This window comes from Manacus candei, unplaced genomic scaffold, assembly GCF_025592945.1.
Source record: "Manacus candei isolate 608988 ecotype Guabito, Panama unplaced genomic scaffold, ASM2559294v1 h1tg000017l, whole genome shotgun sequence".
In the NCBI taxonomy this organism is placed as follows: domain Eukaryota; kingdom Metazoa; phylum Chordata; class Aves; order Passeriformes; family Pipridae; genus Manacus; species Manacus candei.
Window position 1 is genome coordinate 9,050,245 of NW_026138065.1, and position 243,793 is coordinate 9,294,037.

General features: G+C 37.0%; 2 protein-coding genes across 4 annotated transcripts; both read left to right on the forward strand.

Annotated features, from left to right (window-relative positions):
- The first annotated feature begins 45,832 nt into the window (after positions 1-45,832).
- CRIM1 (cysteine rich transmembrane BMP regulator 1) lies at positions 45,833-214,337 on the forward strand. Of its 2 annotated transcripts, XM_051783312.1 has the most exons (17): positions 45,833-46,540; positions 59,637-59,810; positions 128,082-128,324; positions 134,844-134,964; positions 150,608-150,729; positions 162,534-162,716; positions 165,310-165,507; positions 177,702-177,830; positions 188,341-188,497; positions 193,419-193,540; positions 197,549-197,758; positions 201,794-202,009; positions 203,735-203,956; positions 208,193-208,387; positions 209,388-209,510; positions 210,820-211,007; positions 211,421-214,337. In XM_051783312.1, the coding sequence occupies exons 1-17, from the start codon at positions 46,180-46,182 to the stop codon at positions 211,595-211,597; spliced, it is 3,141 nt and encodes a 1,046-aa protein (XP_051639272.1). In that variant the 5' UTR covers positions 45,833-46,179; the 3' UTR covers positions 211,598-214,337. The 2 variants fall into 2 exon arrangements, with proteins under 2 accessions (XP_051639272.1, XP_051639273.1); XM_051783313.1 differs by lacking the exon at positions 165,310-165,507 and having other exon boundaries at positions 45,924-46,540.
- A 2,025-nt stretch (positions 214,338-216,362) lies between these two features.
- FEZ2 (fasciculation and elongation protein zeta 2) lies at positions 216,363-243,577 on the forward strand. 2 transcript variants are annotated; one of them, XM_051782847.1, is made up of 9 exons: positions 216,363-216,663; positions 218,156-218,264; positions 221,350-221,466; positions 222,932-223,076; positions 226,111-226,379; positions 229,111-229,191; positions 233,827-233,902; positions 236,157-236,222; positions 241,364-243,577. In XM_051782847.1, exons 1-9 carry the CDS (start codon positions 216,416-216,418, stop codon positions 241,378-241,380), a joined length of 1,128 nt encoding a protein of 375 aa, XP_051638807.1. In that variant the 5' UTR covers positions 216,363-216,415; the 3' UTR covers positions 241,381-243,577. The 2 variants fall into 2 exon arrangements, with proteins under 2 accessions (XP_051638807.1, XP_051638808.1); XM_051782848.1 differs by lacking the exon at positions 229,111-229,191 and having other exon boundaries at positions 216,365-216,663.
- Positions 243,578-243,793: the final 216 nt, after the last annotated feature.

Here is a 243,793-nt window from a genome sequence, read left to right on the forward strand (position 1 = left end):
AGTCCTCTCTAATTTCAAACACATTTTTTGAATTCTGCAGAGAAGTCAGTTCTAAAAATGTATCATCCAAAATAAATGTTTTTCTTGGCTCATACATCAGCTATCCTGTCTTTTCTAGTATAGATATAAGTGGGAGAAGGCATATGTGTGTGTATATTCTGTATATATGCAAATATCAGTGTAGCCTCTATTTAGCATTCTGTACTCACACACTACTTATGCAAAGGTATTGACTGGAGAGCTTTGTTACTAAGACTTTTTTTAGTCTCTATTTAATTGAAAAATAATTATTTAATAGATTGATTAGATTAGCATTTATCTGTTTTATCTGACTAGTAGGCTAATGCCAGAAGAAAGTTCCAGGTGCTCAGCTCCTTTACAAAACAGATCTTTATTTTGCATATCCAAACATGGGGCAACTCTCCAGCATCCCACACACACACACTGAATTCTCCTCTTTTAAGCAGCTCTAAAGTGTGTGTTAGGTCATCTCCAAATTCACACAGACTGCATTTACTTTTCATTTATTTTTAAAGATTGTCTTTAGATCAGAAATTGGTAAGCGGCTCTCTGGAAGGGTGACCCCTCCACTGCCACTCTCTGCCTTGTCACCATACAGCAATAACCAGTGGCTTCCAAAATAAAACTAAATGCAGTGTTTCCTAAAGATTGTAATATAGAGTGCTCATTTCAATTTTTCTTCCCACTTGTGTTTTGGCAAGCAGTTTTCCAGGTTTCAGATTAAATTCCTCAGTAAATAGTTTTCTCTCTCTCTAAATGTGTGGCCAAAAAGCTTAAAGAACCCAATTCTTAATAGCTTTTCAGTTCAGGTCCTCACCTACCATTTTTCAAAATGAAGCCAGACAAGGAAAACAGAACCAGTGATGTGACAGCAACTCACAGGCATCTCATACAGGCATAATTTATTCCCATCGAAGCTGCTGCTACCAGTGGCATTCAGACCCTTCTCTGTCTGGCTTCATGCATGTTGGCACAGTTGATTACAGACACTGTGTAAGAGACTGCAGAAATCAGGGATGCTGAAGGAGAGAAGGCTCCAGAAGCACCATCCCTAGCCTAGCACTGGCCATCAGCACCCTTGGGGCAGCAATAATCCATCCACATCACTGGCAAACCTAATGGTGGGATTGCTCCCCAAACTCATCACTGACAGCACCTGTGCCTCTCCTTGCCCCAGGAGGCTACGCCCCGCACACCCATATTACAAAGGGCTTCTGGGGAATATTTCCTCCAGGCCTCCCCGTTTTCAGCCCTGTGCTATATTCAACAACTGATCAGCCCTGTGACCAAGGAGAGCTCAAAACATGACAGTGGAGGCACAGCCCAAGAGTGCAAGAAGAATTTTCTCCACACCTTGGACTGCATATGTGACAAGGAGTGTCATCATCATCATGGCCAGGCTTCACGAACGAAGATTTGGGAAGGGCACTACCCACGTTTGTTACAAGCACATTGGTGGCTAAAAAGGCCAATACGAGATAGACAGGAGTGTAAATGTGCCCAAACTACACCTAGACTAGAGAAAAAAAGAACAGACTATATCAGCTTAAAATTAAGATATGCAGAGTAACTTGGGAATTTGCTCCTGATTTCAGGTAAAAAAAGTAAGAATTTGAGACTTTCACTATATAGCAAATACATACAAGAGTTTTTGGAGAGGACTAGGAGGGTAACTATAAAGAGGTAGAAGTCAGTTCTGGAAATGAGTTTCTATGTTGTTTGGCTGACTTTCAAAGGATCTGATCATTTTAATACTGTAAGTATTAAACTGTTCTGTTAATGATGTGTTAAGGCAGTCATGGATTTACTAGAGGTTCTATGCAGATTAAGGCTACATCTTCCCCACTGGGCACACAAAGTCTTGGACAGATATCATTTAGCTATCATTTAAATCAAGGAAAACGTAGTAATTACTTTCTAGAGTTGGATGAATTATTAACATCAACTGCCCCTTTCTTGCACATAATTTCTGCCAGAAGGATGATTGCAGGAATGTTTCATTGCAAATTTTACATAGCTCTTTTATTTTTGGTTGCCTTGGTGCATGGCTCCATAGTAATTCAGGTTATACTACTCTCTATGGCCGGAGATATAGCCAGAGGTATTTTGAATCACTTCTTCAGAAGGAATGGCCTTTGTGGATGTGGTTTTAGTCAGTTGGAAAAATAAAGGCTGAAACCTACTTGTTAGTCACAAACATTGCTGTTCAACTGAAAGAGAATGGGTTTAGGTTTTTGAGCCTGCAACACCACCAGTAATAATTTACTGAAGGCAACAACCCTGTATCATCACTAAAACAATTCAGGAAAAAAAAAACAGAACAGTAAATCATCTGCAAAGGTGAGATGACAGATCACAGGCTATCACTGAACTTCTACAGATGTTGTTAGAGGGTCATGTGGATACACAGAATGAAAAGGCAATATTTCTCTTTTGTTGTCAAGTTCTTAAAAACTGTGAAGATGGTTAGTTTAATTGTATGCTCAGGCATGAAATCTGCCTATCCTAGCTCTTAGGTTAGCAGGAATTTTTATTATTTATCTTGAAATATTAAGAGACAGATTCTTAGTACCAGGAAATCGGCACTCCTTTTCAAAGAACAGGCACATATAGAAAGGCAGGGTTTCTCATGTGCAAAGTTGCAGACTGGCATTTGGGAAAACTGTGTTCTTGTCCCAGGCATTAAAAAAAAAATTAAAACAAAAAAAATAAAATAGCATAGCATCAATGTATTGTCTTGTCTGGAAGCACAGCATCTGATAAGGATGTGTATGACTACAAGCCACTGACAGCAAACTGGATGAACGCTGGTTTCCACAGATGCCCAAGCAGTCACTGTATCAGACTTGGTTCCCCACCCCATGAGTAAAGATTTTCAAAAGAAGGAACACTCTGCAGTAAAGTTCACAAGCATCACTGAATTAAAGGGAATGACAGGATGGTTTGTATATCTGACCATTGTTATGTAAGTTTGACTGGGGAAGGAGGGACCAGCCATCCCAAAGATGACTGCTTCATTAACTATGTGAAAAAACCTGCAATTTTAGGATGAAGTCAATCTGTTTTACTTGAAAATCAAATTTAAATAATACACAGGATAAGTGCCACGGCCCGAGGGCAAAGGGAATAGGGACGCGACACTGCACAAAAGGGGTTCTGACACAGTAGAAGGTCAGGGTGCAATGGCCAGTTTATTAGGGAAAACGAGGACTTATATAAGGTTTGGGTAAGGGGAGGTTCAATAACTGGGGTGGAGCACGGGATTGACAATTTAGGATGAAACAGGATTGGGGAACAAGGAAAAGTTGGGTGGAATTTAGGAGTATCCAGGGGAAAGGACCAATGGGAGTTCACTCTGCACTGCGGTATCCACCAGCCAATCACTGAGAGATGAGCGGGAAAACCAGGGGAGAACAAGGGAGTAAACAACTTTTGGTGGGAAAACATGAGGGCAAGTCCAGACAAGTCCTGAACCATATAATGAACATGGGGGTACATTGAACATAGTATAAACCAGTAATAAACTGGGGAATAACATGAAAGTCCATGGATTAATAGTCTTTTCAGGTCCCATACAAGTCCCTCCAGGCCTTAAATCTTTCCCAATCGCTTGGGTGATTCTCCTCAGATAAGGCCTTGAAACTCCCATAGAAAATACTTTGTGGGCTCAAAACCTATGTAATAATCAGTCATTAGATTTTTTCTCAGTTTGGTCTCCCTTTTAAACTACTACCATTCATACAATACAGCTTACTCTCTATCAATGGAAGATTAATTAAAGTTCTGATCTAAAAATCATCAATCACATTTTTAATTCCCAAGCCAATTCCTTTCACTTCTTTCTACCTTAATCTTTTTCACCTGTACATCATCTCTGCCTTCAGAACTGCCAGTTTACTAACACATTATTTATGTTATTTTGATTCATAATATATCACCACAACAGAGTCATTCTTGGTGGTAGGTCTGTGCTGCCTTCCTCCCTATTTTTTTTAAATCAAAACAATTCTTTACCATAGCAACTTTTCTTGGCTACCTCCTCATTCCAATAACTTGCGAGCAGCAAACATTCGACAACACTGATCAGACCACATTGTCCTTGTGCCAAATTGAAAGGCAACTCCTCCCTGGAACAGTAAATGCAATCCCAAAGTTACAGGATGAAGCTGTTGCACGTCTCTCAGAAAGCTCGTATTCTTTAGAAAGTTATTGAGCATTAAGAAGTTCGCTGTGCCAAAACCTTCGGAACTTTAGAAGTAACTCAAGGGAGCAACTCCTCCCTAAGCCCTCTAATTTATGGTAGGAAGTGAAGAGCTATAAAAGCTAACAAACTACTCATAAAACTGGTAAAGGAAAAAAGTGTTCAACTCAAAAAAATATCAGACAAGGAACAAAAGGTACCAAAGTCATGCTGAACCAACTTCTAACAATACTATATGTCAGTTTGACATTAGATTTTTAAGAATATGTGAAGGCAAGAGCCCACTTACTTAATAAGGGTTGTTATTTTACCTATCAAATCATAACTTTCCAAATTACACTTTATGTAAAAATATCACAATATTATATTTTTCTTCAAAAGTTCTCTACATAAATTTCCCCATGACTTAAAACTATATATCCTCCAACATTCTGGTGAAGGAAATAATTTCAATATTCAAGCTTATGTTTTCGTACTCCAAAACTTTATCAGTTAAACTACAAGAAATGGGGCTTTGCCTTTTATTGAATGACTTGAAAATGATTAAGAATTATTAATTATATTTATCCTATCATACTAAGAAATAGCACTGAGAGTCTCAGTAAGTCATTTCATACTTCCAAATCAGCATGTATAAAATAATTTTCAATTACTTTTATACTGAAAAACTAAATATTCTTCAAATTATTTTTGGTCAGAAATATCGTCTCGGATTGCAAATCATCAACTTAAAGAAAAAGACTACCTGTCACTGGAAGAATGGATAAATCTAAAAAATATTCAAGAATGTAACATTTCAGTGTAGCCAAGAATCTGTGTAGTTATTAAAAATGAGAGATTTTGAAGACGAAGTAGCTACAGTGTAAGCATAATAATAAATATTATAGAATTCCATATATTATATGGCTGTAAAAATTGGCAGGATTTCTTTTGTTGGTATAATCCTAGTGATACCACTCATTCAATAATTTTCCCCAAAATTACCGTGCTGTTGAAATTCTTTCAAGGTTCAGTTTCTAGTCTTGTTGGCAGAGATGCAACAAGTTGCCTGGAATAAGTTGCTGTCTGCATGCAAAGACAAAGGCTGCAGCAGTGATACAGATACAGCGATCCATGTCAAAGGACACGGAGCAGTCATGCTCCTTCTTTTCGGAGACACCTACCTTAGGTCTTTTTACTGCTTAGTCTACACTTGGGGTATTTGTTCTCTCCAAATCCATGTGAAACAAGAGTAGATTCACCTCTACTCCTGAGATGAGCCTTTCCATCTCTGCCCTTCCTATCATTTATCAGGGCATCTTTCCTTAGTCCCTTCCTTACTGAACAGGACTTGGTTCTTTTTATCTATTCATCACCTCAGCAGGCAACTTTAGTCGTTCCACAAAACTTGTCAGGATCTTCAAGATACCTTCCCAATGCCTTCAAATGCAACTAATACTGACTGTCTCCCTGGTCCAGGAAAGTGACTGTTTTCTTCTTTACTTCTGTTACTCAGACCTCCACTCAATACATGTGAGAAAGCACTTCTGCAGGGCTTGTCCTAAAATTCTCCAGGCCTTGCTCTTCAACTTCATTTTCCTACCATAAACATGATCTATATTGGTTAAATTTTTTTCTTCTGTGTAGCCCATGAATCCACCTCTGCCTCTCTGTTTGCATTGTTAACATAGGGCTGCCTATCTGGTCCTCTTCAGTAACCTGCATCCTTTCCAATTCCTGAAAGAGAAAAGATTTTTCCTCTCTCATCCTGTCACAGGGAAAATCTGCTCATTGAATATAGCCTAACCAAACTGCAATCAAAATGTTGTAGCGATCTTTTAATGACGTAATTAACTGGTAGTGAGTGAATCCATACATTCATGACCAATGTCAATAGTAAAACAGATAAACCATAATATTATATACCTATGAAATGCTCATACATACCCAAAAGTTTCTAAACTCCCTTATATTAGAAATCCCAGGAAGGACTATTGCCCCATAGATACAGCTAGGTACATATTCATGCACACACACATGAAGTGGGGGTTACAAGCTCTCTTCTCCTGGGAGCCCAGATACTTGCAGATGCCTCCAGAGGGAGATGTGGATGCTGTCATATCATGAGGACCCCTGCAATCCACCCTACAATCCACTAATGCCCCGCCTGCACATGGTGAAGAAGCATCCCAGAAGGGTGCAAACGCACACTCTGAGTACGAGTCTCCGGTTGCTACACCCCATGCCATCCAGCTCCTACCTGGGGGCAGGCTACAAAGTAAGTTATTAAAAGCTCTATTGACATTTCACAACAGCATGCATCTTATTTTAACTATTCTTCTACGCAGTATTGATAACGCCTGAATTATTACAATAGACTCACACAGGCTATCAGGCTATGGATGCCTCCTCTGCAGCCTATAGAAGTTACCTAGTCTGAATTTTCCTCAATTCTCCGTCTTTTATTTTGTACCCTTCTCCCTGTAAATGTGAGAGCTTCAGGGACAATTGCAACAGCCAATTTGGATTGCTGCAAAAAGAGAAACAGGCTTCAATCTACGTCAAATCAGAAACTTGCTAGAAGAATTCAGTGCTTGTCAACATTTCTGTGAACTGTTCAAAAATGTGAATGCTAGCTGAATAATTTCAAACTGTTTTAGACATTCCAAGGTTGTTTGGAGTTGTTTTTCTCAGAATGACAATAGAGTATTTTGGAAAGAGTATTACCAGAAGCCTGATATATTTTTCATAGGCTGAGAAATTAACAGAATAATTCAGTGAGACCTTGCTTTGGTTTTGGCAAGCCTTATTGTGTTTGCATTCTCTATCACCTTCTTAGTTTGTCTATATTTCCTGTTTCAAACAATCAGTAATATAAAGTCATTTGAAACCCATGTCATGGCATTTGGTTACATTTTATCAATGCCCTCCAATCAATCCCCAATTTCATCGTTGTTCCAGCCTCTTCTCTGACCTGAGATATTCTGCATCCTCACAGACCTGTACCTCTCATAAATATCAAAGGCTTTTGCTTCAGAAAAAAAAAAATCTGTATTTTACCTTTCCTTGTCTGACATTTTTGTCTGAGAAAAAAATACCACATCAAATCCTAATTAAGACAGAATTTTATAAATAAATAAGGTATGCCTTTCAGAAATCAAAACTTGCTGGATAAGCAGCAATTGATTCCTAATTTTAATAATGGAAGATGTTTTAAACCACTAATACTGCCACCAGAAGATTATTTGTGATTCTATTAAAAAAGACCTAAACTTAGGTTCATCCAGAAAACATAAAAGTAATTAGCTATATAATAGTCATAGGGACTTAGTTGCAGCATCTCCTATCTGAAATATCTGCACTGTATTTTTCTGTACCTTGCTGATTCACAATTTCATTTCAAGCTCCAGAAGAAAGATTTTCTGTCCTGTATCTTCTTTCCTCTATGTGATGTCCTAAATTGCACTTGAAGCCTTGCTTCAGAATTCCTCTAAAGAAAGTCACTTTATTTGTTTTGGCACTTTCTCTTTGCAATTTTTCCAGTTGTCTTCATGCTTTCACTAATATTTTTTAAAACATTACTCAAAAGATTCCATCATGCACTGTAGATGACAGAGATCATATCCTATCAGATGAACATTTCTGTTGATAGAGAGAAAGTATGAATGATCTCGATTTCTTTCACAATTTGGCTGCACCAGACCTAAAAAAATCAAAATTCATTAGCTGTCCCCATGAAAAATGCATGTGTAAGATGGTGCTATTGAATTAACTATGTTTCTTTCTCTGGACTATTGTGTGCTATCTTTTCCTGCACATCTACTGAGAGCTCAGTAGTTCAGATTTAACTCAGTACCAATGTTCCTTCATTGTAGTGCATAGCATCGCTATATGGAAAGGACAAGATTTTTTCCCCCCTATTATTCTCATGTTCACAATTATAACTTCTTTTATATTGAAATTACCATTTTTCCAGATGTTTTTGTGCTGTTCTACAGTCAGGGTACCACACTGCAGTGGGGCAGACAGGCAATTCACTGCCCCAGTACGAGTTCATAGACCTGCAGTTTTCGTGCACACACCGAAAGGCCCTGCTTCTTGCTGCTGAAAAGGGATATCCTGGGAACTCTCAACTTTCTGAGAAGCAGCATTGTTTACCTGAACATGATCACTAGGAGTCAAAGAAAGGGTGAAAAACAACAAGCTGCAAAGCTGATCAGAATGTGTGAACCTAAGATTCAAGAGAAGTCCTTGCTCAGAATTTTGATCTTTCTTTTCTCACAGTACAGCTCCTAGGACACTTCTCCCTCCCTAGTTTCAGCCTATACAAGAGACATGCAAACATTACATTTCTCAGCAGCAGACCCTTACACTTAGACCGAGAAAGGCCTCTAAGATAATCTCCCAGCCATGATGTCTGATCTAATATCTGATCTCCTAGTCTCATTGAATGGGAAGATTTTACTCACCATCTATTCAGCAACATGTTCTCTGTTCCAACTGGTACAAACATCTGAATGGCAGAAAAATCTCGCAGAGATCTTTCACAAAATTCTACTTATAAAACAATCTCCACTCACGATAGGTTGAAATGAGATGCTTTACACAGTATGTTTGTGGGCTCTGTTTATGGTCTTATTTCAGTGCAAAAAAAACCAGCTGAGAATACTATTGAATAGAGAGTTGAAAAGCACCACAGATTAATATAAAATGATAAGAACAAAACAATTCTGCTTCTGTAATAGTAAACATGTCTCTATATCCTATTAAAATTCTTAGAAAGAATTCATACAATGATAGATAAAAACAAACTGATGAATACAATAATTTGTTATTTGCAAAGACTTTTAAAAACCAAATCTCCTAGAAGTGGCTCTTAGGAATATTTGGAAATCATTTGAGAGTGCATCCACATCAGTGTTTTAATTTCACCCCCACTGTATGTGGTTTGGGTTGCATTGTGGAGCTGCCTCAGAATACACAAAAAGGTTTCCTTTTAGACAGAGCTAAATCAGAAGATGCAGGTCTAAAGCAGACCTGTGACACTTCAAATGCTACTGTTTATTTAAACTCCAGACTGTATCAGAAGAAATCCAGTACAAACTCCCAAAATGCATGAAGCACGTACAGGAGGGACTTCCAACTGCTTTGGCCTCCAGACTTGCTCACCCTGAGCTATTCTGCTGGTTGATGCAGACCTAGTCTGGGGCTCACAATCAACACATGAAAGTTACTATATCAACTCATCTATCCTAAATTAGGATGTCCCTTCGGGGGAAGTAAAAATTAACCTCATGTGAGTAAACATCTCTCTCTTGGGTGGTAAAACTAAATCTCTCAAAGCAACTTAACTATACAGGGAGAACCAATACATGTTTGGGAATGCGCTGAAAGGAAGTTGTTGGTGGGAAAAGACTAAGATGGTTCAGCACACCAGTGGGTGAAAGGACTTAAAGACAGCTAGCAGACACTGGGGCAGATGGTGGGGTCGGGAGAATTTGGAGAGACCCTCAGGGATGAGGGTCAAACTGAGATGGAGCAGTGAACCTTTCTTCAGGTGTCTGTGAAACAGGGATTAGCGCTGCTTGTCTTCTGGCAAACTCTCACCCCTTTCTCAGCCACAGAGCGGAGGAGGACGAGGAGAAGGAGGCAGGAATTTGTTGTTTATGCAGCGTGTTCTCCTCTTACAAACAGCCCTCATGCCCTTTGGCATAGGCAAAGCTGTTGGCTCTGCTACTGCTGGCTACTGCCTACTCTGCCTGAGCAGCAATTTGGCCCTGTCTGTCTTGAATGATACACCCAAAGAACAAGGGTCTTCACTGGTGTGCCAGCTCACAAGCTGCCTTGCCAGCTTCCCTGGCTGAGACAGACTCCAATGGCGCCTGCTATAACTCCCCTCTGCCTGCAGGCATATCCTCTACAGGCTATGGTTCTAATATTTTGAGGGGGCTAATTGCAAGTATCACAAATGACAAGTGTCCTGAGATAGTTCACTGCAGTCCTATCCTATCTAGCAGCTAGTCTAAATGATAGAGGCAGAGAAAAATGTATGTATGATCAACAAAGTCAGTGAGTGCCCCTGACACCAGGCTCTTATTCTCATACTAAGAAGCTCCACATGTTCTTTAATTGTTATCCTTGCATTTCTTTGGTATTCAAAACATGTTTCTCTTCAGCCATCCTCAGCAAAACAATGCGTTCTCAAGACTGTAGTTTTATCTTCAACATTTCCCTGCTATTTTGCTGCTCTTTGGGTGCCACCTATCCGGCAGTGCATCCTGGCCAGCAATCTAAAAAGGGAATTCCAGGTACTGTTTACACTGGCACCTTACTGCAGCTCTCTCCTTCCTCTCTGATACTGCTTCTCTGTGTGCAGCATCAAATTACACTGTCCTTTTTTTACTGCCATATTGTATTGCAGTCATATGAATTTGCTACCTACATTTAGGCCTGTTTCAATATTCCCTCAGAAGTCAGTATTAATAATAATCGTTATCCTTTTCGATATTAATTCTCCATAACAGACTTCATCAACTGCCTACATGTTCTTTAGATCCCAGCCTCATGACTCTGTGCTTATTCATAGAAAACATTTTACATAAACTCCATATACTCTCTCACTGCATAGAAAGAGAAACAGCAGTTGAAACAGATCTGTGAAAAACAAGAGAATTAACTTGTTTTGATGAGAACAACTAAAAAGCTTGGCTGAATGTCCAACATCAGCATCTCTGGTGCATCCCCTCCACTTTGAGGTACTGTGACATCAGTTATTTTTTGTTTACTGAATATCTTTATAAACCAAGGTTTATTTCCAGCAGTGGTTATTTCAGTAGGGTTGCTTCAGCGGAAAAAAGGCAGAACTTGGACCTAGTATGCTGTGTTAGGTTCCCACAAACTCTTTCTCTCTCCTGCTTCCTCTCTTTTTAATGTCTCCTCTTGACACCTTTTTACTAAAGAAGCATAGCCAATTGCAAGATACCTTGCTTTCATGTGAAAAAGCAAACCTGGCCACTCTCCAAGATTTCTCATTTTAAGTTACCTGGAACATCGTTTTAAACAGGAACCACATGTATTTACTGGTAGGCAACCCAATAATTTCACTCTCCACAGGAATTTTGGGATGCATACATCAATGGTATAAGCATGGGGGACAAAAAAAGTTACTCTGAATGAGAAACCTAGTGTTTACAAAAGCAGTGCTTGATACTTCAGGGTGGAATTTGGTTTCATTCCCCAGCATGTTAAATTGTAACTAGGTATGTGTGATTTAATATAGCAGAGTGATTTCCTGATTTGTTTTTAATTGCCAGTATACACAGACTGCATTTTCAGCATGAGTTATTTTTATTTTAGATGAAAGAAAATGGGAACGATAACAAAGTCTTCATAAGAAAATACTGTTCTGTAACATTTCTTGCAAAATGTGAGTTTCAAGAAATGTTAAGATGCCCAGAAAAGGAAAGTAACTGCCTAAGTCCCACATCAAGCAAGGAGTCAAGCATAGCTTACTTCAGTGGGAATTAAATACATGCTTTGATTAAGCACAACTAAAAGTCTTCTTAAATCAGGAGTTTGTTTTATATATTCATACATAATATATATGTATTAATCATTGTTCATTGTAACGGATTCACAAATAAGAGAGCCACATGTAACACACCCAACATGGTTCCCACGACATGTTTATACATAACTTTGATTCTGTATTTGCCCTATGGCTGAAGGTAGCTTGTTAGGAGGGGAATTGGCATTTGTTCTTTCTCAGCCCTTCATCTGTATTAAAACATTCACATTCTACTGTAACATTTTCATTTACAACCCCTTCAGGCCAATAAAAAGCATAATCATTTTCCTCCCTAGTAACTGCATGGACATCAGCTTTAATTTCAGCACACTTTGCTCTTCCTAAACCTTTTTGTCTGGTAACAGCTGGTCAGTATATTTCTTCATTATGTCCCTTTTCCCAAAAACGGTTGTGCCATGCTTCCAGTAATATACCTTCTTGACAATACCTTTGTCCTAATTGTTTCATTCTTTGTAATTTTAGGCACATGCTACTGACAGATACAGAATGCCTGGGAGGCATATATTACAGATTCTATTTCCTCTACCATATTTACCTAGTTCCTGTGCAAAATAAATCATATCTGTAATAAATCATAAAGTCTAAAAAGACTTCATATAAAGTTACCAGTATGGTGGACTTTGATACAGAGTTTGTATTTGCAAATAAAATTCTGCTTCATTTTCTCCAGTATTTTTCAAATGTACGCACAAAAGCCTTGTTTATCTATTTGATACTAGGAGATAAGCAGTAGTTCTAACATGCTTTAGTGAATGTGTCTGAAATTGTTTCAAAACAATTGCGGACTGTTATCAAACAGTTTCTTCAGATAATCCACAAACAACCAATAAATTCCATGAGTTTTTGATATTCTGGCCAGTCAACAAAGCTATGTGCTGGCACAAGTACCAGCTATAGATAAGTATATGACTGAATGTTAATCTCTGCAAAATCCAGACATAGTCTCTGTCTCATTTATGTGTCCTGTGACAATGTGAAGAATTTCAATCCTATTCATTTTCCGTCACTTTTCCATCCAGAGCAATTATTAAAGCTTCAAACTGCATTCTCAGGAAGCAGCATATTTTCTGAGACTGCTCTTTCAAAAGCCTACTTATTCAAAGTAATTCTGCGCATTAACCTGTGACACTCTTTCATTGCCCTCTCATCCATTCTTTAGGAGTACTTGAAGTCTTCCAGTTCTGGATGTAAGACCTCTGGTATATTTGTTTAAAGAAATATTAGGTTGCTGGCAAGTTGGACATCTTAACATTAGGTAGAACCTACTAACTATTGTCATCTTTGTCAGTGACCTTTTTTCTTGCTCATGAAAAATCAGTGATGATGTTTAAATTAAGGCAAACAGGAAAAATAAAATTTCCATGAAAGTGCAAAAAGACTGTCTCATAGCTTAGCCTGATGGGTCATATACTGTCATTGCTCAAATCCCTGGCAGAGAAAGAAATAATCTTTTGCAATTAAGAAAAAAGTAACAAAATCATACAGGCAAAAATTATACTACAAGTAGCACTAGTAATTTTGGTTCCAGTTCAACAAAGATTTTTAAGACATATTTGTCTATTTTTCTGAATCAGGGGCATCAGTAAGATGTTCTTAATCAGCTCTTTTATTTAGTGAAGGAAAATTATTATAAGACCAAATTAAATGGAGATTGCACATAAAGAACTAATACAAATTATGAAATGGAGTGATTGGTGAAAAAAACAGAATCTAAAGTTTAAACCATTTTAGAAACACATAATTATCATTTAAATATTACAATACCTAAAAAAGCCCCACCTTCTTCCTACCTTCCCCTCAGGTTAGCCATCATTAGAGTAATTGGACGATTTTCGAAATGCATCCTCCTTAGGAGGAATCTTAAGGCAGAAGATCTGAAGGAGAAGAGCATGAGTGGCTCTCCAAATAATTTCAAGAGAGGGTTCCCATAAATACAGAGCAGCACAAGACGAAGCTGAGTGACATCTGTACCAGAGACTAACAAATGAAACCTTTTGGTGGAAAGAAGGTGGCTGCCACAAGGACTGACAGAAGAACCAGGAACTCTCAAGGACTCATGAAAGTAAGGACAAAAAGCATGGGGATGCAGACAAAGTGTTTAGTTCAAGCAGGAAGCTGAGACGGTCCTTGCAATCTGATTGTCAATGAACCATCAGATTTCAGGCTTAAAGCCATGTGAGGCATTTGTGGTCTACATGAGAGTGTCATGCTTTATTCCTCTTCTGTGCCAGGGACAAGTTACATCTCATTCTCGTAGCTGTGTATAAAGAGAACATCAAGGAACAGTGTAAAAATCTCAGGGCAGTTATTTTGATTCTTGTGTTCAGTAAAGACATGATGGCTGAAGTCGATCGGGGCCTGAATGCATTTAGGGGTTCTACAACTTCCTTCCTATTCCATTCTTGGAAGCTTGGCTGCCTGTACCCAAGGACAGCTACAGTATGGTGAAGTGGTGTCACTTCAGGCCAGAGTTGGGAAAGAGCTGTGAGAGGCCTCCATGGGGGCCTCCATCCCTCACCTCGCAAGATGCATTCAGGTTTAGGCACTTGCTTCTGGCTGTTGCTTGAGAGGTGTCTCTGTTTTATGAATGTTTGTGGTTAGATCCCAAAATCAGCTAAAACACCCAACAGACCCTTCTATCTGCTTTTCAGACAAATCTCTGAGTGCAACTGAGGGCTCATCTCCACATGAATAGAGAATTTCTCAACCTCTACCTAGTGGTTAACCAGAATCCCTCCAAATGAAGTTCAAAGCATTTCTGTCAGTGGATAAGAGCGTGCCAAGGCATCAGGCTAGACACCATACCTCTTGAAGTCATGACGGAGAAAGGAGACCATGAAAACAAAAACTTCTAAGGTTTGCTTTCTGGATATGTTTCATTCACGTCATCCAAAGCGTAAGTTCATATATATTTTCATTCATTGGTAGGGTATTAGCTGTGTGGTAGACACAAACATAGACACAATACCTGTTTAGATAACAGCCCACTCAGAGCTGAGTAGAGCTGAGCTCTTAACATACACACCCCCTTGCCCCCATTTTCCACCTCTTTGATCCCTGAAAATATTTACCTTACACTGAAAGCCAAAACCTCCTTTTATCCAACTAAACTAACAGCTGCACAAACTTCTGAAAAACAGCTCCAAAGTTTTTTCTATTAAAAAAAACCCCAACCTGATCTGTTTGGTAAGGACTATTCTCTATAAACTTGCTTTCTCTGTTTATGGATCTGTTCCCTTCTGGAATACATCTGCTCGCTTGGTTGTAAAGGGCTTCTGTGTGATAATTCATTCACATATATGCCTGTCCCACATGCGAACTGCATGCAGAGCTGTATCAAAAATTGGCTTCACACTTTCTATCAGCAGCTGCAAGTTTGGGTCTGACTGGAAGCTCCTCAACACTTAATATTTTGGCCTGTGTAATATTTGTTGTTTGAAGTAAATTTTTGAACTACTGCATAGAAAAGGAATAGAAAAAGGGGGGAAAAAATCACTAAAGTATGTAAAATGGCACATTTAAGTTAGCAAACTGGTTCCAAATAACTAAGAGTAAAATGAGGCTTGTCACTGCATTCTGAGCATAAATGGCCACGTCCATTGAACTGTCTTAGACCCAGGTGCCTGGAAACAAGACTGGGTCAGCTCGATTAGCAAAAAAAAAAAAAAAAAAATCCCTGAAGCAGCTGAGAGACTGACTAAAAGCTTCCATGTTTTGCAGCAGACATAAAGGGAAAGAAAACGAAGATGTATCAGGAAACATGGAAGAGAACTGGCACAAGGGGTGGTTATTTTTGGTGGTTACAACAGAATTCCTGCTACCGATTTACACTTCGAATTTACTCATATAAATCTAAAGCATTCATGCAGCTCATCTGCCGTGCACGCCATGTGGCTGCGCTGTCAATTCCGTCTACGGCAGGGATTAGACGGGGACGCCTCCACAAGCAGCACTGATCTCTCACTCACACAAAGCAGTATGCAGCTTACTATCAATAGTCAAGCCAACCATGTTTTACCTCTATTTATCACAGCACGGTTCAGCCAAGAATTGCAGGTTTCAACAAAAATGAATAATTTTACCAGTAAGCAACACAAACTTTAGATGCCCTCCACCGGTCTCAAAATATCTCGTTTTTCTGGATCGCGTCCATAGCCTGTATGTCAACAGTAGCTGTAGTCTAGCTGAGGAGACTTTTAGTCAGATTCAGAGCATAAAGCTGCGGTTTTAATATAGATGTTTATGCTGAACCTGCGATTACCTCATTTTCCTATAAACTTGCGGCATTCTGGGTGTAGTTCGGAGCCAGCTCCGATCGCGTTCGTGGCACTGCGCTCCCTAACGGAGCCCCGGGGATATAAATTCTAAAACCAGGGCATACCCCGCGCGTCAAGAGACTTTGCTACGAAGCGCCTAGAAAAATCCAGCGGGGCTGATGGAAAAATCCCGGCCCTGGCAGGCGGGGCTCGGCTTCCCACCCAGCTAAACAAACGGCTGATAACGCCGCGGCGGGCCGGGAGCGCTGCCGCTCGGAGCGGGGCCGCGTCTGTCCCAAGGTCAGCTATTTGAAGCACAATAAACAGGAAGACACGGCGGCTCTGGCCCTGGCTCTGGCCCTGGCTCTGGCTCTGGCTCTGCCCCCGCCCCGGCGCTGCCCGGCGCCCCCCGCCTGCTGTGCCCCGCCCGCCCGAGCGGGCGACACCTGGCGGCACCTCGGGGCACTGCCGCCGCACCTGCCTGACCCGCGCCCACCGAGCCCCGGGTCCGGCTAAATGCCTGGGGGCTGTGCCCTCGGTATTGCAAAAGATCTGTCTTGAGCTCCGGAGTTCTTGCTAGTCCGGAGCGTCCCATGAGTTACGCTGGCTTCCCCCTGGCCTGCAACCTCAAACCGCGGGGGCTTTCTAAATTACGCCGGTTGTTTGTCTTTGTGACGGGGGAAGCCCCTCCGTGATACTCTGTGAACATACGGTCCAACCCAAATGTAATTCTTTATAGCAAGAAAATTGCCTTTCTGGGTGATCAGGATAAGCAGAGTGTTTAAATATACTTCTTTCAAAGAACTCTGGTTAATCTTCTGAATAAATCATTTCAGAGAATAACAGCAGTAACAATCCATTTTAGTATCAAAATAGCAAGAATGTATTTTAAACCAACTGTTTTTTCTGTCCCAGGAAATGGCCAGCCTACCTCCTTTTTTAAATACTATTTTTATAACACCCGGTGGCCTGGATTCGAGATGGAGTTAATATTTTTCTCCATGACGCAGTAGGCAGAACATGCTGAAACTTTATGAACCCAGAAGTGTATTCTCTATGATAAACAAAAACAAACTAAAAAAAAATCTCTTAAGAGCTCTGCAACTCATATGGCTTTTACCATCTGGCACACAGTCCTGGCACACTGTAAATCTTTGCAAGTGGTATCTCCTTTACAGACTGTAATGCATAAAACCCATATGCCAGGGGCTCGTAGAGGCCAGCCCCTCAAGTTGCAGGCATCACATAGTGGTGTGAGATGAAGACAAAACATTTGTGATATTTCAAATAAAAAAAAAAATAAATCACCTCCATACCATAACAGTATGGACACCGACAGTGAGGCAACTTTCAGTCATGATTCCTTTCTTTAGAAATGTCACCAATCACACTCAACGCAGCTGGGAGTTGAGTAAAGGCAAAACAGGAGAGGGGGATTGAATGCTGAGTGCTTTAAAGATAATTCCAGAGTTATCTCTGGAAAAAATTAAAACAACTCGCATTGAGACATTTAGTAATACAAGATACCAAGGTTACATTTGATGAATACCAACCCTAATGACAAATATACTCCGTGTAAATCTGAGCTCCATGACTTTTGGCAAGGATATAAGCCAGCAGCTCAAAAGTCCTGGCACAGAATATCAACATGCCCATAAATTTCTGCAGGCACAAATACATCTGTTAAATTATTCCTTCATGCTTCCCTTCAATATATAAAGTCATAAGTGTTGACCACTTCATCCCCTAGCTCTGCCATAGGCCATACCTGACCTGAGCAGCATGAAGGGACTGGAGCCCTGAGGAAGCTCTGAACAGGTTCCCTAAAGCGGTGTGTCTCTTCTCCAGCATCTAAAATGACACTGAAAAGCCCAAGGACCTTAAAAACTTAGATTACTCTGAATAAGGACTGTCCTCATGGATTACTACTAGATCTAGCTCATCTGCTCTCTAGGCTCAGAATCTTTTTGATCTGCTAAAATGAGGCTAATGAAGATACGGGATGTCTGCATCTTCCCCAGACCTTGTTTGCTTTCTCTGAGGAGTCATCACCATTTCTGACCTGAACTGGAGAAGCATTAGAACTGTAGTAAATTAATCACAAATTATTTTATTGTTTACTCCATTTATGGGGGCATTTTGCCCAAATGTTGAGGTCACACAGCGGCTCTTTCTGACAGCACCGCTGATGAAGGAACATCCTGTTAGACTGCTGCTGCTGTGTCTAGATTATCCTGGAAGGTGGAGGTTGAGCAAGGGGGCTTCTACACAAAGCATCAGCCTAATATCTATGTGGACCCAGAGGGCTGCACAACTTAAAGAGCATGTTCAGGGTGAGGTATAGGAAGAAAAAAAATAGTCTAATCTGGAAAAACAGTGTTTCTTCTCTATTCATACATCCACTTAAAATTTACAGTTAGTTATATCTTTATTCTTAGATAATTAGATAACTTGATCTCTCCTTTGCATAAATGTAAAATGCTTTTAGAATGCCTACCATAATAACACCAGCAGCAACTTCCATAGCCATTCATGGCCTTTTTCTCTGACTAAGGCCTGTACCAAAGGAAGTGGAAGGAAGCATGTCTTCTTCATGTCCCATCCAGTGACATTTATACCAATGTGTATTCTCCACTGTTTGCAATATTCAAGTACAGAAACTCTGCCGAGATTTTAGTACTGTTGTAATATTTTTATTGAAAGAATAAAAAGCTTTTTATATAGATAAAGAGATTTTTAATTTGATAAAACACTAAAAGTTGTCTGGTTGTAAATGTAATGATTTGATAATAATAAAAGAATTTGAGTTTGGTTATGGTATATTATTTTTTATGCTCTTAAATTAATAATTACTATTCTATTATAGTGATTGATTCTTCTTACCATAGCAGTTGCAAACTCTGACATAGGTTAAGATTTCGCTGTACTAAGAACTGTGCCATGGAAAAAAAGGAAGAAAAAAAAAACCATTCCCCAAATCCTTTAAATTTAAGGGTACATACAGCAAGTCCCTTGTAGTAGAGGGGTTACAAACTGAGAAGTTCAAGAAACAGTAAAGCTAGTTTGATCAACATGATGGATTGACAGACACTGAGAGAATCTAGCTGCTCTCAAGAGATTTGCAGAAAATTTTGCACAGGAGAATTTTAAGGAAGGGTTTACAGGCAGATGGTATGGTAACTTTGCATAAGTTCACAGGTAGAACCTAGGGCCTTCTCACTATGTGAAAAGCAGACGTGGAAAGCCATATTCCAAAATGCTAACAGGTGGATGATAGATGCTAGAATCTCAATGCTACAGGAAGCGGAGGCAAGATCTTAAACCTGATCCACAGAGATGAGGGGGAGAAACAATGTGGAAGGAAGCCTGAGTGGGAAGAGCAGGAGACTGCCCTGTAGGGGTTGAAGAACAGGGAGGCCATGTGTTGATGCACAGAAAGGGATGAGTCTGTCAAAGACAAGAATGAGAAAATCAGTCTTTCCAGCAGAATTTTCAATGAATCTCCTTCCTTTTGTCAAGTTTAGAGAGGAAAAAAGACATAGTTTTGAGATATAGCAGGCATTTCACAAGGTAGAAAGAAACTGTATATTGCAGACTCTATAATGGAAAAAATTGTGGGATTTAAGCACAGCACTACAGCACAGCTCCAGAGAAGCCTGAGTAATATCAGAGGAACGTGTGATGTTGAAGAAAATGGTGTTACTTCTTGTAAAGGAAAAACATTCTGGATAAGGATGGAGGATTACATCTGAGACCTAATATGAGAAGGTTTTAAGAGTTTTTTGGGGAGTATGATAAGTGGAATCTCTTTTTCTGTTAAGCTTTGAACTACTATTTCTGTTATAAATAGGAAAATACATGTATCAACATAAGTCTTGACAGTAATATCTACCAATGATAGACAGCACCATGGTAAAGTGAGTGATTGAAAACAGGGACAATAGCTGAAGAAGTAAGAGGAGGTAAATATGATTCTGGAACTTATGTTCAACAGATGTAGCAGAAACTACAGCGGAAAAATATTCTATATATCCCTTGTCATTAAAAATTATTAAGCAAGAAAAGTGAATAAAAACCCCAGTCAGAGTTGGCTAAGAAATTTCACATTATCAGCATTTTCTATTGAAGTGAGGAAACCAAAGGCTGTCTATTCAACGTTTTTAGGCATCTTGGTTAAGTTCAGCTTCATGATGAATTTAAGCTGATCTAAAAGCAATCTGATGCTGAGATGCGTGGTCCAGCTTTCAACACATTTCAGCTGCTTCTTTTCTATTACTAAAGTAAACAAATTTAAAGTTAACCCTGGAAGAACATCACAAGTTTTAAGCAACATCAGTGGATTGACCTGATCTTCCCATGCCTGAAAAGGTCACTATAGCTGATGTCATAGAGAGGGCAGAAATGATCCATTCTGGGTGGGATGGAGAGGGGAAAGACAGTATTAGATCAGGGCAACAGTATTAGATCAACTTTAAAACAGTGATACCAGAGAGTGAAAGCTGGTGTCAAAGGTAGGTGCTCTGAATGATGATTAGGAGTCTCTAGGTTTTCCAGGCTTTGTGCATTTCTCTCTGTTCTTCAATAGTTTTACAGTAAAGGAAATGTCTATATAAAAAGATAAGAAAAATGTCATATTCTATGAATTACCATTTTTCATAGGAAAAAAAATTACCACATATTTTCTTACACATTTTTCATTCATTTCAGCCCTTGCATTCCACAGAAATGCAGATTTATTTTATATTAATTACATATTTCAGATTGCTGGGAATTCAAAGCTGTAGAAAATTTTCACTTTTGAGGACTTTCTCTATCCTTGTTTTACTTGCAGATTTAGAAAAATACAGTCTTTTAGTCTGAACAATTCGATTTGTTTTGTTTTTCCAAAGTATCATGAAAAATTCAAGTTGTTTGTGTCATCTGTGTTCTAGCTTTTGTTTCATCATCAGTGTTTTTCCCCATAAATAACTTGGAGCTTGTGCCTAATAGAGTGATCAGGCAAAAGAAACAAAAAACAAAAACAAGACAACAAAAAAAAAATCCCTATTATATAGCAAATAAAGGCTTGGCAGGATATTGTTGCAAAAACTCTGCAATTATTCTATCACACATGTTAAATAAATAAATAAATAAATACAGCTCCAGCACATATTCTATGGGAATATTTAGCAATTGAAATTTACTGAGATTCAAGTTTGCTGAACTTAAAATGTGCAAGCTTGAACTCGCAGAAGTAGACTTTAGACCATTCATTATTTTATTAATACCTGCTTGCATGCTTATCCAATATGTAACATGAATAATGCGTTATTTATCATGTTTACTCAATTAAGCAAACCAGGTCATAGTTTAGCTATCTAATACTGATACCTGAGCAAATTAAAAGAGCATTTAAAAATGCATTGCATGCATCCCATTGTGGATAATTTGGGGAGGGCACTGTTATCTATTATGGATAAATCTCAAGAAAAAAAAATCTGTCATTTGAATTAAATGTTTATCTCCAGCAAAATGACACTGAGCTTATTTTAGTTACATTCATAAATGCCAGTGAGGAAAAGCATTGTCCTTTTAAACATATTTTATCAGCCTTGATTTGCTCTCTAATCTTAATTCCTTTTCCTCCACCTTTTCCCCACATTTACTGCTACATTTCTATTTTTAACTATTGGGATCTAAAGTATGTTACCCATAGTTTTCATTTTGATTTTATATCACATGGTATCTTTCATATCAACATATCTTAACCCTGTGAAAGTTTCAGGAGAACCATGACATCATAAAATAAGCTATCTAAATTTAGAAATAGGAAATCAAGTGACAAAAAAAACTTGAGAAAAGTAAACAAAGGTTTCCATCGCAGTAATTGTCCCAAAAATTGTGCAACATATCCATTCTTAATAAAAAAATATGCTGAACAGGTCTGTTCTAATGATACAAGTGTACATAATATCTTCCCTATTTTAGGAATCCATGCAATATCTAAAAAAAGGTGTTCAGAAATCAAACAAATAGAGTATGTACCTCTAAACTATGCAATTATAAAGACAAATTAAAATAGAAGTGCCGAAACAATTCAAACTTACAACAAAATTTATTACAACAATTAATATATTCAGACACTACAAGAAACATTGTTTCGAATTCTGTGCAGAATAAGAACTATTAAAGAGCGAAACCAAAAAGGCAAGATCATACTTGTCATGAGTTGAAACGAGGCATTGATGCAGCTCTGGCTTTGCCTTTGCTGTTGTGATTCTTTTAGTGGTTCTGGCGGTACAAAAGAGACTGTTAGACATCAGCTCATAATTTCTGCCCCATTTTATCTGGGAGCTTAGCTCCCATTTCCAGAGGCCCATATTAATCCTTAAAGGCCTCCTGTTCAGGAGAGTTAACTTTAAGCATGTGCTTGATCACTTTCTTGAATTAAAACCTAGAAAATCGACTTTGTGCAATTTATAATAGATTCTGTTGGCAGAGTAGTTTTAATCATATTAGTAGAAACAATCCACCTTGATGCTTTTATTCTTTTTAATAATTGATATTTTCATCTAGCAGTTTCACATTCCTACATTAAATGTGAAGATTTTCTACTGAGAGTGTATAAAATAGCCCTTCTGAAAGATACGGGAAAGGAAACGCCCCAACAATATGTTTACTGAAACTATGCTGATTCTGCTCTGACATTCATCAAAGAAAATGAGATATAGATACCTTCTTATTTCTTACAACTTTAGTTATTACTGAGGTTGAAGTAGTTCTTCCTCCTATAAACCTTCAGAAGACTTTTATTTTCAGAGGACATAAAAAGAAGAATTTTTATTTTCAGAGGACATTCATTTTCATGTAATGCCTATGATATGATTCTTGGGGCTGTCCTGTGCAGGCCCAGGAGCTGGACTTTGACAATCCAAGTGGATCTCTTCCAACTCAGAATATTCTGTGATTCTGTAATAATTGACCCACTCTATTAGAGTAAAATGATCTATCTATCAATAGAATTAGCTCTATTACCTAGAACTTATGATATATGGTAGGATATAGAATAGCTATCCTATGATACAGGATGTTGTTTAAGCAGTGCCTGTATTACTTGAAAAGACTAAGGGTTCATCTAAATATAAAGTAATCTGATAAAATTATCTCTTTGGTCTCCAAGATTCTGGTCACCTCGTTATGCTCAATCCTTTAAAACTTAAGAAAAATTACATCCTTTCAACAATATATAAAAAATACACTTCTCTTTTTAAAGAAATTCTTGTCTGTCAAACTTTGTAAAAAACAGCAAATCATCATACTCCATCCACAGTATCTGTTGCTAAATTTGGCTCTTTTCTACTTACTCAAATGTGAGGAATATTTCTAGGGGCCTACATTTTATAGAGTTGACATGCCAAAAGTTCACTGACCACACTGTCATTTTCATAATAGCTTTGTTTGCTAGTTAGTTGTTTCTGAGTGCACTTATTCAAAAGGATTTTGAAGCTGCTGATGTGTTGTATTTGGTTCTTTTGAAATGCTGAAAACGGTGTCTTATTATGTTTAGCTTTTAGCTTACCTTTGTAACCAGTTCTAATTGTTTAATTTACTCATGCTCTTTTAAGGTGGACAGCAGAAAAATCCTCTCTTTTCAAATTACCTGAAGATTATCCTTCAGTCAACTGTCATTACATCAAATTAGTAAATAAACAGCTTTTTCATTGCAACTAAAATTACAGCTGTGAGGTTAATGTACTCAGGTGGAACTTTAGAGTTCAGGGCTTGGCCAAGGGTTCCCTGCCCAGCATTGGGCAGGACTCTCCATCTTCTTGCACCTAAGTTTATCCTTTATAAAACAGGAAAAAAATAACTCATCTCTTCTTTCCCACCTTTGCTCATTACTGGGATTTTCTGCAATGAGGATCAAGAGATTTCACTAATTACACAATTAGAAGCAAAATTTGTTAACAAATTTAACAGAATCATAATTTTAAGAATAACAGTAGTCCCACTGAGATGGTCCCTATGTGGCCTATCTTTTCAGGGTCATTAGGACTAGTCACAAAGTGTAAAGACTACTGTAGTATTTTTGCAATCAGATTTCCTTTTTGCTATTAAATTGCATTTTTGCTCCCATTTTTAAGAAAGACTTAGAGACAGCTCCCGACTTAGTCAGCATGATAATGATCAAGATAGAACAAAAAGAAACTTTATTTCCCTTTGTATCATGACATTCTGAATCCAGGCTGAAGGTTAGACCTAGGCTACCTTTTTATGACACTGAAAATGATGCATGTTTATCTCTAAATATCAGGTGCACTTTTCTTCATATGTCAGTTAGACTTAATTCTGTTGTTAAAAGATTTGGCAGTTTGTGACTATTAAAAACAGTTTGCAAGGGATATTGTTGGCCTTGGCTGAGTTTTGCATTTTAGCTGTATCCCTTTTTAAACCTCTGTATTTTCCATGTCACATGAATTGTCAAGGGTCATCTTTCAGAATCATGAACAACAGCCTTCACTACAAGCATACAGAGTATACCTATCTTCCCAATATGCTGTTTATGTTTTATATATTTGCTTAATATTTACTTAATTGCACATAAAAGAAAATAATATCTGCATGTTGCAACAATGAAAATAGACTATAAAAAATCATCACAGAAACAGAAGTAGAATGATAGAATTTTCTTTATATGTTCACACCAGCAGCAAAATGTAGCAATAACCTAAATTAAATATTCCCAGATCTAAAATTTCCAAATAAAGGACAACTCAGGCTGTTCAACATTTCTCATTTTAAAGTAACATGCCTTGTAGGAGAACAATTAATTTAACCTATTTTAGTTTGGACAGAAAATGAATTCTGATTTGCAGACACCTTCTCAGTAATTTCTATTCTTAGCAACAGACGAAATTCTGAGTACCTCTGTGCCTTACGTTATCTGATACCTAATGTTTCTCAGCAGTTTTTGGGGGGATGGGGTGAATTCTCACAGGAAGAGACTATGGGTATGCAAATATTTGCTCCACCTATAATACAGTAAGTTTCTTTTAGAAGAGGTGTCTAAAATTAAAAGAGTGTCTTTCTCTTTAATTGAGATAAACTAGCCCTACTGCTTGATTTGAATTCATGAATTTCTACTTTGAAAATATGCACTGTCTGTATTTGTATTTTGTTTAAATAAGATTTAAACTGATTCTTCTGATTCTTCTCCTACTCACATTGGTTGTAAAACCCTTAAAATGAAAAATAATCACGTATTATTCTGATAAAATACCTATGTGTCTCTGTGTTTACATGAGTATATTTTACATGTATATACACATATTTCCAAGAAAGAAGTAATTACAAAATAAGCTCAAAAGATTTCTCCAAGTCTTTTACTTTCTACTGTGTTATACCCTTGGTAGAGAGAGACTTCTCAGTCTTTGAATATCTAAACCAATATCTGTCAGCATTGAGTATGAAGTTAACACCAGTTATGAATACAACCTTCCCACTGGGTAGTCATTAGAAAGCTGTTCTTTCTGATTCCTGTGTAAATATCTAGGTTAGATTCCTAATAAAAATTCTGTGAACTTTAGCTGAAACAAAAATAACAGAACTATTTGAGGTTTGTTACAGTCACTTCTATATCCAGTTGACCTTGTCCCAATTTAGCTTTGTTTCCTTTTTCTGAATGGCTTCTGGGAAATTGCTTTGAAAACAAAATCTACTCAGAGGGTCAAATCCCGAACATCTTACTCTGATAAAACTTCTATCTAGTTCTGCCTTGCAAACAATTGTCTTTGCTCTCCTCATTTTTTTCAGAATCAGAGCCGAAGTACAACTGCTAAGGCAATGAGAATCTAGAAAAAATTAGGATATAGTGAAAACAGTTAATTTGTGCAAAATAAAGATTCATAAAAGTGTTAAAAAATTACTACCATTTCAAGCATACAGGAATCTTAAAGTAAATAATGGCTGTATATTTAACGTTAAGAATTTGGGGGGGGGGGTGTTAAGATGTGGAAAAAGTAGTAAACTAACTTTAACTGAGAAGCTAATATTAGCTTCAGCAAGGTATTTTCATTTCAGACCATACACTAAGAACTAGACCATGCCTTTAAAAAACACATACAGAGCACTTTTTCCAGGTTTTCATCCTGAGATGAGAGGGGAAGAAAGGGGTAGTGCACATGTTGCTTCACTCCTCCACGGGAGAAGGTTACATTGTCCAGTTTTTAGCACTGCACTGGGCTGCAAGACAAGACCAACACAGCTATCTGTCTCTGACCCTTTGTGCCCCATATTGGGAGCATGTACTGCTTGTGTTACCTACCTAGTAACACTGTGAAAGTCATTGTTTTCTTAGTTTCTTGATCTTCCTCAATATCTATTATTATTATCTTAGCCTCTTTGTAAAGAACTTTAAAATGTTTAACAAAAATGCTACATTGTTTATATTCACTTTTAATTGAAACAATATGAAACGGAGGATCACTGGTAATTTTTACAGCAGTTTTGCTTTTAAATAATATAGACTGACAGTCTGCTCAATGATGATCAAGTACGTATCAGCAAAGTTTAAATTTCTGTCCCTGTTTCTCGAATATGCTAAAAATTTATATTCTGCTCTGGTAAGCTAAAAGAATCTCAAAATTTAAATCTCTAAGATCTCATAAATCAGAATTTGCCCCAGGACATAATATACATTTGTTGTGAAATACCGTAATAAAAAATCAGAAGACTTAATTTGTAGCCACCATTGCATTGTGAGCATTTTGCAAGCAGAAGATAGACTTCCAACTGATAATTTCCACATAAACTCTTCTGATCACATAAGTGGTCACAATAGTTGAGCACAAATGCTCATGTGCGCAGTCCTGGCCCCTGTAAGTGTTGCAATACTCCATTAATACTGTCGATTGCTAAGCCTCAAATGCTGCTACTCAATATTCTGTCAGTGGCTAAGGATAGACCTTTCACAGCCTCATGAAGCCACAGCAAATGAAGTACTCCCCAATGCAGACCTGAGCTGCACTGACCTCCACAGTTGCAAAGGTAGACTGTACAAACTCGCTGGCTGTCCCCTGGCCTTTTCTCAAATCATCTGGATGGTATGGTACAAAAAAAATTTCCAAGGATCGCATAATGCTCTGTGAAAGCCATACTTCGCAAACCTTTTTTCTGTCTCCTGGTTTTTTTTACCAGAAACACAGAGGGAAATATAGCTTTTGCATCCTTCTCACTTTACCTAGAGTAGTAAATTCCTAAGTCTAATAGAAATGGTCACAGGATTAAGACAAGAAGGATCTGTTCTATTCCGATGTTTGTTTCTTCTAGTAGTACAGCTGTTGATGTTGTGTGGGACTACCAACAAATACTGGACTGGATGTTATCCCTACTGAAGTAAATGTAATACTCCCATAATGAGAGCAGGTGCCAAGAACTTGTGAAACAGGTGCTACAAAACATATTGCTAAATTTGGAAGAGATTTTTGGATACCACCTACATGGCAGACCATACAGTATTGATTTCAAACTCTTCAAACATTCATCTTGTTGAAACCCCACACAAAAAAATATTTTGAAAGGAAGTCTGCAGCAGGATGGATACACAGTTAGAAAAATATGGCAACAATTTCATAAGATTATACACTACTAGATGAACAATAAACCACCTATTCAGGATATAGACTTCTATATTTTTCATTTTATGACTAGAAAAAGATATGCAAGAAAAACATTGACATACTTAGAATTTTGAAAAATTACCATTTTGAGCAGCCAGTAGTATACAGATCATTCCCAAGGGCATCGTGAGTTCTAACATCTTTTAGAGAACAACAATGGATTAACCTTAGAATGTATGTCATAGGTAAATGATGGTCTGTTAACTGAAGTAGTAGTCTGTAAAGCAATCAGATACACTTGATTTCAAATAAAAATGGTCTTAAAAGAATGCTAAAGCAGCAAAATGATAACATGTCATGATTAAAATTACTTTGATTTGACCTACTTGAACATATGCACTCTAACAGTCCTGTTCTACGGTGCACAAAAGTTCCTGGCAAAGTAAAGCTTTTCCAGGTCTCACTTTGGTAAAGCTAAGTAAAAGAGAACATTTCTTTCTTTTTGTCTCTCTTTTGCTTCATCCACTATCTATCTGAAACTCTAAATGGTAGAGAGGAATATGGCATAAATTAGGCCTATAAATTAGCCAAACAAAGGTTAGACAATATCTTATGTGCACAAAATTAATGACACCCACTTAAAGAGTTTAGTCAGAAAGTGAAAACAAGAAGTTTTGAGACTTTTATCAGTAAGTCTTCAGTGAACTCTACTGACGATATAGAAATTAGGTTCTCAAAGGTTTACAGTTTGGACAATTCTGCCTGGATGTTGGTATATTCCTGTCTTATTTCAGGACTGTTGCTTCTGTCTTTCAAAATAATCTTGATGGCAATGGTAGAGTTTTACAGAACATTGATTTTTGAGAAGAGAAGATGACTGAACCTGAACATTTGCACAGATACTTGTTTTCCTTTCATTCTTTGTTTTTCTTTTGAATTTAAGTTAAAATATAAAATCTGCTTGGAAGAGAGGATAAATGTAGAAAATTTGTTGACATTGGCAAAGCTATAAGCAATTGTAATGAAAAGAACTATGCAATGTTAACTTTGAATACTAGTACTAATTCCATCTAAAGTACATCAATTTCAATATTATTTACTCCATAATGGAAACATATGTTGGAATTAAGGCTTTTACATTTATGGAATGTTATAAGATATTCTCAATTTTTAATTATTTGTGCAATTAATTTTAAAAACTGTAAGGATAAAATTCTTCCCTGAATAAGTAAAGGAAGGTCAATTCCAATGGTAAGTTCAACCCAGTATGCTTACTACTACTTCTGCAACAGTCTTTTTGAAAATGCAGTCTTGAAGGGTGGAAAGAAAGAAGAAGAACGAAAAAAGACCACAAGGTCTGACACTATGAATTCTTGGTTTCTCTCCTCTGGCTTGTTTAAGGACTCTTTCCTCATTCTTAGGAGTGCATTCCCCAGAAATTAAGTAAAATCATTCCCTATTTTGATTACCAGAGCGCAGAGGGAACCAAGCCAAGGTATGTTCCCGTTCTGCTCTGACTTACAAAGCAAGTCTTAATTCTTGATGGAGTCAACTGCTCCCAGAGGCATGTAGCAGTACCATAAATATTTCAAATACCAACTGTATGCTGGGAAGCTCCAGGAGGCATTGGGGTCTCAGTGGAACAAGATGCCTCCCGTGGGAAGCCATGAGGTTGTGTAATGCTTAGCTGTGCTTATGAGGATAACCAAGCTTCCTGTGTTGCTTATTAAAACTTAGATTACTTTTTCCTTTTAAATCTACATTTGTGGTTTCTTATTAACTGTTCCTTTAGCATATTATCAAAGTCTGATGATACAAAGTCCAGTGTGTGCACTCCTTTTCTTTTAGTCTAGTTTCCCCAGGAACGTGGCTTGCAACTATAGCATTTGTAAGACTTTGTGTCATTTATCTACTCGCCCCAAGTAAATTTGTTAGCTGCTTTTGCCCAAATTCAACAGGGAGCTAGAAGACTCATCTGTATAGATCTCCTGCAAGTCCCATGAAAATAACTGGATTCAGAGGTTGGGGTGATACAGACATTGTTGTCCTGGTAGCAAAGGCTGCAGTGTGAGTGAAATCATGGTTAGGCATAAGGGAATCCACACAGAAATTCACCCTCAGATACAAACAACACAAAATTGCGCTTCATTAATTCCACTGCTTATGGAACTACTTGATTTAGGTAATATATCTACACTGGAAAATCAGATGGAAGTAGTATCTTTGTTAATTTATGGATCATTAACAATTTTGTATACTAATATATATAAGTATAGCAAGTCATCACCCGATCCAGCTCCCATCAACATCAAAGGAATCTTCCCACTGAGTTAAGTGGGATTTGGACCAGGCCCATGCATAGTATTATCCATCATAAACATTTATAAAAGAAACATTAAAACATAATTATTTTATAAAATACAAGCAGAAACAAAAGAAATATTTTAATTCAGTTTTGAATGCCATGGTAAACTTCATTTATACAAACAGTAGCATAAAAGGAATATACAAATTCATATTCATAAAGGCATAAATGAGTGTACCATAAGTGCAAGTAATGTTCACTTCCTTCCCTATTCCTGCAACTTTATTATATTTTGGAAATAAAAGTTTCCATTATGCTAGTTCTTGTTCAGTTACACTCTCTTACAGAGGTGGTTTTCATTGATGTACAAGATGGTCAAAGTTATTCTGCTGGATGGAAAATTAATGTATATGAGGTATGGGATTCCCTGACTCCTTTTTTTAAAACATCTATATAAATTAACATGAAAATTTTCAGAAGATTTGGCTTTTGTGGATTCATGGAAGTCCTACAGAGGCTTTGGTAAATGCCTCCACTGAGGAAATATTTCATATCCTCCAGTAGACTGCTATTCCACCCAAGAGAGCATTCACATTTGGAACTTAAGTTAAAGCTCAGCTAAGAAGCCATTAGCTGTCCAGATTAATCCTGTATAGGAAAATCCTACATGGGGAAATGGAAATTCCATGGCAAACTCTTAGCAGAGTTTCCACTGTATTGTTCTTGAAGGGAGAAAGAAGGGTTGTGTTCCCACAGAATGATCAGTGGGTTCAGTCCAAGGGGGTCTCACAGGATTCATTAGGATCTAGGAGCAGCAATAAAACTTCTGTGTCTTCTGATTGCATTTTGGATCTCCATCTCCCAAAAATTGTACTATCAAGTTCTCCCTCTCTTGTTGCAACTGTCACAGAAACAAAATTCGGAAGGTAATTGAGATTTATATAGTTTAAATGTGTTCAGGGTAAAGCTAATGTTAGTTAGGAACTTCTGCTGGTAGGTCTAAGTCTCTGGTTTTGCTTCTCCTCAAAGGAAATCCTCAGGCCTATGAAAGAGCATCCAAAATAGGAGGAAAGTTTCTGAAAATGAAACACTGTTCCCATCTATAGAATTCATCTTGGACTTATGTTTTTTTGCTACTGGATAGTGTTCTGACTTCTCAAGTCTATATTAAGCTGCTGATCACTGTACCAGCACATACGTGTGCTCACCAAATACTTTTTAAAAGGAAAAAAGAAAAAGATTTAAATACAAGTTATAGGATAGTTTTCAGTCCTGGAATGTGCCCTGACTGGATCCTGAATGAATAGCAGGATAACTGTGTTAGTCCTTCTCTCCCATATTCCTCTCTTCTTGCCTCCACGAGAAGAAAGCACATACATAGGCCAGACCATAGCACAGTCCTTTCAAGTGCCCTGAATTGTGTAATTGTGGGTACCTGGTAGCACTCAAACAAACCTTGATAGAGCCTGACTGTCTTAGGAGACTAGATCCTGATTTCAAATCAATACAAGCCTATAGGGTTTTACACTAAGTACAGCATCACCTATCCACATTTCAAAATCTAAACTGTGCCTTGTTTAAGTCAGATGGGATGTAGGTTCTTCAATAGGGTTTCTGAACTTAAGAGCCTTAATTAGCCAGGGCACTTTGGAAAATTTTAGATACCAGTTCTCTGCTAGTGTACTTTTTTCAATCTCATAATGATTGAATTGGCCTGTGATACAACTACAGTCTGTGAATTCTCAGAAGAAAGAAATCTTAAAATTCAATATCCATTAATGACTATATTAATTTTGGTGTTAATTAAATAGGACAAAGAACAGGCTATATCGCCAATGAAACTGTGACTCCACAGCAAAAAAGCAGACCAAAACACCCACCTGCAATTCCATTTCTTCTGCAAAGATGCATTATTGATAAGAGATCTTTTCTTTCTAAAATCTAGATATATTATGGCTGATTAAAAGAACACTTAGTATGTTCTAGTTCAGCGGATTTTGAATTACTATGTATCCACCCTAACAGATCTTTTCCTTAAGAAACTCAACTTATAAACTAAAGGTTTGTAAACTGTCAGGCACTGACTGACATTGCTTCCAGCTTGGATATTTTCTTTTTGACACTCGTACTAAAACTGGTAGTTTGACTCCTTGTTTCTTACCTGTTTTTCTCCTACATAGGGCAATTGGTTGAACAAAATATTTTTGGATGGTGACTTCTTCAGCAAAATGTCTTTGAAATCTTTTTGTGTTCACAACATAAATTATTTAACTTAATTATCCTTAAAATTAAGCATTAATATATTTTCTATACACTGTTTTAGATTACTGTAGTAACCATGCTAACTATGAAAAAAGGAATAAAAACTTACTGCTACTTCTGTTTATTTCTTGAAATAAAAATAAAGCTCTTTTATTTATTTTTTAAAATTTTCCAGACAAGCTCAGCTTGCTAAATGGCATGTATAAAAAAAAGACAATTAGGTATTTTGCCTACAGTGCAAGTATTTGAGATATCTAGTCTGTGAGAAACTCATCAACTGATTGCTGATTTTACTTGAGGCTCAATTAGTTGTGAGAAAAGGCTTCAGGTCACAGAATCACAGACTCACAGAATATGCCAAGTTGGACGGGACTTAACAAGGATCATTGAGTCCAACTCCTGGTCCTGCACAAGACTATCCCAAAGAGTCACACCATGTGCCTGAGAGTATCATCCAAATGCTTCTTGAACTCTGTCAGGCTTGGTGCTGTGACCACTTCCCTGGGGAGCCTGTTCCAGTGACCAACCATCCTCTGGGTGAAGAACCTTTTTCTAATATCCAACCTAAACCTCCCCTGACACAACTTCAGGCCATTCCCTCAGGTCCTGTCACTAGTAACCACAGAGAAGAGATCAGTGGCTGCCCCTCCTCTTCCCCTCACGAGGAAGTTGTAGACTGCAATGAGGTGTCACCTCAGTCTCCCCTTCTCCAGGCTGAACAGACCAAGCGACCTCAGCCGCTCCTCATACGGCTTCCCCTCAGGGCCCTTCACCATCTTTGTTGCCCTCCTTTGGACATTCTTTAACAACTTAACATATTTCTTATATTGCAGTGCCCAAAACTGCACACAATATTCAAGGTGAGGTTGCCCCAAGGCAGAGAAGAGCAGGACAATCCCCTCCCTCAACCAGCTGGCGATGCTTTGCCTGATGCCCCCCAGGACATGGCTGGCCCTCCTGGCTGCCAGGGCACTGCTGATTCATACTCAACTTGCCGTCGACCAGGATCCCCAGGTCCCTTTCCATGGCACTGTTTTTCGGCATCTCATTCCCCAGTCTGTACGTACATTCAGGATTGCCCCATCCCAAGTGCAGATGGCACTTCCCCCTGTTGAACTTCATATGGTTCATGACTGCCCAGTCCTCTAGTCCTTCCTGGCCTGTCTGATATGAGGAAAAGCCTTGTCAGTAATACCACTAGGAATCTAATTTTTCATCACCCTCACTTGAATCAGTGTGTACCTAAAAATCGAAATATTCTAGAAATGGCAAAGTAATGACTAAATGCTACCAAGATATTTCAGCTTTAGAGAATCAAAAACATTTCCCCAGTCTGGAGGAACTGGGTTCAATTCAATTTTCTGGGTTTTAATCTTGGTGACAAGAAATAAAAATATTCAAATGGCTTTATTGTCTGTGTAATTGGTTTGACAGCTAAACAGAAAACCACCACAAACTGAAAACCAAAAATAAACAGAAAAAAAAACCACCACAAACTCCCCTCAGAGTCTTTGCCCCCCAAGCAAGGTTTTTTTGTGTAATGAAGTAGAAACGAGTGTCACCCTTCAGAGACAAACTCCTTCAGATTGTGTTGAATAATTCATTTTCTGTTTTCTGACTGAATTTCGTAACAGTTGGTTGGCTTGTCAAGAATCCATGTGATCATGTAGAGCACATTTGGGTACATGTAAAGATGTTCAGCTTTCTCATCTGTGTTGCTGGGGTATGAAAATTGTCTCATTATCCATTAGATTTCCAGCTGACATTTGCTGATGGAGGTGAATGGTCACTGAGGCACAGTATTATCATTGCTGCCATATCTCCTGTACCTTAAAAGAATTTTCTTACTACAAAAGCAGTTTGCTTTTGTATAAGATGAAGAGACTTGAACTAAAAACGTCACCTGTTGAGCACATATGCTTCTATTTCCATGAATTTGGATAATTTAATTATATTATCTGTTACAAAATGTGCTTCATATAAAAACTGATATTTGAAAAAATTATTTTAATTAATACTGAGTTTTAATGCATGTCATAAAATGTCAAATTTTCCCAGACAGAATATCCTGATTTTGACTGATGTGATATGGGTAAATTAATGCAAAATTATAATTTAGTCTATTAACTACACTTTTGTCAACTGGCAACATTCACTCTCTACCTTTTTCTGTGTTATGTATTTGGTGCCAGTGGATGCTGTATACCAGAACTTAGCTTCGGTCTGTCTTCTGAGTTAGTGTTCTTCATTTACCACTACATCCTTTGCCTATTGCCTCAATTTCTTTACTAAGGTTACACTGTTAGACTGTGCTTCAAATAATTCCAAAAATCTTTGAGTGAACTTACATATACCATAACAGAGTTAATTCTAACAAGAAACAAGCTCTGTTAAATATCAAAAATACAGAAATATTTTTCAGAGGTTTTTCCCCCGAGGTCCAATATAAATTCAGTTTCAATTTCATAGGACTGTGTGGTAGAGATAGCTACAATACTATAAAATCTGTAGAAAATCTGTTCTTCTAAATCTGCCTATCAGAAACCTCTTCGCACCTCTTCACACTTCCCTATCAGAAGCCTTCTTCCACATTTATGAAAAAAATAAAAAGAAGAGAGAAAAAGAAGAAAGAGGTGGGGCCAGACCAGGCAAGGCAAGGCAAAGCAATTAAAGCTAAGGTGCTAAAGACCAAGGGTGACTATTCACAGAAGTGAGAAGTGTCTTACAGCTACAAAGGCAGCTTACAGATAGCTCCCCTAAATGTCCAAGTTCCCTTGCTTTACACAGCATACTTCCCTGCATCTTAGAGAGATTTTGTCTGTATTTATTAATGCTTCCCTAAGGCCAAACTGGAGTTCCAGCTGATTACAGTAGGATTTGCAGATGTTGTCTCCCAAAGGTCCCAGTACCCGACAGAAGAAACTAGGCACCAGTGGTACCCTGAAATGTGAAGGTAGCTGTACTACCCAAACAGAACAAAATTTCCAAGTACCAACTTCCCTGTCACATCTTGCCCATATGATGCAACAATGTCCAGTCCTCCTCTTCCACCACCACCACTCCCTTCCTTCACCAGCACTGCCTGTAATTGTATTTAAACCAATACAGAGTTTAAATGAACATGGTGTTGTGACAGAAAGCAGCCTTTCTTGAAGTTCAGCATTTGCTAGTGGCCCATAGAAATCACTTCCTTTTCTTGTATTAGATTGAGGTTATTTTTATTTGTATTTGATGATTTTTCAGTCTTTGTATTTGGTATATTTTAACAATAGAATTTTAACCCTGATATATCCTGAGGGAAAACCTACAAATATATGTAGATTTAGAAACAGCATTTTGAGTAACGTTAACACTGGCCACTTCAATGTGATTTTTAAAGATATTGGAGACTTTGTTGTTGTTCTAGCTAATAAAAGAAAACGAAGTGTTCTGCACACTGTAGCTGTGAAAGAAGCAGAAAAATACATCTAAATGGAGTCCTAATAGTACCAAAGAACCCTTTATCTGACTCCCTTCACCAAACATATTGACAATTTCTGATTTCCTTTAGGAAAGTCATCAATAACCTGTCATACCTGACAGAAACTGCCAGCACACGTTAGCACTTGAGCTTTCATCTGCCTCATCTGAAAAACATGCCACAACAAGTGACAGCAGTCACTTACACTGTCCCAAATTTTTGAAAAAGCTCATTTTATAGCTCTGGTGCACCTTTGTATTGACTGAAATTAATGAAAGCTTTGAACTATAGAACACAGGAAAGTGACTGAGAAAATAGAGAGAAATAAAATAGCATTTTGGAATGAATAGGAAGTTTTGAAAAAGACAGGATATGTGATTGCTCTGATTTAAATTCCAAACAGTAATTTCAGATGGTTGCAATTTAATCAAACATTTCCATATTAGATATGAAGTGCTTTGTAGTGAGCTCCCAGAAAGTGAAAAAACAGTCCTGTCTGCTTCTGAATGCTCTTAAATACAATGCCTAAGAAGAATCTGAGATCAAGTAAGCACTATTCCCCAATGAATATTTTCCCCAGCAGGTTTAAATAGAGAGACACACTTTGGCATTTAAAGGAGTATAATTTAAAGGACAACTGTCTAGTTTAACCTTTTACATGTCACGACCGTTAAATGGATGAGACTATTGATAGACAAATGTACAACAGGAAAAGAACAACTGAAAAAACTAACCTTTAATAGCTTATAATATAAGAAACAATATTAATAACAATATTAATATTAATAATCTCTAGTTCACATTTGAGAACTGCAAATATCCTGATAATATTCTAAATGTTGACTCTTCCCGGGTAAGCAGTCTATTCTACAGTCTATTCTACCCAGTCTATTCCTGGGTAAGCAGTTTATTCTACATATGCTATCAATATTGTCATGGTTACAGTCCACCTAAATTATTAATACATATATACAAAAATTCTAAGACCAGTTAGATTTAGAATGAAAGTAAGCATCACAGCCTTGTACATTGCTTCTGTGTCTATAAAAACAAAAAAGCAAAGGTCAGATAAAAGGAGAAATCATAATCATAGTTTAATAAAGATACATGCATTTTATGTAAATAATTATTAGCCAGAACTTTATAGAGTTAATTAGGGCATTTTTACCAGATTCATTAGATGTTCTGTCCTTTAGTTATGTGTGCAAAGTTCTTATAACGGAAAGTTAGCTTCAGTGGGTTTTAGGAGCAAGCCAAATGAAGATTTTGCTATTAAAATATGTTCATCAGACAGTTATAGTTAAACCAAACTCTTTTTGTCACTCATAAGCTTTAAATCTCACTTACTAAAAATTTAATTTAAATAGCAAAAAGACAAAGCATGGAATATAAACTGTCTATTTGAATTATTTATGGTGATCTCAAAAAATCAGTTGATACAAAGAGAACAAAAAATGTCCGAGGAGCATTCCTTTTGATAATTTTCACTTTTTTTTTTGCCTATTTTATAGAAAAAAAAAATCCTTTTCTTACAAGAAATATAAAATACCAAAGATATTAACATAAGATATTAATATAAATATCCATGTGGACTTGAAATACTGCATAATTACAAATTTTTTAGCTTCAGCTTAAATTAAAATTACTTTAAATTATTTATTGAATTAAATTAGTTATTAATAAATTAAATTATTCCTTAAAAATACCTTATCTTTTTATATTTTTAAAGTTTAATTATGTCTCACGATTGTTATATTGAGAATGAATACCCACAGAATTTTAAAAAATAAAAAAAGAGTTCACTTGTATATTTTGTTTGTATTCATTCCAAAAGGCTCTCTAGAAAACATATGATATGATTCCAATTGCATCACTTAAGCTGAATCAAGGACCTCGGTTTCTTTTTAAAAGGATAAAAAACAAACCAAAAACAAAACAAAGAAACATAAAAAAAAACAACACCAAAGTTGTAAGTTGAGAGATAAGAAAATGCTATTAAAAAGTAACGTATTGGCACCTTGATCTGCTGAAGTTTATATTGGATGACCAAAGAAAGGAAGGTGATTCGAGATGCTTTTACCCTTGCTTGATTCTGGATATAAAAAATGAATCAGAAGGGGTAGGGAGCATTTGGGCTTTTCTTACATCACACTGCTTGCTGTTCTCAATCTCTTTCATGTAAGTCAGGAGAACTGTGAATTGTTGTCCCCTTCCTGATCACCTGCTCATGTTCCTGAGACAGTATCAGTGGTTTTATCCTCATAAAATCTACTACATGACAACAGGACTGGAACAGCACTCTAATCTCAATGTGACCACAAGATCAAGCTGAAGGCTGAGAAAACCATTTCCAAAATGCAAGTCAAGATGATGACAGTTCTGCACTTTCTCAAGATGGACAGTAGCTGAGACAGTGTGAAAAAGCTGTATACGACCTGTACCATAGTCACAAGTGTGATGTGGTGCTGCTTGTAAATCTAGTAATGAAAAATCATCTGTAGAACCAAATTAACTGGCCAGTAAAAAATACCTCTTTACTCTTACTCTGCATTGCTGTGACGAGTTAAGCAGACAATACATAACAGCAAACCTTTCTCCTTAATACTAAGTAAGAAAACTCTAACAGCTTCACTGCCATAAGGTAATAGGAGCCCCATAGCAGTGTTTCTGGTACAATTCAAAGATTAGCTTGTGGGAGTTGATTAACTTATTTTTTCAAATTTGTAACCCAAACTCTCTGTATCTTCTTTTCTGAAGATTTTTTTAATAATAAAAAAGTAAAAAAAAGAAAAAAATCAGTCAAGCACTCAAGAGAATACATTAATAATATTAGACCTTATAAAGTCTTTCATAACTATCATAAGTTAAAGTATGCGAAAATCTACCTACTCAATCTACCTACTCACTTTAGAGCCTAGCTAACCAGGGAGCAGGTTATAAAAGGCTGTAATCAGCTGTGGGGGCTAGACCAACTAACTAGGAATGGATGTGGGAATTGTTGCCTTAACACAGTCCCATAAATAAGGCATTTCCCAGAATGGGGGACCTGCTTCAGTTCAAAAGCAATGATAACCTGAAGGTTTCATGAGAGAAGAACCCTTTTGCTTTAAGGGGGATGGCATAATAGGCTATTGACATTAATCCCCTATATATTAAGAGGGAAGGACTGGGAGAATAATACCAATGATGTCTTGTGGGTTTGTCCTTTTTTCGTTAGGAAGTGATAGAATTTGAAATGTCTAGGAAACTGCTAATATATTGCAAGTTCCTACTAATGGTAGGATGCTATTCCCCATAACTGCATCCAACCCATGTTTTCTCTGTTTGAGAAAATTTTTCTTGTCTGCCTATTCTCTACTAGTCTGTACTAATCAAACCATACTCCATCCCCTCTTTCTTATTGCTGAAAACTTCTCTGCTCCTCAGGGCTTGTTTCCTCTCACCATCATTTTTCATGTGAAACAATAATTTGTGAGGCAGAAATGTTTCAAGAAGCAGGAGATGCTGTGTTCTCTTTCTAACTGCACCACTGGCCCTGTTACAAGCAAGTCACCTTACCTTCCTGCTTCTTTTTTTAACCCCCATCCAAGTCCCTAAACTTAAGATTCCACACTTGAAAAGCTAAACACTGTTCAAAACGCTGGGTATACAGCTACATTAATTTGCTTCTTTCAGCCATGCTGGACCAGGAAATCTACTTAACATTTCTTCCTGCAGACTGAAAGAAAAGGTACATGAACTTGTGTGATGTTGAGTATCTTCTGATGTAGGATGAGTGCATTAACATTTGTTGAAACCTACAACAAAATCCAGACTTGCAACATCTCTCAGTCTACTTAGCAATTTACAGTACAAGTCACCATATTTCTCATTATGTACAGAAAAAAAACCACCAGAAGTTAGCAAATAGTTATTGTTAATATACAGAAATAAACCATGGGAGGCCAATTAATATAATGAAATGAATAAGAAAACATTAACAGGAAAAAAACAGTAATGAATAAGTAAGGCCTAAATATCCTTGAAAAAATACAGTAATCTGTGGGGGTTTGCCCTAAGATGTTATAAAAGCTAACACAGACCAAACAGTTGTTCTGAATGCTAATCTACACTACCTTGTTCTCTCACTGCAACCATAACCCAATAACTGTAGACATATGGACTTAGCAAATGGTATCTAAGCTGTGCATGGTACTAAACAAGCTGTTAAAAAGCTGAGCAAGTTAGACTGTCCACTAACTATCCATCAAGAGGCATAAAGAAGCTCAATCAATTTATAGAAATACTGGTTTAGTCTGGGAAAATGTCTGCTTTTCTCTCACAGGCAACATCATCTTCCTAGGACTGCTGGATGAACTAGCAAAATCTGATTTCCTCAACATACTTAGTAGATACCAAAAGGCAAATTTATTAATTTGGCATATGTGAAGTTGTTGTAACCAGAATGGCCTTTCATATTGTCCTAAACGTTTTTGATAACCCACACCATCATCTGCAGAAATTGAGAAGGTGATTATAGACATGAATTGGAAGTAAGTCAGTAGGAATAGGTGGCTTTTATTACCAGTGACATCTTTCAGCATTAACATCTAGAAAGAGCTAGGAAAAACATGGGGAATTTGCTGTGATTTCTTGAAATGAAAGCTTCTATTCAGCTTTAATAAAGACATCAAAAATAGTTTTCATTTGCTAAATAAGTAAAGGGCCAGGTTGAGATTTTCCTAATAACCCCTGGCATCTGTGAGTTCCAGCAGGCAGAATACAGCCAGAATATGCAACAGTGCTTGAAAATGTTATAGAAACATTGTCAGAAAACTCACAGGGGTTTATATAGCCCTCTTGTCATAAAGCAGGATCAGCTAGAGCTGCCTCTCAATCAACCGCTGATGGTTTGTCTGGGTTATGGATTAACTGTACTGCAAGACCAGAGACTCCTGAAAGGCTCAGCACGAGCCAGCTCACATCCGTGAGCAGAAGAGCTGTGTTGTGTTGGCAGGACTGACATGCTGGCTGGCTCCACACCTGCTGGGTCCCCACCCTCCACTGTCACCAGTGTCACCAAACCACTCCCAATATGCTCCTGGTAGATAGCCTCAAATACATATTGACTCCCTAGTTCCTCAGCCTTGCAATTTTGAAGTTATATATTTTAACATGTTAAGATCTGAAAAAATCCTTAGGTTGAATGCACAATTTCAGTGATTTATGTGCAATGTGAAGTACTACACCTGTAAATGGCCATTCCTATTCATTTACAATTTTGTTAATGTATAGCTTATAAATTTGAGAAAAAACATTCACAAGTAAATTAGTCATGTAATTGTATTTTAAAATTGCCTATGCAGTTGATCTGAGGCCATTAAAAACACAGATCCTTTTACTTCTATGTTCCATATGAGCAATCAGAGGAAAAAGCTACAAACAATTCTGCCTGTTAGTTATTCCAGACTTAAGATTTGAACTACAGAGCTAGGGATTCAACCTAAGAGGAAAAGCTTACAGGACTGAAAAAAACCTCTGAGACTTCCTGATGGGATATTTATTTCTTACGAAATGGTTCAAAACAACTCATACAAATATTGTTTCTATTAAAATGAATTCTTATATTCACTTCCCAATTTAATACTATTTTCCATTTAAGGGTTTTGAAACATCTTGCAGCTACTAATGTAATAAGCCCATGATTTCTCTCTGAAGATAAGAGAAACTATTCTCATGTGATTTAGACTGATTCAGCACTGCTTGTATTAGTGGCAGGTTTCATCTTGATCCTTTTTTTTCTGGTAGTAAGATTGCTCATGTGTATAACCTGTTTACGAAAGAGTTTGTGTCAAGAGACTGCTATAAAGGAGACATAAATGATCTTAACAGACCAAAGAATAAAAAAGAAATATAATGGGCAACAAAGACACAGTGATGCACAAAATAGAAACAAAACATTTCTGTAGAAAAAAAGTACAACTTCGGTATTAAAAACACCAACGTTCCCAAAATTCAGAGATATATAGGGAGTTACCACTGTATATCAGCACAGTGGAAAGAGTCTTTTGAACTAAAAGGGGACATTTTGATGTTTTATTTAGTGTTAGGAGAGAGGGGGAGATGTTTTTATTTTTGGTAATATAAATGTTATCTTCACCTATGTAATAAATTGTCATTATTGTGAATATCAAACTTACAGGTGATTTATGCTGAACACCTATTTCTCACATGGGGAGATTTACCAGTAGGAAGGGGAGTGAGTATGGGAGTGAAGAATTAGTGAAAGGGGTAGCAGTTTTCTCGTAGCACTGTGGTTTTGCAAAAGCTCCACGTTCCATGTTGACCAAGAAAGCTTCACTCAATTACTGCTGGAACTTCATCCAGCCTAGATGTGGCTTTGATACAACACTAACATCACAGGAAAACAAGCCCAGGAAATTTCAGCTGTTACAGCCTGTTTATCAGAATGCTTTTCTTCCTCCCACAGTTGTATTCAGCATTATTTACTGGGGAAATAAGGAGCTGAATTGCACTCCGGTAACTGAATCCACTTACTCCTAAGCCATTTGGATCAGTAGAACCCTTAATAAATCAAGAAGAAGGTAGGAGCAGGGGTAAGTTTATTTCCCAGGAAGGATCCTTCACTCCTTGCTGGTGAAAGCAGGGATATTCACTTTCCCTGTAGAGTCACCAGATATCAGATTTGCTGATTTCCAAGGAGTATCTCATCATCCCCATGGACTCTTCTCAGGTTTGGGGCAGGAGAATTCTTTACCTTTCCTGTTAAATCTATGACACTGTGCAATGAAGTATTTAGATTCCTGGGGCCAGAAAAGGGAAACACAAGCACAAGCATAAACAGTTTATTACTTGTACCTAAAGGGCAAGGCATAAGGAGTCAAGAACCCTAATTTTTGGTCCTTGTTCCATAATTATTTCTGTATTTTGCTCCCTTACATACAGCTATCATTGGGTAAACAGTGTATGAAGAAGAGTACTAATCCTGTTCATAGCTGAAGCCTCTCTGCCTTGGCAGTGAACTCAAAAGTTTGCTCTCTTTTTCTCAGGGCCCTACAACATTCTTATCTAAGCTGTCCGCAGCTTTCCTCTTCATCTGTTTTTGTACTGCTTCTAGCACTTCTTTGTTCGTTCCCACACAAGCAAACAGGCACAGTAGGTCCAGTGAATTCTTTGTGCATTGAATATACTGCACATCAGTACAGTACATGACTGGTAGGTCTGGCATGTCTGGGAAATATTGAACTGCCTGAGCATGCAATCCAACATGTCTGGGATTTCCATGCTGGCTATGTTCACAAGTCCTGGAAAAATACCTACATATTTTTCATAGACCAATTCATTTTTCCACATGAGGGGATTAGTACATTGTAATCAGTTCACTTTTCATCTTTTGATAAACTAAGCTTATTAAATTCAAGCCTCTGATCACATATTGTATCATACAGCATCCTCTCTAGCACTAAAATCACTATTGCAATTCCCTTCTGCTCCATCTCGGGTTTGTGAACAGTGTTTTAAAAATACAGTCGCAGGAACTGTATGCCTCATTCAAAAAGCAATCTCAGCGATGCTATACATAGAAGGCAAACCCCCTTCATGTGCCTCGTCAGTAAAAGACATGACCAAAAGGCAGTGTTTCTCATTCATAGGAAACAGTATGTTTTTACAAACTGCTCTCATCCAAATCACGGTGGGTTTTTTGGTGGAAACTTCTGGTGAATTAAAAGTACTCTGACCCCTGCAGGTGCTTCGGCAAACTGACACGAGAGGGCTGACAAGAGGGAAGGAAAACCTGCATTTTTGAAGAAACAACACAAAACTTCTTGCTTGGTGCATTGCTTGACCTGGAAGTATTGTCCATTTGCTATAACATTCAGAGTTTGAACGCTTGTCTAATATGACTTTAGGGGTTCTTTGCTGACCTACTGCTTTCCAGAATTCAGCAACACACAACGTTTTTAGTTGTTTTCAAATTATACATTGGGTTTGTTTATACCAAAACGCAGAACCTTTAGAGGTCAGCTTGTCATTTGCTTTCCAAACCTGTTAAAAATATATCAGAGTATTAGTTCAAATACCATTGCCCAGTAGATCGCTGTTTGTCCATTCATTGCTGAGGTATGTCAGCCATATGGCCCTAATCCATGTAATGTATGCTGTATCGATGGTGTTTTATCACAATAATGGAGTTTCACTAAAAAACAGACCAATGTCTTGCAAACTATTGGGACAAATTAAAACATTGTAGCTCTTGAAAAGTAATCTACAAGCTAGTTTAAGTTCTAAACAGTTCTATACAGCCTGATATTCCACTACGATAAAAACATTATTTTTGAAAATAGACTAATATGGCAAATGCTTTCTTTTAGACAAATACGGAAGTGCTTTATTTTTCAAAATCGTGTTACATGGCTGCATTATTTCCATTAGCAATGAGCCTGTGCTAGTAATAGGGAACCTTTGTTACCAGTAGGTATTTGGGCTGGAGTGAATGACAGTGACTTACAGTGCTTTTAAAATACATCGAAAAGGTATGCTAGTCCTGACAAAGCTTTACACTACAGTTTCTTCTCTTCCTGGTGGCACCTTGTCCTTTGCCTTGTCAATGGGGAGCTTTGCCCTTCAATAGCAGCTCCTTGGTTGACATGAGAACTGGTTCTTTCTGCCAAAGTGGGACGAGCGCGTGGGTCTGGAGAAACTGCAGAAGCCATACTTTTGGCCCCCTCCACAATAACCTGTATTAAGTTGCCAGAACCTCTTTCCCAAATCGTCGGCTCAGGTACGTGCAACCCAAGCCTTTCCATGCTCAGCACCCTGCAGCAGACAAAACCCACCTGCGAAGCGAATGGCTTCACCCTCTGAACGGCCACAGCTCCGCGCATTCCTGACCGCGGGATGCGCTGTTCCCAGGGCTGCCTACGCACCTTGGGCAGGGCAGGACACGGAGGCGGCAGGTCCTGCTCTGAGATTATACCCAGGGGCTGCCCTGTGCAGCCAACTACCTTCCGTTTCCCTCCGCCCGGTCGCTGCCGCCCGCGGTTACCGAGGGCAGACACGGCAGCGGCTCGTCCTTCGGTAACACCGTTCCTGCTGGTTTCCCTCCGGCCGCCCCTTCGCCCCGGCTCGGGGCAGGCACCTCCTGCCCGCCGCGCTCCTCCGGACCGCCGAGCGCTGCCGCCTGCCGGTCCTCCGGGGCCGCCGCCGCCGGGCCCACCGCGGCAGCGCCCCGCCACCGCACCGCCCCGCCACCGCACCGCCCGCCGCGGCCCCGGGCCGCCCTCGGCCCGCGCAGCCCCAGCGCTCCGGGCGGCGCAGGGGCAGCGACAGGAGCCTGTCGGCAGGGGACCGGCCGGCAGCCGCGGGTGCCTCTCGCCCGTGTGCCGGCGAAGAGCGCCTGGCGGACTGGGGGCAGCTTTCGGGGCTGCGGTCGGCGGGCTAGCCACGGCACCGCCGCTTGTTTACGAGCGGGCGGAGGGGCGGCCCGGGACAGCGTTCGGGATGGCAGAGCAGCCCCTCCCAGCCCCGCGGACCGGGTCCGCCCCGGCTCCTCCGCACCCGCGGGGCACCTGGGCGCGCCCGCAGCCCGGCTGCGGGGACGGGACGGGGCGGGGCGGGGAGCGCGCGGCTCTGCCCTCCCGAGGCGCCAGGGCTGAGCGGGCACGGAGCCGCTCCCCGTCCCGGATCCCCGCGCCCCTCGAGAAGGCAGGCGGAGGAAGAGGAGGAGGCTCCCGCCGCCGGGCACGGCGGGGCCCCTTTCGCGATTTCCCCCGGTGTTGCCCTGCTATGGCTGCACCCTTCGCGGGGCCCTCTCCCACCACGCCCCCGGTGTTCCCCGGGCCGCCGCCAGCCCGTCCCCGCGGTCTGGCGCCGTCGCCTCGCTCCGCTCCGCTCCGCGCCTAGAGCCCCGGGAGGGGGAGGGGAGGGACAGGGGGAGGCGGTGGCGGCGACCGCTGTGGGGCCCAAGCTGCTCCTCGCCTCCGCTGCGCCTCTTCCAGCCCCGGGATCTGGTGCTGCGGGGGGGCGGGAAAGGGAGGGGGCGGGGCCGGCATGGGCAGCAGCCAATGAGAAGGCGCAACCCGGCAGCTGGGGCGGTGCGAAGGCGGTCACCGCCCAATGGGGGAAGGGCAGAGGGCGCACTCGGAGCGGGGCGAGAGTCAGGCAGGAGGCGAGTCGGGACTCGGGCAGTGAGCGGGACACAGCAGCCGCCGCCGCCTTAGCCGGTGTTCGCTCGCAGCCGCTCGATCGGACGGCGCCGCGGGACCGGGAGCCGGTGGGTGAAGGACGAACGGACTGAGGGACGCCGCTTCCCGGAGGGGGCAGCGGGCGGAGCCGCCGTCCGGAGGAGAAGTTTGGCCGAAGCGGCCGCCTTCGCCGAGAGAGGAAACTTTCCTCGGGGGGCCGGAGGCGGGGGCGGCGGGAAGGAGCCGCGGCGCGCTCGGGTCCGCCGCCCGGTGAGGGGGCTTCCGAGAGGGTCCCCCCCGGCCCAGGCCGGGCTGCGGCGGCTGGGATGTACCTGGCAGCGGTCTCGGCGGGGAGGAGACGCACGGGCGGAGACGTCGGCTGGCACCTGGCGGCGGCGGGGTGGCTGTTCCTGCTGGCTCTGCTGGCCCTGCTGCTGGGCGACTCAGGGACGCGGGCGCTCGTCTGCTTACCCTGCGACGAATCCAAATGCGAAGAACCGAAGAGCTGCCCCGGTAGCATCGTGCTGGGGATCTGCGGCTGTTGTTTCATGTGCGCTCGGCAACGGAACGAGAGCTGCGGTGGAGTCTATGGGCTGCACGGGGCTTGCGACCGGGGCTTGCGCTGTGTCATCCGGCCGCCGCTCAACGGAGACTCCATCACCGAGTACGAAGTGGGCGTCTGCGAAGGTGAGAGACGGCGGGACATCATCCATCCATCTCTCCATCCCCTGGGGTGGGGGTACCCGCTAGGCGGCGGGAAGGGAAGGAGGGCGCACCGGCGCCTAAGAGATCTTAGACGCCGGTGCGCCTTCCTTTCCTTCCCGCCGCCCGCCTGTCCCATCTGCGAGCGTGTCTTTTTAACCCTCCCTGTCTGAAAACAGACCCAAAAAACCCTACTTACAAGTTTTACACTCAATTTTCGTAAAGACTGTATCATTTCTCTATTTCCATAGCGCTTTACTGGTTTGCTTAATAGCTTATACCAGCTACTGATGCCCAACTAAAATTCCTTGATAAAGGACTCGGGAAGGGTTTGGCAGATGGAGATCGGCGGAGGTCAGTCGTGCACACATGATGCCTGTTCCGGATTCCCTCCTCTGTAAGGAAACAACAAAGGCTGATCATCTGTTATAAAGTTTTCCTTCCTGTTCCTGTCATTTAATATCTCCCCGTCCGTCCTGCTCGATATTTGATAAGGGGTGTCTTTTTCCCTGCTGGACCGTCAAGGGGGTGGGAGAAATACCCACGGCAAAACTCCTCTCAGAGTCACTTCATCTTCCTGCCGGCTACTTGGTGAGGTGATGAATTGGTATGAAATGCAAAAGGAGTTCACCCCCACTTCAAATTTTGTATCTATCAGAGTCCCTAAGACTTATTTTTAATGTTATAATTTAACAAAGGCTAGAGGCAAATTTTTAGTCTCTTTCTCTTGTACCTCTAGTTCCCTTTTCCCCCCAGGTTGAGGGAAAACATGGCGCTCTAAAGAGATTACAAATAACCAGTAGTTTGGGACATGTATAAATGTATATGTGACTCGGAGCGGGAGCTTCGACAGTTCTGGAAAAGGAGAGGGAGGCAGTCTCCTCTCGGCGGGTAGAGGGCAGTAGAAAGTCCAGAGAGCTGGTGAGGCAGCATCTGTCCAAAAAAACTTGCGTTTAAAATGATGCACTATTTTGAGAAAGCTAAACTCGGTCATTTTTAGTGGACAGCTGACCTTCGTCCTGGCTCTCATTATTAGTTTAAAATTCCGTTTGCCTGCATAACCAATGAATTGCAAGCCACAGCAGAGCAGGGCAATGTGTCTCGCCTGTGCTACAACCAGTGCCATCAGCCTCATCAGCTGATGCTTTGGTAGGACAAGTTCCAGGATTAAAAGCTGTGTTGTTAAACAATTAAAAATGGCCCTAAAGTCTTTTGAAGACCTTGATGGAGACCATGTTGGTAAATATGTACATTGTTGTGGTCTCTCTTATTTTTAACATGTATTGGAAAAGTTTTCATAAACAGAAAAGTACAACCAAAGGTACTTTAAAACCTACCTGGTTTTGGAGGAGTTTCTTTTGTCGTGTGTTTTCAAGTAAAAGCTTGGCTAAAACAGCTTCCCCCATTCCCCATGGTTAAAGGAACTAAAAGTCTGCAGTCATTAAATGCCTTAATGTTCCAACTCCCTTACTGTATCACAGTACGGACAACTCTGGCAGTTTAAGAGTATTTCATTCCTTTGAAGTGATGCAATCTGTACGTTGCTGTAGTTCAACTCATAACACGTCCCATTTACTGTAGAAAATAGTATGAAGCATTTGTTGGCAAGATTGCATTTCAATTAGTGTTGTGGTTAGGAACTAGATCCAGCTGTCCCTATAGGAACAGTCGAGGAGATAACTTATCTATTTAATTTTCATTCTCATAAATGAAAAGCAACTGAGCTGAACTGTCAGCCTAATAAATAGTCCTGGAATACCTATTACTGGTATGAAACTGCTTCATTCTAAGGAACAGAAGCAATGTGCTGTTCTTTGTGGTGCTTGTTGTGCACGCGGTGGCAGCAAGGATAAAAGGGGACTTACTGTACTGCCTCTGATCGCAAAAATGGGGTTGAATAGCTCTGGTTTTTTGATTGTGATGACCTAAACAGTTGTGCAGTTTACAGGCACATGTGCAACAGGCTAGGGTGGTGATGCCTGATCTGTGAGCCGTGCCGTTATCTGTTAACGGAGTAAAGGCTGCTGTTTTTAATTGTCTTGTCCACTGGGAATGCAAACCCTTTCCTACCCCAGTTCAGGGAGGAGGAAATGGAAGTGTCTTGCAAAACTGCGTGAATAGAAATCAGTGGTTTTGCTCTCCTTCCTGTCTTTAGCCTTTTCTTTCATTGCAGTTTTTTTACACTGAAATGACCCCTACTGGCTACAGTTATAAGCATGTTTGTTGTATCAGTTTTGAGGCTTCATTGGTGTCTTATTTCAGAGTATCAACACATACTAGGCTACAGAAAACTCTAAGAGCTGAAATAGCAACAGGTAGAAATACTTGTTTGATAACTTAGTTATAGTATTTAATGCAATTGACATGAGTTAGTTTATAAAACCTGAAGGAAATTCTCATTCATGTCACCACCTTAACTATTCACATCTCTATGCAGTTCTAAGGCTCAGTTTGTGTCATCCCAAAGTAGGTAAATACCCTTCCTGAATGCACTTATACCCTTAGTAAACAATTCTGAGGTCAGCTTCCCCTGGTGGCTACTTCTGAAGGGCATTCTTGAGAGAGTTTGCACAGCTCCGGCATGTGTTGGCTTTATGGGGATGCTGCTGGATTGGTTCGATGAGGTGTGTTGAGAGCCTACAACCCCTTCCAAAGAGTCTGAGCATTGAGAAATTTTGAATGCAAAGCAGGAACTGCCCCTTGCTCTGCCTTTGAAGGTAGTCCTAGAGCCACTACTGAATTAGACTGAAGTTCTCCAGAAACACCTTAGTCTTGGCTTCTGCTGCAGTGCAGCTGGGCAGGACTCTGGCTTCCTGGGGGATCAGAGAGCCTTGGAAAAGTTCTGCTAAAGAAGTTTGGTTACTCTGTGAAGGCATTTCTTGTGATAACACTCTTCTTGTTTCATTTACCGTGCTTCTCTGGTGCTATTAGATGAAGGGGCCTAGATTGCTATGCTAAACTCTTCAAAGATATGACAATAGCATATAATATAACACTGAAAATGAGCTGAAATTATTTTTAACTGAGTAATAGAAACATGTTTTTGCAATATATTTGAAATGCTTAGTTAACAAAACTCCTAGTCTTACTGTGTTTTTAAGTTTCTTTTAAGATATACTTGCATATAAATTAGCCTCTAGATACATATTAAAAGAAGGTATTTCTGTGCCAGTAACTTACCAATAATATCTAGTACTTTGTTTGGTTTTGGTTTATTGTTTTGTTTTTAGTGGGGTTTGGGTGTGTTTGTTTATTTGGGGGAATGGGGGATACAGCTATTGCTGTATTCTTTTTGCTTACTGTAGGTAGTTTAAGGCTTGCCTTGAATACTTGAGGCTTCTCTGCCTAGTGCATAGCTTCTGTGCTGGGGCTCCCTTGGGACCAGGAGAAAGCTGCTGTAGCAGATTTTAGGCAAGTATTGGGAAAGTATGTGAGTTAATCTCCTAGTACAATGGCAGAAGCTTGCCTTCCTGTGGCTAATCCTAGTCTCATTTACTGAACTGCATCTTTTTGGGAGTTTGAAGCATTACAGTCTGTCTGTCACTCCTTGTTGCGGCAAGACGGGAGAGCACGGATGTGTCCATTGTCCCTTTCCCCACCTTTAAGCCTGCTGTGGACTAGTTTTCCTCTCTTAGAAATACGTAAGGGCACAATATATTGTATGTAACCAAAGCACAGTGAAACTGGAGCTTGTGAGAAGAAAGGAAATTTTGAAAACCCAGCTTTTTTCAAAATTTGGAAGAGGAAACCTAAGCTTGTTTTTGTTTTGCTTTGTTCAGGCATTGGTTTACATGTATGCTAATGGAGTTCTTTCCTGCTTTTCTGAAGTAGGAATAACTTGGTTACAGACTCGATAGTATTTTTATCGCAAGTAGTGCTGGTACTTGTAACTTCTGTAACTAGTACCTTGGGAGGATTTTGTTTTCAGTTGTTTTCAGTACTGTGCTCACTATCTAATGGATCAATGGACCCAAAGCCCTCAGCTTGATGCTTTATCTCCAGACAGTCTTCTATACAACATGATTGACTTCTTGCCTTTGATGCAGTCCACACCTTTAAACATTAGTATTTTGCTTTCAGTACAAGTTACTGAAATTCAAGTAATTGAGAAGTCACGTGTCGGTAACCCAGTTGTTTATATCTGTTTGGACTGGAATAGCATTGCCCAGGTTTCTTATCTTTTTGTTAGGTTGGGGTTTTTTTCTCACTTTGTTATGTAGTGAGTGGCTGGGGAAATATCCAAGTGGTTCTGATGTCCATGTGTGCACAGAGAACTTTCTCCAGTAAATCAAGTGTTAGAACTGATGATGTAGTTGGGAACTTCATCAGTATTAAGTGGTGCACCAAATGGTTGTTGGCATGAAGGAAGGCAGTCAAAATACTTTGTTCAAAGGCTGTCAGCAATCCAGACTTTCAGGGAAACAAATGGAAAAAATATTCATGTTTTCAAAAAAGAAAATAATCAGAAAAATTATTTAACTTGCGAAACTGGAATGAGAAGTAGTTCTCTGGTGAATGTTCAGCTTCTGATATGATAGTCTTGATCAAATTTCATAGTCCCCTTCCCTTACTCCCCCCCACCGGAAAACACTTACTAGGAGCATGCTGTCTTCTCTACACACAGACTGGATAGTTTATAAGCTATTTCTACTCTGTATTCTGTCAATGTGGAAATCTCAACATCAGTAAGAACACGTAACTTTGAGTGTGGCATGGAATTTGAATTGAATCAGGTGCTTATTTGACTTGGAAATGGCTTCCTCTCTGTTTGTGGGTATCATATTTTGATTTTAGAAATCACTTTGTTCTAGTATTTCAACAAAAATTAAATGGAAGAGTCTAACAGATATGAGGAGGGATGTTGATGCAATAATTGTTAGGCTTTGGCTATTGTGGATCAGCACAGTTAGTTCAAAGCTAGAAATCTCACCATGGATAGGTTGGATTACTAAATGTTTTAACTTCTGTAAGAGGAATATTCTCTTTAATTTTTTTATTTTTTTAAATCTTTCATAAGCATCCTCCACTTATGTGAGTTTTTCCACGTAGAAAGTGATTATTTCATCAAGTTCCCCAAAATCATGTTGCTTATAAAGATTTTTTTTTTTAAACTACCTTTAAATTCCCCCTAGGCATGTTTGCTAGCTTAAGTACTCTCTAGCTGATTCAAGGATTCTTGCATAATTTAACTTCTTGCCTAGTACTTAGTCAAGCAAAATGTCATTTTACTGACAGGCATATTATGCAATAATTAATCCATTAATATGGTTCAAAAATGCTTTCCTCTTCCCTTCCTTCCTTTGTGCCCCTCTCAAGCATTCTTCATCTCAATAAGCAAAGTTTATAGTATCTTGCAGATAGAACCGAATGTTTCTCTGTTTTAATGGATTAAATACTTTGTAGAGGTGACCTATTAAATGTCTCTTGTGACTTATAAACTGCTTTCATTTGAGAATGCATTTAATCCACAGGGAATGTAAACTTGGAAATGGTGAACTCAGGGTTTTGCCTGAGACTTTGAGTGACACCAGTTGTGTAGCCTTACAATACTGGAATTTGGAAAATGACTGACTGACACTGACATAGAAAGCTTATGTATGTGGACAAACTTACCAACATAAACTAAGATTGGAAGATAACTTTGGATAAAAGATATCTAGATTAAATTCCGCATAAGCATAGGGATTAAAAGATGGTCCCTGAGGGAGCTCTTGTCTGAACAGACTAGTTTGGCCTTGTCAGGGGAAAGTAAATCCTCAGTAATGTTTTGAGATGAATGGAAGCAGTTCACACCTTTACCAGGGGCGATATTCAGTCCCTAGCAGCTTTCACTGGATGTGTTGGACACTTCAGAATCTGCAAATCACTAACAGGTTGTGGGTGAGCATACAAGTCTTTAATAGGAAAAGAAACGGGAGCACAGGGTTGTGAACAGAAGGAAAAGCACTGGCTCACAGGCATGCAGCAATTCCCGTGTTCTTACTCATTTCCTAAGCTTTAAGCCTTATACAGCCAGCTACTGTGATACTGTTAGGCTTCAATTGGTGGTTGGGGTTTTTTTGTTGTTGTTGTTGTTTTGTTTGTTTGTTTGAAGGGGTTTTTTTGGTATTAGTGAAAAAAAACCTGTCAAGTGTGATGTTTCTAAATCCAAGAGAGCCCATTCTGTTGAGTCACTTATCCTTGAAATGAATTAAACTTCAGTGTTTTGCTGCAGGCTGTGTGATACTCTCTTCAGGATTTTTTTCAGAAAGGATGGATGTGAGCATGTTGGAGGTATTTTTTTCCCCTCACTGATGGGCTGTTGATAAAAGTCTGGGGTCATACTGATAATGGTGTTACACGTGGTAATGTAAAATGTACTGCTTTCATAATAGAAGCACCAAACTTTATGTCTATCTCTAACTTAGGTTTTGGAAAAAGAAAAAAGCCTTGAGGCTAGTCCTAAATCCAGGGTAGAGTTTCTCCTGTAGTCTCCTGTAGCTAAGAAGTTGGGTGCAATTCCTCTGAAGCATCTTGCAATTATGGTGTTCAGTGATGCTGCATTAATGACTGGGGGTAAAAGTGGCAAAATATTTAAGATATTGTGTTTCTTCTAATAGTGTGGACTGTTCTTGATATAGTTTGCTCAATTCATAGCCTTGTTCCAGAATTTGTCTTTGGAAAAACTTTTCCTACTCCTGTCAGCTTTGCTTCTGCCTAGCAGCTGCAGCAAGCAGCCAGCCTTGTTTGCAGTGAAGCTGATGCATGTTGCTGTACATGCAGGCTTCTGAAGTGTGTGGGTGCAGAGTGCAACTTAAAAAATTGGAATTTTAGCCTCCTTTGGAAAATGGTTATGAAGGTTTGGCCCTCTTCTGAGGCCTTAGCAATTATTTTTATAAAGAGTTTTCTAGAGCTAGAGGAAAAATCTGCTACAACAGCTGAAATGTTGCTGTCTGTGCTCATTCTAATCAGGGCAGTACTGGCAGAGGCTCTCTCTGATCAATTAAACCCTGAGACATGGTGTAGTGTTTTCAGTCAGCTATTTGCAAAGAAAATATGGTTCTAGTCATAGGTTTAAAATAATTTATTTGTCTTTTTTCAGGTGTGTAAATGCATAGGGGTCAGACTTCCAAACCAATGGTTTATCATTTCAGACCATCTTTGGAGAAGGAAGGCTATTGGAAGTGCCATTCAGTTTTATTGTAAGAAACCCTAATAGTGAGAGTCCTAAAAAAACAAAAGCCAAATTAAACACACCTTTCCTCCCCCAGCCATCCTCTCCCCACCACCACTCTCCTCACCAAAAATAAAAAAAGAGAGGCAGGTCATGGTACTTGGAGAACTAAAATATTCCAGATAGTGTGGGGAAGGGAAAACTTTAAAACCTGAAATAGTTGTCCACATCACATGCTTCACTTAACATTTCCATTTATCTCCTTGCCTCCCTCAAGGCTTCTGTGGAGTTTCTGATAATTGAGTGGAAAGCTGGTCTGTTTAAATACTTTCTGCATTCCTTAATATGAAATAACTGTCTTGAGACACATGCAGAGCTGCTGCAGTGAAAATCTTCTCACTACATTGCGGATTCGATCACCTGAGATACATGCTCTATTTTGGATAAGCTAAAGCAGGCAGTCAGATTTTAGACAAGCCTTACATATATGTGTGTTCCTGAGGTATCTAAATGTTATGGTACAGTTTTACTTTCTAGCTTCGACTAGAAATTTTCTCAGGTAGCTGCAAAACCCTTTTGTACTGCTGTACATTCCACATAAAGACTGGGTCTTGGAAAGTAGACCCTTCCAAAAGGTGGAAAAAATGCTTTCTCACAAAATTCTGAGCTGTGTGTCTTGCCATAAAAGTTTCTGCCGGCTGTAGTCCTTGGTTCCTGACTTCATAGAAGGAATAAGTTGTGAGAGGGGAAAGGCTTGAAGCCAGTATATGAGCTCAAACTCACTTCAAGGCTAGTCTTCCCTTCTGCTGCTTTTCAAGGTCTGGGGCTGGGTTTCAAGCATTCTTTAGTGGTGATTAGTCATTTCTATTGTTCAGCTCCTCCAAAACATGCATTTCCTTTCCATCATTCTTTTTTCCTGTTCAAAGAGAAGCCAAAGCCTACTGGCAAGAAGTATTTCCTTTTTTTATTTTAGCAAGTCTCTAGGATCTTTTCAGAGTCTCATACCATCTTAATGAATACCACTGATTTGAAAATGCTGTTGTGTAGACCAGTGTGCTGGAGTGCTGGGGCTCAGACCTTGGGTCTGGTTTGATGGAGGAGCTTCTGAAAGGTTCTTCCTCCACCAGTTTCCAGAGGGCAGTACCAGTCTCAGTAAGGATTGCTTCTCTGTCACTGTGAAACCCTTCTTTCTCCTCCTTCAAATGCAGGATCTAAAAGGATGCAAGAGTCTGTAAGATGTGACTTGGACTATTTCACTTTCAGACCAGCAATGTCTCTTTGCTCTTTCAGCATCCTGAGACCTACCTGTCATGCTAGGAAATAGCTGAGTAACATGCTGCAGTTAAATGTAAATTATGGGAGTTCACTCAATTCACTCCAGTACTTTTCAGCAGTGATATTTTAGTGACCGCTTCAGTGTGTTGTTTGCTGGTTTGAGGTGATGCATTATCTTTTATAAACAATGAAGGAGAACAGTATAGCATTTTCCAAACAATAGTTGATATTCCTTAAATACCCCGAAAGAAAGAGAAAGGTTGGGACAGGATACAAAGGAGAAGTTTCTTTGCTGGGCAGAAGGAATTGAGAACTTGAAAGAAGGGAAAGCAAAAGTTTAAGCAATGGAGAAGGAGTCTCTGAAAAGATCTCTTCTTGTGCTTTTAGCTTGCACCTGTTTTGAGATGATCCTTTGCATATGGAGACAGTAAATGTAACTATAGTGAGGTACGGTGTGCCTTAAAAATAAGGCTTAAAATTAGTTTCTCAGATGCACACTCTTTTGAAAGCACAAGCTGCTCTTCGGGTGAAGAAGATAAATGCTTCAATCTTGAGCATCATGCCTTGCATAGTGCTGTGTTGTGAGTGCTGGTATGTAAGATTTAGTATGAAAGAAGTGATGGAATGCTGCTTGCCAGGAGATATATTTCTCTGACTGTTTCCTAGACTGGACTTGTTTAAGGACCTCTTGTTCAACTTGTTAATGCCTTAATCCTCTTCCCTACTTTTAGATGCGTGCTATGACAGGACTTGGGAGTTCAGCAACCCAGAGCAGTATGTGAATTTTTAGCAAGCTAAAATGTTTGCTTTGCAGAAAGCAAGTGATTATATGAATGATAGAAGAAAATGACAAAAGTTTGGAATCAATGAGAAATCTCTCCTCCCATGGCTTCCTTATGGTATGAAAGCACACTTAGAAGTTAAAAAGGTATTATGTCCAGAACTTAACTTTGATCTGAGTAAATGCAGAACTGTGTTATTATCTGAAAAGGCAACATGCCTGATTAAGTTGGAAAGAGTGGGGATCTGCATGTAGATAGAAATTATTTGAAAGAGAAATTACTTTGAAACTGTAGTTACCAGCCTGCTAGGAGCATCTGAACTGCTTTAAGGCGTGTGTGCAAAAGGTGACTGACTGTATAACAAGAGTCCACTGACAACTCAGGGCTGCTAAAAATATGGCCCTTCCCTTTTTTGTCCCTACCTGATCATGCTGGCACAGTGAAGTGGTGAAAATCACAGCTAAACAAAGATCAGTTTGGATGAAAACTAGCAGTATACTTGGGCTTCTTTTCAGCTGGATTGCTTCTAAACACTCAAGAATGTTAAACACCTACTTGATTTTTGTATTTTTGGGTGTACTAGAAGTCAGCTAGGAGATAAGATGTGCATACCAAGGCTTAACAGACTCAGATTCTTACATTTGGGTTTTGTCAGCCCTGCCTGCAGAGAAGTAAAGCTTTGACAATTTATCATATCTCAGTTTATTCCTTCATATAATTCAGATTTCTGAGATGTAGGCACGAAAGACCAGTATCCTGAAAAGGAAGCTGTAGAGAAGGTGAAACAGAGCATGCAGGAAAATGTTTGTGCTATAGCTTGGAATAGTTCATGAACTGTCCCAGGTCCCAAATTACTGGTGTGTAAAAGTTTGTTTTCTGGAATAGTCCACAGGACGTGGTGACTTTGGGGAATGATAGAGGCTAGGTTATATATTTTGTTCAAAACATGATTCCATTGTCAGTTCAAGTATTGCTGACCTCTAAAGGAGCAAGCTTGCTCTACTGGACTACCATTTATCTGCATCAAGGACAGCACTAGATGCCTTTGCATCAAGTAACCAAAGCTTTGAATTGAAGTGAGACAATTGAGGTACATCCCTCATGTGAATGCTTTTATCTGGTTGTACTTCCCATTCCAAGGAATTTTGTTCTGCCTATATTGATGTGATGTCTGAAGATTTCTCTAAGTGGTAAACAATTATTCATTTAATAGGACCTTGAAATTCTGTTCATAGAAGGAGAAAATCAACTAGGAAAAAAAGTCTTAAGTCTGCATCAAAAATCATTCTAGACTTTGCATTGATTTACTAAACTAAAATAAGCTCCTGTTATGTGTTTGTTCCTTCCTTGATGGAAATCTTGTTTCTAAATGAACTTGTGTGAAAAGCAGGCTGGTAGAAGATGTGCAGGCTAAAACTGGATTTGCATTCTTCTTGTCTGAATGTAACTTTTGTATTCACACCAAGTAATGAAAAATACCTTGTTTCAAGATTCAGAAGATGTTAGAAGTATAGTCTGTTTCAGAAACAGGGAGCAACCCAAAGCATTTTGTTAGACTGATCTGGATGAAGCTGTGATGCCTGAGGTTACAGACTTTGAAACAGTGAGTCTTGGACTGTAGGTGTAGCTTTTGTTCTTGTTGTTACATGGATTACTGCTGTGATTTCTAAAATACAAGTTGTCCAGGCTGTATTCCGGCTTCTCAAAAACAGGATGTATTATTGTTCTCCAAATTCTCAGGACTTTTTTTTTTTTTTTCCTCTGTATTCATGGCCTCCTCATGATGAAAGTGTCCTAAGCATTACTAAAGGGGCATCTTCTTTTGAAAGAATTTTAATAGTTTCTCTTCAGGAACTTCTGCACTTCCTTTGACTTTCATTGATACAGTTGCTGTATGGGATGATAGGTTAACATTAGCTAAAAAAAAGAAATTACTTCCTGGGATTAATGACTACTCTTCCTTTGCTATTTTTATGGAGTAGAAGAGCCATGAAGTTCCCATGAAGATTCCCATCTTCATGTCTATAATTGACTTTGTTGTTTGTCAGTTCTTTATTTGAGCAGGATACTTTACCAGCTCATGATAGAAAGCACGCAGTTGGTTGTACAGGGAGAAATATACCTGTGAGAATCTTCTTTGATGCTTCCTACAGATCATGTACAGTACTGAACTGGTAAACAGCTCTTTCCAGGTGGTGTTTTTTTATTTTCCCCAAAACAGGAAAAACTGCAAGTTAGCAGATATTCTTCATGTTTCTGAGTGAACTGTACTTACATGCCAACCTCAGCATATGTGTGTGTATATACTGTTATTTCCTATAGATTTTCAGACTATGTTTGAGCATGAGACTACTGAATGATAAACAGTTTGTATTCTGCTGTGGCCTCTCATACCAGAGGACAGCTTTTGATAACCCCAACAACAACAAAAAAAATCTACCCTTTATAACTGGAAGATGGTTTAACTTTTTCGAAATGTATCTTGGCAGGATCTGTATTGGAATCTTGCTTGTTGCTAGTATATAAAATTGGGGTAAACTATTTAGAACACACAATGCGAGTGCTGCTGTTGAATATAAGGATGTAAAGATTGAAAATATGTATTTGTTCTTTTTACCATTACTAGAAGTCAGTGGATTTTGTGTGACTGTTTTGTAGTACTTGTTTTATAGACAGACAAGCTTGGAAAATTATCTGGTGCTTTGTAGCAAAGAATACCTAATGCCTAGTTTAGTTTTTTCAATCTTGCATTAAAAGCATCTGATAGGACAAGAGGGAATGGCTTTAAAATGAGAGTAGGCTTAGATTAGATATTAAGAAGAAATTATTTATTGTGAGGGAGGCAAGGCACTAGAACAGATGGTCCAGAAAAGTTGTGGATGCCCCGTCCCTGGAAGTGTTCAAGGTCTGTTGGAAGGGACTTTGAGCCTAGGTATAGTGGAAGGTGTCCCTGCCCATGGCAGGGGCAGTGGAGCTAGGTGATCTTTAAGGTCACTTACAATCCAGGCTGTTTTATGATTCTGTCTTGCTTGAACTTCTGTGTTGGTGGGATGTTGCTGTTATGTGAACTGGACCGAAGAAAACTGAGATTTTGTAGAACTGGTAATCTTACTGAAAATCTGGATTGATTGGATTTATGTCTCTTTCTGGAGCCTCCTAAAAGGAAAATGGGCATTTTTGTAGTGGGAAAACCAGTTACACATATTTGATGGGACTGATTCAAAAGGCACAGTTGTTTGAGCAGAGGGACTCATTCTGGCCCAACTATCCCCAGCCCCTTGATAGCAAGGAATGCAGTGTGCTTGATCAGTTCTCCTAGAATATGTATGATAATCCAGGACTGCTGGAAAACTCAATTTTGGTCATATAATGGAATCAGAGGTCTGGCATCTTGCAGCATTTTTGTAATAAAAAGTTATCTCCGTGGAGTGGATTCTATGTGATGCATTTTTTAATCCTCTTTTAAAATACTCTCTTTCTGACTCAATTTTGACTTCTATAACAGCTGCATATTCTGTCCAATGTTCTCACTTCCATTATAAATATAACTTCAACTGCCTGCAAAAGTTATTTCTGTTAGAATAGCACTCATTTGTACTACAGCTATGCATTTCTCTGAGATGACATAGTTTTTCGTACAGATGGAAGGTAAACAATGCCAGTTCCTGTAGCAAAATGGGCAATAGAATAGCTGTGAAACATGGTATTTGGCAAATCCCACTGCTCATATTAATCCATGATTTTTTTAATCTGTTATCTTCTGTCTAATGTTATGTTGAACTTGATGTGAATCACATCCAACTCCAAAGCAGCTGAATTTATGTACTACAGCTGAAATCTAATAGTGAGCAAGTTTGTTTGTTTATTTTAGATGAAAACTGGGATGACGATCAGCTTCTTGGATTTGAACCATGCAATGAAAACCTTATAACAGGTTGTAACATAATCAATGGGAAATGTGAATGTGACACCATTCGGACCTGCAATAATCCATTTGAATTTCCAAGCCGGGATACTTGTCTGTCGGCCTTAAAAAGGATTGAAGGTAAGCACTCGTCTTCAGTAATTCAGAATTAGTAATTTTTTCTGTGCAGTTGATGAAAAACTAGAATGTAGTTTAGTATGTTTTAGGATGACTTGTTTAGTTTCAGATACACATGGTCTTGTACTTTTCAGAAAAGGGGTGTATGTTGTAGAGGAAGATAGTACTTCGGTAAGCTTGGCATTCCAAATGCTTAAGTTTAAGAATGGAAGAAACTAATACTTGGTGATTTGTGTGCTATGATGTTTGCAGATTTTAAGACTATGGTTCTTAAATGGTTCTGTTTGTAGTTCGTGGTAGCTGCCTTTGCATATTGTTAACTGTAAAACAGTGTGAAATACTCCCTTTAGATGTATTGATATGACTGAACCATGAATAAATGCAGTGAATTTTAGTAGTAAAGGCCTAGAAAAAGTAGTAGTTATTGATTATACTTGTATCTTTTATTATATGAATGCATAAATTGCTGTTTTCTTTAAGTTTACATAAAATAACATTACCTTAATGCTCATATTTTACAGTTTATATGTTCCTTTGATTAGATTTGCATTAGGCCTGATATGTTTTATGTTTATGCTTCCGCATACATCCATGTTTGTTTTGTTTTTTCTTTTTGTTGCTTATGGCTGAATTGGAAATGAGTTGGCTCAAATATATCTGGCTGGAATTAAATTTTTGTGGTGTATTTCTAGGATTGTTTTGAGCAGTTATCAAAAGTGATCTTGGACCCTTTCTGTGATGCTGTAATGGACATGCGTTATTAGTCTACTTTAAACTTTAATGCTTAAAGTCATATTGCAGAAGTGAATGTATTTATACGGTTACTGGCTATATTTAAGGTTACTATCTTTGAGTTAAGGAAGTGTAATATGATGTCATCTGTTGTATTTCTTTTGTGATAAGAAAATTGGTTTTGAGCTACAGACTTTAAACAAGGAGATATTGTGAGAAACTGCTGAAACATGATCATTGGTCAAGATGTTGCTCACTAAAGGCATACAAGTGCTTTGTCTGGGCTTTTTGTGGTTTCTTTTTTAGCTTTAGGAAGAGCAGAGGCCGAACTTTTCGTCTTTTGTTGCTGTAGTCGTGGGCAGTAGCATGGGTTCCTAAGTAATCTTACTCACCAGTTCTTTTTTAACTTGTGAATGTGTGACTAAGTCTGTAGTAGTTCAGCAGGACTCCATTGGAATGACAATTCATCATGTGTTTAACTCGCTATGAAAATCTGCTGTGGGTTGCCTTTCTGTACTTTGCAGCCTCGGAAGAAATGGACGTAATTTGTGGAATGGCATAGCTAAAGCAGGTTGATTCTTTGTGCCACTTGCAATCTCTTGTTTCAGCTAAATTTCCATTCTAAAAAGAACAGCATTTCATACTTAGCCATGAGGTAACAATATTCTACCTGTGAACTGTTTGGTATAAGAGCAGTGGTTCAGTTATTTTTTCAGAGGTGTAATTTTTTAACTTTTTTAAAATTTGTTTTCTTGGTTTTATTTCCCTGGGGAGTGGGAAGGGTGTTCTTCCAAAGCCTCAGACTATAGGGCACCAGTAGGAGTATTGACCTGTTGACTTTTTAATCTTTCACAATTTGGAAGGATGCAAGTGTTGAAACAACAATGGTATCCTTAAATACCAGAAATCTGGCAGTTACAACTTCAGTGTTATAACAGTCCAGCTTTTACTCATAAGAGTGTGGATTTGCATTTTCATCTTTAGATTACCAAACAGTGCCACTGAGGGATGTTGTTGTTGTATTTCTTCTGTTGTATTTCCTATAGATGGGCAGAAGTCATAATGTAACTTTGATTTCTGCATTTGACAGATGTAGTCTGTCAAATCTGCCTACTGAGTCTTACACTGTAAGTGCTTACTCCCTCTTTCTCCAACTAGGATTGGTAATTGAATGCTGACTGCTAATAGACGTTGTTTCTTTAAATGCATTAGTTCTTGTTTTGATAATTAAAACCAAAGTAATGCTTCATCCTGTACCTAAGCTAATGGAAAAGAAGAATAACTTTTTTCCACTAGTGCTTGCCACGTCCCTGTTTGCTAAGCAAGCCAAGTCTCTTAGGTAAAATGGAATAGACACTTTTGTGTGTCTGAGCCAGTATTTGCTGTTTGAATATTTCAGGCTTTCAAAGTTTAATAGTCTGAAAGTGGAATTCATCCATTTGGAAACTCCACCTGAAACATGGCTTAGGTAGTATGCAAACCAGAGGACTCTCTGAGCATGTTAAAATAAAGAAATCTTTCAGTTTCTTAAAAGGCAAGCTAAATCTTAAACTGTAGTGTCATGTAAAAAGGGATGATTCATAAGATCTGTTAAATATGTCAAATTAAGATTTTCCTGAAATTCAAAGTACTGATGTATACTTCACTCTTTTGGCTTGTCTGTTAAAGATAATAGCAGGAAGATTTGAAACTAATAATTTAAATCTTCAAATACTCTAATAGAATCTGTTGCCATGGAAAGTGGGACCAAGGGAGGATAATCTAACTTCCCTCTCCTCACCACACTTTGCATGGATAATTAAATACAGAGTGTGATTAAAAAGACATAAGTTGAGCACCTGAATGATGGATACAACATAATCAGTTTTTGAATAAAACTGTAAGAGGAAAAGTGCCATCTAAGCAGCTAGTTCCATGAGTTTTCTACTTTGAGGATATAACACAATCGAAAATATTTTGTTATTTAGTTACATATCTCTCTGCAAGATTTTTGATATTCATTATATGTTTATATATCTTTCACGTGTTGATGAACTTCCATAACACAACTGAGGGAAGGGGAAGTACTTAACGCCATCCTGCTGAGGGGAAAAGTGGGTAAAGTAGCTAGGTAGCTTTCCTTCTACTTATGAAGATAATCATGAAGGAGGAAGGTCCTACCTATGAAGGGAATTTATTTTTTTTTATGGCAATATTGTTGTTAAAAGCAAAGCTGAAATAGATTTGTAATGTTACAGAATATGTGATAAACTGGAACCTAGAATATTACTACAGCACCCTTTCTTTTGTTGGAATTTTTTGTCATTTCCTTGAAAGAAGGAAGGGTGCAGTTAGTCTGTCTAACCATACTAAATATACATATGTCCAGTCACAAGAGATGCTGGACCTAATGCAAAGCATTACCTCTGTCAACCTGCACTGCTCACTGAAAGCCTGCAGATAAGGAATCTGTTCTGTAAGTACAATCTGACAAATAACAAACAGTAAGCTGAAATCTGGAGTCCCATTTCCGGATGAGAACACACTGAGGGGTTGGAGTTTGGCATGTATTTCATTTCGTTGTGTCTTTTTGTGCTCACACCTTCCTTTTCAAAGAGCAATTGCAGTCATCTTCCTTCTTTATCTGGTTTGTCTTAAGCTTTTCAGGCTGTATGTGGTCTTCCCTCCTGGGCTTGGTGTCAGTTCTATCTTGCTTACTCTGCTAACCCAAAGTTTTCTCGTTAGCTTCATGTAGGATCTTTCTTGCCCTGTTAGCTTGTGTCTGCCTGCCTTCCTGGGTTTCTCATATTTCGTTCTACCTGTACCTTTCTCTGTCTCCTTTTCTTGCTTTCTTTGCCTACCTATTGCATTCTGTTTGCACCCCAGTTCACTTAAACAACTTTTTCTGTCCTCCCTTCCTGAAATCAGGCTGCATAGGCTCTAATGTCACATTGTTTAGATGTTACTGACAGGGCCTAAAGCCATGTTCTTTATTTTGTCTCCTTGAGTCTTGCTCTACCCTATTCTGAGGAAGGCTGTAATGAGGTTTTTTTAACCTCTGCTCAAATGTATGTAACCTCTGTAGGGGTGCTGATGTTTATTTGCAAGAAAGTATGGCGAGGCTCAAGTGCAGTCTCAGTAAGACAGGTACTGAAAGGCAGTTGTCACCCCCGTTCCTTGGTTTCCTGCAAAACAGTAGGAGTAGATAAATTTGAAAGGATTGGTTTTGTCATAGAATTTGGTAGCTAACTTCTGTCTAATTTTCGTGTAGATATGCTGCAAATGTTCAAAGAGTTGTTACTTCAGTAGAGTATCATAAAGCATATTTATACCTTAGAGGTCTCCCCAACTCAATTACCAGGCTTGAAGTGCCTGTTTCTCTACATGGACCATCAGTGACTTTTCGTAGAGAAGATTTGTATAGAGAACATGAACTGTCCTACTGTGAGGGAATGCACATATTTGGGGCTAGAAAGAAACTGTCTGGAAAAGCTATTGCATACCTAAGTAGTAATAATAATAATAATAATAATAATAGATTCCTGTGTTGGGGTGGGTTTTTTTGTTATTGTTGTTTAAAATGCTTTTGGTTATTGTCTTGATGAGTGCCTGCTCTGATATGGTTCAGGAAATCCTGTGTTCTTGAGCTTGGAAAGCTTGTTTCTATTTAGGAGGTTGCTAATGATGACAGCTTGGACTGCTGGAGTAGACTGTGAAAAATATGGCCACAGGGTAGAAAATGAGGAGATGCTGCTGTCTGCTGAGCACGGTAACAACCAGGAGTCTAATAAGCTGCATCTATGCTTTCTTGCAGTCATAATCTGCGAAGAATTAGCTGCAGATGGCACAGAAGAGTCAGTTCTTCAGACATTATGTGAGATACTGAGGATTGAGGGTGGGGGAAGTAAAAGAGGAAGTAATTTTTTTTTCAAGATAAATTTGTAGGGCATTGATAGGTAGTAACATTGAAAACTTGTAATGTAGTGTCAGTCCAAGTAGCTCAGAATCTAGTTTGACAGACTGCATTCCAGTTTTGGAATCTTCTACTGTCTCTCCCTCTATACCTGACTCTGGCACCAGTTCAGATGGCCCAGCAGAGCTTCAGAGAACAGGAGCTTCTTCAGTCCGCTCCTCCTCTTCTGTGCTCTCATGGGCTGATTCTTCAAAGGCATCATCAGGTCTTTGCAATGATAACTCACTTCTTAGAAAAGTTTTCTGCTAGAACAGCTATCTCCTCTTCCCTCTGGGAAGTGAGGGGAAAGTTGTGGGTCAGAGGCATCCTGTCTTTCACTAGGGGGGTTTTCCTTAAGGTTGGGTTCTCGTCAACTGAGTTTACTAAAAACTTCAGTCTGCAGATTCTTTCAAAGATAAGTGCTTGCTTTGATACTACCAGGTACTGATGTGACACAGACAAACATGATTTCCAGAGAGAGCGTAAGTGCTTCCAGTTATAGCGATAATGGTGGTTTTGTCTTACAGGTTCTCTTGAGCTCTAAGAGAAACAAATTGGCTTTATCAGTTGTGCTCTACCAAAACCATAAGCATTTTCCATGTCAAAATTAAACCCAGTCTTTATTCAAAGTAAATGTGAAGGATGAAATTTGTACCTTTTTCGATGAAAGATGCGATTAATGTACTAGGTAAACCAACACCCTCCACTTGCATCTCTGTCCACATGTAAAACCTGCTGCTGATGCAGAGTTATTCAAACTGTTATTTTAAGGGTTGCTTCTTGTTTAACTAGCTTGCACCTTTCTGAGCTATTCACTACTGTCCTTCGTATATGAAAGGAAAAAGACTTTTAAGTTGCTGGTGTCTATTAAGCTGGTTTATTGCAACACACTCCTTGCATTCCATTATTTTTACATGTAACTGAATAACTTTATGCTGACAAATGTTGCAATACCTGTTAGACCAGTCCTGGAATAACAAATATGAGAAGGTAATTTTATTCCGAATGCTTGTTTGGTTGTTGTTAAGTCTGATTTTGTGTTAAACTTCACTTGTGTGGTCTTAATGACTGTATCGAATGAACTAGAACAAAGTAGATCCTGCTCTGTGCTGATTTATCAAGCAAGGAGACGAGTGAAATACCTTCAAATGTGCTTAATCTGATATGCTTTCTATTCTCCTTGCACAACAATTAACGTATGTTTTTGCTAAAATAACTGAACTTTGAAGGTTGGTATGTGTTTGCAATAAAGAATGCAGTTGTGGCAAAGATCTAGATTTTACCCTTGAACATGCTTCTGAGAGCCAATCAGTGCATTTGAAGGCAAAATTTCACATGAAACACAGAGGAATACAGCAGTACAAAAAAACTTTTGGGCTTTTTTTCTGACTGCATAGAGACAGAAGGAAAAAATATTTGATATGGAAGTAATATGGATTAGGAATGCTAATAAGAACTTAAATATACAAAGAAATTTTCCAAAATAAAAAAAAAGGAAGATAACTTGATCATTAATTGTTGAGAGAGTTTTGTGACAGTGGCACAACTGGCAGTGCAGTTGCTCTCACAGCATGACAGCACAGTGTTAAATTTGCAGGACTTGTCGCTTTTCTGATGTTGGTTCCTCTGAGAACTGTTCCCTGATCAAGGAAGTATGATCTTTTTCTAATGTATTGGCTCTTTTACCATGTCCTGTTTTTTAAGATGAGTTGTCATACAGACAACCTCTGTGGCATCAAATTTCAAGCTAACCAGAGGAAAATCTTGTAGAAGTTCCAGAAAGATATCAAAAGGGAAAACTGACTTTCATATTTCTATATTGATGTGACTGGATACCTAATTTTAGGTTTAATTAGATTATAAATAATGCAGTTTGTATTAATGGGGGAAAAGCTGCATTGCAGGAGGGAAGGTTGAATAAAGAACACAAAACTGAGCAACTGGTTAAAAAAACCCTAAGTGTTAGGATTACAAAAATTACTTACAATTGTAACTAATGCTGTATCTTCTATATTTTCCCTTGCCATTTTATGTAAATGTGTGGTGTTTTTACTATATAGTAACTGAGCTTGTTGCCTTGCTGTGCTGCACTTGCTCATGTGAGCTGCTGTACAGATACCACACCTGCTTTTTCTTCTTCTGCATCAATATCCTTGTGTATGTAATGCTTATGGAGAGGGTACTGGATCTTCAAGTTGTGACACTTCAGTTTCCTTCAAACTTGCAGTTTTTGGAGATTGCTGTGGACAGAAGTGTAACCTTAACTGTAGGGATAGGACTGTGTGACAAATGCCTCCTACAAAGCCAGCAGTCAGATGTGGACAGTCAAAGCAGGGTTGTTCCTAGAGACAAAGGGACATTCTTCATACCTTTTTCTGTTTCAAATGCTTATCTGCATTCATCTGAAACTGAATACAAGATAACTGATTGTACCTGGAGCCTCTATGAGAGCAGGAAAAGAACAGGGCAGGTATCTTACAGCTAGTAAGAGCTTGCTCTTGATAAATTCAGTGCTTCCCAAATGCTTTTTTTCCATGTTGGCAAGTAGGCTGTGCTGAAGTATGTCCGCTTCAACTGTAGTGGCAAGTTAAAGGTTTTAATGAATGCTTGACCTTCTGTTCAAGTTGAGAAAGAGAGTGAAAATGGAGCAGGTGACTTTCAGCAGAACGCTTCCAGATGCAGTGTTGATTTTAAGGATCAAAAGTTATCTCCACGTGACAGAAGAGACCCGAGCAAAGATCTCGAATTGAATGGTGTGTAAACATTAGGTTAATGTTGCATAGTTGCAGGAAGCTATATTCCTGTGGTTGGGTCACAGGTCTTGTTTAAACAGGGCAAGTCTTGTTTGGATATATGCGGCATTGATGCTGACAGAAATAACTGAGTGTTGAATGAATGTATCCAGTGATAGTGGTATCAATGACATACTTGTCAATATGACAATTTTAGTATGATGGTTATGTCTCTATAAATATTGAGAAGCAGTTTATTGTAAAATAAAGTAAATTTTTTTTGTTTGTTTGATCACCTTCATAACTTCACAGTTGTCTCTTTAAATTAATGATATACCATTATATTGTGATTCTGAATGGCTGTATAGCATGGTGACAAGCTATTTTAGCTCTGTCTCCAAATTTAGGCCTTGAAGTTGTTGTGATGGTGCTGTTTACTAAATAGAACAAACACTATGCAGCTTCCACATCATCAGACTAATTTTTCTTTGCAATAGAATGAAGCATTACCAGCAATGGTTGTCTCCAAGATGGATAGATGGAGACTAGAATGGAAGCAAGATCCTGTGAACCAGTTGGGTTTTAGAGAAACTTTGAAGTTGAATAATCCCTTTCAGAGGATGGAAGGTGGGAGAGGAAAGGAGCAAAAGAGCAGTGTTTCTGGAAAACTTCCATTACCTGTACTTCAGAATACACTGCAGATAGGATGCTTAATAAGCTTGGTTTGCCCTGGCAACTAGTGCAGGGATACTCATACAGGTGTTCCAACAGTAGCCTTTTCAAGATGCATGAAAATTTAACTCAGTCCTACTTAAACATTACAAAAATGTGTATGAGCCCATTTATCTGTGTTCACTACTAGAAGATCAAACACTTCTTCCTCCCCATATACAAAAGCACTTTCTAATTAATACAGTAATAGACATGTCCCTATAAAATAATTTGCAAATGTAAAGCTTTTGCTTTGTTAGAAAGCAAAATTATTTATATCTGCAATGGAGTTTGTGATATTAATGTGATAAGAAAACAATTATTCCCTAAGCAAATGCGTATTTGTTTAGTTGTTTTGTTGTTTGTTTGGTTTTTTTCAATAATTATAATAATACTTAGTGTTCTGCACATTAGCTTACATAATATGGGACTCGACATGCTCTTCGCTGTTGGCTTTTCTGTGCTAGTAAATGCAGGGGAGTTTTAATTGCTGGTCAAACTTTTGGGGTCAGGCTGAGCTCCTGCCCCCATTGCCTTCAACCCAAGGTTCCACTCAGGACTTCTGCAAGCAGTGGTGCTGATGTGCATGGAAGGAGTTTCTAGTTTGCTTCCACGGTCATCAGAAGTGTATCAAAGACTTCAATGTAATAACCTCTGGGAAATGATGTTGTAAGTAGGATACTATCCTAGATCTATCATGGGATTGTACGTTGATCACTCACACCCCTTGCTTTGTTGGTTGGGGTTTGGTTGCTTGGTCTGGTTTAGTGTGTGAATCATTTCAAGCAGAAGACTTTGCCTGCTTCTGTTCCTCTTCCTTTATCCCATTTTTGTCATCTACTTCCAGCAACCAGTAGTATTTTGTCTGGGTCCACTTTTCTTTCTTAGAACTGACGAAGTTTCCTTCTATGTCAAGTGAGTACCTCATCAAGTCTTGCTGGGAGGTACCTCTCTAGAAAACTGTCCTTTTATTACTAATGAGTGTAAATGTTTATCTAATAGAGGTACACCTTTGGAGAAGAGGATTTCTACTATAGCAATTAAAAAAACACATCTGAATCCCTTTTAGATGTGTGGCTAACTACTTCTCATTATTAAACTTTCTTTTCCAAATTACAGACCTTGCTAATTTGGTAGCATTAAATCTGGCTGGATGCTATGTGACAAATGCACAGTCTACCCTTCCCCTTTAAAAAAGCAGCAGTGGGGAGGGGGGAAGGTGTGCAAAAACCATTTCAGGTTTTCCTGTAGTTGTGACTTGCTTCTGTTCTAATTAGCTGTAATCTGTCACTGACAGCCTGATCTAATGATCTAGGAAGTTTTATTCTGAGCTTATTCCTTCTGTTTGCCCTTTACTCTGCCCTTTTACATTCAATATGAGCAGGTGTTGCTTGATTGCACCCTCTTGATCCCCAGAAGAAAACCCTGCATAAAACTTATATAAAAAAAAAAATAATCCCTCTTACAAAGACTTCCAAGATGATTTTCCTCGCCCCACCCCAGGCTGTTATCAGGGGTACAACTGACAGTAGAAGCAAACATCCAAATGTCTACTTAAGGGTATGGAAACTACCTGGTTGTAAGTGGGCTCTTCAGCACTAAGTTCCACCTTTCCTGATGACACTGCGCTGAGATGGTGCTCTGTCTACTATCCTTAGGTGCTGGTCTTGAGCATAGGTGGTATGTGTGCATCTTTTTTCGATGCTTAAAAACAAAATACCTACTCTCCAAATACTGGGACAACTGTCCATCACTGTCATTATGTACTTTCTGGGCATGTGTTTGCATTTTTAGTTACTGATAAAGGATTAATCTGTACAGACACTTGCGGAGAGGGTGGGTGTTCTATATGTGAAGCCTGACCTTGAAGCTGAATGGCTTTCTCAAAAGAAAACCCAACCAAAGGCTTTCTTAGCCTTAGTGCTGATGAAAAATAGCTCTACCCCTTCTTGAATTCCTGCGTATGTTCTCTTCCCTGTTGTTCTGGATTCCCTCAAGTGTTCTGTGTTCAAAGTATTTTTTAAGTCCTTGCTGTTCAAATCCAAGAAAGCTTCCTTCCCATTCATCAAGTAACTAATATGATGTATGTTAAATAGCTTTTCTAAAATCAGATGTGTTTTCTATCCAGAAGAGGTAAAGCTTTCAATAACTCTTACCTTCAGTTAGGAAGAGAAAAATGGTGCTTTTGTACGTTTTAGAGACATGTAAAAATTGTTGTTATAGTGACAAACTGATCTACATAATTTAAGGTGTTAGAATTGAAATGACCTGTCAGACACATGTGCCAAAATCGCAACTTCTATAAATGACTGCACTGATAATGTTTGACACTAGCACATAACTTTAGAAGGACAAAGAAAACACTCTCTTGATTTAAAACAAACAAGCATAAAAAAACCCTAAAACCCCAAACTGGAAACTCAAATCTACTTTTGACCTCTGGTTAGGAGGTGCAGTCATATACAGCAGCAGAGGAAATTCCTGACATTCTAGCTATGTGAGCTGGGGCTTCCAGCCCTTTTGCCAGACTTACACATGTGGGTCTGATGTCTTTTCTTCTCAGTTGTCATTTCAGGCTTCTTACAGAAGTGGATGGGGAACAAAATAATGCCAAAAGCAACATGTTTCATCCTTCTGCTTTGGGTCTTTATGTAGTATGTATTAATTGCTTTGGGAGAGTTTTGAACACAAGTTCCTAAACTCTTGTTCGTTTTTAGAAGCCAGGATAGAACACTAGTATTAAGATTTTACAACTTGAGTACAAATAATATATTTTTAAAAAGCTAATCTGGATGCTCCTGAAGAAAACCACTTCAAATATCAAAAATTGTTCAATAAACTTGTGACTGATATAACATGCTAGAATGACGGATAGAAAACAAGATTGTAAAATTTTGTTTAAATGGGCTTATTTTATATTATTGACCTGTTATAGTTTGTGGACAGTGTGGGTATTCCTTACCTGGGTAGATCACATGTGACAGAAAACTAAAATAGGAATCTTCATGCTCTTGCTTTTCAGAAGTCTTGCACATTGTACTGCCATATCAGCCATAGAGTTAGAGTCTATACTTTAGTCTGTGACATTGCTCTGGGCATCCAGTCCTTATCATGGTACAAACCTCTGCTTTCAGCTTCCAGCTTGCAATAACTGGATACCTTCTGCTGGGGCTTTGATGTCCTCCAATGTAGGCATACTAGGTAGAGGACAAATGGCTTGAGCCTGGAACTCACCTGTTAGAGCTGGAGAGTTAAATGCTGTGTGTCCTTGAACTGGATCTGTCCCTGAACAAGACGCTGGCAGCTACCAAGTCATGAATAAGAAGAGCCAAGTGTTTGAGGAAAGTGGATTTTGGGGAGAGCATACAAGTAACTGAAGGTGGATGGAACTTGGATCCTGACTCAAGGGCTTACCTGGGTAGCAGGGCCCTGTTCATTATAAAGAAATGAGTGATCTGACTGGTTTGCTGCTATGTCTGAAGCTTTTACAGAACACGATATATCACCTAATGAAAGAGTCTGAGGTGCAGGAGAAAATTGTTGCCTTTATCAACACCTAAATTGTGTGAATTTAGAACTCTCTATTACTGCATAAAGTTATTCTAACTTTAAGATTTTGGGGGTTTTTTTAAAGTGTGTTTGCTTAGTCTTTTTCAAAACTCTATAGCATGTTACTGAGATTCCCAAACCAGGTCTACAGGAGCTAGCATTATATAAAGGGATGGTACACATCAGTACTGCTTGAAAACAGCTTACTGTCTCCTTTGCCATTCTGTTTGAGCAAGCTGTCTATTGAAATGAGGGGTAAATAAGGACTCTAGTTAACTGATAATTAACAATCCCTTATGAGGATTGTCCTTTATAAGTGGCTGTGGTTTACTGCTGTATTCTGCAGGTTGCTTAGGTTGCAGATGAGTTTCAACAGAGCTTTTCAGTACTAATGTGAAGTGAGACTAAGTGAAACTTGAAAACTGAGATAAAGCTGTGTCTTCACAATAACACATCCCTAACTACTTTAGAATGACACCGTAATGTTCCAGTAATGTGAGTAGCTCTCTTACACATAGAGCAGAGTGTGAGTGCTCACTGTAAGAAAACCTTACACTTTCTGTAAGCCAACATTGGTTTGGTTCAGGAGGCTGCAGACAGAAGCTGTCTGTGTCTGACTTCTACTCAAGAGTCCTGCATTTGTGAAACATGGCTTTGCTAATGCAAACCTCTGTTTTCCTTCTTAATCCTAGGGACTATTGCTATGAAAGCTACTAGCTCGTTGACAAGGGAAAGAGAGCTTTGCTTTCTAGCAGATATCTAGTTTGTCTTTACAGCTGCAGTCCACAAAACCTATCACTGTATGGTCAAACATGGTTTCACATCTGCACCTCTTTTCATCACTGTGGTAGTTCTCACTTGCCTGATACTGTACACAATTGAAATTCATTTCTGTGGAATATGGAGCAAGAAATGAAACTTGCTGAAATCTTTCTCTTACTTTCTCATAAAACTCCAGCAGAAATCTGTGAATCATTGCTAGGTCTGCAGATTGGCTCACCTGTGAACCTCCTGTGGCAAAACTTCCTTTTTTTTTTTTTTCTTCTTATTCTTCCTTCCCTCCTAGGGGGAAAATTGTCGTAGACTACAGCTAAGAAACTTTCTGGGGAGTGTAGAGATTGCTATGGTGTTGGAGGAAAAAAATTGAGAAGGCAAAGGAAAAATATCAAAAGGATAAGACTCACAACTGTATCATGCTTGTGATCTTGCTTATGTGTTGGGGATTTTGTCCTTATTGTTTTGTAGTTTGGTGGGCTTTTTTGTTTATTTTTGTTGGTGGGTTTGTTGTTTCTTTGGTGGGGTTTTCTTCGTTTTTCTCGACTGAAACTAAAATATCTGAACCTATCCGTTATTTACTGAGGTATCTGTAGTAGATACAGACCAGAAGTCCTGATGGCTTACCAGGATTACTAAAGTTGACAAATGGGAACTGTAACCTAAAGCATTTGTGAAGGTATAGCCTAGTAAGAATATGAGATCACTTTAAATTTCTTTGTCAATACTACCACAGAGGAATTATATCTATCTTATATGAAAAACAGTTTTTGTTACCTGGCTATGTCTGTGTGAGGTGTGTTCTCTAAATGTGCCTGTGATAAGGTTTCTTTTCTTAAAAATAAATAAAAGAGCAGTGAGCTACTCTGTGCTTTGTAGTACAGTGGTTTTGACCCATCCTGACTAAGTTGAATGAATTGATACTTCCTTTCTCATCTGTGTTTTGTGTAAACAAAGACTGACCTAGTTTAGGCATTAAAGTGCTTCTGGCTTTGAATCCCAAGTGGAAAAGAGGGCTTTTGAGTTTATGGCCTGGCAAAAAGAGGGGTTTCTGCTAGCTGCTTGCCTTAAGCAGTTCATGCCTTTATGTTCCTGTGTCCCCTCTCCCTGTTGCCATGACATGACATGCTGTGTGTCCATGCTGTGAACTGGGCAGGGGAATCCCTTAAGCTGTTGGGGCCAGCAAAGATTCTTCATTGACAAACTGCAGTGCAGACAATGTTGTGAAGAAATGAGGCTTTTATCATTCTGCTGCTTTTGTCTCTCAGTCTCTGCCTTTCCTCTTTCCTGCTCACGATTACTTCTGAGATTTATCAGATTTGAGCAGTTTTGACAATTGGATAAGAACTTCAAAGATATAAGTCTGCAACTACTGAAAATGGGCAGGTGACTATGAGAGAGACTATACAACATGAAATCAACATCAGTATTAGGCAGCAGAGAATCTGTGAGAGCTGGAGGACTGATGAAGAGAAGTATACTATGACAACTTGAACAGCTAGAAAAGCTTCAGTTGAAACTCTCATCATCTTGAGTGCTACAGAATACAATTCTGAAATGAAGACACAAGGAACCAGGCTTAGTAATTTCAGTGGTAGTGAAACTATGTGTTCTCTAATCTGTTCTGTGCTGTCAAATGCTTCCAGTTAAAAAACCCCCAGTAATAATAATATGGTAGATACAGTAATTTGAGGCTCTGGATGCCACTAGGTGGCAGAACTCCTGCATCTATTCTGTAGATTTCTTTCTGTGTCTTGATTTTTCATCTGAGTATATTGAAAATACTTTTCAGCTATAGTGGAATGAGAATAGGCATCAATAGGGATGCTTACATGCTTTTGTAATTGGGCTCGTATTGGCTGATGTGGGAAACATCGAGGGTCTGCAATACACTTCTTTCTTGTTCAGACTACTACTCTTTCTGAAAAGCCTGTTACTCAAAGTAGTTGCTTATGCTTAGCTTTGTTTAGGTGTCAACATATAACTCTTCTTTCCCTGTTTCTTGGTTTTGTTGTTAATACATGAGAAATCAGGAGACAGCAAAGTGATTTTTAAGAGTGATGCATTGTAAGGAATAAATTGGTAGGAGCATGGAGATAGTGAATGGTTTAACCTATGGTAGAAGGTATGATTTTTAAGTGTTGGAAGCTTAGTGTTTTGAAATGACTTGTTTCTGTTGGTGAGATGCTTGCAGTTGAATAGCTACCAGTTAGAAACAAATTCATCTGAAGAATACCAGTTAATGATTATCTTTAATAAAGTTCCTCTTCTCAGAACTAGTCTTTGATTGCAATGTGCTTGTCATCCACTCAGTGTGGGAGATTATTTTAGCTTCATCTTATTGCTGTTTTGATTTACAGAGCAGCTGGGGTGTGGTGGCTGGGAATAGTCCAAGAATAGGGTCATTGCCTGTCTTTATTTACTAGTAGTGGGCTATGTAGGTTGTGGGTGTGGGGACATGACAAATTCTGCAATTATTATGTATGTTTGCATGTTGTATTAGCTGGGGTTCAGCCCTCATCTTGCATTAGGGCATACAGTGTGACCAAGGCAGGAGGCATCGACATCCTTGTGATCTACTTCATAAGTATGCCATCTCTTTTAGTGAAGACCTCCAAGTGGATGCTTAGTAATGACTGATAAATACTGAATGATGAATCTAAGAGCAGTATGGGTTTGTTTCTTTAGGTGCTGGATTGTAGAAACATCTAGATATTTCCATTTGGAGTATTAAAACTCAGATTTCAAAGCAGCTTGATTAGGGTTTTCAAAGGGTGTTAGAATCACTTAACAGAATGTGATACCTACTCTGAATTTTGTATACAGTTGATGCTATGCTGCATGAGGGCAGTTGAATACAGCTATTTCTGATCACCTATAAAGAAATACGAAGGGATACCAGCTTATTCCATTTCTTGTGTAAATATCGATTAGTTTATAACTTTATTTTACTCTTCTGAAATAATCACATGAATGAGAATGACCTTTTGAATGTACTGTCTTGGGTGAATTGTACAAGTCTCTTATTTCCCAGCAAGTCCAAATAGAAGTTCACATGCAATTTTCTTTTACTGCTGCAGTCAGCACAGCCTTCTTATTCCTTTACCTTTCTAGTACATGTACTATACCTACTGCTAACTATCTCTTCCCCATCAAATCAGTCCTTTCCTCTGATGATCTTCCTGGGCATACCCACAACTCATGAATAGCTCAGCTCATTCCTTCCTTCATCCTCTGTGGATCTGCTCTGAACAGCTGATCAGGAAATGCAAGTGCTGTTGCAGCCACTGTCAAGCTCTGCAGTACCACTTTAGGGATACGATAGGGATGTTTGAAAACTTGTGCTCTTGATGGTGGTAGATGTAACTCTCATTCTAACCTGGACAGGGTTGTTTTGGTTTTGATTTTATGTTTGGTGGGTTTGTGTGTTTTGTTCCTTTTTTTTTTTTTTAAGAGATTTTAGGCTGTCAGATGCAGGAAGCATGGCCTTGCTTGAAAAGCTCTGTATTGATACATGTGTCTAAAGCTAGTTTGTCTTTACTGTTCCTTTAAAATCACTAGTGATTGACTGAAGAGTCTTTATGAAATGTGTATGGGAACATTGAAGAAAATACTGAGAAGGAAAGAAGTTCAACCAAAAAATAGAGTAGTTTTCAGGAAGGTGCTACTTTGGCTCTAGGTTTGTTTATCATAGAAAGGTAAGTTGAAATAACAACCCCAAATAGCAAAAAAAATCATCTGTTTTTAATTGAAATGTATTTTTAAAAACACACTATGCTGACAGAAGTGCCTGAAGCATCTTGGTGTTCAGAATTATGTGTAAGGTTTCTCTTTTGTATCCTGTTCATGTCATTAGCTCAGTTCAATTGCTACCTACAAACCAATACCACAGAGATCATTCAATGGGCTTTATTTGTAGTGTAAAAGCTGTGGGTATTTATTCATAATATGCTTTCAGTTCCTCACCTCAGGTTATTCTTTTCTAACGTCATACAGTATTTTGAAGATGATATTTTTCAAAAGTTTGAGGTTGGTTTTTTTTAAGTTTATTTTTTTATAATTTTAACTAGAACTTGACAATTTATTTAAAAATTGTGCATGGAAAGCAATCTTCCTTTCAGAAAGAAATTTGTTGACTCTGTGCTTTCCTGTACTGTATTGAAAATAGCGGATAGTTGGACTGTGGCAACTTGAGAGCTCCAACACATGAGGTTTGTGTGATGCCTGGTGATCTTACTACTGTCATTTCAGACAGTGTACGCCTAGCATACTAAACTGGTAATGGAAGCAAGTTTGTACTGAGTAGATGAACAGTGATGCCTGGATGTAACATCCCAATTTTGTTGACAGTTTAGAAGTGATAGTGATTTCTGGCGAAGCTGTTGCAGTGAGATAGAAGATAAACTTTTTAAGCAAGCTTTGGCAGACTTAAGATGCTGAAGAGTTCAGTGTTGGTGAAGGGGGTTACTTAAAAAAAAATAAAATGTAGTGGGCACGTAGTCTTTCTGAAACAAGATACAGAGAAGACTGACAGTAGTGGTTTGTATGTACTGATTGTGGCTGGGGTTCAAATGAGTTTTCTGCCAACTTCTGTGTGAAGAAATTTATTTTCATCCCTGCAGTTCTTTTCTGTTTCACAGTAGGCATAAGTGCTGAGTGGGGTGCAAGAGTTTTAATTCTACAATATAGCTTGATGTGAGATATTCTTTTTCTGCTTATTTATGAGAGTGTGTCTGGGGAGAGATACATTGGTCTGCTGTGTCTTGGGCCTCTTAGGACCTCAGTGACCCTGGGCTGTTGGTTTCAGAGTAGTGCTGTAACTCTGCCTGGCCAAGAAGTTAGGCAGTAAAGTTCTCTAGGGACATCACGCTGGATTAAGTGAATTAGATTTGGACTGTGCAGCCAGTGGTTCTTACCAGCTCCAGCATGATCCTTTTTAGCAGGTGGATTAAGTCTATCAGCTCTGCAGCCCCTGGCTTCCATCAGTCTTGAGCCTGCGGATTCGTTGACACTGGAGAAGGTAAGTCCCTTAAAAGGGAATTTTCTTTGGAATAAAACCCCCTCATCAAACCCAGCATCACTTTCAGTTAGTTTTTGAGGAAGTAACTGTAAGAGTTAGTACTGTGTGTTTAGAGCTTTATCACTAACACTGTACGTGCCAGTTTGTCATAACTTGAATCGTACCTCTTGCAGAGAAGTGTTTTCTCAGCTTGACTTTTTGAAGCTCTCAAAGTTCTGATGGATCCTAGGGGTCACAGTGTCCTCAAGAGCTGTACTGTGGCTCTTCCTCCTGTGGCCCTGCCATGCTCTGTTTGGCCAGGGAGGGAGACAAAGAACAGGCTGCAGTTACTGGATGTAAGCATCTGCAGAAACTACTGACAGACATTTCTTGCTCATCTCACTCTGCAGTAGTGGGGCTGCAGCTGATACAAAGAACTGTGCAAGAACAAGTGAGCCAAACAAAAACCATACCTTCCAAATGTTTTGAGACACTCTTCATGTGCATATGAAGGTGGTGACCTCCTTTCCAGAAAGTGATGATAGAATTTCTTTCACATGTAATAAGTGGTTGTTGCCCTCACTGCCCTGCCCTGTTAAGACTTGGAAAAAGGAATGTTAAATGTACAGATGTCTTCTCTGTGAAAAAAAAATGAAGTATCTCTTTTTTAGTCAGGTCATACAGATTTCTCTCTATTGTTCAAAAGTTCATAAAGGGACTGTGGTTCTTAATGTCCAAAAATTATGACATTGAGATTTCCACTGTCTGTGACTTTAGAAGATCTCTAGATATTTACAATTCTTACTGTTCTGCAGTGAATGTTGTATAGCAGTTGGAAGGAAAGATGACCATTGTCTGAGTCAACTTACCTACTCTCACTACAGGTCTTGAACACATAGGAATTCAAATGCATTTCAGTTTTTGATTCTTAATCTATAGAACTTGAAATAACAGTTAAAAAGATGGAAGAGTATTAAGAAAATAATGATGGATCAAGAATTTAAAAATTGGGAAGAGGGATAAGTATAAAAAACCCCTGTTCCTGACCTGCTTTCTAGACATTCATAATGACGGATTTTGGGTTTCTGATGCACAGAGGTTTGAAGCTTCTCTGCAGAGGATACTGAGTTTTTGTCTTGCAGTATTTCCAGCCTTTTTGCCTGGAAAACAGGTTCTGAATCATGAGTGAGTGTTCACTGGAAGTTATTATGTTGGTGCATTGTAGTCTTCACTACGGATGCTTCTGTTGAAGCAAATATGAGTTGTTGTAATCCATGTTACATTGTAAGTAGTTGATTCGTAAACTTCTTTAGTCAAACATGATGGTAACTCAATCTCCCCTAGTGTTCATGTTCATTTTATCTATTACGGTTTTCTACCTGTAGTCACTTTCTTTTACATACTTACATTTGTTTTGACTTTTTCTCAGGTAGTTGAGGCAGCTTTATATTCTTACATTTCCTGTAATTCACCTCTAAGGTTGACATTTTAGGGAGTTCATTGTTATCAATGATAAAATCCTTTCTCTTCTAGTCAAGACATCTGCTTTGTTCTGTGCTGTATTCTTCCAGAAACTGAAATATTCCCACTGTGATATTATACTGAAATTCTTCCTTGCTAATTGCATATGGAAGTACAGGATAAGGTTTTATCACTGCTTATAATACTTTCATTTCTACACTTTCGTGATCAAGGGAAAAAAAATCTTAAATGTGATTTTAGGTGTTAGTAGTAAAAATTTGAGAATTATATTTAACTACAAAAAAAAAAAGAAAAAATCCCCAAATATCCCAAAACAAAAAAAAACCCTCTAACATTTGAAGAAAGTAGGAGAAGCCGCAACCACTACCTTCTTTCAATCTCTTCCTTATAAAAAAGAGATGAAGTCTAAACTGTGTTAATACCCGGATTTTAACTGTGTTAACTCACAATGTTTTGCTCTTGCATAGTCATGTTTAGATTCTCTAGTACTATTCAGCCTGCCTGTCTACCGCTTAGATTTAATTTTAAAAAGAAAAAGTCAATTTCTTTAATTTTCTTTAAGTTCCAGATTATATAAGAAACAGATTACTTTTCCTAGGTCAACAGACCTATAACAAATACCATGAAACCAAGTGCTTGGAGAGCTTCCTAACCTTTAAATATGGTGGAAATTTCCTTAGTTGCAGTCTTCAGCTCAGAAACATCTGTGTTCTCATGTTTTTGCAGCATGCTTGTCCTTTTAACATGAAGATGAGTAATAAAAACCATACACATTCAAAATTGACTCCTTGCTAATTTTTTTTAAATCATATGTCAAATATTTAATCCTAAAGATTTAATTTTTAGATTTGGGAAATAACTTTATTAATAACTGTGAAGACTGCAGAGTACATTAGCTTTTCTCATCACTTTTGGAATATAAAATATTTGATGTAAATGTTGAATAAATCTCAATATTTGTCCATTAAATAGTTCCCCTCCTTCCTTCCCTCACACATGTAGACAAATCTTTGCCAGTCTTAGTACTCATCTGTAGTATTTCCACCACTGTTAAAAATCTTTTTACTCTGTGTTTGTACAGACATAATTACTTTTTGTAATTCCACATTCATCAACATTCCTATTACAGTGTGCTCCCATTAGTTCTTAGTACCCAAAATTGATTCTGTTTCATTTAATATTGGGAGTTTTCAAATTGTTTTTTGTTATAGCACACCAATGATTTTATTTACTGAGAATCCTGTTTGGTTATGTACTTGTGTATATAATGTATATGATTTCATATTATCTGTTCTTTTAATCTTGTCAACTGATATATTACTGACTGAATTCTAAAATGTCAATTTTAAATAGTATCTTTTAAATAGTATCTAAAGTCTCAGTTAAAAACAAAAAAGACTGTTTGTCCCTGAAAGGGTTGAAAAGCAACACTAAAATATTTTTGGAGTAATATACTATTGTACTCAGCCTCATTCCTGTCTCTGCATTGCCTGCCTGTTGCCTTTTACTTTCAAAGCTGGTGGTACAGGTAAACACTTCAAAGATTGAGGAAGAGGATGCACTTGAGCTCCCCTCAAAGCACTTTAGAGAGGAAGTACAGCTGACTCATCAGTGAAATTGTCTATACAGCAAATGCTGGTAAGTGTACTAAATGAACTGGGGAAAAAAATTGTCTATGATCTTTTAATTTTAGCAGCCCTGTAATAGGACTACATTGTTTAGATGAAAATGTGTGTTTTCTTTTCAAGCTGAATGATGCTAAGGTAATCATCCTGTCTTTGATACATCTCTTGTCTTGGATCTACAATTGTCCATTTCTTTCAGATAATACAAGAAATTACTTTCCCTAGGCTGCTGCCTTTCTTGACTGGCTTTCTTCTTTACAGTATATTTTCCTATTCCTTTCACAGTAAGAATATTTCTCAGCAGCAGTTCTGCTTATTTACATATGATCTTAAAGCATTAATTTTTTGGTGGAGGAGGGAATTGTTTCCTGAAGTATCCCTGGAAGCATGTATGAAAGTGTCTTAGATCTGCACTTAAAGCTTGCTGATTATTTGCTAACAATGTTGAGTGTTTGTTACAAACCATTTTGAATCCTTTTGTAATCAGATTTACTTTGTCTCTCTAAGATGTGGGGATACGTGATCTGATAAGAGCTAGGTCAGTGTTCAGCGAATTAAATTGTAACTGCTCTTGTCCACATGCTTAGCTTAGTGCAAGGGCAAATTAAAATTCATAAATTTAACTGGAATTTGCATTTGGGACAGAGTGAGCACCCTGTCATTTCTTGTTACAGATTAGCTCATAAATGCTAACTTGTTAAGACAAGGTAATGTTAACATGGTTTAGATAACGTGTTTGTGTCCTTGGTATCACTGGGAGTGGAAATTTAAAATATGACTATTATTATCCATCCTTGATTTCTACTCTCATTATGTTTGCTTTATACAGCACTGCTGCTCTAAATTGAAAATATATTTTTTTTTTTTTTTTTTTTTTTGGTAAGCCCAAGAGAACCCTTCAGTAGTAAAATAGATTTTTGTAACTTCTTATAGAGAAAATTTCCATGGGGTTTTTTCCTAGAAACATTTGCACAGGCATTTTCCAATGCTTTGGGTTTTGTTTGCTCTGACTTAATGCTTCCTGCCCTCCCCCTACCTCCTGCCTGCAAAGTTCCTAATACACTTTTTCATTCTGTTGACTCCAGAGGTCTTCAGATCTATTCTTCTAAATAGCTTCTGGTTTTAGATATTAATTTCGTTGACTGAAAAGTTTTGTGCAAGTTATGCTTAGACCTCTAGTGATCGGATCCCAGTGAGACGTAGAATTTTTGTGCACTTTAAATTTTTTCTTTCCATTTTTTGGGGAAGCTGCATGTAGTAGGCTTTCCATCAATGGAGGCTGGAATAATTATTTTCCCTTCAGTGTTTTCAAACATGGTTCTTCATGGCTCGAGTCGCTGTATTTTAAGCAAATCACTGCTTACTTATCAACTTTGCTTGCATTAACAAAAGCAATAATACTTTCTGAAATACTAGTTGTCCCCTCTTCTGCACAGCTATTGAATATCCTCAGTAGCATTTTACTCAGTTCAGTCTTTTCTGTTGCTGTCATCCCTGGTAAAGCTTTTCCATGTTATAATTACTGATATAGTTAATAGTTATATAACTATAGTTATAGTTACAAAGTGAATCTCAAGAAGCAAACAGACTTTCTCAGACAATTGATGGAAACATCTGTTAACTCCAGTAAGGACTGAAGTAAATGCCATACTATCTCATGGTAGTATTTTGGAGTTTAAGGCTCTAAAGGGCTTCCATCACTCTAGTTAGATTCAGCTATGAGACAGAAAAATTCAATGAACAGAAAACTTAAAACCTCCTGTTTGAATATTGAGAGGCAAATGCTACTTTGCAAAAGTTCACTTTTATGAACAGTTTCTGTTCAGAAATACCCATCTTCAAGATGAAGAGTGATAGTGGACAAATGTCAATGTGTGTATGTGCCTTAAGGTTGTGCAAAGGGACTGGAAACTGCAATGGGTTAGAGTAAGAAATGCAGTAATTTTTGTTGATGGGAACTTTAATAAAGAAAGAAACAGGCAGTGATATGACCAGGAATTGGATGCTTTAGATATGAAAACAGAAGAAAGAAACTAAATAAATGATAAAGTTGACAACTTAAGGTCTGGGTGAGCATCAAAGAAGAAAGGTTGAGGTGTCGTGGTAATTGGTGTGGTACACAAGAAGGTCTAGGAATGTAGGTAACAAAAGAGGTGTTAACAGCATAGCTGAAGAAGATAACTGAGAAAATGTGTAAAGTATGTGCAGCTTTGAGAAGAAAAGGGAGAAAGTGAAGAAGGCAATCACTAAATAAGACCCTAGCTCTGTACTGAGAAAGGCTGCAAGATGCTTGTGCTGCTTGAGAGTAGTTGAGAAGAATGCCTGTCACTGTGAATGGAGGAGTGTCACTCTTCTTAAGGAAAACTGTCTTACTGGATATGAGATGAATCACTGACGGGGAAGTACAGAAGATACAATTGAGCAAAGTGAAGAGTATTAATTCTCTGAGACAGAAAGGTCAGCTGTGGACTTGGAATTTAAGGACTCTCTTTGATTTTCATTTTGACAGAAACATGACATCTAACAGAAGCAAATGATACTGCCATCCTAAAAAGTCATTGTAGTGTTAAATACCTGTTGAAGGGCTTTTGGCAACACGATGGTTTACAAATGTGTTCAGAGAACATTCAATAAGATAGATACTGTGTAGTGGCAAGGTGCAGTCTGTCAGGGTGAAAAACCACAGTATTGCCCACTTACAAGCTTGTTTTTCTAGGTCAACACAAATGTGTGAAGAAGTGCTCATTCAGTTACTGTAAATAATTTTATATTGGTGGAGGGGGGGGTTGGGGATGAGCCAGGAATGGACTAACACTTCAAGCAACTGTTAGAAGCATTGGTTAGCCTGAAGGTTAGCATCTGGTTTGCCTGAAGGTGTTTTGTGCATTTCTTCAGTGTTTCGCCTATAGTACCTACTTTGTCAAGATTTGTGAACGCATAATATGGGTTAAATCTTTAGTGCCCTGGAGTATTTTTTTTTAAGCAACTGAGTTTCATGCTTAGTGAGAAATGTTTTATTCAGCTTTGAAGTTTTGAAGGTATTCAGCTTCTGGCTTCAAACTGGGAACCTTTAGCTCCTCTTACATCTTGGCTAATTTCACATGTAAAGGTTCTCCATTTTCTGTAGGGATGTTGGGTGTGTTTGAATGACAGGAAGATAGGATGTACTTCTGTGTTTATTCTGGTGTTACATAAGCTAAATACTTGTTTCATTCTCAATTTAACATACTTCCTAATTTTTCTTTACCATGTTTTTTCTGCTTGTATTTTGCTGGTAAAGGTGTTACGGTAATGTTGGTTGTGGGTTTTTTAAGCACTGTCTGAAAAATACAGATGCCCGAAATTTAGACATCTGTTTCCATTTTTGCAGAGAAACGAAAGTGTAAGATTTTTGTAGAATCATAGAATGGTTTGGATTGGAAGGGATCTTCAGACCATCTAGTTTCAACCCCCCTGTTATGGGCAGAGACACCTTCCACTAGGCCACATTGCACAAAGTCTCATTCAGCCTGCCATTGAACTCTTCCAGGGATGGGGCATCACAGCTCCTCTGGGTAACCTGTTCTAGTGTGCCTCACGTCTCTCACAGTAAATAATTTTTTATCAGTATCTAATCTAAACCTACTTGCAATTTAAAGCCATTCCACCTTGTCCTGTCACTACATGCCCTTGTAGTCTGTCTCCATCTTTCTTGTAGATGCCATTTGGGTGCTGGCAGGCTCTGATTAGGTCACTCTGAGGCCTTCTCTTTTCCAGATTAAACAAACCAAATTCTTTCAACCTTTTCTAATAGGAGAGGTGCTCCATCCCTCTGATCATCTTTGTTGCCCTCCTCTGGACTCGCTTTAACAGGCCAGTGTCCTTCCTGTGTTGACTCCAGAGCTAGATGTAGTACTTGAGATGGGGGTCTCACAAGAGCAGAGTAGAAGGGCAGAATCCCCTCCCTCAAGCTGCTGGCCACGCTGCTTTTGATGTAGCCCAGGACACATTTGGCTTTCTGGGCTGCCAATGCACATTGCCAGTTCATGTCCAGCCTCTCATCCACCAGCACTCTCAAGTCCTTCTCAGAAGGGCTGTTCTTTGTCTGTTCATCCCCCAACCTGTGTTGATACTGGACATTGCCCCGACCCAGGTGCAGCACTTTGCACTTGGCCTTGTTGAACCTCATAAGATTGCCATGGGCCCAGTTTTCAGGCTAACCTTTTGAGTTACCCCTGTGAGTATACCGGCCAGGAATACTCCTTGGCAATCTGTAAAGAAAAGACTCCTTTCCTTTAATTTTTTTCACGTTAGTTGGGATGTTATCTGAGCCAATTTTACTTTGTGTAGTGAGCTCAACAGGTGTCTCAAGTCAACTTAATTCAAACAGATAGCTTCATTGATGTGATGTCTTTATTTGGCACATGGGATGTTTTCTGTGGCGTAATTTATTTTATAAAATAATGCCAATTTTTCTCATTTGCTAATGTTTCTCATTTCACCCCTCTTTCCTAGATAGCTGCAGCTGCTGGATGCTTACAACTACATGTAACATGCTGTACAGAGCTAAAACAGAAAAAGCTATTTTTTTGAGGGTCTTGACTTAAAGAATAGTTTCTGTAATGTAAATAATAATGTTCTGATAGTAAAATGTGACTATCCTTGAAAACTTTGTTTCATTTGTAGAATCAGTGGGTTATTTTCAATTCTCAGCTCCTAAAAGAGGCAATGTCAAAAACTTTATTTAAGGAAACTTTCTTGTTTATTCCACTGTAAAGAAAGTTAGCAACAGGCAAAGGTGAACCTCAAATAGAAAGATGATCTCATTCTTGTTTTCTCTCATCACCTTATGTATCATCACATCAACCTCTTGTCTGTAGATAAGTTTTTATATCTCTAAGTTCCACAAAGATTGAGTTTCAAATGTCATAATGCCAATAAGTTTGGCAACTGAGATGCCTGTCATTTTTGCCTCAAAGCAAACCCGACATTTTTTTGATAAAGCAGTTGTAATACTTGGAAAAGGCATGTTAGAAGCATGAAATCTTATGACAACTTCATTGGTTCTCTTAGTGTTTAGACTGCACAGGTTTGGACGCATACCTCGAGTGTGCATTTGACCTGCAGTAACTGCTTATAGCAATCTTTCTTTTCTTTCTGATTTCTTTAGCAGAGATTCCTGTTTAAGAAATATGTGGCAGGGGAGAAAGAGAGAAATCGATAAGCCATTGCTTCTCTCCAGGCGCCTAATGCCTCAAGCAGCTACTTTCCTTGGGTATCCACCCATGCTATGGAAATGTTGCTGAGATAGAAGTGCACAGGCTGGTACTTCCCTAATGACCTTGATTGATAATTCTTTTGCTTCCTGGTAGGTGGGAGCCGTAACACTTAGTGTAAGGACTCTGTTGTAGGCTGGATGAAGATGACGACTGCAATAAACAGGACAACTGGTAAGTTATACTGCTCCCCCTCCCATAAAAGTCCTCAACAATATATGGTGATTGTTTTGGGAAAAATGATTGATTCTAGATGAAAACGTGTCTGTTCCTGGGGCTTCCCAGAAAACTTTCTATATTGCATAGTGACATATCTTAAACTCTCAGGAGGTCAAAGTAGCTAAGAATAATTGAGGGTGCAAGGGGCAGTCTCAATATGAGAAGCTTCAGAGTAGTGGGATTTTCAATCTCCAGCATGTTTCTGGATTAGAGTCACTCAAGCCTATTAAGAATAGAAAGTTCACCTTCAGCAAAAATTAACTGTCATATAAAAGAGCATGGTTTCCCTGTAAAAGGAATAAAGGCATTTCAAAGCTATGTCTCCTGTTTGTCTGTCTAGCATTTTGATGTTGCAGCCAAACACGTTCACGAATTGAATTGCCTCTGATAAGTGTTCAGGATGATGTGTTTCATTCCAGTACTCTTTTAAAACCGTTAAGATTTCTGGGTGATGGTATGATAGGCTTGAGGATAGACTAGTTGGTGTTTGCTTATTGGTATTGGTAAAGACCATAGCACATTTGTTTGTAACCAGAGGAAGAGAAGTGTGAAATAGTGACATCTACCCATCTTGTCCATCTGTACTTGGGCAAAATGAGTGGTGCACTTAAATTCAATATCTGTTGCCCTTTGTATAGCCTTGCAGAGTAGGTGGCTTCTCAGTGCTGTGTAACGAAAATGATTCTTGACTTCTTGATGCTGTGTGATGGAACTATTAGTTTTACGTACAGCATCAACACTGCAGCTCTTTTTTGGTGTTGATTTTCAACAGAAAGTGCATGAGCATGGTTATTGTGCTAGAGCCAGCACTAAAAATTAAGGGAAAATTAAGGATTTCAGAAATTGCCCTGATTGCCATCTCCCTAAGAAGTTTCATAAGGCATTAGAAGGCAATGATAGCACATAGGGAAAAATCTGGTCACAGTAAACAGTGAACGTTACTGTGTTTTATGAGTAAATTTTACAGGTATAGTCACAAAAGCAGATTGTGGAATGCTCATTAATCAGTGTTTGCCATCCTTCCAAGTAAACAATGAATTGGGGTAAATTTGTGCTTTCAGAATGGAAGCCTCCAGAAGGCCTTGAACAGAGTTGGTAAGGTAGTTATGATGACAAAGAAATCTGCTTAGGTGGGTAATTTTTTACAGTATTTGCTAAAATTTGCATGGTGACAAAAGAGATGCTATGAATAAAGCAGGGATATAGATGGATTACACATGCAATATCACATCAATTTGCCTTAGGACCTAGAGTATGCAAGGATAAATGTTTTTTTCTACAGGATAGAATAAAGGATTTTTATGAATTAAAATTGCTCTCCCTTGCATCTTTGAACAGTACTTTAACAAGAATGGGACACATCGGATGATGAGACACACTTGATTTGTTACTAGGCTCTTGGTTAAATGTGTGAATATAAACTGATCTTGTAATCTTTGCAAGTGTCGAACTTTTACTTGACCTCCAGTTAAATTGAAACATTGCCTTCATAGAGTTTTACTTAAAAAAAAAAAAAAAGTTGGTGATTCATAATTCAATACCGTCCTTGGTTTTATTGTCATCAGCTTTTGCATGCTAGAGTTAATTTTGGCAACATCACTGTGCTGTCATACATTTCCACCTTTAATGCCTTGAAACCATATTAGCATCTTAAAACCATATTAATGCTTGATCAGACTTTCTTAACTTGAACTCTGGATATATGTAGTCTGGTAGCTCAGCAAGCATAGAAAGACAGAATATATCAAGTTTTCTGTAAGTAGCAGGGTTCCTTCTAAGCCTCTTGAAATACAGATATTCTTTCTGCTCCAATTTCTTAATCTGAAAACCACTCTGTATCTCTGTAGAGCTTGATAGAAATTAAATAGTGCTCGTGTCTTCTAGTATCTCTAATAAATAAGGCGCGTGAGGCTAAAGGGCCAAGCTTGCTTGGATTCTAAAGAGAAATAGAGTTATCCCACAGATTTTAATGAACAGTTTCATTTTAGTGAAGGTTATTAGAGCTAAAAAGAGAATAATGAATTAGTAGTGAGAACTTCTTGGAGCTATTAAAAGTCATAAGCATTTAACTTGTATACACTTTCAGATGCCTGGAAGGAGAAAGAGACGTGTCAGATAAAAGGTGTGCTAAAGGCTGGCTTTAGCCCTTAGTTTACTGTAAGTTACACAGAGATGCTTTCACCAGCAGTTTGTCTCTTGCACTAATGCTTCTGGGAGGATGTCCAGTAGTTGTTCTAGCTACATCTAGCTACAGTAGCGTTCTAGCAAACATCACTGGTTTCTGCTTTGATATATCTAGTTAGCGCCTGTACCATCTTACCGCTTCTAATTGGGAGCTAAGGGCCTGATAGTCGGCTGCAAGAAGAAGCAAACAGAATCAATGCAAGACAGCTCCTTGTTTTGGAAAAGCAGCATTTCCACACTCTGGCAACAGCTGATTTTCATTCTCAAAGGAACTATATGGATATAATGAATAACTTCTACTTATGTGTGAAATTTCCCATATGGAGATGATCAAAAGACATTAACTATGAAATAGTTTATGATGTGATGTGGGTGTGCCGTAGTTACTGATATGCCTTTGCATGCACAGGGAGTCATTAGCCATCTGACTAAAAATTGATAGCTTTTAGGTGATTATAGCTAATGGAGTTGTTATAAAGTATGCATGGACCTTAAAGAGAAAGAAAATCCTCCAAGACCAGAAATTGTTTTAAATGTGTATCATACTTACAGTGAGGGACAAAATACAACTGGTCAGTTAAGAAAAACTTCTAGAAATAAAAATTAACAGTTTTTCAGAAAAGCCCCCGAAAATGGTCATTGAGTGATATGGAACGTGAAGAACTGCAGTGTGAATTAAAAAAAAAAAAAACAAACCCAAAATCCTCAATGATGAAGCATACAGCCAGCTTCCTAAGAAACCAGAAATGCCCACTGTAATTGGTACATTGGGCAGAAACAACATTTGTTCAAGAAAAATCTGGCACATAACCCAGACGATTATTTAGAGCTGAGAAGTAAAAGTAACTGAAGTAATACATCTTCAAAGTGTAATGTTTGCAGGCTGCTTCCCAGGCAGAGAGGTTTGGTGTTTGACCACCCTCCTATGAAGAACGTTTTCCATGTGTTGCACTGGAGCGACGCTTCCTGCAGTTTGTGACCCTGGTGTGCTCTCCTTCCTGCTGGGCACCTCTCTGAAGAGTTGGGTGTTGCCTTCTTTATAGCTGCCAGTCAGGCACTTGGAGTAAGAAGAGCACTGCCAGTAAGAGGTCACCTGCTGGTTACCAAGGCTGTGGCCACCATGCTTTGATGCTGGTAGTCTAGCATGTTATTCACTCACCTTGCAGTCCACCTGTGCAGTCTCTTTCTCCCTCATTTGGATGCAAAGGTGTTATGAGCACCCAAGTTTAAAGCCTTTTAAGTCAAGGTAAGTGACATCCACTGCTCTCCCCTCATCCACCAAACCAGTCATTTTGTGGTAGGTAGTGATGAGGCATAATTCAATCAGTGGTGGCTGTTCCAAGTCACTTATTTCAGGTACCTAGAAGTGGCTTCCACAGTGACTTGATCCATATTCTTCTTGGGGACTCAGGGATTCTGTAAATCCAGTTTGCTCTTAGCTTCTCCAACTTTTACCATTCTCAACCCTGACATAGTCCTTCATCCTCAAATGCACAGTGGCCGAGACCCAGGAGGGCTGACAGTAGACCTTTTCAGGAAGGACTGAGGCAAAGGAGGCAGACATACAGTAAGTCAGTCTCCCACATATATTTTTATTGCTAGATCCTCCTTCTATTCCATAGCCGCTCTTGCTTTGCTTAATCTTTTTTTTTTTTTCCCCACTGTCAGTGTAGCCTGCAGAAGTCCTTGTGGCTTCTATCCTCACTACCAGTTTCAAATGCAGCCCAACTTTGGCTTTCTTAATTTCATCCTGGTGGTTCTGAGCAGTGTCACTCTATTTCTCCTGAGTAGCCGAACTCCCCTTAAAATTTGTTTTGAGTTTGCATACAGTCAGGAATTCCTCATTCAGGAAGAGTTTGGGAAAGATTGATTTTACTTTAGCTGTTTGCAGATTTGAGTTGTCGTATACTGAATATATTAACTGGCCTACACAGTAGACCGAGAAAAACCTTTTTTACAAGGACAACAAATTTAAAGAAATATTTGCAGCAGTGGGGTTAACTATCTTCTAGATATGCAAAAGGCAAGAAAGAGGCTTTTCTGAAATTCAGCATTAAAATTTCAGTAAAAAGCATCGTTGTTGTCTTTGTTCCCAAGATATTGTGATATATTCTATTTCTTGTTGATGTTATATGGAGAAAAGTATTCATGGTCAAAGTACACATAAGAGCTTTAGAAAAGCAGCATTTTATCTGTAAAACTTATTAAAAACAAAAAAGAAAAAGACCAGACAATGAGCATTTGGGAATTACTTGCTTCATAGCAGTCCTAATTGAATTCAGTTTGGCACTGAAAAGAAGTTGGTTTTATTCTGGTATAGTTGTGATAATCTACCCAAAAAAATTACAGTAGTTGTCTCTAATTTTAAGTCTCTGCTCATGCTTTCCTAGTAAATTCAAGCATTCAGAAAGTTTTAAGAACTGTTTTGAACAGAAAATGTACTATACACTATAAAGGCCCTCATGAGAGTGACCTTGTGCCTGGGTCTGTAACTAATAAACACTGCAGGGCAGAGCAGCACTTTCCACAGTCAGTTCCTCAGTAGAAGTTTCTGATCAAAGCATCTTTGTGAGGTTTCTCCTGTGGAGATTTCCCACCTTATGTGTAGACTTGAGGGAAGGATTCTGTGCTTTATAGCTCTTCTGCCCTTTGATTTTTGCGTTGATTTGGTGATCTAGAGCCTCCTCATTGTTTTTGTTGGCTATAATTTACTACAATGTCATGTTTTTCATACTTGCTCTCTCAAGTAGGTGATGGGAGTTGTATAGGTGGTTCATGAGTCATAGAATATTAAGCAATGTAGGAAAGAATGGGTGTCAAGAACACTGAGATTGTTTACTTTAATCTTGGTGTTTTTATAACATTGACAATCATTCACTTTGCTCTTGAGGAATATTGAGTAATTAACATTTGCTTAACACAGACTTATTAATATAATAAAGCAGCACTTCAGTTGCACCAGAAGATGAAACAGAGATATTGGACAGCGATGGAAGTATAATGAAGGGCAATACTGAAAGCTAGAATATTCCGTGTTAGAGTACCAGAATATTAAGGTACTGCATCATGTTGATAGAGTAGGTTTTTGTATGGCAGTCAGTGTTCTGGAAGTGGTAATAAAAAGCATATGTATTAAAGCTTCCATGTAATTATGAATTTTGCAAGAAGTATATTATATGTATCCAGAGAAACTAGGAATATGTAACAAGCTTTTCACAGAAAATTTCTGTCCATACTGTTTATATTTTAGAGGGAGGCAAAAGAGGAAGAAATTTGAAATAATTATGGGGTGGGGGGAAAAAGACTAAAACCTGGTCAGTTAATAAACAATGTCTCCCAAAACATCCGAGTTTTCACTTTAAAAGTAGGTTATGTAAGAGTAAAAATGCTAACTTAAGTCAAAGTACACGGCACAAGAACTCACATCTGCATGATGAAATGTTAACTTTAGTGGTTTAAAATCAGAGCTATCTATTCTGTCTTGCAGAGATTTGCTTTCTAAGTAGGCAGTGTTCACAGGCTTCCTGAGTCACAGCAAGCTCTTCCAAATCCCCACCTAGACCTTGGGAAGATCCTGCTGTCTCTTTCACACCTGTATCTTGTTTGTTTACCTATTCTCAGGGGTCTCCTCTGTATTGGGATCTAGGGCTTGCTGTCTCTGCCTGCCTGCTGTCTCATCCCAGGGCTGCAGCAGCTTCCGCTGGGTATGGTTAGCTGCCTCCAGGGAAAGGGACACTTTTTTGTCTTTTTGTAAGATCTCACCTGAAAGAGTTCAACAACCTAGACAAAACAAACATTCAATCTTCTTCATGTCCATTCACCAAATATTCAGTGTTTACTTAACTGAAGAATAACAGACTCAGCTCTGAGTACTAAAAGTGTGTCCCTGAGTACAGTGCACTGCTCTGGAGATACCCATGCACTTTCTGAAGTGCCTGACTTTGATGCAGGAAGAGCATAGCTGTCTTAATGAGCACTTGACAGGTTAATCCGTAGTCTGTTGTCTCTCCTTTCTCTCTGATGTGTCTATATGGGAACCTGGCAGAATTCTCCAGTGACCACAGTCTGCCCTGGCTCAGTGCGGTGGCCCCTCAGCACTCCAGCTTATGGTTCACCACAGGGTAGTTGCTTTGTGGTGAACCATAGGAAGTCTGACTTGAGACCATTGCCAGCTGCTGTTCCCAGTGCTGGTACAGCTCTGGAGCCAGGAGAGAGGCAGCACTATTGCAGGATGGTACAAATAGTAAGGCCAAGGAAATTACGTAAATCTAAAAATCAGTTATCTAAAATAAACCACAACTTTTTCCATTGTAATTTTTCACTACGACTTTGTAATAATAATACACTTCCAGGTGTTGTATTTCTGAAGGACATTTTACTTTCACAAGGAATTAGCATCTTTAGCCAAAGCTTGAACTTTCCATGTGGCTACTAAATGTGAGATGAAGTCCCTACCTTGGTCTCTCCTGTGCTGAGCACTTCTGTTCTCATTGTTAGGCATAGTCAACCATTCTGGTCTCCTGCCCAGTCATCTATCATACTGTATCAAAGTGCATACTTACCAGCTGGTTTGGGTTGACAGCTTAATTTTATTGAAATTTAGCTGATGTGACTAGACAGGAATCTTGAATTACACAAGGCAACAATTTTAATATTATATCATCAACGTAGTCTTATGCTGCAGTCGTGCTCACGAATAGTTCCTTCACTGTGTTTTACCCACAGAATGTATTAAAAATGGTTATTTGTTGTTGTGAGTTGTAAATCAAGTAAAGCAGTTAAATAGCTTGATCAATGTGGCTAGTAATATAGACAGACTGCATTTGGTTGTGGGTTTTGAAGGAGCTTTGCTTTTTTTTTTTTTAAAGGCCGTTACCATAATGTATGCCTGGATGAACATCTCAGATTGCATTAAGGGCTATACAGGTTAAAACCAAAAATATTTTTCTGTTCAACTTACACAGGAAGTAAGCGAAGGATACCAACAAATGTATAACTGCACAGAATCAGTGAAAATTTGGTTAGCATGGAGGCTAGCATCAGAAATATAGTATTGTTAAGATTTGTATTTGGTATTTTTGCAGGAGCTTAATAAGGATCTAAGGATAATGACATTGTGGGACAGTCCAGTAATCTGAGGGTGGCAGCTGCACTTTGTTTTGTGAGAGTGACCATTTGTCCTTCAGCCTCGCTGTGTAACTGTCATCGTTACTTTCTCTGTTTTCCTTAGGTTATGGTTGCAGTGAGACAGGATTAACATATGTGGATAATTATGCTACTTGAAAAGACACCACTTGATTATTAAACAGTGAACAAATACGTGTGATTTTAAAACAGATTGCTTTTGCAGGGCAGTGAGCTAAACCTTGCCTTAGGTATTGGTGTTAGATGTACATTCTGCTTGTTTTCTTTTTTTACTTGCTTAGTGCATGGTTCTCTTCAGTACTATGAATGTGAAGACATTTCAGGAAAATTAAAATAAAATAATATTATTTCAGAGCTTTTTTTTTTTTTTTGATCAGTTCAAGAAGCTTCTAATGATAACTAGCTTGTGCTCTTAGGAAAAGGTTTCTAGATGTGTCTAACTTTTTTTAGAACAGGAAAAGTTCATTCTACCTTGGAAGACAACTTCAGTGTCCTTAGTGTATAAAGAGAAGACTTATGGTTGCTTTTCTTACAATTCTAAAACAGGAGAAAAGATCCCGTTTAATAGGTGAGCACATGGATTTAGAAGATGAAGGTTTAACAGGTCAAGAACCTGAGAGCCGAAGCTTAGAAAAAAAATCTCATTAATGTTAAGGCTGGTTAAGCTTTAGATTTTTTTCTTACAGCTTGCAGTTTTAATGTCAAGATCTGGCTATTTGTCTTAAAAAGATTCATGAGCTTAATTGGAGACAATAGCTGCTGTAATTTTTTTTGAGGGGGTGGTTTTGGGGTGTGTATGAGTGTTACAGAAGTCAGCTTGTATGCTACTGATTCTTCTTCTTGGTATTAAAATAGTTCAGGGAGCCATATGTATGAAATACTACAAAATTTGTTTGAATGGAGTGTAAAGCAAGGGAGTGATGTACATGGTAACATACACTAGTAAGGACTAGTAAAGACAAGAAAGTCATCTGCACTAGTCAGCATGGATTCTCCAAGGTGAAGTCATGCTTGACCAACTTGATAACATTCCATGATGAAATGACTGGCTTGGTACAGTGGACAGTAGTCTGCCTTGGCTTCAGTGAGGCTTTTGCCACTGCCTCCAATAAGATCATTGTAGAGAAGCTCATGAGGTATGGGCTGGATGAGCAGCTAGTGAGGTGAAAACTGACTGAATGGCCAGGTCCACAGAGATTGGTGGTTCAAAACACAGTTGGAGTCTGGCAACTGCTGTACACAGGAATCAGTACTGGAACTAGGCATGTTGAACATCTTCATTAATGATTTGGATGATGGACCAAAGTGTATATTCAGCAAATTTGTAATTGATGCAGAACTCAGTGGAGTGGGTGGTACACCAGAGAGTCATGCTGCCATCCATAAGGGCTCCAAAAGGCTGGAGAAGTGGGCTAGCAGGAGCCTCATGAACATCAACAAAGAAGGGTGCTAAATTCTGCATCTGAAGAGGAAAAACCTCAGGTACCAGTATGTTGGAGGCTGCTCAGCTGGAAAGCAGCTTGGCAGAAAAGGCTCTGGCTGTCATGGTGACTGTCAGCCAGCACTGTGCCATTGCAGCAAAGAAGTCTGATGGTATCCGGGGACTGAATTAGGGTGTTTCTGTCAGATGAAGGGAGGTGATACTTGCCCATTACTCAGACCTGATGGGGCCATACCTGGAATACTGTGTCCAGGTCTGGGCTTTCCAGTACGAGAAAACCATGGACGTAGCAGAGAGTCCACCAAAGAGTACAAAGACTATTAGTGACTAGAGCATTTCTCCCATGAGGAAAGGCTTGAGAGAGGTGGGACTGTTCTGCCTATGGAAGAGAAGGCTCAGGGGGTTCTCTACAATGTAGATAAATACCTGAAGGGAGGATATAAAAAAGATGGAGCCAGGCTCTTTCCAGCAGTGCCCAGTGACAGGACCAGAGGTAATGGTCACACGTTGAAAAACAGGAGGTTCTCTCTGAACATCAAAAAACACTTTTTCACTGTGAGGGTGACCAAGTGCTGGCACAGGTTAACCAGAGAAGTGGTGGAGTCTCCATCCTTAGAGATACTCAGAAGCCATCTAGATGTGATCTTGGGTAATGTGCTCAGGATAGATAACCCTGTTTGAGAAGGGAGGCTGAACCAGATGACCTCCTGAGGTCCTGTCCTGCCTGAACTGTTCTGTGATGTGTGAACTAGGACACTGCAATTAAATAAAACCTTTTCTTAGAAATAAAAATAAAAATGGGCTTTTTAGAACAGTACTTTACTGTCACAGCTTGGAATGTGACTTTTATTTGAAGTTTTTCACCAAATTGAAGATATTTGTATTATATGTATGGAATAGTTAAGTAAGATTCTGGAACTTGAATTGTTCAGGTTTGAAATTCAGACCTTATATATTTCTGTCTTCCCGATTTAAATAAAACAATACTACTTGTCAATCTCTGCAAGGAAGGTGTGTGCTTCAAACAAAACTTTTCCTCATACAGTAACATTTTAGCAATGCACACTCCTGCCTTAGACATGAAGCTGTTGACTTTGTTGTGTGAAAAAAAAAGAAAAGAATTTTCTTTATTAAAAAAAAAGGCTACTTGCAAGGGCTTTTATGCTCTCTACCACAACTGTGAACTTTATTAGAGGTCTTCAAGGAAGAGGATATATAATGTATCTATTGCTCGACTGAAACAGATGCAGTGTTTACTGCAGGGAAAATTTTCTAGGGTAGGCATGTAAGACAGGAAGGCACTGCTGGATCATGCTGCTCTCTTCTTTGAACATAAAGTCTAATGACTGTGGTCAGTGCAACTGTTAAAATAAAGCCTTAAGGGTTTTGCTTCTTTCAAAGAATTGTAGATTAATAGAAATAACATCCAATTCAGAAATTGGGATAATCATGAACTATATGCTTGAATTTCTTCTACAATTTTCTCAGGATGCCTTGATCTTAATATCTTCAAACTGCAAGGGTTCTACTATATAAAAATACTAATGCTACCTTCTGCAATAAGTGATTGCTTTAATGGTGGTGTTAAAATGCCACAATATTGCAGGAAAATTTTGATTTGGAGGAAAATAACTCTTGGTGGTGTGTCTCACCTTGTATAGAACATCCTTTAGCATAAACTCTCCCTACATTATGGCCAGGTTTTAATTTCAAAGCCCAGCTTTAATTTCAAAGTCCAGTTGAGACATTCTTGTTTTGTTTCATAACTGTAGAAGTAACCACAAAGTCTTAAGAAATCCAGTCTTTAAAAAGAATTTTGAAAATACAGATGAAGGTGTTCTGTGCATGTATTTATCTTTCTGGGGATGGAAAAGTCCAGCAAATGTTGATGTCCAAAGTTAATTTTCCCAAGTAATTATGTTGCAAGCAAATAGGGAGTAGGAGCAAGTTTGGGTTTTTTTTTTTGTTGTTCCCTTTGGGGTTTTGTACCTTCTCCCTGCTGCTTTTCATCAGTGTCCTAGTTTGCCTCAGCAATCTTTTGGTGTTTTTCTGGTTCACCGAAAGTGCTACGGAGCTCTTAGGCTTTTGACAGTATGAAAATCCTGACTTGCACAGTAGACTAAACCTTTGCTTTCTGTTAATATAATGATAACTGTTTTAATTGAAAGATATTGTTGAGCTTTTTAGACTGATTTCTGCTGCACCATGAAGTGCTTAATAATTTAATTCATGGAGCTAATTTAAAACTAAGGAAATCTTGCAAAAGTACAGTATTTCTATTTTTTATGATGCTTTTCATGTCATGCTAACTTGTACCAACAAGAGAACTTCAGCAGGACGAAAATAATGTTTTATTGTGTGAGAAGTGTCCAAACTGTCATCCCTAAAGTCTCACTGAGGAAGGTGTGCAAATCAAATTTTGCTCACTGTTTTCATGTGCTGTTAACAGCATAACCTTAAACCGTGGTGTGAAGTGATCATCTGCCAGTTGTGCGTGTTACAGATTTGGAGGTTGACAAAGCTGCTTTACTTAATGAGGGCACTTGAACTTATTTCTGCGCCTGAAGTAAAAGGCCTTCAAAAAGCGGTCTTGGAGAAGAGCCATAAAGAGTTCAAAGCTGCCCCTTCAAACAGCAGTAGCATCAGTTTAAAGGTTCTTCTGGTATGGTGAGTTTCTTTCCTCTCCTGGCTAAATAGTTCCATCTCCTCTTACTCTCTTCCAGCTGTCTGTCCAGACCAGCTTCTCCTGATCCCTCCACCACTGTCTCTTCTATGCTGCAGCTTATCTTCTCCCATACTTTTCTGTGGATAGCATAAACAAAGTTCATAAATAAAAAATATAATTATGACTTTATCACTTCTCTCTACTTCTAGTTTACTTAAAACAGTCTCTTTCATAGCATGGTGTCTGCAACATGCTTTCAGCCTTGGCATGGTTATTAGCATATAAACATAGGCTTAGTATAAAAGTTACCCTTAATAGTAAAAAAAAAAAAGAGCAACAGATTAAACTTTTCCTTTCTAGGGTGTTTTGTCTTTGCATCATATTCCATTATATCACATCTCTATCCAAAGAAAAGCCCTAAAAACCTATGCATAGTAAGATATAGTGATACATCTGTTCTTTGAAAGGGTTGAAGAATTTCCTGGGCTGTTTTGATTAGATTATAGTTTCTGGTAAGTGTAGGTGTGATAAATTCTGTGCTTTTTTTAATGTGTCAAAAGTATGGATTTGTTGCATTGTGGTTAATAGGGAAATTGGAGAAAGTGATCCAGGTCACCAAAGTTCTATGTGTCTATGGGATACAAAACTCTTTGTCATTGTCACGTAAGTTTCTGCTGTATTTTATGTTTTTCTGACTCTTTTTGCGTGTTTTATGGCACCTGCACTAGGCAAAGATGCATGGTATGTAATTAACAGCTAAACATATGATTGTCTGCCAACTATTTTAAAAAGGCAAACCAGTATTGAATTAAAAAAAATCAGCAGCAACAAGCAAACAAACAAAAAACACACCATAAAAACCCAACCGCTCCATCCCTCCAAAACCAACCCCAAACCCAACAACAAAAAAACCCACTTTTTTTACTTATCTGTCTCTCAGGTCACTAGATAATGGCAATAATCAGACACTGGTTTTATTCTTTCTTACGCCTTACCTTTTAGGAGTTTATTTTCCTGTGTTTCAAACTGTCTTTATTTGACTGAAACTGGCAACCAGTTTAAAAGCTCTCAGACAGAGGTGCTAGCAGATTACGTAAGCTTGGGAAACTCAAATAAAAAAAGATCAACTTGCTTTTAGCACTGGCAAGAAATGCCAGTATTGCTTTTCTTCTCTCATTTCCTTGAAGAAATCCAAGTCGACATTGCTGAAATGTGATGCTTTTTCTCCTTAATAGGAAAACTTGGGGATGAAATACAAAGAATTCTGGGTTAAAGGGCTAGTTTACCAGTTAGAAGCAACCAAAATATAATTTCAAGAGGAAATGGTAAAAAGTCTTAATTAGATTTCATCATTAGAAATTCTGACTAAACCAGAGACTTTTAATATTACCGTATTTTGTTGTTCTGTGGGATGTGGTTTTTTTCTCCTTATAGTCTTTCAACATAATGTACTTTTTATTTTAAAACTTTGAGAAATATCTATGGCACTTGAGATTTGGTTTCAAAGAAAACTAGACATGTACAACTGAAATGTGTTTGAAATCAGGAGTTGAAGGTCAGTGTATTGAATGGGCTTGCAGACAAGTAACTGGGTGGCAAACAATATAAACAGGCTATTTTAAGACTTTTTTTTTTTAATGGAATAGGCTAATGCTGCTTTTTATCTTGACATTTCCAAAAAGCGAACAGTTTCAATTTGGAAAAGAAAGCAACTGCTGTAGACTACCCAGCCCTGAAGAAAAGGTAGCGAGTCTGTGATAGGCAAGTGTATAAAGTGCTGCATTGGTCTCTTGAGAACATGCAGCAGATATTTATCAGTGTTTCCAGTGTTATATGTGGGGCCAACCTCTCCAGATTAATGCACCAAATAGACAAAATAAGAGGAAATTAGCAAAAATCAAGTAAGTGGGGGAAAAGTATATCTGAGCAGTAGTCAGTGCTAAATCAAAATAAGCCTGATAAATTGCAGTAAAGAAGACCTAGCTTTTGTTCACAAGGAACATATATTTTCTCAAGCTGTCTTAAGATAGAAGAAACAGATGAACCTGCTTCAGAAAGGTTGAAACAAACCTTTTGAAATCAAAGCTGAATCCAAGGTGCTTGTTGCTAACAGTTTGTTTCATATTCACCTCTTCTGATGACAACGTGTGCAAATCTCAAATGGAGTATATACCCAGACACTTAAAACACTCCAACCAGAGTGCTGCAAGCCCTGCTGCTCGCACGTGTACCAGAGCTCCTGCCTTGCAGAGCTAACTGCCACTTCCAGAGGGCAGTTGGTCTTTGGGAGTAGGTTAGAGGTTGTACACTTTTAAGTGCCTTCATTCTGCCTCCTGTTTCTCTCATATTTTACAATTGCCTGTTTGTTGGATCTGAGAGATAATTAAGTAATTTAAAAGATTAATTGGTTTCATAACTGAACTTGCATTCCTGGGATTCTGAAATTGCAGGAAGCTATTCATGCAAAAAATGCCTTTGTGTTAATTCTAAATAGCTCTATAAATGTGAGACCTTACTGGTTTTATGACTGTAGCCTTTAAACAAATAACTTATCTGTCTTCAATGTGATTAATTATTTTAAACATTTAGGGTGAGATTGACTGTCAAAGGTGATTAAGAGGTTTTTATCTAGTATTTTTTCAATACAGAATTTAGAATTTAATTAAGATGTTGCTAGCCAGCTTTTACATGGAAGAAAATATTCTCTTTGTGTACTTGTTTAATTAACAGTAGTTATTGGTAATAGATCTATTGAAGGCTTATATTGTAGCACAGACAAAAAAGATTAGTAGTTGAGTTTATAATTTTTTATGTTTCAACCAAGTGGTATAAACAAACTCCTACGTTCCTTGTCATAGATCTTAGACTGGCAATTTCATGAGTCTTTTTATTAATATTGATAGACCTCAAGGCACAGACTGGGACAGTATGCTGTAATGAGTGTCACTTTGTGATGCAGTGTAATGCTCTATAATTTTCTTCTGACATAATAAGAATTTGGAAATTGGTGGGGAAATACTTATTTAACAAATACCACTTGCCTTTCCTCTAAGTCCCAGTTTTTTTCAGATGCGTCATGTGTGCTTTTATTTTGCTTTTGTTCTAGAAGATAATAAGTAATTACAAAGACATCATTACTTTCCTGTAGATTGACATGGGTGTGGGAATGTTAGTACATGAAATATTGATTTAATTTATTGGATACAAGTTTCTCATAGTTTCCTCTAGTTAGCTTGTATCTGGTGTTCATGAAGTTGGTTCATATATAAACTGAATTTCTCATAACTGTTTATAGCTGGAAGGTTTCCAGGAATTTCTTTTGGATAAAATCTTCCATTTTATTAAAAACACACTAAACAACAGTTTCTAAGCCTGGGATATATAATTTAATCTCCTTTAAAGTTTCACATATATTTTCTTAGAATTTAGAATCCGGTGAGCTTCAACTATCTCAGCTTCCTTAAGTTCAATTTTACATTTTGTTCCATTTTTGTTTGTAGGTGCTCTCCCCACTTTCCTGGTTGCACAGCGGGACTTTTCCCACTGCTGCTGATGCCCCAAATGGTCTTCTTGCAGGAGGAGCAGCCTCAGACAATCCGTAGGTGAGTAGAGGCCATTGGGATGGAGGCCTGGACAGTAGTGCCTCTCCTCCTACTTGCTCCTCTTCACTTCTTCCCAAGAAGCCTGAAAATTCTCCCCAGCCTTTACTTATATGGCATGCAACACTTCCATTTCCCTCCAGTTTACAGGCATGGTAGAGGTCATTTGACAAACACTTTCATCAGGAGAAAAACACTTAATAACCTCCCAGTTAGGTGGTTATCAGACTGTGCCTTTCTGTAGCTCCTGCTTAGTGTGTTAACTGCACTGATCCGTTCCCATGGGCCTCTCAGTGTCTGTGGTTCCTTCCTTCCATCAGTAATCTTGGTCACAAAGTTAAAAGACTATCAAGTGTTACAAGTCATGGCTTGAATGTATTCTGGTGCTTCCTCTGTTTCTTCCTCTTCATGTATGTCTCTGACGAAATCCCGAGTCCTGCTTTGATAGTAGGAATTGGTAGAGAGGTGCAGGACTGCTACTTAAAAACAAGTGAGGAAAAACAAACAAAACTTCATAGGTTTCTTGTTGGATTTGGTTTTTTGTTTTGTCTTTTTACATTAGGGTTCCTGTTACCTGTACATTATTGGAGGTCACTAGCTAAAAGAAAAGCATAGGTTGAAAAACATTGTATTTAGTTCTGCCCCTTTTTAAAGACTAGTTTCTTATCTTTTGTCTGAAGTAGTTCAACATGGTACTTAATCATTGATCATGAAGCTTTTCTTGTTGCTCGGAAGTGATTCTTGGAAATGGTGCTTGATTCAACGAGTTAGACAAGTTTTTTGAAATTAGCAAGTTTTTGCTTTCCTAAAATGGTGAGATTAAGTCACCTTCACGCTGAGTCTTACTTGGTTCTGGTAGCTCCATTCAAGATTTATGTAATGCTGTCTTTAGGAAAACCTCTGTAGTTCAAAAGCTATATAGTAGCTCTTAGTACTAAATGAGCATCTGAGAGGTTCATATACTCAAGATTTAGTGACATCTCTTAAAGCAATTAGTCCTTAAGTTTGTGGACCAGCACTAGATAATAATTTGTGGCAACTGCAAAACTTCATGAGTGAGAATGGTGGTAAAAGAGGGTGGTGCTAAAAGGACTACTACCATTCCTTAGCATCTTCCATTATTTAAAATAAGGACTTGATGTCTACAAAAAATGTGTGAGCAAGCAAAGTAGAACAAGAGAAGACTTCTGAAGTAAATGTACTTTGAGGTGGAGAAGGCTTTCATGTACCTGCATAAATATTTAGTTTTACCTTATACAATTTTTTTTAAGACTAGATTATTTATTAGAATCTCTGTTCTTTTGACTAATCAAATAGTACTCAAAATTGAGTACTCAGCATTTGATTTAAGTACTGTTTTATGGAATTCTGTATTATATACAAGACTGTGGTCAATAAAAGTAGACTTAGTGAATCCTTACTCAGGGCAATGTAAGAAATGTTAAATTCAGATTAAAAAATAATGTATTGTTTACAAAAAGAGATTAACCTTTTCCATGTTAATTTGGAACTTTTCTCATTTCAAGTTTTAGTTGATACAAAAACTGAAGAAATGTTGTCCTCAGTTTCTTGAAGCTTTTTATGGCCAATGTTTCTTTAGCTCTGTCTTGACCTTGATCATACATTACTTCCTGTTATCCTTAACTTTTTCTCTGTACTTAACTTTGATATTAAAAATCCTTCCAGAAAAATAATATCATTTAACACGTCCTGTTTGAACTGTTGTCCAATCCAGTGTTAAGCAGTATATTACTGTTGTTGTATTAATGTGTTGGAAAATACAGGAGGTTAAAAAAAAATCAGTTATTCATATCATCTCAGGTGGTAAACCATAACAGATAGTGTTTGGACATGTTTGTGTTGTGTTCTTTCAGTAATTTCTGCAGAGAGCTGTAGGAGTGTTTTACAAATATATAACGAGTGATGGTGGTGTTATAGTCTAAATGCTGGCTTATATTTTTGCATTTTTATGCTTGTTTTTGCATGTCTTTTAATTCAAACAGTCGTTTAATACAAGTTGGAAACTGAATGTTATCTGTACTCAAATTATTATTTTATCATCCTTTTCATCAGTCTTTTTGGTTGATACAGTTTTAGAATTTGCACCTCTCTGAGTGTTTCACGTGTTATTGAGGCAGAGGCATTCATTAATTTGACAGTGGTAGATTCAAGCTGGAAGTAGACAAAATTTAGATATAGTGTCTAAATTAATTTTGTTGATGACCTTATTAATACCTTCATGCTACCTATCAAATTAATGAAGGAAGTCCCTGGTACTCAGGCATATGTTACTACTGATTCTGGGTAACTGAGTTATATTTTGGATCGATATAAGATTTCAAGGGAGGCGGAGGAGTGGACACTCTTGTCTGGTAAAACTGACATGGTCAATGCACAAATAACACATCCACATAATGAATGTAGTTATTTGGTGTCTGTGAAAGGAATCTTCTCTGTGTTAGGAAGTGTCTGATGCAAAGATTTTTGGAATTCCACTGCACAATTATGTCCCTTTGCTCTGTGTGGAAAGATCTTTGCAATACGAAGCTACTGGTCAGAAAGGTACCTTGAAATGTTTAGACTGAAGACTGAAGGTGGTATAAAAATTACCTTTACATATATTTTCAATCCCACTATAAAAACCTAATCAAATAGAGAAATGGTAGGTGTGTGCTCACATTTATTTGCAGCGCTTGACTTCACAGCAAGCAACAGGAGCGATTTCTGTTGCAGGGAAATTGATAGTGGGCAGGTGGCCAAAACTGCTTTGGCTTGCTGAGACACCACTGAGGACGAGGATTCTGACCGAGTCCAGCTTAGGATTGTTTGGGGATGTAAGCAAGCAAGCAGCCCTGCCAACTTTCCCTCTGCTCCACGTGAAGCTGTGGTGCCAGCTGCCTGTTGTCTTCCCTGGCACTGCCTTCAGGTAGAAATCTGAACTGTGGCGTTAATCCTCTTCTGTTTACTCTGCCTTTCACTAAGGGAGGATTTTTGTGTTTACTGTGTCAGTGAATAAAAGCTATTTACACAGTATGGTACTCCTTCTCAACTTTATTACTTTCTCCAGTCCTTTAAACTTCTCCCAAACTAGGTTCTTGCACATCTGATGGTAAATATCTGTCTGATATTCTAGTAAGATCTGCATATTTTATATCACTGTCAGTAAAAATCGAAGTAGAACTTAATTTGAATAATTTTTCTCCTATGTGTGGTTTTATGGACAATGTGGATGAGTTCATTGCTTGTTTGCTTCAGACAATAACATTTAATGGAGAAAGCATATGCTTAGAGCTGGTGGGCTAATTACAGCTGAGGGTTGCTCGGGGGGTGAAGGAGACTTCGACCTGCTTGCAGTTTTGTTTTGATGTGTTCTCAATTGACAGCTGTCAACATGTTCTTCAGCACTACACTCTGTGGCAGACTGATAACACATTGACTTTTTTTCCATTAGCTACATATTTTATTTCTTAGCTTCATGTGGCTTCTGTGGTGCTGTTGGTGCTGTGAAGAGACTAAACCCAGTTTGCTCAGGGAATGCCTGTGGTCAACGCCAATGATTCTCACTATCCAGCTTTGCTGGTTTGAAGATCAGGATTATTCTCAGTCTTTGCCATGTTCTGCAGTTGTGCTGTTCCTCACAATCTATCAAACATAATTAACTCTGCATAGGTGTTGTACCTCTGAGTAACTGTTCTGTCTTAAGTTACTTAATCGAGTATTTCTTGTTCGTTTCCTTGTAGCCTACTTCAGTGGTGCTGCCTGAGGGAGGCATTCTTGGCTACCTCTGTAGGTCCAGTGCAATAGCAAACACCTTTTCTTTTGAATACAGTAAAGCTTTTTTGATTGATCTTGATGTGTGTTTCTTTCTCATCCACATTTGTGGTGATGCAGACAAATGAGAATATGATTGAAGAAACTTCAATACTCTGGAAATATGTAGCATGGTTTTCATGGAGATACAGGTCTGGTAGCTCTTTTTTTTCCCCAGTGACAATAGAAAACAGAACAAAAATCTACAAATACATTTCATAACTGTTATTATTAGTAGCAGATATATGAATAATATTGTAGCAAATTCAATGATGATTTTAATGAGTGGGTTTTCCAGAATGACATAACGTTCTGCAGGTTTTTTGTTCATATACCTGTGTGTGTCTATACATATATGTGTGTGTATATATATAAAACAACATAGACTAAACCTATAGACCCATCTGACTGAAATTGCATCATATGATGTAGCACTGTTTTGTAACCTGATGTATCAGGTGCTTCCTGAAAGCCTTTGTTTTTATAATATGAACTTCAGGGACATAAAAGGCTACTGATGCAGAATACTGGATTTGCATGTGTGTATTTGAAGGGGGAGAGAAGGGTCTTTTTAGGATAAGCAGCAGAGTTTGTTGTTTTGGGCTTTTAGCTTCCTTGTTTAGAAATCTTCCTACCATTTGAATTCTTAAAGAAATCAACTAAGTAGTCCATTGCTTCTGTATCTTTTCAGAGGAAAAAGTGCATGTATCTCAAATGTTATGCATAGTTTAGCGTGGTCAGAAGTATCTGGGAAAAACCAGTATGCTTTGTGGTGAGAAAAAATGCACTGGTGATGATAATGGAACAGAGGTGGTGTTTGTTTTGTTTTCTCCAAAGTTTATCTAACAGTCTTAAACTAGTAATATATCAATTGCACTTTTTTTGTTGTAATCAATTATATTTAACTTCCTTTATTGTAAAGTAATATTAAGGCAGACTTCTTTATATGTAATGAAGTTGCTATATAGTGATGCTGAAGTGACTATGTATACGGGATTAAATAAACTTATGTTACAAAACGTGGACATTTCCAATTGCCTGAACCTTATGTTTATATGAACAGATTGACAATTTTATTCATTAACAACTGTCTCAAAATAAGATATAGTAATTTATTTACTTTCTCTCCACTTTTAATATAAAATAGAATATTAAACATTGTATGTAATGATATTTGTTTAGAGCTTGAATTAGTAAAATATTTTTCCCGGTGACTGTTTGTACATTGCATGTACATTTCTACTTATATTTTCTTTGCTCTTAAATATGAAAAGGTGTTACTGGCTATGCATATGAATATTAAATAATTTCAAAACCTTGATTTTTATAATTAATGAGAAAATTTTGGGCAAAAATTATTAAACAGTAAGCTAATTTTGCAGCATAGGAAAACCAATTCTAGGACAAATTGAAAATCTGAAGTAAAATTTTTAAAAAGTCATATTTAATCTGAATAAGCTTTGAAACATAACTTTTTTCTTTGGCTATTTATATTTGCTATTTCTAACAAATGGGAAATAAAAAAACTATCTTGTTTGAAATTCTTATTATGAAAATGTCAATTTCATTTGGTATTAAGATTGTAACTCTGGTATGAGCCTGGAAACTTAGTTCAAGTATGTTGATTTGGTTGTTCCCATATCCACAGGAACTCTAGCTCTGTGTCTATGTGATGTTTATAACCTCTGTTACTGGAAACTGCAAAGATAGAAATCACATGCACATGGTGTCACATCCTGCCAATCATTTGGGGTCTGTGTAGTCATTCTGCTGTTTGCTCGTTTAGTGTTTTAGAAGGTATTTCTATAAATTTCTCTTTTGTAATAAAAAGTCAAGCTTTTACTATCTGATATTTGGGCAAAGCCTTCTTAGTCATCATTCTTGTGTATTGTGGTTGGTTTTTTTTCAAAGAAATTGCTGTGCTTTATGCTTCATTGGATTATGCAGTTAGCTTCTGTGATCATACATGTGTGTAGATGCTTCAATTGTATCGTGCCTGGTACAGTAACTAAACCCATAATTTAATGGGGAGGATGCATTTAGTCTTTAAGTAGACTCATTCCTTCTTCGTGCTACAAATTTGTTTTCTCGAAATCTGATGCAATTAGGTTGAAAGCATGCCTTTTTTTTAATTTATACTTCTAAGTATATGTATATATACAATATTTAAAAAAATAAAATCACAGGCAGCACAGTTTTTTTATCTTAGTGTTTAGTGCAAGCTGGGAGTGTAAATGTACTTACTTTTCAGGGTGTGACTGCTTGTGTGTACTTTTCTGTCCTTCGATCACTGTAGGCTAGCTTGTGATGTTTGAGGTAAAGTCCTTACAATTAACTTACTTTTACTTTTTAAGAGCACACCTCAGGTGCAGTACGTAATCTTAACACCTTAGTTTTGTTTGCAATAGTTACAACTTTTTTCCTTTCAGTAAAGAGTTCATCATTTTGTGCTATTCTGCGAAAATGTCATTATACAAAATCTGAGTTGACCTTCACTGTTCATTTGCTGATGTTTTGCTGAAGTTTTGAGGAGAATAAATGTACAGTTGCAGACCTACCCAGTTTCAGTTTGTTGCTGAACCAATATGGCAGTTATAAAGTACTTACTAAAAGCATAACATTTTCATACATTTGTCTCAGAAAGAGTGGTCCATGTGTGTAAGCACTATGGGTAACTTTGGTAGCATGATACCGATGAAGTCAAGAGAACCAGCAACAACCAAAGTTGCCTGAATTTTAGTGGATTATACCATTAGGGCATTAATGTGGTTGGGTTTTGGTACAGCCATGCTGTGTGAAACAGTCTGCAAGTACACTGGGTGTTTAGTTCTCTATATGTTAGTGACTCGGTCAGGACCCTGTTTTATATCAAGTTTCAGGTGCAAATTTGGTGTTACTAGCCCTCTCAGTTATGTTACTGTCTCCAAAAGGTATTTAGAAAATTGCTGGGTTCTGTCTGTCTGTTGTTTCACTGTGTGTGTCAAATCTACTTTCCAGCTAAGGATGAGTTCTAATTTTTTTGTTTCTGCATGTATGCCTTTAAACCTAGGTAAATGTATCACTTAAAAGTCTTAAGATGACAGATGAGGCGTGTTTCTTTCTATGTGCATTGTATGGTACAGGACAAAAAGACTTTCAAAGCTGCCCTGGTCGTTGCTCTGCTCTTCTGTTTTTGGTGGCATTTCCCACGTGAGAGAGATAGGGAGGGAGGGAGTTATGACTGGTGTTGAGATAGTTTAGCAATTTAAATGTTTTTGTCTTTAAATGTGTAGCGTATTGCTGGACTTCAAACATGTAAAGTGAATTGCTTCTTGCTACATCTGCTTCTGGATGATTTAAAACCAAAGTAAGAACAACAAAGTACAATCCCAGAGCAAATAATCAGTTTAGGTTTTGTTTTCTTTGGGTTTTTTTATTGAGTATGGTATAATGTTCATTACTTAAAAAAAAAACAGAAGAACAAAACCAACCCTAAAAGAACCTAAACCACCAAAAGCTTCCTGCAGTGCTTTCTCAGAACAACTCTGTACCTCAAATTTAACTTTGGCACCGGTGATTTTTCTACTTGGAGATAACTGGTAGAGAATCTGTATTCATTATATTCTTTCTTTTATCAGCTGTCTCTTTACGTTTTGATATGGCATTATCTGTCAAAATAGACATTGCTTTTAGTTGGCCGGGATATAAACCATTCAGAAAATGTTTGCAAAGGTTCAGTAGAGATTTAAGAAAAAACTTTTCCCGTTTTAATTCTCTGAGGATTCAGTGTGCTTTTGGACATGAGAAGGCAAAGGAGGATTTCATGCAGTCTTGTATCTCTGTCAGGTGTAAGGATTGAAAGCAAGGACAGACTTTTGGGCTCTTCTCTACTCGCACTTGGACAATGTGTGGAAAGAGATTGTTTTAACTAAATGGAATAGGGATGGGATCTGAAGAAGGGGAGGGAAGAGGGAGAGGACTAGGAAATTTTAAACATGAGGTGACTGGGATGAGGAAATGGGAGGAGTTCAGAAAGGAAGAACTAGAACAGATGGGGGAGTGATAAGGACAGGTGTTTGAAGAGAAGATGTGAAGGAAGATCTGCAAAGGTTTGTGTCTTTGTACCTTCAGTCTCTGCAATCCAAGCTTGGAATAATTGACAGATTTCATGTATTTATCATTTGCTTACTAAGCAAATTAGGTCTTGACTCACTGTAGTGTTGGTCCAGATAGAAACCTCTATCTTGCAAGGTTTTATCATTAGAAAATATTTACAAGCATTGTAAATCTATGGTGAATGTAATAAATACCCTTCTTATTCATGAATTAATACAGTTCCAAATGATGCAAATTCTATTCTAAACATAAATGCAACTTTCTAAAAGAAGTGTTGGATCAAGAGTCCTTGAATTCATGGGTTACATGTAAAGTTACATTCAGAAGGATCTGTAGATGCATTTTGTATTTTATATGTTTTTAGAACTCTTACTGTTTCTGTCATGGAGTAAAATGTTTCTGCATTTATTATTTACTAGGCAACAGTAGTAGGGCTTAGAAATGCATAAACTAGCATGGATAGAATTGGTCTGGAAACCAACTAAGTCGGCAGGGAAAACATTCCTCTAATAGGAAAATACAGTATTTAACTAAATTCTAATTTTCTTGGAATATCTCAGAATAACCAGAGAAGGTTAATCTCTTAAAAGGTGTATTCAGGGTGGGTAAAGCTGTAACCTGTGTTTGCATTCAGTGGGATACAACCTTGCAAGCCGAGTTCTGGTGTTACCTTGTCCTAGTTTAGAATGGGGTGAAGTTAATTTTTCTCTGTAGTACTTTGTATGGGGCTATGTTTTGAATTTGTGATAAAATAGTGTTGATAATGTACTGTTATTTTAGTAATTGCTGAACAGTGTTTACACAGAGTTGGGGCCTTTTCTGCTTCTTGTGCTGCCTCACTATCAAGTCATCTGGGGGAGCACAAGGAGTTGAGAGGGGACACAGCCGGGTCAGCTGACCCCAACTGCTCAGAGGGGTATTCCACATCATGCTCAGCAACAAAACATGGGGAGGTTTGCCAGCATTGCCATTTCTCCAGGAGTGGCTGGAGATATCAGTTGGCTGTTGATGAACAGCTGTGGGTTTTTTGCACCATTTGTGGGGGTTTTGTTTGAGGGGTTTTTATTCTTTTTACACTTCTCCTTTTTACCTTATTAAGCTGTTTCTATCTCAACTGATGAGTTTTTGTGCTTTTGTCCTTCCAATTCTCTGCCCACCCCACTGCTGGGTGGGCAGTGAACCGGTGGCTGTGTGGTGCCTAAACTGCCTACTGGGATAAAACCATGACATAACTTCAGTTCTCAGTTCATTTAGGAAGGTTTATCAAAAGGAAGTCTTGAAAGGTTTGGCTAGTTGTTGAACATTTGAAGTTAATGTGAAGTAGTAATCTAGACTCTCACATGCTTTCAAGATCTGCCAGTTGCATGTTGTGTGCTCTGAGAGTTTGCTTGTGTATTTGAAGACTTCACCATATTCCTGTTAGGTTTGACAGTTTACTTCTGTGTTGCACTTTGACTTCTTATTCTGGCATCTAAAGTATTACAGAAATCTATTTGTTTCATACTACTGCTCATGAAATTGAATCCCTCTAGTGAAGTTGAGACTGCAGTGAGCCTGCTAGAGTTGAAATCTCTCTACTCCATACAGACAAATGCTGAAAGATGATGTTTAGGTATTGCTTAATATGCAAAGTGTTTATTTTTAATATACAAGATTCTAGTGTGCTGTCAATATGTCCTCAGTAAGTTTTCTTTTAAAGTCCAAGGAGTATTTATTTCCTATTTAAAAAACAACAAAACCAAAAAAATTGCAAGTACTTCTAACTCTAAAAGGGAACATAACAGGTTCCAGTGTTCTTATTCTTAAGTGATGCATTACCCATTTACTCTTGCTCAGTATACAGATCTGAATTTAATGTATGTATAAAAATAAAAATATATTAGTACACCAGTTATATTAGATATTATAATAATGTATTAATTTATTATATATATATAAAGAAAAACAATACTTGAAATCTCTGAAAGAAACAGAGGTATTAAAAATTTACCAAAATAATTTTCATTTTACACCATTGTAAAATAGATCATTATTTTTATCTAACTGTAACATGATAGTGTTCTTGAACCTCAAAAGGGATGTAGCTATAGCATCTGAGCCTTGTTAGCATAATAAATGTCACCCATTTACTGCTGGCCACTGTGCAACTTTATTTTAAGATGATTACTACAATGCTATGTGTTGTAATAATAACTGCATCCACTATTGGAGCATCCATGTGACTGGTATTACAGGGCAACACAAAGCTGTGACCATGAGTATGAATACAAGTGTATTTGTTTTATTCCAGTGTTTTTCCACAACCACGTCTTGACAAAGGGCTTTGTAGTAGAAATGAAAATTATTTTTTACTGTAAGTCTTGCTCTCTTATGTTGGGTTCTTAGAAGACAAGGTTACTGTAGGCTAGTCATTAAACTAGTTAAACACAGTGTAGCTATAAATAATACATATCTGTCTAGCTATTCTGTTGGTCATTTTGATTTACCACAACATGTGTGGTAAACCTCAATGTAATCAAAAGTTTGTGATAGCAAGACTGGTTGTTAGTGAAGAAGGGTGTGTTTAGCTGGAAGAATGTAACCTGTTGTATCAAAGTTTGGTATGTTGGGACGTGCCTTCTACTTGACCTGTATAAACAAGGCTGTAGTCTTTTCAGACTTGCCTGGACAAGAGCAGGCATCTGAAGAGGGGCTGCAGTGACTGAGTGAAGGTGGAGGATATAACTCTTAGACTATGCCAGCCTCCTAGGTCTCAGGCTTTTTTGCTTGGAAGCAGATGAGTTTCTGGGGTAATTTAAGTTTATATTAAATATTTGGGGAAAATTTGACTTGGAATTTGAGGGGGGGAGTACTATTGTTTTTCCTCAGTTGTTATTCAGTACAGAATTGTATTGAACAACAGCATACCTCCCTGCACCCTATGCTTAACTACTAGAAATAGCAATGCTGAGATGAGAGGGAAGGTTGTCATAACTCACCCTAGTGCTTCTGGCACTATCCCCTTAAGTCAAATCAAGTCAGTAAATTATTGAAGAACATATTAACATAAGGGAACTTATGGGCACATTAGTGTCCATATTGCTCTCTCTTACCTAACAAATTAAGCTAAGTTCAAAGTTAATATTTAAATTAAGGGCAGAAAAGAGCATCTGATCAAAATATGTGGAGACTATGTTGCATACCAAACTGCAAAGGCTAGATTACAAAATGTTAGACAGGATTATTTCCTTTGTAGCCCAAACAAGCTGGAATTCCTAAAAAAATAACAAATACTTCTCTATTAATAGAGCAGTAAACAAAATGTAGTACTCTGAAAATTTCCTCTTTTTTTATTCAGGATTTGTCTACTACAGGTAAAGTTGAATTCAGGTCACAATTTAAGAGATGGGGAGCACATAAATTCCCCACTGCAGTAGTAATTTGTGGAAAAAATTAATTTCTATTTTTTGCAGTCTGTGCACCTGTGCTACTCCTGAACGTTTGAACAGCTTCAGGAGACATAACTGAGATGGAGAGAGGATAAAAACTGAATCTAAGATCAAAAATACATGTCTTTGAACTTCCATTATCACATTTGTTGGTCATAAACGTCTATCTCAAAAGTAAAATAATTAAAGACTTTGAAGTTTCTATTTGGCTGGTGGCAATGATAGGATGGAAAATCTACCTTAAAATGTTTTACTCATAATTAAAAACCCACAGTGGGGCACTGTGTTACTCATTGTAGAGATTTTCTGTCCTCATGAGAACTTGTCCAGGGAAGAAGCGTGCCTGTCGCAGGCAGGAGCGGTGGTTTATCGTGACAAGGGCTCTGTCAGTGCAGGCGGCGGATGGCGAGTCAGCAGTGTGCCCTGGCGGTGAAGGCGGACAACTGCAGCCTGCGAGCAGGAGCGCGGCCAGCAGAGCCGGGTGGGCACTTCACATCATCTCTGCAGCACAGGTTCAGCTTTGGGATCCCTAATGCAAGACAGATGCTTGAGTAGGAGGCTGGGGATCACGTTCTGCATGCAGGAGACTTTTAGTTCAGTCTAAAGACAAGGAAGCAGCAGAAGGGACTTTGTTGCTATCTTCAGGTGCCTCCTGTTTGGTTACAGAGAAGAGCTATAGCTAGGTGCTATACACCAAGGAGTACAGTGGAAGGATAAGAAGTATTGGACATCAGCTACAACAAGTAACATACCAGTTAGATTACCCTCAAAAAGCACATCCCACCATCTAACAGATGGACAAGCTTCTCAGAGAGGAGGTAGAATTACCATCTTCAGGGTTGTCTGAACTCACTTGGACCTGAACAGCTGACCAGCCAGCATCAGCCTTGCCCAGAGTAGGGATGGGACCAGATGACCTCAAAATGTCCATTTGGACTGGAATTACCCTGCAGTAAGGAAAGGATAGATCCTCACTAAAAGTGATGGAGGGTCTCAGAACTGGTTTGACAGTTTGGAAATTACTTGCCTTAGGGAAAATGCTCAGAAATTTTACTTGGTAGCGCTTATAATTCTTGAGAGCAGTTCTGGACTGCTTATTATCTGCTAGGGTTTGTTTTTGTGTTTCTTTGGGTGATGACAGTTGGAACAGGTAGTTTCTATGAGACATTAATACATTGCCTGCTTCTTACTCTGCAGTTGGTTTTGCTGCTGTCTGTACCTCCTATATCTGTATCTTCTTTCTTATTATTCATTTGAGACAGCTTGAAAATTTACTCTGTAGAGTAAAACACTGCTGGGACAGTGTTGGCTCTTCTACCTTTTCTTTGAAGCAGCTCCCTTTTGAAAAACTTGTTCGGTAACGATTAACTGAAGTGTGTTTTGTTCCAATAAGAATAATATGATTCTAGCAAACTGTCTAACTGCATGTGAGTCTATAGCTTAGGGCTTAAGTGTTAATTTAAAGAAGAAAAATGGACACATCATACTTTGGTTTAGTGTGAATTTTGATTACCAAACACTGGGTAAATGGAAGTTTCTTTGCAAAACTGCAATTCACAACTACTTGCCAGTGACTGATCAGTGAATGTGCATTTGATAGTACTTTGTGTTACCTTCTTTTCAGCTGAATCTAGTAAAGGATGAATCCTCAGAAGCAATTTTCCTGTTGAAGAAAAACTGCCATTTTTTTTCTTGAATATTCAGAATTTCTAGCAGCTGTATAGCATTTTCAGATACATATTAAAAAGTTGGGGGTATTTTTGGTTGGAATGTTTCTGGAGGCTTTTTTTGTAGCATCTAGGAATCTTAACTGAAAAAAGGATTGTGTGTTGCATGAAGCATGATATCACATGTGGAACAAGTTCCCCTGCACTTATGAAGCAATTGTGTTGATAAAATGGATGGTAAATTGGGGAGTGAAATGACCAAAATGGCTTGTCTGAATTACTGAAACTAGGAATAGAAAGAAACTCAGTCCAGTTAAATGTGGTACTAAAATTTGGTCCTAAGTCTTCTGAATTTTCTGTGCATTGGAGTATCGTTTCTATATACATTTGATGCCTCTGGGTTTGGCCAGTTAGTTATATAAACCTCTCTGTTCCTTTGGTATGTTTCTGTGCATTTTCTTCTATTTTTGTGATGCATTTTTTAAAATTTGTTTGGAGGTGAGATTTTTTGTTTGTTGGGATGGTTTTGTTGTTTTTTGATTTTTTTTTTTTTGTTTTAAGTCAGTGTTCTTAGTTACCATGTTGTTATGTGCAAGTCATGAGACAGTATAAATACACACAAGTATTTTTAAATCCTTACTAAGTCAAGCATCTAGAACAATTTATGCTAACTGAAGATTTGTTCTTAAATCTTGAAACATAAATAATTAACTTCCAAAGACATTGATTTCGCATTTCTTAAACTGCGCATTTACGGGTTATTTAAGCTTGTCCTACTGCCCACTTTTATGTGTGATCTAAGTTTTGCTTGTTTTGCAACATAATAGAAATTGTGCCTGAACATGAAATTTATTCAGTTTAATTTTATCTTTTTAGCTTTCTTTTCCAAAATAGTTGGTGCTTAAATATATTTTAAAATGTCTTGGAATCTACAACATAATTCAGGAAAATTGTGTGAAAGTGGAGAAGGTTAGTGTGTTAAAAGTGATATTTAAAATCCTATATTATAGGACATCAGCTGGGTTAAGTGTAAGGTTAGAATCAGTACTGCAAGTTAATTATGTGAGAGATTTATTAAACTTTCTAGCTTTGTTTCCTTTCAAGCATTCACCTAAGGCATTAGTGGGTCACAGTGTGTGGGGAAGCTATGCATGTGGTAAGAAATTTAGAGTGGAAATTTTTAACTTTCTACTGTTTTATTTCAATTACTCTTTTATGCTGATGAGATTCTGGAGGCATACTTCAGAAGGCATGCAGATGACAGAACTGACCTATTTGCATCCTATTTTACCATTTTTGAGATATTAGTATTACTTAAACTTGTGTTTCCTGCATGCTTATATTGCAGAGACTTCTGATAACTCTTAGTATGTCTTGATCCAGAGCTCCATGAAAACAAGTATTTATTCTATGCTGAGAAAGTGCATTCATTGCATAGATCAGAAGAAAGATTAGAGGAGAATTGCTTGTCAGCAGTAATACTCAGTGGTATGTTATGCACCTTATTCTTTTTGTCGAAAAGTGTGTGCATTTTGAGTTGTGCTAATGAAAAGTCTCCTTTAAAATCACCTCATTAATACTACCTTCATTAACAATTAGCACCTCCAATTGCTTTAACTAAAGAGTTTTGAGAGTAGAGAAGCATTTTTTTATTCTTTCTCATTTAGGTGCTGCTGATTTACAGTTCATTGAGGTGTACTGTGGAGGAGTCACACGACATCTTAAGTGTCATGCGAGACACCTCATCATTTAATACTAGATTTTGTTTTCTCTTTATATAAATATAAATAGGGGGAAAGAAATCTTCGCTTTGAGATGCGTAAGCATCAGTGTCTGTGGTATTTGATAAGGTTATTTGCTTTCTGCTGTTATTTTGTTGAACAGGCTTTCCTGGTGTCCTGCTTTCAGCAAGGACAGGATTACTTTTTTTGTGGTAGCTGGGAGGGGGCATGGGCACCACCTCACATCACTGCTGGGGTTGGGGAAAAGGCACTCTCTTCCAGGGAGAAGAGCTTCCTTCTGATCGAGAAAACGTGGTGCAGGGAGCCTTTGATGTTGTCTATTATTGGGGTTTTTTTCTGTGTGAATAGTGTCTTATATCTTTTCTTATTAATATTGTTGCTGTTACTGTTCGTTTTCTTGTCTCATTGCTGTTTCCAGTAAATTGCTCTTAACTCATGATCTTTGTCTTTTATGCCTCCAATAGGAGGAGGGAGGGGGAGCGGTGTCCTGGTTTTTAGTGGGAGTATTAAATTGGGCAATACCAGCCCTAAGCCATGACACCTGGTCAGCACTGCTCAGGCTTTGCTGACTCCTGCAGTGCCAGTTCTCAACTTGTTCTATATGAAGGAATGAGTTCTCAACCTTGGAAATTCTTAAATGTATAGTGTGAGTTTATATGATCACTGCAGGATCATGGTTGTAAGGATTATTGCATCTGTTGAGATATGACTTCCTAGTGTTTGCTAGCAACCTCAACTCTTTTCTTCATCTATTTTTATTAGTCTAGTTCAAGCAGTAGAATTATTCTGTTTGCAACAGTTCCCAATTAAAATTCTAACTAGCATGTTTGCTGCAAACTTTTATATGTAAGATTAATGTAGATTGAGCATGTCAATTCTTGTGCCATGCATTGCACTAAACTTGATCTAAAAATGGCTTTGGGGGTGACTGAATCCCAAACCTGTGCAAGGGGTGCCATCATAGGAATCTTAATGGAAATAATATTAATTTGCTTCACTTTACTTATTAAGTACAATTTTATCTGCAGTTTTCTGTCAGTAGCTTCTGTCACTATGCATAATGTTCCACAAAGGTATGTAATCTGCATTTTAGTGCTTGTAAATTTAATCTGCATTTGAGGCTTAGCCAAAGTGCCCAAAGAAACTGTTCTAATTTAAAACTTCTGCATCTGAACTTCCTAGTTTGTTCTTTTTCTAGTTGTGTCATGGTATGCAAAATACCACAAATATGCTTATCTTTGATGTGTAAGAGAAAATAGTATTTTATATTAAGGTAGATTGTTACACAAACCATGTTGCTGTGTATTGTACTTATGGAGATGTATAGTAAGAAAGACACGTTAGAAAAGATGTGAAGTAAAGAGTTTTTGAGGTTTGCTTTAAAGAGGACATAAAAAACCCTGGATATTTTAAGAGGAAAGATAAATGAAGAAGAAAGAATAAGAAAAGCAGGGGGTAAAGAATCAGAAAAAATGTCTGAGCCAGGGTAATTTGTGGTACACTTTACTAGTTATGATTAAAAAAAGTAATCCAAACAGTGCACTTGGGGAAAAACAGATTACCATACTTGCAGTCATCTAGATCATTCCCCTTTAAGCTGCTCTTGGAAATAAACTTTCCAGGTATGTAATACACAAGTGTATGCTTCAAATGAGATCAGAAACTGAATCTAGTTGAAGAATGTTGCAGCCAACAACATACTGAAATTGAGAGATTATTTTTATATATTTGGCATAGGATTGTTGGTCTCTTTCCAGACTTGCTGTCTTTTGTTTGTAATAAAAGGTGTTGGCTTTCATCCAGCTCGAAGCAGAGGGGTCCAAGTTTAATGACTACTGCAGTCAGCAACATACTTGTACTAGTGTTAACAGAAGCTCAGTGCTGTGTAAACTCTGACTTTATGGTTTTTTGTAGTTTTGACATTTAATTCTCTCTGTGGGATGTTGTTGCTTTGAGGTAGAATAAGGGATGCTGTAAGAGGGTGGTGATATCTAGTAGCATTTAATGTGTGATGGACGTGAAGCTGTGTTTAATTGGTATCGTCAGATGTTTTATTTATGCACCTGCATAGCCCTGTGCAGGGACCTGTTTAGTGACTATTTGAGGAATAACGACTGTGGATATTTCAAGATTCTCAGTTTGTCTTAAAGCTGACCTGGCTTCTTGCATGGAGTTTTGTGTGGCAGTATTGCAGAGTGGAGCAACTCGTTTACCCTTCCCATACTCTAGTTCTGTGTGGTCTTTAGTCTGAGGGATGGTTATGCATTAGTGACAGATATGGCAACTTATTAGAAGACTTAGTCTTTGGAGGAAAGATAATGTTATGTGTGGAATATCCACCATTTCCGTATTCAGTGAAATGCTTTTAACTGGAGTTTTGTTAAGTGTCATTTCTCTGCAAAAATAAATCTGATAAAAACTGATACCTGCTTTTTCTGGAGGACTGTTTAAATTCCTTCATGTTGACAACTTTTCTGGTAAATGGAATCATGGTAAAAAGTTTGTAGAATCTCTACATTGCAAGACACCAAAAATTTTTACATAAAAATTTACTCTGTCCCCTTTTGCTTTGCTGTCATATTTCTTATTATGGGTAGAGGTTTTTTTCTGTTGTCCTAAGTAATGCATAGAAATTTTATTCCATAACTATGCAGGTTTGGTAACTGATTAATTGCAAAGAAACAGTTACAGTAGTTGGTTCTAGGGAGACAAATTTAACAGAAATGTTAATGTTAAAAAAAGATAAAGAAAAAGAAGTAAAAATTCAGGAAGATCTCTGGTTGTATGGAAACCTTATATAATAGAAATGTGTTTAAATTCTAAATTTAGACAGGGTATTTTGAAGAACTTTGGAAGAAGTCAACCCAGAGAAGTCAAGAGAGATGAACCATAGCAGTTAGAGTGTGAAAATGTCTTGAAACACTTGGGTATTGGCCTTCACCATTGGAAGCGGTCACTTTCTCCTTACCTAAAAGAAGGAAACTTCTCTTTGTAGTTTCTGATGACTGTGGTATCTTAGGTTAGTAAAGAGAAGAACAAAATGTTGAACAGCGTTGATTTTCCTGATAATTAAGCATCTTGAGTGTTTTTGTGAGAGAATTTTAAAAATATGTGCTTAAGGTTCTAAGAAACAGAGGTTAAGCTGGTAAGAAACAGACAGAGGCATTCTGAACATAATAGCTAGGAAAACTAGTTTGCATAATGGAGTTTACTTGCCAGAAGTATCTTAAGGCATTTAGGCCCTTGCATTACTGTGTGTGGCCTTGGCTTTTAGGGTTTTGGTGGGTTTTTTCAACATTAAAAAATATCAGAGAGAACTAAAATAAAACATATCTTAAATTTATTTTTATTAAAATACCAAAACAGAATACTGAAGGGCATACAGGAGTTGATTCAATTTCACTGGAAAAAAAAATATTGCATTTCTTTGAATATCAAACCCCTCATTTCTAAGTTAATGTTTACAACTCAGTTGCTATTGTAACATAGCTCTAGAAAACTTGTCCTGCCTGCAGTTCAATCTGAACTGCTAGCTTCATACATGTGTGAATTCTTATTCTTTGTAAAATCATGTTTTTATTTTTATTGTAGTTTGCATTTATTGCAAATGCAAGTGATGCAGTGTTTTCTGGGTTCTTGTTATGTTTATGTTTATAGACCGATTAGGAAGCAAACAGCAATTTGAGACTACTACTTTGGGTGTGATTATGTGGTAAAGCGAGTTGTTTGGTACTCCTTACATCCTGAGCTGCCTCCAGAGGTTTGTCCTTTGTGAGGTAGACAGTATGTCCTCAAATTCAAATCCCTTCCTCCCTGTCGCAGATGTGTGTTGCAGTACTTCTCCTTCAGTGAATGCTTATGATTATTTCTCCCAATATCAACTAACTTATATTGTTTTCTCAAGCTGTATGAAGCAGAATTGTTCCAAATACTTGTACTTTATCATCATTTTGGTACTCATTCAGCATTACTTTTGTTTTCACAGCTGAATATACTGTTGTAATAAATAATACTTTCTTCTTTAGGTAAATTTATTACTGATGTACATTTTTGTATGTTGTTGAAGTCTATACTGATTACAAATTTAGTGTTTTCATTTTTGGTTTACTTCCAAAATGATTTGATATTCTTTAAAGTCTTGAATCTCTAGTTGAGATCACCTCATTACTATTTACATACTCTTCCTTCCTTTGGAATTTTCAGTTGTTTTGCCAATAAAGAGATTGAACAATAGTAGGAGTAGTACCATTCATTCAGTATAATAGCCTCTCTTATACAGAGAAATCACAATGTACAGTGTTATAACAATCATAACAGTATTGAAAACACTTTTTAAATTTTTATTTTTTTTACATTAGAGGCAACACATCTGTTAATCTGATTGCAGGTAGTTAGCTGTCTGCTCATCTCTCCAACTAACTTCTGGAGGATTTTCACTACTGAAGTTTAAAGGTGCTTTATTGCTATTGAAAGCAGTGCAGTTAACAATAAAACCGGATCCTGCCCCTGGGATGGCACACCTTCCTCTGTGTTCTGTGCAGTGAACTGGGCTTATGTCCAGTTCTGTCAGCTAATGTTGTCCATTATTGATTTGGATTAACTTGTTGGTGTCAAGCTAATGCATACCCATTGAAAGCAGGTTTTTAATTAAATGGAGGAAAAGTAAAACTACCTTTGAGTTTTCAAGACCTGACTGTTTCTAAAGCTAACAGAGGAATGCTGTGAGCTGGGAGGTCTGAACCCAAATGTAACTACAGCCCCAGACATTATTAGTTTTATAGAACTCGCATTTGCATTTAGATGCAGGTGTCTGACAGGTCGTCATTGAGTCTGTTAACTCTTCCTTTGGAAGACAGCAGTCTGGGTTCAGGATTGTTTGCAATTCTGGTGTGAGGTTTGGGGTTTTGTTTGTTTTATTTTGAGTTAGCACCTTTCTTTTTAATATTTTTAGTATAGGAATAGAAACTAGTTCGGGAATTGGAATTATAACATTGTAATAGCTTTGCTATCCAAATGGGATTATTGTCTTTTTTGAGCGGTATAACCCTTTTTTCTGGTTATTTAGTCCTTGAAATGGAAAGTCTTTGGCAAATCTATATTGAATACCATGTTGCAAAGATGAGTATTAATGAGTGCATGTTTCATACAACTGGTATCTACGACTGTCTTTTTGCGTGTGACTTTTTTAACCCAAGTTAGTTGCAGGCTCTTGTTGTTATATTACAAGAAGATAATATATAATATGGGTTAGATAGGTTGCCCCACTGTGTAGTACATAAAACCGAGAGTGCCAGAATGCTGAAAAGTGTAGCAAGACTTGTTTAGAAAACAGAATTGATTTTAAATAAAGTTCAGTTTTAGGTAAAAGGTCAGACTGTAGTTCCTTTTTTTTATTTGTAGCAGTTCATCCGTATACAGTACTGTGCATATTGTATGTGTAAGGTAATCTCATTTTTTAATCTACTATAACTGCCCTTTTGATTCTCTAAAATCCTTTTGGGTATTTTGCATTCCAATATCGATCCCTGTCTGTCTGACTGCTTCAGCTGGGTAATCATTTTTCTTGTTTATCCCTAATCCTTTTAATATTTCCTTCCTGTCACTGTATAACAATACAGTATGCCTATTGTTTGGAATGTATTTCAAAGACTGTACAGTAAAAGTGGCTGTATTTTAGCCTAGATTTCACAAAAATTGGTTACAGTGAAACAAAAATGCAAAGCTGAACAACATGTGCCTTCAAAGCACCTTTGCCAACCGTAGTGCATTACTTTGCTTAGTCATTCAAAATGTTCATCTTGATGAAACATTCTGTTTTGAACTGCTCTGGAAAATAACATATGAAGCTGACTATTTCAAAATGCTTCTTATTCTGTATTCTTTGTAGGGACGTAACAGAAAAAAACAACACATTCCCTCTATCTGTGTGTACGTACATATGTGTATATCCGTATGTGTACGTATTAAAAACTTGGTTTTAAAGAAGCAGGTGTAGAACAGTTTAAATATCTCAGTGGAAGTGTTTGAATCCGAATCTGATAGTTCTCTTCAGCCCCCTCCTCGGATAAAACATTCTGTCCTTGTTTCTATGGTGACCACCAAGTAACAGCATCCCATGACACTTTGACAAAATGATAAAAATCCCTCTCTGAAATGGTTTCATGAGAAGCATGGATCTGTTCTTTTTCACCTGAAGAATGAGAAGACCCTCCCACCCCTATTGGGGCTTTTCTTCTCTATTTCTCCCACACTAGATTATTACTTAAGATCCTTTCACTGTACTAACCAATGCTTTAACTGTTCTGCTTTTCTCATTAAATAAACTTGGCATGTACTTTCTCTGCGTGTCAAAGCAGAGCATGCAAACATAATGAAGGAAAAGAATTTGAAACAGAGGTGAAAGCGAAGTGTTTAATTTTTATTGAGGAGCCATTTTTATTTCTGTAGTGCTTTGGTATTAACAAAGATGAGAGTGGGGGTGGTGTATGCTTGTTTGGGTTTTGTTACAACTACTCTGCTTTAACAAAACAAATAAAAAACCCCTTCCTATATTCAGTGACTGTCTTAATAAAAATATATCCAAACTAGTATCCAGTTTGAGTATTGTGGTAATACCTTTCAGGAAGGTAAAGAAGCTGCCTTCTCTCAGAGAAAGCATTACTTTCAACATTTCGACTTCATTAACTCGCCATTATACCTCCACTTCCCCATAATAACATTGTATGGTAAACATAATTTTAAAAATACGTATTAATTTTTGATATGGAGAAACTTTGTGAAAGTTCTGGCTTTATATCTGTTGCTTTATGAGACATTCTTTCTAAAGTTAATGGAAAGAAAAAAAATCCATATCTTAATTTCTTTCTTATTGTTCTATCATTTGAAGATTGCTTTTCTCCCCCCATGCACTCTATAACAAATATACTGTGGTTGCAGTGAAAAGTCAGTTTGAATGCTGTTATGCCTTGACTTCTGAGATGTTGAACTTTTCTGTGCACTTCTGAGATAAAAATGTGAAAGTTTTTCGAGGCATCCTGACTTTTTAAGTGAATGATCCTTGTCTTAATATTAAAGCACATAGTACATTGTAACTTAGTCAGCTGTTATTTTTCAGTTATACATTGTAACTTAGATGATTCTTGGTAGTTGTAGGGTGTCCTCTATCATGGGCTCGATAACAGCAGGTTCTTTTTGCAGCCTATTTGCAAAGTAACAGCAAGGAAGCCTGATCCTTCAGACCTACAGAAAGTAAAGTTTGTCTTGAAATGCAAAACTGGTACCAGTAGTAATTTATACCTAAAACTTGCACTGTCACTGTTAAACTGAAGAACTTTATATTAAGTGATCTGTAGGGCAGCCTTTTAGAATAGGGATTAAGTTTGTTTCTGAGGATAGAAGTCTTATTTGGAATTCATCTAAATGTCAGTTTTCCTGTTTGGATTGTGTTCAGTTTATGAAAAATGTTATATTTCCAGATACATTTCTGAATTTCTTAAAAAAATTCTCTGTTGCAGAATAGGTAGTTTGTAAAAGCTTGATTGATCCAGACTCTAACTGTGTAGAGATCCTTTGTGGGCTCTGAGGTGTCAGAGATACCAAAATGTTTCCAGCATCAATGGTGTTTGATGAAAGGCTATAAAGAGAATGCGTCCCACAGAGAAACCCCGTCAGAAAACCAACTGATAGTTTCTGTTCTTTGTGTAGCTATCTGAAATGCTCCTTTTTGGAACATAAAGGCGGTGTTTGCAGCCATTTAAGTTTTTCTTTGTGGGTTGTAGGTTATCAGTTCAGACTTTTATGAGAAACTTGATGGATGCATCCGTGACAACTGATTGTTCTCCTTGTTAATGCTTTCATTTTTTTTAAAGGAGAGACTGAAATGTGATTAAGTTCTATATTTTTTTTCCATTTCCTCTACTTCAGCAAGGCTTTCAACACTTTCTCACAATAGCCTCTTAGGGCTAACTCTGGAAGTGTGGAGTGGATGAGTGGACAGTGAGGTGCTGAACAGATCCCAGAAAATGCGATCAGTGGCACAGTTAGAGACCTGTCACTAGTGGTGTCCTGCATGGGTGGATACTGGGCCCAGTATTGTTTGGCTTATTCATCAATGACTTGGATGAACTGGCAGATGACTCCTCAGAAAACCTGCTGGTGGCACAAAGCTGAGGGGAGTGGCCGATACGTCAGAGTGCAGCCCTTCAGAAGGAACTTGACAGGTTGGAGAGATGGGCAGACAGAAACCGTGTGAAATTCCATAAAGGCAAATGCAGGATCTTGCACCTGGTGAAGAATAACCCCGTGCACAGGGGGTGCACCTGGTGAGGAATAACTCCATGCACAGGCTGGAGACCCATCTGCTGGAAAGCACCTCTGCGGAGAAGGACCTGGGGGTCCTGGTAGACAGCAAGCTGTGGGCCAAGAAGGCCAATGGTATCTTGGGGTGCATTAGGAAGGGCATTCCCAGCAGGTTGAGGGAGGTGATCCTGCCCTTCTAATTAGCCCTTGGGAGGCTACATCTGGATTTCTGTGTCCGGTTCTGGGCTCCTCAGTACAAGAGCCATGGAGCTCCTGGAATGGGTCCATCAGAGGGCAACAAAGATGATTAAGGGACTGGAACATCTCTCTGGTGAGAAAAGGCTGAGGGAGTTAGGCCTGTTCAGCCTTGAGAAGAGATGTTGAGAGGGACCTCATCAATGTTTGTAAGTATCTGAAGGAAGGGTGTTGAGAGGATGGAGCCAGGCTCTGCTCGGTGATGCCAAGCAATAGGACAAGAGGCAATGGGCAGAAATTGATGCATAGAAAATTCTACCTGCATATGAGGAAGAACTTTACTATGTCTGTGACCAAGCACTGGAACAGGTTGCCCAAAGAGGTATTGCACAGTCTTGTACAATGTGCTCTAGGATGACCCTGCTTGAGCAGGGAGATTGTGTGATAAGTGTCCTGAGTACAACCTCTTAGTTACCAAAGCAGATATCTGCTATAATAATTCTTCTGTCTTTCCATACAGTTAGGATTGTATGAAATTGTTCTTGTGAAGGAATTTGCACTATGGTTGAGGGGAATGTGACATGTATCTTCTTGTAGTGTAGTCTGTTAAGATGCCTCATTATTCAGAAATGAGTATATATTTGCTGTATTAATTTATCTTATAGTAAGTCACATATCTATATAGTTCTCCCTTTGCTCAAAAGTCTAATTTTTTAGGTTCGATACACTACTTTGGAAAAAAAGTTCTCCTGTTTCTAGGGACACATAGTATTTGTTTATATTTTATTTATTAACAGAATAGATAATAAAATGGAGTTTAAGTCCTGATGCCTTGTCTGACTTAGAAGACATTGGTTCAAAGATCCTGATTTGTATAATATACAGTAGCTTAAAACAACATCTGGGAGACAGGTCAGTGCTTCATAGTGTATGTCTATTTGACAGAGAAGCAGTAGGCTATTGTTGTGAATCTACTTTGGTCTATTGAGAAGCTGCTTTGAAATAGTCTGTTGGTGTATAAAAGGGGCAAAGTTAGCAGAAATATCACTGGCAAGTGATTTCACAGTTGTTTTTCTTGTGGAATGCAGCTTGCCATTACCCTGCCTTTCAGTCTTTTGAGGCTGTTGATGCATTTTTAATTATTTTGTTCTATGTGTTTTCTTATGTGTCCCTTTTGTAAGGGCTAGAAGTATTTTTTTTAGTAAAGGAAAAAAGAGCTATTAAACAGTTCTTCTTCTTTGATGAAATCTTAAATAGCTGTATGTAATGGAATTAAATCAGGAATCCGGCTAAAGCAGTGACATTTATGGCTGTATTAATGTTTGTAATTTATTTTGAGAACAAATTAAATTTTGATGCCTTCTTCGATGAAGTAATGAAAAGGTAAACAAGTTTAGTATAATGAATCCCTGTGGATAGAGATCTTGCCATTTGCTGAGATAACAAGAAGAAAAACCTTGAAACTTTTCTGAATGGGTTGCTTAAAAGTAATGTCTCTTTTATTCAAAGTTGGTATCAAAATGAGGAGCCCTCATCAGCTTTTACTGAAATGCAGTAAAACTGAACTCCCACCTTCTTATATTGCAGTGAGTTCTGGACTGAGGATGCAGTTACAGTAGCATGATGCTAGCAGATTAAAGTTTTAACTAACATATAGTAATGTCAGACCTGGAGCTGCAGGATTTTCATGTTTTAGATAAAGATTCCATTCAAAAATATGAAGTAGGGAGTGTACAAGAAAACACTTAATTTATGGCTGACCACATATCATTTCAACCAGTAGCTCTTTTCCATAAAGGAAAATTACATCTAAATCAAGAATCAAATCATGATATGCAGAAAGTTTCTTAACCTGCTTTTGACTCTGCTGTGGGCTGGAGTTTGGGAATCTGAAAGATAGTTATCTGTTGGCTGATCCAGCTTGGGTTAATATATTTGACTTTCCTGTTGCTCAGTTGTATTTGTATACTGGAAAGGGAATTTTTCAACATGTACATAGTTTGAGATGTAATTTGGAAGCACGATATTTACATTAGTATTAATACGGAGTTATTAGTAGGGTTTTCAGGACTCTGAAGTAAAAAAGTAATAGTGACACTGGATTGAAAAGAAAGCCTTTAGTTTGTTTCCCGAATATCTACTGGTGTTATGTTACGTGGTATTAAAACATGAACATATATTTGCAAGGTGGTGGTTATGTTTAAACCATTTCCTCTGAAAGAGATGCTAGCTTTATTTATTTATTCTGTTGCTACTAACTACGTTGGGCACAATGACATGGAAAACACTATCAAAGATAACTCTGAAACACTGAGTGAACATTTCATACAAAAATACTTATCATGGTTCTCTGCTTTAAATTTCTCTCTTCTTTTTTTTGATGTGTCCTACGTGTTGATTATGATATATCCTTGTTTTCATATTTTTGCTAAGTGATCTTACCAACTCCAACAGTAGGCTTTGCATAGGTCTTCAAAAGAGATATATCTAGAGTCCTGAATAGTCAGAATTCCAAGAGTTTGACATGCATTTCTGACAAATCTTGCCATTCTGAAAGTTGACCAAATGAGTCAAACACAGTTTTTATTGTATTTGGCCAATTGCATTGGTCAAATTGTATCTGTATTGTTTGGATTTGACCAATTGCATTGATCAAGTACAAGCACACCTTAAGGAAATGCATATCTTCATATAGATACATGCATATATCTGATTGCAGTTAAGTAAAAAATAGTAGGTAAACTTATCTTTTCATGAGAGAGACTGCATGACAATGGGATTATCTGTTAGTCATGGAAATCAGAAGATTGCTGGATGCATAATGCTAAGGCAGATCAATGAACAGTTTGAATTTAAGGGTCTATCTTGAGTACAAGTAGTCTATCAAGAGTCTTATCATGAGTACAAGGGCTGCTACTGCAGCAGTTCTATCACTTCTCTGTAAATGTTGAACTACATGTAGTGAAAAACAAAAATAATTTTAACAGCTAAAATATCAAGCCTTTTGTTATATCCGTAAACTAAAGACTATCAGTAAAATACTGAAACTAGTATGTTATCTGTTATTTTTACAGTTTTCTGCAGTGAACCTCTTTAACCAGTAATGTTCAGTCTGAACAGTGTTTAATAAAGCAGATAAGACATAAGGGTAGGTTTCAGAAAAACATTGGTCTTACAAATGTTATTTAAAGTTCTAGGCAAAATACGTATCTAGTCAAGGCTGTTTTGAAGATAGATGGAAATAGTGGGATTTTTAACTATAACAGCAGAGTTATGACTCTATCTAGTAGCACATATAAGCTAGTAATCTTTGTTGCTTGTAAGAAAAAATATAAAGTACTTGTACATGGAGGAATCATCGAATATCCTGAGTTGGAAGGGACCCATAAGGATCATCATCAAACCTTGTTATCACCATAGTCAAACCTCTTCTCTTAGTGATAAAGCTGTGAAAGTACATAGGAACAATGCTTCTAATGTGAATATGGGAGTGTGTACAGAAAAAATCCTCTTCTGCTAATGTATGGACTCTGCAAATATATTAGGTGTTGAACTTTTAACTAGCTTTTTGAATAAGTGAAAGCTCAGTCCAGGCTGATAAATCAATCAGTTAAAATCAGTTGCTCGTAATCCAAAATCTTCAGAAACTGAAGTATAGGTATGAACTTCAGAGCTGACATGATGTGACAAGTTGTTTCTAAATGTCCCGACCAACCGTGTAGCTTCACAGTTGTTCTTGAGGCTGTGTGGGTTTAGCAGTCACGCACATTGTACGAATTAGAATTTTGTAAAATACTTCGTAAGGCAACTGTCATCTTGCAAATACCTATAGTTTTTTTAAGTATATTCCATAAGTTTTACTAATCAGTTCAGCAGCAGCTGTTTTACTGTTTTGGGGGAAGAGAAGAAAGGGAGCTTTAGCTGAGTTTGTGTTTACAGCTTCGGTACAGTGTTTTACTGACACATATGGCATGCTGATTTTTCTCTCCCTTTCAGAAGAGAAACCTGATTGCTCCAAGGCCCGCTGTGAGGTCCAGTTTTCTCCTCGCTGTCCAGAAGATTCCATCCTGATTGAAGGTTATGCTCCTCCTGGTGAATGCTGTCCACTCCCAAGCCGTTGTGTGTGTAATCCTGCAGGCTGCTTGAGGAAGGTTTGCCAACCCGGCTACTTGAATATATTGGTTTCTAAGGCATCAGGAAAACCAGGGGAATGCTGTGACCTCTATGAATGCAAACCAGGTAAAAGCAGACACAATTTGTTTTCCCGTTTTTCAGGTTTTTTCTGTCTGACAAGCAAAGTAATTTATATAATTATGTCTAATAAAGCCTATATAGCCTCTGAATTATTCTGATTCTTGAAAATTAAAGTTATTAAATGTGGCCAGTATCCATTAAAAAAATATTATGATAAATTTTACTGTCTTTTTTCTTTAAACATTAATTTAAACTCAGCAGGAAGGGAAAAGTAACCTAGTAAGAATGTTGCATTTCTGTGAATGCTACTAGTGCAAGTGACATACTTTATATACTGTTTAGGTTATACAAAGATTTTTCATAGTAGATATACCCTGTGCATGGACAGGGAATTATGAATTCTATCTTAAGATTTCTCCAGATTATCAAGTGATGACCCTTAAAGACCAGAGAGCAAAATGGTTATGGAGGAGCATACCGAAAAACTTTACAACATTTTCAGTATTTACCCATCTTCCATTTCATGAGAACACCCTTTCTTGTGATTTATTATTCCAAGTGAAGTGGAAGATGTAATGCACTCTTTGATCCAGGCTTTGGTAAAGATGAATAATGAAAACAGGGGGCTGAAAACAGGCATGTAAAATGGTATAATCCAAAATCATGTAGGCAAATAGGTTCAAGTATGTTTAACTCCGCTTTTCCTATGCTTGTTTAAATTTTCTTAAATCTTCCACAGAAGAAGACTGTACAGTCTTTGTATCTTCTAGTGCTTCTCTTTGTGTTTTTTTTTTCCTAATATCCAATGCAAATCCCACCGTATGGAAATTTAGGCAAACATTTTTTTCTCCTGTCCTGAGTAATTGGTGAACAAGTCTTTACTATAATTTTTACTATAATTTTTTGGAACATTTTGTCAACCTTAGGCTTCTTTCATCTAGAATTAGCTGTAATTTCTTATAACATAGCTCCTTTGAACTCCTGCCTTGTTATGTTTCCCTTCTGTAGGTTTTTTCCATTTATCCACATTTCTTTAAAATGTGGTATCCAAAAGCAGACTAGTATTTTTGGAGCATCTTCATCAGCCCTAAATACTGTAGAATAATTGTTTTCTGTCTCTCATGCAAAATTCTAAATAAGATTTAATTGTTTTACTGGAGTTATTTCTAGTTAGTGAAATGCTGTGATGTCAGGATCTTTCTGTATCATGATTGCTTCTGAACCACTATATTTTTACGTTTTAATTCTTCCTATATATACTTAATTAAGCCTTTACTGAATTTTGTCTTGCTGACACTGGATTATTTATCTTTCTCAAAGTAGATGTTAGCTCTAATCGTGTCCTCCCAGCTGTTATTTGAATGCCCATCTTGTAGTTTGCAATAAGTCCTTCCAGACTTACCCATGGAGGTTACTTCTTAAAGGCTGTTTTAACTTGCTACAGAATCTTCAAATTGAATATGATTTTCTATCACATTAGTGAATTTATGTAACTGTGTGTATATTGTTTTCTGAAGCAGTTCATATTTTTTGCTGTAGGGACTTTAGGAGGTGAAGGCACATGGGAATGGAAAAATGAAGATGCGTATTAGGAGGATAGAAGAGTAGAGGCTTTGAAGAGATTGGGGAAGGAAACTAATGAGATTTAAGGGAAGTGTAGAGCTTTGCAAATGGGGGTTAGAAATTGAGAGGCCTGGAATAGACCTTTTGTATTCAGAGTTTGACTTGGTATCCTAAAGAATTGTAGGAAAGAAGAGTTGGAGGGGAACTGAACTATATGAATTATGACTGAAATGCCATGTTGCTGGAAAAAAAATGGGATAGTGGACAGTATAAGGCCTGGGAGGTAGGTGTTCATGCAGAGTTTCTTGTGGAGCTGATGTCACGAGTTTTACTGAATATGTCAGCAAGCTGATGGAATTTGCGTGTCAAACAGAGAAAAATGTTTTCCAGTTTTTGCCATAGACCCAAAAACTTTAGTTCTGTGAGTACTGCTACCAGAATGCTTTTCCTACTCTTCTCTATCTGCTTGACCAGCCTCAAACAAATTGCCAGAAGCTGGGAGGACTGCTTCCTATGACGGCAGTGCTGCCTTATGCCAAGATAAAGTGCTTGCACAATTAAAGCATAAATTGTGTTTATTTTTGTTCCTTAAATAAGATATCACTGCTCTCTAGTTTACTGTGGCATTTGAGTTGGGAACCTTCTGCTGAAATCTGCATATGTTCAAGTGCTGTGATTGGCAACTGAGTTACTGAAAGAAAATAGTGTTTCCTTAACACTAAATGCTAGAATAAAAATAACTTTTTTTATTTTGAGATCCACTTCTTTTTTTGCGACTTTTACTTTAGGGATACAATTAAAGGCATTGGTATTCAGTGAAAATGAACAGTGAAGAAACTTAGTAGCTTAGTCATACTTGTCTATGGACTGTCCAAATTTGCCCAAATTTGGACAAATGCTTGTCCAGAGTAATATATCTTAAATGTTCTTACCTGTTGCTCCACCAAGCATCTCATCACAGTGTGGTATGTGCTGAGAATAAGTATGTCCTGCTCATTGTTTTACTGCAGTTACAAAACTCAGAGGTGAAATAACTGGTCTGGTGCCATAAGCAACCTCCTTTATTCTTACAAGCTGTGTATAACTGTCCATTCATGAGCGGTGAATTTAGTGAATGTGCACTGAATTTAGTTTAAGCTGGGAGTTACAGTTCTTAAAATGTATTTTTAAAAAAAGTAATTCTTAAAAATAGTTTGAATGAGCAATCTCAAATGGAACTGCATAACGTGTTAATGGTAAAAATAAAAATAACCTGAAAGGAGATTTTTGGGAATATATGTACCCCTTTGGCTAAAAAGCTAAACCACTATGAACAGTGATGCTTTTTAAATCATTTTTGTTTATTTAAAGATTGAATTAAAATCTATTTGAAATGTATTTTGCTGAAGTGGTGATAGGAACTCTAGCTGTCACTTCTGAATAAAGCAAGCTAAATAGTTTACTTTGGCAGTTGTCCAACAGATGTTTGTTGTACCTTTATTTATAACTTTTTTTGTTGTTGCATATGGTGTAAAAGGGAGTGTCATATTTTAGTTTCTTCTAAATGTGGGCATTGGGACATTGTGGACATTCCCCACATTGGGAAATGTCTGCCATGCTAGACATAACCTATGTTGGAACAACCAATCATTTGTCAATCTTTCAGAAATCTTTCTGGCAGAGCTTTCATTTACTCATCTCCAGCATGGCCTCTTTTTTCTCTTACCAAATATTGTTTTAAATGCAATTGTAAAGAAAATGTTATTGTTCAGCTTACTTCTTTGAAGAATTTTGTGCAGTCAGAGCTTGATGGAAAGTCCGAGATCAGCAGAATAGTTTAGTAGGTAGCGCGTAATGACGCACAGGGAAGTAACTTGTGCTCCACCCTGGTGCAGCTTCAACATTGAAAATCAGGTCTGGAACTTTCACAGTCATGTGCTTAAGGACAAGGGTCAGCAAAATCAAGTTTTTATGCATAGCTGAGAGAAGAGGAATTCTGTAATCTCTGTTGCTCCTAGAAATAGTACATGCATTGTTTTATTGGATGCTTTGTTAAAGCTGATGTTGAGAGAACTTGAGATAAGAGTGGGGAAGGACTGGAGAAAATGAATGAGGAAGAATTACAGATACATGTCCAATGGAGCTGGAGAAAGGGTTTTTAAGTTGACGGTGAGGAAGGAAAAAAACCCAGCGCATGTAGGGGTCCATGTTGGCAAATACCTGGGATAGGGCAGTTAAGGAAGTGATTCAGGCAGTGATACAACTGCATTCAAAGTCCAGGAATGCCATCTGTTATGGTTGTATGTAATATATTCTGAAGTGTCAAGGAGTGTAAAAAGGGTAATGCCTTGTCATGGAGAAATACTTTCATGCTTCCTTCCTACTTCTCCCTGGGCAGAAAGTGTAACTACCATTATCACATGTAGTTGTGTTGTGTCACGTTATTCTTGAGGAACCACTTGAAATGCATCTGAACTGAAAGCAGAGGATGTTATGTGATGCTTTTTAGCTGCTGTAGAAAGCAGACTGTGTATCCTTGAACTGAACCCTCAGAAATCTGCAACTTCTGAAGTCTTACCCTATACTGAACCACCATGTTGCATCAGAGATGTAATTACTGACTTGCTACTGGATCATTAGATGCCTAAGTAGTTATTTAGATCTTGCCCCTAAACTGTACACTCTATTAGTTGAAAAGCTGACATATTCTACCAGAAAGTTATTTTCACCTAGGTATTAGCAGGTACACGATCAGAGACCTTTGGTTTTGTAGTCTATAAAGGAGGTGGCACATTATTGCACATATGTCAGGGTCTGCAACCATGGCAGAGTTTATGTTACATTCTTGTAGAAAAATTGGTAACTCTCCGATGATACTGTATACAAATTGAGTGCATGAGAAAATTCCTGAAGACTTCTAAGTAAAGGTTGATTGGGTGTGTCTTCACTGGTAGGAAGTTGAAACATGTTTATGAGTTCTCAAAGACACATATTTGTCAAACTATGTATTTAAAGCTTAAAGCTTCTAGAATAGACAAATTTTTTTTAGCTTATGATAAAATATATAATAACAGCTTATAATAAACCTGTTCATGAAATGTACATGTGATAATTATTGGAATCAAAGCAAGCTGTGAAAAGACACTAGTAGTTCAGTGGCAAATGTTTGCAGTCTTATTTTTTTAGGAGAGTAGTGCAGCTAATCTGGGAAATATCTTTTTAAGCAATGAAGAATTCAGTTATAGACTGTTCTGAAACCTTACAATATTTTCAGATTATCTGTGAGTTTGTCTCAATACTTTTTCCACTTTGAGAAACCTGTTTAAACCTAAAAGAAAGTAGGAACCCTTTTTCCTCTTTCAAATATTTTGCATCTCTTATCTGTCTTCACCACTCTTCTGGGAGGAAAGTATGAAAGAGATGTAAAGACAGAGCCAAGTTTGTTTTTTTTCAGTGGTGCCCAGTGACAGGACCAGAGAGGTGAGGGGCACACACTGAAACAGAGGAGGTTCCCTCTTAACATCAGGAAGCACTTTTTTGTTGTGAGGGTGACTGAGCACTGGCATAGATTGCCCCGAGAGGTAGCAGAGTCTCCATCCATGGAATATTGAAAAGCCACCTGGACACAGCCTGAGGCAGCCAGATCTACATGGCATGCCTTGGGAACCTCCAAAAGGTCCTGTATTACCGCAGCCATTTTATGATTAATCTAACAATATAATAATAATAAAAAAATCTATTTGAAAGCTCTTGATTTGGAGTTTGTTTGTAGTTTTTCTTAAGTTTGTACTTTTTTAATAGACTCTTTGGGCTGCTTTTCAGTGTTAATGAGCTATTTACTATCACACTGTAACCACTGCAATAGAGATGTGCTGAACACATGTAATTCTGAGACTGAGGTGCCTCATTATGACTGATTTGGTTATTATTGCTGTGTACTGCTGAGCGTCAAGCTGGAAAAATGTAGGACCAGAAGAGAGAAAACGGGCCTTTGAAGGTTATCAGCTCTTCCAGGAAGTGTGGTGTAGCATTGCCAAGCTGCTATAGTACTTCAGTAGGCAGCTGTGATAGTGTCAATACTGAAGTGAAGTTTAATCACTAATCAGGAATATCATACTGTATAATTTTCAGTCTGATAACATTCTATTCATCCTGCTTGCTCAATCAGAAGGTAACTCATATCTTAAAACAGGAACCATGTTTTATTCTGTACTTGCTTAGTATAATTATGATAAGGGATAGCAAATAGATAATACCTGAGCTGATATTGTTTGTTAACATGGAAGATTTGGGACCAAATAAGATAAAGATGTGTTTCAGCCTTCCTGAGAGTGACTCAGAAGGATTAAATATATATTCAACCTGTTTTTTTTTTTTTTCTTCTGGATTTCTAAACATTTGTTGCTTTCTAAAAACTGTTGGTCAGTCTTTCTTGTTAAGTGGAATTCTTTATCTCATTAATGCAGAAAGATATGATAATTTGCATTTCATTTTCACCATATATAAAAACCCAAACAAAACAACCTAATGGAATAGTCTTTAAAGTACATACTTTATATGTGCAGACATAAATCCATAGTGTATCTCTCTTTTTTTTTTAACTTCTTATAACCCAAGTATTTTGCTATTTAAACAACCTTTAATTAGGAAAAAAACCCCAACAATTGTTTACTGTTTTAAAAGCTGTTGGAAGTATATATTTTCAGTAACCTAGTGTATTTCTAGTAACTAATATTATTCACAGGTGTAATGATTGTTTGATTGCCTAATTTTTATGAATTTTTTATTAACTAATATTAGTTCAATTGCTTCCTGAGTCAAGAATTTTAAAAAGTGAATCTTAAAGAGAAAGGAAGTCTTTCTGTAATGTTACCTAGCAAGCATGCATTACTTGGATAATTTTTCTGACTTAAAAGATGATTTGATGCAGATGATGCATAAGTGGTTGCTTATGAGGAAGTAATTTGCAAAAAGCTTCCAAGGCATAAGTAAAAGAAATTTTCTTCTTCCCTTCCTCCATAGTGTTCAGTGTGGATTGCAGCACAGTTGAATGTCCTCCTGTTCAACAAGTTGTTTGCCCCCTGGATAGCTATGAAACCCAAGTCAGGCTGACGGCTGATGGCTGCTGCACCCTGCCCACAAGGTTGGTGTCTTGATGGCTCAGTATTTTTAACTTGTTCTCTACAATTCAAGTACTGCTGTAAGCACAGGATAATAACACGCACTTCTGTGGCAGTAAACATTAATACAGAATAAAAGAGATATGAAGTAGGTTAAAGATATATAAGTCTGATGGAAGTACGGGAATCTATCTTTTTGAAGCCCAAAAAAAAATCTTCTTAGTGCAAATGAATGAAGGTGATTTTTGCTAAAATTCCTTGAGGAGTTCATGTCTCTACATTGACTTTCAGTTAGTTTAATTAACTTTGCAAAAGTAAATACTTTTGAGAAACTTTTGAAGGTGCTTAATGGTAAGAAATTAAATGATGAATATGACAAAAGATATGCCAGAGATATTTCCATCTAGTTAAAGGAAAAAAATCATATTTTTTGGTATGTGGAAGACCACTGTAAAAAGCTGAAAGATGATGGCTATCTGGAACTGTAGGGAAACAGAAATTTCAAGTATTTGCTTCCATTTTACTTCCGTTGTTCAAGTAGGTGTAATTTTTTGCGATTTAAAAAATAAAACACTATAGAGTTTGTTTTGTTCCACAGTTATGCAACACTATTTGAGTTTGTTTTTGCAACAAGTTTCCCAAAACCTGATTCAGCAATATGCCAAATAAATACAAATTCAAGCAAAAAGTGTCACCAATGAAGATATTTTACACCAAAAAGAAAATATTTCTTGTAGATATAATTAGTTGGTTTACTTAATGTGAAGGTCTTTGCACTGTAGAATATTGCCCTATTCTCAGCCCATCGTGTAAAGTAGTGATACACTTACTAAGAATTCAGAAAGTAGAAGATGGCAAAGGTTGTGTAATCATGGATCTTCTCTGTTGGGTACTCCTTGGGTGCACGTTTAATATGGTGACTTCTTTAAAACTGTTGTTTCCGTAACATATGAGAGTCTCTTATTGCATGGAGATTCAAAAACATTTATTTAAAAAAAAAAGGGAATGAAAAGAGATGAGGAAAAATATCATATGATGCGCTAATCCTGGCTATTAAAATTTGAAAATATATTTCTAAACTTGGCAAATTTTATGATCTGATACTTAAAAATAGTACTATCCTTACTCAATGATTACTACAAATGTTCTTTAATTCAGAGTTGTTTTCTTCTATTTTCTTGTTTTCTGAATTTTGGACCAGATCATGGTATGGATTCTCAGTATCCTTCCTTTATTCTTTAACATATTTTCCATAAAATTCCCAGGAATTGCAGTGATGCCATATTAGTTGAGAGCTGACCTGGCTAGTTGGGATTGCACAGGAGGCTGTAGGTATCATAGTCATCATACTGGCATTGTTGTGAATACAGCTCGGCATGTTCAAGGCAACTAGAATAGAATACTACTAAGGACTGTATTCAGAAAGATAGATTATGAAGTAAAAGAAGGAATCTCAGATTATTATTTCATAAATTTATAGTTTAAATTAGCACTCAGAAACCTTGATATGATAGAAAGATTAATGGTGCATTTTTACTTTGAAAGTTGTTTCAACTTGTTGAATTAAAAAGTGGTATATAGGGCAAATTATTTTTATTTCACAAAAGTAAAATTGTGTTCTATTTTTGTACAGTCTAATATAACTTGTGGTTTGATTTTTCTAGTGCTTGCATGGAGGGAATGAAAAATATCCACTTTATTTTTTGTCAATGATAACTTCAGTGTTACTTCTATCAGGGAACATAAAGTACCAAGAAAATAAAACTTCATTTACTTCAGAAAAATGACCAGTTGGAAATATTTTCTATTTCTAGCACACACATGGGAACTGACCTTAAATAAAACACCTAGAGCAAACATGTTCTTGAAAGAATCTTTTTATTTCTTTGTGAATGTTTAAAAATAAAGTCAGTTGGTTTGCTGGGTGTTAACTGTAACTGATGTCTGAAGTGTACTTGTCCATGTGTGTGGTAATTCAGTGATGAAACCAGTATTCCTGTCTCCTGCACACAAAGACCCCAATTGTACAATCAGGCTTTCAGTGTGTGAATTGCTAGGTAATTGTGAATTCCTGAAACCTCTTGGAAATCATTTGTTTTGCATTACTGGGATCAGAGTTTAACAAGAGATCTGAGATGGGAAAGATGAGTACTTAGCTCCTGGAGTCTTATGACCTGATCTTATGATCAGAGTGGTTTTTGTGTTAATACCTCTGCCCTCCTTGATGTATAAAACTGCAAAAAAAGACCACAATTAGCATAATCAGGTGTTTCTGCAGGCAGGTAAAAACAATTATAGGTATCTTGTACTCCTTTAATAGTTTTTAATTTTGTGGCTCAGTCTATGTTGCTTCATGTTGCTATTTGGATTGCCTTAATTCAGCCAAAGCAATAATACACTCTTTAATGGAGTAGGTGAGAAGAAAAGAAGAAAAACTGAATCTGACAGCAATAAGATCATATAAAGGATTTATATGTTGTGTGCCTGCTAGAAATATATTTAGTTATTTTGATTTTAATATACTGCTGTGCTTCTTAAGGAAGACAGTGCTGTAGTCATCATTCATGTGCTGTAGGTAATGTTATTACTTGAAGGGGGAATGAAGGAATGTAGACATAGGGATAATCAGAAAAGAAAGCTTGTGAGAAGGTTTAGAGGGAAGAGAAGCGTATGTATGAAAAGAAAGAGCAGAAAGGGAAACAAAGTGCAATTAGTTGGAACATGAAAATCAAACCATTTGAGTTCAGGTTCAATGTTTTCTCAGATTTGAGGAAACATTGGAGCTTTATATTTGAAGGGTCTCATGTCAAGAAGTAGTTGATAACTTCATATACAGTAGGAGCAGACTGACTTCTGTCCCACATCTTGTTCTTGGCCTGTTTCTTGTATGTCATATGCTAGAAAAATGAAGATTATTAAATCTGGTGTTAAATTGGCATTTCCTTTGAGTGAGCTCTTGAATGCATATTCATAATAATGAAATCTCTGGTAGCAATGCCAGGGGGAAAGTGGGAACAGTAGGCATCTGACGCCATAAATTCTTGCTATTGCATTCAGAGGTTACATTTGGTGTCACACTGATTTCTAATGCAGTGGTTAAAACAGAACAGCCTACTGATTTGGCATCGACATCAAAATACCGGTTGCTTCAGCTTTCATCAGACTGTTATGAGACACCTTACATTTCCAGCTATTATGTTAGGAAAGCTAAATGTTAGGAAAACAGGAAAATTATGTCAGGAAAACTATTATGTTAGTAAAACTTAGAAAAGTCTGTCTCTGTTCTTGGTAAAGATGCTCCCTTCTCCAGGGAGCTTGTTGAAGAAAAAAATGTATTAGAGCTCCTACAAAAACCATGTTATTACAGTTTTGTTAATGGAAGTTTGTCATCTTCTATTACAAACTTAAATGAAGAGATGATCAATATAAAGTGTACAGAATCTATTATGTTCAGATGTTCCCAGTTTTTCTGTTGTGAGTGAAGGTTCTTCAAATTTTCAGATTCCCTTGAAAATTTTTTTGTAAGTGTGCAAATCTCTATCAAAATCTGTTTAATTTTATGTGTGAAAAATGTACACTAACAACAGGAGCTTATTTCAGCGATTGTCACTGGCTTCTATCTTTATTGCTCACATAGTTTTGTACTTCATAGGATTTTATACAGCAAAGTAAACAGCATGATTGCACCAAATATTTTTGCATTACCTTTTTTTCTTTGTGACTGTTCTCAGAATAATTTGAAAGTTTAGTCTCACTAGTCTTTTCCAGGTCTCTGCTTCTTGCTATAGTTTTATATTCCTGCTTCTGTGCTGTTGTCTGTTACAGATTTGGTAATTTCAAGATTCATTCAGTGCTCTGTTCGAGATATTTCACACACACACATCCTTCCCCCCAACTATTCTTGGTCAGTCTTTTAATAAAACCATATGATCCAAGAAAACTCGATAGAGAATAGAAAGATGTTAGTACCATGCCAATATTAAAAAGAACAAAAGCTAAGTAATTAAGTCTGATTGTCTTGGTATCAGTTCTAAGAAAAATAGTGGGAAAACTGATAGAGGATTGAATTAAGGATTAAAGGATGTAATTATAGCTAGAAGCACCCGATGTTGCTTTGACAGAAGCAGTTTATGGAATCTCATTATTTCTTTTGAAGATACTAAGCTTGCCTTAAAAATTTGACTGTCAGAGTGCCTTCCTTTTCAATTTCGGTCTTCCATAGCCGCTAGTCCTTTTTTTTTTTTCTTGGATTCTAACTTTAAAAAGCAAAGAAACAAAAAACAACTATGACTTTTTAATTAATATTGTCTCATGATGTTTACTTTATAAAATGGAAATGTATCCCCTTCCCCAAACTACTTAACATTGAAGAACATTTCCCATGCCTCTTCTCAAAATTTGGAAGTGAATCAGTCTCAATGAATCAGTGTCATTCTCCTTTACCTCCTGAGATGAACTCTTGCAGCATGCTCATGATGGCTTCAATATCTTGCTGATAATATAGGATATAGTAATATCCTTCTGAGGGGACAGATACATCCAGGAGTATGTTCAATAAATTCCAATAATAAGTTTGCTTTAGATACTTTTTTAGAAAGCTCACACCATAAGCCTGAATATGTTATAGATTAGAAAAAGTTCAGAAATTGAATTGATATATGTTTATCTATCAAAAATTCCAGTAGTTTATTTTCTACCTGAGTCTTAGCTTTAAAAAAAAAAAAAAAAAAAAAAGCAGTTTCAAGAATGATGTGGTGGAATGAGGAGGAGAAAAAGCAATTGTAAATGAAGCATAACTGAAGCAGATAACAAGTTACAGAGAGACAGAAACTTAAAGAGCAGTGAACTGCTTAATAAATCGAAAGCAAAAAGCAATACAGGTCATGATGACTGTTTCATTTGTCAGAAAAGTGATTAAGAGCACATCTTGCAAGACTGCAGCCCAAAAGGCTTGCGCTTGATGGATGAACGGATGAAGACTTTGAATTGGGCCATTTCACTATCACTTAGTTACAGATAGCTGGATATCATTACAAATGCAAGCCTCTCAATTGGCTCAAGTAGCATGAAGGAGTAGGATTATAGTTGTATGGTTTAGAAGAAAACCTCTGAAAAAAATTTCTTAAAAGAATTAGTCATAGAACTTTTTTTCCTTGTTTGAATAGTCTTTTCCCTGTTGTTTTTCCCTTGTACATGGCGAAATGTCTCAATATGGGGCTGCTGTGAATGGCAGTGCCACAATTTGGTCTGCAGTATGGTGAAGTGAAACATACTTGACCAGCAAGTCCAAGTGTTAGTTCTCTGGATGATATAATAAAATACTATTTAACATTGTAATCACCTACTCAGTCCCACTGGGGGGTCCAAGAGGCAATTTATATGTGCATTTTGTTTTTTCCCCGAACATTAAAGCTTTATTAGAAAACAGCCCACTTCTTCCCTCTGCCCCACCCCCAATTCTTAAATACTTGCATTTTTATACAGCTCATGAAAAAGATTTGATTTAGTTGAAAGGTTTAATTTAAACTTTATTTGGACAGAAGTTGAATATAAGTTAGAACAGTAAAAAGATAGATTTTATTATCATATTTAATTACCTTTCAACATATGAAATAGTACGAAAAAGAATAAATCTACAAAGTCATGCTCCACTTTGAGAATCTTCTATTAAGAAAACACTCTTTTTCATCTGTCCTGTGTTAAAATATTTGTAGCATGAGTGTGCTTTATTTAGCAGTTCTGAAAGACATTTAAGGGTTAGTAGGGGTTGCAAAAACCACACCTCTTTTAGAGGTCACTGAAATTTGTTTATGATTAGTGTAGTGAGAGGTCGAGGGATAATGGCTTTAAACTGAAAGAGGGTGTATTTAGATTAGATGTTAGGAAGAAATTTTTCACCATGAGGGTGGTGAGACACTGGAACAAGTTTCCCAGGGAAGGTGTGGATGCCCATCCCTGGAAGTGTTCAAGGCCAGGTTGGGTGGGGCTTTGGGCAACCTGTTCTAGTGGAAGGTGTCCCTACCCATAGCAGAGGGGTTAGAATTGGATGATCTTTCAGGTCCCTTCCAACCCAAGCCATTCTATAATTTTGTTATCCCTCTAGATTACTTTTTCCAGTAAGCAATTGCTTTTAATGTACTTTATCCCCTTTTATGACACTTGGACCTGTTATCGTTGTTTCATATATTGTGTCCACAACCTATCACAGCGTTAGACCTAGCAGCCAATGTTCTGTATTTCATGTTGCAGCAGTGTCTAGAGAATCTAGTAGCAGCTACATGTAAACTGGCACAGTTCCTTTCTTCTCATTTTATGACAGCAAGTCTGTAGTTGTAAGTTAGTAAGCTATTACCAACCATATTTGCATTATATTTGACAGCACTCATACACAGCTAGTTGGATAATGTTTTTCTTTTGACAGCATCTGTAGAGGTGGCCTCTGAATCCCTGATTAACTTTACATCTATACTGTTTAGTAGGAAGGGTTGTGTACACCCTTTCTGTTCACTCTTCTTAGCTGTTTGACTGTTCCATATCTTTTCTACATCATTCCTTGTGATTCTTGCATTTTTGTCTGTATTGTTTTCTTAGGTCTTTCTGTCTTAATTTTATGATAAATTGTTTACATGTTCCGTACAGAATTCACCACTTTGATTTCCCCAACCTTCTTTAGAGGGCAGTCATGATTTTCCAGGAGGTGTAAATTTTTCCTCATTTTCCGCTGTACCAATCACCTCTCTTAAGCAACTTTCTCTGATACAGAGGTCTCCCTTGTATTTGTTCTAGAATTTTAGATCCTTCTCCTCCACCCATCTCATCTTCAAGAATTGGTATCCCAGAGAAAGTGGTTGTGGATCCCAGTTTTTGTTAAAGGAAGGTTCAGCTGGAACTGGTAAGACCAAGTAAGAATCCAAACACCTGTATCTTCCTGAAATTTCTATTCAGGGATTGACTTCCGAGTAACTTGGGCAGCTGTACAAAAGGTCTAACAAAAGTATGTTGAGGGTTCTGCAGAAGCTTTGCTATGCTTCTTAGAAACTCTGGTGTCTAGCCATTGTGGCTGATTTTGCTCAAGTTGTTCATCCTGTACTTTAACTCTAGCAGATCACTGCCATCTCAAGTATGTCTGACCATCGGGGTGTTACACTTTGTGTTGAATTGGAGGCTGTTCCTTAGTGAAGAGATAGGTTTATGTTGAAGGAAAGCTCTACATTGATGCCAACCAAACCCATCCCATGTCAAGTTCAGGCTTGCAGTAGGCTTTTGCTTGTTTTGACAGTTGAATAGAGCACTGCAATTTTGTGAAGTTTCATATTATCTGGAAATAGGTGTTTAGACATTTTTATTTTAATCTTTAAAATCCTCAAAAGTTGGGAAATGGCAAATATTTTTCTCAGGAAAATAATTTTGCTCCATTCAGGTCTGCTGAGAAAGTGATATTCAGTCCTGTTTACAGACTACACTGTACTGAATATTGACAAAGAGCAAGGATAAGAGGGCATGATTGTAACCTTTAAAGGGGAACCCATGTCTCATGTCTGTCTTCTACATGGTGTCTTCCAAGAGAGGTAATGAATCCCAGAATTCAGAGTTCAGGCATTCCCTTTCTTCTTTATTGTGACTGCCTCAGGAATTCCTAGATGTTCTCAGTGTGATGGTTATTGCTGCCTTGGCATTGAGCCTCACAATGTGGGTTGTTTTGGCTAGCAACCATATTTTTCTGAAGTCCACAAATGAGGAAAAGATGATAAGTTGGTTGGTTGGTTGGTTGTTTTTTTAAAGCCATCTCAATAAAACTTGAACAGAAGCTCTTGAAACATATGACATTTCTGGAGCCTGATGACTGATTTCTGAGTATCAGAGACCTCAGACAAGGAGAGGAAAACATGAGAACGTTTGCAGAAGAAATAACATGTAAATCTTTTGCAAAAGAAGTTGAAAGACATTGCAAGTACAGAGGTCCCTGCTTGCATCTTTTATAAGATCAGCTTTTTGTGCCTGTATGATCTGTTGAAAATACACATCCATGGTCTTACGGCAACTCCTAGGAAGTACTGAATTGGACAACCTTAAAAACAATACTACCTAAAGGAAGAAGCACGTTTCCCAAGAGCAAAACAAACCAAAAGTATTTCTGCAGGGGGAGGAAGTATTGATGATAGCTATGCAAATAATTTTTTTTATGTATGAGGTTTTTATGGAAAATTATATGTAGTTCTTCAATATAACCCTGTGCTGCGTAAATGGTATATTTTACTCCTCCACTGTGAAACTTCTAAAAAGAAATTTTAAGCCAGATGAATTAAAGTGACTCTTAATTGTTTCTACTTGTAGGCGGCATTTTATGCTTGGAATTAGAATGAGATTATAGTGTCTATAGAATTTGATTTTGTTTCCATTCTTCATAAGCAAGCTAGTGTTTGAACTCTCTCAGTTTATAATAAGCTGGTAGATGTATATCTTTCTGTTACAATTTTTGTTTTCACTTGTCAGTCTAATAATTAATGTATACTTTGATCACACTGAGTATTGTTTTTCCTTTTTCCCCTGAAACTTCCCACTGTATTTTGTTTCATTTCTTCTACTTACTTAGCTAACAACTTGTTTGGAAATTGAATAGGTGATTTAGTTGAGAATAATTTCTGACTAGAATAGGCAAATTTCTGTTTGTATCACAGAGGTCAATAAGGTCTTTGACTGTTGTCTTCAGACTGACAAGTGCACAGACGCCTAGGGAAACCCATATGCATAAAAAAAGCAGTAGAATTATAATTTGGATGTTTGCATTTTAGAAGGGAAGTAGGTGTGAGAATTTCAAAGCAGTTTCCAGTGGTACTCAGAGCAGATGATAATCTCAGCATAATTGAGGTTATAACAAAAGAGTTTGAAGTTGTATTTCCTCTGGAAAATATCAGTAAACATCATGTCAGAACTCAGAAGCCACAAGTTGCTTTTTCTTTTTTCCTTTTCAAATTCTTGAATAAGTAAAAAAGTGGAACTGAAAGTTGTGGACCGTTTTAAAATAAAAACTAGTTTCTCACTACTTCTTTGAAATGTCGTTGGTGAATTTCAGTCTTGTTTCTACAAAAACATTACAGTTCTTGCGTGCATGGTTCCCACTACATGGAAAAGTCTCATTAATTGAATGGAGCTGTTAGGTCTCAAAAACACTTCGATTTTGGAGCAAAATTCTGGCTTCATTTTTACTCAAGATCAGGTTGAATGGGACTCTGAGAAACCTGACCTAGTTGAAGATGTCCGTGCTCATTGCCAGAGGTGGGGTTCAACTAGATGACCTTTAAGTTTCCTTTCCAAACCAAACTATTCTATGATTATCTTCCCTAACCTAATACAGAATTGCCTTCAGGGATACAAGGGAAGTGTTTAATAGCATGAATGGCATGGAAAAACAAAACATGAAGTAATTATTAGGGTTGGGGTTTTTTTCTTTCGAAGAGGAGAGAGTGGACATGAAATTAAACAGCAAATAAATTAAATAATAATGTGTTTGGGGGAGTTGGTGGGATTTTTTTTGTTGTTTTTCAGGGGTTTTTTGTTTGCTTATGGCAAAGCTATCCCTGATGACTTTGTTTCAGGGAGATATTCCAATATTCCAAAATTCATTTTGGAATTACAGAAAAATTGAAGTTAATGAATTACTTATAAAACTATTATCTGTAAGTGATATTTGACCTGATGTCCTTAGGAAATGTGTTTTATTTGTAAGAGGATCAGATATTTATAATTCCTTATTAAAAATTATTGAAATAAGAAAAGAAGTAGCTTTTCATGGTATCAGAAAACAGACATTTGTGTAACAATTAATACCTTATTTTTAGTTTTGAAATGTTTTTTATATTATGAAAGGTAAGACTGATAAACCAAAGAAAAGAGTAACTGAGGTACATAGTGGTAAAAACCACAGGGATCTTCAACAGAGGGAAACACCAGCTGATATGGGAAAACATGAGAAAAATGCAGGTTGGACTGGTTTATATTTTACTTTATTTCCTATGCTGGTGAATTCAAAAGGGTCTCTATATATATCAGTGTGCTTGAAAAAAATCACTGCACCTGAAAAGTCAGTGCAATTGGCGGCTGTATGCCTACAGGTTCCATAGCATGATTCCTTTGTAGCTATCCCCTTTTGCTATCTCATCCCTCAGGGAAACAGATGAGTTGATTTAATATTAGTCAAATGATGAAATCAAGTCATTTAGTCAAATAACTCTTTAGATTCTGATAAACCTTGGAACAACAGTAATTTACTCAACCTAAGTGCTGATTTTTTCAACATCTTACTTCACTTGATATCTGTTTGCTATTTCCTAATATCCAGAATTTTAGAAAAAAATTCCTACTTGGGAGCACACTAGCTTTGATTGCTCAATAAGTAAATCCCTTGGAGAATTAAAATAGGGAGAACTTCCATATGAGTTGTTCTGTGTAGCAGTGGGAACAACTTTTGAGCATTTTGAAATGATCTGATAATAAGTGTTACATGCAACTTTCAGTTTTTCTGCCGTCTCTTTCTACGTGTTTATTATTGATCTGAAAGATTTCCGTGAAAGATGAATATTTTCATTATTGACGTGCTCAATCATATTTTTATCATGCAAATGCATGAAATAGTGATCCTGAACTTGTGAGTAAAACCTCTCCAGTCTGTATGCTTGAGATTTAGGAAAATTCTAGAGTTTGTTTTCCAAGGCTAGTGTTCATTTGATTCCTTAAGTTGTAGCTTGACCAGCTGTATGTAAAGTTCATCATCTAGTTTACTTAACTTCCATTGTGCCTTCAGGTGTGAGCAACTTGGAAATAAGCCTTCAATGATTTCACGAGACTGCTGTGTTAGTATTTCATTTTACTGTATCATCATCACTTATACCCTGTGCTTGATGATAGGGAGGGTCTTGTAGTTAACCTCTTTTCTTTGCCACTACTGAGCTTGGATAATGCTGGCAGTTCTCTTCTGAAAGTTCCTTATTTCACAGTATCCTAAAGTGCTTATATTAACAGATCTGTGTGAGTTTACTACATTTCAGTAACATAAGTGCTAATAACGTTAATATAAATTATATTAGATTGCTGCAAAGGGGGGAAAAAAAGGACTGATAAAATCTCCACATGAATGTGATATATGTTTCAGGAATGCTTTTCTCTAGTCTCAGTGCTTTAGACTTTAATTTTGTTTTGATCCTCAAAATAAATACCTCTCTTGTCAATACACCCCTACCCCAACCTTCCCATTCACTGGTACTAAATCTTTTTTTCCAGGGTGTCTGTTCTTATTTTCATAGTCATTATGCCCTGTGCCTGGAGAACTCTTTTGATCCTACCATCAAAACAGCTTTTCTGAGACTAACCAAGCCCTTCTCTCTTTAAATCTGTTTAATAACAGAAGTAAATGAACCAAGATAATTGGATTTGAAGTAAAAGTTGTCATTTACAAGTATTCAATTTGATTTTTTTTCCATCTTCTTCCTTTTCCTTTTTGCACTTTGGGACTATAAAAAAAAATAAATCAATGTGATTATACTAAAAAAGAAAAAAAAAAAAAACAAAGAAAACTAAACCAAAACAACTCCACCACCGACACCCCTCAAACATATATTAAACAAGTAACGAAATTATTTATCTTCTGAAAAACATAAAAACAATTTAAAAGTCAGACCATTTATATTACTGAAGGAGTCACCTTCCTCAATCTGTAAAGCATTCATTAATGAACACAGTCTCATTTCTGGCTCTTTGTATGTTGAAATTTGCCTTGCTCAGTTATTGAAATTTCTAGGATTATTGTTGTTGGGTGGGTTTTTGGTTTTGTGGGTTTTTTGTTTTGGTTTTGTTTGTTTGTTTGACCTGAAGAACTAGAGACAATTCCTTTTACCAGTCAGGTTGTTTGTGTATTTTAAAAATTTCAGTGCGATGAACTCCTTTTTTGGGATTCTCAGTTCCTTCCAGACCATGTCACCACCTTTTCAGGCTGCAATCCATGAAGTCTCTTGCATAATTGTTTGATTATTCTGTTTTTAGTTTCTGGGCACTCTTATTGGTAACATTGTACTCTCGTACAGGACTAGTCTTCCTTGTTAAAAGAACATGTTCTTCTTGGCTTGAGTCCTGTTACAGTAATAACATCCCAAGAGGCACACTTCCTTAGAGCCTTTGTTAATAAGGTGCGTGACGGGCAGACATTAAGTGCCAACTTCTCAGTACCTCAAGTACTGCCCTCCCTTTTATCTTGGAACTTTTAGATGGCACCATGCCATTTGATGTTGCAGTGGTGTCACTGCAAGCTGCGTAAAGGGAGAAGTTTGACATACGAAGCAATCTTCTCTCTGGGAAGGTTTCCTTGTAGCAACTTCTGTGTCTGTTTTCCTTAGGCAAGTTGCAGTTACAGAGGGAACAGCTTAGAAGCAACATTGCGCCTTACTGAACAGCTATTTGAACAGCTAAATTTTATAGAAATTAATCTGAGATTGACCATGGCCACTGTCAACAAGCTTAACTCAAACTGACCTGCTAAACTTCTTCAAACCTAACGTTTCATTACCAAGGGTAAGATACAGATGGATAGCTGTCTGTGACAGAGCACAGAGCTGGACTGCAACTTATCTTCCATCTGTCTCTCTGTCCCCAAAATCACTTCAGAAAAATCTAGTTCTATAAAACCCATCTTGCTCTCTTACTGAAAATGGGATCACGTATTCCAAATTTCCAGACATTGTTTTGGCAGTGTGACAGCCATTCTCAGCTACCAGAATTCCTTGGGTTTCTTTCTGATGGACTTCTGTCTCCAAAACAATGTTTTCCATGCTAATAGCTTGGACAATGGTCAAAGGTTTTCCTAGCAGAGCTGGCTGAAAAGAATGCAGACTATTTAAAAGTCCATCTGAGATTATATGCTACTTTGACGTTCTCTTATGCATGGATTATTTTTTAACCAAATGGGAAGTCACTATATAAAATTTTGGATCAAGAGGTTGTGTTTGCTTATGCTGAGTATGTGAAAATTTCATTCCTCTGAAGAGGAGGGAGTCTTTGCTGCAGAAGGGAACACTGGCTCCCACCAGTCCTCTAAATATGTCTTTCAGCCCTTTTTTTATGGAAGATTGTCCTATCTTTATTTAACATGGTGATTCATATTTTCTTGTTGTTCAGTTGTGTGTCTTGGGGTTATGTTTTTTTTTTAAAACCATTGTCTGGGAAAAAAATGAGAGGGGAAAGGTACAAGTTATTAATCTAGCCATGTAATGTTATCTTGGAACTCTTATCAGTGAACAATGAATATGAGACAAAGAATAAGGAAGATACAGACATGTCTGAGAAAGCCTATTTTGAAGGCAATAGAACTAAGAGTTCTTCAGCTCATAAGACTTGGAAAATCAACGTCCACAACTATATTTTCATCACATGTGCCATTTTCTATGTGAATTTTCAGGAAATTTGATCTACCTATTTTCCCAGAGGTTATCTGGTTGTTGAAAATAGGGTGATTGAAGTGAAACTTAGTATTTTTATTTAGGCTTTTAATACTGCTTTCAGATTGTGTCTGTACTTTTTTTTGATGTTATATATGTTTTGAAAAATTATTTTTTTTCTTTCTTCATTACTAATGTGTAGGCACTTATTTCTGTACCTCATTCTTCTCTGAAGGGAAAACCATCTTTCGAATCAGTGTCTAGATGGGTTAAGGTACAAATTCCATGAACCTGACAGTAATAATTGTTCTTTTTTGTTGATTAATAGAGGTCATCTTTTTCCTTCCGCTCCCCCACTTCCCCACCCCCCAAATTCCTGCACTATTGGAACAGCAAAGGTGAGAGATAGTAGTCATCTTAAAGGGAAGCTGCTGTCAGAAATCCTTTGGATTTTTTGATCACATGTAGTAGAAGCCATAATGCCTTTTTTTCCTTCTACATCTCTGAAGACAAACGGCATACAGCAAAGAAAATAATTAGATTTCCTCTTTCTTTGTATTTACAGAAAAGTTGAGAGGAAAATGTCAAAAGCAGAGATACGATAATTAAAACTTTGGTTTCTGTTACTGTACTGTAGTATGTATGTGCACATAGAATTAAATTGCTTCACTTTATCTTGACATATTTAGCATTATTTGTGAAATGTGATACAATTAAGACTGTTTTTTTCAAGGACTTATTTATGTCTTTATAGTAACATGCTTCTGTAATACAATAATTTAGAATTCAGTTCCAAACAGTTTAAGAAAAGTTCTGTGAGATTCCTTGATTTTACTTGTATTTCTTGCAAACTTCCTTCTGAGTAATACCTTACAGTGGAGAATATAACAATTTTGTCTAACACAGATGAAGTTAAAGGGAGATACATTAAAATCCTGTCTGTTGAGAGGTGGCTTTTCCTCATTCATTGAATGCTGATCTGAGATGAAGTAGCTGCTGGGCAATTAAGGAAACATGCATGGCAGAGGAGACCCAAGCTTCTTGGTTTTTGAGCATAAAGAATAAGCAAATGCATTAAAGGCTGATAATGCTTCTTACTGAGAAGTGGTTTAATGGGGGATACTTAAAATATTTGAAATAGTTATTAGCAAATAGAGTTCTTATTTCTTTAACTCATAATTACAGGATCTTCTGTTGAGTTCTTTGTTTCCATTTGACATATATGTGTATTTGTAATAGGCTAAATCAATCGGGGGGGGGGGTTACAAAAAAAATTGATTTGCAATTGAAAAATTTAAGTGCTATTCCATGAAGTTTCTCAGCTATGATATTTGCATATCTCTTTTTGTTCATTTTGTCTTGCACAACATTATAGAATCATTGCTACTTTCCCTATAGTGTGCCCATTGTTCAGGGCAAGAACTCTGTTAAATGTAAACATATCAAAAGTCTTAAGCGTCTGACTTTGAAATGGTTATGTTAATCGTAAAGCAAAGAATCTGGAAACAAATGTGACTACTGTTTATCTACATTTTATATCTTCCAGTTCTTTAGGCTGTTTTCTTAAATAAGCAAATAAATACTACTTACATGGAGAAAATACTCTTTTTAGAATGGTTCAAAACTAACCACAGTATGCAATATACCTAGCCTCCTACATTATTTGGCATCATTTGTAATTGGTTGCCCCTTCCACAAACTGCAGCACCATCAACCCCAAAAGAGAGCTTGCAGTTATTTTTATTTGGCTTAGATTTAATGGCTCTGGATTTCTTTTAATTTTTTTCCAACATAACACTGGATATAATATAGTTTCCTAATGAGAGCACACTATTCTGATGAATAGATGCAATTACTGCTGTTAGTGTTTCACCAATTTTGATTTTTCAGATAGAATTGGATGAGAAGCCTAATTTTGCAACTCTGGAGAACACAGTTATTTTCAAGTAATCTGAACTACAATTTTCTACATTTTTACATATAGCTCTAGAACAGCATTGGTATTGCACAGTACCATCTTCTTGTTTCCTTGACCAGCAAACAGAGTTTGGATGGTTACAAAAAAATCTTTCGGGTTCATAAGCTGTCTTGGTTGTTGAGTTAATAAAACGCGATTCTAAGACATGAATACACCAAAGCTGGAACTTGTGCTCTAACTTCCCGTTTTTCTCTTGCTTTTTCTTTCATCCTGTATGTGGCTTCATTTATTTATGGGGTTTTCCTTGCTGTTCTTTGGTTTCAGATGCGAGTGTCTCACTGGTTTATGTGGTTTCCCCATGTGTGAGGCAGGCTCCGTTCCCCAGATAGTCTCACGTGGAGATGGAACACCTGGCAAGTGCTGTGATGTCTTTGAATGTGTCAATGGTACGTGAAACCTTCTCTTGCACCTGGAGAGGAGGGTTTTATCTATCTCTGGAAAATGCTGGGCATTTGGTTAATTTTATGTTGTCAGGATCTAAGAGAAATAATTTTCTTGAGGTTCATTCAGTAAGAAGGAGCTGGAAGTTTAGGTGAAGTGGGAAACTGTCATTTGTAAGTTGTCATGCTTCTTCAATTTCTAAAAGACTTTTCCCTATGATTCAGGGAATTATAATTTTAGCAAGACTTCCTAAATATATGTTTTTCATGTAGTCTTTTGCCAGTAGCAAACACTAGAGTCCTTCTAGAAGTGAAAGTCTTGTTAACCATAGCAACTGCTTGTTGCAGCACTGTAAGTGAAAGCAAGCTGTTTAGATTATGAGGTTCACTTTCAGAATCAATTGCAGATTAATTTTTAACACAAGTGTACAACCTTTAGAAATTTTAAGTCAGTGTAGGAATATATTTATTCTCATTCTTTGCTTCCCAATCTAAATGTTTAGAAAACGTTTAAAAAACTTCAATTTGTTATGCAAGTGACTATATTTCAGGACTGCTCTATTTTATATATAGCATATATATAGTATATATGCTATATAGGGTGAGTTGTGAAGAAACTTGATATTTGACAATGGTAAGGGGAAAAGTACTCTTTAAGCATTACATGCTCAGATAATTTCTGAGCATAAAAAATTACAAGTTGGTGCAATTTTATTAATTAATATTTATTCAGCAATATTTGATCTTGTTTAGTGGTGCATGTATCATATGTTTGAAACAGCCATTATTTTACAATGGTCATTGGATATGCATATAAACATGCAGAGAGAGAGAGAGAGAGAGAGAGAGAGAGAGAGAGACAGAGATTTCCCCAGGAGAATGTTTGTGATATTTACACATAGCAATATTTTAAATACTGAAATGCTGAATCAAAAATACTAGTACATATAATGGGATATTGTATATAAAAATTAAGTTCTTTCATGTGAATAAAAGAATTTGTATCAGGAAGACTCACAGATTCTTTAGCTTTCAGACTAATACTTCCACTATTTGGGACAAAATTGTATAAATGTAACTTACCTTATTTTTGTTTATATACTACCTATTATACTAAAGTAATACTCATCTTCCTTTGTTTCATATTTGTTTCATTCTGTTAAAATATTGTTTCTGAATCTGGTTTAACTGTGTGACACACCTCAGTGCAATGTTTGATTTAGGATTTGCTTTAGTAGTTTGAGCAAGAAATGGAAAACCAGTTTCTGATATGATGTCTTTGCTGTTGTGAAACAGTCTCAAAGGTATAAAGCACCTTGCCAATTGTTTCTCTTCAGTCTGCATATTATTTGTGGGTTCTGCTAACAAAATTTTTGCAGTATACATTATAGCAGGTGTGAGATGGAGCTGTTTAAATTGCCCACTTTTTTTTGTCCTTAGTCATCTTCATATTCTATTTCCAATGAGTTATATTCATTTTTCCTTGGTAACAGTTTGGACTGTCTTAGCACTGTTGCCCTGTGCGTCACTGCCTTATTGCTCACTGTAACTCACTCCAGAGATTCAAGCTGCTTTTGGGTCAGGATTCCTTTTTGCCTCTTTCACATTCCTAATCTTCACCTTAGTAGCCTATGAATACAGAATAAATTGGAAGAAAAAAAACCAGCTTTTGAAAGGAAGTTGATGCCACAGGGGAAAGTAGAGAGACCAGGTTGAAGAAAAATGAAGATTTGTAGATTTGTCTTGTATATATCATTAAAAATCAGTATTAATATATTACAGACCAGTATCAAAATTATCTTTAAAGAAGTTCCTCTTAAAAAAAAAATAATTCTGAGAAACCTGGCCAGAAAAGTTAAATACTTTTTTTTAGAGAAGGGCATTTGTCATTATGCAACTTCATGCTACAATCAGATTTTTAAAAAATAATGCTGTATGATGTAACTTTAAATTGCTTCAAGCAAACTTCCAGGTGCAGTTATTAATGATGCTTCACTTTGGAAAGAGGAAATAGTTACAAGCCTGAAGATGATAAATATTTTAAATAACAATCTGTGAACAACTGTGAAACTACTAATGAGTGTGTGACATTTGGATTGTGTGACAAATCATTGGTAAAGAGGACAAATGATCTGCATTGCTTTATAATTTGCGGGTTTTTTAGGGTGTTTAGGTGGTTCTTATTTCAGGGAGACAAACTAGTCCTAGAAAACTAATTCTGACAAGAACTTATAGATAAATGTCTAAGACAATGACAAACTGATAAATATGTGTGTGTGTAATAAATCCCTATCATTACTCTGGTCAGTTTACGATGAAGACAAGGCGGGGAATGTTGTTTGTGAAACTGATAGCTGAATGTAATATACAGTTCTGTTTTTAAAAGTATCTTGAAATACTAACAAGTGCAGAAGAGATACAGTCAATATCGGTAACAGATGGAGAAAATATCTTACAGTGATAGACTTAAATCAATTTCTTCACTTCATTAAAAAAAATTTCCATCAAAGGAAAAAGAGTTGAATCTGTAAGATCTAGGACATGCTGTTCTCAGCAATGGGGGATGGCTGTTGGCACAAACTGCCACAAAGATACTGAATTCCTTATCTTCATCCTTTCCATTTAGGATTAGATGCCTTTTAAAGAATGTGTTTTAATCAGATGCAAGTTAATGGGCTTATAGATGGTAAGTGGGGAAGTTGTGTAATCAGCATTCCCAGCAAGTTCAAATAGTTACTTCTGTGTTTGAAAACCTCGTGAAAAAGGCAAGAGGATGGAATAAAAAGGACATGTCCACACTCACATTAGTATAGTTTTCCTGCAATTATATCACCTATTGGATGTTAGAATTAAGTGATTCTTTTGGTGCTGGAGGGAGCAGTCAGGAAGGTTAGTAATCATCTTTACCTTAAAATAAAGGCATCCATTACAAATAAGTGTATGTAGACTGAAAAAACTCCAGTTTGTATATTTAGGTAACCCTAATAATGAATGTTAAAGCAGACCAGACTTCTGCAGTATTTATTGCAAGGACGTGCTAATGTGATAGATGCAGAGCTGCATATTCAGACTATGGGGAGGCTGGCTTTGCTGCATAGGAAGAGCTCTCCTCTTGTAGAACAGCAGTGGCCAGTGTTGAGAGGACAGTTAATGGCAGCAAACTATGTGTCATGTAGAGACTCTGCAGTATGTTCTCTTTATTGTTTGTCAACAATTTTGGGACAGATCAGTTATTATTTCATGAATGTTTTTCCTGGATTTAATATAAAACTGATATAGAAGCTCCACGATACATCTGTAGTTTTTCTGTGATTATCTTTGTTACTGATATACACTGTCTCAAACTAGCATTTGGTTAGTCTGTCTTAGAAATGCATATTAATCTGTAGTGAGAGAAACTTCTGCAGTAATTACTCTTTTTGTAGATTGTGGAGTTATTGTTCCTGTTTGATTATAAATAACAACAGTAAGTCAATACATTAATCATTATTTTTCTGCTTCAGATTTATGTTATGTGTCCTTATGCTTCTCATCATGTGCAATCTGCTGTTTCTCGTGGTTTATTCTATAATTATATAGACATAATTAACCACCAAAATATTTTGATTTAGTTGGGGATCGTTGTTAAGACCTGCTGTCTGTGGCTGTTCAATCTTTGCATGGGTTGACCTTCTTTTTGGATTTTTTTAATCCAAAAAATTATTTAGAAAGTGCTAAGAACAAGTTTCTTATTGGTTACAGGAAAAAACTACGCTACAGAAGTCTGATGCTCCTAATAGTTCTGTGTGACATTTTAATCATCATGAGTGTATGCAGATATCAGAATATTTTACATAAAACTGTTATACTAACTAACATAAATTTATGCTTTTAAAAGCACTGCTGCATTTAAAAGATTTCATTATTACAATTAATGCACAGGTCTTACTGTCATTAGAATGTGGTTCTTGTCCCAAAGGTCAGTCAATTTTAAAGCCAATTTTAAGGCATACATTGATTCCTTCATTTTGAAGGGAAACATTTTTGTAAATAAAATCATTCTATGTTGTTAAATGTTAATAGGAATCAAACCAAAGTTTCCTTTCAACACAGTAAAGTTCCTTGTCATGATTTATCTAGGATGAGTGTTTGAGCCATCCCAGAGTATACCCTGCCTGGTCTTTGGATGTCAAAATGATAGCTCAGACAACAATGATGCCTACAGCATTATTGTTTGGTTTTGCTTCTTTTTCCTTGTCTGAAGAAACATGTTTACTCTTTAATTTGTAAATTAAACCTTACAACTCTCTGGAATTGTTAGCAAACACTGGTTTAAAATGCAATAGTGATATGATTTTGTCATTCATCTGTGCTTAGAAGATAGCTGGCTGGCTGTGTTTCTCCTAATCTTACATTCTTGATGACCCTCAGAGCAAGCCACAGTTTGTGCGTGCAACAGAATTTTAGCCTGAAGGAGACAGAAGCATGAATTGCTAAATTTAAATCTCTGGCTACCATAAAATAGTGTAACTAGAGGTATAGCTAACTATATACATCACTTCTTGTTGCATATGGGAATCAGAGGTCAGCATAGTGGTGTTCAGCAGTGAAGTTTTAGGGAAGAGCTACACACATAGTCAAATGTGCTCATTTTTGAGAAGTGTGAAGTAGATATAGAGGAAATAAAGCAACATGGGAAATTTATAGCAAATAATTTCATCTTAATATATGAAACTGAAAAATGAGAGTTTGCCTGCTCTGTGGTTCTAGGGCCTTGTAGCAGAGCACACGTTTGGGGGAAAGTGAGAGTGAATATTGCTTTGTTTAAAGGCAGGTTATTCCAATTGCCATGAAGTTTCCCCACTTGCATTTGCCTGAAAACTACTTTCCATTTAAAGAATACTAGATAGTATATAATATGTATTTGGGGAAAATTGAATGAGAGATTCCCAAGATGCAGTCTTACACAAAATCCTTCATTTTACAGAAGCTAATTCAAGGATTCTTCTGATCCACCCGAAATATATTGCTCACCAGGACTTTTATCTTCTAATCCTGGTATGCTGCTTTTCCTTGGGGGGCAGCTTGTAAAGAAAAAAAATGATTCAGCACTAAATTATGAGCATCAGCAAGTGAATCTAAAGAGATTGAAAGTTGCAAGTGCAGTAGAGTACAACTGTTTGGAAACAAGAGAGTATCCAAACTTGCCTGTTCTCTAATTAGGTATTGATGCCTGAGTCTCTTCAATGTAAGTTGCAGTAAAGCACATGCTGACTGTGAGCTCTGCCTTAGAAATGTGAGAGAGCAATTACCAAGCGTCCTGGAGCTGCTGCCTTCTGTCAGTCAGGCCTTTCACTTCTTAATAAGTTTCCTTAAAAACAACTGCTACTTTAAAAGGATTGTTGAATGCTTTGTGAAATATGTGTGTGCGAGTAGTCCTCATCAATGTGTCCACATGGTTCAAGGCCAAGGGGACCAGTCTGCTTTCTGCCATAGCCATTTGTGAACTGTGATTTTAGAGTCCAGCTGTGCTAAGAATGGCTGTGGAGCCCCCCTTCAAATCCCTTTTCCCTAGAGGGTAAGATGTGGACTTTTGTTGCCCTATCCACTGAAAATGAAGACTATCTGATGCATGCATGAAAATACCTGGCATTGATCCTGGGAAGAATGGATCACACCTTTCCCCAGGACTTAAGACTTTGACCCTTTCTATACTGCTGTTTCAGGCTGCACTGATGATGACATGGTAGTACAGAAGTGATCTCCTATGTCAGTAAGATCATTCACTTGACATAACACATAATACGCATTTTATAACTTGTGATACTTTTTTTCCCTCATGTGAGAAGATAAACTGACACTGACATAAAGGAGACATTTCTCTGTGCCCTGTGGCTTTTTTCACACTCGCATCTCTATACAGAGTATTGCACTGGAGAAGAGATTAAAAACCCTCTTTAATCACGCTTTTTGTCACCTGTTGGTGCACTTACTCCTCACAACAGTTGCAGATCCATTATTAATCTAAAAGGAAATTCCTAAAAGAAAATAAGAATGACCTGTTTCTAAAGGGAGCATCAAAGAATACTGAAGGGATTTGATGGGAAATATAGAGTCAGCAAGGAATTCACTGAAGAAGGAAGAATGGAGTCCAAATGAATCACCTCACAGACACCATCCAATTACCACAGAGTTCCCGTTGTTTACTGCATTAATTCTGACAGTCTTTATATTGCACTTTCATTAAACTTAAAATTTTATGTGTGCTCTTAAGAAAAAAGGATTTGACCATGATTAAGAGAGTCTGACTGAGAGCAGAGAGCTGAACATAGTCCTAATACTGATTAAACAGTACTGCATATTTCTCTTTGGCTATCCAAACCCACAGATTTTTGTGGTAGACTTTAAATAGACAACTGCTTAAAAAGTAAGATGCAAAATGCAGCTTGTGAGGAACAAAAGATTACAAATTGTTTTGTACATAATAAAAGGCAGATTAATATTAAAGGAAGATAATCTGATACCAAAGAGGTAGAGGGATTTACCTCTACATGGGCTGAGATTTTGGTTTTGGGGTTTATTGTTTTTAATTCAGTCAGAAAATTTGAAAGGTATTTGAAAATTATGGCTAAACACCAGACACAGTAGTATGAGAATTTGGTCTAGTATAGTGAAAAGGCAGGTCAGTCTGCCAGACCAAGTCAAATGTTACAGATCCTCTGAATCTGTATTATACTCGCTGTAGTCAAATTGGGAACAGTATGTGAAACAGTGCAAATCGTTACCAGTTACTTTTAAAACAGGAGGCAAAAGGAAAATGTTGAAAACTGAAAAGCAGTCAATCCAAACCTCCTGATAAAAATTATTCAATCTGTAGATGCATATAAATAAATACAATGTAAATAAATATATCACGAGGGGTAGCAATTGTCAGGACCACAGCTGGATGTGAAACCAAACTCAAAGCTCCACAGGGGTTCACTATGAGTGGGAGGGTTGCTCAGTGGGAAGTAGAGACTGAGTTTTAAATAACAAAGTTATTTTTTTAAATAAAAAAGGACAAAATCTAACTCCTTTTGTTCATACCGAATAATGAAAACCAAGATGCTAAATAGATTTTGTGAACTGATGATATGTCATATACAAAGAATATTAGATGTCAAATGATACAGTTCTGTTTGGTTGTAAAAGTTATAAAGAAAAAAATAAAGTAAAAACTTCTAGTATTTACTTTGATGAAGTAGTAATGTTTTTTGCCAAAGTGAATTGTCTTGGTAAGCTAATATCTTCAGTAATGTTCTGGCTCAGATATTTCTAGGTACTTAAACTTGGGCAAAGTTGCCAACACTTTGGCGACAAGGTTAGAATTCAGTATTTTTCTCAGAGCATGGGAGAAATGGTTAGACCTGTTATAACACCAAACCACAGCCTTGTGTTACAACTTTGGAGATTTTTTTTCCCCTACAATTTTTAACTTTTCTCATGCACTAGAGGCCGATCACAGATATACTGACAATGAATGATGGGCTATGCCAGTACCTTACAGTGGTACTGAGTCTGTTTCAGATGCCTGTGCCCTGTTCATGTGCCTAGGGCTAAACTGATTGCAACATTTATTTTCTCTTGTGATGGACTGACAGAGACCACTGGGATTTAAAGACATTCCTCTGTTATGAAGAATATGCCTTGCTTCCAAGAATTGTTTGGCAATTTCATCAAGAAAATCTGTCACTGTTTGGGGGTTTTGGAGCACAGCCACCACCCTTTGTGGCCCCAGCTCCTCCTTTGGCTGTGGTGGTGTTTTCCTGTGGTAGGACTGTAACCTACTGAAGGATGTTAAAAAGTAGCAATGCTTAGTTTCCAGAAGGAGTAGAGACAAAAGGGGGATAGTGCCACAGGATAGCCTTGAGGAAAGCCACAGAAACTCAAAAGCATGACCTGATGAAGAAAAGTTAAATTGCATGCATTTTATGTGTAAGAGAGGATGAAGGCAGGGACACCCTGAGGTGTCTTAAGGATGAGTCCTCTTAGCAAGAAATTTGTACATTGGAGGACAGAAAAAAACAGAAAAAAACATGAGACCTTGAAGATGGGAAATGTAATGAAACTTGGGAAACTTCCTTTCTGTTTGTTTGCTGTTTCTGTCTAACCTGAATTACCCCTTCTGTGATTTTTGCATAGTTACAGTAGTTAAAACTGTGGAATTGTTTAATAGGTAGACTGCAGTTTCTCCATTACTGGTGATCTTAAAGAAAATGGGATATATCAGGTAGAGCTGAATCTGGGTTTCCTCAGCATCCCAAGTATCTTTTAACAGCTTTTACGGACTGCGAGTGCCACAAAATAGTAATTCATTCCTTTAAACTGTGTAAGTATGTATAAATGTATGCATAAATAATTGCATTGATTTACAAATAATAGTTATGGGTTTGTTTGTTTCTGGTTTCTCTGTTTCTGGACGATCTTTTTAGAAGATGCAGGACCAAAGGACTTTCAGAACGGTCCTGTAATCTTGTTAATAGGGCAGTAGCCAGTTCAACCTGAAGAGTAAGAACCCAAATAGTTCTTTTCTATCTAGCTTGTTTTTATATGCTTGCAAGAAAGCAACAGCATACAGTGTGGGGTCCTATAACATTGTTATGGGCCAATTCCAGTGAAACATATCCTTCCCTTTTTTAAACTATCAACGCAGCTTTTTTAAAAATGGAAAGCTTCTCTGTGTTTTGTTTATATGGACACAGGATTCAAGTTTATCAGTTTCCTCCCCTTTCATTTAATAGAAAGTTCACAGCACTTGCCCTAGTTCCTTCCAAGACTCTGATACAAATACTTGTCTTTGCTAAAGAAACATCTGAAGAGCTAGAATCATGAACCTTTTAATTGTTTAAACAACAGAAAATTGTTTTGAATCTTGCTGCTGCTTCAGGAGAGCTGGAATTTCTGATATTACAAAAGAAAATGCGCATACTTGCCTACAGGCTGATGCCTGAAGCATCTTATGTGTAACCACATGCAAATTGTTGCCTTGCAAAGAGTGGCTTCCCAAACTTGAATGTATTTCTAAGCTATTCCATGGCTCTAATCAAAGAAAATCGTAAGTATTAGAAAACTAAAAAACTCAATAACAGAAGTTTTTTGCTTTGGACTAGTTTAGCCAATAGAACTGTATTTCATTAGATTTAAATGTAGAAGTTATAATACCTTAGAAAACTAATTTGATAAAACAGATTGTGTCCATTTGCCATTCACATTGGTGATAGAGGTCTTGAGAAGTAATCACAGTTTGTGTAGTGTGAGACTGTGGGGTTTACTGCAACCCTTACATTTAGGGCTCTCAGTCCCAATAAAAAAAGGCTGGATCAATCTTGTATTACTGGCTTATCTGAGAGCTAGCAGACACTGAATTTATGTTCACGAATCCATAGTCTGTGTCTCATGCTCACTGCTTTGTTGTAGTAGTCTGAATCAGAAACAGGATTTGGAGTCTCAGATATGTTTAAGTGTTTTGTGCTATGAAGTTTGGTCAATTTGAATTACTTTGTGATGCAGTGAAGCTTGAAGAATCCTACATGTAGTTTTCTCCTTATTAGCAAAACAATGCATTCATGGTTACTGGCCTCTAGGAAAAGATGCATTTATTTAATGTTAGCTTTATGTTCTTTCATTCCTTTGTGACTGTCATACACAGATCAATAAGGCATTAAAATTGGCACTTTATAAAAAAAAGCAGGGTACTGAGAGAATCTTTAAGCATATTGTGGTGGAAGAAATGCATCATTATAATTTCATTGTGTGCTGCTCACTCTTTCATTAGGCTTCCACTTGGAGTATCTAAAGCTAGAGATTTTTGTTTAGTGCTTGTTCTGGCTTGATTCAGTTTCAAGACTGGCATCTCGAATATACTTACATATTACTTTAGTTCTAACCAAAGAAATCCTTGTCTCATAGCTGGACATATCAGCTTAGGTTTATAGTTCAGTATAAATGTATAAGCTACCATAAACCTGGACGGTAAAAATAGTGAAATTCTATGGTGGTTTTCATTGTAGGACTAAAACATACTGTTTCTGTTCAGGATTTGCAGTTACTTGCTTAGTTGTGTTTGGATATTTAAAAATGAATGATAATTCATTGAAGATGATGTTTCTACTTCTAACAAGGCATGAATTCATATCTACTGTTCGGGGTGGAGGGAAACAATAAAAATCTGGAAAGCTGCAATCAAAACATTGAAGCTAGAAGCAAATGGATTAAAGGCCTTATGAGTTGTGTTGGCACTTTTTCCTTTTTGAGAAGGTTTTTAAACTAACAGCTTGAGCTACATAAACTTGAAATATTTCTCAAGTGTTTGTTTATGCGAATTGCTTTCTAATGAGGTCATAGATGTTTTCCCGGACACAGTGGTATTTCCTCTTCTTACTCTTATTTTTTATGCTGCTTTCTACATTATGCCTTGAAGACAAACAGACATATAAAAATCAAACATTGCTCAAGATACTTCCAAGTTTCAACTCTAATGCTTTATGATCATATCAAATCATAGCTTCTGAAAAAAATACATTGGTTAACTAGGCAGTGCTTTACTTGAGGTGGCTGTTGTCAGGTATCTTGGGCTAGTGTCATAGGAGGCCAAAAAGCTTATTCTGAAGTGGGGAAGAGGGAGGAGGCTTAAGTCATTGAATAATATAATGATGATACTGTGAAGTCATGATTTCCTTAATGACTAATGTGGAGTCTTATAGTTGAACATAAATTCAGAGTATTTTTTCTACAGTGTCTTGAGTCACAATGATTCAGCCCTGGGCCATGGAGCTACACGACATTGTGTGTGGGGGGAATCAGTTGAGCTGGTTGAACAGAGTGCAGTTTGAAGTTCATATGTATGGGGTATCTGCAAGGTCAAAAGCCCTAACAAGACCTTGTGATATATTCATGATGATCTGCTTCATAATCCAGAACCAAACCTCTTCAGTATAAAAAAATAATAATCATGAAAAAAAGTTGATTAAATCTGCAAACTGTTTCATTGGTTTAGGGAGCATCTTTTTTTCCCCCTTTCATTTTTTTTTAACGTTAACCAAGTAAATAGACAATGTCCTTCACAAAATACTTCAGAATTTTTAGAGGCTCTTAGTTTCTAACAAAGTTTGGATTTAATTATATGTCAAGGCTCTGCTGTAGATAGAAGCACACAAGAAATAGCTGTCTTCTGTTTTTGAAACACTAAAGTGATCACATAAATATTACTACAATTCAGAAGTATAACTGTGAGCTGGCTATTACAGCTCCAGATTGTTTGAAGTGTTCAGTTCTGCATAACAGATCATGCAGTCACAAAATGTTTGTTGGAGTTTTTAACCTATTGATTGGACAACTTTAGTGCAATTTATCCACCTGAGTACCAAGTCCTGCAGAAAGGAAGATTACACTTAAGACACATCAGAAACTGTCTTCTTAAAACAGAAAAATCTATTGTTTCATGTGCTGAATTTTGAAGTAGCTTCATGCTCATCCAGAATGAGAAATATTTAACACCTGTGAAGAAATACCAGTGCTGTAACCTTCCTTTAGGATTTTTTTAAAATTTAGACTTTTAATTGTAGATAATTGCTCTGAAAGTAATTTTGAATAGCATTTTATTTTATTCCGTTGTTGAAACACGATAAAATATACCATGTTCCTAAAAATAAAATAAAATAAGATTGTAGTTAAGTTTAAAAAATGAAAGAAAAATCAACTGTCTCTTTTATATCTGTTCTTCTCAGTAGCAACATGAGCTTAACTATTTCCCATTTAACAATATCTGTAAAATACTTTTTTCTTTCTTTCAGAAGTGAAGCCAACTTGCATATTTAACAGCATGGAATATTATGATGGGGACATGTTTCGGATGGATGCTTGTCGATTTTGTCGATGCCAAGGCGGAGTCTCTATTTGCTTCTCTGCCCAGTGTGGTGAGCTACACTGCGACAGGTACTATGTGCCGGAAGGGGAGTGCTGCCCAGTGTGTGAAGGTACAGTATCTTTTTAATGCTGTTTGCATTTAATTCTGCTGCTTTTTTTTATTTGCCTGTTCAACGGAAATGAACAAACAAGGGCTTTTGTTCTTCTGAGGCTTGTAGATTCCTCCTTAATTCAATTTATTTCTACATTTGTACTGTGCCTGAGTGTGCTGTTTTGTTCTTTGCAGCACTTCTCTGACATTGACGCTCTGCCTTTTCTATACAGAGCTGTTTGGCTTTCCCTTCTGCATCAGAACCTCCTTAAATATGATCAAGTGTGCAGGGATTCTGCGGGGGCCTTCTTCATAGAGGATATAAAAAGCTGTTTCTAACTTCTGCACTGGACATTTAGACAGGCATCTCCATAGCAGCAGTTGTGGCCCTAAGACACAGTTCCATTGCTTTGCAACCTGCTTCTTTTTGTGTTCAACTAGAGCAATACATACTCCTTCTCTGCTCTACAATTATATATATATACCTCCTTTGCCCTGCTGAGAACCTCCTCCTCTGCTTGCTAGGCCTGCAGTCCTCCTAAAAAGGTCTCTTTATGAAATTTCATGTTGACCCTCTTGCTTATACTAGAAAATATTGGAGGCATCTTCTGCCAGAACACAACCAAGATTCCAGCAAACTGGCAGGGACTGGCACTCTACACCTGGATCACGCCCCAGGGGGGATCAGGCTTTGACCACTGTATAGTCAAAAGACCTGTGAAGCACTCCTACTCCCTTTGTTTAGATGTGCATTTAGGGATAGATTCTCAATAAGTGAAATCAGCTGGAAATCTCAAATTCTCCTCCTCAGATAAGAGAAATCTAATAATTAAAAAAGAAAGCTCTGATCGCTTTCTTAGTAATGTTGACACCTAAATTGACAAGGTAAGTCTTCTAGATAGGCAGAATAAATACCTAACAGCCCACCCATTCATGCTTTTCTAGTTGTTGAAGAGGTGGCATTCTTTTCTACCTGCTTTTCTTCAGTGGATTATTTCATGACTGGTTTTCAAGGTGACTCATTGTTTCCTACTAATGTTACTTGATGATAGAAATATAAAGAATATAAAGCTTTCTTCTTTTCTGTAGGAATTCTAAAACAGTAATGGTAGAGTTGATGTGAGTTGTGTAGTACAGGCATAAGCCCTTCTTGCCTTAACTCCTGGAGGAATTCTTTCTCAAAGTCCTGTAGGATATATCAGCATTAGGATATGTAATTTGCTGGACTCAATTTATACCTTTAAACACGACTGACCTTTTAAGGATACCAGGAACTTTGTGGTTTGAGTCACATAGAAGACAATTGCAAATAGCACAAGTCTTATATGGCTTTTCTGTGCTTTCTCTGTATTCCTCTGTCAATCACAATCCTGTATATAAGTTGAAGGATAAAATTCACTTCATTTGTTTGTTTATGATTTGATTTTTGGCTAAGTCAAAATAGTTATTTACAGATGTAAGGTAATCCTAAAACATGAAAGGTGCAAAGTTAAGAGCTTAGGAAACATTTTAATTTTTAAGTGCCTTATTTTCACAAACACATGATTCTTGGTTTAACCCATTTTACTGGAATTGTGAATATCACTACAGTTCAGAGTAGAAGTTGTGAGCAGTTTCAATATTCAGTATTTCAATCCAAATATTCAATGTCATAAAGTGGCTTATAATAAGACAACAGTTACTTAGCACCACTACGTGTTTTTCCTACACTCAAAATGCATTGCCTTCCTTCCAGAGGGGAGTGATGAAACTTCTTAGATAGGATGTCTTATTTCTCCCAAGTCCTTTAAACTTAACACTCTTGAAAAATTAACTTATAGGTAAATCACTTGTGCTTATTTGATGTCCGCTAAAAAATGTTTTCAGTTGTATCTATTGCTTTTATTATATTGGATTTGCTTTAATATGTAATTTTTATTATTGCTTGCTTTGCAAATTTGACCTACTTACGTACATTCTCAGATACTTAATTTTTGAGCCTGACAGTTTTATTTTTATTAACCACCATGATAAGTTGTATATATTCACATAATGTATATATTCTTTTTACTATTAATATTAGCGTAACTTATCAAGTTTCTGGAGTAATACTATTTCTGAAGAGTAAAAGCTGCTTTTACTTCAAGTCATGGGTTTGCATATACAGGGTTGCATTATTTATTTATGTGAAACTTGATGAGAAATGTAACGTAAAGTATGTTCCATAAAATTATGTTATTTAAATACCAAAATCTTCATTTGATTTCTAGCAGATAAGTGGGTCTTGTGGCTTTCAGGGGAAAAAACTTCAACTGAAATGAAACTGAAAACTGAGCCAGATCATCTGTTCAGAAAAACTAGTATATCTCCAAAACTGTGATGAGATGTAGCTTAAGGCAATCTTCTTGCTCTAGCAAGAAATGTGCCAAAGGTCTCATCTTTGCTCATTGTATAAAGTAGTGATATAGTGCTGACACGAGTCATTCCAATGGTTCATTTAGATGTTTTCAGTTTCCTTCAGAAAGCTGGAACAAAAAAGAAATCAATAGATCTAAGATCCATTTTGTTCTGAAAAACAAAATCAGAAAATCAAAACATTAAGCCTCATTCTCTTACAATTCCTCTCATTCCAGACCCACTTTATCCAGTAAATAACCCTGCTGGCTGCTATGCCAATGGTCAGATCCAAGCTCACGGAGACCGCTGGCGAGAGGACGACTGTACCTTCTGCCAGTGCATCAATGGAGATCCACACTGTGTTGCCACGGCCTGCGGACAGAGCTGCCTAAATCCTGTTAAAGTCCCCGGGGAGTGCTGCCCAGTGTGTGAAGGTAAGATTGGTATTTCCTCTTATTTTGCTTTCCTCTGTCATGACTGCTGCTTACGTGGTAATTCTTGGTTTACTTGAAAATTTTGGAGGATTGAAGTAGCTGGTACAGCATTGCCTGGTGACTGAATAAACTACTGAGGACAAAAAACATCAACATGGTTTAACTATACCTGTATGTGGCAATCCTGATACTCTTTTGGCCCAGAAGGGAATAGTAAGAGATGGTTTAAGATCAACATTATTCACCGATGTTGCTCTTAGCTTTTCTTAAATCGTATTAATAAATGTAGGAGAAGTTAGAAGATCAGAAATGTTCATCAGTTGGTATTACTGTTAACTGGATTATTCCTGGTTTCTTCTTCATCAATTTAGTTGCAACTAAAAATCTTTTTGCACACTATAGTTTGATACTGGGCATAAATATTTCAGTTAAACTTATAAAAGGTGGTGGTGTCTGGGAGATAGACTAATTTTTGAAGTTTAAAACTGTATTTTCATTCATTTGTGGAAATACATGCATATGGTATAAATCACTGAGATTTAACTTAACCATATGGTAAAATGCTTGCCCAACCTGACAATGGAAATGTGAAGACTTGCAAACTGAGACAAAAAAAATATTTTAAATTATATACATAAATGTACATTTAGAATTGCATTTTATGGAGGAGTAGTTCATCAGGAAAAAGACCAGGTTACTAAATTTAGAATTGTTTAATCTAGACCTGTTGTCAGAGCCATCTTCGCAATATACAGACACTTGTGGGTGCTCAGTGAGTTGCCATTAAGATTTGTCTGTTCTCTCACTGATAGAAGAAAATTATTTTTGTGTATCTGCATGTGTCTCAGGGCCCTTCTTGGTTTGCAGTATCCATCCAAGTAAGTTCACTGAAATACTTACTTTTTAGGATAAATTTGAGGAGCATAAGAGTTTTTTACAGGTACTCCTTAATTCCAAAATTCACATCACAAGGTATGAAGAAGGTGTCTGATAATGTGTAAAAGCTACCGGTGAATTGTAGGCAGTTGCTACTTGCACTGAATTAATTTTACTATGAAGAAGCAGGTTAAGTGCCTTTAATCCCCAGTGATCACCTCATGATGGATATCACAGTTATTTGCTGTCACCACTCATTATTTAGGTATCTGTGAGCGACCTTGGGAAGGTAGTACAGAGAGAGAGAGAGAGACTGATGGACGTATTTTCAATATGTTAGTATGTTCAGAGGATTTTTTTTTTCCTCCGGTGAAGGAAGGATAGGCAAATGTCTCTGATTTCCTGTTCCAGACTAGAGAAACTGGATTAGAGATAACTGAATTAAATGCTTATATATATTGAACTGAGTTAATTAAGAAGAACTGTGGGCAGCAAACAGGGTAGAACGTAGGCTTCCATCATTCATTATTGAAGGTCGCAATATAAACAAGCTGGTGCTTCTTTAACATACCACACTAATGCCTCTGCAGTGCTTTGAGGACTCAAGTTACCTCCTCTGGACTAGGTTAGGTAATTCTGTGCAATAACATGTATTTTGTTTTAGAACAAGATGCAGCTAGCAACTGTTTAAGTCCATGAAAGTTTTGTAATTGTTAAGGGTGTGGAGTGTGGTGCGAAATTATACTTATTATAGAAATAGACAAAGACTAACAGAATAGCACAATAGAATCAATATTTAAATGAGGTCCTTGTGTCATTTTAATTATATTTTATCCAAAAATAATCTGGCTTCTTATTTGTTTGTCATGTTAGCTGTTGTATGATATATGCTTAATTGTAGTCGTCTGGTTTTGAGTGTGTCATCTGGAAGACAATAACAATGAATGGTATTTTGAGCAACTATCCTAAATTTTAAGCTTAAAAACATCACATTTGAATTGGTCTTTCTTTGATAACACATACTGCCAAATAATCAGTGAGTAATGAAATTACGTAAATGGTGAAACTAACAATTAGTGGAAGTACTTTTAGTTGTTGCCAGGAGGAGATTTAAGTGTATTTGGGTACCAGTGGTCAGAGAATATCTGAAAATGCTTGAATCCTCTCCGCTTTCTTCCCTTCCCTCTCCTACAGCAAAGTAATATAACAAAACCAGATTATTTTGCTCCATTACTGCAAGTTATTTAATTCCAGGAATCCAGATTTGGGATTATTTCAAGGATGAAAAATCTGGACTGTTAAAACTTATCAGTGAGTTCAGATGCTAGCACCCAAGATTTAAAAAAAATTGAGTTTGCAAGAAGCAGTTTTGGATGACTTTGTCAGAAATTATTCAGCCTCTGAGACTTATCTTGCAATAATAGTAAATAAAAAAATCCCTGAGAAATGAACCATCAAGGGTACCAGTAAACTTCTTGAAGTTATATTTTGGGGCATCAAATGAGTTGAAGGCTGCTATGCCTTGTGATCAGCAGCCTAAATAAAAATATTTAGATATATGAGAACAAGGTTTAACCGGACTAGACGTTTGAGACCTGTGTGTCTTTCTGAATCTGTTAACATTTTTCTTTGAAAGCACGCATTAAGAAAATTCCAGAACATTAGGAAAAAATCACAATGTGTTAAAGGTTGACTGTCTGCATTTAACATTAAGACTGTGTATTTTAAAATTATTTTTGAAAAAATAAATGTTTGAGCTGACGGCAGCAGAGACTTGTATATTAGTCATTGACTTCTGGCCCACCCCCAAGGTCAGATAGCATCATGTGTCTTAAGCCTTAAATCTGAGATTAGTAGTGTTTCTACTTGGAGTTTAATGCATGGGATAGGAAATAAGTACTGTCTACCTTCATTGCAATACAGGTATTGCTTGCTAACCTAGTAGGCAAGGGGCTTCTTTAGATTTCTGTTCTCTGGTTTTCTCCTTATAGAAGGGCTGAACTGGGAGAAGTATGCCATGGCAAGACAAGCCTTAAAAACATTGCTTCCTTCACACATCTTACTATCTCAAATTTAAGTTATATCATTTTAATGACAACCTGGTCCCATTTAAAATGCTATTTTGTTTCTGCCATCACTGATATCTGATGCATGGATTGGTGCTCCTTCCCCTTTTAAATCAGTTTTTCACTCTTCTTCCTGAGCATTGATTCTGTTGATGATACAGAAGTTCTGCTGCTGGTACTCACTGTGTTGTTGCAACCTAAAAGGTTGTTGCAAAGAAAAAGATTGGACAAGAAAGAGCGGAATTGGATTACAAGAGGAAAGATGTGCTTTAGAAAGCAGAAAGTTGTTGAGGAAAACAAAATTCCTCCTGTGGCATGTTGGGACTAAGGTTGTCTTTTTGATGTGTTTAGGGCATGGCAGTTGAATTTTCAGCCTCAGTGAAACAAGATTTGCTCAGGAAATTGCTTACATAACTGAAAGCAGTTATGGTAAATCACGTGTAGCTTTCAGTGTTTATGCAAGTGATGGCTGTGGCTCACCAATATATAGCTCAATATAAAGCTGCTTTTCTTTTTTTTCTTTTTTTTTTAACTAAACACCAAAGTGATCAAAACCCTTTTGGCAAGATATCTTGTTACAATATATCACTTCTTGCCAGTTATGTGATGCAGCAATGACCACCAATAAAAGCCCAATGTATCAGGCAGGGAACTGGCTGCTTTAAGGTGACTGTTTCCACAGGGAGAGAGGCAGAAAGGAAGGGTCACAGGAAAAGCACGAAGCTGGAGACAGAGGCACAGTGACACTGTTTGGTGAGGAGAGGAAGACGTTCATCATTGGCCTGTCCCCAGACCCAAGCTCTTCAGCTGATACAGCTTTTCAAGCCAGGCACTTGTGGGAACTGGGAAAATCAGACCTGTCCCATTCTGTGGATCCAGCACAAACAATTAGTTTTAAACTTCTGATGGATGCTTCTATATAGCTTCTATAGCTGCTGTAATGATACTGGTCCTTTGGGATTTGCCTTTGTTTGTTTAGTCTATTATCTATTTAGTTTGTTTTCTCTTTCTTTGTTTTCTAGACAGTCTTCATTAAGAACCAAGGCTTAGGTAATCAGACTGGCCCTCTGTGCTTTCCCGTGGTTTTAGAGCTAGTGGCTTCTAGCAGCACAAGGAAGTCTCAAAGAGAACACATTTCTACACATTAATGAAAACAGACAGCTAGGTAGAGAGGAGAAAGTGGTTTTTCAAGTGTCAAAAGGGACTGCAAAATTTTACTATCTGCTCACACTTCTTTTGGCTTAGAGGTTCTTCACAGTGGCTGGTCTGGGTTCCTGTTCTGTTGGAGCTAACCAGATCCGTTGGCAATCAGGTGCAGTTAGTATTGCTACTTACAGAGTTACTTGTTTCTCTGCTGGCCTAACAACTCTTTTCTTTCCAAATAATATTACTGTGGTTTAAACAGCAATTCCATTTTTAATGAACTTTATTATAAAAAAGGAGAATAAAACATATGAATATATAATAGCATATAAATAAATAATAGTAAAGAAGCTACAGTGATAGAAATAACCGGGTTTCCCACAGACCATCTACAAATTGGAATAATAGCTGTGTTCACAGCAAGTAAATATTGGGTAAGATAGTGTGAAAATACCTAATTTTTTCCTTTTTTTTTTTTTTTTGTTTGTTTTTTGTTTTGTTTTGTTTTTTTTTAAACAAGGTAATAAATACAAGTGTTCAGTGCTGGCATTGATGCCAAAAAATGCCCCTTAGGAAAGTTTATGGTTGCTTCTGTTCCCTTGCATCTCCCAGAGGCTCAGGCTATTCATAGGGAAAGCTGATACACAGTAATTGGTTATCTCGCAGTATGTCCTTCTGCATGAGAGCCCTCAGGTACAGGTGGCAGGGTGCCAGCATAAACCATGAATGAGAAATTAAGTGTTAAACAAAATCCCCTCAGAGGATTTTTCGTGAATAAGGCCCACATTACTTTGCTGTCATTATGGTTGACACTTATCTTCACAAAAAGAAATTAACATTTTCATCAATAAAGGGCTGCAAACTCTAGCTGAGTTGTAATTCAGTTCAGTTCCTTCAGCGTGTCTAGCACTTCATTAAGTAAAAACAGGGAGCAGAGTCCAGTGAAAAGAAACTTGATTCATTCAGGATGAAGTCAGTGGTAGTGAGGAGTGTTCACCAACACGGAGTTTGGGCCCAGGGTTCTCCTTAAAGCATGAAATATAAGTTATTGTTCAGCAGCAGTGCTGTAGCTCTCAACCAGTCTTTTCATCAATGTCAATTAGGGGATGCAAACGCCAAGCTATAGAGAATTGGGCTTACTTTTGCCAGCTCATGATTTAGTATAGTGATTCTAGACAAGGCAGCTGAGCCTGTTGAACCACACCATCCAGAGTATAATGAAACCTACTGCCAATGAAAGTCAATGAAATTCAGGAAGACCGTACTGCTATGAAATAACATTTTCATGGGTTTCAGTGATTCATTGTTGAGTTCAGTGGAAGACTGCTGAAAGGATAAATAGCCAAAGAGTCTTAATGAATATATACATCAGTGCAGCTAATAAGGATGTCTCACTTATAAAGAACCTCATGAATCCTCTAATTCTTTTCAATGCCTGTAGCATTCATAGATTTGCCCCAGATGTACACTAAGTTAGTGTTTGCTGTATCTTCACCTAGTAACAATAACTGAATGGCCTTTTTAATGTATTCAGGCATTTCTTGATAGGCTTAATTGATTCTGGTATGACAAAGGTAATTATACCTTAGTCTCACTCCACCTAAAATTGTAAAAAAAAATTCTTATTAGAATTGAAATACATTTGAAGAGTATATAAGCCTGTTAAACTGAAAACCAGAAGAATTGATTACAAGAGACAAAAGGTTTTAACTTCACATCTTGAGAGTAGAAAGTATGTATTTTGATTGCATCACTGCAAGAAAGACAGCTACACACTCCCATGCACCATTGGTTCATAGGAAGCTTCTTCACATGGCAGCAGTAAAAAGTCTTTGATTATAATAGTTACTTTGAAGGAGAAATACATATTTTAGTAGTTTCAGGTTTGACAGTATGAATAAAATTTGAGACAAAAGGCTGCCAAACTGAACTATGTGCTAGGAAGTATTAACGAATATGTTTTTGGAGTTATTTGTGACATTAGAAAATTGTATCATCTTAAGTCCTTGCATACATTTTATAAGTTGTTATGTGACGCTGAATTGTTGAACCCTGAGAGTTAACACAGATAGCTAAATGCTGGGAAAAAATTTCCTGCAAGGCATTAGGTATTTCAAACCCAGGAAGGAAATTCTTCAGCACAGGACTCAGGACTGATATTTTTCATGTAATGAACTGGAGGGGTGGGGAAGGCTGGAATGCAAACTATGAGGACGGAAAACATTTAGTCACTCTTGGAATGATATGAATGTTTTTACAGGAAGCTTAAGTAAACACACATGCTGCTGCTTAGTAGGCTGCAGTTAACTTTTTTGGACAGTAGACAAAATTCAAACAAGTATGCAGACTCAAATGAAAGGCTGTTGAGCAGCACACCCTTCAGGACCATTTTTTAACCAGTTATCACTTAAAGCATTAGGTAAAAAGCTAGACTACTGTTCAGTTACTTTTTTTTTTCTTTTACTTTTTTTATGGTAAATGCTTGAACACACTGATGCTGTATTTCTTTAAGTCAGTTAGTGCTGGTTCCATAGGTTCAAAACATCTTAATTCTTTTAAAGGTAGTCTGTGTTATAAAATACTACAGAAGAGGGAGCTATTTCACTTTCCCCAAACATGAGCATGTTCTTTATTATTCATGTTGGAGGTCTTTCTGTTTCTTTTTTTCTGTTCTCCTTGTTTAGAACATGATTTTGATTCATTTTTTCTCCCCCTCCCCATCGAAAAGGTTTTTATTTAATGCTCCAAATGAGATGTTCAACATCTTAAAATCCTATTCTGTTACACTTATTCAGGAGAAATGTTGGGCAGCAGAAAAAACGTAGAATACAATAGTTACTTAAAACCAATTTTGTAAAACCATGGAGTAGGTATTTCCCTCACATGGTATTACTGCAAGAAACAAAACCTGTCTGGAGTTAATATACTACATTCCAAATGAAATGAAGAAAAGAGATTGTCTTTCATGTAATAATAATAATGAAAATACCTTGTCAAGAGGTGAAGCATGGGTAATGTATTAACTTAAAAGATTAAATAACAAAAAAATGAGACTGATTAAAGGGGGTTATGGCTGTCACTAAATGACACTTCACAGAGAACTGCTGTAATAAACACCTGGAAGAAATTTTGCTTCCTGAATAAAAGCTAGTTTTTAAATCATGAAGTAGATTTCAAAAAGATGGTGTTAGGCAAACGTGTACTTTATATTGCAGGAGGAAGGTGATCAATACTTGGCAAAAGCATACAGAAATCATCAGAAATTGAAATGTTTGTCTTTGGATTTCATTTCCTTGATTAGGATCTATCAAGGATATTGCTGCTTTCACTGGAAATGTCCTCTGTTTATATGAAAGTAAAATTCATGGAGTCATGCAAGTTAGAAAGGACCGCCAGAGATTTTCTAGTACTATCTCCTGCTCAGAGCAGGTCTAGTGACACAAACTAAAACTGAACGCTTGGTGCTCTCATAATATATGTGGCTTTGCAGTAGAGCAGTTAAGTGTAATCCCTCTTCGTTTTCTGGTACGCATTCGATGGCCAGAGTTCAGATTTTGAACAACTAAGATTTGAAGATGGGTATAGGTTTTCATTCTGCTACCACCTTTAGGAAGGATTTTTTTGTTGTTGTTCACTTCTGTGTAATTCTTTAGTTAATTTTAATAAAATCTCCAAAGTTAGAAGAAAAAACACTCAGATAAACAGTAGAAGTCAACAACATAGCAATAATTCATCTCTGATTTTTTATCTTTCGTTTTATTTTTTTCCATGGCTTTAGCAATCTGCGGTGTATTTTAGTTTTCTGTCTCCTCTTTTTGATAACTTCAACTGATCAAACTGTGTATATAATAAAATTCTAACCCTGAGAAACAAATTTTCCCCTCATCTCACTGAAACATGAGTGCATCAGTTTCTCTCCATATCAGAATACTTTGGTTGAGCTTTAGCTTAGAACCTCAATACTCATCAAAATATAACAAGATCTATATATAAGGCACAGTACTAGACCATCTTGTATTCTAATGTGTGTGTATATATAGTACTTTTCATTTTTAACACAAGAAAATGTCTGCTCTTTGTAAGACAAGCTGTGTCACATCACTCAGGAGAAGTGGGAGGTCTCAGAAATCAAAAAAGAGGGGACTAGGGATTGGTTTTGCTCATATTATAAAAGTATTCTGGATAGAAATATACCAGTGAAAATACTCTACCTTGACTTTTTTTTTTTTTTTTTTTTGGTGACAACCAGTTTCTGTATTGGTATTGCTAATGTAGTCTCTTTAAGGACAAAGCCAGCTCCAGCCATTACTTGTATGTCACTATTTTCCCTTCTTTCCCTTTTCAAGCTAAAATGAATGAGATTCAGGGTTTTGATCACATACTGTAGTGTTTTTCAGTGGACTAGTCAGACTGATGAACCACCAGGGGCTGAAATATCCATTGTGGATTTTAAAATTGTTGAAGTAGTTTTTAAGTAAATAGCAGAGTAAAAAATGAATTCAAATAATTTTATCAACCTCACAGCAGGGAAATTAATAATCTTCTGCACTAAAATTCAGCACAGAAAGTATCAGGTTCAGAGATATGTGGAAGCAAGATGTTCTAATAGGAATCTGCATTTAACCTTATTTATAAGTACTTGTCATCAGCAAAACCTGTGCTCTATTAAATAGTCCATTGTTTTCATCCAGACTCTCTTCAATCCCCTTCTCTCTGTTTTCTTCTCTCTATGGTATAGTTGTATCCTTGGTAAACCACACAGGCAGAAACAGCACCCGTTTTTCCCACCCATTGTCTGTGTATTTGTGCACTGGATCTTTCTTCTGCAGTTTCTACCAAGAGCAGCAGTGAAAGCCCAGTTCAGCTCATGCCGTGGTACAGCTTTTTCAAGCTTAGCTACTGCTTGCCTATTCAAATAGCCAGAAGTCTGGCATAGCAGAGCTGGCTTTATTTGTTGAGTCTTGTCTAGTGAAGTGAAAAGGGCTGATTTTTTTTTTTTTTTTTTACCCTGCCTGCATTTTTGCACATGTGGGGGCAGGGAATGAAATTATTTCTTTTGTCCTCTACTTGCAGCTCATTGAGAAGCAGGCATGCATATAAAATTACTGTATCTCAGGGCTTACCTTTAGGGAGAGGAGGGGGGAAAAGCAGATTTGTAGCTTCTCTGGAAATGCTGAGGATGCTGACAGCAGGCCACAAAGTGGAAGGTAACAGAATAGTAAAACACAATTAATAGGAGACTAAAAAAATCCTTTCAAATGAATATAACAGCAGTTCAATTTCGTCCCTTGAAAGAAATACCACGTTATGGGGTGTATCAAGCACACAAAAAACTGTTAGGTGTGTCCAAGGCACAAAACACAGAGATATAGTTTTGGAAAGTCACCACAGAAATGATATAACAAATATCTTTTTCTGAGATATTAAATTATACATGCAAGTAAAGGGAAGTTATCTTGAGGGGTGGACTTTGGTAAAACACAATCCTCTTTCTCTCTAGGTTTAGTTTACACCCAAGTGGATCAATGACTACTAATTAACCTACGTCTCAACTTTCAGTAAGGTTTTGTGGCTTTTTTTGAACTACAAGTTTTACTTTGCATTCTACCTTCCTATGGTAAAGCTAAAGTTTTCTCCAGTTCTCCAGCCTGTGAACTTTGCTTTGTGTAGCATTAATGATTCATATGATTTGTAGTGGTTTTAACTACCTGTGAGTATAAGCATTGCTGTGGACTTTTGGTCTTTTGAAGTGTAGGGTTTGGGCTTGTTTGGGCTGGCTGACCAGTAACCTGAATGTAGCTTCAGGGTAACTCTTGCATTCTGATCTTTTGCATGTTTAGGATATTTTGGTTAGAGAATGGAGTGAGGTAGGAAAGGAGGTTTTCAGAATAGTCCCCAGATGCTAAAAAATTGGTTTGGTTGCAAAAGTAGTTTATATACTCAGAGGCCTCAACAGCTGGGATTAATTAATGGTGTTTCTGGAATGTAAGATGTTATTGGTATATAGCAATATGTTCATTATTCCTAAAGTAATGGTTTGTTAAAGTTGCAAATGTTAAGTATTAGACACGAATATGATTTAGTCAGATAGTTTGCTGAATATACTTGGAAACAAATACAGAAAGTTCACTGAGCTTAAAAGAAGTCTAGTTTGGAAATCCATGGATTTTAAAATACATTGCTCATTATGGTTACTCTTCTGTACTACATGTGCAAACTCAGAGCTGTGAAATGAAGAATTTACAGAAACCCATCCTTTGACCTCCAACCTAGTAATTTATATTAAACCCTTACAAAAATATGAAAAATTTTAATTTAAACTAGAAGAAGTTTGAGGGGTCTAGGGATACATGGATACCATTATACAGATTTCCACCTTGTATATGAACAGAGCTGTTAGTGCTGGTTTATATATTTATAAAGTGTATTGCTACTTTCCTACTAAAAATTATACAAACAACAGAATTTGAATGTTACTTTGAAACTTTCAGCAAAGTGAGTAATCCGAACCTTGACCTCTGAGATAAGTTTGAAGTTCTTTAACTTAACTGTGTTGTCTTTAATGCAGTTTTTTCCCTCCAAACTCTAGTTAGCTGACCTTAATTTTAAAGCAATTAAAAATGTATAAACTGTTGTGCTGGCAAGAGCAGGGCTAGGAAGAAGCTGTGAAAGCTGAAAATTATGAAAGACTATGAAAACAGAAAAGCTCATTCTTGTAATAGGATAATTTTCACTTGACTGGAAGACATGGGTGCAAAATCTGCCTGCTGGCCATGGAACCAATAGGCACAGAAATTAGTATTTTGGTTATCAGTGTATACATCTAACAACTTAATCAATGCTGAGTAATATTTTACCCTTATTCTGGCAATAAAGACCATCTGCCTATAAGTAAGAATGGCAAAATCTGTGGTTTGAGGATAAGAGATGGGAAGATGTGGCCACTTGCAGTCCATATAATTTTCACAATTTAGCAATACATACGCTGATTTTTTTTTTTAAATTAATTTCCTGTAAGTCTCCATTTCTTGAGATGAGGAGACAAGATACACTCAATTGAAACAGTGAAATGAAAGCTCATAGTTCTTTAAAGTCTTGCAATTTTTTTCCAGAATGCTTTTTATAATGTTAATAATGCTCATAACTATAAATTTGTTGGTTCTTCATTGCCTGAGTTCTGTGAAAAACACAAGCTAAACAAAATTAGTCTCACAGAGTAAAAATTAATTCAGAAAAGATAGGTGTTTCATTCCTTCTGTATCCTGTTTTGTGATAGTAGTTTTGAAGTTCCTTGTTATTTCTATAAGTCTTTGGACTTTTGTTCTAACAACTTTGTATACTAGAACACATTAATATTTCTGGCTGCCCAGTGTATCAAAACAAATTTCATACTCCCAACATATTTAAATGGTGTCAAAAAGTAAGTATTATACTGTTTATAAGTAACTTCTAATTGGCAATAATATCCTCAACTTGAAAAACATAATCTGGTACTGCAAAGTATACTGTAAGAAGTGATGTTTTTGATGAATAGACATGTTGAATGGTTTCCAGAGATCTTTCACATGCAGTGAATCTTACATTCCCTTTTGGTATTCAGATTCTCTCCTGCTATAAATTTCATTAGAAGTGATCTTATTCACACAGAGAACAATTTGGCTACTGAGTCATGTGTTTTGATGTAAAGCTTGGTAGTATCAATCAACTGAGCTTCAGAGGAAGCTCTTTTCGGTTTCTAAAGCAAAAAAAGCTGCATGAAGTTTTTATTAAATACTGTTGGAGAAAAGTGAGCAAAATAAATATTTTACACTTAGTTTCAAACTGCATATGCAGGAAAGCTGATTTCATAGTGAGAAAAAAGAAAGGTAGTATTTCTTTCCAGTTTCAATACTTCAAAAATTTTCTGCAGCTTCATATTCTTTGTGTTGAGTGTACATCACTTCAAAACAAAGTCTTTTGCTTTTATTGTTTCAGAAGTACCAAGAGTATTCATCAGAAACAAAATTAAATAAAACTATTCACTACTGCTTTGTGTATGGATTTTTGTGAACTTAATTAAAATATTCGAGGAATTTCAAATTTATTTGTTTTATTTTTTCTTACCCCCAGAACCAACTTATATCACAATAGGTCCACCCACCTGTGAGGCTTTGGTGAACTGCACTTTGACTGAAAAAGACTGTATCTATAGCTTCAAGCTGGACCAAAATGGTTGTCGCATTTGTCAGTGCAAAACCAGTGAGTATGCAAAAATATGGTGGCTTCTACCTTTTATTTCAAGCTGTATGTTAAAATGCTAATATGCTGGGGTTTTCCATTCATAATGTTGACTATATGTTGTGTTAGTATGTACATGCTTTAAAGTTGCTCATCTGTAAAGAACAGGCTCCTGATTTCTGGCATTGCTTACTTGCTTAAAATTTGTTTGGAGGAAAACATGTAATGTTTGACTTAAGGTAAAAAATTAGCAGCTGGGTAGAAAAGGTAATAATTTGGCACTTAATATTCATTCAGACTCTGAGAAGTCTAGTCAGACTTCCACATTTCATTTTCCTCTGTGTATGTAAAGAATTTCAAGAGCATGTAGGCTTGTGCACTTCAGAAACTTCTATTGCTAAACAGCCTATTTTCAACTTAGTTTTTTCATCAAAACTTAGATTTTGAGGATAAATGTTTGAAAAGTATATACAGGGGGGAATGAGTGTTTGTATATATACAAGCATATCCATATTAAAATTTGTTTCTATAACATATGTTTATATTATATACATATATCTTCAGTTAACATTTACGTAGGTTTTAACATTTATTTCTTCCCCAAGGAAAATTATTGTGCCTTGTGAGAACTTTGTATGTATCAGCAAAAATGTATTTTCTGTTTGTGTTTCCTTAAAAGTTCAATATTTTTGGAAGAAATATAAAGAAATATCAGGTTGGTTTTTGGAATTGGCCAACAAAGGACACCTGTGGAGTACTAATCTTAGCTGCCAACCCAGCCTAGGAGTGGATGGAAACTCTCTTTCTAATGTTATTGTAATTTTGCAGCTTTCTCGTGGCATCTAAGGTTTACACAACTAAAGTATTACTCCATTCCCTTCCTTTGATTTCAGTCCACCCGTTTGCAACCACTTTCTAAACCAGCATGACTATTTTAGGGGTTCCCAGTAGATTTGGTCGAAAGAAAACTCTTAATTGGTAGAAACTAAAGAGTTTTAGGATTGGATTAGTGTTCTGCTAAAGGAGCAAAAAAACGGGTGTCCTGGCTTTTTTTTTTTTTCCCCCTGGGGAAATATGCATTCTTTAATTCCATAAGGTAAAGGAGAAGACATCTTAATAAAACTAAATATGCGGTAAGCAATAATGTTATCATGGTAATACAGAAATATTACTTTTGATAAGTTGTATTTGTGGAAGGATGACTTTCCATATATTACGTCCAAACTGTCTTGAATTACATGCCTTACTTAGTTCTTCTGAAGGACAAAATTAGAAATGTTTAGTTCTGCTTTTAATATGGTCATTTGATTTTCCTTCTCCTTATATTATTACTAAATTGACTGGGGAGTTTGACACAAACAAGATGGACATAGTTGGCAAATTTCATCATCTATACCTGTGTGCAGTCCTTTCTTCCAGTTTGGTGCACAAGAGACACATCACTCCAAAGGATCATTTCTTTTTATCCTAGATTACCTGGCTACACACATACACATACCCCATCCCAGGAAATTTCTGTTCTTGCTTGGAGTATTTCTGATTAAATAGTGCATAAGAACCTATTAAAGAGAATTTTTTTCTTGCTAGATTTGCTTGAAATTATTTTCATGGTACAGTAGCAAACTATCTGGAGCAAGCTTAATAGTATCATTTGTCTGTCATCTTTCTTTTCGGTTAAATAATGTGACTAGTAGATTGCTTAAGAATCTCAGTCACTGAGCGAAGGGAAACCTTTGTTTTCTAAAGAAGTGAAAATAATAGCTTGGAAGTCTTCATCTTTCAGTGGTTATCAATCAGAATGACAGAAATTGAATTTTTCTGTCAAGTAATGTCTCTTGCTTGCAAGGCTCTGGACAAATGAGTGTATGAGAAATGAGAAGAAAGGAGGTTTAGGTCAAATGTACTGAAAATATACTGCACTAATTCTCTGCATTTTGAGATCCTATGTCCAAACCTTTGATGTCCAAATAAGTTTAGTTGCATCTTGGCTCTCTTAAGAATGTGAGAATGTGTACTACCTTTAGCTCATGAAGACTGATGTGGACTTTTGGGAATATCACTGTCTTTATACTGCACTGACTTGTTTTTTGATGGTCTAAGCTGCTCAATAGAGTCAGGTTTAAAGTGCCTGACTAAAGGAATCCTCCCTGCCTCTTGTTACCATCTGAAGTCATCATATCCTAATTCTACTAATCTCTTTCCAATAAAGTTTCATTTTTTACTGATTTCTCTTTAGATATCTCTGCTGAAGATTCGTTATACTTCAGTTTATTTCAGCCAAAATAAAAGCAAAATGACAAAGTGAAAGAACATAGAGTGAAGATGTAATTTTTTCTTCATTATTACCTTCATTTACATTCATTTATCCAGAAATAAGTACAACGGGTTTATTTGGAATAATTATATAAGTACAATATCATGAAACTTATTTGGTACTTTACTGTAATTTAGTTTCAAGTTTATCCAGCCTGATTCAAGCCAGCTACAGAATGAGAAGGATGAAAGAAGCAAATCATAACATTTCTAGGATATGATATCAATAGAAGTAGTTTACTTTGTCTTTTGTTCTTCTTCCTGTTTTTGCAGTGAATGCAAAAACATGCTGGAGCAGCACACACTAAAAACATACATGCTGTAAAGTAAAATAAAATAAAATATTAAAAAAAAAAAAATAACAAAACCAGACCACAGTCATAAGAAAAAGGAGCAAAAAACTGTATTTAGCAAAGAGTGAGCATAGGTAGATATGGGGAAGAAAGTTCCAATGAGTAGAGATGGAACCACAAAAGATGAGGGAGAAAGAATGATCATACTGACCAGAAGCACATATAAGCCAAAGCAGCAGTACAGGGCAGTAAAAGGTAAAAAGTATAATTGAGGATTTAGTAAGAACCACTGCAAATACCAAGAATAAAACTAAAACAAGTAGAAAAACATGATATATAAGATGATACAAGAACAAAAAAACAGTAAATAAGAAAAAAATTGAGGTTTGTAGTTTGCAAGTGATTGCTTTTTGAGTGTCTAGGCCTTTGCTTTCATAGGGAGAACTGGAGTGGATTAAAGTCTTTTGGAGAAGGAGTACATTTGGAGGAGTCTTTGTGGAAGACCAGTGATTGTTTCTGAGGCAGCACTCTTGTTGCTCCAAGGAAGACTAATGGGTCAATTGAATAATGCCTGCTGATTACAGTAATAGAGGATTTAAAATCTTGTAGTTGCTGCTGGACATTGTCATTCTTCAGTGAGAGTCTGAAGTCAGGGCCTTGTCTATTCCCTGTATAAGATTAATGGAAAAGAAAAAGCCATTAAAATCTCTCCTGCGACTGAGACTACAGTGATTTACCCCAAATGAATTGAATGTGAAGTACTCTTCAGGGTATAACTCTGAGCTTGTATGACTTTAGTATTTTTTTAACTTTTCAGATCTTACTAAAATTGAATTGGAGTGCTGCTGTCAATTTTAAAAATTTGTTGCTTCATTTAGAAGGCTTACCTTTGCAGTTCTAAGATGCAACTGTCATCCAGTTTCATTAATTCCAGACTGCTTATGGAGAGATGCAGTTGTAGAAGGCTGAGATGAGTCATTTTCCCTGGACATTATAATGCATCATCATCCACTTTGTGTCATGGTCTCTTTCATCTGTCCAAGCAAACCATTCAATAACTACTCAAAAATTAGAAATCTTTGTATATTATGTGTTTGCACAGTTCTCTAGGCATGATACCACCCTTTCCCCAAAGCAGGGTCTAGCTATATATGCAGAAATATTTTTTTCAGAAGAGTGTTAATACCTTTTCCTTAAATGAGAAGAAAATGTTTGCTACTATGGAGTTAAAAAGGAGGTGCTATCATTCACTCTATACTAGCACACACCTGAAGCATGGTCTTCAATATTCTGGCAAGTTACACCATCTCCCTCTATAGGTGATGAAGCAGAATGAAATTCCAGCATGGACTTTGGGTTTGGCAATTTGGGACTTCATTTAGTTGTGTAGACATTCAAAGGCAGGATTGGAAGGTTTGACAAAAGGTAGGCAGGTGCATCCACATTTTTCTGTTTTAGTATTCATTATCTTCCAGTGTTACTTTGATTTAGTAACAAATTCCATAGAAAATAAAAATTATAAAATAAAATGTAGTCCAGGTAGTCTCCCTTAGTGCAAGGAGAGTGCATACTGGATTTTTTGAATAATTTTGTAGATAGTAAAAGGATGTCTTTTTCTTCTACAGTAATGTGAAAGGGAATAGCTATTCCATATTAGACCTCATTTAATGAAATACAGCCATGGAAAATTTGGGATGAAGCATGTTTACTAAAAATTTAAGGCTTAGGTCAGAAAAAAGTACATGCTTTAAGTAGAATAGAAATATTAGCTCTTAAGTACACATGTGCAAGGTAGTAGAAGTGCTCCCTGAAGAGGATTGAATTACGATGAACTATTCATGCCAAATAAATATTACCTGTCTTCTCATTAGAATAAAAGTCTTTAGCAGGATCTCTGAAAATTACAATATACTGGGTTTAGTAATGCTTTAGTACAGTAAGAGTAGATAAAAACTTCACTTGACATGTGAAAGGGAAAAAAAAACCCACAAATCCAATGTGCTTGAAACTTGATCATTCTCCAGTAATTCCACCTTTGAGATGTCACTGCTACAATTCCATTTTCATGAATTCATGTGTTGTATGTGAATCCTAGAGTTGTTTAGACCAAGTATTCAAGCCATTAATTTGCCTCAATGGACTCATGAGATGATTTTTTTAAACAGGGTTTTCTAGCATCACAGCGCCCAGTCCCTTCATTTTTATCCAGCTTTTGTGAATCGTGAGTTAATTCTAACAAAAGGAGGGAGGGTTAGTGTGGATCTGTGGAGGCAATATATTCAGAGAATTCCAGTTACTGATAAGTAACCTAGTTTTCTCCTTCATAAATTTGCCTCCCCAGATCCCCACCCCCGAAGATTAACCAGCAGTAGCAATCCACACCGAGAGGACGGCTGAGGAGTGCTTAATTATAAAGGTACTGTGAAACAGTTCTCCTGATATGACCTATCCTCAGCGTCAAGAAAATAATGCTGGTAAAGGTATGTAGCTAGCTTTGTGTAGCCACACTACAAATTTTCAGAAATGGACACCAGCCTGAGCCAAGTTGAAATACTTGTCACATATCTAGTAATATTCTTTGGCAGTTATTTTTTCTTCTGTGAATTAGAGGACTAAAAAAAGAAAGCTAAAAGTATTTCAACGTGGAATGCATTTTCAAAAGTTTTTAGAGTAAGATGACTTTCAGTCTTTGCAGTACAAATATCAGTGTGTCCATACGTAAAATAATATATTGGAGAAACATAAATATCCCAGTTTAAGAGCTTAAATTTTTTATATACTGTACATTTGTTGGAAGAAATAAAGCCTTTTTTTAAAATAAGAGCTGGAATTACAATCAAGCTATTTTAAGTTCAAACAGAAGATATTTTTTGAGCTAAACATGCAATTCATGGAGTTGAAATTTTTTTTACTTTTCAGTTTGGTTTTTGGGCAATATTTTATAACACTCCTGTTATTCATAGGTGTGAGGTAGGGATGTGAGCACTCTGAAACCAGGAATAAGTTATGCATCCAGTGGTTTGAATTTAGGCCAAAGACTTGTGATTCCTTTTGAGATACACTGCTTGTGAGATACCATACTAATAGGGAGGTTGTGTTGTATCTGAAATATTTTGCTGTTAAGTGAATTATCCCAAATGTAAAGATTGCTACCATTGCATATGATGGGACAGAATGTTGCTGTCATCTTGTTTGTGAGGTAGGCCCTGGACTATAGTAGGTCACATCAGTATATCAGCTGCTCTTACGTGCTGATTTTTGAACATATTTTTCTTTCCTTCAGCAGCCATATCTTGGTAATCATCTCTTCTTAAGGCAAGACTTTCTTCTGCAGAAAGGGTTGTCCCATCCCCCATGTCCCAGACAGATTCCCCTTAAAAAGTGTCATGCTCTTCTGAAACTCTAATATTAGTTTATTGTAATCTGCATGTATGAAATTGTCTGTAAGTGGGGGAAAGAAATCACTGTATTTAAAAGGAGTTTATGGACAATGGTGACCAGGCTTAAAAACCTTGCCAATATCTGTATGTTAATAATTCACAAATATGGTTGGCGCTTTTTTTTTTGAAGACCAATTCATCCTCAGTGTTCTTTCTACTTGTATTTTTTTCCAACAGCATTATATTAAATTGATCCAAATTAATCCAATAACTTGAAATTCCCATATTTGAGTCAGCATACAGTGTGTTAATTTGTTGCAACTACAGAACAAAGTATTTGCTATAACTACAGTCTTTAGGGGGCTGAAAGTCTGTAAGCAATAGCTTTTGCCAGTGTAGAGAGGAGTAGTGAAGACTGAACTACCAGCTGGACTTGTTGGTAACTGACTTTTGCAGTCGTGGTTGCACATGGCAAAGAAAACTGTATGGTCATGTCATGTGGGCTGGGTTCACTGCTATAAGTATTCAGTGCATATTTGTCCTCAAGTGAGTATCAGTTCCTAGCAGGAGACTATTTAATAATGTCACTGGTTGAGGACAAACAGCCTTTCCATGATTGTTCTAGCTATCTACTGTACATAATTATTTCAGCGTTTTATGTGGTATTTCAGCTAAGGTCTGTCCTCACATTAAAAAGCTAAGTATTTCTTGTAAAAATATGGTTCTCTTAGCCTGAGACATTCAGGAACACATTCATCTTTTTCTAAAGTCATATCATGTCAGTATCGTTCTGAATCAACAAATATCCTGCCTCTGAACTCTGAGATTGTCACATAAATCCTTGTTTATTCTTATGGATGGCACAACCTTGTATGTTTGCAGTATTACATTTCACCCCAATATTACTTTATTCCCCTAAACCCTCCTACTACCTTGTTTAGATGGATTATTTTCTTTATTGAAATTACCTCATTGACATTTCATGTTTCATAAGAAAAATTAATGAACAGGTTTCTACAAATCATGTTTCCCTAAGCAGCACAATGAGAAACGTTTTCCCTTTAATTGATTTCCTATTGATCATTTTATTTCTGTTTTATCTACCTTTTATCTAACCATCAGTTTAGCTCCCTAGGTGATGTCACTATAACTAATCAGTCAGAACAAAAGCAAAAAAAAGCTTATACTGTGTGATCAGAAGCTTGATCCCATTCTGCTAGAGCTGCAGTGATGTGCAAGTGTATAATGCATTTCTGTCAAACTCTAAACACTAGTTTTCTTCTGCATTGGCTTATTAAATGTTTCCTGTCCCCTCATTTCAACCTGTCTGATTGTCCTTATATACTTTTGAAGCAGTTATTAGGCCAGTTAGGACTGGATCTCTTCTCTGCAAATACATTCCATTATTTGGGATTCAGTTTGCTTATGAAATTTGTCTAAGGAGAGATAGAAAACACTCTCAAACAAGGAACCTCATAACATTTTGCCATAATAAATTTCCTCAGTTCATTGCAGTTGACTTTCATGAGCTAGTTCTCCTTGTTCTTCAGTATTTGTCACTTGAAATGCAAAATCTTTGCAAAAAATCTGCTTTTACTTATGATTTCATAATGAATTTATGATTATGTTAGTAATAATTAATTTAAAGCTATAGGTAAGGGTATAGAAAAACTTTCAGGATGGCAGTTGTGTATACTGAATTTGATCCACATGTGAATATTTGTTTGCAATCTTTTTCTCTTTTTCTTCTTTCTCTGATAGCTCACTCCGCTTTGTGACATTGATTGTTCACTTCATTTTCTCAAAAAAATACCTGCCTTAAAATGCTGGACAAGGCTTTTCAATAAGCTTGTGCAGCAGACATAAACTGTGTATGTGTACCAGATGGTACTTCATTTTGATACTGCTTGTAGTTGTCATGTTTTTAATAATGTTTCAGCAGGAAAAATTTATGTGGTTAGATGTAAAGTCAGAAAGCAGACCAGAATTCACTACATTTCTTCATAGTGATTTTTTTTCCAAAAACTATTGAAAATCTATTTCCGTATCTTGTACTCTCATACTGTCAGAAATTTAAGTGTGATAACATATTAATTTCATTAAAAACCATCTTCTCAGAAACCATAATTTTTAGCATCTTATTAGAAGGACTGTCAGCAGAGGTCTCTGGAGATTCTTCTGATTACTTCATGTAGCATTAACATAACACTAGTAATTTCATACCTGAACTGTTCATAACTGAAGAGTTGTCTGCCTTGACTTCAGCAAACTTTCCCTTTAAGTTTGACATAGCCAGATTTTTGATGATTTTTCATGTGCTCTCCACTGTCTGTTCCTGAGAGGCAGTGGTGGTTATTAGTTATCCATCCCAGGGCTCTGAAGAGCTTTTCTTTCTTGACCACTTACAAAGTGAAAATTCTTTTGAGGATAATCACTATGTAAAGGATTAAGAAAGGAAGATATTGCCTCAAGACTGGATCTTCTGGTTAGTATGTCAGCAGAGTATTTGAGTTTTAAGTATATTTAACATTATAAGCTACTTGGGATGAGACACTTGTCTTCCTGCTTGTGTAGCACTATCCTAGTCACCTTGACCCTTTTAAGAAAGTATATTAACTTTTCACATAACAAACTTGTTTCACATTTCTGAAAAGCAGTTTCACTAGACAAATGAAAGCAGAAGACTGAAAACAAAGATATATTTGACTGTGGGATTCTGAGGCATCGTTATTTTGCCATCTGCTATAACTTCATAGTCAAACTTGGGTGTTGCACTTTGGTAGCTCTCCTGAGCAGATAATCTGGAGACAGATAAGATAAAGAAATATGACAACTAAAAAAGATGTTCTAGTTGTTTCTGGTTTTTTAGATATTTTTTAAAATTGTTATTTCCAGCTCTTTCACATTTTTAAGATGCCTATTTGTTTCTGCTATGCCTTTGCATCTGTACCTTCTTGTTTGTTAGCCTGTCTTCATGAGCCTGATGTTTATGGACAGCCACCTAAATATTTCATCTCCATGACAAAGTATGCTTCAGAAAATGAATGGTTCTGATTATTTTGCTTGTGCGATTCCAGGATTATTCACCAGTCAGTTTGAGTATCTGCACAAGATATCATAACTTAAATTATATCAAAATTTATAACTGAACTTAATTCTTTTGGGAGATTTTCCAGTGTACTTTTCCATACATTCTTCATAAAGTTCAAACCTAGCTTTAAAAATTATGACTGCCTTATAAAGTCTTACATAATGAAAAGTTTAGTTAATTATTATTGCTGTATGCTGCAAGGCAATAATTCTGTACAAACATTCTAATATAAATCTCATAAATGCAAAAGAAATTCTCATTATTTTAACTTGCTTCAAGGAAATTCTTTGTATTACACATACATCACTCTTTACCAGAGAAAATACCAAAGTTTCCTCTGCATTGTAATGTTTTAAAATCAGCATTAGTGGCTACATATTAAAAAAATCTAGCATTTTTGATAGATCAGCCTGACTTAATCCTTCAGAAATGTGTGAAAGTTCATGAAGATCTTTGTATGTGTGTTTCTGTCTGAATAAAGCAAGAACCTGACATAAGGGTTACCGTTGCTGTGCAAAGGTTGGATCTGACTGAGAGTAAATGCTTAAATCTTGTGGCATCGATACTCTGCTTACACACACAATCTCTAGAGGTTATGAAAGAATCTGGCATTTTTCTGTATTCTGAATGGCAAAAAAAAACCCCAAACTTGCACCCTTTCTGCTTCAGACACCAAATTTGCATAAAAATGGAGAGGTGAGAGCCATGAACCTGATGACACTCATTCTACTTAAACTGAGAACTGTTGTTTGGGATAATGTGGCTCTTATGTGGTATTGCACTTGTATGCCCAAATTCCACTGCAGAAGTAGGCAGTGAATTTGCCAGTTTTCCTCCAAAGCTTTGATCTCATTCTGAGATGGTAAAAAACATGCCTTCTTTAACAAATGAGCATTAATCTGATAGAAAAAATAAGGAAACGCTTAGCTTAGTCACATCAGGTTAAGTCTTTATTTTGCAGCCTTAAATGCAACATTACAAAAAACAGAAGAGAAGACATTAAAGTAAAGCTAAGATTCCTTCTGTGGTCTACCTTCAGTATATTATTGTGTTAAAAATGTGAAGATTATCTTTACATTTCAGACTCACAGAAGTAAGAAACGGAATAAGTAATGTACTGATCTCCACTTTGGAAAAACCTTAAATGTCCATATCCCTAAAGGGGTCTCCGTTGGCTGCGCATCTATTAATAAAATCATGTTAGTTTATGGTACCAGGTGGTACTCCCCAGGTTCCTGACAGAAACTGAAGAAATTCTGTGCTGTCTGCTCATGCAGGTTGGGTCATTACTGGAGAATTCTGTTAAATATTTTAAAAGCAGAAGAGTCCGAAGCTAAGGCTTACCAGTACTAAAAAAGTTATGAAGTAAAAGAGAACAGAAGATTTAGTCTGCTAAAGATGCGTTTGATATAAACAGTTTTCATGTTGTGATGACCTGTATGTGTCCTTCGCAGGGGAGGAGCTGTGCACCGGCCTCATCTCGGGCTGTTCCTTGGACTGTTCCTTCGGCTTCCAGACTGACATCCACAACTGTGAGATCTGTCAGTGCCGACCACGGCCTAAGAAGTGCAAACCCATTGTATGTGACAAGTACTGTCCCTTTGGATACTTGTACGTATTCTGATTCCGAAAGTGTATTTAATACAATCCCTGTCCATACTGAAAATATGCAAAAATCCAGGCATATGTACTTGTGTTTACTTTGTGGCAAAGCAGGGGGAAATGCGGGAAAATAGATATGTTGTTACTTGATGTGAGATTACAGTATTCTTCAAAATGGATTTTGATCAACATATTAAGAAACAGCAACTCAAAGAACAGCAGCAGATTATAAAAGCAAAGAAGTGCTTCAATTTTTTGAAGAATTTGACAAACAAGATGAGGAAGCTACTTACAAATAATGTCTCTTGCACATAGCTTTTTAAAATTCTGTTTGCATGCTTTGATAACCTTTCATTTTATAGCCCATTTATTTTATTCAAATGATTATCTAATATTTCAGGTTTCTTTTAATGTTGATATGACAGCAGAACTAATTTTAGTGAGACATTTCTGATAATTACTTTACAGAATTTGTGAAGAACAGTGCTATCTCTTATCTAAGTTTTTGTAAATGTGTTCAAAACCTGTATTTGTGGTGGAGTTCTTTCTCCATAAAAGTAGATATTTGTGGTATTTATTAGACTGTGGAGTAGGTGATGAAAACTGAGCAGATCTTTTGTCGCAGAAATTTCTTAGTGGTTAGTCTGGTACCTTCTATATATATTTTACCAATATATTTTATTTTTCATGGGTCCATTCCATGTTATTGCCTGCTTTTCATAACAGTTTAATTTCTACCTCATGATAGCAGATCTTCAGATGATGTTCATATGCAATTTATTTCTTTAGGATTTTTAATGAAGTTGACTATATTTGCAGCTCCTAGTGTGATACTAATACTCCTTTAATTTCTGATTCATTTCAGAGTTCTGTTTAACCCTTGTTCATAATTCATAATTATGCAATTCATAATTGCAGCAGGTTTTTATAATGGCAGTCTTTTGTGTAGTGTGTCCTTCTTAGTACACTGAGTAGTAGACGAGAGAGGAAAAGTAAGAATTTTAAAGAGTTAATAAAATTGTTTTCAGTCATGTTGACTTCAAGAGTAGCTGAGAGTTATTTTTAGTTTCTCAAGTGACAGAAAGGAGAGCAGAAGGGAAGTTCAAGAAAAGCAGTGTCAGTTTTGTGTTCCCAGAACTTTTGCCCTTGCTTCAAAGGCAAGGATGGCTGAAGATGGGTAGCAGAACAAGAGAAACCTGGAAGACTGAGCAGAAATAATGTCTGGTTAGCTGCCTCAGTTTTTTAGAGAGGATGACATTGCTTCCATTAAGTATCAAAGGAGTGAAGTCAATTAAAACAAGTACAAAGCATGCAAAATGGTTTAAAAATATCCAGGGAGAGTGATGTTTGAGCCATGCCAGTGAACAGGCACAAAATACAGGTCTCTTAAAGCTGGAAGACAAAGAGACAAATGGTGTTGAGGTGTCTGAAACTGAGGGAACTTCACAATGGAATCAGAAGGAAGGGTGGCTGGAATAAAACAACAGCAATAAAGAAATACAACTTACAACTGTATTCAAGAATTTACTCAAAATCGCCATATAATCCTCTTATGCTGTAACTATTTCATAAGGGGCAGTGAAATCCTTTGCACTAGCTTAAATTTGATTTTGAACTTTGGCAAAGAAAAGAGAAAAAAATCTGAATAATAGCCATCATAATATGTTTAATTGCTGTTTGCAACAAAGATGGAATCCATTTTTTTTCCACAACATCATCAGTAGCTAGTACAGGATGTGAGTTCAGTAGTCTCCAGACTGTTTATGTGAACATATATTTTTATTTCTGCTTTGTATTTGTGTTTTAAAAATTAATGTCTGTTAAAATTGTTTTATAAACTGATATATCAGCAGATTAATCAGATGTGATATTTAAAGAGTGCACTAAGGCTGGTAGATTTTGGAGTTCATACTGCTTCCATATCATAGCTCTTAATTTATTGCCTCTACCAAGGTCAATAACTTAAAGCTATCAGGACAGAGTCTGAGAAGACTGCTTTCATCCACGTGCTCAAGGATGTGAATGTTTTTTCATAATAGCACAGACAGCTGGTATGAACTCCAGAATTTTTTATAGTTTACTTAGTGTGATTGAGTATTGTTCTGTTTGAACAGGAAAAGCTTTTTTTAGTTTTAATATTACAAGTGCATAAATAAGTTGTTATTTTCAAGGCCACTTGCTTTAGACTATTCAAAAGTTATAATATGAGAAAAACATTGAGTAAGGTCTTTTTAATGTCTTTTGTCATTGTGGTTTTTGACTTATACTGACATACCTTGAATATGTTCTTAAAACAAATTCTGTGTTTTCTTTCCATTCTTTGACTCCACTCTATTTTTTGACTTTTCTGTGGTGTCTAAAGCAATCCAGTTTGTTTCTCCCTTTGATTTCTTTCAATTTACTACTGCTGGTTTTCTTTCCTGGGAATCCTAGTGTAGATGTCACACTAAATTGTTAAAAATATTTTTCTTCAGCTGATAAGGACTATTCTGAACTATATTTAGCAAAGTCATTTACTATTAATCAGATTAAGGTTAAAAAGCATAAATATTGAATCTTGCAGTTTGCTGCTATTCGTTTGATGTCCTAGACATGATAAAATGACACCTTGATCAGACATGGACTCACAGAGTATCAGATCTGACACTGACTCACTAAGTATCACATCTGGACCATTTAATAACTTGTCCAGGCATTCCCAGTCTCAGACATGCTGTCTGCCTTGTTCAGGGAAGTTGTGGGAGTTTGGTGAAAACATCACACAGGTCAGGACTTCTCCACAGGCTAGAACTAAACACACAGTTTATCTATAAATAGAAAGCATTTTAAAAAAAAAAAGTTTTCAGCCTCTTACACTGTATCTTGTAAAGAGCAGTAATTTAGTCTATAGTATCATGCATTTAGTATACTGATGTACAGAGGAAAATTACAGATTTCTGTATGTGTTTTCTGTATTTAAGCTGAAACACACCTTTTTTTTTTAACTAAAGTGTGCACAAAACATTTCTATTAGAAAATCTATGAGAACTATATAGTAAAAACATTTTAGAAATGACAGCACATTTTAATGGGCATAGTATGGTAGTTGTGAGTAAGATAAAGGTATTTTAAAAACACCTTGATGCCAAGCTGATGCCAGTGTTCTCAGAAACCCTGTCTTTGGGATGAACTTCCCCATATATTTTTGTACACCTGAAAAAAATTTGAACTTTAAACCCTTTTAAGCTAATTGGAAAATAGTCTTCAGTTTAAATTCTGGGTTTACATGTAGAATGTAAGTTATGCACAATGCTTGGCTAGTATTTGTAAAATGATGAATGTTTAATGAAGTCTTCAGATAACTTAATTTTTTAAAAATTGGAAGTGAGCACCCTAATCTTGTCATTCTTTACAAAATACATGAATAATTGAACCCAATGAAATTAAACATTTAAAGATAACTATGTATGGAACTGTTTGTAGGATACAGGGCTAAAATTGTGGCAAGAACTACTTTAGGATCATTTCACTTCAAGTCTTACTTTGGTGCTAAAATTATTTAGATTTGCGGTTGTATAGTACACGTGTTCAGTATACTGCTACTGTGCCAAATTCTTTTTTAAAATGGTGTGCTGTATTTTAATGTTAACATCATAACAAGCCTGTTATGATCATTAAAAACATGGGATGTAATGGAAGACGCATTTCTATTTTAATGTAAAGCTTCAGTCATAAATAGGAGTCGACAGAAAAGTTAAAAGAAAAGTATATTAGAGAGTTAAAAGTTAAGGAGTAATCATCATGTTTGTGACTTTTTTAAGGTTGTCAAAGGTTAGCAACTGGAAGTACTGAGGTTGTGCATCTTGAAAAAAACCAAAACCTTTTCATAATTGTCTGAAAAAACACTGCTGAAGAGCTCACTGGTTTAAAATTTTACGTATTAATGGAAAGAAGCATTCCTTTAGATGGAATAGGAAGACAGAATGTCTTTCATTCTCCATCCTGCTGTGTGATGATTTGTTGTTCTCAGCCTTCTAACTAAAAATTAAATAAAGTTTTCTGGAGTTTGAAGTCAGGCTTTCTAGAGATCTTCATAATTTATTTCTCCTCTATCCTTCTAGATCATGTTCTGTAACTTCCCATGTCTTTTCTTTGTTTAGTACATCTGTGCCTAGAGTTTGAATGGTATTTTCAGTCTTCCTGTAAAAAAGGCAAGGAAATATTCAATATGGGATCCTCTAAAGCAGCATGTTTATGGTGCTGTGAAAAGGTGCTGTTAGGTGGTGCTCTAGACTCCTGCCTAGCTTCACCAGGAAGCTTTGGAAGCATTTGAGTTCTTGATTCTCTGTACTCTGTTTCCTGAAAATTTCTCTAGTTTTACTATTTCAAAACGTGTTACTGTGTGTTTGTTACTATTTATTTGGGTTACTGGCATTCTATGTGCTAGTTCTCACGTGAGCTTTTTGTCTGCTTATTTAACAATTCTGGAAATCTCTCTATAGTTTTAATATGCAAGATAGGAAATCTACTGTAAGTTACTTGTTGTTGGAGGAAAAAATTTAACAGTGATTTGTGTTATAAAAACGTAATAAATATAACAGAATCCTACCTACTCCTTCGATATCTTCACAGTTGTAGAAGGGGTTTTTTGCATTTTTTCACTTGAAAAAAGAATGGATCATCAAAAGCAGTCATAAGCCCATACATCTGTATTATCTGCTGTGGCTTGAAAGTGCAAATGCAGAGATTTTGCCAGTCATGTGGAAAGAGCACATGCCAGGGTTGGAGACCTGTACCTCCCATAGAACCACTGAATCTAAGGGTGACAGTTAACAATAATTTTCTTTAATTATCAGTCACTTTTTTAGGGGATGCTTTTGCTTTAAAGATCATGACATGTAGATGCTTAAAGTGTCTTGCTGACCTTTTACAAATTATTTTGGTCATCTAGGAAGAACAAGCATGGCTGTGAAATCTGTCGATGTAAGAAATGCCCGGACCTGCCTTGTGGTAAAATCTGTCCCATGGGCTTCCAGCAGAACAGTCACGGCTGTGTTATCTGCAAGTGTAGAGGTACGTGCAAGTGCATTACCACCTCTAATTACAACTTGTTTTCAAAGCAGTTGGAAAACAGAGCAAAAGAAAAGGAATACTGCACAGAATATGTACAAATTGAAATATGGTAACTGGTGGGGGAGTTGGTTCTACATTGCTCAAAGGATTGTATTGTTTTGATGGTGTTTGTTATTATCTGTGTGCATCTTGGCTTCAGCAGAAAGCCTCAGCTCTGCTTTCATCTCCCATTATAAAGTCACAAAAAATTTGTTATCATTAATAAAAATTGGATCAGGCTCTTAATAAGCAACTGCTAGAAATAAGCTAGTCGAAGGCTTTTTTTTTCAGCAGTGATGTTCTTCTTGGCTTCTTCACCATTATCTTTTTTTACAAACAAGTTTTGGATTTGATAGATATCCTGTATATCGTCTAAAATGGGAGTGCTGTTTCTTGGACACTTTTCAAGCAATTGTAATGAACAATGAGTAGAGAGAGCACTTGCCCAGCAGAAAGGACTTGGTATTCTTAAGTTAAAAATTTCACACATTCCACATACCGAGCCTGTAACCATCAAGTTCAAGGTGGATATTGAGATCAGATGTTCATTAGTTGTCTGCTTTATATTTGTGCTGCTTTTAGCATGTCTGTTTTTAAGATATTTTCAGATTCTGTTTTACATTAGTCTGAGTATCAGACTTCCTTCATAGCTCATCTCTATGTTTTACATGTAATAACTTTTTGTTTGTGCTCAGTCTCTTTCTGATCCTCACTGCTCTTTCATGCTTACTTTCTTTGATTCTTACTTGTGTGCTTTGATTTATAGCTATAGTCAAGTAAGTTTGATTACTTTTCCATTGTTTTGTGTAATGACTCTGTTCTTACCATTTTTAGCAGCTATTTCTTTTGCATTTTAAAAAATTATAAAATGTAATAGGATAAGCTATGGGAACATGGCACTGGAAGAAAGTGTATGAGTTCCTGAAGTCACTTACTTGCCTGTAGCTGAAGGCAAACATGCAAGCATATAAATCAGAAATATCCGACATTATCTTTTCTCTACATGACATAATACACTGCAAACAGTTATAACAAAACTTTAAGACTTCTAGCAAAATAAAAGTTGAAATGTTATAAATGTAGTTTGTAGATATGAGAAGCAGAGAGACATTTCACTGACATAAGCTACAATATATGACTTTTACTAGAAATTAAAATTTTAAAAATTAAATAAGAAAGGGTAACTGCTGAAGGGCATTCCATTGAGATAATCTTATCACTCAGCTTGTCATTTGTCTCCATGCTCACAATCAGAACACTTTTCTTTATTGTCGTGATGCTGTGACGGAACATACGCAGAGTGTTCTCTTAGGTGTACCATAACTGCATCCCAGACTATAAACAGATGCAATTCTTTGGTCACTAATTATGTGCATGCACACTGTGAAGTGCTTTCCTTAACAAGGGTGAATTTTAAAATAAGCACAAATAATTGGTGAAATTAACTTGATACCTCTTTAAGTATTTATTGTTGTCATGATCATAAAGATACCAAGCCATGAGAATATCATTTCAACATCATGTCATTAGCAACTTGTCAAAGAATAATTAATCACCAGTATGTTCCAGAGAAGATGTGAGTCCTTGTTAAAATTTTGACCCAAAATGCCTAAGTAAGAGGAAGGTATGGGTAAATCCTCTGCCTGTGAGTTAGTTCCAGTGCCTAAATTGCTTCTGCCAGAAATAGCTTACAGCAGGATTAATAGAAGTAGGACCATAGAAGTACAGGGCTGGGGTAGTCCTTTGGAAAACTGAGAGTCCATTTCTTTGACCTTGAATAAAATAGAGTCTATCTGGATAATCCTTGACAGATGTTTGTCTAGGATTTAATTTATTAAGAATCTCCACTTTCAAAAGAAAAAAAAAACCCAATCAAATTTCTCTAAAATAACGTTTTCTTGTGGTTAGCAATATATGACATTTTTAAATAAATTTTCTAAAATTTCTGTCTCCCTTCCTACATATTGAACTGGTTACTTTTTGTCCTAAGCTTAGAAGACATACACAACAGCTAAGCACCATTCCCTTTAGAATTTTTGCAACGTTTAAGGAGTTGCAACTGGTGACTCCTAAACATTTTTTTGACAGGGTGCATTTCTAAGTCAAATAAACCCTGTTACTATGGTTTCTCATCACTGTTCAAAAACTTGATATTGTACTTTAGCAGTGGTTAAAATCTTCAAACTAGTAGAGTAGTAGTGTTGCATTTAAATTTACAGTGCTCCTGTACTGGTATCTTAGATTGAACTTGCTTGTTCTGCGACCTTAACACATTACTGACTCCTTTTTCCTTGTAAACTACTGTATCTCAGATCATTTCAACCATACCTTTAGTTAGCCAGTTATTCCCATTTTGTATTTAGATACTGGGTTTCTTCAAGTATTAGCTTTTGTACTAATTGTAATTAAAAACTGAAAAGTGAAAACAGTCTCGGTGTGTGAACTTAATTTTGAATAGTTGCCTATGTGCTTGCTGTATTTCTCCAAATTTTGGAGCATACTCTAGAATACATCAGGAAAAAAGTTTGATTACATTGGATACTTCATTTATTTAGAAAGGGTAAGGGTTTTATCATCTAGGACTTCCCAGTGTCAATAATAATTTCAATATAGACCAGTATTCCAGTGAAATTAAGTCAAATCAGAATTTATATAATCTGATACTAAAGTATAAAAGTATAGTAACCAAATTTAAATTTTTTATAATATTTTTGTTCATGCAATAGGATGAAGACTGTTCTGAGAAGTACTTTATCCTTGTGCAGCATTTATTTTTAATTTATAAAATGGTATGCTAATGTAATTTCTGTGTATTGGCTTTCTATTCTGAAAACCAGCCTCAAACTTTGTACCATCTGCTTGTTAGACCACTTTTGATAGATCTGCTGCAGCTGAAGAAGTGCTGACCTACATGTTAGTGTGTAAAAAAAAAACCAAAAAAAAACACCCCAACCAACCAATCAAAAAACCAACAAGCAAAAAAAAACAGAACAGAAAAATGGTTACTAAAATTACATATAAACATTGCTGCTTTTCATACATCATCTCTGTTTTAAAAGAAAATAAAATGAGGAACTTAATACAAATAACCTTATATATATGTGTGTCAGCAGAGCATCACTGACATACCAATGAAAACAAGTCAGTTCACTGACAAACTGATCCTAAATCCTTCATCATAATAATGATGTGGGTAGGGGAGTGTTGGGCTTTAAATTCACTCAGCTGATTAACAAAGAGTATATTGAGGCTGAATCCTGCAGCACTTAAATACCCCTTAAGATTCCAATGAGACTTTATCCTCCCTGGACCAACTGCTTGTGTGTTCCAATGGAGTGCAACAGTCCAAGCTACTGTATTCTCATCTCAGTAAAAGCTAAAAAAAATGAGGGATAAAATTCTCAAAGCAGTTCTCTTCCAAATATCTTATTTATCATAGTAATATAAACAAATAATTTCTCACAAGAAGTACTTTATGTAATATTTCCAATATCTACCTGTTAGCATTTGCTTGTAATTTTTTATCATTCGTAAGACCATCCGTAGCTCTTGTAAATGCTTTTATATTCTACTTGCTATCAGACACATTATAGAAAATCTAATATCCTGTGATATTTAAATATTTCATTTTAAATATGTTTCATGCTTTCTCCTATTTCCCTCCATTGCATTTCTGGTTTTTTTTCATGTTATTTAGACAGTACTGCATTTCTGGTGATTAGTATAGGTTCAACAGAAAGAAGTCATTATATTTTCCAAGGAAATAAATTCTACTACATCCTATCATCCCCTTCAGTATACCTTTTAATTGTTTCCTGTGTGTTGTTACTTTATTTCTAAGTGTAAATGGCAGAACTTGGTCTTATATGTGCTTTAAAAATAAATGCAATCCAGGCATGAAGTTGGTGTGTTTCTTCCTAAGCAACAGGTGCTTATCAGGACACCTCATTTTTCTTTGATTTTGTGCAGAGGCAACGGCTTCTCTCATGCCTCCTGTTAAAACAGGATCCTGCCTGTCGATGGATGGACGCCGACATGAGAATGAGGAGAGCTGGCACGATGGCTGCAGGGAATGTTACTGTCACAATGGACGGGAAATGTGTGCCTTGATCACCTGTCCCGTTCCTAATTGTGGCAACCCCACCATACATCCAGGGCAGTGTTGTCCATCGTGTCCAGGTAATGTGATTTCTTTTACATCCTTTGTAATCAAGTCTCATTTCACATGTGTTCTGTTTCTTAATACATGAAAATAATCTCATGCATCGTTCAGTAATTGGTATAGATGAAGGTTTCTATGCACATATATAACATGATTACTTGCTGTTGTGAAAAATAGGAATTTAAAAATTTAAAGCGTATACATGTTGTGGGTCCTAACTTGTTAATCTGTGACACACTGAAATCTTTAAACTAGTAAAAGTTTCTACTCTGTTATCTATGATAGCAAATATCGTAATAAGCCATTACATTTTCTTTTTTTGATTTTAAAGTGGAATCTTATTAAAATTTATCTCCTGATCTATGTTTCACAACCCCTCAAAGGTGTACACAAACAGGTGTCTTAAGTAATTGAATATTATGATTTTGTGTTCTGAGGAAAAGCTCCTGTAGATTATTTCAATGCTTTCAGTGGGAAGGCCAAGTACAATTCATGTTGCATTCCAATACAATTTTAGTAAGTGTTAATATGAAAAACATCTATGAAAAGGTATGGGTAGGGTGTAAGATTAATGCTCTGTTTTCAGAACTGTTTCTACAGTATTTTATGTGCTAGGTAGATTAATTTGTAATACAGTGATATTGTCTATGGTTTTATTGGAAGTCATGTTACAAGTAGGAACAATTGAGGCTCATGAAACTTTTATGAATAGAAAAACAGTAAGACAGCCCTGGGAGAGTATGAGCAATTATGAATTGTTTCAAATTCTTTGTAAAGAACAGGAAACCCTAAGGGCAAAATAAATAGCCAGATCCACTTTCTGAAAGTGACAGAGAAGAGCGCATTCTCCCTGTGACTTAAGATAACCAATCTCCTTAGATTGTTTAGACACATGGTGATCTCCAACGCAGTTCACACCTTGTGGTAACTGGAAAAATACAGTCCCCAGAGAGATGCACAACTTCAGAGGTTTGTCTCTCTTTCAACCTTTTCACAAGTATTTTAGGGGATAGTATACTTCATAGGGATGGGGACAGGTTAGCATGTCAGTTCTTTCATTAGATAAACTCAAGATTCAAAATTTTGATGGGTTGATGTTGATCTCTTATAAAAGAGCCGTTGCTTGCCCAGCAATGTCCATTCCTTTAAGAGAGAGTATCTGCATAGGCTTCTCTGTCTGACATTGTTCCTGCTTTCAAGACACTGGTCACCTAGCTTCTGTGTTAGCAAAGTCATACTTGGTGTAAACTCTTACAGTGCTAGGGCAGACACAGCATTTTAAAGTGATTGCATATATAAGGATATGAATAAGGCCAAATTAGTCTCAGTGTGGTTTTGTTTCCCCCACTGAGGTCTTATATTTGTTAGAAATGTAATTCCAATTTTATTTTACAATTTATTGATTCCCCACTGATGATTTTAAATAAATATCATGGATTTTAATAGATAGGAATGTGGTTTGAAATTGTGAGGCTGTGAGCATGTCACTCAAATGTATGTGTCATAAGGGTATTGAAATAATTAGCAGTCCTCATGTGCTGAGTTTTGAATTGCACTTTTAACCTATCAACAGGGTACGGGCAGCTCTCACAGGTCATTTTTCAGACTGAAAAAAGTGGTTACATTCAGTTCAATATTTAATTAGTTGTCAACAGAGCAAGAGATACCTTAACTGCTACAATGTTCCTTATAACCACGTTTCTATAAATTAAGAGGTTTAAATGGTTCCTCACAATGCTCGTGAAAAGCTCTCGGTTTCCTGTAAGATTCACAAAGCCATTAATTGCTAGTGTTTTGCAGAACCATGCTATGCAGAAAGTGTACATTTGTTTGACTAGTTGCTCCTTGGGGTTAGTAGTAGTAAATTTGCAATAGTAGTTTCAAATTTGTAGCAATTCAGTTGCAGTGATATTTCATTATCAGGGCTGCTAAGGAGGCAGTAGGCAATACCATACATACAGCAGTAATATCTGGTTATGCTTTTTTGATAAAGAACAATATATGAGCTGTAGCAAAACAGGCCTGTGACTTTGCAGAGAACTAAATGCAAAGCAGATGACTCAGAAAATTTCCAGAAAAAAATTAGCATTGCTTTTGCCATGGTGAGTTAGGATGCCATTGCATAAAATGTAATATATTGTTCCAGCTGAAATAAAAATCAAACAGTGACAAGGCAGCAGGCTAGCAGTCTCATTTCAGGTAAATGCTGCTGAATCAGGTATGTGGTTCATAAATCTAAGCAATTGGAAAAGCATAGCATAAGCAAATCAGTGAAAGATAAAATAATTCCCTGAAAGAAAAGCATGAGTACTTTGTGAATAAAATAAAATCAGCCAGAATCAGCTTCCTTCAGTTCTACTGAACATTCTCCAGAAATGAGAACAACTAAGTTGGGTGTCTTCCACGTGACAGTGTCATAGAGCAAAGGGCACAAAAGCCATTTTCCAGGCAAGTACAGCAGTGGTGAAGAGAAGCCACTTTGTACGCTTTGGCTTGCCTAAATAACTAGAGGAGCTGCTGTCCTCTTAATTTTTCTCTCCTTAACCAAGATATTTGGATTAGGATGATGTTCACATTAGGCATCATTATAATTAAGTAGGAGGGAAAGGCAGACCTTCTGAAAGTGATTTAGAGATGTAGCATACTTAGGGAAGTCACTTTCTCTTCCCCTCCATTCATAGCACAGGAAACGTGATGCAGTTCAGTTCTTAACAGAGGCACCTAACTTAGCTATCTAATGTTAAATGGGTTGAACTCAGGCTGAAGGACATCACTTATAAGCCTGAAGCTTCACTTTGCAGCTTGTAGCTTTCAAACTCATGGCTTCTGCACCTGAATAAAACATGCTGTGTGAGGCATCTCGATATCTATACACAGTGCATGGAAAAACCTGGTGGACTTATTCCAGGTCCAAATCAACCAGTGTAGTAAGCAGGCAACTATTACTGCCCTTACTGCACCTTATGTGGAGTAGTCTTCAAAGCGTTTTAAGCAGGTTACAAACACGCTGTTTGTGGCATAACCTTTTCTTGATGGTAAGTGCTTAAACACCCTCAAGGTGCAGGGTGGGATTCTTTTATTCTTTCAATACGCCAAGAGGTAAAGAGAGTTCCCCCATTTTTAATGCCCTCTGAAGGGCTGAAGGACCCTCATGCTGAACAAGGGACACAGTTTCAGTTCCTTTCTTAACATGAAGGAAGACAAATCTGTTCTCTAAACTGCTGGAGTGAATCTTTTAGCCAGGGCTGCAGAGGTAATGTAATTAATTGTTTGAAAAGGCAGTAAGGTTCATTTGGTAAGATACAGTTACTGGAAATATGAATCTACACACTGTGGCCGCTCCTTGGGTCCAGTTTTCAAAGATGGCAGATTTCTTTTTTTTCTTTTTTTTTCCTTCTTCTTTTTTGTGCAGCATTGATGAAGCACTTCCACCAGTGTTAAGTGCTTATATGTTTTTAGAGGACTGGGTGGGGGATTCTGTGTTTTTTCTTTTATGGTGGTTTGGGGGCAGTTTATTTGTTTGTGTGGGATTCTTGGGGGCTTAGTTTGTTTGGCTGGGGTTTTTTAATGTAGCATCTGTTGAGAAACTTAACTTGAACCTGGACTTCCTTAATCCCAGAGGAGAAACATACTTACTCATCCTTTCAGGAACTGCACTGATACTAACATTTAGCCGTTAAGAAACTGTCTAATGAGTAGAATTTTTACAGTTACCTCTTGGAATTCCTACATCATCAGTTCGTTTGATTTTTTCTGAAATGCCAAATATGCTTGAAGTTACATCTGATTTATATTAACTGGTCTTTTTTCAGAATGATTCTCAAGCTCCTTCTTGTTTATCTTTTTCCCATTTTCCATGAGATGCAGGTGACATAAAGTCAAAAGAGGTTCATCAAGAATAATCTATAGCTGGTTTTGTTATGTATTATTTTCAGTAATAACGTTATTGAAATATATTTTCAACAATAACAGAAATTCTTAATCTTGGGTACAGTTGTTAATTATTAGAGTCACAATTGATTTTGCCTGTCTTCCAATTCTGTTTTTCCCAGATGAAATAATCGTGCAAAAGCCAGAGCTCACCAGTCCATCGATCTGTCATGCTCCTGGTGGGGAATACTTTGTAGAAGGAGAGACATGGAACATTGATTCTTGCACACAATGTACATGCCACAGTGGACGTGTCCTGTGTGAGACTGAAGTCTGTCCACCTCTTCTTTGTCAAAACCCCACCCGCACACAGGACTCCTGCTGTCCACAGTGCCCAGGTATGTGCTGACAACCAGCTTTCATCAGAGCCCTTCCCTGATCTGAGAATATGATGTTTCAGTATGAGAATGTTTCTGTATGTGCACAGTTGGGTGTTGAGGTGCCTTGGTTTTTAAGCAGTGAGGAGTGAGAGCCTTCAGGTCTCTAATTCAAATGCCGCCTGACTGTGTGCAAGAGAGATCTTAAGTGTAAAGAGGAGCTGTGGCCCTGAACTTTGAACATCTTTTAAGGCAATCTAATAATGTAAGGGTTGTGTGAGAACCAGAATCCTTAGTTGAAAGGTTTATGAAATAGGCACTGGAAACATGTACTCGTTTATGGAGACATGCAGGATTAGAGAAACTTTGAAAGCAGTCAAAGTGTTAGGTAGATACAGGCTTGTTTCTTTTCCTTTCTACATGCCTTGGTTTCTATGAACCTCTTTATTACTATCTTGTCTATTTGGGATTTGGTCTCAAAAATACTTCTGTTTGCTTTTACCCTCACATGGTATGATTTGAGAGTGACTTGAAGGCAGCTGAGTAATATCAAAGCATTCCAGCGCAGCAGGTGTGCCAGATTCCTCTTAGACTGCCTCACAGTGTAAAGAAGATAACAGGATTTGCTTTCCCCCCAGGGAAAGATATTTGATTATAAATGAACATGAATTCCTATTTCACGTAACAAATGGGAGAGTTTATTGCAGTGGAAATTTACTACAAACCTGTGAATTGTATGTAAACTCGCTGAGAAAATATGTCTTTATTAAAACCAAAATCTAAAAATTTTACTTTAGGAAAAAAGAAAAGTTAGGTTTTGCTGTTAGGTTTTGCTACAGAGTGTTGTTTTGGGTGTGGAGGTTTTTTTCTGACAAAATATTTTCAGCCAGTTCTGCTGCCTTCCATTTTTCTCATTATTAATAAAAATGAATATTTGCTTAACTTGAAAATACTGTTTTGAAGGAGTTGATCTTTTCTCACTGGCTATATAATGAACTTAGTCTCACAGATTAATGCAGTTAGATTGAGAACCTGATCTGAATACTCTTATGAATCATTTATTTTCTTCTCCTTCTCTTATACTTTATCTGTACATACAGTCCTGCTTCTTGATCCATAATGTCTGTTAAGATACAGCTTAATTGCAGAAATAGGTCTTCTCCATGGGTGGGCATGAGAATTAAAGGAAACCCATTGGCATCAGGCTGCAGCCTGATCAAATTCCATTTGTTTCTCAACAGCTTATAATTAGCTCATCTAAGTCCACTAGTGAAGGTGACAGCAGCATAATAGCTTTTCACTTTGCATCATTCTAAGATTTGGACTGTCATGGTAGAAGCTGGGATTCAAGTTTTAGATTTAAAATTTAATCTCTCTTGTTTAAGATGAATTCCTATATACCTTGCAATTCAGAGCATTCAGAGTGGCTTTTTGAGGTGCTGATTCTGATGGTGATTATTTTGTACTTTGCTGTCCTTTTTCCAGTGTGTTTTGTTTTGGGTTTTTGGTTTGTTTGGTTTTTTTTTTTGAAACTCAGTAAAGGTCTACATATTATGCTAGAGCACATCATGAGGTCTTCATCACATGTAAGGACTGAAGAGGCATGAGGCTCTGTCCTAGTTTTGTTGAAGTAGTGAGCCAGTGTGTTCCATTGTGTTCTTCAAGAGTGAACTCTTTGTTAAGGAACTATGACAGAAGTTAGTTAGCCACTGTAAGTTAAATAACTTAATCTGTTTATATTTACAGATGAGCCTCTTCAGCCCTCCTCATCAAACAACGAGAGCATGCCCAGTTACTGCAAAAATGATGAAGGAGATATTTTTCTGACAGCTGAGTCCTGGAAGCCCAATGTCTGCACCAGCTGCATTTGCATGGATGGTGTGATTAGATGCTACTCTGAGTCTTGCCCACCGGTATCCTGTGAGAGACCTGTTTTGAGAAAGGGACAATGTTGTCCTTACTGTATTGGTGAGCAAATAAAAATAGTTAACTTGCTGTTCCCTTCTCGGGAGTAAGAAAGAAGTTTTATTACCAAATTGAAATATGTTTCCCTTGGTTTGGGGAGATGCAGTTTGTGCCTCCAGTTGAACTGGAGAGTGAAATATGCATAGGGAGCTTTGAGGATCATGATTTGTGGTTTTTTAGGTAGAAGTGCATGGAGATACACATGTAATTTGCCTACAAACTCAAGAGGACATCCTCCTGAAATTTTGGTAATACACCTTATTAGATGAAGATATTACACAAAAATTATTTTCATTTAAAGGAAGATTTGCCAGGTAACATAGGTTATGTCAAGATTTGTGTGATAATATGAGGAAAACATTAATTATGAGTGCAGAAGATAAGGTGTGAAGCATTATGAAATTCCACAGAACTAGAACTGTGGAACTAGAACTACAGTGGATGCTGTAGATAGTGGAAATTGCCAGGCATTTTTAAAGTTGCAGAGTTTGATATTATTGATCACTTTTTTCTTGTATGTTGAATAGGAGTATTTATTTAAAGATTACTTTTTTTGTGAGTTCATAGTAAGTACAAAGGCTGTAGAATGGAAGCTGCTAATAGAGAAAAATTGGATAATGTACTTACTGAAATTGTCTTTGCAGCATTGTTGAAAAGCATACAGAGCTTACTTACCTTCATTTCCAAAAGTAGCAGGGGGAGATAGAGTAGACAAGAGTTCCATAAAAAGGAATATAGTAAAATTGACAGGCTTTAAATATTTGATTGAACATGTGAATCAACTTGCCCATCTATAAACAATACGATTCTCCTTTGGAAACATGTCAGAAAGGTTGTGAAGTACTTTCAGACATGTACCATTGATAGAACCGTTGAAATCTTTAATTCATTGCAGATAAACCAGCTTTAATAATAGATGATACAGTTTTATATGATGTACAAGGAATTCCATGAAAGAATGCCTGGAAAAGTTACAAAGTATCCAATTTTCAGTTGCCTTTGGAATCATACTTAGATTCCTGATGACGACATTTCGAGGGGAAAGTTCTATGTTATCCTATCACTATTTCTTCTTGTGGTTTGCATAAAAAATGGAGAGAATTTAGAACTTCTTTGGCTTTTAGACTTTTTGCAGGCTTTTCTTCCAGTGATTGACTTTGAGCCATAAAAATAAATTTTAATTCAGAAAACATATTAACAATTAAAAAAATACAGAATGTATGCAGAGTTGGGCAATCAAACCAGTAGAGTCAGAACATAAGTCTTAGTATTGTAGTGGAGAATGCTTTGGGTGAGGAAGGGACTAGTGCCATGAACTACAAAAATGAAACCTCTAAAACTTGTTGCCTACACCTTGCATGTCAAGTTTGTAAATATATACACACAACATGTAGATACGGCTTTAATTAGTTGACTTTGAATCCTTTATAGTTGCATAATATTACAAATACTTAAATGTGTGAGCTATAAAAGCTTAATGGTTTTTTTAGTAGCAACTGATTAGCAATACAAAATATAGAAGCTAGATTTTAATAATGCTTAGATATGAAGATTTTCAATTATGATACATTTTAATAATCCAAGTTGTACTATGTTTTGTGGTCTAAATAACTGAAATTCATGGGAACTCTTTTTTTTTTTATGGTTTCTATGAACTATATACTCTTGCATGTAAGATTAGTCAGGTTGTGCACCTAATTTTGTCTTCCTGGTTCTTACTGGTCTATTCTTCATTTCTTGAGAACTGTGAAGTACATCTTTGTACAGATTCTTCCTACCTGTTTTCATGTAATAGTTGATAAAATGTTTAGAATCATAGAATCATTTAGGTCAGAAAATACCTTTAAGATTGAGTCCAACTGTTAACCCAGCACTGCCAAGTCTGCCGCTAGATCACATTCCCAAGTGCTGTGTCTATACGTCTTTTAAGTACTTCCAGGGGTCGTGACTCAATCACTTCCCTGAGCATAGGCAAACTCTGTGGAAACAGGCCTTCTTCATTGATTGGAATTTCAAAAATTATGTATGCTTTTAGCACTGTATTTTATTCTCCTTCTTTCAGGATCCAGTGTGTATAAATTCAAATTCAAAATTTTACAGGCCTTGTTGTTTGAATCCTCAAAGTCATCCTGTGTATTTAACATTCTTCTTTTTCTTACAAAGACAGATTCATTTGGAAAGATAATCTTCTAGTTTAGAGAGGATAAAGGGGTGCATCTATTTGATTAGAGACAAGATCACTCTTCTGCAGAAAACAGAGCAATGACTGTTTACCAGATGAGACTGATTTTCTAGTACAGCTAGAGGAAATTTGAAAGAAGCGGGTAGAGCTAGACACTATTCTGAACTGCGGTTTTGTATGTGAATTTCTTACTGCAAGACTCATTTCCACTATCCTTGAGCACCTGGTTGGTGTTGTGGTCTTCATCTTCATCCTTGTTTATACTTGCATAGGGATGGACACCAAAATAGGAGACACATACAGGATAATACTTTATTAGGACTTCAAAATTTCCTCTTGAGGTTTAATGGTACAACACTGCTATTGTGATTTTACCCTTGTTCATTCTTCTAAAAACTATTTACTGTATTAAATTGTGATGTGTTCCTCACAAACTTGGAAAACTCTGAGCAAGTTAAAGGACTTTTCCAGACAAACCAGCTGCTAAATTGAAGAAGGTATCCTAAGTGGGGCAAGGTAGCACTTTGGAAGCAAATCAGCCCTGAGTGCCCAGGCAGTACACAGCTTTATATCTGCATAGGCAATGAGCAGGAGTGGAGTGTTTGGGCTGTGTGCCTCACCCTTGTCCCCAACCACATCTGCTTGCTGACTAACACAGGGCTCCATTCGCTCTATGTCAACATGCACATGGATAAAAACCTGATGAGCTTTCTGTACCTTTTCCTCCCACTTTTCCTTTCCCATATGCACCCAACGTTTACTTATAAAATCTTCTACTTGAGGAGGTTGGGACCCATACTTATAGCCATGGAAGCCATGGGATACCCATACCAAGGATCTCTGGAGCCCTTTGTGCTTTTCAGATAATTCAATTAATATTATCTTCTTTTGCATTTGAATTTATTCTGTCCAGATCTGTTGCACCGGTCTGCTGACTGCTAACCTTGTTGTTCCAGATTACGTCAGTCTATTATGTTGTCACTAATTAAAACCTTTACTAATGGCCAAATTATTTAATAAGGGTTTTTTATTTATATTTGACAGATAATTCTAACTGACATATTTAAATATTTCATCTGTGTGAATGTTAAACCAGAATTTATCTGATGGTTTAAGAAGTTTGTGATTTCATTCTGTAACATCCTGCATATGTTTAATGTGCAAATTCATGTCATCAGCAGGTTTATTTCATCATAATAATTTTTGCCTCTAAGAAATAAAGGTAGTAAGAAGCTAAGATGAAAATGAGGTGCTGCTTGGCTTTTGGAGCTTCTGTTTTGTGGTTTTATTTTGATTATCTCTAAAGTGCTACAACAGCAAAAAACTTCCAAGGCTAAGCAATTCATTACTACCTTCGCAGTGAAATAGAAGTTATACTGAAGACCATCTAAAAGGCTTGCATAGGATGCAACATTAAAAAAATGGTGTGCTGAATGCTTAGACAGAAAGATCACACTGATTTCCCATTTATATAATACTAAGCGTGAAAAAATGTACTGAGTTTAGTTATTGCCCTTTTCCTGGGGTTGACGCAGTTGCAGAGAATGATCAGATTCTCTTCAAATGTGTTTTATCATAAGATATAGTCTAAGCACTTCTAGTTATTTCATCTGCAAGTTGCTTCATCCTTCTTGGCATCCTGCCTAATCTGGTTTTTTTTCCATGTTCTAGACCAACTTCATCTTTCTCGAACCTTACTAATTAGAAATTTAGGTGGTTAGGAGATTTTTTTCTTAGTTTAACAGGATTTACTAGGAAACAAGAAGAAAGAGGAGTAGTTGGCAGTCTCAAATAGTCAAACATAAAAGAATCAGTTCTTCTTCATTTTCACAGCATTTTTTATATCATCTTTTCATGTCCCAGTCATCTTTCCTCTAGCCTCTTGCATTAAGAACATGAGGAGAAGCAGCCCAGGGTAATTATATACTTCATAAAGAAGCAGAAATGACATCTTTTTAACAAAGATTTTCTGTTTCACTTCTGTGTTTAGGGAAAAAATCAGATTTTTGTGTAATTAGCCTTTACTGCATGATCACACCACTGTTTTCCTTCAACAGAAGATGCAGTTCCAAAGAAAGTTGTCTGCCACTTCAGTGGAAAAACATATGCAGATGAGGAACGCTGGGACATTGACAGCTGCACACACTGCTACTGCCTGCAGGGTCAGACTCTCTGCTCCACTGTCAGCTGCCCACCTCTCCCATGTGCTGAACCCATCAATGTGGAGGGAAGCTGCTGTCCCATGTGTCCAGGTAATGTGATGTGACAGCCCAGTTTACTGTGATGGTGGTTTACCAGGACCAATAATAAGGGGGTTTTAAATTGTTTTTTGAATGTCAGTCCATGTTTACAGTACCACAAAGACAACAGAGTTTTAGACTTCAGGAAAATTAATATTCTTAACAGATAGGCACATTGTGCAAAGACATAGTTTGAATTTCACTTATTCTGAGAACTGCGAACTCAAAAATTAGTTGCTCGCCCCTGGTTTGTCCTTTCACAAGGTTATGGAAATATGTTAATGAAGTGGGAAAATTAATATTCTTACATCTCTGCAGATTATATCACAGTGATGAATATTGATGTCTTTTCTGAGCATCTTCGTTACTTTTCAAATACCACATTGCTTTATTTATCACTTTAACTTGGCTTAAAAGCAATATGAAATTGTCTTGGCGATGGGCAGAAGGGTCATAAGAATTGCAACTGGTTTTTAATGTCAGTCCTGACATACTTCTGCAGAAGTTTGCTCATCTTAGTCAGCTGGTAACTACTTCTGACAGGACAACTGAGGAGATTCAGCAGTACCACCTCTTGCAATTCCCCTGCTTTGAGAATTGCAAATAAAGGAAGGCAAAGAACCCAGCAGTGACTGTTTACATATCAGCTGGGAAGGTGTAGCCTTCCCTTCTTCTTTTCTTTTTTTTTCTTTTTTTTTAATACCGCAGAGGAGCAAACCTGTAGCAAAGCATGTATTCTGAAATGGTATTTTCAAAAGCAAATTTGTCCACACCACTCCATCATCCCATTCACATTAGGATAATGATAATGGCAGCAGGCATGTGTCCTGTATACATTATGAAACAAGTTTTAAACAAAATCCCAGACTAATAATGATGAAAATCCTGAAACAAATAAAAGAATTCATAGGACAAAGCACTGCAGATGGCCGAGTGTATTTCCTGAATTAAGAGCAGCACTGAGAAGTTAAGCAGCCTGTGATTTGTGAAACACATTTATCTCATTTCACAGAGATGTATGTACCTGAACCCACTAACATTCCCATTGAGAAGACAAATCATCAAGGAGATGTTGAACTAGAAGTACCAAACTGGCCAACACCGAGTGAAAATGACATAATCCACATTCACAGAGGTGAGATCTGACACAAACTGGGATAACATAGGTCTGTTTATTCCCCATGTTTAATGCATCTACTTGTTCTATTCAGGTAGCATCTATATAATGCTTTGAAAAGGTGGTTTTCTGAGAATATTCTTCAGTGCATAACTCTTACATGCATTTTGCTTTGAGTAAAGATGAGTCAGTCTATTAAATTACATTTATGGAATTTGGTCTCATTATCATTCCATCTTCTGCATGGAAGAAACATCTGTGTTGGTATGATGGAGTTCTGCAATGTCTTTTCTGATTCAAAAACTAGAAAGAAGACCACTGGAGTTGATAGACCCTAATTTGATTTTCTTCTGTTGATAAACAAACACGGAAAACATGTACCACAGCTTAACATGTATCGTAGGCAAATGTCAGAGCTTATAAAAAAAACATCTCAGGTATAATGAGACAGAGCTAATAAAGTTGTCTAAGTATGTAAATATATCTTTTGTTTAAAACTGTGCTGTAATCATTATTCCAGGGAAGAGGAAACACTCTATGACACTGTCTTTAACATTTTCTAATTGAAGGACAACCTAAACTTGTATGTATTTTTTTTAAATCTGAGGATGACCTCACAGCATACTATTGTTTGGGGAAAGGATGCATGAAATTTAACTGCTTTACAAAGTTCTAAGCTTACACTTTTATAATTACAGCTTTTTCATTTCTCACAGGCATTAGTAGCTGGTTTGCAACTATCCTGGCTAGGGATTATAAACACACACTGCAAAGTGTGGAATTTTTTATATGTCATTGAAAATTACCATTCTTTGAAATTACATGCAAAACTTCTTACATTCTAAGTAGACTGCCAGTGGTCTGTTTTCACAGACTGAGTGGTGAAAGTATTGTAATATGGTCTCAACAGATGAGAGAGCAAACACATCATATTTGTCCTACCAGTTTTAAAAGTTAAGAAAAAAAAGAAATACTTCCATCAGCATGGAAACAGTCTGTTGGTTGTTTTTTTTGATAAATGGGAATTTGGTTGTGATCAGATAAGATGATGCAAACATAATTGAGCTAAAAGGTTATTGTCAGACTTGTTCATTATTGTGCTTTAGATCCCTGCTATTTCCTCTCTTTTTGATGGCCTTTTGCTGCCTAATATAGTCACTATACAAGGTACTAGCTTTTGGTTGTTCTAATTTATATCAATAAGGTGACATTTCAGGAGTGAAAGTCCAAATTCATATGAGTGGCAAGATGTATGACTGAGACTTTTGGAATTACATCCTTCATTATGGCCAAGGCCCATTTGTAATCTCTAGCAAATACCTTCCAGATATGAACCATCTCCAGGGAGAGTACCGGAGTGGCAGTGGGCCACACCCCAGTGAGGATGCCTCGGTTGGCTCTGTTGCCTTGGTGACAATTCCAATCATGATAGCACTGTTACTGATCATCGTTCTCCTGCTCATCAATCAGAAAAAGCAGTGGATTCCTGTGTCCTGCTACAAAGCTCCAACAAAGGTGCTGTGTTTCTGTCTATTTCCAGACTTTCACATTTTTTGGAAACCAGGAACAAAACATTGTTGTAAATGTTCAGCAATAAAGAGGCTGTTGAAGTCTTGGTAACAAGCTGCTGCACACTTGGGGCAACAGGTTAAGCCCTTGCGTGATGCTAGATTAACAGAGACCAGTTTAACCAGCCCAGCTGGGATATGAGAATACCAGAGCTCCATTCAGAAGATAAAAAATGGTGATTCTAAGGAGAGTGTTGGTCTGTTACTGTGCCTGGCATAAGCGTTTACCAACTTGGGCAAAAGTCTAGACTCTTTCATTGCCAGCTTTATTTCATTTTGTGCTTGAACAAAAAGAACTTTTTTAATTATGTATGGAATACAAAAATTGTTTAACTTAGTATTTCCTTTCTCTTTTAACAGCCCTCTTGCCTAAACAATCAACTGGTGTATGTGGACTGCAAGAAAGGTACCATGGTCCAGGTGGACAGTTCTCAGAGGATGCTAAGAATTGCAGACCCGGATTCAAGATACAGTGGATTTTACAGCATGCAGAAACAGAACAACCTACAGGCAGATAATTTCTATCAAACAGTTTGAAGAATTGCACCCTTACCAAGGATTAAGAAAGAGAGAAGAGAGAGAGAGAGAGAGAGAGAGACAGTCTGCTATTAAAATAAAACTAGAATTGTGCACTTGCTTAGTGGATTGTATTGGATTTGTGACTACATGTACAGCTCTAAGACCTTACTGGGATGAGCTCTGACTCCTGCAATGTGCCAGAAAAAGCATTCCCACTTTTCCTTGAGATAACTGACCAAGTGTTTTCTTAGAACCAAAGTTTTAAAACTTGTTAAGATGTATTTGCTTGTAACATAGCTATAGAGGTTTTTTGGGAGGGGGAATCAGGGGCTAGGGATAGGCAATGAGTTAAAAGGAAGCTTCATAGAAGAAAAGCTGGTCATGCTTGGCTAGAGAAGAAAACAAACTGCTGAGCAGCAGGATAGTGGTTTTCCTTGTTGCTCTGAAATTGCATCTGTTGCACCCAAAGCCTAACCCCAGATGAAAAAAATATGAAAAGGTCTGATTTTTTTTTTCAGCTGTTGCTACAGTAATATACTCCTAGAACAGAATTTGTCACATCACAGGTGTGGTGTAGCTGCAAATATTTTTCTATATGATGAGAAGCTGCAGTAGTTAATGAAATAGCAAGGAAAAGATTATAGCAGAAAATAAAGGGTGGGTTTATTAAGGATGTATAAAATTATACCTTGTGCTGCTTTTTGTTTTTATTTTTGTTTTCTTCAAAGCTGATTGGCTAGATTAGCCAGACTTCAGCAGAGTTAGCAAATGACTGAGGCCTAAGTAATTCCTGATATGAGCACTGGATCTTTTGACAGCAGTATTGAAGGAAGGAAGGAAAAGTCAAGAACACCATGCAGTTCCAGGGGCTTTTGTTTGTTTGTTTTGTCTGTTGTGGTTTTGTTTTGTTATTTTATATCAATCTCTGGTTGTTCATACAGGAGAAGGAAAAATATTTTTGTTGGACAAAGCTCTTGCTTACAAGAGAGTAAAAAAGAGACTGTTTTAAGGTTGTTGTTTTTTTTCCTGTTGATGTTCTTATTTACTGGTATGCAGATTTAGAAACTACTTCCATGCTAGGAAGCTGCTTAATTTTAATTGTATATTACTCAAGCACCTTTTTTGAAGCTCAGAAAAAAAGGAGATCATGCTTCTTTAAACTTTAGCATTATAGGAATATTTATGTAAATATAATTATGCTAAAAACAACAAAAAGTATTTGTATGTTTGTGTATATATATGTATATACACATGCATGTAGGTATACATATGTATATATACGTGCATGTGTATATACACTATACATATATATACTGTATATATAAAATACTATGTATACAGTATATATTTTTTCTATTTTTTTTTTCTTGTTGAATGTATTTTTATCTGAGAGAGATTTTACCCAGAGCAGAAACAAATAACAGGCATTTCATATCAATCCTTAATCGCTTGTGAGTTTAGGAAAGACAAGAAAAGAGCATCTCATTCTACCTACAGTTTGATTTGATTTGATTTGAAAGTGTTTGTGTGTGTGTGTGTGTGTGTGTGTGTGTGTGTGTGCACTCTTGTGTTGGCGTGTGTACAGTACGTGCACGGTTATAGCAGTAAGCGTTGCTCTTGCTACTTGCTACATTTCAGGGTGTTTCTTATTTTTCTTTTCCTGCTTAGCCTTAAAAAGGCTTTTTAATGAATGCATTGGCTAGAGACACTGATGACAATATACATGCAGCACTAATCAACTCCATAAAATAACACCATGAGCTCCTGGATTTTGGGGGTTTTTTCTTTTTTTTTTTTTTTTTTCAAACAATTGTTTGAAACAACTACTGGAATATTGTCCACATTAAGCTGGAAGTTTGTTGTAGCTTGCCTCATTTATAACTCTGACTGTATAATACAATGTTACTTTCCAAACAGGTCTTGGCACTTTTATACTAATTACCCATTTGTGCATTGCCTTTTTTCTTTTACAAATGCTTCTCATAAGAGACACAGATACCCAGTATGCTTAATGTGAAAAGAAAATGTATTTTTTGTAAAGGAACTCTCAAGTATTGTTCTAAATACTTGGTCAGAGGTTGCTGAACTTTAAAACTGAAAAAAAAAAAAACCTAATTTATTATTATAATGACCTAATTTATTAATCTGAAGATTAACCATTTTTTTTTTGTTTTAGAATATCAAAAAGGTGTTCTAGCTGTTTGCATCAAAGAAAAAATAGGTGTATCATTAAGGGTCAACATTTTTTCTGCTTATATAACTTCAGTTTCCAACCACCAGTAAGAAAAAATGTGGTCTCCCCAGTGTTTTGTACTCAATCTGATGTTGAAACAGAGATGTTTCTGTCCAGTTACTGCAGAGATTTTGTCAAGACAAAACATCCATTCCTTGCATAAGAGTAAGCAGTCTTTATCCAGAAATTGTAAATGCTTGCTTTTGTTTTACAATCAAGGCCATATTCTGAAAATATTAGCAGGATATAGGACATGGTGTAAAATGGGTTTTTTTATTATTATTATTTTATTATTATTATTTTAAAGATATGATTTATCCTATGTGCTGTATCCATTACACTCTTTTACTTTGGTTCCTGTTGTGCTCTTGTAAGAGAAATGCAGATATAATTTTCTGAAAAATAGATGCATATGTGGCACTCGGAGTGCACTGCGGTTCAGCAGATTGCTTGTTTACTTTTTTAACTGTAAGGCGGTTTCTTGTAATTTGGCTCTTGGCAGCACAATAAAAAGTTTTAAACCTATTGATGTGTATTTTCTTAAATGTTCACGTTTATTACTTCCACACACTAGTCCTTGAAACATTAGTTTATAGATTGATATTATGGTGGGTAGGAATTCATTTTATTGTTATGCTGACCTGAGATTGGAACAGCTCAGAACACACTGTGGGTAAAGAACAGTTTGCAGTCACAGAAAGTTCTGCATGTTATACTAAAGAATTTTAGCATTGGAGAGCTTTTTGGAATTCCAAATACTTTCAGTATTCAGTAAAGATGAATCTCTCAAATGCAAAGTTAGGCCTCTGCCCTGCCATGGAGAGCATATGATCTAGTCATACCTGTCAGAAAGCTGTGCTTAATCATACGAGACTCTGATACGAGGTCCTATAAAAAGTGTGTGGAATCACAATTTGTACTTCATGGACTTCCCGAGCCACAGATCATTTATTTATCTATTAGCCTATAATGTTTTTTTCTTCTAGTAATTTGTAAGTTAATGGACTTGATATAAAGTTCTGGTATGTAACTTCTTGAGGCAAGGCAGTTTTCAGCTTGACTACATGCTGTGTGAACAACTTTTTTCTTTTCTTTCTTTGAAACCATCTTCCTAATGGTTTCATTTAATATCCCTGCTACTGCATTCAAATCAGCAGTAGATCAGCATCTATATGCCACCCGTTAATTTAGAGACCTGTATCTTGTCTCCATTTTTATTTGAAAAGACAAATATGCAGTTCTTTGGGACCAGTTCCATACCTTATGGCAAATCTTGCCATTCTTTGTACTTCTCATTCATGTACTTCCCTGTACATCCTTTTAAGATGAAGGGTAAGGATTAGGGTCCACATTGTTCAAACATGGTACTCCCTGGATTTAGCATTGTATTTACAGTTTGGATTGCTACTCCCACTGCATTAATGTTCTTGCAGCACTAGCTGCAATAATCCAAAATGCCCAAGTACTAATAGTTACTGCGAAGCCCATAATTGACTTTGGCTAGGATAGATCAGTATTTATTTGCATCCCTTTACATTTACATATGCTGAATTTCCTCTCCTTTCCTAGTTAGCTGTTTCAGCATTTTTGCTCCTTCCCAGGAATAAAGCTATGGATGACATATGTGTTCTAGAAGAGCATCTTCAAACTCTGCAAACATTTTAATTTTTCATCAGAATGAAACGGAAAACATCACTGCATCCACATTTGAACACTCGAAGTAGTCCTGGTCTCCTTTGCCTTACTCACACTGAAAGGATCATATTTGGAATGCCTCTGCCCACCAGCGTTTGTCAGCTTGAAAAAGCTATAGCTGAGTAGGATAGAATGCAAATCCTTTAAATGACCTCAGCAGCATACAGATGCCTAACAAGGAAAGCATTTGCTCCTTGCTGTGTTTCTTGGAAGTTCAAAAAGAAACTTCAAAGAGGCTCAAATCAACTTAGGAAGTTAAGCAGAGAAAATTCCTGGTATGTACACTGGGATATCAAAAGTTTATAGTGGCTCAAAAAAAAAAAAAAAAAACAAAACCAAAACCACTAAATAAAACCTAGATAAAAAAAGCCCATCATAAGCTATTGTCTGTAAGAGCACAATATAAAGCTGGCAAAGGATGGGCACGGGAGTGACAGTGCTGGTAAGAACCAAGTATCTCCAAAGCTTAGTTTCCCAACTATTGGGTGGCTGAACGAAGGCAAAAATAGTGAGAAAGCCACGCAGCAGATTAAAATGAAACTACTGCAAATACTCCTTCCATGGCAGGGGCGTTGGTAGAAGGTGGTCTTTTTAATGTCTCTTCCACCCCAAACTATTCTATGCTTCCCTCTTGCACCGATGAGCTGCCCCTGCTCGGAGCGGGGATGTGCGTCAGTATAAGCACCGATCTGCCGGTGCTGTGTGCGGCCGGGCCCCGCTGGCACAGCCCTGCCCTCGGGGCGAGGGCTGGCCCGGCTCCCCCCGGCACAGCCGGGCCTGTGGGCCCGGCCCCGCCCGCCGAGCGCCGCCGCTCCGCGCCCGCCCCGAGCCGCGGGAGGCGCCGGGAGCGCGCACGGCCGGGAGCGCGCGGCCCCGCGTCCCCGGCTGCGGTGGCGGCGGTGGCGGAGATGGCGGCGGCGGCGGCGGCCTCGCAGCGGGACCCGGGGGACTGGCAGGACTTTTCGGGATTCCAGCCCTCCGCGGGGAGCGGCCCCGAGAGCGCCCGCGACAAGGGCGGCTGGGGCGGCGGGGATCTCGGGGCGAAGCTGTCCCTCTGCTTCGAGCCGCCGCAGGCCCGGGCTGGTGGCGGCGGCGGCGGCGAGAGCCGCGTTCCGCTGCGGCCTCTCACGGAGCAGAGCGCCTTGCAGGACGACGAGTGAGTGCGGGCTGGGGGGTGCGGAGGGGGCGGTGGGGAGCGGGAGGGCCCGGCCCGGCCTGAGTGGACAGCGCGGCCTGACAGCCCTGTCCTAGATAGCGCTGCCCCTGGGCCTTGGCGAGCCCCGGCAGGGCTTGTGGGCTGCAGGAATGGAGCCTTTCCCCGCCCCCGGGGCTGCAGCTGCGAGCGGCCGGGCCCGGGCAGGAGGGCACGTTCGGCCTCCGCAGCGCGGTTTTGACGTGGAGCCCTCTGGCTTTATTCCCGTGACGGCCAGGGAAGCGTGTGAGCATCCCTGAACCTCTGACCCCGCCGGGCTAACGAGAAGTACCTGTCCTGAAGTTCAGAGTGACCGGGGGTAGTGTTTGTTTAGCGTCTCGGAAAGTGCCCACTGTCTCTGTTAGTGCAGAAAGCAAATGAAGAACAAAATCTCAGCTGCAACCGTGATAATTGTGGGGGAGTTTCCCCTGAGCAGTAAAGCTTTTCCGATTCATGCTGATTTTCCAGTTTTTAAACATTATTTTACAAATATTTATACTTCTAATTTTATAGTAAATTCAGTCAGCTTATCTTCATTAAAAATACTGCAGTTTTACTTTAAGGTAACAAAATTGTATGTCGTCCTCTAAGAGATGAAAAAAAAAAAAAACCTGTCAGCAAGAGACTAGATATCTATGGTATAAACAGTGAGGTAAGTTCAGAGAACCATGAGTCACGTTGGGCAGTGCTGGGGCTCTGTCTGCTCTTCTGTGTCTGGCTCGGCCATTCCTCTGACCTCCTCTGAGCCTTAGCTAGGCAACCACTCCAAACATCCACCCACAGCAGAAAGCCAGGGCTTGCTGGGTGACGAGGAAGCAGCCTGCTCGCAGAGCTGCTCTGTTGAAAGTCTGAACTGGTGTACCAGAGTGGGTCTGCGTGTGCAAGGCTCTAGTACTGCCACTGTAGAAACAGCTACGATTGACAGAGTGGTGGGCTAAACTCAGAAAGAGTACTTCTGGATAAAACTAAATTCTTTCAAAGTTTTAGTATAATTTGTGTATGTTTGTTGTTCTGTCATAAAGGGAAAGAAAAAAAAAACCGGTTCAGAATTTGCTACTCAGTCTAATTCCTTATGCTAATGTGCAGAAGGAAAACAGGAACAGCATTAGGAATGGAATTTATAGCTCAGTCCAAATTTTGTTAAAGGAAGGGCTCATCCACACCCGAAAGATTTTGAATATGGTTATATAATTATCATGGAAGCTGTGTCTTCATTTATTCTTCTATTTCACTTCTGTGCGTACATTGTTTAAAAAGGGAAATAAATTATGTTTATCAAAAAACATTTTCTCTTAGCTTCAAAATTAAAAATATTGTGAGTAACTTGCAGATGAATATTTAGGGAGGAAGATATAATTACTGATACAGGTATATGGTCATTAAGAATATGTTTATTGCTGATCGATTGCTGCTTATTTTAAAGTCTGTGTTTTTGTTCCTTTATTCTTCTCTCCAGGATTTGGAATGCTTTGACTGATAATTATGGTAACGTGATGCCAGTTGACTGGAAATCTTCCCACACCAGAGCTTTGCACTTGCCAACACTGAATCTTTCAGAAAAAGGGGTAAGTTCTGATCAGCAGAGGTACCCTCTTTGGATCTTTTTTACTCAGCAGCGAAATAAAATTGTTTGTATTTGTATAAAAAAAGTGTCGTTATTAAATGACTGAAAATATTTTTAATGCTTGCCATTATACATGAGAGGTTTTTAAAAATAAAAAATCTAACAACCATTGATGTATGTTTGCATCTCCTTGGGTTGAAATAATGCAGGGTTAGTTTTAGATGAATGTTCATTAGAGCCAGAGCATTATAGAAAGAAATGTAAAATGAGAAAGTGCTTCACATAAAATCTTTCTACTGTCTGATTCATGTTGGACACTGATGTGGGTAAGGGAGGAAAAAAGGCAGGGATACCCTGATTTAGTAAATCCAGAATGGACTTTTTTTAAGTTCATCTCAGTCTGCAGTCAGATGGCTTCTTTAACAGGAAAGGTGGCCCAGGAGACACTGAATTGCCAGAGTTTGTTTTGTTTTCCTTATTTAATGGTCTGGGGAGAGAACAGGGAATTAAGAGCTTCAGAGAGGTTTATAGAAAGGGTTGTCCTCCGATCTTCTTGTAAGTGGATTAAAACGTTTCAGGAAGAAAAGCCAGGAGGAATTCCCATCTCACAGGTCTTCTGAGGAAAAGAGTGGCTTATCTTTTAAACATAGTGAAGTTGAGTTACGTTGTAAAAATATCTGTCTGTGTAACTTGAGAATAGGGTAATGCTTTGACTTCAGCCATCATTAGATAATCCACAGATGCTTTTAATGTGACAGGAGTGAAGACTGTTCTGCTGAAGAGGATATTTTTGGGGTTCAGCAGGGGAAGGTGCCAATTTGGAACTCACTTTATTGATTTGAGACTGATGTTTATCCCTTGAATTTGACTTGTGTTTATTCTAATTTTTATTAGAGTGCTTGTTCAGATTTTCTAAGTGGTTTTAGAGTAATTACATCCTTACCTTTTAAGTAAAAATACAAGCCCCCCCTGCTGTGACCTGGTGTCACTGAAAAATGGACTGGAAGACTAATGCATTTCTCGATAAGGAACTAAGTATAATGTTTTTAAAAAAAGTTTCATATAGTTTTTGTAAGTTATTTGCAGGCAGCTATGAAGAAAGTACATAAAAAAGTGTAAAGTGCTGTTGCTGGATTAGAAAGAATCTTAGATGTGCTGCCAGGAGAGGGAAGAACAGTTTATGGATTAAACATATCTCAAGGTTTTTCAGCTTTCACTCCACCTGGCATGCCTTCTGATGTGTAAAGCCTGTCCGTTTGGGAGCGTTTGACATACTTTTTTTCTGCTTCCTTGTGTTCAGCAGTATTTCTGGATATGTGACAGCACATATGGACCAGCTAGCAGCTTGTTTTAACTTTCTTACCAGGAATACTAACAGCTAAGCAACACTTCCGTGACGCGTTTGAAACTAATAATATGCTGAGGAAGTTGTGCTTAAAGCATTTCTCCTCTGTTCTAGTAGGAAAAAATGTGAGATGAATAAGGCTGATTCATCTGATCTCAGTTGCTTCACATCACAGATCTGCGCACACTTTTATACGTCTCAGACAGTGAAAGAAGCGAAGCGGTTGGGTGGAAGTGTTGTACGTAGTTGTACAACAACAATTACTTGTTTGTTTTATTTTTGCTACATTGCTTTTAAATGGGTCATTCCCTGGTACTGTGAGGACAGGAGGAGGCACGGAGTGTGGCTGTGGGGAAAGCCAGGTGTTCCTTTTAGCACAGGCTACAGCTGATGCTGTGGTGGTTTATTAGCCTAAATTATCAGAATGTATCCTGATAATCTCAAATATTTCTGGACATGTCGGAAGGGGAAGCTGATCTCCTCCTTGATAAACTTACCCTTGCTTACTGTCCCATTTTTGTTGCTGTAATCTTGTATATATGGAAAAATATTTGAGGATGGCAGATGTTAAAAAAATGTCAAATTGGAGTGTATCTGTGTGGTAGGTGAAGAGATATTCTTAGTGGAGCCTTGTCACTGCACGGTAATTGTAATTCAGATTCTGGGAAAAAAGTGGACATTTGACTTCATTCTGAGGACTGAAGAAATGTAAATTGTATGTTTTCCCCTATAGATGAGCTATCTGGGGATATTGGTTGCAGCTTCAAAATGAATCTGAAAACTATTAGGGTTTCTGAAGAAAAATTGGGAAAATTGGAGAACTGCAACAAAAATTGAAAACTGATACAGTGAGGCCAAGGACTTTGTACAACCAGTCATAATGCTTGTAAATTAGCCCAAAGACCAGTAGAAGCAATTGAGTTAAAAATGTCAAAGGTTAGGGTTTGCAGCTCTGTGGGGCTTTTTTAGGTTGGTTTGGCTGGAATCTAGTAATAGACAATGTGCAGGAAAAACTAACAACTTTGTAAATAAACTAGAATATATCACTGTGTGAGAGTAAAATATACATGACTAATTAAGGAGGGGATTTAAATCTTTTCTTTTACTATATGTATATCTTTGGTTTGGAAGGATGAGTATAATTTAATGGTATATGTATGAGAACAGTGTTACTTCTCTTTCTTTTTGAAAAGACCCTGAGGTATTCACCAATGTATTTTTTAAATAATCTGGGGTGATACCAATGTTCTGATACCAGTTTTCAATATCAGCTCTTCTCAGCTTTTTTCCATGTCTTTTATTAAGTGATAACGTAGAACTATAAAAGCACAGTTACTATAAAGTAACAGGTTTGTGTGATGTTAGATATTATAGGCAGGTTTTTTCACCATCCACTGACGAGCGTCTATCTTCACTTAAGATTTAAATATCTACTTTGGATTGACAGCCTTCCATGTAGATATCTACGTGTCAGTGTGTATATGGTCTTTATATGCAGAGATTATTTAAAGAGTTTAAAGACTGATGGCTATTTTAACTTTCTGCAGTTGCAGTTTTGATTTCATTTTCCAGGTTATTTGACAGCAAGAATTATTGATTCCATTATTGCAGGCACAGAATCTGTTTCATTCTTAAAATTCAGTATTAGTTTTGGGTTTTAAATATATACATGTATTTTGTACACTCACATTTGGATGTGTGTATATATATTTATATAAATACACCTTTTCATGCTTTTTAGGTAAATGATAACTTGAACCTTGACCTGTCAGATGATGAAGAGCTGAGAGAACAGTTGGATATGCATTCTATCATTGTTTCTTGTATCAATGAAGAACCACTTTTCACAGCAGAGCAGGTAAAGTGTTGTTGGTGTAATATGTTCTTTTAGTCTGTTTTTTTTGTTCTTCTTCTTCTTCTTGCTCCTTATTGTAGCTAAGCTTCTTGGTTGTTCTTTATTTAGGATTGTAATAGTGTGTGAGATACTACTATGTCATTCAGATTTGAAAAGTATTCCAATACTTCAGGTGAGGTTGATAGTCCAGGGTCTTTGAAATCTTTATGCATTTCTTACCATGAATCAGTCAGAAAGGCTACTAAATCAGGTGTAAGAGTTAAAAAGCAAAAATATTTTCAAAATCTTAGTGGCGTGGTGGAGTTTGTAGTTTTCCAGCCTGACTGTATGGCAATTCATAGCTTCACGTGGCTTTATTGTTAGCAACAATTCTTTGAAGTTTTTGCCTAACTTGAGAGCAGATCAATGTTTCTGCTAGTAAGATTTCAGATTACTTAGTGCCTAAAGACTTTGGCTCCAAACCCATGGAAATTGCTCTTCTGAGTAAGGTTAATGATGGTCTATTAAGATCCTGCTTTAGGAAGCAAACACAATAATATATTTTCTTATTATTTAAATGGTTACCTGTGAACTCTGATGAAGAGGGTTATTAATAATATGAGAGACAGGATTGCTTGAACTGCCTCAGCTCCTTTTTACTGTGAGGTGGATCTCAGCAATAATTACAGCCTTTAAACGTGTAAAAGTTGATGTGTTACTTATTCAGATGTCTAGTTAATAATTTGTCCTGTAGAACTATGGTCACTTGTATAATGCAAAGTAAGCTCTCCACTCACAGAATTTCTGTTCTCATACTTTCTGTCTGGCTCAAGTCATATGTGCAGGGATGCAAATCAGTTTCAGGTTAAGGTGGATCAGTTTGTAAAACTTCTCATAGGCACAGTAGATTTTCAGGCTGTTCAGGGGGTTTTTTTGGGTTTGTTTCTGAGGTTGTTTGGGGTGGGGGTATTTTGTTGTTTGTGTTGGGTTGAGTTTTTTTGTTTGGTGTGAGATTTTTTGGGTGGGTGGATGGGGGGTTTGTTTTGTTGTCCGTTTCTTTGTTTTTGCTGGGTTTGGTTTGGTTTGGTTTTTGGTTGATTTTCTTGGGGTTTTTTAGGTAGAGAAGTATAGTGAAGTATTAGTAATTAGTAATTAGTAATGTGTAATTAGTTTTTGGTGTGTTTTCCTTCAGCTGAATACTCAAGAAAGATACTGCAGCTTGCTCTTTAGTTCAGTTCTCTTAAGCAGAATCATGTGTACCTTCATACAGAAATAACCATGTAGTTTCAACACACTGCTTGCTATGTGATTACCAATTTACTGTGACAAGATACGGGTATTCTCAGGGAGCGAGGATGGAGAGGATGTCAGGATGTCAAGTATGATATTTTTTACTCTCTTCCATCTGGTCTTGGTGTTAGTTTCATCAAATGGCAGGCTGTTTCTCTTCAGGCAGGAGGGTTTTCATAAGGGTTTTCATTTTTCAAAGGTGATTGAAGAAATAGAGGAAATGATGCAGGAATCGCCTGATCCAGATGATGATGAAACACCGACCCAATCAGATCGGCTCTCTATACTTTCCCAGGAAATTCAGACACTTAAGAGATCCAGTACAAACAACAGTTATGAAGAGAGTAAGTGATATTTATTAAATATTTTGCCATTATGCTTACTGAAAATAGTTGAAAGGGTAAGTTGGCCATGTGTTTAATTCAAAGGAAGTCCTTCTTACGATATATCTGTATTCAAAAATATTTTCAAAATGCCCTGAAAGACTAGTCTAGATTAAGAACATAAATAGAGGACTTATCTTTGTCAGCTTTCATAACTAAGAATAAGAATAAAACTTTATAGAATTTCAATTTAAAGCAAATACTCTGAAGGCTGATACAGTGGAATGGGATTTCTTCATGGGTAGAGTGATAAATTGGTAATTGTTTATTAAACTTTCACAATTTCTGTAAAGTGAGACACTTTCTTGATGCCATATGCTGTTTAAAATTAGCTAAAGCTCTTGGAAGCTGTACAGTAAATAAGGAAAAGGGTGTTTCTTTGGTACTGTTTCAGTCACTGCAACATATCTTCATTGACAGTAACACAAAAACAAGGTGACCATTCCTTTTTTTCCCCATAAGGACCATGCATATTTTTCAGTCCTCCCATTCCTCTTCAAAAAGTTTAAAAGTTAAAAAAATCCTTTGTGTCTTCTACTCAAATCATCTGTGCTTCCCTACACAAAACCAAAGAAATTACACGTATAGTTTAATTGTAATAGGTTGAATTGTATGAAAAAGAAACCTGTGACTAACCACTTTCATGATGGAAAAATTTGTTTAATGTACACATTTGTCACAATCAATTCTAGAAGGTGATAGGGATACGAAGAATATTCATTAGACAGTCGTTATACTTTGGTCCCTCTTATAAAGTTTGGTGATTTCTTTCCTGTAGTCTGGGTCATCAATATAAACTGTAGAAGATTCAGAAAACTGGCTGACCTCTTGAGGCATCACTTACAGTTTCTGCTATGTTTCAGATTTATGGAGGAGATACCATTTTCATGGCTGGACTCTCAACTGTCTCAACACATAAATTTAAGGAATGTGAAAGCAAAATGTATTGTGTTCTGCAGGGCTTCCTGCTTTTCTGACAGTTCCATATGTCTTTAGGTTTGGAGCTAATCAAGCTTGCTTGGTATTTCATATCATATTTATTTTGCTTTGTCTTGAGTCCATCTTTTCTGTTGCATCTTTATGGTTTAAAGGTCAGTCTCAAGTGAACTGTGCCTTGAGTTACTTTGGCAGTTAATTTAACTTTGCTTCACCAGTTTCTCAGAATCTGCTTTCTTGTCTTTCAGGTCACTATTTTTTTAAAAGCTCTTGTTACCTTTTTTCGGTGTGTGAAGGTGCTTCAGTGTTGGTCTGCATCTCTGAAATTTTTGCAGGTTTTTGCTGGCAACTGTCTGGCTTTTATAGGGTAGATCAGAGGTGTTCATGTTTAGGATTCAGAGCAGGAAATCAAAGCTTGTATTTAGTTTTTTCTTGGATAGGAAATGACACATATTAAGGCAGTCCAACAGTCAAGCTGTGGTTACACAAGTGAGTTCTTTAGCCTACATATCTAAGTTTCAGTACATGTAGTCTTCTGTATTTGAATTCCTCTGTCTTCACTCACCTGCATTAGCTGAGTATTTCCTATGTAGCCCTTTGTAGACTTTGATAATGACAATTGATCTGTCATAAACAAGTCAGAACTGCAATTGGGTAGCCTGCACCTATGTTTTTGGAACAATTGTTTCTTAGGCTGTGAAGCTGGTTTTTAAGTGTTGGGATTCACAGGTGCTCTCTCTCAGTACTGTAACAGGGTTTGAACAGAGTTTAAGGCCTAAGCTGCTCTGAAAAGGTCTCTTGACAGAGAATTGTCTTAACAGGTTTCATCGCTTTTTCTTTAGTTGAATAAGTGACAAGGAGCTTTCTACAATCAATTTTCCCTACTGTAATTTAAGAGAGAAAATCTACATGTCATGTATTACCTTTGATGCTTCTAAGAGCAACACTTTTTTGTAGTTTGTGGCCTTATTTATATTTTTCAACACTTGTCTTGTCAGTGTTTTCCCTTACAAGAATTTTTTTAGACATGATATTTACTAGACTAATTTTATGAAACTAAATAATTGCAAACATCTATTCCATGTCCTTAAACAGATTGTACCCATCAGTGTAATCAGGACTAGCTGTTTCTCAAGTGCCATTTAAAATTATGGTCTTTGACATAGCAACTGCTGGGACTTGCTAGCTTCCTGGGTGTGTCAGACTTAAACTGGAACAAAAAGCAGTCCTCTAAGAATGTGCTCATTTCTAACCCAAGCAAGCCTCAGAACATTTTCTTGATCATAATTTCACTCTCTGTAACACATGACCCAGTAGTACCTTTGAAATGCAAACCCGGATGTTTGTTTTTTCCTTACAAACTGACATTTTACAAGCTTCTGATTTAGCTTTGACCAATTCAGTCTCATGCTATCTCAAAACTATTAATGCTATTGATCTAGGTTTTTGTTTCAGGCAACGCAAGGCCATACTTTTGACTACATGGAAAATTTGGAGAATTTTGCTAGTTTTTCTGCTAAATACCTCAAAAAATGTCATAAAACTTTGGCACAAGCTTTTATTAATATGCATGCATACCTTAGCAGTATCACCAAGAAGATTTTCTTGCTCATAGAATATAGTTTCTGTATTGCTATGGGTGAAAAGCCCAGGGATTCCAGAAATGCCAAAGTTTTGATTGTCGTCAGAAAATATGAAGGCCTTTTACTTTGAACAGTGAGTGCAGGCGGAAAGTAATAGTTTACAGTGGTGTCAGAAGTTTAGCACTTATTTCAGCTTCCTTAACTACCAACACACTCTTCATATTTGCAGATTATCTCAGATTTCTCAGAAGTAAGAAAAAGGTTTAACTGTCTTCTTGTTGTTAATCTTGCTGCCTCTTTTAGGAATTCTTTTTGGAATTTTATTTTAGAGCTTAAATATAGTTAAGAGTTAAATATAGTTAAAGAATTGAATTTTTTGTTTTGAGAAATTTCAGAGTACTTTTTTCTTTTAGTCCCCATAAGTTTTCTCATGCTTAAAATCTTGACAGATTACTTTTTATATGAAATATTTTTAGGAATAAAAAGATTGTCTGTTGCTGAATTAAATGAACTGCTAGAAGAAATTGAAACTGCTATTAAGGATTATTCTGAGGAACTGGTACAGCAGCTGGCTCTACGAGATGAGTTGGAGTTTGAGAAGGAAGTGAAAAACAGCTTCATTTCTGTCCTCATTGAAGTGCAAAACAAACAGCGAGAACACAAAGAAACTGCAAAGAAGAAAAAGAAGCTGAAAAATGGTAGTCCTCAGAATGGCAAACAAGAAAGAGGTCATATGCCTGGAACAGTAAGAAAATTTTTATAGCTCTTTATACTTTTAAAATGTATTTTGTTTTTTCTGCATGGGAAGTAGTAGTTCTAGATTATATCAAGATACCTGGTACACCTGCTTCTATGCTTTCATTCGCAAACAAGGCTTAGGCACTTCCTATTGAGAATTTTTTTTCACAAAGTTGTGTAATATTTTCCTCTTCCCATACTCAAAAAGGATTTCTTTAACTGTTTGCAAATTAGCCTGGAGCCAGCATACCTTTCTTGCAGAAAGTACTCTCTGCAGATGTACTGCTCTGTGTTCTTTTGTCGGTAGGCAAACTCATTTATCTGTTTCGTTTCACTGTATGAATTTTAATATGTTTTAGTCTTGCAGGAAATATTGTTGGTGTAGTTGTACAGATGTTTATTGATTGTATTGTTTTTTAGGTAGGAAAAAAGTGAAAGTCTTACCCAGATCTCTTAACCTGGGGCAGAGTTACTACATCCAACAAGAGACAGGGATAAGGCCAAAGTGTAGTGCAGAGGTACAGGGTGGGGAGAATTTGTTTTACTGTTAACAGAACAGCAGCAAAAGCAAAAATGGAACAAAAATGTCTTTCAAGTGGAGTTCAATAAGAGGAGTCAAAGAATGAAAGAAATTAGGTTATTAGCTTGTCAATGCAATTTTTTCTTTCTTATCTGACTAGTATAATTTTAAATTATTTGCGATATTAATGTTTGAATTTTTTAGTGCCTCTTACAGAATGCAAAAAATGTGTTTTTGTAGATCTTGGCTAAGTCCCAGAAGGAATGCTTCAGTTGGACATTAAAAGGTTTGGGGTTTGCTTTTCAAATATAAGGAATGAACATTTATAATGAAATATAAACACTCCAGAATCTATTCCTAAACTTACAAGAATAAGATACCTGTGATATAACCTAAATGGGGTTTTGATCTCTTCTCTATAATGAAAAATCTATGTGTGTAGCTAAATGTTAATGAAACTCTAAGAAAGTATATGTCTGGAAAAGCATACAAAATTGTCATCACTTTACAAGAGCACAGTGAAAAGTTCCTTCTTGGTTCTCAGTCATGGAAAACCAAAAAGGGGTATTTTACCTAGAAAGAAAAATAACTTTGGTTTTGAAACTTGAGTCAAGTGATTCATAAGCTATTCTGGTTAGTTTCAAGTTTAGAAACGTGAATGATGCTTACAAATATAAGTGTATGTTGTCCCAGTATAAGATATTTTCGTATTTGGTCGCTTGAAGATGCTGATGTGTCAGGTTGCTTTCTAAGAGGGAGTGAACAGACTAGCTCATAAGTAAGACTGTATGCTGCACGTGTGATTCCTTTGAAAATAGCTTTAACTCTCACTAGATAGAGATTTGAGAGCCCTCTCCCAGAAGGAGGTGCAAGCTTCCTTGCTTCAACACTCCTTTTTTTTTCTTTTTTTTCTTAAGAAAGTGCTAAGAATATGCATACAGAGAGTATGTTCAAGTAGATTTGTGAAGAGTGAGTTTCTTTTAGAAATAATGTATAAATTAGTAATTTTATTAACTATAGTGAAGTCTCATTTAAATACAAAGATTGGAAGTAGAGTTAAATTTTCATACTCTAAGAAAATGAATTCTCCTGTAGATACTGTAATTGAATTTGAAAGAAAATAGATATTTTAATTTTTTATCCTTGATACAGTCTTTGGGTAAGTCACTTTCTTAGAGTTCTAAGACTTTTACCTCTCTCATAAAGGCAAACTGGAGAGCAATTAAAAATAGTCCAGGCTTGAAGATACCAGTTCCCTTAAGTATGATATCTTAAAAGGGTTAAGATGGCTTTGGTAACATTTATGTCTTTACTGACCTTGTTGTGCTTTAGAAAGCAAATGAATACTGTATTACAGCACATTTTATTCCCCTTCCCATATGTATATACATTCAGATAAACATGCTGAGGTGTGGTCTTTTTACTGCCCTGTTTCAGCAGCTTGACAGTTTCTTCTTATATTCTTGTCAGTTGCTGATTTTTATATTGCATGCTAAACATCAAAATTATTTTGATTTTTGTATTTTATTTTATTTCACTTGTCTTCTCCAGCAAACAAAAATGATTACAAAGTTCAAGGAAAAACACTGTGGTTGGATTATATATTATTTTTTCTTTACTTGGATTCCACAATTCTATGTAATGGAGCTTGAAATCAATATGGGTGTATTATTAACTAGTTTTGGATGTTTTATCATATTACAGAAAAGGGGGAATTGTAATTGTTGCTTCAGTTGTGGAAAAGGAAACATGAAAGCGTAAAACATTTTGAAGAGGTGGAGACTGAACAGTGTTTCTAGTAGGTGCCTAAAATCCGAAAAATCTGAAAAATTGGTATCAACAGTGTCTTTAAATGTATATCATTCAAACATAAATGTTAGAGGAGATTTTATTATGAACTTAACTTTCAAAAATGCTATTTTTTACATTCTAAAATGAAACAGCCTTAAAAGGCAAGTGTCAATTATCAGGTCTGCAGTGAGAAGGTTTTATTTGAATAAATTTTGATGTAGAAATACTGCTTAACTGCCATTATAAGGTTTGCTTTTTAATGATAAAAATTAAGTAGATGAATGAAGAAATAGAAATGTGCTGAAATACATCTCAGAGCTTGTCTTTGTCATTTGTCTTTCACAGTCTTGATAAATGCTGATTAATAGTCCTCTGAACTTTTCTCTGTCCCTTTTTTTTCTCTCTGCTGTGTTTTCACTACTTGTAGCGCTTCAGCATGGAAGGGATCTCAAATGTCATACAGAATGGCTTCCGCCACACGTTTGGAAACTCGAGTGGAGAGAAACAGGTGCTGGGCTATCTTCTCTCTTTTTTCTCATTCTTTGCCTGCACTTTCAGGAGCTGAGATCTTGAAAATTGACAGTAGTTGAAGATAAATGCTGAGACAGTTAAAAATAGGATAAAATGTTGGAATCTCTGCTCCTTCCCTGCCTCAGGACTCTGATCAGCCTTCAGTCTCTTTCTCTCCTCAACAGCTCGAGAGAGTCAGGACTTGATACCCTGATGCACTGAGCTAATAACCCGTATTTCTTACCCCAGACTAAGTCTGTTTTGCCATGATGCATGCTTCAGATACGTTGCATGTCTGTAAAAATCTAATATCTAGTCAAAGAATATGTATCAGGTTGGATGTAGCGTTTCAACCTTCAGCATTAACAACTTGCACACTACCCCCAAGTGAAAAAAAGGTTTTGTTTTCTTTTTTCTTCAAATGTTCAGAGCTGATATATCTAAAAACAGAGTAGAACCTGGAAAATGCATAGGCTGTATTGTATGTCTTTTGCCTTTGGAAACTGCATGCTTTTAAAAGCAGTGAAATGTGTGCAATGCGGATTACCGATATAAAATACCTGAGCCATAGGCAAGATGTTGTATGTCCCTCAGAGGCAAGATTTTATGCCTTATTTCAAAATAATACTTGCCTGTTTATTTCAGAAATGTAGTATGTATTTTATTAAATGCATTCTGTATTTTAGTGAACTGTTAATGCTTATGCTATTATTTAGTCTTTTGGCACGCATTACAAAATATTGGTATTTCACATTATTTAACACATAGCCACCCATTATAGTTAATGCAGTTGTGCCAAAGGAGTGCATTAGAGTTAATTTTTTTTTCCCAGTGAGAAATAATTTGAGGCAATAAATTGTCTGTTAGTTTAGAAGTCAAGGCTGATTAGGCTTTTGTCTGGGAGATGAGTGTTGTATCCTGCAGAGGACTTCGGGAGGTAAAACAACAACACTCAAGTCATTCCCGAAGCATGAGGTTAGAAATCATGGACTTACACACTTACTCGGGCAAGGGATATGTATGAGAGTTTATGAATACATTGATCCAGATATTTGTCCCCAGCTTTCGAAATCTTGAACACATGTGCAGAGCTTACCTAACTTAGTATATTATCTCAATACTAATAAAGATATAGCTCTGTTGTTTTTTTCTTTGCTATATATATATACAGCTATTTACCTGTATCTTTAGGCATTTTAAATATCATGTATTTTCATGACATGAACATATTTAGCTATGCCATCCCATCACACTTTTTGTTAAAAGACTTTCACTGCTTCCTTCGAGACATAAGTAGCATAATCATATGTTAACAATAACATTGAGTGGATAACTCTTCCAGTCATTTTTTGAATTAATTTACTAATGTTATTCTTCATGTTGATCATACTTTTCCCCTGATTTATCTTATACGATATCCTTGTTAGTGGGGTTATGTTGTTTTTTTCCTTCCTATATCCTAAGGCATCATGGAAATAATATGAACTACACTGGAGAAAGGTGGGAAAGATAATTAAATCTGTTCTGATTTAGTTCCTAGAAATCCATTTTTCTATGGCATTTGTTTTCTGTTTGGAAGGTTTTTGTTTGATTGGGCTTTTTTGTCACATTACCAAACCCCTGGCCTTGCTTCTGAAATACTGGTGTCATCTTCTTATTGTATCAAGTTGCAGAGTAAAACAAGTATCAGATATTCAGTTTCTTACTGCTACTCTCACAGTATTAATTTGAGTGTTTTTTTCAGGGTGTATTGTCATTATAAACTCACATTCATGTGTTTTCTGCTAGCAGGCAAGAGTTAGCTAACAATCTGGAATTGCAATTAAAAAAAACACAAGGACAGACAATTTTTTGTGTACCTGGGAAGGCAGAAGTTCCTACACATAATGTCACAACATAAAGTTTATGGCAAGTTTGAACACTTATTTTAGAACTCTTTTCAGTCTTTAAATTAAGTGGTACTTCCCACCTTCTACTACCCTCTGATAGTGGGTACTTCCTTTTTTAAATTTTAGCCCTTTTTTCTGTGTGTATGTTTGAGACATAAGTGAAAATTAATTGGAGTTCTTGACAACATTGAAAGATAAACTTCCAATGAGCACTTCTTGTTCCCATGTGATAATGCAGTTGGGAAAAAAAACCCCAACACCCCTCTGCATAAAAGCCATTGAAATGTTTGTAGCTCTTTCTGTGATCATACTTCCAGAAGAAAATTCAAGATAGTCATCTTAATTTTGATTTTCAGGCATATCAGACACTTTTTCTAGTTATAAATTGTGATGGAAGTTGCTGCTTATCATCAAATCTGCTTCAAAAATTTAGATTTAATAAGTGGTCATGTCAGTCAGCTACACTTTAGTCCCTTTTTCATCCTTTTCATATGTTATCCTTCACACAGCAATTTATGGAGTGAGTTTTTATAGTGTTATTATAGAAACTGATTGTTACAGCTGCAAAGTATTGATGAGAAAAAGAATTTTTTCTGGAAACTAGGAAAGAAATTTTTCTGTTTTGTTTTTTTTTAATTTTTACTGTTAGAGAGGGAAAATAATAGGAGGAGTTTACAGGAGAAGAAAAACAGGGATAAATCAATGTTTGATCCAGTGAAACATGTCGTGGTAGTTTGTTGTCTAGGTAAAAGGTACAATGCCACTTAGTTCTGAAGGCTGGAGAAGACAGAGGTCTGATTTCTGAGTTAGTAGATCCACTTTCATCTTTGACATTTGCAGATTCAACAGCCTTTTATCTAGCTGTCGATTCTGGTCATTTCATTAAGTGGACACTCCTCTGCTGATACTTGGTTGGTTACATCTCCTATAAAAGAGATTGAAAATTGACTGTTTCCTAAGAAGCATTACATGCTTTCCTCTGCTGTGCTGAGTGGATGTGAGAAAATGCCAAAAGAAAAGGGAGGGAGAAAAGCACCCTGTGTTTGCAGAAGGTCTTGGTGAGGTGTCAATACATCCCGTACAACTGGTTCCCTTAAGTGACACTGAACTGAGTCTGTTTGGCTTTAGACAGATGATGTTTTTGAGCGTGAGGTGCACGATCCTGCTGAAAACATGGCAATGGTTGTAGCAGCGTTTGGCAACACTCAAATCTCTTCTGCAAAGTGAACCTCTTCACCAGAGTCTGAGTTACACTTGACTCTCACTGAAGTGCTGTTACTCGGAGAGGAGACTTTTTACCTTGTATGACGTGTTTTCTGCTTGTTACATGGAGAACTACACAGATCTCAAGTTGGATGAGGGATTGAGGGTTACTTTGCCTACTACCTTGTAGCTCTTAACCCATAATAAAGTTCCTGTTAAATTCTTACAAACTGAATTGAGGGAAGTTTATCCACTGGAAAAAATTCCAGTGATTTCAGTACTTTTTAAATGCTGACCTCTTTAAGAAGAATATGCATCCATATAGGCTGCAAATTAAGATAGCATCTAAAATGCATTTAATAAAAGCAATAGAGTTGCTTCAGAAATTTGAAAATTAATCTTGTTTGCACTGCAGGCATGAAAATCTTGAAAGAGGTGAGAAATTTTTGCTTTTTTTTTTTTTTAAGTAGACAAGAATTAAAGATTTCAGTAAATAGAAAAAAATTGAGTTGGTTTGAAGCAATCTGTTAGCACACTCAGCTATTAAAATGGATAATTTAAATCAAATTCCAAATGGTGGGGCCTTGTGTTTCATTAGGCTCGCCTTGTTCTTTTTGGTTGGAACTGTAAAGCAGCAGAAGGTGAAAGTTGTCCATTTTCATTTTCACCTAACTGAAATTGGGGGCATCCTAATTTTCTTTGCATAGGGGACTAGGTCACCTTCAGAGCTGGGGCTGGGCTTTGATCTGTCAAAATCTTTGGAATGTTTCATGTTCTTGATACGAGTTAACCAGTCACTGAGAAAGTCTTGTGGCTGTTTTGAGGCTGTTCAAACGAAGTTCGAGTTTGAAGATTTGTTTAGGTTTTTTCCCAAAATACTTCTTAGCACTCTTCTGCAAACCTGAATGCCTTACTTAAGGTATCTCAACAGCCTGCATCAGTTGTGCTCTGGAATCCTTTAAAAAGGTGACTGTTCTTAGTTTCCCAAGTTACTTGAAGGTTACATCCATATTTACCTGGAAAGGTTTTTTATGTATTTTCTGGAAAGAATTACTTTCTGATTTTAGGCACAACTCATGATACCTGCTTGATATTTATACTCTTTTTTAAGAGCAAGTTTGAAAGTTGTTCATCTGCATTTATAGTGTTGTTTGAGGAAAGGTTGTTCTTTGAGCTTTTTTTTTGATTGTAAGAAGTACTTTAAGTATATGAAGGACTTCTGGAGGGAGAAGAGGAAGGATTTTGCTATTGGTGTGCATAGGCTCTGAGGAAGAAGCATAGCAGAGAAACTTTATACTGTAAACAGCTCCAATTTTTTAAATACTTTTTTTTAGTGTTTAGCTGCATGGCTTCTCAAATGGCCACATAATTTGGAAAAAAAATAGAAATTGGCTTCTGTGATAAAGGCTTTAGGATAGGAAAGGTAGAATCTTAATTATTTGTGGCTAACAATTTCAGTTGCTACAATTTTTGCAAAATAAAATGCAAGCAACAAAGTTGCATGAAAGGACCTTCAGTTAACTCTGTGTTTCATTTGACAGTACTTAACAACCGTCATTCCTTATGAGAAGAAAAATGGACCCCCATCTGTTGAAGATCTTCAAACATTAACCAAAAGTGAGCATATGAAGTTCCCCCACTGATCCTTTCCTCTTTGTATTTCCAATTGTGTTTGCTCCAAACCATTACTCCATATACTTTTCTCTTCCCCCTTACCCTATGCCATGTATGTAAAGTTGCATGATTTTTAACCATACTTTTCGGCCAGCTTTAACTGAGCCTTCATGGTATGTTGGTTTTCTATTTGTTCATTGAAACCTTGAAGGCTAGAAACTTGCATGTGTCAGAAAGTAAAAGTTCTCACATTACTTTGACAGCTGGGCCTTATGGAAAATACTGCATGTCATGTAATTTGGCAATACTGTCTTGTAGTGCCCAATATACCCCTGTTTGTTTAAACTTACTGTGCTTTATTGAGGTTATTGTAATGACTTTGAAAAATTGAAGTGGATGTCAAGACACTTGTGAGTAGTTGCATAATGGTTGTGCTTGATTGCCTTTAAAATAGCTGCCTTCTCTCCATAGTTTTAGTGGTTTGTTTGGGTTTTTTGTTAGTAAATTTTTATAATTAGGAATTCCAAACCAAACAAGAGTTTTGACAATGCTTTTAATTCCCTGTTCTTCACATCTTTTTAGCCAGATCCTCAAAATTATTTATAAGTTCTAATTTCTCTAGTTGTTTGGGGGTTTTTTAACTCTAATTTGCAAGAAAAAACAAAGTTGTATTTTTAAAAATTACCTACGAAGGTGATTTAGAGCATCTCTAGGAGTCAATGGCATCTCCTTCTTTTGAGGTTTATAGGAACAGTTTAAAAATAGGTGGTAGAGTGCGTCAGTGTAATTTATGAGATCTCAGTGCAGGGCTTTGGATCTAACTATGTCTTAAGGTGATTTTCAGCAGCACAGTTCTGTGATTCCACAGGTGGCTGAGATGGTAAAAGGCTCATTGGTTATTTCCTAGAAAGAGAAAATAAATAATGTATAAATTCTGGAGTAAATGAATATTTAAGCAGGAATTAAATTTCCCTTATTTTTCTACAGTAGACACCCTTAGCTGTTAATTCATACTTATTTTGTGACAAATGGATTTCTCATTTTGTGTCTATTCCTGCAGTGAAATTTTATCCTCTTGCTATATTTAAATTTCTCTTGAAAATATTAAGCAGAGAGAGACTAAAGCCTCCTGAAAACATTTTGTGTTGTTTGACAATTTATTAACAGAATGTCTTGTACAAATGCATTATAAAGAGTATTCACAGTATTGACTTCTGTTGGCTGGTTGTGGCTGGAACTTCATCCTGTGACTCCATTGCAGGTCTCTGACTCGCTCTCTGCTGTTGTCAGGGCCAACAGTAAAGAAGGTGTTTAGGGCTGTTCAGTTGGGTTTTCTTTCAAAGCTGTATATTATTCCATAGTTATGAACACTAATGTCTGTCTGTAACATAAAAATTGATATTAAGCACTTTATTAAGCACTTGTTATAATTAGAGTTTAGAGTCTCGTGCGAGGAATTTGAAGATTACTGCTATTCGATATAATTCTGTATTTTTGATTCTTTCAGTCATGTCCAGAGTGCTTTATAAAAGGGTTGCAATTGTTTGTCGTTATGGAGTAACAGACAAGCTTATATGTGTCAAGTTGAGCTATTCCACATGCTTTCCTTTCTTCAAAAATAAGCAAGATGGACATGATTGTCTTCATATACATCACAAAAATGACATTTTGGCATTATTCTAAGTTATTGCCAAATTCAGTCATGTATTTAAAATTTTTCTAAACTACAGCAGCTAACATTCACCATTTCAGGAGGAAAAAACCCACCGCTAATATTTTCATAGAATAAGTCACATAAGTATTTCTCCAGAAAAGCTTCATTGTTCCATGATTTGAGGTGAAGATCAAAGATATTAAGTAATGGCGCATACTTTTGTGGCCTGAGATTTCCAGCCCATCAATAGTTGTTAGCGCATATTAGTTTTGGGTGTGGTGGCTTTCTTTTGGTGAGATTTTTTTGTAGGGAAGAGGTCCTTGTTGTTGTTGTTGTATCTGATGACATTTTATGTAATAATTAACCACATGAAATGGGACTCTTGCATCCGTGTACTGTGGAGTTCAGTGAGAATTACACAAGTGAAAGGTGGAGATGTGATGTGTCTCATTCATTGTATCTTCTCATATTTCAATTAAGAGTTTTCTGACTAATCCGGTAGTAATGTCCCTATGAGTAGTTGAAACAGCTCCATGGTATTTATTTTGAGTGTTGTGTTTAATTTATGGCTAAATATCTGCTTTACTTTTTTTCTTGCTTTAGTTCTACATGCCATGAAAGAAGATAGCGAGAAAGTGCCAAGCTTGTTAACAGACTATATTTTAAAGGGTGAGTGTGTTTCTTGGCAGGGATTTTATTTTATTCTGAATTAACTTAAAGTACATTTAAGGTGTATTTGAAAAGAATGATCCTACAGCATTCATGAATTATGTTGCCCTTCTATCAACGTAATTTTCATTTATATTCTATTTTGTTCAAGATTTCTGATTATACAGTTCATAAATAAAACATGTTTATTTTGTTTGTGATAGTATAATGTAGTAAGTATGCAGTGTATATTCAAACAGCTGAACAACAGCAGCAGGAGCAAAGAAATCTGGCTCATGAAGTTAAATAGGTACAACTTATGTTGTACAGGTTTTTCAGAATTAGAACTCAAACTGCATTTGCTATATGACTGCTTATAACTTCATTTTAAGTGTTGCCTTCTGATCGATAGTAAAAATTATTTATCTATTTTACTTGTTATAGCTTCTTCACATTTTATTTTAAAAGTTTTTGTATGAGTCATTTATTTTCCAGTATTATACATTGATGATATTAAGAGAATTTCAGGCATTGAAAGTCACTGCTTGCTTTAGCTTTAAGGAGCTGTTCCAGGTAGCTTCCAGGTTGTTAAATTATTTTTAAATGTTTTTATTCTGACTTCGTTTTTGCCTAGATCTTACTGATGCTTATGGTCTTACTTCAATTCTTGGCATATAAATGATACCAATTTTTTTTAGTGTTTTAAGTTTAGCATATGCATCAAACTCCCAAGATCTGAACAAACAGCTGCCACTCAAATGTATATTACATTCTGCTTTTCATGTGCTGCAAAAGTTTTTCTCTTCTTTCGATATCATGCTTTCCAAGTCTCGCTATTTTTTCAAATATACAATCATTTGACTTAACTCCAGGTGATTTTTAAAGGTTTTTGTGTTTCTTACACAGACATTCTCATCTTACACATATTTGACAGTACTATCAGGTTTAAGTTATATAGTGCATTGTTATTTAAGAAAATCTGAGAAGAGCTGTTCAGTAGTCCAGAAGCTCCGACAGACTTCCTGTTGGAAGAGGTCAATTTCTAAGTTTTGTGTAGGGTTGCACAAGTACCACATACAGTAAGAATGCAGAGATCCTTTCAGTTAATTCCTTTGATTTTTCCATTGTTTGGTTACCCTTTCTAAAAATTCATCTTAAATTAGACAAATGTATTTGCTTATGAGCTGAGAACCATGTAGGATGAAAGTTTTTTTAATGGCGATGGCACTAGTCTTTAATTTTCTGAGGCACAATCTTTGACCCAATCGTTGTCAATAATTAAAAATTTTTGCTCTTCATAATACATCTGGTAGAAAGTGATTGGATTTAATAGTGGTTTTTACAGTGTCTGCTCTTATTTTTAGATGTAGCTATCTAGAAAAACCTTCAGATCACTAGGATACTGAGAAGAAACTGGCTGCCTAGGGAAATGGAACAATCTCCTGCAAAGAAGGCTTATAGACATGGATTACCTGAACGTATGATAGGATGATCTAGGAAGCTTGAACTGAAGTTTCCTCCTGCCTCTGCATGCTTGTGACTTACAAATCACCAGGATGTTCTACTAGCTAGATGTGACAATCACAAAAACATCCTACATATGCAAGTGCTGTTATCTCTAAATTGTAAAACACAAATGAAGACTAATCACTAAAAGGCAATTTCCCCTCAGCTGCCATTTCCTTAGTGAACAGGACCAAGCCTTTCTTCATCCTGTGTGGGTCTGTGTGCACAAGTGGCAGGCAGTTGTACAAGCTAGGGAGCACAGAATTTTACTCTTCCCTTCGGTATGGCCTTAACTGAGCTGTTGACATTATGTTAAATATTTATAACTCAGCTAACAGTGTTCCATTGTAATGCAGATTTATCCTGTGAAACAAAGTCTTCCAGTTGTTTCTGAAGTTGTAACCTGTTTCTCATTTTCTGCCACTAAAACTTCTGGCCTGAAACCTCAGTGAGGCTTTCATGGCACAAAATACTCCCAACCACCTGTCTATTGTCTGGAAATTACTTTTAAAGCTTGTTAAAGGGAGATTAGGTGAATTCTCTGCAATCACTAAGATTAACTTTTAGCTCAGCTTTTGTACCTGAAATTCCAACCTACTCCTTACATTCCAAAATAAAAGTAGTGACTTACTTTTTGAAGATTCTGCTGTACTGTAAAATATCTTGGCAAGGTAAAAATCTTTATGAAGATTTAGGGGTTTGAATTTGTTTTCCAAAAGAAGTTCTGTATCCAGTGGTAATAATCCATATGGTATGGTGGTAATTGTATTCATTTTACAATTTTCTCCTCTGTGATCCAGCTGTCGTCTTACACTGAATGGATTTTATTGCTTTTTCTTAAGCATTAATCAAGAAATGAAATTTTGAAATGTGTGAATTATATCACCAAACATACTTTGTTCTGTTAAAATCTTTTAACTGCTTGTTCCTTTGAGGATCATTTTGTCTAATCTTACAACAAAAAAAACCAGACAGGGTGTTACATGTGACAGTAGGATATGTGTAGCTTTATGGAAAACCTGGTTATTTTGGCATTTGTCTGCACAGGTATTCTATTTTATATATATTTATAAATATATATATATATTTTATTCTACACAGCAAAGAAAAAAAATCTTAAAAGTAAACCCTTAATGATTTTTTTAAAGCAGCACTGTCTTGTTATTCTATGGTATGTAAGAAATTAGAATATGCAGTCTTATGTGGGTGTTGTGGCTGTCCACAGAATTATTAGTAAACTTTCCCAGATATTGCTGGCCACTGTTGAAAAGTTACTTAAATGGTTTCGAAGCAAGAGCTGAAGAAAAAATATCAGGAAAAAGATTATTTTAACAATCGCCAGAGTATTGTTGGCACAATGCAATGGGAAAAATAAAAAAAGAATGCTGTGAACCTGGAAAGGTAAATGGATCCATAAGGTTGAGCAGTAAGTGGTGATGTAACAGGAAATGTTACCACATTACTGGTGTTCTGATAAAAAAAACCCAAAAGTCAGTGAAATGAGTTTATGTTTTCTTTGAAATTCAGAGTATTTTGTAGCATTCACTATCTTGAATAACTTGAACTAAATGCCAAAATAATTCTGAAATTTGGATCATGTAGGAAGACACGCACAGTTCCCTTCTGAATGATTGAATAGATTTGTTTTGACAAGACATTTTGGGCAAGAGCTGGAGCATGGAATTGAAGGAGAATTCTGCAGTCAGATCGCCTATTGATCTTCCATGGATTATTCTTGTACTTTTTTTTTTTCATAACCAGCTAATGCTTCTGAAATGCTGCAAATAGAAATCCTCAGAACATGGGATGTGCAAATCCAGTATAATAAAGAAATTACAAAGAACAGTGCAACTTAGTGCATTTCATGTTAGGGAAAAAAACATATATACTTCTCAATAGGATTATTAGGTTTGAAATTTTTTCTGATGTTTGCTTTTTTAAAAGCATCCTCTTTTCCCAATTTCTACTGCCCCCTTGTGTCCCCTAAAATGTTAAAAATACGATTTTTTTCCTCATGCTCAAGTCCCTCTTTCCAGGGGTCAGTTAGCTCTCCCCTGGCTCTTTTCCACAGGGAATATTTCCTCACAGGTAAGTGTCCAGAAGCCAGACTAAGTACATATTCTGTGCAGAGTTGGGTCCAATGCAGTAACTTACCTTCTCTTGTTCATGGTGCTCTTACTGAAGCCCAAATTATTTTCAAGGGAATTTTTTCTTTTTGTTGGGTTCTGTTTGCTTTTACTTTTCAGTGAACATTTCTATCCTTAACACTAATGAAAAGGACTTAGTGGTTTCCTTTGCAAGTAAATTTTAGTTCTTCTCCCATCAGCATATGATTCATGTAACATTTTAATATTGTATAGCTTTAGAATTAAAATAGATGGTAACATGAAATTGATTAGCATTTGCAATTGTGCTTAATTTTTTCTGAATGTATTTTAATATATCAGTATTGTTATTATATTTTATCGGTAGAGATCATGAAGTAGAAACTGGAATTTGAAAAAGAGTGTGGGAATGAATTTGCTGACAGGGAACGAAGTACCAAACCAACACTGAAATTCTTTATCTTAAAAGGCACACTTCTGGACTGAATGAATTAATTAATCATTCTCTGTACCTTTTCAAGATTAATATTTTCCTTATTCAGGAACACAAATAAGCGTAAATATTTATGACATCCTTGAAACATAACTATTATATAACAATATATGAGTACGTATTCATAGTTGAAATGAATGCCTTTGTAATCAGATGTGTCATTCCAGTAAACTGTTATAAGATGTATTTATTGATAAGCTCTATGTTCTTTTCCTTAACAGTCTTGTCCTTAAACAGTAATCGTGACATAAAAATACAGTGCTACAAATAATATGCTATACATTACTACTTAGTAAAATGCCTGAAATACCTAGTTTTGTTTTTTCTAAATGTAGATGTCATGAAAGCAGTCATTTTCCATCTTTCACTTTGCTCTTTCATATCTGTCCTTTCAAGTAAAAACTTAAATATTTTTTGTTTTAATAAAACCAGAATTTATACCTTATTCCATTTTTAAATTATGCAAGTATTTCAGATGATGAGAACATTTATTTTCTTGACTTTGAAGTTTTTGTTTAATTGTTACACCTGACTTCTTTATTTGCTTTTGTGTTGTGCTAGCATTGGTTTGAAAGCTGGATTGCTCTGAGGTTTGTGTCTTATGTTGAAACAGGAATGAGAAACACATGAAGGACATGTCTTATCTTCCCACTGTGTGATTCTTGTACACGCACCAGAATTAGAAAGTAGAGTTAGAATCTCAAATTGTCAGTGCATATTTTTAAAATATAACTGCATGTGTCACCTGTTATTTAATGCTCTGTTTTCTCATAGAACACTTCAAAAAGCACTGTTTAAGACATGACCTTTAGTTAACTCATTTCTGGATAGTTAGTTAAAGGTAGTGGGTTGTGTCACTTAATTACCTTTTGAGAGAGGCTGATAACTTAATTGCCAGTTTCAAAAGATTCCTAGATTTTACTGTGTTACTAATAGGGTAGAATTCAACATTTAAATATTTTAGTATATACATTACATTTTTATACAGACTACATTACATTTTTATACAGACCAACTTCACTGATGTTTATCAAGATGTATTTGTGGTTCTTTTGCAGTTCTGTGTCCTACATGAAGAGGGCTGCCTTTCAGAATTAGCCATGCTCCTTTCTGTGATGAGAAGCTTTCTGTGGATATAACTCATAGTATTTTTTCATTTGGCACTATACCTAAAAGAAGTATGCATTTACCTCCTCTGTGTGTACGTGGATTTTCTGATCCTGCAGTAAGTCATCTGGGCATGACAACTCATTCATTTTAACTTAATAGTGCAATGAACTGGAGCAGGGAACAAACATTGTACAGTTTTACTTGCATTGTTCAGACTTTTTAAAGTCTATTTTTACATTGTATAGCATGTAGTAAATCCTCCTGCACATTTTGTTGTTGGAAGGAAAAGTAAACTTTGAATAGTGTAAATAAAACAAGGCTTATTTCAAGGAATCCATATTTAAAAGCATCCTTAGTTCCTGTAGCAAAGATGAAAAAAGGATCGTAGCCAGACTTGGAATTAAGGATTCAAGAGACTTCTCCAGGACGCATTCCAGGATGGTGTTGGTGAAAGTCAGCAATCAACACTTCTTTGAAAATGATAATGTTGAACTATACAATGGTATTGTTCATAGATGAACAAATCCAGATGCGTTGGTCTGACATAAGTAATTGTGTTACCAATTCTTTAACACAGACATCTGAGAAATGTAATGTTTCATATTTCGTTTTATTTTAATTATTAATGTTCACGTGGCTTAGATATGCTCCCATATTGCTGCTATAGTTTTAGAGGTTTTAATAAGTGTTTGATCTTAATGAAAATGCTTCAGTATATAAACATTTTAAAAGACAATATCTTTTTAAAAGTACATGTACAGTTTGAATAACTTGCACCTGGCTTCCAAGTTAGTATTATATTGAGACATTTGTTGTTGTGTTTCTAAATTTTACTACAAATCTCTCTTATAAATTGTATGCACTGTCTGCTCTGTGATGATGTGTCTGCATTCAAACAGATGAGAATGTATTTTACAAATCCTGTACAAGAAACATACCCCATAATCTCAACCTTAAACACTTGCCACAAGTAATTTTGCCAGTGTTAAAGATTAGATTGAAGTTTAAAGAGTACTAATAAAAAAAAAAAAAGAAAAAGGAACTATTTTCTAGGTTGAATTCCTATTGATTCTATACCCAGATTTATATACTGAATGTCTAAAGGCACTGGAATATAAGGTTCTAAAGAGATAAACTTGTGTTTTCTTCAACTAGTTTTTTCCATTTGAAATCTTCGGGGTTTTTGTTAGTTAAAGAGAAATATGCTCTTGAATACCTTGCATCACTTCAATGCTCATTTTTATCATCATCACCAAATACTATTTTGATCAGTAAAATATATTCAGTTTAAGAATAGTTCTCATAATGCTTTTTTTTTTTCCTAAGGGCCTCAGAATTTTTGTCTTTTGTGCCTTTTTAAGACCATAAATTTTTCAGTTTAAAATTCTTTTTCTCTCTCCCCTCAGTTTGACACATACTTGCCAGCCTGCTCAGGAATAAATAGATGCTCTGCATAAGTGTGTCATATGTAAAGTTTTTTCATTGCTTTATTTTATTTCATTTGTAGTTTCTCTAAAAAAGAAAGCTGCCATTTATTTCTGTAGCTGTTTTGTTATGAACTCATTATGGCATGCTTTTTGTATAGAAATTCTTGATGTTGACTTGATGTTGATGCCTGGAAACTGGCAAAGGGGGTGACCCTGCTTTATTTTTAAAATGGTGCACATGTGAAACCCACCATGTCTCTATATGAGATCTATTCAGAGGTGCTTCAATCTCCTGTTGAGGCTTGAAGTGAAAAGATGGAACAAAAAAACCCAAATAAACAAACAAACAAAACCAAACAAAAAAACCCCCACAACAACCAAGGGAAGAATTTAAAAAAAAAAAAAAAGAAAAAGACAATAACAAAAAAACTTTTGACAAAGTTTGTGTTACTTATAGCAAATCTTGGATGACTTAAAGTCATGAAATACTGGAAGTAATGAAACTGGAAAGAAAACTCACACTAAAGACCAGAAACAGCTTTAGTGAGCTAAGCAGCTGCTTTGGTATTTCATGCCCCTCATCAAACTAAGCAAAATTTCATTTTGAAAAGTACCTGTTTACCTTGTATGCATTAAACAACAACTGCCAAAGATGGCAAGTATTATATGTATACCTATATATGTACATAAAATATAGATCTCAGAACATTTGAATAAAAAGAGCCATGCAAATCTGCTTTTCTGCTGAGTTCTATGCACTTTGTATTCTCTATTACGCATCCTTTTTCCAGATCCATAACTGAATCTTGCATTCTTTCAGGGAGATGGATTTCGTTGTTCATTTTAGTTTTTGCATGTGACAGCTGTAAATGGCCATCCAAAAGCAGTAGCTGAGAGATGCCCTACCAGAGATTTAGTAAAAATACATTTTTTACCAACATCCATTTCATG

Coding starts and splice junctions, on each gene's coding strand:
- CRIM1 (XM_051783312.1), top strand. CDS start 46,180: ATGTACCTGGCAGCGGTCTCGGCGGGGAGGAGACGCACGGGCGGAGAC. Junction 193,541..197,548: donor TGTTATCTGCAAGTGTAGAG/GTACGTGCAAGT, acceptor GATTTTGTGCAG/AGGCAACGGCTTCTCTCATG. Junction 202,010..203,734: donor CTGCTGTCCACAGTGCCCAG/GTATGTGCTGAC, acceptor TTATATTTACAG/ATGAGCCTCTTCAGCCCTCC.
- FEZ2 (XM_051782847.1), top strand. CDS start 216,416: ATGGCGGCGGCGGCGGCGGCCTCGCAGCGGGACCCGGGGGACTGGCAG. Junction 218,265..221,349: donor TGAATCTTTCAGAAAAAGGG/GTAAGTTCTGAT, acceptor CATGCTTTTTAG/GTAAATGATAACTTGAACCT. Junction 226,380..229,110: donor GAGGTCATATGCCTGGAACA/GTAAGAAAATTT, acceptor CACTACTTGTAG/CGCTTCAGCATGGAAGGGAT.